This window comes from Dermacentor andersoni, chromosome 1 (assembly GCF_023375885.2).
Source record: "Dermacentor andersoni chromosome 1, qqDerAnde1_hic_scaffold, whole genome shotgun sequence".
In the NCBI taxonomy this organism is placed as follows: Eukaryota; Metazoa; Arthropoda; class Arachnida; order Ixodida; family Ixodidae; genus Dermacentor; species Dermacentor andersoni.
The window spans coordinates 242,540,102-242,796,213 of NC_092814.1; the positions used below are offsets into that span (position 1 = coordinate 242,540,102).

The window sequence follows — 256,112 nt, forward strand, 5'->3', positions numbered from 1 at the left end:
AGCCCAGTGAGGAGACATCGGAATGCGATCCCTTGTTGCCGAACAAGCCTTGTGTCAACTCGATTTCCACACCACTAAGGAGCCTCGACAAGAAGAACAAGAGTGGCCAGATCCTGAATATAGCGATTCATGCAACATGACCCTCCACTGCTACATGTATTGGCGTAACAGGGAGCCTGAACGCAGCGTGAAGGATACGACCAAGTTTGTCGCTGAGATGCTCGGTGTCAGCGAAAGTACAGTGTTCAACGTGAGGAGGGAGGTCAGAGCATCGCATATTTCGGGTGGCAAAATGTCGACGCCCTCGCGAAAGCACCCACGAAATGCGAAGAAGACGCAGCACGAAGTATGACAGCTTCACGTTGTGCGCGCTGAGGTCATGTGTGCACGATTTCTTTCGCCGCAACGAGATACCGACGGTCGAGAAGATAACTAGCGAGTTCTCGAAGCGTATGGATATCCCATCACTGAAGCGGTGTACTGTGCGTCGCCTGCTTGCCGAGATCGCATTCAAGCACGAGAAGAGGAGCCGCGATTCGCTGCTTATCGACCGGGATGACATCGCTGAATGGCGGAATGGCTACCTTCGTTACGTGGAGCGCTACCGGGCGGAAGGCCGAAATATCTTTTTCCTGGACGATACATGGATGACGGCGGGACACACTCGGTCGATCGTGTGGACAGACACCGTGGTGCCGAAGCGCGGACGCCTGTACGCTCGAGCAAATGGCCTGTCGACGGGTCTGAAACAACCGTCCAAAAAAGGCCAGCGCAGAATTGTGACGCACATCGGCAGCGAGGATGGCTTCGTCGACGGCTGCTTGGATGTATTCCGAGGCGAAAAAACCGGCGACTACCACCAATAAATGGACGGAAATCGCTTCGAGGGATGGTTTAATGAAGTTCTGTTGCCAGCTGGTAGCGTCATTGTTTTGTACAATGCAGCTTACCATACCCGGCGAGAAGAGAAATTGCCGACGACAGCATGGAAGATGGAAAAAATACAGGAGTGGCTCAAAAGCAAGAACATCACCTACAGCGAAAGGATGGTTAAAAAGCAGCTGCTTGAGTTAGTAGCATCTGTAAAGTGACGCTTTCTGAGCTACATCGCAGACAATGCAGCTGAAAGGGCCGGTTGCATTGTACTCAGGTTCCCACCGTACCACTGCAAATTTAATCCTATCAAGCTCGTGTGGGCAAAGTTGAAATATGGCATCGCTGCGGACAACAGAGACTTCAAGCTGTCCATGGTTAAAGACGTCTTGAGGAAAAAATCAAGCACGTAACGGCGGAAGACTGGATGAAGAACATTCACCTCGTGATGGACCTCGAGGCAAAGTTCAGGTTTGACACGTCTGGGAGCGACCACATCCAACCTATCATCATCCAACTTGGTGAAGATGACACTGAAGACAGCTACTTTGACTGCGAGCTGTCCGGCATTGAGCCCCTCGACGAAGCATAACAGCTTCTTATTAACGAAAGACCAGCCCTTATTAGGGCTACCAAAATATTACCGGTGGGTTCGCAGCAACCATTCTCCAGTGACCTCTCAAATAAATAAGCAGTTCATTTGGTGACATATTCATTTTAATGGAAGCTCAATTCTGAAACAGCAACGTCCAGCACAGATCATGCTCAATTTAAATACTGGCATGGAAACGTGCTTAAATGTTGGAAAATCTTAATGCAAATACAGTTATTAGCCCTGAATAACTATGCAGGACCCAAAATGCTCATTCGGGCAGCCACTGTCTAGCTTGACACGAAAAAGCAGTAGTCAACGCGAAATTGACAGCCACTCTTAGCAGCCTGCACGCCAAAGCACATTCATGTGATTGCATTGTTTATTTTGGTTATTTGGCCCAGGCAAATAATGCGAATAAGAGAACAATTATCAAATATCATTAGCTTAATGAGGCTTAATGAGGCCAGAAAACTCATTTGGGCAACCACCGTCGAGCTTGATGGGCCTCTTGGTGAAATAGCAGCAGTCAGGGGCACGCTTTAAAGGCACCGTTTGCAGTCTGCACTTTAAATCGCGGTCACGCCGTAGCCATTGTATTATTTGTTTATCTGACTGGGCAAGTAACACGAATATAAGCACAATTATTCATCCTGAATAGCTCTGCTAGCATTGTTTGTACTAAAAAATGCTGAGTAATGTTGAATGTGTCTTATTGAGGCAATTTTTAATTCACAAGCCGTCGGCATAGCGACGGCCAGATTCAGACAATGACGTTGGTGAAGTAATAAATTGTGAAAGTTGCAAAAGCTCTGAGTGCACTGCTTTGCTGGGCTCCATTCACTGAAAAATGTATTTGTAACGATGAAAGCGTCAGACAGGAAATGACATCCCACTGCACAATGCTATTCGTGTTGAAAATTTGTACCAGCATATGTGATGGGCAGCGAAACCGTCTGGTTACAAGGACTGGAAGCGTGAAAAATGCAACACCATAGCGAGGTGCTGTTTCACAATACGGCACCCTTTCATATGCACTTATGGCAATCTGCCGCATGCACTGATGCATAAACATGAACAGACGTAAGAGGCAAAGTTACTCTGCAACCCACATGACGCTTTCAAGAAAGTGTATCTGTAAACCTTTCTGTTTTCATAGATGATCAAAATTTGTTTTACGCAAGTTGGTTAATCACACTGCGGCAACAACGCAAGAAACAAGGACATAAAACACAGAGAGTAGGCAGATAGAGAAGACGAGGTAGACCAGTGAGAAAGGCTTTAATGAGATCGAATAAGCCAGCCCTTGTTACGGTTGGCGTGTAACCCCCCGGGCAAGAAGGATACTCAAAGACTATGCCTAATCGAAACGGAGGATGGATTCCTAATTTGCTATGGTTGTCTCGAGTGGTTGCTGGCCTGGCAGGCGCCCCGCAGTGATGACAGGCCCCATTGTGTGTGTGCGACTCTGGGGGAGAACCCTTTTCACAAACTGTGCGACTCTAGGGGAGGACCCGTTCCGCAAAATGTGCGACCAAGGGGAGAACTTTCCGTGAACTATCCGACTCTGGAGAAAAGGATCAGCCACCCATCCCTGACCAGACTCCGCGGGTTGCCGCCGTGCCCAGGAGAAAAGGAGCAGTCGCAAAGAAACGACGGGGACGTGCAACATCGCCCAAAAGAAAAGGAGCAGCCGCAAAGCAACGACGGGGACTCGGCTCATGTCACGTAACGTTGACGTGAGCAAGATCCCGCCTACGTATTTAGTGGGCCTATTTAAGGAGCCCGCAATGTAATTTTTCAATTACATTCATTCTCTTCTTCATATCCTTCACCAACCATTGAATAAACAGTGCAAGTTTTGCACTAGAAATCGTCTCGTCCCTGTCTGGTCGCCATGGTCTACCGGACGCCTGCAGCCTGCCGACAACGCCACGCTACCCAATAGTAACGTTGGTCGAGGATCGAGAAACGGCGTCGCAACACCCTGCAGTTTACAGGAGTTGGTTCTTTGAATGAGATGGTTTAATAAAAATGTGTAAAAAGACTTTGCTGAAAGAAAACTAGCAAAAACAAATGCTAATATAAAATAAAAGGACCGAAATAAGAGTAAGCGCAAACACGTGTGGAAGCAGGCACATATTCACACACAAACGCGAAAACTAAGAAAATCTCAGTAAATAAATGTGGGAAATACAAAAATTAGACAAACGCAAGAAAACATACACGCACACTTTTACAAACAGACGTGGGTAGAGGTATTAGGAGCGGGTTTACAAGCTGTTGTACCTACCTTCTCGTATGTTATTTTTTTCTTTTTCCGTTCTCTTATAGGAATTTTTAATCGCAACATATCACGAGAATCGAAAAGCAGCGCGGAGCTGTGTTGTGGGAAAGCATATCGAGCGCTGGCAGCACACCCCCTTATGCGTGATTGTGCTTCAGCACGCATTCTACAGCTTGCGCGTGCAGGGAGCACTGGTGGACAGCAATCAATCGACGGTATACAAAACGCTGGAACACCGCCGCTAGACGCTTGGTATCGCACTGCTGACAACGATCGTTCACGCTAAGTTGACGGCAACAAATCTTTGCGTTGGAGGCTTCTTTTGCAAATATTTTCTGTTGAGACACTAGTAGGTTCGTTTCATGCGCGCACGCTTTTCTCATTTCCCTTAATGGTTTTGCTCCATCACTTCACCCCGTCCGACGAAAAACGCAGCGACACAGTACACGAACACACCCGCCGCTATCAGTAGGCACCAGACTTTGGCAAACTTTCCTCGTCGTAACTTCACTCGGGAGCGAAATAAAACAACGTGGAACAAGCACGCAAGATGCGTGTTTGTAGCGGTGTGTCACCGCGGGATCCTGTCTTCATGCGAAGCGTAGCGCAGCGTCAGCGATGCTTGCTGCAATATTTTTTCGCCGGATCACAGCTCAGAATAAACGCACGCGGCACAAATGGTGCATTGTAAGCTCGCAGTAATATTTCCGGCATGATAGACCACCACAAACAGTTCGGGACTTCACTCTGACGAGGGGCTGACACACACAGCTGACGCGACTTAGCCCCGTTCGAAGCGCGGGCGGCCATCTTCTTCGTCGCCGGGGAAACCGGCCACCCGGCTCATGACGTCAATCCAGAGTGCGCGCCCATTGGTGGATGCTCGTGTGCATCCGCCTCGGAGGAGTAAACGCCCCCTTTCTTCTAAAGTTGTACCCGACTATAATTTCAGTTTACGGCATTTCTGTTTGTATCTATGTGACAAATAACCTGTAAGAAAAAAACTCCCCTACTAAAGTGACTTAAGAACATGTTGAGTCAACATGTTCCTAAGTAAGTAGTACCCGATTTTTAACTAGTACGAATAACTTTCAATAGTACCTGATTGATAGCGTTCATTGCTGCGTCATCAGTGTTGACAAATCAATGAAAGTTATCAGACTATCAATGACGTATTCTATTATGAAGTCGCTTGGTGATCCATTACGAGCAGTATACGTGTAAGTGATTGCACTGCAAGGTTTGTGGACGTGATTCCACGTTCCGTATTTACACGGAAATTGCAAGGACGGTGCGAAACTAACAAACAGTAATTACAGCTCCTGGTTATCGAAATAAGGCCTTTTGCTGCTGAACTTAAAGGGCACTTAAAGCGCTCTAAGCTCGAAGGCAAGCGAGCGGTTTCTCGCTCGCCTTCGCTACTTTTCTACTAATCGTTCTGTCCAATACTTCAGTACCGGACATCGCTTTGGCTTGTTTGAAAAGACCATGAGCTTCCAATTATAAAGACTGTGCCAATTTTCAGCTACGCGCTGTTTCCGCCACGCACGCAGCGCAAAACACGCTACACGAGGCGAAACAGTTGACTGCGCGCGACACGGAAGTGAAACGATGAGGAAGAGCTGGCGTGGTGCGACTACGTGGACTAAATGAGAAAGGTGTGGTAGCAGACCGATCGGTACCTTTGGCCTGCTGACGTCGCGTGCCTGGATGAATCTGATGGTGTTGCTATACGTGCGTACCCGAAAAGCTCGGGGAGTGTATTTTTCTTTTTAGTGTGTTGGGCTTCCCCGCGGCTTGCAGCGTTGCTATAGATCATGGCATTCTGTACGAGACGCGCGTGTTTATGTAAATTTCAGAGGTGGTTTAAGGGCTATTTAGAGCGCAGCTTTTTTATCATTATTATTATTATTGATATTATTACGATATCATTGAGCGATGCTCAAGAGACGAGCCGCCGCGAGAACGACGAAGTTGGTCGGTGCCCTTGGCACGAGCGAGTGTCAGCCTGGCTGTCTGGCTCCAGTGTAAATAGCGTGTAAATAGCATCGTTCGTCTGTGTCTTTCCACACGTAACATTTCTGGTGGAGGTCAGCGATCCCCATCCTCACCACGGAACTCCGAAGTGGTCGGCACACCGAGCTTGTCACCATGCCACCCGGTGACGAGCCCGCCTCTGCAACGGCTTCGGCTTGTCCGACTGCTTCAATCGTCACGGTTGCCCTAACGTGACCCAGGTGTGTTCTCTGGCCTGGAGGGACAGGATGTCGACGACTGGATCAATCTCTATGAACATGCCAGAGCTAATAACAGGTGGGACCCAACGATTATGCTCGCCAATGTCATCTTTTATCTCGGAGGCACCCCGCGCGTGTGGCACCAAACGCATGACGACGAGATAACCAGTTGGGGCTGTTTTAAAGAGAAGCTACGGGAACTGTTTGGCGACCCCATTGGGCGCAAGGCTGCCGCGAGAAAGGCTCTTGCGTCTCGTATTCAGTCATCTACAGAGCCATACGTTTCCTACATCCTCGACGTCTTGGCTCTATGCCGTAAAGCTGACGATCATATGTCCGAAGCAGATAAAGTGGCACATGTGCTAAAAGGCATCGCCGATGACGCTTTCAATTTGCTTGTTTTCGGCAACGTCTCGACTATCGACGCCATTATAAAAGAATGCCGTCGCCTTGAACAGGCTAAGAGCCGCCGTATCTCACACCACATTGAGCGGCTACCCAACACTGCTGCTACGTCGACATGTGAGGGTCGACTGCGTCAGACCACCACCTGTGACGACGTCACCCGTATTGTTCGCCGCGAACTCGAGGCCGCCTGTTCGCCAGCTTTCTCCACGACGCCTCCCGATCCGCCAGCAACAACCATTGCGATGATTCAGGCCGTCGTCAGACAGGAATTTGAAAACATGGGTCTGAACACCGTGTGTTCCACGTCTCGACCCAGCGTTCCCCAGTTATCTAGCGGCCCTCCTCGTTCCCGGCAGTCCTTTTCTGCCACATCTCGCCGCAACCCGTCCGAATGGCGTACCCCTGATGACAGGCCGATCTGCTTCCACTGCTGTCGCATCGGCCACGTCGCCCGTCACTGCCGCAACCGATGGCCACCACCTCCTCGGACTTACGCCCCCACTTATTCCCGCACCTTTGGACCTTCTGTACCCTATGCCACCCGCCATGAACCCACTACCGCTGATGCCCCTGCTCCGAACCTTCGCTACAGCCGCTCGCTCTCACCTCGACGCCACCAGTCTCGTTCGCCCCAACCCCGCCGCTTTTCTTCGCCGCCTATCGCCTCCCGGTCCCAGCCGGAAAACTAGGCACTGCAGCTTCTGGAGGTGAAGCTGCGTTGTCGACCCTGCCCTCAAATCGTCTGCTCACGTTACCTACTAACCTAAACCTTTTTGACGTCGACGATGACGGCTATCCTGTCACGGCACTCATCGATACAGGAGCACATCTTTCTATTATGAGTGCTGCCTTCCGACGACGACTGAACAAGCTCCTCACCCCAGCGTCGGCACGCGTCGTCCGCGTTGCGGATGGTGGTACTGTGCCCATCATCGGCATGTGTACGGCACGTGTCAGCATCGCCGGCCGCCACACTACTGTCCTCTTCACCGTAATTGCTCATTGCCCCCATGACCTTATTCTCGGCCTCGATTTTCTCTCCGCCCATTCTGCTCTTATTGACTGCTCTTCCAGTACCCTTCGCCTTGAGTTGCCGATGCTCGCAGAACCTTCTGACGCACCCCACTGCCGTTTATGCTCCACCGGCTTTCTTCGCCTGCCGCCAAAGTCCATAGCCTACATTGAACTGTTGTCTTTCCCACCAGTTCCTGATGGCGAGTACCTCGTCACTCATCTGCCCGACATTCCAATACAGTATGACGTCACCGTGCTTCACAGTATCCTTACTATTACTGCGAACCACACTCGCATGCCTGTCTGTAACTTTGGATTGGCAAAGCAAATTCTACCGCAAGGTATTTGCCTTGCCACCATTGATTGTCTCGGCGACCAATACGTGGCAGCGTTGTCGACCGATGGTTATCGCGAGCTTAGCATGCCCCTCGCGCCAGCCTCGGGCGTCGATCCCCACATAAAGAAAATGGTTGCGACGGACCTATCCTCTATGCAGGCTGAAGACCTTTGCGAAGTATTATCGTCCTACCGCGATATTTTCGACTTCGACGATCGCCCTTTAGGCCAGACGCTCGCGGTCAAGCATCGCATTCTTACTGGCGATGCTGCGCCTATTCACCGAAGACCGTATCGAGTTTCTGTGTCGGAACGCCGAGTAATTCAAGATGAAATGAACAAAATGCTCGATAAAAACATCATAGAGCCTTCATCGAGTCCCTGGACGTCACCTGTGGTGTTGGTGAAGAAGAAGGACGGCACGTGGCACTTCTGTGTAGACTACCGTCACCTGAACAGCATTACAAAAAAGGACGTCTACCCGCTCCCACGTATAGACGACGCCCTTAACTGCCTGCACGGCTCCAGCTATTTCTCGTCTATTCGTTCGGGATATTGGCAAATTGCTGTTGACGATATGGACAGAGAAAAAACCGCGTTCATCACACCGGATGGCCTATACCAATTTAAAGTAATGCCGTTTGGACTATGCAACGCCCCTGCCACCTTTGAGCGTATAATGGACTCCTTGCTCCAAGGTTTCAAATGGTCCACATGCCTCTGCTACCTCGACGACGTCATCGTCTTCTCGCCAACGTTCGACACTCACCTTGAGCGTCTCACAACTATACTTGGTGTATTTCGAAAGGCGAAGCTGCAACTTAACTCGTCCAAATGTCATTTTGGCCACCGACAAATTACTCTTCTGGGCCATCTCGTTGACGCTTCCGGAGTACAGCCTGATCCCAACAAACTCGCGCTGTCCGAGAGTTTCCGGTTCCGAAGACAGCCGCAGACGTTCGAAGTTTTGTAGGGCTGTGCTCGTACTTTCGTCGTTTTGTTCCAGATTTTGCGACAATTGCTAGGCCCCTAACTAATCTTTTGAAGAAAGGCGTACAATTCTCGTGGGGTACTGCAGAAGCCGCCGCCTTCTCTCGTCTCGTCACTCTTCTAAACTCACCACCCATTCTCGCCCACTTCGACCCTGATGCCCCTACAGAATTACGTACAGATGCCAGCGGTCATAGCGTATAGGTGCCGTCTTAGCCCAGCGTCAGCGTGGCAAGGATCGCGTTATTGCTTATGCGAGCCGCCTCCTAGCACCATCAGAGCGCAACTATTCCATTACGGAACGCGAATGCCTTGCTGTTGTCTGGGCGGTTGCGAAGTTCCGTCCTTACCTTTACGGTCGCCCGTTTTCCGTAGTCACTGACCATCATGCTCTCTGCTGGCTTTCATCGCTAAAAGATCCTACAGGCCGGCTTGGTCGATGGGCTTTGGGGCTACAGGAATTTTCATATTCCATGGTGTACAAGTCTGGCCGCCTGCACCAAGACGCTGACAGTTTGTCGCGTTACCCTGTCGACGACTCTGACTCCTCCAATATTGCCAGTGCTTCATGCGTATTCTCTGTATCCCAGCTGCTTCATTTCGCTGACGAGCAACGCCGTGACGCCTACATCAGAGCACTCATCGACCGTTTTGAACACACTCCGGCCGATGCTGCTCTACGCCTCTTCGTCCTCCGCGACGGTACTCTGTACCGTCGTAACCTTCATCCGGACGGATCTGAGTTCCTGCTTGTAGTACCTAAACACCTCCGCTCCACCGTTCTAGAAGAGCTTCACGACGCACCAACGGCAGGACACCACGGCGTCTCTCGCACCTATGACCGTGTACTTTGCCAACGACGCAAGAAGCCTTCCCAGCTCCCCGCTGGTTACCTGCAGCCGCTCGACATCCCTACCGAGCTCTTCCATCGTGTCGGCTTGGACCTTCTCGGCCCATTTCCGGAATCTACATCAGGAAACAAGTGGGTTGCCGTCGCGGCGGACTACGCGACCCGCTACGCCGTAACCCGTGCTCTTCCGACCAGTTGTGCAACTGATGTTGCGGACTTCATCCTACATGATATCATTTTGATGCATGGTGCTCCGCGTCAATTGCTTACAGACTGCGGCCGCACGTTTTAGGCCAAAGTCATTGACGACATCATGCGTACCTGCTCAATACAGCATAAATTTACCACCTCCTACCATCCCCAAACGAACGGCCTCACTGAGCGTTTGAACCGCACCCTTACAGACATGCTATCCAAATACGCTTCAGACGACCACCGGGACTGGGACCTGGCTCTACCTTACATTACCTTTGTATACAACTCTTCTCGTCTCGAAACTGCTGGCTTTTCCCCGTTTTACCTCTTGTATGGCCGCGAACCGACGCTACCACTGGACACTGTCCTTCCGTCCGTCACAGTTTCAACTAGCGATTATGCCCGTGATGCAATCGCCCATGCTGACCATGCTCGCCAACTTGCGCGCGCTCGTCTACAAGTGTCTCAAGACAAGCAGAAACAACGTTACTACCTCCGTCACCGTGATGTCCATTTTGTGCCCGGCGCCCTCGTGTTGCTTTGGTCACCATCGCGCAAAGTCGGCCTTCGTGAAAAACTGCTTTCCTGTTACACAGGCCCATATCGCGTGGTACGCAAAGTGACCGATATCACCTATGAAATCGTTCTAGCCACGCCCACTACGCCCTCCGCTGTGACAACCAGTGACATTGTCCACGTTGCCCGACTCAAGCCCTACAACTCTCCATGCACCTTGGATATTTAACAGCACCGTGACGGTGCTTTTGCCGCCGGGGGGTAATATTACGATATCATTGAGCGATGCTGAAGAGACGAGCCGCCGCGAGAACGACGAAGAAGTTGGTCGGTGCCCTTGGCACGAGCGAGTGTCAGCCTGGCTGCCTGGCTCCAGTGTAAATAACGTGTAAATAGCATCTTTCGTCTGTGTCTTTCCACACGTAACAATATGATATAAGGGGATGCTGACGCAAAATTTAAAGCGCCGGCTACTCCTTAGCTCTTGAATGGGTCTAGCCTAGAACATACAGAGTTCAAGACTACGTATCAAATAACCTTTTCATACAAGTACCAGAACTTGTCAAGCAACGTTTTCACAGTAACACTCTGACGTAAGAAATACATGGTACATACAATATACAATATACAAGAAAGTATCAAATAACCTTTTCATACAAGTACCAGAACTTGTCAAGCAACGTTTTCACAGTAACACTCTGACGTAAGAAATACATGGTACATACAATATACAATATACAAGAAAGTCTCAAAAATACAAATGATACTTTCGGCTAATAACGTAGTCTCTAGTCAGCGGGTGGTGCAGACATCGTGTAAATGTATTATTACATATAATCACAACAGAACAGTCACATTGCACAATCCACAAACGTATACATATATACAAAGATATTAAAATGAAAATAAGATTAAAAGCGTTAATAACGACCAACAATGCCGTTGTCTTCGGGAAAATTTGTTAATACTTTTAAAGCGCTCTTCTGCAAGGCCGTTGTTGGCCAAGGACACAAAAGTTCCTTTCAACTGAAAGGTCTGCGGACTAATGTAATTAGGGTTGATTTAGGTCGGCGTCTTAGTGTGTCGTGATGTGGGCAATCTAGGAGGAGGTGATGTATATCTTCATCTACAACTCCACAATCACATTTGGGGGCTTCCGCAAGGCCAATTCCATGTAAACAATGTTTTGTGTAGGCAGTGCCTAAGCCTTAATCGATGAATAAGGGTTTCCATATTTCGGTCTAATGACAATCGAAATTTGAATTCAATAAATGAATCGATATGATACAAATCAGAGCTCTTAGAATTCTGGTCAAACCACGTATTTCTACACATTTTGAAAGACGTTGCCCTTATAATGCAGCGCAATTCATTCTTTGATATTGGGATCGGAACCACATAATCTCTGAGGTGTGCTTGTCGTGCTGCTTCATCGGCTATTGCGTTGCCAGGAATGTTACAATGCCCTGGTATCCACTGGAATGCTATTTCATGCTTCGCTTGGCTTGCCTTTGTGATATCTAAGTGTTTCGTATATGATACTGTCACTGATTGATTTTCCTTTTGTGCTGCAGAGTGATGTTAGAGCCGCCTGTGAGTCGCTGAAAATTACCCATTTTTGCGCATCCCTTACTGAAGTTATAAATTTTATCGCACATAGGATTGCAAATAGTTCAGCTATTGTAGACGAAGTCGCACGAGATAACTTAATTGATTCTTGTTTATTGAAGTGCGGTATAATGAATGCTGAAGTTGAAGAGGTTTCTGTACTGGAGCCATGTGTATAGACGTGTCTGTATCCTTGTTACCGCATATATATCTGGTAAAGTGCTAGTTGTTGAGCAGCTTGAATGAACATGTCTATTTTTCTGAATACCCCGTCTACTGAAAATTCTATTTTAGGAAGTGTAAGAAGCCATGGAGGATATTCGCCGTCTTAGTCCCAAAATTCATTTTTGGCAATATAATGAGATTTGCTTGAATTTCTTTATGAACATGACTTCTATTTCGATTCATTATGTCTAGAGCCAATGGGTGGCTTTTGTGCTGTGTTTGAAGACGGAAATAATGTCGGCATGTTTCTGTAGTTCTCATCAATGGAAACGGTGAATTACGAGCCTCAACTATTGTAAGACAGTTAGAAGTAGCTCGGGGAACTTCTAGACATATGCGTAGTCCTCTAGCGAAAAGTCTTTGAAGTCGCTCTTCTGACGTGTGGGGACGCTGGGCGCGGAATAAGCAATTTTTTTTTTTTCGTATTAATGCACTGTAAACATGCCAGCATGGACGATACTGATCCGGCCCACGATGTGTCTGCAAGTCTGCGAAGTACAGTCACTGTCGCATTGACCTCGTTTTCGAGCTTTTCTTTTTTTTTCTTTAAGTGGGGTGCCCAGTATAGCTGCCTATCAAGTATTATACCAAGAAATAGATGCTGTGTGACAATCATTAGAGGGCGTCCTTCCAGATTAAAAGTGGACTATTTTAAACTCCACCGAGTTAAGGGCAACACAGCTGTCTTTGCGTGGGATAGAACCATTCCTCTCTCTTTCAAAAATTGTTTAATCATACTTATGCCGTCTTGCAATGTCATCTGAAGTAACTGAACGTTAGTCCCAGATGTCCAAATGCATATATCATCTGCATACAGTCAGAATCTTAACTGTTATGGCAGTCTGCTTGTTAAATCAGCCATGACGCAGTTAAAAAGAAAAGGGCTGAGTACGTTTCCCTGTGGTACTCCCTGTTTGACAACATGTTCAGCACTCTTTCCTTCACTCGTCTGAACAAATACTTTGCGACCTGATAAAAATTCAGAAATTAATCACAAGGACCTGCCATACATTCCGAGTTATAACATACTTAGCCGAACATGAACGTCACTAACAGTTTCAAATGCCCTCTTGATGTCTAGGAATACTACCATCGTCAAGTTTCCAAATGCATGTTCGTGTTCCACACCGGTTACTATATCCAATATCACATCCATTGTGCATCTCTGTTTCCTAAAACCTGCTAAGTAGTTGGACAACACATCAGTTTCATTACACCACAATTGAAGTCGCGCGTCAATCATTCTCTCCATTACTTTGCATAAACAACTTATCAAACTAAGTACCTTACGCCCTTATTCAAAGCACAAGGGCGTCTTACCCGGTTTTAAAATTGGGATGATTCGAGCGACTTTCCAAGAGTCAGGCACAGTTTCTTCTATCCATATATTATTATAGATGTCTAAGAGAGCATTTGTACCTGTCGGTCCGAGGTTTCTTAACATATCGTACGTAATACCGTCCGGCCCAGCAGCAGACTTTTGGCGACATGATGCAATTGCACATTGAAGCTCGCTTAATGTGAAAGCATGATCTAATTGAGGATGTTGTACCCAATAGCAAGCAGTTAGGCCCCCGTTCCAGCGGCGAACGTCGGCGTAACTAAGCGAACGAGCACAGCGAAATATGAAAGGGAATGCGGCGCGCAGTGGGAGGGAAATGAAAGGCCGAGAGGATGGTGCGGCGGAACCATGAGTTGGAAAGCGGAAGATGGTATGGCGAAAGCGTCAGACAGACAGACAAGGAACTTTATTGATAGTCATGATATGCTCTGATGCCCCCTTTTCAGGAAGGTGATGAAGCCGCGGGCCGCTCCCAGTTGGGACGAGAAGGCCAAGCCTCACCGCCGCATCGGGGGCTCTCTGGACAGCCTATACTTGACGTGGAAGCTCGGAGCTCCGCAGCGAAAGCGCGAGAAGAAAATCGTAGTGCGGCGACAATGGCTACGAGATGGAGCCAGTGTAGCGCGCATCGTCTGGGAGGTCTGTCGGCTGCGGCTGCTGTGAATCGCACCCACGCGTCACCCACGCGCTGGCTCTCGCAAACTCCCGATCAGCGAGGCAGTCGCGCACGCACTTCGATCCATTTGCAACGTCCGCACGTGACGGATTGTCCGCGCCACCCAATATATCGCGAAATGAAAACATATAGAGCTGCGCTCAAATTTCGCATAAGGGAGTATGGTACTCATCGGTCTCTCTATTTTTTTTTTTTTTTTTGCTACCAGTATCTCAAGAGACGGCTAATTGAAAATGTGCGATTAAATGCCGTCATTACAGTCGTTTTACCAGCCTTTTAAAACTTAAAGCATTTATGGGTTATTCAATTGCTGAACCAAACCATACGTAACCGCAGAATCTTAGGCTGGTGTGTCAAATATTGGATTGAAGAGGCACACACCCTCCGGTACCCGTTAATCACCGTTCCAATTAAAAAGGGTGACCGCATGTGTCCACCACTCGCGAGCTGTCTTTGATTCCGGTTTTTTTTTTTTTTTATCGCCGCGAGCGCTACATGAACAGTGAAAGTGACCACGAAGAGGTGCGCAAGTAGCACGTGGTCGGCGATGGTCCCAGTCTACGCCACTAGCAGGGTCCGTAGCGTTCCCTAGCAGTTTAGAATGCCCTATAAAAGACTGTCTGCGGACGCTTCCTTGGGCGTGCAACCAAACTTGGTCAGTTGAGTCCGTACAAACAGAGTTTTCTGACGACCGATCTACTCCGGGTTGTTCTCGGCTGTCGCGGAACACCGGTGAGACTCAGCCAGGGAACTATCACGCGCTTTGGCTTGTCCTTGCAGTCGACGTAGTGTTTCCTGGAGACGGAGCAATGCCGGTTGGTCACGCACTACTGAAAGAATACAGAAAAGTTCCGACGCATTCTTGAAAACTGCGCAGGTAAAGAAGGGACGTAACAACGGCGTTCGTCCCTTGTTTAACTGCGTAGTTTTCAAGAACTCGACTGTATTAACTTGCCCAGCTTTCCATACTTTTAACACAGACCATCTCGACGAATTCCTGCATTTGCGACAGTAAATGAGCGTTTCAGTCGTCTCGTGTCGCGAGATCCAGCGAGCGAAGTAAAGCCAGAAGGGTGATAATTATTCATGCGTCGCCTGCCTGCATAATTAAGCGTTTTGTCATGTCCACGCGTTCTCGTGCATGCGTCATTGGGCCTTTCAATCATTTCAAAGTGCTAGTTACCGCGGCTATTTGCGCGAGTTGCAAAATGTGCGAGTTACCACAGTGCGATCAGCCCAATCTCAAGAACGCCATCGAGATAACGCCTGAACTTTGCTGCCGAGGTGAGATGAAAGGCAACGAAAGTCAAGAATACCATTCATTTCCTGTTAAGGAGGCTAACGGGGCAGATATTGTTACGTATTTATCTTGAAGCGGGTATACCGCGGGCGCCGCCATGTTTATCAGGGTTATGACGTTGTTTCTGTTTCAGTCTCATACGGGAAGTCTGTGCGAGAACAAGGACCGCTTCTGCGTTTAAATAGAAGGCTGGACGATCGATGGTGGCAACTGCACCTCTTGAAGCCGCCCAATGGTAGCATATTCTCATCTCTTGCTGAGCGTGCCCTGGATGATAAGCAGGATAATGAGACGACAGAATAATTCAGGGTGCAGATCCCTTTCTCTCTTTGCAGATTTCACCATCGTGTCGGCACACCACAACCCAACAAAATAAATGCGAATAAAACTGCAGAAAAATATATTTTGTTTTAGCACCTTGTTTGTTGCTAATTATTTACCTTTTTTCAGCACAACAGATAGTATTTTCGGGACAGTGCAGAAAATATAAAAAGCCATTTTTTTGTTCTTGTTTTTGTAGTGAATTATTAGCAACGAGGGATATCAGCAAAACCGTTTTGTGGACAATTAGCACTTTCAATGGACAAAATTTTACCAATTAGCGCTTATTTTTTCATAATTCACCTTACTGCACATGGAGCAAGCACGGAATTGAATTCGATCAGTGTTAAAACCATCTACACTTCTGAGAAATTGGGAGACAAGCACTAGTTTGCGCAAAAGACGCGCGATAAAATTGATCGACGTTCCATAAGTTACGTTTCAGTGCTAAGGAATGTTCTAGGGCATGCTCGCTCGTACTTAAGTGAGCCTTTCGCAGTCATCTTGAAAGCTGCGAATTTTAAGTGAATCGTGTTGTGCGAGAGCACCCACCTCCAAATGATCACACTATAGACCGCGCTGTCGGGAGACAGCGAATTTGCCATGATGCTTTGTCCGCATCACCGTTCTGTATACAACAGGCGATTATGGGGTAATGAGAAGACATTGAGTGAACAGAGATGTCAAGTTTTTAAGAGCTGTTTCAAGGAAGCGAAGTTGCACCAGCGGATGTGCCTTTCTCGACCACGCGTAGCGGAGCAAAATAAACCATTGAACGCCTGATAAACAAGGACGACTGGACCTACTATTTTCCGGCACGACTTGACGTGAAAGGAGCGCTACGTGTGTGACCAGGCCTGCCGCGAATTTATTCGATTACTGCAATATCATCCTCAGTATGAGCTACAGCGCGTTATCGCTTGGCAATGCGGTCGCGTTGTAGCTCATACTCAACTCGACAGTACATATGTTTCTATGTTAACCCGTCATTTTATTTTCTTTGTTATCGTATGCTTTAGTTATTATTATTGGTGAGATTAATTGAATTCATTGTATTTACGAATTGGAAAGTGTACTATTTTGCTATGTATTTATTTTGCATGTGTGTATAGTCTCGTTTATTTGTATTTTCACTGCTTCCTAATCTGTAACATTTACCTATTCATGTTAACCTATAGAACGTCCCGCCGAGAGTTCCTTAGCTTCAGGACCTCCTTCTGTACGTCTTTTTTTTTACGATTAGTGTATTGTTACCTGAAGTAAGTTTGACCTTGACTTTGCCAGTTGTCTGCCCTTTGATTACGCCTAACGACTGCAAGCGAGTGCAAGAGCGCAGGGAGACCTGCGATATTGGTGAGCGAATGACATCGAAGGCCGTGCCGGCCTACCGTAGGAAGTCGTCTTATTACTCAGTGCTATGTATGTGCACTCTGCGCCAATATGAAAGCGAACGCTTAATCTGTGTTCTAACAACCATTTGTGTAAAATCACTAACTGTTATGTTCTGGATATAATTCTCGTTTTGAGGAATTCGGCGCATGTAAGTCTTTAATTCCAGCGCAGGAAGAAAGAAAATTGCCGGCATTAAACGTAAATCTGATGTTCCCTTCCATATTGATACTGCCGTGTACACGCTCTGCGCATAAACTTTTTTTGCCTGAAGTCTAAGCCTCCGTCTGTGCTCGGCCGCTTTGACAGCCAAGCCTGACCACGACGCGTCGGTTCGCTACGAACTCCCCTCGTCGGAAACACACCCGCGACTTCGCAACAGTGGACATGGCTTCAGCGCTGACCGATTTAAGTTCTTAAAAATTAAATTAAATTATGGGGTTTTACGTGCCAAAACAACTTTCTGATTATGAGGCACGCCGTAGTGGAGGACTCCGGAAACTTGACCACCTGGGGTTCTTTAACGTGCACCTAAATCTAAGTACACGGGTGTTTTCGCATTTCGCCCCCATCGAAATGCGGCCGCCGTGGCCGGGATTCGATCCCGCGACCTCGTGTTCGATTTCAGTTCTGCGATAGCAGGTGTCCCATGAAAGCAACGATTAAAAAAAAAAAACGCGGCTTTTCGTATTGTCAATTAGACCATCCATTGTGAAAAACGCAGACTTCCTGATGCCCGCTACTGTTAATAATTTACTGTGCAAAGTTCATCTCTCTAACGCGAGGCATTCTTTGCCTACTATCCGGGGTTTTACATCCTTAGGTGCTACCTCACTGTCGTTATTCGGTGAGAAGGCCACAGTAAACAGGTTTATAGTATATCACGAAATCGGTCCACAAAATAGTGTCCGTGAATTCGCCTGCGCTCTGCACAATTAAACATTAAATCGCGACATAAAACCTGCACATATGATGCCGACTCATAGGAGTCGCTAAAGCACACATTCCTCCTTTCGAGGAGCACTGAGATTCCCCGTCTTTAATTTCTTTTTTATTTACTGTATTTGGGCTGCTCATTCTTGGCACCTTTGGTTTGTGCCACCTGGTATGTGGCACAAGTTATGTGCTCATTCTTCTTGTCCAATCCAACTCCAGAGCAACACTTGACGTACGCATAGAAAACTTTAAATGTAATGTATCATACTACTCTGTACTATATACACCTCTCATCGCAATTCTTCCGCCAACAAACACCATACATCGCCTTACTCATCGTGATGCCGTTGCGTCGGCACCGCACATGTACATCCGCCGGATTCGATTTTCGCAGTTCGGCACAGTTTGTGAACGGTGTAATGCATAAACAGAAACATCGCATGAGATTAAAGTTGGGACCTGTGCTGTGCATAAGCATTCTGTAAGGTTACACGTTGCACAAGATGAAAATAAAGAATTGAACAGATTGCATGCAGTTGTAGCATTTAATTAACTGTTTATTTAAAACATTGCTTCACATAGATTCCAACATATGCGTTCAATCTGCATAACTTATTTTTTTAGCTTTTCTGTGACGTCCACAAAAATTCTTATAGCGCAGCTGAAATATGCGCTAAAGAACTTAGCAGCAACAAAGAGAACTCTCTGTATACAAAAAGGTCAACTGCCTTGAAACTGAAACAAGATGAAGTACTTATTTGTTTGCACCATTAGCGGCTAAAAGTTCTTTCGGCTGTTTTATGATGACGCAAAGGGCAAGTAGTATCTTCTGACAGTCAAGACGGTCATAGCCTTCCCCAAAGCAGTTTTTATTGACTTATCTGTTGCGAATCTCGAAGAGTCTATAGAATATCAAATAAACTTCCAGTTGGCAGTCAGCGCTTCTCTGTGGTATTTGTTTCTGCGTGTCCTTGTTTTATTCGCGCTGTTCAACCTCAGTTCTAAATGCTAAATTTCTTTACTTAGTATATACCTGACACTTTATTCTTAGTTGAGGCGCAAAAGAAGTATTGGCAAATCAGTACTGTGAACATTCGCAGGGTGGAGGAAGTTTCATCAAAAGGAAATGTCATTTTCTGAGCTGTAGTACAAAGCTACAAAGAAAACCTATAAGCATTTCTTGGGAAGGCATAGCGACATGCATACATAATTCTTAAATATGACCTGTGGCAGGTAGCGTAATTTCAGTCCTTGAGCTAGATTACTCGAAGCGGCGAACACTGCTCGCACAAGAAATCAAAATACATAATTGACTAATCAAGAACGCTGGTAATTAACTTATTATTTACGTAGTTTACAGCGCATATTGCAATTTACGATTTGTAGCGAGTGAGCTTGCGAGACATATCCACTTGGAACAACTTCTAAAGATCGCACGGGTTTAGCGATGTGCACCATGAAACTTGCGGCAAAAATGCCCTATTCTTCCACTTATTTATTTAAAAAACAGCCGTTTTATGCACTGAAACACAGAAGTAACTGGAACGCCCATTTATTGCACACTTTGGGAATTAAAATCTCGAAACTGGTGTTATGCTGAAAGCAAGCGCTTACTTGCTGCTAAGACCGTGACTGATGTTTGTGCTAGCGGTGGTCAGCGAAGTGCAGCACGGGTGCATCGTTCGTGTCTTACCGCGCGGCATCATTTCCGGCGATCCGTTGGGCATTGGACTGCCGCACGTTGCTGCTACCTTAACAGAAAGCTGGAAACCGAGGTGATGGTTTCTCTGGACATTGCGGGCTGCGCATACATTTGCAGTTTCATTCTGAAGAAAAAAAATCCAGAAAATGATTTCCACAAAACGTGAACACCAACACAAGATTATTGACATTGAAACAACTTGTTTGCCTGACCGTGAACTTGCCTGTGAACAGCGTCAGACCACGTTAGGAAGAACATGGCGGATGGGAACAGCTTCCAGCCATAAATTCAGCGCCAACGAGTAGGATACGTCGGCAGAACTTGAAATACTTTGCCACATAGCTTTTTAAAGCGAAGCTTTCTTTGCCTCTTCCTTCGACTCTCCCACTGCTGCTGTGGGCTGCTGCTTAGAACGACAGAAAGCTGAGCTAGTTGGTAAGGAGTTGGTAAGCTGCTGCTGTCGCACACACCGCCTCGGGGGTGGTTCAGAGGCGTTATTCAGAGAGCAAAGGCGACAGGAGAAACTCGTTTTCACACCACCGCGTCGAATGTGCACAATGCCTTCCGGAGCTCCCTGGCCGTCGCCACATCAGCCGCTTGACAGCTGTAATTATCCGTGACTCCCCTCAGAAGCATTGCAGAAACTACAGCGCTTCCCTTTCTATAAGCAGAGTCCTTCCATGTGGATGGAAAAATGGAAGGACTCTGATATAAGTAACGCGCGAGGCCAGACAACATCCTCTAGAGAATTTCAGGCCTCATAATGGCAAAGCCTTTAGCGCAATTAAAGAAAGACAGGGACGTGACAGAGACACAGGACAGCGCTAACTTTCAACTGGCGTTTGTTGAAACACAGAGGCAAATATATAGCAAAGCAGGTATGAACGATACAAAAATACAAATATAAATCACACTCTACGCATGCGCACGTCATTACCGCCCAGGAACGCGATTTCCTTGTCAGAAAGATTAACTGACGGTGTACTAACACAGACTGCTCCCTTTTTTTCGAATCAACCGGGCTTCGATTATTTCACGCATGCAGCGGTCTTTGCTCCTGGCCTCCACTGTGCATGCGCCGAACATTGGTTTGCACGTTTTGCTGGGACAATCATGGCAATGTTCAGAAAGGTTTCCGTTCCTTGGTTTTGCCACATTTCAAAAAAAAAAGAAAATTATGGGGTTTAATGTGCCAAAACCACTTTCTGATTATGAGGCACGCCGTAGTGGAGGACTCCGGAAATTTTGACCGCCTGGGGTTCTTTAACGTGCACCTAAATCTAAGCACACGGGTGTTTTCGCATTTCGCCCCCATCGAAATGCGGCCGCCGTGGCCGGGATCGCGCGACCTTGCCACATTTCGCTTGTGTTCTGCAAGCCTTTCATTGAGGCATCTGCCAGTTTGCCCTATGTATACCCGATCACAGGTTAACGGAATACGGTAAACCACCCCTTGCGGGCACTCCACAAACTTATTCCTATGTTTCACTTTAGATACCCTTGATTGTTTGGGAAAAGGGTCCGTCAGCTTACAAACTTTGATAGCTTCTTTATTTTTGTATAATTTAATTGTACATTTTTGTATCCTTCATACCTGCTTCGCTATATATTTGCCTCTGTGTTTCAATAATACTGTTTTTATAAAAGTGTAAAATGGTTATATTCTGTGTGTTTTTTCCGTGTTTTTTGTTTTTTATTTGTGATGAAAGCGTGACTGTCATCTTTGCCTAAAACCGCTTGCCAAACTGTAAAGGGTCAGGCCTTTGTCAAGCATTTTAAGCCTTTAGCATCTGCACCTCTAGCAGGCTCTGTATTAGGTCTGTTGAAAATAAAGCATTCCTCCTCCTCGTCAAAATAAACGTCAGCCGAAAGTTAGCGCTGTCCTGTGTCTCTGTTACGTCCCTGTCTTTCTTTAATTGCGCTAAAGGCTTTGCCATTTTGAGTAAATCGTACCAATTAGCCAAAGAATCAGCCTTGCTGAACTTAAAGCCTTCTGGCTGTACCCTCTTCCCTTGAGCAACGTCACGCAAATGAGGCCCACATAGAAGTTCCGTGCAGCGTGCTACGAAGCTACGAGCGGCGCACCTGTGTTGAAAATGAGACGTGAAAGACGACGACGGCGATAACAATTCGATTAGTTCCGGAAACCCTGCCACTCCGTGGATAGCTTCGGTGTTAGAAAAGTCCTGGCATGCTGCGACCACGGCCGCTCGATCCAAAAGCACCTTGCTTTGCATCGAGCGGCCGTGCTGCGACACGCTTCCGAGCGCACTTTTTTTTCTGGACGTGAACCGTGCATGTAGTCTCTGCGCTTGTGCTGCGATTGCGGTTGTGTGTCCGGGAAGCCTTCATTGCCGCGGAATGTGGATTACGTTCATGTCAGGATATGCCTAATAAGTACTGCGTGTCCACTTGCTGGAGCAATTACATATCGGGGCCAAAAATCATGCGTTCATGTTTCCGCAAGATCAATGACAGAATATTAGGTGCCAATGCTAAGGTAAAGAAGAGAAAAGCTGGAATTCTCGGGAATAAGGCAGCTCTTTCTTTGTAAATAGTTGCACGAATGTTTTGTATCTGCATTGCTAAACTCATTTGAGGTGTTGTAACTATGTGGACTGCGGTACTGTATGTAATAATGCCTCCAAAGCGAAATTATTCGTTTAGAGCCTAATCTAGACTGGAATAAATACATGTGTCCCGAATGTGAAGAAGGGCACACCAGTGAAGTTGTCATGAGATATGTGTTATAGTGCAGTGCTAACATTTTGTTGAAGAACTTTTGTGGTCTCATGAACGGTAAACTCTTTGACGCCGATGATAAATCAAGGCAAAGAAGCTACTCTGAAGAGGGCAGCACGGTGACTTTTCAATATAAGCCATGCTCCCTGCAATCATTTACCCGAAATTCATTCTCAATCCTAAGGTTGAACCATTTCATTTTTTATGGACGGGCTTTTTAATGATGCAGCGCGTAAATAGTTTTGCCTAAATAAAATAATCTTGGAACACCCTCTGTTCTCTGCGGGCCATCTGCTCAACTATGTGTAAAAAAAACAATAACTGCGCTCATAAGGGCGCGATCCCTTCATTCAACCCGTATCCCCAGCACGCCGCCGGCCTCTTCTCCGTGACGTCACTCGCCGAGCGCTCAGGCCTTCCCTCGTGGTGTTGGGCCAGAGGGGACGCAGATGGAACTGTAGAGAGGAGAAGAGGAGGCAGTTCCCATACAAGAGAGAGGGGGGGGAGATGACGTGAGAAGGCAAAGAAACCCCACTACTATACGACAGCGGTTGTGGGGAAACAAGATAAGCTTAAAGTGCAACTCCGGCGATTTTTTGACCATGTCAAGGTAATAGAAGATTTAGGTTCCTGAGACTCCCCTGTCACGCGTCTGATAGTAGAATTGTTTAGCAAATTCGAAAATAATTTTAGATAAGCGAAAAAGCGCAAGAACGAAACCGAAACCTGACTGAACAGCCGAGGAAGGAAGGAAGAAAATCAACTTTATTCAGGTCCTGGCAGGCCACGAGAGCTCTGGGCTCTTATGGAGTGGGCGTCTCCCACGACGGAACCGGGAGGTTGAGTTTCCTGGCGGCGTCGTGGACCTGCTGGACGGCAGGTCCACTATGGGGGAGCGAGTTCTTCGCTCCGGATTGCTTTTTCAAACTTGCACTTGTCCGGTTCGGAGTTTATGTGAGTTTGCGAGCACGGTCAGAGCAAATGATATACGTTAAGGGATGTATTGCAATTGGTGCAATAAGACTTGTCGCAGAGCTCAGGCATGTAATGGTGTAATCTGTTTTGCGTGGGGTATGTGTCTGTTTGTGGCATTCTGAGTGCAACCGCTTGAGCTCGAGTGAGCGTGCGGTGTGGCGTACTCTACTGTCTACGTTGTAGGTAGTAGTGTTTAGTGATTTCATTGTATGTAGTGGGGGCGTCCTTATTCTCCGAGTGGTCGGGTGAAGCCGCGCAGTCTGTAAGCGCGCGCGCAGCCTCGTGTGCCGCCTCGTTAAGGTTGGAGATCGACGTCGCCGATCTTTGGTCCTAAGTGTGCCGGGAACCAGTATATGACGTGGTTCTTAATCTCTTTCTTTGAAAAAATTCTGAGAGCCTGTGCACAGACCGTGCCCTTTTGAAAAGCTCTGATAGCCGCTATGGAGTCGCTGTAGATATGGGAAAGATTGTCGTCGGTGAGCGCAACAGCGATCCGAGGGAACCTCTTCGAATGACGTCACGGGTGTCTCCACCGGGGAAGGCGGGGAAGGCAGGCAAGGCATGCCAGTCTCACCCGCTGGCAGCGAAAAGCAGACGCTCGGCTGAATCGTGACCGCGCCGGATCTTCGGGTGACAATGTCAGCTGCACCAGCTCCAATATTGACAGGTATGATTCTGACGAGTTCGATAGCCACGAATCACCGTTCGCATTCGACCCGTCATCACGAGAGCCAGCGCACACGTGCTACATATTGTGCTGCAACATGAAGACCAAGGGTAGCCCAAACAACTGATTTTATACGTGCTGCTTGCTATTTTAGGTGTTATACCCCTTCTCAGAGAAACGCTTCGCATACTCGCTGTAATATTTGGAGCACGACTTTCCGCGTTTGTATCTTGCAAAAACGCCGCTGGCAGTCCATAGCACCGAACAGTGCATCTGTTTACATGGCTTTTCTTTCGAGGAACCCGTATGGGTTTCCTTTGTAGCAATTGCAAAGAACGGGTGGATGTCTGATTTTCTCTTTATCTGTTTACATCGATCGGCACGTGCAGCGACCACTCGTCGTTCGTTTGAGATAAATACTAGCCGCTGAACGTCCCGACGAAATGAACGTCCCGACGACTGTCGTAACGATGCTTTTGGATAGTCTGAGGCGCCAGAATACGGTCACGGGCAATGCGACGTGCTGTGGCTGCGCGAACAATGGCATCGTGAGCATAGAACGTGGTAGTGTTGCCATCGGAAGGGAACAGCAAGTCAAGAGGCAGGAGTGGCTCACGGCCATATAGTAGATAGAACGGAGAATAACCAGTAATGTCGTGACGCAACGAATTGTATGCAAACGTCACGAAGGGTAAGGTGCAGTCCCAATCCCGGTAATCATCAGACACGTACATAGAAAGCATGTCCGCGAGTGTACGGTTGAGACGCTCGGTAAGTCCGTTTGTCTGTGGGTGGTAAGCCGTCGTGAACTTGTGGGACGTGGAGCAAGAGCGAATAAGGTCGTCGACAACCTTAGAAAGAAAACAGCGGCCTCTATCAGTGAGTAGCTGACGTGGGGCACCATGATGTAGGATCACTTCATGAAGGAGAAAATCAGCCACTTCAGTTGCGCAGCTCGTATACGGAGGGCCCGCGTTATGGCATAACGCGTGGTATTGGGGGCGAGGAGTTACGGAGTCGCCATCTGTCGGAAGCGCCTCCCTTGCGTAGTATGAGGGATCACGCGGCGCGCTCCTCATAGGTTTCGCTTACGGCGCTCAATAAAAACTCAGAAGGCGCTCACTATGCGCCTTCTTCGCAGAGTCGGCGACGGCAGCAGGGCTGGCCACGTTTGGCGGACCGTGTATTGTTGGTTGATTTGTCGTGGCCTTCATGGTCTTAGAACGACAGAAAGCTGAGCTAGTTGGTAACCTGTTGTCCACTTCTCTACTCTTGTGTCCTGTCTGCAAGCCTCACTTCCTTTTTGCATAATGAACCTTCATGGTCTCTTTGCAGCAAGAAGAGCTTCTCTAACAAAAGGGTGCTTTGCGGTACGTTTTTCCTCGGGCCCCAGGATTCGTCACAGTCTGCTGACACTCGTGGCGACTACCGGAGAAAGTCAGCTCTGGAATTAAGAGGCGCCGGCTGGGGTCAGGTGTGACCACCTGGCTAGAAGGACCCGCTCAACTCGGGTTCTGGGTACCCAAAGTGCGCATGTGAGTGTGTGAGCCCTCCCCCTCAAAGGCGGGTCGACTACGCCCCAACGACTGTGGACAGTCCGATTGGACGAAGGTTGGACAGCAGTTTTCACTCCCCTAGGGATCTAGGGACGAGAGAGACTTTTTAAGCAGCAGTTTGTCGGCTGCTAGGAGGGTGCTCGTGCTCGTGAGCAGTGTGCTGGGTGTGTTTGGAGCTTCGTCCTCGTGTGCTGTATGCTTCGTCTTGCGTGCTCCATTTGGGAGTCACGCTAGACTGTCGACTGTATCTCTTGTTTTAATGTAAATGTGTAAATAAATCATGTACTCCTAGTTCTCGATGAGAACAAGTTCCCCCCTACAACCACGTCCCAAGCGTGGGTGAGTTGGACGACGGCATGGGCCAGCTGCCACATAGTTAATGCCCGACTACAACCCAGACTCCTACTATTACACTGCGGAGAGCCCATCCTAACTAAACGTCTTAGCAATTTCCAGAATAGACGGGTGTCAGAAGACACGGCAGTTTCAAATCTCTCAGAGCTACTGGCCCTTGTTTCACTGTGAACTACAGATGCCGTAATTTTCACAAAGGCTCCTAAGCAGGAAGTAGCCCTGCTTCAGACTGCCTGCCTCATCAATTCCGGAGTGTGATCAAATAACAATATGCGTCGCGTGATGACTACAATCCCAGGTAGCACACAAAGTCTTGAAAACGTCGTATTAAGGGATCAACGTCTGAAACGGATTTTTGACCAAAATCGACGCATCAAAGACGTTCCAAACAAGATAGCTTAAAAACGAGGGATGAATACGTTTTGATAACGTTGGAAGCCAGGCAGCTTAAAAACGAGGGGTGAATACGTTTTGAAAACGGCTCAAGGCGCCACCGCCACGCCACGGCGCGTCAGCCTCTTTAGCGACTTCTACAATATTCAACAACCCATCAACGCGATCCAACCTTGCGCAAGGTGGCGATACCGTCGTCAAATCATGTGACCAAGGTGGCCACGTGATTCGTGATGCCGGGCGAGCCGGGCATAGTCGCGTCGTCATGGCTTCGTCGCGTCACCGCACTCGCATTGCGCTGTGGTGTGTTTGCGGCTGTTCTGAATGTGCTGCCGCTGCCCTTTGCTATGTAAGTGTTGCAGTGTTTTGCTGTCAAGAAAACGATATTCTGTGATTAGTTTGGGTTGTGCGATATGTTTGTGTGGTTTTAATTTGGAAATCAGTAGTGTTTTCAATTATGTGACCAAGGCGGCCACGTTATTCGTGAAGCCGGGCATAGTTGCGTTATCGCACTCGCATGGCACTATGGTCTGTTTGCGACTGTTCTGAATGTGCTGCCGCTGCCCTTTGTCATGTAAGTGTTGCAGTGCTTTGCTGTCAAGAAAACGACATTCTGTGATTAGTTTGGGTTGTGCGATCTGTTTGAGCCGGGCATAATAGCGTTATCGCACTTGCATTGCGCTGTGGTATGATAGCGGCTGTTCTGAATGTGCTGCCGCTGCCCCTTTGTCATGTAAGTGTTGCAGGGTTTTGCCGTCAAGAAAACGACGTTCTGTGATTAGTTTGGGTTGTGCGATCTGTTTGTGTAGTTTAATTTGGATATCAGTAGTGTTTTCAATTGGTGGGCGCGGAGTGGAGGGCACTAATCAGCTCTTCAAGTTCATTGTCATGTTATGTGAGGCACCTTTCCACTGACGCTGTAATTAAGGCGTTAAGGGCAGTATAAGGACGAAAGTTAGAGGGACGAAATCGTGCCTGTGTGTCCCTAGCGTCGGGATCGGCCGCTATGCGTGATCCTAACAAGAAAGCATTTTGCAGAATGCGAAGAAAGGCGGCAAAATTTCTGTCTGTGCGCACCTTGCCGATCTCCGCAACAGAGCCGTCATCGTGGTATTTTAGTCTCCCGTTTAGCAAGAGTGTTGCAGACAAGGGAACTGGTTCAAACAGGCTTTTTTTTAATGATTCAGTACTAGTGCGGTATCCCAAAAGGTGAGGTCAAGTGCTCGCCCTATTTTCTTCCCTCGCGCTACAGCGCACTGACAAATTTTGCGTGCACCATACGGTGCTTTTATCGTTTTCGCTTCAGGTTCTCGATTGTGTTTTCGCCCCCTTTACCCACGTGATGGGTATTTCATGGTATTACCGGGTACCACATGTGTCCATATATTGTGTCCAATATATGAAACGGCCAAATTTGATTTTATTTGACGCCTCAAATGGTAGTAATGTATTGAGTCCCTTGTAGCTTTGTGCTTGTTATCAATTTTACTATTTGGCGAATGGATACAGCATGTACGCTGCATAACTCGCTTGTGGATACTACATACGTGAGTCGAGTATGCCCTTGGTATAAGATAACTTGTATGCTTTAGGTAGTACGATTGTTTGCAGTTTGGGACATGTGTCGGACTGTACGCTGTGCGTCCTTCGCGCTTTACGGCGGCCTGCCGAGTTCGTGCGGGTGCCATGTGTGCGCATGGAGTTCGCGAAGCGCTCTCGCAGTTTTATATATATATATATATATATATATATATATATATATATATATATATATATATATATATATATATATATATACATGTGCTCTGTTCGCGCGCTTCGCACAACAGGGCATGTCGCAGTTCTTTGTCCTTGTGCAACACATTTTCCTAGCGTACGTCTGTGCATTATTTGATACCGGTTTCACACGGGGCTCTTTTAGGCGCTATCCAGTCTGTTACAAATCGAATTTCTCGGTCGTCATTGGCTCCTCTGCGCAAGCTACGAGAGTGAGCCAGTCGCATCGATAATTTCGATCCGGATCGGGCTTGATCGCGATCGAGAGTGGTCGTGTGACACCGGTTTTACACATGGCCCCCACATAGGGAACACTTTAAGTTCAATGCTACTGAGTGAAGAGCAAGTGCATATATATGCCAGTGGTGGTATGTGGGCAAGTCTTTCTGGTGAAGCCAATACTTGTGCATTCAAAACATTTCAATTACCAGCGTAGTGCATCAATGTGTCTACTTCGACAAAATGGAACACCAGTGCAGATATCTGAGCATACCTGTCCAGGGCAGCAAGTGTGTCTACATTGAAACCACTACCAGCATGTGCGGCAGTTCTATTTCCAGCAGCGGGACTGCACAATAACCATTAGGGTGCTCTCAAGCTGTTTATCTATGAAGCTCTGCCTGGACTGTGTGCCAAATATTTTTGGACGTGAAAGCGGGGGTGAATTGGTAAACATCAGTGGAACGGTGCCTGGACTTTGTGGCAAATGTTTTTGGATGTGAAAGTGTGAGTGAACTGGCAAAGAATTTGCTCTGGGCTACATGTGTTAAACGTTTTTCTCATTCAGAGTGCTTTTTTTTTTACTTTAGGAGACTGGAGATGTGCGCAAAGTGTGACATGTCAGTGTGCTGATTAATGTATTTGCTGGTTTGCAAATTATTCGTTGCAACTTTGTTTTTGCCAGCGAGGTACAACTTTGCCTCTTGTAAAGGGCTTTTTAGATAAAACACTTACTATTTATTATGACCATTGCTTCCTTTGTTACACAAATTCAGCTTCCAGTGCATTCCAGTTTATTTCCATGTTTATGTAAGTTTCTAATATGAGGCTTGCATATTCATTTCTCACGCTCTGGAGGGGCAAGATGCAGCATTACTGTCTCATCGTTCGTTGTACTACAGTAGTGTTCACTTGTTACACTGAATCCCCCGTTTAAGTATTCTGTACTAATTTCACTTTATTGCTTTTTTGTTTTATGGTTATTTTTTCTCGCCATTACCTTCTTTGATATATCCTAAAGGCAATATTTCCAATTTTGCATTGTTCCCATTTTTTTTTATTTGTGTCACAGGATTGTTTTATGATGATATGCGGTGGTATTTCTTTTTGTGCTCTTTTCAAGCTTCTAGCTGATTGGTAACATTGCTTGGAGGCAGTTACCATCCGATTCGTACTCTTGCATTTTTCAGTCTACTTCTTCCATTCGCTCCGATGTCACTTCTGCATAACTCTAGTCCATCTAATAGCACGTGCACTTTACTATGATAAATTAGACACTTTAGTACACTCCAGGTTTTTCTGTTCATTTTTGTATGTGTACTTGGAATTTTGTTTATGTGCTAGTGAATGTTCACTTTCGAGTTCATTACGAATCCTTTCTGCGACTTTTGTCATTGTTGATGTACTTTTACTTCTATTTGCATTTCTCACACAGTTTGTTCGAACCTTGCATAAGCATTACATTTTAATAAAGTGTTTTTGCTTTGTCACAATGTTCTCATTTCATGCACTCTTGGCATGAAGGGCTTGGTCTGGCCACCTGCCAAGACGTGGCCATTTGTTCTTTGCAGGATGTCATTCCCATTGTGGTTGTAAGCATCGTAGCTTACTAAAGGCGGTATTAAGGATTTATTATTCCTAACAGGCTCATTTTCGTGCGACTTGGTAGAGGATGCGCCGGCCATGCGGGGAACAGTGCTTGGCACTGCGCCATGGCTCTTACAGCCAACACCGACGCTTCTACTCATCTGGGGCGCGATTGGAGATCGTTGTTCGAAACGCCCGATCAGTTTCACCTCACGCGATTGGCCTGGGCCGTGCCAACGGGTGCCGCTGACGACGTCTGCGCGGCATAGGCAAGTCGCGTGAGGCGAAACTAAACGCGTGTTTTGAACAACGATGTCTGATCGCGCCCGTCACCCGCGAAAATTAGCTTCAGATGATCGTAAACCTTTCAAGACCGCTTCTAGACCAGCTTTTTGATAACTTCCTAAAAACGTTTAGAAATTGGTTACGAATAGTTTTGGCAAAGGGATGACTTGTGTCTTTCCCAATCCTATTTCTAGACCAGCTTTTCGAATACGTCTTGCAGACCTGTTCTAGATCGTCTCAAGAAAGTAATTAAGCCGGACATTAGCAGAGATATACGACGTTTTCCCGCCGAAGTTCTCTCATTCGTGTCTTCTTTAACCCGTTTTTATCGTCTTGGATAAACGCTACGAAAACGTTACGTATCTCTTTTGTGCTACCTGGGATGCCATGATCGCAAGTTACTTCCAACTATTTCTTCAAACAAGTTGGACAGTAGGTCACCGAAAGTAAGTGAAACTTGCATCATAAGATATTATCGAAGTTCTAGCGCAAAGCTTTGTTCCTGTATTTTTAAATCTAGAATAATATAGCATGCCCACAATGCCGAAAGCACGTCTGAGCGACAGGCGACTAGCAAAATAGTGCCCACCCTCTTCCATACGTAGCTGTGTCCGTAACACTTAGGAGAAGATCTGGCTGGAAAACAACGGTGATGTTCACTGTTACCTGGGCTGCAACAAGTCTGGCCTGCAAACAAGAAGACGCACGAGAGTGAGTTGTCTTGTTTTTGTTTGGCCCCCTTTTTAGCGCTGTTTGTTTTTCCAAGCCATGTACCAGCTAAGTCGTCGACGTACGTTATATAAATGCATCAATTCGTAAATTAAATTTTGTTTTTTTTAATACCATCTTTTTAAAAATATAGCATAAGGATGATAGCATAGTATGATTCGAAGCGGCTGCATGGCTTAACAATGAAAAAATTTTGTCAGAAATTAAGCAGTGTGTTGTTTTGGCAAAGCAAGAATGTGCATCATCGTTGTTAAAACATTTTTGTCCAGGGAGTGCTAGGAGTTTGTGTTTGCGTAGTGTTTTACACCACGCAAAGGTATATATATATATATAGAGAGAGAGAGAGGGGGAGAGAGAGGGAGAGAGAGAGGGCAATTTCCGGGATGACTAGCATCTTTTACTCTTCTGCCAGCAAGCTTGTTCCTTTTTAGTTCAGAAACAAAACCAATCTTATGTTTGGTTTTATAGTACATACATTATATATGTATTCATTTAGCCTTCCCTTTCCACACACACCTGTAAGTAATTGGTACCCCAAAGCAATTTTTGCCTCACGGATTCAAAATCGGAACAGAACATAGGTACTACTACTAATTACTAAAGCAATGCATTTCAGCCATCCTATTTCTCCAATTCTATTATTTCTTTCCCATCTGTCATGCCAAGTGGCTTATTCTGGCAGTAACAGTGGTGTGGCTGGGTGCAGGCAAATGACAAAGAGCAACAAGAAAGGAAAAAGAATTATGACAAAGCATGAGCCAGTGTGCGAGCGCTTGCTCAAAGAAACACTGTGACAAGTCAACATGGAATGTTGGAACATTGTTACTATGTCAACATAGCGTGCACATTGAAAACGTGACATTGGGACTAAGTGGCTCTTCTGCTTCAGACAAGATCAAAATCTCTCTGCCTTTGTAAGTTCAAGCGCAAATACAGGTCCTCGTCTGTCAAAATCTTTATATGCATGTTTACCTTTTGTTTTAGCAAAGAACCTATACATTTCTGCAGACACTCTGCATGTACCGTATTTACTTGATTCCAACGCGCCCGCGATTGTAATGCGCACCCGTCTTCCGTGACCAAAAAAAAAGGAAGAAAATAACCGCCCTCAATTGTAACGCGCACCCGTTTGCGGTGACTTAAAAAGTCCTTTACAGTACCACGCACCTCATTCTTTCATACAAGAATACAACTTTCTCTCATTAGAAAAAAAAAAAAGATTTACTCCCAATGCACTAAAGTTGCGATAAACAAAAAAATTCGCAGTTTCGCCCAGAAGGCGAAGCATCGATTACTATAGCAAATTAGTAGACAGCTATACGAAAAGTAAGGATAGTAGTTTTATCGGCCGTATAAACTTTAAACATTCGCTTACTAACTAAATTAACAAGCATGGTGTCACGCGCACACAAGCAAACATGAACACGTCTCACTCAATGACCGCGGAGACTCTTTAAACGCTGGAGTGAGGAAGTGCGGTAGCAGGAGTCAGGGAATTGACATTTGTGCGGCCTCTCACTTCGACGCCAACTAAGCGACGAGAACACAGTGTGGTGCGCCTAGATGCGTAGACTCTTATCTCCGTCGCAGATCGTTTTCAAGATCGGGGCTGTGCGGCCGCGCCGTACGTAGCAGCCGCCGGTGTGGAGCGCCTCTTCTGCGCCAGTCCCGCACGCAAGTTTCGGGAACTCCGAACGCCCGTGATGCGGCCCGATTTCCATCCGTCTCCGCACTCGTGATCGCTTTCCTTTTAATTGCGGCGTCGTGACGAACTCGGCATGGTCTTTGCAATCGGCACTTCCATGCTGATAGAGCAAACGCAGAAAACGAGAAGACAGACAATGCACTAACCTAAGCCAAAGGAAGCATTGCCTAAGCACATAGAGAAAGCTACGGCAGCTAGGCTCGAAGCACGTACGAGGCGGCCATTTTGAAATGCCGCTGGCGATATGGTTAACGCAGATTTAGGGTCTTACTCAATTCTAACGCGCACGCAATTTTTGGACCCGTTTTACTCGAAAAAAGTGCGCGTTAGATTCGAGTAAATACGGTATGCAGACAATGGCTAACATCAGAAGACGTCGGCTAACATCAATAGTTCGCCAGGAACACTTCCTGCCGTTCACTCTCAAGGACTGCGAAAAGTGTCCGTATGCCTGTCAAAGCGTTAAAGGAATGCATATGAGCACTGCTACGCCTCATGCCATCTCACTCCTGAAGGAGCCGGTTGGGCTCCGAAATGTTGGGATTTAAAATTTAAAAACGCTGACAGTCACTTTAGCATATGCTGAAGAGGATGAAGGCGAAAGCCTGCCCCCTCACGAGACATTTATTGCATTACTTGACATCTTCATTCTAATGCGTTGTTACTTCCAATTACTTGTTTTCTCCCACCAAAGGCCGTGGGTTTGAGTGCCTTATTTCATTTAACCTTGATCAACTGTGCCTTAATTAACTTCACCCTAACTACCCAAAGGTCGTAGGTTCGAGTGCTGTAAGGTCGCTTGATTGTTCGTGTTCTTAAGTGTCGCGAGTCATCCACGTGCTTTGTGTATAGAGAGGGGGTTGAATTCCCCCCCCCCCCCCATGTCAGCGGGGCAACCGTTTCTGTGTTAGGAGGGGTCACAGGGACCGCGCGGTGTCGGGTGACGCGTCGCGGCAGTGCCAAGGGGGCGAGGTGCGGATTCTGGGAAGTCAGTATTGTGCGCTGTTAAGAACGGCCAGCTGCAGTGCAAGTTTGCCAGCCATTTACGCCAGCGGTGGCAACCTCATCTTGGAACGCCGCCGCCAACCTCTAGCCACGGCGTGACTAATAGCGTCCTCGATCACCCGCACCGGTGCGCACCGGGGCGCCTTGGTGCGCCCTTTCATCCGCGATCAACCGCACCGGTGCGCACCGACCATCCTCGATCACCGGAAGCGCACCCAGTTGGAGCGGTTTTCCATTGCCCCGTCTCGCACCGAGAAAATCTGCGGTGCGCCGGGGTGCAACCCCAGCAAGCACTGCGGGACGCGCGCGCGCACTGCCGACTGCAGAACCGCGGATGCTCTGGCCCGATAGCTGCGCTTGCAACGGAGCTGACGGAGTTAGCCAGTGGAGATGTCGGCAATGAGAAAGGAAGCGCTGCTAATTGCCGCAATCGATGAGCTTTTTTTCAAGTTCGTCTGACAGCGAAGACGGCATGCTGATCGACCTCGTCCGAAAACAATGTGGTGAAGAGCGGCCGAAAGTGGACAGGTTCGTTGAACGGGTCGTCAGGAACGGGTCGTCAGGATTAATTATAAAATCCATTGGTGTTTGCTTGCAACCAGGTATGTCGGAGCACGCAGTTTGACAAGGTTCGAGCGCTTGCCGCAGATGTTCAGCACCTGCAAAAAATAACATGTGCGCGCGCGCGTGTTCGCGCACGTCTTGCGCGCCAGGGGCAAAGTAGCGCTGCATGCAAGCACCCTGCACGCGGTGCAGTTTTGTCCTCGATGTTGACCCTCCGCAGTGCGCCACCACGGCGGTACAAAGCGCACCATTCTGGTTTCGGGGCAACCCCGGGGCAAGGTGATCGAGGACGCTATAAGTCGACTTTGTGTCGGAAACAATGCGCGCATCCTCCACTCTCCGTCGCTTCAGCTAGGATGCGTTTGACGAAGCAGCCTTTGTGCTGAAACCGCCACCGTTACGCTCTAGCCTCGTCGCCGTTGTGACTGAAGGAGTTCGACGAAGCAGGCTTTGTGCGCAACACGACAACGCGGACCTGATCTGCAACGGGTGGGGGAGTTGCCGCGGGAAAGCCGACGAAGGCTCCTTCCCACGCGCTGACCAAGACGCAAGACAATGTGCTACCCGGCTCAGAGTTCTACGAAATTCGTGTGGTGTCGGTTTCGGACCGTGAACATGTGTGTGTGTGTGCGTGCCCTCATCCTGCTCCAAGTCGAGAGCCCGCCTCCTCCAAAAGGGCGGGTCATCTACAATGACGTCGAACTATGACGTCGAGCGGAGTGCATATAAGCAGCGATTGTCGGCTGCTAGAGTGTGCTCGTTGTGCTAGAAATGTACTCGTGAGCTGCGTGCTCGTTGTCGTGCTAGAAATGTACTTGTGAGCTGTGTGCTCGTTGCCGTGCTCGAAATGTACTCGTGAGCTGTGTGCTCGCAAGCGTGTTTGCTGTATGCTCGTCTTGCGGGCTCCATTTGGGAGCCACACTAGCTAGACTGTCGATGTATCTCATGTTCAACTGTAAATAACATGTAAAAAAATCCTGCTCTCCTAAGTCCCGACGAAGAGTCAAGCTCCTTCCTACAGCTACGACTGCGAAATCTTACATCTGAATGGCAGCGATGAGATCGGCTTACAGCTCGTAGATCGTCCGACAACTCTAACAAATGGTGGCAGCGGCGAGATCGTCCGACGAATCTTACAGCGCACGGAGTTGTCACACGAGTCCACACAGACCAACCTTGAAGGGGACAGCTGTACGCGGTATTAACGCGACAGCGTTAAGGAGCTTGTGTCGCAGACACGAGCCGGCGTCAGCGGCGTTGGCCGTGAGCGATAAATCCCAGAAGGCACTTGATAAATAAAAAACACCTAGCAATATGGGCTGGTGGGAATCGAACCAGGGTCTCCGGAGTGTGAAACGGAGACGCTACCACTCAGCCACGAGTTCGTTCCTTCAAAGCGCGACAAAATCGCCTCTAGTGAATGCGGTGTTGCCTTAGGAACGCGCTGTAGAAAGTTATACTGCGGTGTATATCGGTAATTATGACCATGTAACTTACAGAAGTCGCAGTTTCACGAGTAACGAAGTACGTTTCCGCTACATTTCTTCTGCGCTCTGTGCACACGCAGAGCCATCTTGCGGCAAATACAGAAGACCCCCTCCTCGCAATGTACGGCGCTGCCCCGACACGCGGCGCGCCACTCCCATGATCGCGTCCGCCTTCATGGCGCGCCGCGGCCCGGTTATCTGTGCCGATCGCGACGTTTGGGTGGCGTAGATCGTTTGAGTAGGCGGTGCGAACGGGGTGCGATAACGCTATCGCGTTCCACTCTTGAAGGCGAAGCTTAAGCGTCCTCCAATTTTTGTGGTTCTGGCTCCCGAGTACTTGGCTAATTGGAGGCGCCGCCGAGGTTAAGAAGGGCTTAGCAACCTTGACCATGTGCTACAAATACGGAACGGGGACCTATTCTTATACGCGCCCGGAAGGCAATCGGCGGCTTTGGATGTTGGGTGCAATTGCCTGTGTGGTGTCGAAGGCCAGCTTACAGTGTGCGCTATAGAGATGCGGTGCGCACGTGATGAGCGCATTCGGACGGCGGCGTCTTGTAAACACGCACTCGGAGAACTTTGTCTTGTAGACAATAAGTTTCAAGGACAAGGACGGTCATCAGTCTCCCACGCGGACAAACCTTGAGTGCAGCTGCAGTACGTGGTGTCGATGCACCTGCTTCCGAGACATTTGCGGCCTAGAGACGCCCTTGGGGTTTGAGGCGGCCTAGCGATAACTTGTTCGGGCCTGGCGTGTTTTACTGAGGCCGTCACTGCGTAGAAATGAGAGGGCAACGGAGTTTTAGGGAAGAAGGAAAAGAGCTTTGTTTTCCAATATGTTTTCTTTTAAGAGTAAGCCCAGCCCTTTGGGTTGTGGCTTAAACGGTTGGCTCTCATTGGCAACTGAACCTGTGGGACGGGCCAACGGCCCTACCGCCTTTTTTTTTTTTGGGCTATAAAAATTGGGACATGTTGTCCCTCAGACTTGGCTGAAATCAGGATTGCTGATAGATCAGTGAGGCTCCGTACCATGTACGTTAGTACCCGCCGTGGTTGCTCAGTGGCTAGGTGTTAGCCACTGTAGTGTTAGGCTGCTGAGCACGAGGTCGCGGGATCGAGTCCCGGCCACGGCGGCCGCATTTCGATGAGGGCGAAATGCGAAAACACCCGTGTATTTAGATTTAGGTGCACGTTAAAGAACCCCAGGTGGTCGAAATTTCCGGAGCCCCTCCACTACGGCGTGCCTCATAATCAGAAAGTGGTTTTTGCACGTAAAACCCCACAATTTAATTTTTAATGTACGTTAGACTTGGCTGAGATCGGTGAGCTCGGTGGCTGAGATCGGTGAGATCGGTGAGATTGATGATAGATCAGTGAGCCTCCGTACTATATGGGCTCTAACAGTCATTGAGACAATGGAAGAGTGAGACTTTGTTTCTCAACTGTTCAAGTTTGTAATGTATTTGTTTTACCTGCCATGTATATAGAAAAGTTTAACTATAAATATTTCTTGTAGATCTGATCTCCATCGTTTCCTGTCTGCATTTGATCAACAACTGCCGATCATCGTCCGAGAAGCTTCAAGTTCCAACGGAGAAGCGAGGACAACAGAGAACGAACGAAACTTTACTAGTGCCTTAACTACCTAACTAACCATGCCTTAATTAACACCAAAGGTAGTGGGTACGACCTTCACGATGTCAATGGGAATTTAACTTGGCGATATGGCCAGTTCGCCCATATCTCCATGTTTGGTCGTGGATTCGAGTGCATTTATCACTTCGCCTTAAGGGGGGACGTGGCTTTGAAAATCAACTTCCTTATTTCTTCATGAATTTTGATGAAAATTGGTACACATATTTATAATGTCTCCCTGATGCTTCCATAAAAGTTTCCGAGCGATATTTTGAGAAAATTTTATTAAATTTTATTGAGCAGAATTTTTTTCCCTTGAACTTTCTGAAGAGCCTGGGAACTTAAAAAACGTGATATAAGGCTTGTTAAGTATTGACTGCATAGCTAAATGCGTGCTGAAGGTCTTGACATTCTTGAGTTTTTTTCGGAACACAATTTTTTTGGGGTGCCATTCTTTATGTTACCTTCGCATCAAGCACATTTTCGGGGCAGACGAATAGCCATTCGAGCCAGGCTCGAGGAGTCGACACCCGATGCGCTTATTCGCGCAGTCCGAAGTGCCGACGCGCGAAATGCCTAGACGCGGGCTCGAGGGGCCGACACTCGATGCGCGTATTCGCACAGTCCGAGGTGCCGACGCGCGAAATGCCTAGACGCGTGCTCGAGGAGTCGACGCTCGATGCGCTTATTCGCGCAGTCCGAAGTGCCGACGCGCGAAATGCCTATAGACGCGGGCTCGAGGGGCCGACACTCGATGCGCGTATTCGCACAGTCCGAGGTGCCGACGCGCGAAATGCCTAAACGCGAGCTCGAGGAGTCGACGCTCGATGCGCGTATTCGCACAGTCCGAGGTGCCCACGCGCGAAATGCCTAGACGCGGGCTCGAGGAGTCGACGCTCGATGCGCTTATTCGCGCAGTTCGAAGTGCCGACGCGCGAAATGCCTAGACGCGGGCTCGAGGAGTCGACGCTCGATGCGCTTATTCGCGCAGTCCGAAGTGCCGACGCGCGAAATGCCTAGACGCGGGCTCGAGGAGTCGACGCTCGATGCATTTATTCGCGCAGTCCGAAGTGCCGACGCGCGAAATGCCTAGACGCGGGCTCGAGGGGCCGACACTCGATGCGCGTATTCGCACAGTCCGAGGTGCCGACGCGCGAAATGCCTAAACGCGAGCTCGAGGAGTCGACGCTCGATGCGCGTATTCGCACAGTCCGAGGTGCCCACGCGCGAAATGCCTAGACGCGGGCTCGAGGAGTCGACGCTCGATGCGCTTATTCGCGCAGTTCGAAGTGCCGACGCGCGAAATGCCTAGACGCGGGCTCGAGGGGCCGACACTCGATGCGCGTATTCGCACAGTCCGAGGTGCCGACGCGCGAAATGCCTAGACGCGGGCTCGAGGAGTCGACGCTCGATGCGCTTATTCGCGCAGTCCGAAGTGCCGACGCGCGAAATGCCTAGACGCGGGCTCGAGGAGTCGACGCTCGATGCGCTTATTCGCGCAGTCCGAAGTGCCGACGCGCGAAATGCCTAGACGCGGGCTCGAGGGGCCGACACTCGATGCGCGTATTCGCACAGTCCGAGGTGCCGACGCGCGAAATGCCTAAACGCGAGCTCGAGGAGTCGACGCTCGATGCGCGTATTCGCACAGTCCGAGGTGCCCACGCGCGAAATGCCTAGACGCGGGCTCGAGGAGTCGACGCTCGATGCGCTTATTCGCGCAGTTCGAAGTGCCGACGCGCGAAATGCCTAGACGCGGGCTCGAGGGGCCGACACTCGATGCGCGTATTCGCACAGTCCGAGGTGCCGACGCGCGAAATGCCTAGACGCGGGCTCGAGGAGTCGACGCTCGATGCGCTTATTCGCGCAGTCCGAAGTGCCGACGCGCGAAATGCCTAGACGCGGGCTCGAGGAGTCGACGCTCGATGCGCTTATTCGCGCAGTCCGAAGTGCCGACGCGCGAAATGCCTATAGACGCGGGCTCTAGGGGCCGACACTCGATGCGCGTATTCGCGCAGTCCGAGGTGCCGACGCGCGAAATGCCTAGACGCGGGCTCGATGAGTCGACGCTGTTAGGATCGGCCTGCAGCTATTTCAGCCCGCTGCACGTGTTCCGATCCAACTGGGACGGTGGCGCACTTCAGAGAACTGCGGATAACCGGCAGCCACGTGGCGAGGGGTCAGCTCAGGGGAGTTCTCGAGGGGAGGTAATTGGCGGAACCTCCCCATGCGCTTTTCGAGACACCAGACAATGTGCTACCCGGTCGCGCCACCCGGGGCGGCTCCGAGTTCGACGAAGCAAGCTTTGTGCGCAACCCAACAACGCCGCCCTGTTCTGCTATGAGTGGGGGAGTTGCCGCGGGAACGCCGTCGAAGGCTCCTTCCCATGCACTTTTCGAGATACCAGACAATGTGCTACCCGGGCACCCACCCGGAACGGCTCCTAGTTCTACGAAGCCCCTCTGACGTCAGCTCCGGACCATTGCACCTATGTGTGTGTGTGTGTGTGCGTGTGTGTGAGCCCTCCTCCTCCTCCAAAAGGGCAGGTCATCTACAATGACGTCGAGCGGAGTGCTTATAAGCAGCGATTGTCGGCTGCTAGAGTGTGCTCGTCGTTGTGCTCGTTGTCGTGCTCCAAATGTACTCGTGAGCTGTGTGCTCGTAAGCTGTTTGCTGTATGCTCGTCTTGCGGGCTCCATTTGGGAGCCACGCTAGCTAGACTGTCGATATATCTCATGTTCAACTGTAAATAACATGTAAATAAATCCTGCTCTCCTAAGTCCCGACGAAGAGTCAAGCTCCTTCCTACAGCTACGGCTGCCAAATCTTACATCTGAATGGCAGCGGTGAGATCGGCCTACAGCTCGTAGATCGTCCGACAACTCTAACAAATGGTGGCAGCGGCGAGATCGTCCGACGAACCTTACAATGCTCTATGCGCTTATTCGCGCAGTCCGAAGTGCCGACGCGCGAAATGCCTAGACGCGGGCTCGAGGAGTCGACGCTCGATGCGCTTATTCGCGCAGTCCGAAGTGCCGACGAGGGCTCGAGGAGTCGACACTCGATGCGCTTATTCGCGCAGTCCGACGTGCCGACGCGCGAAATGCCTTGACGCGGGCTCGAGGAGTCGACGCTCGATGCGCGTAGTCGCACAGTCCGAGGTGCCGACGCGCGAAATGCCTAGACTCGGGCTCGAGGAGTCGACGTTCGATGCGCTTATTCGAGCAGTCCGAAGTGCCGACGCGCGAAATGCCTAGACGCGAGCTCGGGGAGTCGACACTCGGTGCGCTTATTCGCGCAGTCCGAGGTGCCGGCGCGCGAAATGCCTAGCCGCGGGCTCAAGGAGTGGACACTCGTTGCGCTTAGTCGCGACCACGTGGCGGCCTAGTTAAGCTTACCAAATATGGAACAGCGTATCTGACTGATATCATCAAAATACAGGCGGGGATCAACCCATGCGAAGAGAAGGAGGATATAACTCCAAATATGAAGCAGCACTCCGATTTCGTTATCACTACGAGTGCAGATAGGAAGCTGAAGTACGCGAGCGTGAAACACCTCATGTTCGACGGTGAACAAAGGGAGACTTTCGCCTACGTGGCCACCCCAGAGCACTGCGGCAAGGGAGTCATCCACGGGGTTCCGCTCGGATACTCTATCGAAGAAATTCTGTATCGCCTAGACCGCAAGGATAACCCCGAGATTTCGAGGCGTCCGCAGACTGGGCAAAGATTCGAAGTCGATCTTCATTCTCTTCAAGGAGAAAGAAGTGCCTATATGGATTTATCTCAACGGGGCACCGCACAGATGCCAGCTGTACCGTAAAAAATACGAAGTGTGCATCGCCTTTGGCCGACTCGGGCAACGCGCTGACTTGTGCCCGGACCCGACGAACGTCAAGTGCCGTGGCTGCGGCCTCGAGAACCCGTCGAGTGACCACAAGTGTGAGCTGAAATGCCAGCTGTGCGGCAAAGGCCATGTCCTAGGAGACCCCAAGTGTCGAGAACTCTTCCGCACCCCCTACGAAGTCAAGAAGCGACAGTGGGAGGAGATGGAACAAGCAGTGACGACTAGTGGGGGACATCGGAGTCGACAACGCGAACCCAAAGGGGTAAAATGCTTCAAGTTCCGCGAGGCCTCTTTCCCAAAACTGGAAACGAATCAAGGCAGACAACCAGCGCCGCTCAGAGGACGCTCCGGTTCCCGTGCCAGGAGCCAGTCCAAGGGGCGCTCGAGCTCAAGGGACCCTGCCAACCCATGGAGACGAGGTAGGAGCAAGGAGCGCAAGGGTGTGAATTTTGCAAGCAAGGTCTCCCAGGAAACTAATCAGAGAGATAAACGGGACGATAAAATTGAGAAATTAGAGAAAATGGTCGAAACATTAACGGGGATAGTCGAATCGCGACGGTCCGAAATCCAAAATCTAAAGAAACCGCAGAGGCAGGCAACCCCCCCATCCGCAACAACCCATTAGACAAACGACTTCCCCAGCGGCACGTCAACGGTCGCAAGGAGAGGATAAGGTGGTCACAGAGGCGTCCCTCCCGCCACCGATGAAACCCAAAATTCAAGACGCCGACCCTTTTCAGGCTATAGAGAAAAGGGTAGAAAATTTGGAAAGGTTAGGGGCCAAGATGAATGAATTTATGAACCATATCAACATCCAAATTCAAGCTGTCCTCGGGGCAGTTTAGAAACAGGCCAAGGAATGCCAAAGTCTAAGGAATGAGATGGCCGCCATGAGCGGGTGGCAACTGAATATGGAGCAGATCGTCACGCAACTGCAAAATGGCCAGGCGCGCAAACGAAAATCAAATCTGGCAGTGGAACTGTCGCGGATTCCGGCGCAAGCGGCCGATTCTGCAACAGTACCTTCCGCTATTAGATGAGACTCCTTTGGCGATTGCCCTCCAGGAAACTGGAGGGACCGCAAAACTGTCAGGCTATCAGGCATTTCATAGTGGCAGGGGGGAGAAATCCTAGTTCGCAACGCTCGTGAAAAGAAATATCGCGGCCATTGAACACGATTTAGGGTCGCGAGAGATCGAGAACGTGTTTGTCGAAATTCTAACCGGAAAACACAAGGACCCTAGTCTATTACTTCTAAATTTATACAGCTCATCCAGGCGAAGGAAGGTGAGGTTCAGGGCTCTGCTTCGCAAGGCCCTCAAAATTTCAAGCAACCAGCCATGGGGGACTTCAATGCACATCACCAGGAATGGGGGTACCCGCACCAAAGCACGAACGGCAGACAGCTGTGGGAAGATACGCATGACGTAGGGCTCACTCTGCACACGGACTCCGAGAGTCCAACGAGGGTGGACAATAGCATTAGTAAGGATACATCTCCAGATCTGCCATTCTCGAAAAACGTAATAGGTCTAGAATGGCATAATTCGGATAAAAATTTTGGCAGCGACCACTACATAATTGCTTCCATACTGAAAGACCTTAAAACGTGCACGGTTCGTGCGCCGGCTGTCGTTGAGTGGGATCAGTTTCGAGATACCAGGAAGGCGCAGGAACTGGGGCCCATCAGAAACATCGAGGAATGGGCGACGGTGCTCAAATCGGACGTTAGAGAGACGACAAAAACGCTCGAAGGGCATAACGCCCAGGAGATTGCGGACAGCCGTCTTCTGAATATGTGGGAAGCTAAGCAAAGCATGGAGCGTCGTCTCAAAAAACAGAAATGGAATAGCGACCTCGGGAGGATTGCGAGGCATAATAAGGAAATCGAAGATTATACTTTCAAATTATGCGAACAAAATTGGGATAACAAGTATGACGAAATGGAGGGGAGCATGAATCTCTCCAAGACGTGGAGCATCCTCCGGCACTTGTTGGATCCCGAAAGCTCGAAGACTCAATCCGGTATAAGATTGGTAAAAGCGAGGAACGCGTGCCTCCCGACTTCCCGACTCTGGTGGAGCGCCTAACAAGGCGTTGGACGCCCGCATCACAGAAGCGGAAGTGAGGACAGAGTTTGTAAGACTTTAAACGAAGTCGGCTCCGGGCCCTGACGGGGTAACGAACAAAATTATTAGGTATCTAACGGAGTACATGCAGGAATGTTGGGATAAAGGCGAGCTCCCACAACAGTGGAAGACGGCAAGCATTATTTTAATACCGAAACCCGGGAAGCCTCCGCAATTGGGAAACTTACGGCCAATTTCCTTAACTTCATGCATGGGGAAATTGATGGAGCACGTCGTCCAGACCCGACTGATGGGCTTCATGGAGCAGGGCGATCTGTGGCCACATGAGATGGTTGGGTTCCGACCTCACTTGTGTACGCAGAACGTCATGCTCCAAATCAAACATGATATAATAGACTCAAGGTCTAAATATGCAAAAGCAATTCTGGGACTGGACTTCACGAAGGTTTTTGACAACGTAAAGCATGAGGCGGTCCTGGAAGGGCTGAACAAGATTAATGTAGGTACCAGGACATATCGATACATCAGGAACTTCCTGACGGGAAGACCTGCCTGCATGAGGTTCCAAACTCTGGAATCCCCCACATTGAGCTAGGGAGTAAGGGTACGCCCCAGGGATCAGTGCCGTCTCCCCTACTCTTCAACGTGGCTATGAGAGAACTCCCCGAGCAATTGGCAAAGCTCGAGGGATTAAAATTTAGTATATATGCGGATGGTATCACCCTCTGGGTCAACTGGGGAAGTGATTCAGCCGTCGAAAGCCTGCTCCAGGCCGCCACCAGCATCATATATGGTCGATTACGCGGCCGAGAGAGGCCTAGCGTGCTCGCCGCAGAAATCAGAATTGTTTATATACAATCCGAAGCACTTAAGGTGCAAGGCACCGCCGGAAATCAAACTAGTCGAGCAAATCAGAATCTTTGGCCTGATTCTCCAGTCACACGGCCATAATGACGAAACCGTCAAGAAGCTGCAGAATCACGCGATGCATACCCTGCGCCCAGGCACGTACCCAAGGGGGGGCCCGGGGGGGCCCGGGCCCCCCCCGAAATTAAGCGGCATACCCCCCCCCCCCCCTCCCCACCCACGCCACCACTCCTCACACATTCCTAAAGCGCCGCCAGATCAATGTTGAGACTTGGCAGCTGTTCATCGGTCAGCATTATGCTGCCTTTTTCACTTCTTTTAGATGGCGGTAGTTATCGGCATCTCTTGTAATGTGAAGGACAGTTTTCTCATAGATTCCGCACCCGCGCGATTAACTCGAGATGCGTTCAGTTGTCACCATCTATTCAACCGTCACGCGCATAGCTGTTGCTTTTGTTAGTTCAACCTTCTTTGTTTAGGCTGATCCTGGCACCAGGAGAGGGATGCGGCTGTTACTCAGCTGGTCTGTATTCTCATGGAACGAGTTGCGGCGGGAGAAAACGCCAATTGCATTTAACTTATCCCTTTGCTTCATTATTTCCTTGAGTTACGGCTCGCCGCGACGCTGGCAGATGCCCGGAACCATATACACGTGATATGGGTTAGATAAGGTGGGAAATAAAATAATGTGAAGGAGCGTCCATCATGAAACCCTGCAATAACCCTTAAGCCCATAAGCAAGATGAATGTCGCCCGTTACCTCGTCTGTTTTTCTCTAATTGTATAGCACTTTTCGTGCAAAATTGTCAACTGTAAACAAAAATCGCAATGAGTTGAGAAATTAAGCGATCCACCAAGGGAGAGAGCCAAGGCAAGAACCAAACTGCAAGCAAAAGCGAATAATAAAAAAAGTTAACCGTTGTTTATGAGAATATTTATGGATCAACATCTTTTTATTTAAAAAGGAAGTAGGGAAAACGCCGCCGGAAGTGGAGAACAATTACTTGTTTTGAATGACGCTTCTACAGTTATCGGTCGAACCGCCTCACGTAGCCACTTCTCTGCTGTGCTTATGTGGGTACTGCGCTCACCTTTCGCGGTGAGCGCAGTACGTCTAGAATCGCAGAGTCCTGCGCTCTACGCGGTTGTATGGGACTGGTGGCCGCACAGCGTTACGCAATTCGCAGAACTGTTAAAGCTGATCAACAAGGCGAAAGTAACTGATATTCAAAACTATAACATGAGAAAGACTGAAGAAGCCGTAAAAAATGAACGCAGCCTGAAATCAGTAAAAAAGAAACCTGGCATAGGACAAACCATGATGTATGCACTAAAAGATAAGAAGGATAATATCATCAGCAATCTCGAAGATATAGTAAAAGCAGCGGAAAGATTCTAAGCTGACCTGTATACAGTACCCAGAGGAGTCACGATACCTCACTTAGAAACAGTAATGTACAGGATACAGAAACTCTGCTATAACTAGCGATGAGGTCAGAAGGGCCCTGCAAGACATGAAACGATGAAGAGCGGGAGGAGAAGGTGGAATAACAGTCGATTTAATCAAAGATGGAGGAGACATAATGCTTGGAAAACTGGCGGCTCTTTATACGAAGTGTCTATCGACCGCAAGGGTCCCAGAAAACTGGAAGAATGCAGACATTATACTAATCCACAGAAAAGGAGACATTAAAGAATTGAAAAATTATGGGACCATTAGCTTACTCCCAGTATTATATAAAATATTTACCAAAATAATCTCCAAACACTGGACTTTAGTCAACCAAGGGAACAGGCTGGCTTCAGGAAGGGATACTCTACAATGGATCACACCCATGTCATCAATCAGGTTATCGCGAAATCTGCAGAGTACAATAAGCCTGTCTATGTGGCTTATATAAATTGCGAAAAGGCATTTGATTCAGTAGAGATACCAGCAATCGTAGAGGCACTACGTAATCAAGGAGTACAGAACGCTTACGTAAAAAGCTTGGAAAATATTGCTACATGCGTGTGGTATTTGTTTGTTTCAACGAGTCGCGTAGGCGCCATCACTCCAGAAAAGAGGAGGAAGAACGAACTGAGCTCGCGCTCTGAATCTAACCTGTCAGAGCTGCAAGCGTTGTTGTAAATATAATCTGTAAATAGTTTTTCGTCTTACTGACTCGTCCTTCGCGTAAGAATATCTACAGAGGTTCTACAGCTACCTTAATTCTACTTAAGAAAAGCAGGGAGATACCTATAGAGAAAGTGGTCAGACAGGGAGACACAATTTCTCCAGAGCTATTCACTGCGTGCTTAGAAGAATTCAAGCTATTAAACTGGGAAGGCTTAGGAGTAAAGATCGACGGCAAATATCTCAGCAACCTTCGGTTTGGCGATGACATTGTTCTATTCAACAACAATGCAGACGAGTTACAACAAATGATTGGAGACCTTAACAGAGAGAGTGTAAGAGTAGGGTTGAATATTAATATGCAGGAGTTGAAGATAATGATAAACAGCCGGGCAAAGGAACAAGAGATCAGGATCGCCAGTCGGCCACTAGAGACTGTGAAGGAGTACGTTTACCTAGGTCAATTAATCACAGGGAACCCTGATCATGAGAAGGAAATTCACAGAAGAATAAAAATAGGTTGGACCGCATACGGCAGACATTGCCAGCTCCTGACAGGAAGCTTACCATTATTATTGAAAAGTAAGGTGTGCAATCAGTGCATTTTGCCAGTGCTTACATATGGAGCAGAGACTTGACAGCAAGTTAAGGACCGCGCAAAGACCGATCGAACGAAGATTGCTAGGCATAACGTTAAGAGAGAAAGAGAGCGGTTAGGATCGGAGAGCGAACGGGTATAGACGATATTATAAGTGACATCAAGAGGAAAAAATGTAGCTGGGCAGGTCATGTAATGCGCCGGTTAGAGAACCGTTGGACCATTATGGTTACAGAATGGGTACCAAGAGAAGGGAAACGCAATCGAGGACGACAAAACACTAGGTGGAGCGATGAAATTAGGAAATTCGCGGGCGCTAGTTGGAATCGGTTGGAGCAGGACAGGGGTAATTGAAGATCGCAGGCAGAGGCCTTCGTCCTGCAGTGGACATAAAACAGGCTGATGATGATGATGATGGTGGAGGTGGTGGGCCCCCCCCGAAAAAAAATCCTGGGTACGTGCCTGCCTGCGCCTAATTAAGCGGGTGGCCAGCAAAGGCCGAGGGTTAAAGGAGAAAAATTTGATTAAACTGATACAGGCGTACATCTCCAGCCGGGTGAGCTACGCAACGCCATATCTCGATTTGAAAGAGGTGGAAAGAGAAAAGATTGATTCTCTAATGAAAAAATGCGTAAAGAGAGCGCTGGGACTGCCCATGTGCACATCCACAGCGAGACTGATGGCTCTAGGGGTGCACAACACATGGGCAGCACTGGCGGAAGCGGTGTGAACCTCTCAAATTGAGAGACTTAGCACCACGAGGACAAGAGCCATATTGACCAAAGTTCGAATAAATCCGGACAGACGCCCCACCCAAAAGGTGGAAGTAGATAGGGAAGTGAGAAAAAATCAGATTATTTCTTCCCCCTGCCAAAAAACATGCACCCGAAACATAACAAAGACAGGACGCAAAAACGAGCCGAAGCATTACAAATTAGATTCGGCGAAATTTCGGAACATGAGGTGGCCTATGTAGGCACGGCGGGAAGTGGCGGCGGTTTTACGGTGGCAACGGCCGTCAGCGGCCGGGGTAATCCCGTGACAGCTGCCACACTGCGCGGGCGGAGCATATAAGTTGCCGAGAAAATTGCGATCGGGTTGGCTTGCGCTGGAATGGACGCGAAATTTGTGATCAGTGACAGCAAAACTGCCATACAAAATTTTAGCAAGGGAAGGATCTCGCCCTTAGCGGCCAGAATCTTAGGCCAGAGAAAGTTAAATAGAAACATTCAAATAATTTGGACTCCGGTGCACGAAGCCGCCCCCGGCAACGAGGCGGCGCACGAGCTGGCTCGAGATCTCTACCGCCGAGCCGCTACGGGGCCCCTCGATGACTGAGGGAGCGGAGAGCGCATGCTAAAATATGGGGAGATAACGCAGCATTATAGATAGGATCGTAGACCCGAAATTAAACAACAGACAAGCAGTCGCGTGGAGGCGACTGCAAATTTATAGTATCCGCACCCGGTGATGGCGAACCACGTTTGCCGAGGCCATGAGCGATAGGTGTAATCTTTATGTGGCGAGAGGGACCCTCGACCACATAATATGTGAATACCCGTACTCTCCCGGGGGGACGCACAATACGTAGTATGCACGTACGTCATTCAACTATACTCCGCGGCTTCCGGTATGCTTCCGGTTTGCGGCAGCGCCATGTTTTTCATGCTTACAAACAGAGCTCCCAGAAGACTTCCGGTTAAGCCGTCAGGAGCAACAGAAGTTACACTAGCCCACGGAGGAAGGAAACTAAGGAGAGGCCCTGACGTCACTCTTTGTGAAGCAAAAGTGAAGCCGGAATTTGGCGTTGCTCATGGCGATGCTCCGCCTTTTGGGCCACCCTCCTCTCTTGTTTACATCTTTCGCGAAACCACGCCGCGCTGCGCGTGGTGTCGCGCGCGGAGCGCGCGCAACATCTGGCAGAGCACGGTGCAAGTAACACAGCGCAACAAGACACGGTGACTAACGCAAACCCGCCCACTCAGCGCCTTTGCCACGGCCCGAAACCTACCAGAGCAACACGTGTGAGTGCTCAAAACCATAACAACGCCGCCATTGTGACCCAAAAGGCGTGGCCATACAACAAAAAAAATAAAAAAGCAGCAAAAAAATGAGAACCTACTACGTCATTTCCGCCACACTTTTCTCCTAGCGCGCGGAGGGGGTAGGGCCTCTCCTTAGTTTCCTTCCTCCGTGCACTAGCCTATAGACCGTTTCTTCGTAGGCGCCGCACGGAGGAAGGAAACTAAGGAGAGGCCCTACCCCCTCCGCGCGCTAGGAGAAAAGTGTGGCGGAAATGACGTAGTAGGTTCTCATTTTTTTGCTGCTTCTTTATTTTTTTTGTTGTATGGCCACGCCTTTTGGGCCACAATGGCGGCGTTGTTATGGTTTTGAGCGCTCACACGTGTTGCTCTGGTAGGTTTCGGGCCGCGGCAAAGGCGCTGAGTGGGCGGGTTTGCGTTAGTCACCGTGTCTTGTTGCGCTGTGTTACCTGCACCGTGCTCTGCCAGATGTTGCGCGAGCGCGCGCGCTCCGCGCGCGACACCACGCGCAGCGCGGCGTGGTTTCGCGAAAGATGTAAACAAGCGAGGAGGGTGGCCCAAAAGGCGGAGCATCGCCATGAGCAACGCCAAATTCCGGCTTCACTTTTGCTTCACAAAGAGTGACGTCAGGGCCTCTCCTTAGTTTCCTTCCTCCGTGTAGGCGCCGCCTATAAGCAGCGCCATACTGGCTTGGGTGAAAGCCATGGAGGAAGGAAACTGAGGAGAGGCCCTACCCGTGCCCTACCCCTTCCGCGCGCTAAGAGAAAAGTGTGGAGGAAGTGACGTAGTAGGTTCTCCTCAGTTTTCCCGATTTTTTATTTCTTTGCCGTAGCGGCCACGCCTTTCGGGCCACAATGGCGGCTCTGTTTTGGTTCTGTGCGCTCACACGTGTTGCTCCGTAGGTTTCGTACCGTGGCAAAGGCGCCGTGCGGGCAGGTTTGCGTTGGTCTCCGTGTTTTGTTGCGCTGCGTAATCTGGACCGTGCTCTGCCGGATGTTGCTGTGGCCATGGAGGTGGGACAGGAGGAACTAAAGTTCGTGAAATGAACGCGCATGCAACGCTGCACGCAATGTACCGCGCCACGGCAATGGCAACGGACGAAGGAATATCCGCGGGAAATTTTGCCCTCATTGGCGGAATCATGCTAACGTGCTAACGACTGTTTAGTATTGCTGCGGAGCGCGTGGGTCCGAGCAGCACGATTGGCCTCTCCTCAGTTTCCTTCCTCCATGGGAAGCCGACGACAGCAGCGGATGTGACGACACGTGCATACTATGTCCAGCTCCGGCTCGTCCAACTGGCTGAAGAGGCTGATGGGACTCAAGACCTCCCAGCCTGCATCGGAGGCCCCGGCACCCGCCCCCTGACCTGCGTGTCGGTAGATCACCTTATCCGTTGGACAATACAGTTTATTCTATCTATCTATCTTAGTCGCGCAGTCCGAGGGGTCCGAGGTGCCGACGCGCGAAATGCCTAGACGCAAGGAGCCGACACTCGATGCGCGTATTCGCGCAGTCCAAGGTGCCGACGCGCGAAATGCCTAGACGCGGGCTCGAGGAGCCGGCACTCGATGTTCTTAGTCGCGCAGTCGGAGGCGCCGATGTACAAAATGCTTATGCGAGGGTGCGAGATGTCCGCGCGCGATGTGCTTGATCGCCGAGTCGGAGACTCCTATGCGTGAAATGCTTAGCCGCGGTACGAGGATTGCGTGCGCGATGCTTGGTCATGAATTCCGAAACACCGAGTGTTGAAATGCTTAGCCGCCTGTCCGAGGATTCCGCGCGCGAATCTTGGTCGCGAAGTTAGAGTCGCCGATGCTCGGAATGCTCAGCCGCGGGTCTGAGGCATCCACAGACGTAGGGATCGGCCACGCTACTGCGATGTCCGCGTAAGGTCCGCTTCTACACGTCGAGATTACGGCGAGTGGAGACTGAAGACCAGCGTTGCCAGATTGGAAAGTTGGCACGACACCATAAACTAGATAAAAATTCCCCAGATATCACCAGAAACTAAAATTGTCTTAAAATGCACAAAATTTACCAAGAATTAACATTCGTCAAGCACTCATTTTATCATTGATATAAAATCATGATGAGGAGCCTTTAATCATCACTTGGAGCATTGCAATGTCTGAACGAAACCTGCGTAGCACACCATCTGATAGTGAACTTCATGCAACACCCTTCTCTGGAGGCCAACGTTGTGTGAATTAGCACAATGGAATCCAGTTTTCAGCGACATCTTGTTTCTGTACTTCGTCTTCACGCACGTGAACTGACTGAAGACACGCTCCACCACTGCATTCGACACTGGGCACGAAAGACATGCCAGGGCTGTAATGTTTGGAGTCGGGCATGAAATAGATGGTAGCTGGCCCATGCCGTCGTCCAACTTATCCACGCTGAGGACGTTTTTGAAGGGAGAGGCTTGTTCTCATCGAGAACGAGGAATATGGGTTTAATTACAGTATTTACATGAGAACATTGCAGTTCATCAGTCTAACGTGACTGCAAGAGGAATGCCCTCTGAGGAGCCGCCAACGGCTCGTTAAATACACTCTGTCCTCCTTAGATCCCTAGGTGAGAGAAAAACGGCCGTTCAACCTGCTACAAACTCGGAGCGTTCAAAGTTATCGTAGCCGACCCGCCTTTAAGGAGAAGGGTTACACACACTTCCGCACAGGTTTCACTTACCACGCCGAGGTGAGTGGGTTCTCGGAGACACGGTGCTTTTCCCCGAGCAGGCGCTTCTTCATCCCAGTGTTGACTCTGCAGACAATGGCCGCCGCGTCTGTCCATGACTTCTATGCTGCGTTAGACGGCAGCGCAAGATATCTTCCAGGAGCTCCCAGGATTTCCACCGCTTCTAAAAACCCGCGGCGGCCACGGCGAATCCACGAACAATACTTGGTCCGCCGACCGCATTTAGTCATAGCGGCGGCGCTCGCTTGGGGACGCGGCGTATTGTTGTTTTCCCAGAACGAGTCATCGCAGCGGGCCGGGCGCGTTCCAAGGTCTGGTTCTCTGAATATCGCCACCCCCACCGCTGCGGCTGGCTGGGAATATTTTGTAGGTCGGTACCCTTGCAGGCCGTTCGTAACAATGCATACAATGCAAGTTCCTGATATGGCTTTTCCCCCATGGCATTTTAATCTTGAAAATTCCAGCCCAGAATGTTGCAGAATCCTCAGGGAGTTTCCTGTCGAAGACGGCCTCCTCACTCCAGAGATGCATAACAATTCTCCTGTATTGCATTTCAATAATGTCCAGGTTTTTTTCAATCAGATGTTGAAGGGGAAGTTGCAAAACAGAAAGTCGTGCAGTTTGAGACAAGACTCGTGAAGGATGCTTCATTGGAGGGAAGACGCTTTTCCACTTCCTTCAGCAGGTCACTGTGAAAATCTTGGCAGCGTTTCTTCACCCCTTGCACAGCAGCTGCCTTGAGGTTGGACTCCTGGTGCTTGCAACGGAGGAGTTCACTGACAAACTGAGATCCAAAGTCTGCCATTCCCAAAGAAAGTCAGTGCCCTTGCTTGTTAAAAATTCTCAACTTCAGCGTTTGGTGAAGTAGATCAAGCTCTTTGTACATCTTGTCTGGATCAATGTTCACTGACTGGAAGAAGGCATGAACTTTTTAAATTCTTGGACGATGGGAGACAAAAATATGACATAGATGTAGTTCGCATCATCATGGAGCATGTCATGGATCAATCGAGCTTTCTACCTTACTTCTTGAGCACCTTCTTGCACGGCTAAAGTAAGGTTAGCCTTCAGCTCATTCCAATGTTCGATAAATCTCTTGATGACACATCCTTGAACAAGCCATCTTGTGCCAGATGGCTTCAAAAATGGCATGTGGCAAGACTTCTTGTCACTTTGTGCTTCCACTTGCTCTTTCATGCTTTCAAGAAGTTTCTTGTAAGCATGGCATCGGAGTGTACTGTTTGAAAACCATGCTGGGATTTCAGTTAGGAGGTAACCTAGACTAGAAGGCGACATTTCAAAAGCCTTTTGCACGCAGAGGGCCAACGAATGGTATACACACTTGTTCAGGATGCAATTAGGCGACTCTTCCTTGATCCGTGACCAGATACTCTTGTGTACACCAACCACTACAGCAGCTCCATCACAGGCAATGCTGACACAATCCCAAAGGCACATCCCATACTCGTAAAGGCAATCCCTGACAATCTGAAAAAGTGCCTCACCAGTAACCTGAATCACTGGATAAAGCCCCAGGAATGCAGTCACAACTTCGCCGGGTTTTTCGCTAAAATACCGGGTGCAGACTGCAAGCAACTTTTCCACCGTGACATCCGTGGTTTTATCTGGCATCAGAGAGAACGTCTTGTCTTTCATGTCAGCCATAACTTCGTCTTGAAGAGAGGGGGACAAGACAGAGTTTATTAAAGCAGTGCACTTGGTACGGTGAAGACGTAGGTGCTCAAGAAAGCTTCCTTTGCCATTTTTTTATCACTTCCCTTAAATGGTCAATCGCCAAGGTAGGGCAGTGGCAGAAGGTTCTAAGAGCCAACTCCAACTCAGCATGTTTTAGGTCGTCTGATAGGTTCGGCTTCTTTGGGAAATTCAGCGTCTGAGAAACTGATGCAGACTTGACAGTTCCTTTGTGCTGAGCTCCTTGTGCATGTTTGGTTAGTGTGCCGTGGTGTAGTCGAAGATATTTTCGACATAACTTGCAGAATGGAAGCTTGGTACCTTGTGATGTCGCACTTGTCAGCCATGGGAATTCTTTTTCCCAGGATTCGAGGCACTTCCTGTTGTATTCATAGGACTTATGGGCTCTTTTTACTGTCTTGGCACAGTCTGGATCACCATCTCCCTTCGGAGTCGACTTGCTTTGACTGCTCATTGCGACAGCGTGAAGCGGTTGAGTCTAGAAAAAGAAACAGGGCGTTTGTGGCAAACGCTACGAAAATGCAACATAAGTAAGCAATTACCACCAAACTTACCAAATTGCAATGCAGTTTGCCTGCGAAGTCGCGGGTGGATCTTAGACCACCAATTTCATGGAGGCTAAATGCCTTTATACTGTGCAACAGCTTTTTGTAGCAGCGAAACGAGCGGAGCGTCCGTACATGTGTTGGCTGGCCACTTAATGCATTGCCGACGGCCCGGCGTTGCTCCTTCCCACGCTAACTTCATTCCTCCGCTAGAACAGCCAGCGCCTTCTATAGAAGCTTCTTATAACTATACGTGCATTGAAAATAAACCCTAGCGGTAGCATAAACCCTAGCTACAGTAAGCTTTAGTTCACTGTATGCTAGTGGTAGCACAGCAACACTGGGATTTAATGAGGCATAGACAAATACAAATATAGGCCTTAGAATCGGGTGGCCACAAGTGCTACCTAGTGTTAATGTTTGCATGAGCAGCGCCGGTATGCGGTAATATCGGTAGAGTGGTTTTCCCCAGATATCCCCCGATTTTGTCTCGTGCAGCAGTTTAGTGGCCTGGCCACCAGGAGCTCTAAATTTTCACCAGATTTCCAAAATCTGGTGGCGAATTTCACCAGGGGGGCAACGCTGCTGGAGACTTCCAGGCTTGAGAGGTGCAGAGAGCCGAGCAGACGGTGCGAGTGCCGGACCAATGGCGAACCGCGCTGGAGTCACGTGGCGGGTGCGGAAAATCGCACAGTCCGGCACGACCTTTAATAATTTGCTTTTTGTGTGCTTGTTTCTGAATGGAGGAGATAGCTGAACGGCAAACTTGAAGACGGAGAAATGCGCTTTCCAAGGAGACAAAGATGGCAGCGCTCGGTTGCACTGTTCCAGAGATAGTGGCTTGAAAAACGCTGTTTTTTCTTGATTTCCGCAAAATTTTTCGCCATCTTGGCTGATAAAACAAATTTTTTCAGAGCACTTCTACGTGGTTTATAGTGATGATATTTCGGAATCAGATAGAAAAAGAGTTATAGAAACTGAAAATGTGATTTTAAAAAAATAGATATTTTGGCCATTTTTCGCGATGCGAAAGCCGCGTCCCCCCTTAACATCAAAGGCTGTGGGTTCGACTCTCGACCATCACGATATCAAATTGAATCAAACTCGGTTTGCCCATATCTCCAAGTGGGTTTGACTCCCACCAAAGGTTGTGGGTTCGAGTGTCTCAACTTTATCTTAATTACCTGTGCATTATTTCACATTGCCTAAATAAACACCAAGGGTAGTGGGTCCAACTCCCGACCTTCACGATGTCAAGTAGAATCCAACTTGGAGAGGCTGATTCGCCCATACCTCCAAGTGAATTCGACTCCCACCAAAGGTCGTCGGTTCGACTTCCTATCAATTTTGGTGCCATAAGTTTTGGTGCGATAACGCCAGACAGTAACGCTGGGCATCAAATTTTTCATCCCATGAGCTGCCTAAGGCTTTCGCCTTAATAAATTTTAGTTGGTTGGAGTTTGCTTTTTAATTCAGTTCCTAACTAGACAGATATCTGCCAAATGTTTACCTTTGACTCTGCATAGTGAATACTACTGACATAGAATTCTAGATCCATGTATCAATGAATTTCAAAAAGCTTTTGTAAATATTTTAAATGCAATGAGGCACAATGTTTTCTGTTTAGGAAGGAATTTTTAGGATTCAATTTCTAGATCGTCCCATTCAATTGAGTCACAGCCTTCATAAGATTGAGAATGGAAAGCTCAAAGAAAGCATAATACACACAGTACTTCACAATGTTACAGTTTCCAAGGAAGTCGTAAAACTATCTTTTATTTCCAAAGAGACCAGTTTGTACAAAGAGGATCCAGAAAGAAATGCAACCTCAGTCAGTGTATCTTTCTTGTTTGTTATGAGAAATCAAAATTGTTTGAGCCATAGGGAAAGTTTCCTGGGTCATTTCCAGACAGGTAAGAGTGCATCCAAAATTTTCTCCCTTGAGAAGACATTTCTGAGCGAAACAGGTTAATGCAATAATTGCAGTATATGTGTGTCTTTATGTTTGCATGTATTTGTATGTGCGTCTGCATGTAGTACATAGAGAGAAAATGGCAATTGTCTGGTGCATGCCAGTGTGTATGCCTGTACAGGTACATCCTTAATATATCTATTTATATATATATATATATATATATATTGTATGTGCATATACATATATATATATATATATATATATATATACATACTATTTATGCATATATTAGCCTATGAACACTCTCTACAACGACCACAACACAAGTGGCTGCCTCTGCAAACATAAACAAGTGTACAGTGTTTCACAACCGGTCTAACAAGATGAGCCAAGGGCTAACTGCAAAGTTGGTGGCGTCCCAAGGAACACACGTGCCCTGTACATGAGTAGGAAAGGGCATGTGAAATTAAGTAAGAGTTGCTGCATCTTCAAGTTTGTTCATGGGGCAGGTGAGCTGCCAACACAGAGCTGCCGAGAAGAGGAGGAGGGTAAACACAGCTTGGGTGGCCTCCACAGCTGCCACCAACCAATGTCAGATTGATCCAGAGGGAACCCAGAGGGCCTTATTCTGCTCATCGTCTACACACATCTTGACTTGGGTGCACATGTAGGCCAGGTTGCTCCCTGGAATAACAGCTGCAAATGCATATGGCAATTTCTTAGTCACCAGTCTGCCTGAAAAGCACTAAGTTCTACGTCCTTTGTCCATTCATATCAATCACTAGACTGTTCCGAGGTACCAAACACTTTTCCCATATGGAGTGCAGGAGATGCTTTATACAGAGCAGACTCAATTCGAAACACAATAATATGGCTAGTAAAGCCTCATTTTCATACCTAATATTAATGGCATGGCAATTTCAGTTATTTTTTGTGTGCATTAGAATCAGGTAAATATGATATTTGAAACTGTACAGGAATGTTCAGAGTAGTCATCAGTGTCATCAGTTCAGAGTAGTCATCAGGGCCCCGTGTCGCAGAAAACCTGGCGTCCGCCGTCCCGCACCCGGCGTCCAGCATCGGCAAAAAGTATTTCGAACCACACATACCCAACCACGTAGGCCCTGCATGTGGCACAAGGAAGTTACTGAACTAATTGAATTTATCAGGGTAAAATACGTAGAAAAATTGTAGAGTACGACTTACACACAACCTACAGAAATGATAGCGTCGGATTGTAATTTGAGTATGTGAAAACAATTCTGTTACGCGGAAACCCCTCTTGACATGATAGTTTTCCAGCTGCCGTTTGAGGTCTGTCTTAGTAGGAGTGGCACGGCCCTCTCGGTTCCTTGCACACCATAAAAAGAAGTACCACAAAACTTGCCTTCGTGCATAGCATTCCCTGCCAGCATTTCCTGATAAACATTACGGTTACATAAGCTGCAGTTGCTGGGAAGCGTGAGAAGCACTCGGGGATCACTGAATGCTATTGCGTTCCACTCTTAAAGGCGAAGCTTAAGCGTCCTCCAAATTTCTATTTATAAGTTACATTGAATGCTTCAGAGCTTAAGTACAGATGAGGAACAAGTTAATTTGCTGTAGCTGGAACAAATGAAAGAAACATGCTCACCATTGATGAGGTGCTTGTATTCACTTTCAATCTTGAGGGCATGCTCGTACATTTCCTTAGCAGCCTTGGTGGTCACCTTCTCCGTCAAGTAAGTAGAGTCCTTCACTTCCCTAAACGCAACAAACAAAGAATGAAAATTTAAGCAAGTTCAATGATGCTCATTATATATTTAGAAAACTGAAAAAAGCCATAAGACAAACATGTCTGAATAGCACAAGATAGTCACAGGGTTGCAGCAGTTTACACTCTCAGAATTCCTGAAATTTAGCACACCAATAAACATATAATACAGACAAACCTTTAAATATAAATTAAAACACCATGACACACATTCTTTTAGGAAGAAGCCTCTTTCATTATAGGTAAATGCAGCTAAAGCTTGAATGCCACAAAAGAAGGTACCTGTTGTAGCGGCGGATGCCGCCCAAGTACACGAACCGCTAGCAACCAAACGATCCCGGTTTATTGCCACATACAGTCATATATATACACATAGCGACACTGGTGCCTCTGGCGGCAGGTGATCCCCAAATCGGAACCTAAACCACATATACAACATATTCCCTTTCTTATAAAAAAAAGACAGCTACATGGGTTAGTGATTTAGTAGTGGTAGTACGTAGTGCTCTTTAACAGAATTTTATTTACAGTAACAACAATGTGCTTGTCTTATGCACTTAATAGAAAAATATAAAACAAAAAGAGGAAAACAAGATACAACTCCATTTATGTCCATATTTCACAACGTCAGCAAACTCAATACTCGAGCAGATTGTGACAGGTTCATGTTCACTGCAAAACGTGTCTTTCTGTACTTAGTGTCCATAGCGGTCTGGAGGTCGTCTATTCCTTGATGGCTGTACCCTATGCTGAGGTCCCGATGCTTCTGAGAAACCACTGGCGGCAGGCGAAGTCTCTTCCGGCTCACAGCCGGTCACTGGTGGCATAGGCGGCTGCTTCACAGCAGCCACAGCTGAAGTTCCGGTTGGCGCTTCTGAAACGGGTCTCTCCAAGGTAGGCGGTGAGCTGCTTTCCCTAGCGGTGTCATTTGTATCACTCCTTTCCCCCCACCCACAGATAGATGCAGAAGCTTGTGGCATCCTTGACAACTTTGAAGCGTTCCACGTTTTTCCATCATCAAGTTGGAAAGACAATTGCCCCTGCTTTCTTATCACTTTTCTTGGGCGGCTAAAAGCCTGGTCACCTTTAAAAGCAGTTGTTTGTCTGCGTACTCGTACAAGGTCACCAACATTCACTTTGGTTTCCCTTGCGGCCCTGCGAGCGTCTGTGTATAGTTTACTGGATTGCTGCTTTTGCTTCACCCGCTCGCGTAGGCGGTGGAGCTCTGAAGTAGGGTCGGTTGTAAATATTGCTGACGGATACCCAACGACATCGAGCCGAGTCCTTGGCAGACGTCCATGCAGGCGAAGTGCTGGAGCAACTGCAGTTGTGGCATGCGGCGTACAACGGTAAATGCCCAAGTATTCTGTTACCGTTTGGCGTAAGGGACGCTGCTCGAGTGTAGCCACTTGAACAAAGCTTTTAAAAACTCTGTTGAACCGTTCTACCTGTCCGTTTGCTTGCGGGTAGTATACGGATGAATGCCGCAAGCGGATGCCGCGATCCTGCAGAAAAGCTTGGAACTCTCGAGATGCAAACTGTGGCCCGTTATCGCAAACAATTTCCTCTGGGTAACCTTCACGTGCGAACACTGACACCAAGAAGCCTGTTACTGTGCGTGTTGTGGCTTGGTTGCAAAAGTATACTTCGGGCCACTTAGAAAAGTAGTCGACCAGCGTGATCGCATATCGACAATCGTGTGGTGCTCTCTCAAATGGGCCAACAATGTCCATGCCAAGCTTTAGCCACGGTTCCTTTGGTAAGGGGACCGGGTTCAATGGTGCAGCCATAACCTTCGTGCTCTTGTCCGCTGCCTGGCATATACTACACGTTTGAATAGCTAGCTCGACTTGCCTGTCCATGGCTGGCCACCAAAATTTTTCTCGCAGACGTGCCTTCGTTCGTACAATTCCAGGGTGAGCCTCATGAGCCGCGGTAATTATCCGCGCTGTAAGTGATGCGGGAACCACAAGGCGTTCGCCGCGCAAAATCAAATTGTCCACCACTGACAGTTCATCGCGAAGTTTGAAGAAAGGTTGAAGCTCACCCGGCAGAGATTTTTGCGCAGGCCAGGACGATTCAATGTAGGCCTTGGTTCGTTGCAGTGTGCTGTCTTCCGACTGGGCCTATTCAAACTCTTCCCTGGTAATGCAAGAAGATATAAGGGCAACTGATACAGTTTCATCTGGTAAAGTCTCTTCTTCCTGAGGAGGTGACGCAGGGAGACGAGAGAGCGCATCTGCTACTCGATTTTGCGAACCCTTCCAGTACTTTACTGTATAGTTGTACTGCAGTAGGCGCTCCGCCCATCGTGCTATCCGCAAAGGACGCCTTCCTGGCCCTTGAGTAGACAGCAATGCGACCAAGGCTTGATGGTCAGTAAGCAACGTGAAATGGCGTCCCCACAAGTAAACATGCCACTTCTCGCACGCCCAAACACACGCAAGCGCTTCGCGTTCTCCTACTGAATATCTCCTCTCTGCAGATGAAAGCGCTCGGAAAGCAAAGGCGACAGTGTGTAGTTTCTCTCCCTCCACCTGTTGGAGAACCGCTCCAAGCCCACAGTCTGAAGCGTCAGTGGAAACAACAACTGGAAGAGATGCATCGAACATCCGCAGAACTATGTTGGACGCAAGTGCCTCTTTGATCTTTCGAAAACTGGAGTCTACTTCGCCAGACCAAACAAATGGTTGCCCCTTTCGAAGCAGAACGCGCATCGGTTCAACCATATCGGCAAAGTTGGGAACGAACCTAGAGTAGTATATGACCAGTCCCAGGAACGATCGAAGGCTGGCTGTATTGGTGGGTGCCGGTGTATCCTTGATGGAAGCAACCTTTTCCTCCAGCGGAACAATACCACTTGCTGTGATCCTGTGACCCAAAAATGAAAGTTCCTGCGTATCGAAGATACATTTGCTGTTCAGTTTGAGTCCTGCCTCTTTAATGCGTTGAAGTACTGCTGCAAGGTTATCTATGTGCTCCTGCCGGCCCCGCCCGAAGACTATAATGTCATCTATATAGAAGAGCACGCCCTTACATCCTTGCAGGACTTTGGCCATCATACTCTGAAATGCAGAAGGCGCGGAAGCCAGTCCGAAGCACACTCGTTTAAAACGAAAGAAGCCTTCGTGAGTTATAAATGCGGTCAAATCGCGACTCGCAGGGTGAAACATGACCTGGTGGTAAGCTGATGCAAGGTCTAGCTTAGAAAAATTTGTAGCCCCCACTAAACTATGCAATAGCTCTTCTGTATGAGGAAGGGGAAAGCTGTCTATTACGACAGCTTTGTTTGCTTGTCGAAGGTCTACACAGAGGCGAATACCTCCCTCTTTCTTCTTAACGACCACAATGGGTGACACCCATTCAGATGCCTCCACCCTCTCTATCACGTCCAGATTTTCCAACCGATGGAGCTCTTCTGAGACCAATGGTTGTAGCGAGAGCGGAAGGCGCCGAAGTTTGGATTGCACTGGCTGCACCGTGGATCGCGTTTTGACGTGATGCACAAAACCTTTCGCGAGGCCAAGGCCTGGATCGAAAAGAGATCCAAACTCGCCAACTAATTCCTTTGGGAGGTTAATATCCTGCACGGCTTTCGTCGGGTCAGGGCGCTGTTCCCTTCGAGAATTAGAAGTTAGCGTCGTTTCAAGGCATTGCAGAGATGACCCATCAATCTGTAGACCGAGGGCCTTGATGGCATCGATACCCAAAAGTGAGGTGCCTTGTTCTACGACGTAGAAAAGAAGGCTTGTTGTGCTAGCTTTGTACGTAACGTCAGCGAAGAAACAGCCACGAACCGGAATTGGCTGTTTTGAATAGTCCAGTAAGCGAACAGTCGGGGCCAAAAGTACTTGGCCTTCCCAATACTGCTTAAAAAGATCGTGTGCAACAATGGAAACTGACGACCCAGAATCTACAAGGAAAGTTATGTCTGCACGGCCAATCGAAACTGTGACGTGAACAGCGGAGCGAGCGGCCGTCGTCACAGCCAGAATGCTCAAAACTTCCTCGCTCGGAGAGTCTTGGCTGTCTACCTCACGCACCGGAGCGGAGCCTCGTTTCTGGCAAACAGAGCGGAAGTGACCCATGACACCGCAATGGTGACAACGCTTGCTTTTGGCTGGACAGCGAACTGATGCTGCATTGTGCTGGGATGAACCGCACCGGTAACAATGAGACTGGCGGTTGTGCGACCGCTTCGAGCTCTCGTCGGATTCTGCTGTACGCGTAGGCGTATTTCAACGAGTATTTATGCGTCCAACATCTACAGAAGGAAATTCTTGCAGATCATTGTACGCCTGCTCAAACTGCCTTGCCAGTAGTACTGCTCTAGCGAACGAGAGAGACGATCCTTCAAGCAGAAGACGCTCGCGCAAGCTCCGAGACGAAATACCAGCAACGAACTGGTCACGCAGCGAATCTTCTTCGACAGGAAAAGAGCATGTAGCAGAAAGCTCCCGCAATGCAGTGATGTACTCATTCACTGATTCACCAGCTTGCTGAACTCGCCTACTGAAACGATGCCGTTCGGCAACAACATTGCTTGTTGCCGAAAAATGAGCGTGCAGAGCGGCGACTGCGATATCGTACGACGATACTTCAGGCCTTGTGTCGCCTGTGCCCTTGCTATCTTCCGACGTTTTCTCAGTAGCAGTTTGCTCACCGAGCTTGACGTTGTCCAACGATGGAAGTGGTAATGTATAACATATGCGCTGACCTTCTACGCCGAGGCTGTGAAGAAGTAGTGCTTTGCGACGATCCGGCGTGCAGTCATAGGCCCCCGAAGCAAGCAGGTAGTTCTCGAAGATGCGGAACTATTGCGGCCACGCAACAGCAGGTCGACCAGGCACAGGCAGGAACGGGAGCGGCGGCGCGAGTCCAGAAATGCTCATGGCGCCGGAAAGCAAGCGGCGAAAGTCACGCCCCCCGAAATGGTCCCACCCTCGTCGCCAATGTTGTAGCGGCGGATGCCGCCCAAGTACACGAACCGTTAGCAACCAAACAATCCCGGTTTATTGCCACATACAGTCATATATATACACATAGCGACACTGGTGCCTCTGGCGGCAGGTGATCCCCAAACCGGAACCGAAACCACATATACAACAGTACCCATTATACCAGGTGTGTACTGCCTACCAATCAGTAAATGGAAAGCCACAAGACACTAGTGTCAAATATTTAAGCACATTAGCACAGCCTCCCAAAGTCTACATACGGCTTTGTTGCAAATTTCAAAACCCACTAACATTTACAATAATCAGACGATACAGTTTGTCTTCCTGTAATGCAAAAAATTTTCAGACGGCACAATGCACTCAGTGTCTGAAGAGCCCATGGTAGCACAATAGTACTGCGTATGGTATACAAATGTAGAATGCAAGAATAGCAAAAGATTTCTAGCGTAGAAATGGGGAAAAAACACATGTTTAAGAAGACTTAAAGAAGACAACATAGGCATTAACTGTCAACTAGCCCAAGGATACCAACTCACCCAAAGATACATGCTATTAAACAGAATGCAATGTGTAAAGTGCCACTATTGACTGTTCAGCTGAAAAAGTGTCCCAATGAAATCAAGGTGCTGTCGGTGTGACAGTAACATTTTATTTGCACAGCAGTGTTGCACCAACTGTAATGCAGGCCCTGAAATTACCATATATACTCATGTAATGGCCGGACCCGTGTAAAAGCCACACCCAGAACCTTGTAAAAGATATCCCCCGAAAAATAAACTTAAAAATGACCCGTGTATAAGCCGCACCCTCAATTCTTGAGAAGGTTGGCAGTGTTCATCTGTTTTGTGGTGCAAGAATTCCAAAGCATTTTTTTTTTAATTGGTGGCAAAACAAGGCAGCCATGCAGAGTTTTCGGCACCTCCATGTAGCAAAAGTACAGTCTCCAAGATTTAGCAGCTGCTTCTGAGACGCTGCTGTCGCTGGTCCGTAGGAGATCACCATTTATTCCAGCTGGTAGATGATGCGTTACGGCAATAGCCAAGAATAGCCAGAGCCAGTACAAGCGAGTACTGTAGTTTAATAAAGGCAAGTACTACCAAAAATATTTAAAAAAAAAAAGTTGTCTTCTCTGTGTAATGGCCGCACCCCTGATTTTCACCCCAAATCTCAGAAAAAAAAAACTATGGATATTACACCACTATATACGGCAAAGTGGTTTTAATGTCTCACAGAAACATTAGACCCAGATGTAAAGGTACCTTGGGCATATAGCACCTTGTGCAATTTTAAAAGGTGCAAGCAAGCACATGGAAACAATATGCTTATCAACCTGCTGATCTTAATTTTGCAGACAAAGTTATTATTTAGCTTTTCTGTGCCAAAGCAGAAATCTGAGATGTGAAAATAAGTAAACTGGTATAAAAGTTTTACGAGTCTGGTGACACACACAAATGACGTGTTAAAACTTTCTTTGTAGGTTGTCATCCACGTTTTTTTGAGTTGCTCTTTTTTTTTTACCCAAATCACCAAGCTAGCGATGTCATGCAAATAAATCGTGTAGAAGCACATGTTTTCACATGAACATTTGCAGTTTCCAATATTGCAGCTTGGAATTTGCTGTGACATAAGTTTTCAGAAACGGAAGTATCTGTACAGGGTTAATGAGCAAGCAATCTTTTATAAATAGAGTAGAAACCTTCTCATATGATGGAGTGCTAGAATATAATGTAATAACAGAAAAATTTATTTATGTAAGTATACTGAGCATGCTGTTAGCATAATGAAAACTATGCTTCAGCGAAGTTATAACTGGGAGGCTATGTTATCTCTGGATGCGTTGGCAAGGTTCTACTCTAGAAATATGGCCACTCTTGCCTGGAGGGGACAAGCAGCCAACTTTGAAATACGCCTATGGCATGTAACAGTGGCTGCTGTGCTTAAGGTCTGTCGGCAAGAAGAGCCAAGAGCACACAAGCAGATACATGTATGGCTGCCTTATTGAGCCACAGACGTCCATGCTATGCTGTTCACAAGCAGCAGGGTTGGCTTAGTGTTTTCAATTTACAGGCTGCACTTGACGCTTGTGGCTCACAATGTGTAGTACCGTATTTACTCGCGCGAAGAACAAACTTTTTTTCTTTTTCGGAGAAACTGAAGCAAAGTTGGGGTGCGTGTTTATTATGCAGGGTAAATATTATGGGAACATTTCTGAAAGAGCAAAAATTAAAACGTAAGACAGTAATGAAGAAAAAAAATGTGTCAGATAACTCAGCATTCAAGTAAAAATTCAGACAGCTTGAAGGCGAAAGCTCAAGTGACGATGCGTTAAAGACAGACACATGACCCACACATCCCCCTTAGTACTCATCCCCATAATGCTCTTAGTCTACTTCGCTTAGTCATCCCTCTTAATTCACTCAATCATCATCTTATATCCCTGTCACACGGGTACTTGAAAGTCTTTTGAGCAAAAATACTTCTCCTGAAAGAGAGTTTCGCTAGCAGACACACGACAGGGAGCGATCTCTTTTTCAGAAGCAGTCTTTTCCGGAAGTCGAGTCCATCAATCTCGTTTTATGGCCGCAAAGGAGTAGCCTCGATACCAGTGGGCACTAACAATTATCATATATTAAAAGATAATGAGCAAATGCGTATTTTTCTGTCACCTAGGCTCATGATAAAAAATAATTGTATGTCTCGTACAGTAAACCCAGTAATGCTGACTTTGCTTTGTACTCTTGTAAGCAGTTCGAACGCTCTTTAAGCTACTACAATAAATATTTATATTAACGTTTCTTAATCTGGTGTTGTTAAACTTACATGAAAACCGTGTAATACAATAAACTTTCACTTCATATTTTGAGATAAATCAGTTTATTTTGGCTGATTTTGTTTCGAATGCTAGCGCCACGCTTTTGGTAGCGTGTCCAGAAGGAAACACTAAAATGTGATTGTCTGTGCCGTGTGCCTGCTATGCAAAACCACTTCATTAAAATGTCCTCCAACTTGGTAAAAGACCACTTATGTACAAGTGTTTGTTGTGTGCTTGTGTGACAGAGGTATTAATTTGCTTACTCATCCTCTTAATTCACTTAGTCACCCTCCTTAATTTGCTTAGTTTACTTTGCTTAGTCATCCCTCTTAATTCACTTACTGATCTTCTTAATTTGCTAACTCATCCTCTTAATTTGCCTAGTCATCCTTTTAATTAGCTTAGTCATCCTCTTACGTCGCTTAGTCATCAATCTTAATTCTATTGCCTTTAACTCACCTGAGTCATCCATTTAGTTCCCTTCGTCATCCCTCTTAATTAGCTTAGTCATCCACTTAATTCACTTTATAATCCATCTTAGTTTGCTCTATCATCCATCTTGCTTGCTTACAGGGTACGAGTGTTTACGGGTATGAGCCATTGATGATGATAGTATTTGTACCTTTCGCATCCACACATTTTACGGAGGTATAAGTCATTCATAACTGAATGATGATACATATAAGGCTTTCGCCTTCATATAGAGGTCCCCTATTTGCAAACAGTGACAGCTATCCAGGCTTCAGCAACTGGGAGGCGTGATGTGTCTGATTCGTAGTGAGCAGCTTGTCATGCTGCTTCTGCCAGTAGCGCATGCAGACTTCGTCAACACAAGATGCCTTCTGGCAGCACAATTTCCACACTCCATAGCACACTCCACTACCTTTGGCTTAAAACCGGCTGTATAACTGGAATTATGGCTCATCGCCCACAGAAAAACACAAAACAGGCAGAAAAGTGAGCAACAGACAATACTGTCATGAAACGGTTGCCCTTCAAGAAAAGAAAAAAGCCATGCAGACCCACAGACTGCAGGAGCTGGTGTAAGTGAAGCTTTGATGAGTGGGCAAGACAACTAGGCATATCACGATAAGAAACGTTCAGCAGATTTTGGGGATGAACACGTCCCGCCCCGTAACAGTCATCAGCCGCGGTGGTGTACCTTGCAGAGAAATGGCAAGTTTTATTCTGAGGCAATATTCTCAAGTGATCACTTCCAGTATAATATAACACTTGTGAGCTTTTGCGTAACTCAGCAATAAACACATCAAAGTAGACAAATGAAAGCATTCCTGCCACTGTGCAAAGATAGTGTGGCTTAGTGCATATGCAGTCAGTGTGCTCTGTTTTAGAGGTAATCTGCTGTGTTACAGTGTACTAAAGAGGGGTGGTGCGTTCAGGCAGAACCCGCGGCTGACGCTCCTCTTGCAGACATCACCACATGACATCACTTCAGCATGGGTTGTTGGAAAGCTGCTTGTTTCCCCTCAACGGGAGGGGACTGCCCAAAGTAATTTCGGAGCAATTTTGGGAGCAAGTAAATTTGCGGTTTGGAGCAGACTAAACTTCATTTTGGATCAATTTAGAGCAGATAAAATTTCATTTTGAAGCAGTTTGGCGCAGGCCAATCTGAATTTTGGTGGAAAAATGTAACAGCGCACTTCAAAACGATGACGGAATACACAATAAACCAACATGAGCGCTGTACTGCAACTGTCTTAAGCAACGTCTTAAGCTGAATTTTGAAGCAGATTACCAGGATACTGAAGCTGTCTAGTGCATCAAATTTTGGTAATAGTACCTGTTGATTTTAATTACCTAGTAGTAGCAATCGCAAAAACGTGCATTCTGCAATAGCGAGTCCAAAATTTCTAGATGTAACCTAAGACATTCTTTTATAAATAGATTTTTCTTTAATGTCTGGACAGTGTTGGTGAAGTGCCTGGGAATGCGCTTCACCAGCAGACTGCCCAGAGAAGCCAGAGTTATGTACTACTGTGGTTTGCTGAAAACCATTTCTACATAATAGAAATAGTTCTGCCTTGCCGCAGGCCAATCAGAATGTGGTGCAGTAGAAGTGCGCTTTGTAGCTATAGCGTACTAGAATATGGAAGAGTGGGTCGAGCAGCAGCACGGCGCATGCTTTCCTGTAAAGCCCAAAACATTGGTGGCACTATGATTGAGCTATACATTCCCGTGCTGACACTCATGATGATAGAGGAAAATGTTCTCAAGTTAAACAGTTCAGTCATCGCAGTAATATAATTTCTGGGTCACCATATGTCACCGTAGACCCAGAGAGCCGCAATCTACCCTGGGCCAGTATAACGTAAAACTATTACAATCTGTTTTTACTCAAATCCACCATTAGCCCTTCGTGATAAATCAAAATGGCTTAGGCCTCTCCCATATATGCACTAAAACAGATTGGAATAGTTTTATGTTATACCAGCCTCAGGACAGAGATGTAAGCCCACTGAACCCGCTGCAGCGTGCGCCTCCGTAACGCAGAATTCTTCCACATCCCACGAAATCTAAGCTTTGGCCGGCACTTCATTTCCATAATATAATTACTGCTACACTTATATGTAAGCAGATGTACTGTCACGAACAAATGAAATGTGAATAAGAAATCGCAATGTAGAACACCTAACTGAAGTAATAACTTGCTAGTGTGATCTCATGCCGCTACTTATCCGGTTGAAATAGGTGGCATAGGGCTCACACTAAGCTTGAAGCCAAAATTATGCCAACATTGCATATTGGCAAAAAAGATAAGAAGGAATGCGTTCTAGTTATCCCCAACTTGTTTACCTACCATACTCATATAGCCACGTACTTTATCATTCTCTTTCTAGGTATGGGTTTATGAAGTGGTTTCAATCTACGCAGGAAATAATCACATGAACGCACTATCAGCATAAATTAAACGAAAACCATTTCGAGACTACTCCAATGCGTTGTTTTGTTTCTAGTTTGGGTGAAACTGAGGACATTTGTAACAGTTGCTTAATTAAGACCGCAAATGTACGCATGGCACTACTCCATGCTTAGAAACTAGCTACCAGTCAACATCTAACTTTTGGACTCTCTAAAGGCCGTGAAAGCACCCGAAAAAATGGATGCATGCACTTTACTGCCCCAAAAGCTCAAATTGTCGCAGGCACGCCCAAAATAGCTTTGAAGGCCTGCCAGTACACTTATTAGGCGTATCTTAGCTCGTTCTTCGACAGGACATGGCGGGTGCCTGCGTATATAATTAAGGAATACACACCATGTCATGTCACAGTTGCCCCCTTTACACTCTTGGTATGCTTCACCGCAATATATACAGTATGCTTGACTGTGTAACATTACTATATCGCAGCAAAGCCGATTTTAGAAAATCGGCATTATGCAATGTGGCATGCTTTCTGCGCTTCGAAGCCGTCAGTCAGGATCACAAAGGTGGAATGGGTGCCATTGCTGAAAGCATCAAATTCTTTCAATGAAAATAACAGCACCGAACAGCAAGAAGCTTAGCAGCGAACATCTGAAGCAGCTAGGCCTGTAGCATTCTTGCAGTGGTGGCTGCCAGAGAATCAGCGTACGAGAGTGCCGGTTCGAGGCTGTGAGATGATCCAAATGGCAGTGGCTTCGATTAGTGCCATTTTAGACCTGCAGTCATGGCAATAAAGATGGGAAGATCAGATGGCGAAAAGTTTTGCGTCCGAAATTTGAGACGTTCTGGTCGTTCCGCGAAGGCATTCAAATTATCGGGCATGTACAAAAAATCGGTCGTTGACTGTAATTACACATAAAAGGCGTTTGTTATAGTATGCGTTTCTATTCATGCCAATGGTACAAGAGCAAAACCGGAGGCCACAGGAGTAACAAGATAATGAAGCACTGGACGTCAGGAAAGAACAGTTGAAAAAGGTTCTAGTTCACTCACAGCGCCCTCAGTCTATGTTTCATTGTTTTGCGCCTCAGCTTTTTTGTGAGTTTTGCGCTGCACATGCGTCGGCCACATGCCTGAAGCGCCGAAAAGTCCAGTGTCATAAGAGAGAAAATTACGAGAAACTGTGTGGGAGACTCCGTCGAGCTGTGTGCGAAATGTGAATGGCTGCACTCTTTTTTGAAAAATGAATCCACTCGTGGTTCACGGCCTCTGCTGGAGAACACATGCCGAAGCCATTATGGTGCAGCGTGGCGCAATTTCGGCCAATTTTTTGTTTGGTGCAATTTGGCGCTAGAATTGGCGTTTATAGTAAAATGACGAAATTGGTGCAGGAGTCTCACCCCTGTGTATAAAATCAAATGTTGTACAATAGTTAGCGTCATTCATTCGCTGTCATTCCGGTGGAGAAGCGGTAGACGCTCCGTCCCTGCATCTCTCAGGTGGCACCTCCGACTTCCATCGTGAGGCGCCACCCACATGGTACTCTCCCCCATGACCGTAAAGCAGGCATGAACGCTAGCTGATGGGGTAGAGTAGGAAAGGACGATAGGAGAGGGTGGTGAATGGTCGGATCGGCCACATCTGTCTGGCATTGAAAAAAATAGAGGCACTGCCTGAACACACTACCCCTTCTAGTACACTGTAGCCGCATGTGCAAAGACTGGGCAAGCTGCAATGGTGCGGCATCATGTGCTGTCTTCCCGCATGTTTAGTGCTGGAGGTTCTATAATCTTGAGTTTCGGAGATGCGTTGAAGACGAAGGATTCGCTCACCGCTTCCGGCACTTTTCATGGTAGCGGGCGACACTGTGAGCGACACTATGAGCCGCAGAGGCGAAGTGGACGCAAGAGCGTGGCTGGCTTGCACTTTATACAGCTGATGTGAAGACGTTGTCAAAACGGCATGTAACATAATCTTTCATCGCCGACTCTCAAGTTAAACAAAATGATTTTTTCTCATTCAAATTTGATTTCTTCAATTGCCTGATAATGCAGAAAACTTTGCAGCCCCTTCATGTACGAAAAATAAATTGCCAACTGTACTTATTTGCATAAAAGATTGAATTTCAATATAATGAAATTTCTATATTGCAACACGCATGTGGTATTTGATTGTTTGAACGAGGCGCGTGGGTGCCATGACTCGAGAACTGGGCTTGCGCTGTGAATCTAACCGGTCAGTGCTGCAACCGCTGTTGCAAATATAACCTGTAAATAGTTGCTCGTCTTACTGACTCGTCCTTCGTGTAACATTGTGGTAGAGGTGGAACGTTCCCCGTCCTCGCCACGGAGCTCCGAAGTGGCCGCACCATCGTCTTCTCAGCCATGCCTTCCGATGGAACCACCCCGTCGCCACCTACGCCTGCGGCGCCAACCACAACGTATGTTACACTTCCTAGCCTCCGTGATCCTGGGACATTCTCTGCCCAACATGACGTTGACATCGACGACTGGCTCAGCATGTATGAGCGTGTTAGCCAAAGCCACCACTGGGACCCTACCATCATGCTTGCCAATGTGATCTTTTATCTGGATGGGATACCCCGTGTCTGGTTTTGCACCCATGAGATCGAGCTCTCCAGCTGGGACATTTTCAAAGAGCAGCTTCGCGACCTATTTGGCAACCTGTCAGGTCGCCAACAGGCTGCGCGTAAAGAGCTTGCCACCCGTGTCCAGTCGTCGACCGAATTGTATGTCTCCTACATACAGGAAGTGCTCGCGCTTTGCTGGAAAGTCGACGAGCACACGACTGAGGTTGACAAGGTGGGCCATATCCTAAAAGGCATCGCAGACGACGCCTTCAATTTGTTCGTCTATAACCACATTTCTACCGTCGACACCATCGTCAAAGAATGCCGCCACTTCGAGGTAGTCAAAAGCCGCCGCGTCATCGCACAGTTTTCCGGGCTCCCAAACACTCCTGCCACGTCCTCTTGCTCCGCTCTTACCGCCACACGACCATTTCAAGAGAACGTCACCCGTATCGTTCGCTGTGAGATTGAAGCGGCGAGTCCGGCCCCCCTTCATCAACGACTCCCTGACGGTACCTTTGACCAAGAGGCCCCCACTATTTCCATTATTCAAGAAGTTGTGCGGCAAAAAATTGCAAACCCTGGCATCCCTACCGCCTGCTCTGTCTCCCGACCTGATTCGACACCCATTCCCATGTCCACAACCTGTCATGACCAGTATTTCCTTGTTAAGCATCGGATAAACACTGGTGATGCTGCTCCCATTCACCGCCGGCCGTATCACGTGTCCACGATAGAGCGGCAAGTTATTCAGCCGGAAGTAAATAAGATGCTCGCCAGAGGCATTGTTGAGCCTTCGTCGAGTCCTTGGGGGTTGCCGGTCGTGCTCGTCAAAAAGCAACATGGCACGTGGCGTTTCTGCGTTGATTACCGCCACCTAAACCGAATTACAAAAAAGGACATTTACCCTTTACCACGAATCGACGACGTTCTTGATTGTCTTCACGGTGCCAAATACTTTTCGTCCATCGACCTTCGATCTGGTTATTGGCAGATTTCCGTCGATGAGCAAAACCAAGAAAAGACCGCTTTCGTCACTCCAGATGGCCTCTACCAATTCAAGGTTATGCCGTTCGGTTTATGCAATGCCCCCGCCACGTTCGAACGGATGATCGACTCTCTTTTCAAATGGTCAACTTGCCTTTGTTATCTCGATGACGTTCTTGTGTTTTCTCCTACATTTGAGATGCACCTAGAGCACATCGCAGCTATCCTTGACGTCTTCTGCAAGGCTAGGCTCCAATTAAACTAATCGAAGTGCCACTTCGGGTGCCGACAGATTACAGTGCTAGGCCATGTCATCGATGCTTCCGGAGTACAACCTGACCCGGAGAAGGTTCGAGCAGTAACGGCTTTGCCTGTACCTCAGTAGCCCTGTTCTTATTTCCAACAGTTCGTGAAAGATTTCGCAGCAATCGCTCGACCACTCACTGAACTTCTGAAAAAAGACGTGCCTTTTACATCGGGTTCCCCTCAGGCTGCCACATTTTCACACCTTATCACGATTCTCACCAATCCACCGGTTTTGGCCCACTTTGACCCGTACGCACCTACAACCCTGTTGGCTTTCGTCGCTCAAGGATCCTACTGGCCGGCTTGATCGTTGGGCCCTCCGACTACAAGAATATCCCTACACAGTGACTTACAAGTCACCAGGACACCAACACCAGGACGCAGATGGACTCTCTCGCTACCCAGTCGAAGACGGGACCTCTACGTCTGATACTGACACCAACGCCTGTGTTCTCTCTGCTTTTCCACTGCTCCATGTCGCCGACGAGCAGTGCCGTGACCCGCCCTTGCGTTTCATCATTGACCGCCTGGAATAGTCACTTGCCGACAGTTCCTTTCGCTTATTCACACTTCAAGATGGTGTACTCTACCGCCACAACGTTCACCCCAACGGCCCTGCATTACTCCTTGTGATCCCTAAACACCTTCGCTCGGCTGTTCTCCACGAACTTCACGACCTCCCCACTGTCGGTCACCTGGGTGTGTCCCGTATCTACGACCGGATCCGCCGACGCTTCTTTTGGCCAGTGCTTTTTCGCTCCGTTCGAAGATACGTAGCTGCGTGTGAGAAATGCCAGCGATGCAGGACACCATTGACGCTCCCTGTTGGGTACCTTCAACCACTCGACATTCCCGTGGAACCATTCTTTCAGGTTGGTTTGGACTTACTTGGCCCTTTTCCTCTTTCTATCTCTGGGAACAGGTGGATCGCTGTGGCCACGGATTATGCCACGCACTACGTCATCACCTGAGCGCTTCCTACAAGCTGCGCCACAGGTGTCGCCGATTTTCTTCTATGCAACATGATTTTATTACATGGAGCTCCGCGACAACTTCTGACAGACCGTGGCCGGACATTCCTATCAAAAGTTATCGCGGACATCCTGCAGTCCTATGCCACGAGGCACAAACTATCCACATCATACCATACGCAAACAAATGGCCTCACGGAGCGTCTCAATCGCACTCTCACAGACATGCTCGCGAAATATGTCTCTTCAGACCACACTGACTGGGACCTTGCTCTACCGTTTGTCACATTTGCTTATAATTCCTCGTGCCATGACACAGCCGTTATTCCCTATTTTTCCTTCTGTTCGGCCGAGAACCAGCACTGCCCCTAGACACAACCCTCCCTGTTCACGTGGCACCGACCAGCGAATATGCACTTGACGCCATCACCCGCTGTGCCTATGCAAGGGAAATTGCCCGCGACTGCCTTCTGAAATCCCAAGAGAGTCAAAGGCATTTGTACGACCGGCGACACTGAGATGTGCACTTCCCGCCTGGTTCTTTGGTGCTTCTATGGTCTCCGTCGCGTCAGGTAGGCCTGTCAGAAAAATTGCTGCCTCGTTACACAGGCCCACACCGAGTGCTTCGTGCCAGACTTCCGTCACCTACGAGATTGTCCCTGCCACGCCATCTGCTTCCCAGTCCAGTGATATCGTGCACGTTACGAAACTGAAGCAGTATCACCCTCCCAGTGACGACTTTAGACGCTCCGGGACGTCGCTTCTGTCGATGGGGGATTATGCTACACGCGTGTGGTATTTGATTATTAGAACGAGGCGTGTGGGCGCCATCGCTCGAGAAAAGAGAAGGAAGAACGAACTGGGCTCGCGCTGTGAATCTAACCGGTCAGCGCTGGAACCGCTGTTGTAAATATAACCTGTAAATAGTTGCTCGTCTTACTGACACGTCCTTTGCGTGACAATATTCAATGAAGCAAAATGTCGATTTTACTGACTTCATTATACTGAGGCTTAACTGTAAATGCAGTATTTGCCGCAGCACGCCATGCGTGTTACACATCCTGACCAACAAAGAAATCATGGCATAAAGTGCATAACACAGGTAGAATTGCAGCAAACGTTCTTAGGTGCCATAGTTAGCACTAATTTGATACTTTTGGTATGGGACCCCAAAGAACCTACAACTATATTGGATAAATAGTGCAAAATCATAGTAAGACTAAGTAAGGGACATAATTGAGCAATGACTCACAACTACAAGTTTACTGGCAAAAATATTATACAGAACAAAATTTTAAAGATAAAAAGCAGTACATGTGCAGCAAAGTATCTGTATACATTGAAGAGGAACTAGAGCTTTGTCACACAACAGCAGAAAAACAACACGCGGAACCAAACAAAAAAGCTAACAAACATTGGAAGAGGGAAATGGAGGAAAGATGCTCAAGCAGAAACTGCAATTCTTTCTTGCCAAGAGCAACTGACTGCTTCCTTGCACATTTGTTTTTTCCCCTTTGATTATGCAAAGTTTCTGTTATCTCAATCATGCGGCAGTCTACATGATTAAATAAAATTGTAGTTTCCTTAGTTAATGTGAGGCATCCACAGCCTCTGCAATGTGCAGGTAAGTGTAGACATTTCGAAGCACTAAAAGAAGTTGCACTCTTTTAGCGGCACATTTACACAACGACCAATTTGGCCTGCATTCACAGACCTACAAGACAACAGAAGCCTGTAAACACATACAACCTAACTTATCAGTAGATACAAAATTAAATGCATATTTTAAGAATATTTTCAAATGATACTTATTAGCATGTATATAAGCCTTCACGTAAACAATTTTTTTTCCTTTTTGGGAATACCGCTTTGTGAGACAATTGTATTTATTGTTGTTTTAACCAGTCTCACGCTGTTAAATATTGTAATTAATACCCTTTCTTGTCTTTAGATTATGTAAACTGTTCTTCCTTGTGTTGCACCATGCTCAGTGCATCACAGGGACCCAGAACCCTGTCAAGCATTTTGGTCTGTCTTTGGCCTTGGAGCTCCTGGACATTTGTTATGTCCAAATAAATCCTGAACCTGTTTTGTATAAAGCATAACAGCTGGCTATCTTCTGGAACACTGAGTGCAATCTGAATTAGAAGGACACTTCTTCATGGCAGGGTGAACACCACCAAGTAATTTGGGAGCAAATATAACTAATATGCACACCATACCTTTTTTGCGATAATTTGCAAGATGCTGTTCGTTCAATATGAACGTCCACCAACAACCTTAGCTCCCCCTTTGCTACTACATTACAACTTTAAATTTCTTTAACACGTCTCTCTCAAGACACACTTTATAGCTACCAACTTTTCTTTTAATATACCTGACAGTTCCACAAGTACTACCTCACCCACAGCAACACAGACAAGCCAGCAGAAGTGCCGCCAAATGCAAAGGATGCCTTAAAAACACACTTTTTATGGTGAAGACAGCAATACTATTACTTCAATACAGCTTTGCCCACTCACCACTCTAATGCCCTCCTAAGTTCATCGCCATGGCTTCAATGGTTCACTGAATTAATTTTCATCAGCTTTAAGAATAAACATTTGCCACCTCATCTAGTCCCAATAACAGTCTTGCTGTAAAAATTATGCACTACATTGAAGAAAAAAAAAAGAACTACATAAAAAAGAGCTAAAGAGAAGAAAGAAGGTCTGTTCAATGCACGCACAGTTCATGGCACTGGTGCTGGAAAGTCAAAGCAGAACCTGTACTGCACATACGTGAGGCCGCAGGTGCTGGTGCAACATGTTTAAAAACTCTTCAAGCATTGATGATCACAAAGGACAAAGACTATAATGGTGTTGGTGAACATTAGGAGTGATGAAGGCATACTCCTCTGTAATGCACATGGCTGTTGTGTGCACTACAGCGGCTGTATTTTCTAACGATCCATTTCATTTTCCACTCTTTTTACTCTTGCTCATTGGCTCGAATGCAGCTCAGATGCCACTGTGCCCTGTGGCCGATTTCTACCAATCCAGGATGTTAACGTGCCGTCATTACACTGGGGTTGGCCGCTTGGCACAGCAGCATCCAAACCAGTGATGTAGAGCAAAAAGAATGAAAAATAAAATGACAGCTTGAAAATACAGCCCCAGTGCAAAAGCAGGCAACTGCTATTACCCAATTTTCGTAATAAATGAAGCAGTCTTTCACCCGCTGTGACCAGGTACGTATGTGTACATATGTTATTGTTTTTTACAGGTTTTAAATGTTTGTCTAAATATAATGAACAACCATATTTATTTGGATATAAGTGAACCCGTCTTTTTTTTTAGAAAGTGTTACCCAAAATGAAATATCATCCTACAATTTGTGAACAAAGAATCTCATCCTATATTTGTGAACAAAGCTAGCAAAAGTACCAAGCTAACGGAGTTCCTCCGTCATGCCCGCCGTTCTTCAAGCAGCACCAGCACTCGCTGCACTGGTAAATAATGTACCAGGGCAGAGAAGCATCCGACAAAGACAACTCCTCAGCAATTCTGACGAGGATGCAGGTTGTAGCATTGACTAGTGAGACTTAGCAGCCGAGCTTACGGTAAATAATGGTGCGCCATGCTTGAAGTTTTTTAGTTTTTGTAAAAAAAAAAAATATGGCTTGACTTACATTCTAATTATTATTTTTTATTTCTTGGCGAGTTCAATATACACGGCACTACCTATATTTGACTTCAACCTATTTTTTAGTAAATACCGCAGTACAGATATAACAACCCATTTTGCAGAATTATCACATTCACTGTAAGTGGTTTCAACTGTAGTTTATAGGTCCAACGTCACTCAGACCTCTGCGTAAAAAATCCAGCGATATTTCAGAAGTTACGCTGGATACAAAATAAGAGCACCTTTGTAAGCCGTCTTCATCGCATGCAAGAGCTACTTCTAAATCTGAGAAATAATTTCACTTCAGCTGTTAAAAAAATGGCTCTGTATTGTTCCTCCAGATATGTATTGTAAACTCACCTTATTTGCTTGGTCGTTTTGAACTTGATAAATATAACAATTGGGAAGATCTGGCACCTGTTGAGCCTCTCAACAGCGGATAAACTCACATCCAGCAGAGCATGGCAAAGCTGTAAGTAAAAGATAAGTGCCTTCAATTAATGTTTTCATATAACATAGAATCTCAAAAGTGCAATATCCGATCATAGCAACTGGTTAATTGTTGTAACATCAGCATAAATTGAAACAAAACACACAACAGCTGTTCTGTGTGATTACATAGAAGTGTAAAGTGCAATTGTTCTGCATGACATGTTTACTGCTAAAGAAAGATGAGGACAGTGAAAAAAACACAAACAACAACACAGCTATAAACATGTCATGCAGTAAAAAGTATGAACAAGGCCAAGTTCAAGCACGAGGTCATGGGATCGAGTCCCAGTCGAAGCGGCAACATTTTGATGGGGGCAAAATGCAAAAACACCTGTGTCCCGTGCATTGGGGGCATGTTAAAGATACCCTGGTGGTTAAAATTAATCCAGAGTCCCTCCAGTACAGTGTATCTCATAATCAACTCGTGGTTTTGGCATGTAAAACCCCGAAATTCAGTTCAAGCCAAGTGCAAAGCCAGAGTTCAATAGCTCTGTAGCCGATTTTAAAGGGTCACTGAAACGGTTTGGACAAATTTTGTAGACGTGTAGGATACAATTGCAGTAAAACACCGACGCCATAATTTAAGTGAAGCATCTTTTATTAAGAGAGCTACAGACGATTACAAGCTACCCTGCTACCTAGCCATGCTTTTTCTTCTCAATTCTTTCACCAAGCGATCAGGGCTAAGCTTCATCTTTACTGGCTCTACGTTATGAATGTAGACGTCGTGACCTCTACTTCCAGTTTCTTGGAGCCAGCACATGAAGCCCCTCCAACCACTCCACTAGCCACCTGGCCGTAGATCCCAGCGAGATCTATCCAAGCAGCGTGTGTTGCAAGCGTTCTATCACAGCACTGAGCGTATCCGGTATTCTGGTAAATGTAGGCCAATTGACCATTTTAACGGATGGGCGAAGGTGTAAACGTGAGCTGCTTGCATGGTGCAGCTACCTGGTGGCACAGAGCTCGACCAGCCAAAAACAGAGCTAATATTTCTATAACCAAAAATATTTTAAACATAAAAAAAAAAAATTTGTTCACGATTATGCTGCCGCCGAAAATTTACACCAGTAGCAAAGTAGAATACACTTGGTTACTACTATATTGGCTGTGTTTGGTTGAGTTGTGTGTGACCAGGTGGGTGCTCATGCTTGCACCTGTCCATCCGGTAAAACGCCCAGTCCGCTTGCATTTAGTGGAATACCGGACACGATAAAACTCACTATTGTGGTAGTAATCGGATAGCTCTTCTGACTGCCGTCACATGCACCCAATACGTAGACGGTAACAGGGTGGCTGAAAACTCAGGGGAGCAACACCACTGCAATCAGTCGCAATGCATATTTTTAAAACCGTATAATAAATTACATGCTTTACACAGAGCACTTAAAATCAACTTCCTTATTTCTTCATGGATGTTGATAAAAGTTGGCAAAAATATTTAAAATGTATCCCTTATGCTTTCATAAAATTTTGAGTGATTGAGAATATTTTATTCAGCAGAATTTTTCTCCTTTCCATTTTATGGAGGGCCTGGGCAGTTTAAAATATACAATGAAGTATTGACTGCATGGCGAAATGCAAGCTGAAGGTTGTGACCTTCTTGCTTTTTTGCAACACAATTTTTTTTATTGTAATTTTTTATGTTACCTTCGCAGCAAGCACGCTTTTGGGGTGAATGAATAGCCACATAATAAAATTATAGAAAGCCAAGATAAAAAAGCGAGAATGTCACAGCCTGCACTGTAGGCCAAAGAATGCGACAAAAAAGCGGAGTCAAAGCAGGCCAATCGGTAACAAAGGAATCAGCTCCGAAAGCTGAGCAGAAAGGCAAAAAAAAAAAAAAAACAGTTTTGAGAAAGTGGCTCTCAAAGTTTCACCTTCGTTTCAGTCCTCCAAAAGGCACCAAATTTGTAGTCTGGCATGTTTTGTGATTCGGGGCTTCTTGGACATGTGGCCTCTGGTCTGGTGTACTGTTGTTCCCCCCCACCCTTTTTTTTTTATGGTGTCCTTTACTACTGCTCTACAAAGAGCATGGTGTCTGGTTTTCAAACCAAGTGAGGCACAGAACTTGTCTGGGCATACCTGCAGACTGCCTCGTTGATAGCAGACTCCAGTGCAATCAGTGATGCATTTTTTTTTTCTTTTGGTAGAATCGACCATGTCACTGAATGAAGGTTCTCAGCAGCCTTCCGAGTCGTCTTCCCTTGACAATAGCTGTGGAGCTTAGGATCAGACAGCCACAGATAGACAGGCAGCAATGCAGCTGCTAGGTGCTTTTCCAGCTTGTACTTTTGTGTGATACGTCACTTCTGCAGCCTAGTGTCTGCGTCAGCTCAAGGGTCCTAGTTAAAGGGGGCATGACACCCAATTTTCTATCATAATCTGTGTGGTATGAGGTAATCTGTGTGCGTTCAAGAACACATTGGCAAAATTTCAACGTATTCGAGCAAGCATGTAATTTGTAATTGAATTTTTTATATTAAGCTCGAATGCCATAACAGTCGAGCACCACCGGCACGCTCACGAGCCGTGAACGTCAGAAGCTGCATGCTTGCTGAGCGAGCATGTATATTCCGGCAGAGAATCTGTGTTTCAGCTGTGCGCGCATGCAGGAAACTTCTGCTTTGTTCAGCTTGCCATTGGAATTATTTAACTTACAGCGGCTGCAACAATGCCACTGCGGCGCCTATGTGGTGCTGTGGGATGCCAGAGTGAATGGAGCAAGGGGTGCTCTGTATCGTTTTTCAGGTTCCCCAAGGAGCCCATCAAGCGTAAGACTTGGGAAATGAATGTGGGCAGAAAGGACTGGTGCTCATCTAACGCTTTTGTATTGTTCTCAGAGAACTTCAAGCCAGACAGCTACAACGACAATTTGTGCCTGCTCGCCGAGTTTGGGATACCTGTGAAAAAGCTGAGGCTGTGGCCAGACGGGATGCTGACCGTGTTCGCGCACCTGACGTGTGGCCCTGCCTGCCGGGCAGGCAGTGCCCCTGCCAAACATTAGCCTTGCTATTTATTTTACCGATATTGGGTGCAATAAAGCAAGTTCGTAAAGGTTCAGCCAAAGCGTGCACCATGCAATATCCTTGCGCTGTGGACACATGTGCACGGGCATTTGTTTACATATGCCGTACGCAACTACAGAGAGAAAAAAAAACTAATGGGAATGCGTGGCAGCTTAACAAAATCGTAGTTTTGTTGAGTATGGATCCGAGAGACATGCCTGCATGAAATGCATGCTGGCAAACAATCTACGTGCATAACAATTTGCATTGTGCAAAGCAGCACCAGACTTCGTCTCCCATGCAGCACTGCATGCATGAAATATGATGAAATAAAGCTATAGTACTCAACAGAGCGGAAAGGCATAGGCAACAGTTCACGCAACACCAATGTTGCCATCTATGTTGACCACATTTACTACGCTGCCTTCAGCCTTGGCCTCAACAATTTGCACGCGCCAGCCGGTACTGTACGCGCAAATTTCGGAGGCCATGTTTCGTCGCTTGAGCTGGTGGTAATGAGGTCAAAGTGAAAATGTGCAGTGTATACTACGCCATCGCTGCTTCTGCTGCTCAAAGATTCGTCGCTTGCTTCATCACGCGAAGTTGGTGGTGCAGAAGACATGGCACACGATATCTGAAGCAAATACAGCAATAAACGGCAATATGCTCCGACCTCGCGTGGTACGGTGGCTGATTTTTTAGCAGCCGACAACTCGGTTCCATGCAGCACATGAGGTCACACATGGCATGGCAATATGGCAGTGGGCGCTGGAAGGCAGGGATTGTAGCCGGTGAGTTCTAGCTCATATTTCGGACAGAAATGTGCTTTTACTGCCCAGTTTTTACATGTGTATAGCCATAATAGACCCTCTACTTCAATTTCTCGCGGAAAACCACAAATTGTTGGGTGACCATGTCATGCCCCCTTTAACAGACCTAATCATGGGGGTTCTATTTATGAAGGGGTGGTATGACAGATATTGTTACGAGATATTGTGACAATATATGAAAAAACAGTCGGTGCGTGATGTGCTTGGTCACAGGTCCAAGAAGCCAATGTGCATAATACCTACTTAGCCGCGGGTCAGAGGAGTCAACGATCGGTGTACTTAGTCCCGCGGTCCAAAGTGCTGATGCGAGTCTTGGACCCAAGGCTTAGCCGCGTGTCTGAGGGTTCTGTGCGCGAAGCTTGGTTGCGAACCACATCACCGATGCTCGGAATGCTTATCCGTGAGTCTGAGACATCCACAAACGGAGGATCAGGTCCGCTACTGCGATGTCTCTGTAGCACCCGTTTTGACACTCGTCGAGATTATGGAGACTGTCCAGAGCTTGCGAAGTGCAAAGAGCTGAGCAGACGATGCCACTATGGAGTGAGCACCGGACCCATGGTGAACAGCGCTGGAGTCATGTGGCGGGTGCAGCCAATCGGAGACTTTAGAATGACCTCCAATCATTCGCTTTTTGTGGATGTGTTTCTGTATGGCAAAGATAGCTGAAGCGGAAAATTTGAAGACAGAGAAATGCACTTTCAAATGAGACCAAGATGGCGGTGCTCGGTGGCACCGTTCCGGAGATATTGTGACTTGAAAAACACTGTTCTTTCGCTATTTCCATGAAATTTTTTGCCACCTTGGCAGATACAAATTTTTTAGAGAACTTCTACATGGTTTTCAGTGATGATACTTCAGAATCAGTGGGAAAGAAAGTTATAGAAACTGGAAATGTGATTTTCAAAAAATCAAATTTTTGGCCATTTCTCGCGATGCGGAAGGCACGTCCCCCCTTAATGGCCAGAAGGACCTACCCTAACGACTCAGTACATTTGTACAAAATCGACAAAATCGTTTCTCGACAAAATTGTTTCAGGGTAAAAAAAAAAACAGAAGTATAGAGTAGCTCCAAGTGTTCGTGCTCTCCGGAAACATGACAGCACACTGGAGTCGTTTTCAGTTCATTCACATTTGAATTTATAGTGATATAGTACATGAACTAACAAACACTTGTTTTGTTGGATCCTAAGAAAATTATTAACTCGACCAATAACTTTTCCACGCATGGCCAAACACTGACTTTAGAATTTTTATTACAGTACAAGCAATTGCAAGGCACTGTATGAATTGAAGACTGCTCTTATATATTTAAGCAAATTTGTCAATTTGGCCACACTGGGGAGTAACAAAAAATAAAACTGACAGGCAGTATTTTCAAATCTGACCTCCAATGTGTGTTTCACCAATCAAATCATACAATACAAAACCTGTAGGGCATGAGTTTCCACTCTAACAGCTCCGCTGTTTTGACAATGCCATAAAATTTGGCAAGTGTTCTGAAGTGTACATGGTTCCGATATTTATGTTCCTGTGATACTGAGCGAAATTTTTCTCTCCACATTTGGTTTGCTTTTGTTCATTAGTGTTTCAATAGCCTATCTTCTTTAGGCAATGAGTGCACACTTGCGCACACCAAGATACCGCATCAAAAACAAAAGCACTAATGGAATATTTAAAACATGTTGCATACATCTTGAAACACTTCTGATAGGACCTGCAGTAATATGTGCAAAGTGTTTTAGTAAAACAAGTTGGAAAGTAGACTTCTCGGTGTTTTCTCTCAGTGTCGGTATGTCATCACGTAGCATGTTCACTTCATTGTTTTACACAATGTTTTACATTAAGCATCTTTTCCAAGTGGCTGGATAGGTGCTTTCCAAATATGCTAAACATAAAATAGGTGATGCTTTCATATTTGAAATTCCTGTAGAGAGCTCTTAGATGGAGTCCATATTCTGTAAGCTTGACAAAACTCACAGAAGAACTGATAATTCTTAAAAGGTCCCTGAAACAGTTCGGACAGATTTTGTAGATGCGTAGGGTACAGCTACAGTAAACCATTCGCACCACAATTTGTGTGAAGCGTCTCATATTAAGAGAGCTACGGACAATTACAAGTAACCCTCCTCCATAGCCATACATTTTCTCCTCAATTCGTTCGCCAAGTGATCTGGGCTGAGCTCTGCTGTCACTGGCTCTGCGTTATAATGGGACACAGTGTCATCTACTTCCGGTTGTCTGGAAGCCAGCATGTTAAGTCTCTCCAATGTGTCACCAGCCGCCCGACAGTCGATCCCAAGCAAGCGCTATCGAAGCAGCATGTGTTGCGAGCATTCTGTCGCAGCACCGAGCATGTCCGATATTCTGGTAACCACAGTGAAGCTTGGCGTTTCGACGGATGGGTGGAGGCGTAAACTAAAGCCCTTCCATACTACTATTGCTGTTATAAAGGAGCTTTAGCGTAGACGTACGTAAATGTCCTGATCAGTCTGCACAGTCCAGCCATGTGGTGGCACAGAGCTTCACCAGTCAAACAATAAGCTAATAGTATTGGTCTTAATCAAGCGTAAAACATTTTAAGCATTTACAAAAATAATGTGTTCACGATTAGGCTCCTGCCAAAAATTTACACCAGCAGCAAAGTAGAATACACTTCATTACTGCTATATTAGATCTGTGTTTGGTTGAGCTCTGTGCCACCAGGTGGCTGCACTGTGCAGACCGTTCACGTTTGCGCCTCTGTTCACCCCATGAAATGTCCAGGCCCAGGCCTGGTCCACTTGTCCTTGCGTTTATGTGAACACTGGACACGCGAAACACTGTTGTGGTAGTAATCCTCTGGCGTAAAGTGACAGCCACAAACATGCAAATCCTGGCGCCCATTGGATACCAATAGCCCAATGCATTGCAGCCACTCTGCTTATCTGCTGCCTTGCAGAGGGACACGATGTTGCAGTTTGACATATTGCCAATCGCTACGTTTGCAGCCCACAACGTAACAAGGGATAACCACAATGCTCGCGAAAAGAAAGATTGATACCAACACTGACCGCAGAGCTCTCCTCAACACAGAGCATGTAGTAACACAAGCAGACGACACTTTCTGTGTGCCGGAAGTCTTGGTGTAGTGATAAATTGTCCTTGTGCATTCTCTTTCTGTTACTTTCTTTTTTATAGAAACAAATTAAATAACATTCCAACTATTACAAACAATGTTTGTTTGCCATAAAGGTGGAAAAGTTATCGACGAGGTGCCCTGGGCAGCCAATCGAATAGCTCGCCCTACTGGTGTCCCATGGTCACCTCGCGTCACCTGGTCAGGGGCAGCTCAAAACTTAACCAAGTGGCATGCTGCGATCAGTAGCAATGTACATATTTAAAACCTTATAATAAATCACATGCTTTATGTGGAGCACTTAGATACATCAATTAATGATCAGAAGGACTTACCCTAACAACTCAGTATGTTTGTACAAAATCGTCAAAATTGTTTCACGGTCCCTTTAATTTATCCTAAAGCTGTGCACTTTTCACAATTCTGGAGATGCAATAAATATGAAACTAAATGTTCAATTGATATGTACCTGGATGTTGAATGGATATGCCTGAAGGGGATATGCACAGAAAATTATGCAAAAAATATTCCCATCGTGTGGAGTTTTCACTCAGACAAGAGCACACATTCAATATCAGCCAGACCTTATGCAGAAGATTCACTAACGGTTTCATCTTTTGCTGCACACAATCCGTGCAAATGGCCATACCACGCATTGGGTGCACATTAAAGAACCCCAGGTGGTCAAAATTAATCCGAGGTCCTCCACTATGGTGTGCCTCATAATATTCTGGTTTTGACATGTAAAAACCCTGAATTTCATTTTTCATTGGAAATGCTAGACACAGCACTGAGAGGCTGCTGCACCAGTTCAAGGTGCATGGCTTGGCCAGCTTCCTTTCACGGAGAAGCTGGTTGAGCATGTTCCATTGAGCACAAGGAATGCAGTGAACGTTCCCCACACTAAAAGCCATTGGTCTAAAGGTCTAAAAGAATGCAGAAAAAAACAGAACTGGACACTTTCAACAAGGAGAGAAAGTGATGTAAATCACTTTTTCACGTTTATGGAGCAACAGCTTTCCCACAAAGCATGATCAAGAATGTCCTAACATCAATCTCAACAAAATCTACATTAACTTTTTTAGCATGATCTAAATTAGGAAAGTTGTAAACCACAGGAAGGACAGATTTTGTATACTTCAGATTTTTTTTACTTTCAGTACATTACGACAACATAGCCAATTATTCTTTTTATTCACACTTTCTGGGGTGCTCCTTTGAAACTTCACATTACACTTATAAAAAACTTTTCAAACAATTATTTTGGCTTTGCTTTATTGAAAACACCATCGATTAATCCACAGCTTGATGCATGACAGTACACAGAGTGTCCCATGTAACTTGAGCCAAACATTAAAAATATGCAAATGCCGTGTAACTATAACTGGACAGAACCAAGGTAATGGTGTTTGCTGTCGCTTGGAGATACTCTGATAATATTTTTTTCATTATGCCTCATTAGATAATTAGTCTTAATTAATTAATCAACTTCTCAAATATTATAATTCAATGAAAAGTGTCAATGAGAGAATTGTAGAGCAACATGAAAAGCTCCCGATATAGCTTTCTATTGCTCAATACGTGCTACATAAAAGTGTTTTTCTGAGCATGAAAGAAGCATGCGAATACACGCAAGTGTCACAAGCGGCCAGTTGCACGGCAATTTTGCGTGTATTTGAGGGCTTCTTTCGCGCTCAGAAAAACACTTTTATGTACCACGTATTGAGCAAGAGAAAGCTGTATCGGGAGTTTTTCATGCTGCTGTACAATATTATAATTGACACTTTTCATCTAATTATAAAATTGGAGAAGTTGATTGATTAAGACTAATCATATAATAGGCAGGATGAAAAAATCTGAATATCTCCAAGCAACGGCAAACAACATTACCTTGGTTCTGTGCAGCTACGTAGCATTTGTATATTTTAACGTAAAAGCGTTAAGGAGCCCGTGTCGCAGAGAATCCAGCGTCAACGTCCGGGGTCGGACGTCATTTCGGCAAAAATATTTTCGAACCACGCATACCCAGGCTTTCCATGTGACGCAAGGAATTGACTGAACTAATTGAATTTCTCAAGCTAAAATATGTGGAAAAATCATAAACCACGACTTACACACAACCTATAGACATGATAGCTCTTGGATTGTAATTTGAATATACGAGAAAACATAATTCTGTTATGTGAAACAAACCCCTTTTCCAGTGTTTCGACAATGTGTAGACCGGAGACTGCGCCGCCATTTGTGCATGGCGGCGCGTAAATATCTCAGAGTCCACGAAGTGGCATGCCCACTTCCTTGAAACACTTCCAGATGATGTTTGCCTCCGCTGCACCACCGCCCATGCAAGAGGCCGCATTTCTACCAGAAAACCCGCCTTTGTGCATAGCATTCACCGCGAGCGTTTCACGGTAAACATTATGGTTACATACACTGCAGTTGCCGGGAAGCGTGAGAAGCAGTCAGGGATCTTTGAATGCTATCGCATTATACTGTTCAAGGCAAAGCTTAAGCGTCCTCCAATTTTTTTAATGTCTGGCTCAAGCTACATGTCTGGCTCAAGCTACCTGTATATGACAACACCAGTATTTCTTGACATAAAACTAAAAAATGTAAACGCACCAAAATTGGGCACATTTCTAGGAGTAAAGAAAGAATTAAATCCGATGTCTAAGATGATTTAAATGTTCATGTAAACCTGGTAATTCCCTTATGACTAGCAGGCTGCAGCATCAAAAGAGTGCGTGCCACAGGAATACTCAGTCCAATAGTTATTCGCACAAAGCACTGCAGAAGCCCCATTGCAAAAGAAATGTTTAGAAATGCTTTCCAAATATAATACCCACAAAATCAGTCACATCTTCCCTGTGGTAAAAAATAGGAAAAGACATTAAGGGTTTTGTAGCAATAATAAAATAGTGGTTGTGTACATTACAGGAACCTAACATGTCTGCGTTCTGACACACGTGTTAATATTGTTACGTAAGAAGACGCAGATGAAAAGCTATATACAAGTATATTTACAACGTAATACGCCGCACTTGGCCAAGAGGCAACAGCCCGCGCTAGCCTCCAATCGTCGTCGTCGTCTTCTTACTGCTCGCCTCTTCGTCATCGGTAATACTATTCCGTAGCACTACCCCCGGCGGCAAAAGCGCCGTCCCGGAGCGACTAAAGGCCGGACTCGGAAGCAGTGTAGTAGGCCTTGAGCCTACTGACGTCCACGACATCACTAGATGCCACAGTAGATGACGAGGTTGAGCTCACAGGAGCAATTTCGTACGTCACAGGCGTCACCTGGCGCAGCACGCGGTAGGGCCCTGTGTATCATGAAAGGAGCTTTTGTGAAAGTCCGACGTGACGAGAGGGCGACCACAAGAGCACGAGTGCACCAGGCGAAAACTGTACGTCACGGTGGCGGGCGTTGTACTGACGCTGCTGAGTGGTTTGCGAGTCCGTCAGTCGAACACGGGCAAGCTGGTGTGCATGGTTGGCGAGGGCGATGGCGTCGCGCGCATACTCGCTTGTTGAGATCGAAGCAGGAGGAAGTGCCGTGTCAAGGGGCAAGGTCGGTTCGCGACCGTAGAGTAGATAAAAGGGAGGAAATCCGGCAGTGTCGTGCCGGGAAGAATTATAAGCAAATGTGGCGTAAGGAAGGGCAATGTCCCAGTCGTGGTGGTCCTTGGAAACGTACTTGGACAGCATATCGGTAAGAGTACGGTTTAACCGCTCTGTCAGGCCATTGGTTTGAGGATGGTATGAGGTAGTCAGCTTGTGTTGAGTGGAGCAGGAACGTACAATGTCGGCGATAACTTTCGAGAGGAAGTTACGACCACGGTCAGTGAGCAGCTGTCGCGGGGCGCCATGAAGTAAGACAATGTCACGCAAGAGAAAGTCCACGACGTCAGTGGCGCAACTGGTAGGAAGAGCCCGCGTGATAGCGTATGGGGTGGCGTAATCAGTTGCGACGGCTACCCATTTGTTCCCAGAGGATGACGTGGGAAAGGGACCGAGGAGGTCTAATCCAACACGAAAGAACGGTTCCACAGGGACAGTGATCGGCTGGAGATGACTGGCAGGTAGCACCTGAGGTGTTTTCCGACGCTGGCAGGTATCACAGGCAGCAACATAGCGTCAGACGGAGCGAGCGAGACCAGGCCAATAGAAGCGGCGGCGGATGCGGTCGTACGTGCGGGTTACGCCAAGATGTCCTGCAGTAGGTGCGTCATGCATCTCAAAGAGCACAGTCTGTCGTAGATGTTTTGGCACGACAAGAAGAAGATCAGATCCATCAGGGAGGAAGTTCCTTCGGTACAGAATGCCGCCCTGGAGAACATAGCGGCGAACGGACGCGTCGGTAGGTGTAGAGCGCAGACGCTCGATGAGTGCTTGCAGCGGTAGGTCTCGGTACTGCTCATCGGCGACATTAGCGAAGGCAGACACACAGAAAATGCCGTTGGCGGTACTACTGTCGGCGTCGTCAGGCTCGTCTACCGGGTAACGAGACAGGCAGTCAGCGTCCTTGTGTAGTCGGCCAGATTTGTAGGTGACAGTATATGAATATTCTTGGAGGCGTAATGCCCAGCGACCAAGTCTTCCTGTAGGATCTTTCAGTGAGCATAACCAGCAAAGCACGTGATGGTCTGTGACAACGAAAAAGGGTCGGCCATATAAGTATGGGCGGAACTTCGCAACCGCCCAAACTAGGGCCAGCCACTCACGTTCAGTGATGGAATAGTTGCGCTCCGCGGGTGAGAGGAGCCTGCTGGCGTAAGCGATAACACGGTCGTTGCCGCGCTGGCGTTGTGCCGGTACTGCGCCAATTCCGTGACCGCTGGCATCAGTACGGACTTCGGTAGGCGCAGAAGGATCGAAATGGGCCAGAACGGGAGGCGTTGTGAGAACGTCGATTAGATGCGAGAATGCAGAGGCCTCGTTATCGCCCCACTGGAAAGGGGCGTCTTTTTTCAAAAGCTCGGTTAGTGGTCGTGTTATGGCCGCGAAATTTTTCACGAAACGGTGGAAGTAGGAACAAAGCCCGATGAAGCTGCGCACATCCTTGACACACTTCAGAACAGTGAAGTGCGTAACAGCATGGATCTAGCCTGGGTCCGGTTGCACTCCGTTCGCGTCAACGAGATGCCCAAGGACGGTAATCTGGCCACAGACCAATTAGCACTTCGATGCGTTCAGTTGCAGACCGGCGCGACGAAAAACATCCAGGACTGCTGAGAGGCGCTCGAGGTGCGTAGCGAACGTTGGGGAGAATACTATGACGTCGTCCAAGTATCACAGGCATGTGGACCATTTGAAACCGTGAAGAAGGGAGTCCATCATGGGTTCAAAAGTGGCAGGAGCGTTACGAAGACCGAATGGCATCACTTTGAATTGATAAAGACCGTCCGGAGTTACAAAAGCAGTCTTCTCGCGGTCGAGATCGTCCACGGCAATCTGCCAGTAGCCGGAGCGGAGGTCAGTAGAAGAGAAGTAGCGAGCACCATGGAGGCAGTCAAGGGCGTCATCGATCCGAGGTAGGGGATACACGTCCTTTTTGGTAACCCTGTTAAGGTGCCGATAATCCACGCAAAAGCGCCATGAGCCATCCTTCTTTTTTACCAGTACAACAGGTGACGCCCATGGACTACATGACGGTTCTACGATGTTCTTGGCAAGCATTTTGCGAACTTCTCCGTGAATAACTTGACGCTCAGCCGGTGACACTCGATACGGGCGGCGATGAATAGGAGGGGCATCGCCGGTATTAATGCGATGTTTAACAGTTGTAGTTTGGGCCAAAGGACGATCGTTAAAGTAAAAAATATCGTTGTAGGAAAACAGAACGCGGTAGAGCTCACGAGCGTGCTCGGACGGCATGTCGGGCGCAATCATTTTCTGTAAGTCGGCGATGGTACAAGTTGTTGACTGAGATGGTAGAGGAGGATCGGCTGAATTGCCGTCTACTTCAATAGATGCTATTGAGTGATCCTCGAATGAGCAAAGTTGGGCCAGAGACATCCCGCGTGGCAGCACTTGTGTCGTCAAGCCAAAATTGACCACTGGCAGGCAGACGCAATTAGCCGTAATAGATAAAACGGTATGATGTACCGTGATCCCGTGTGTAAGGAGGACGTCTTGCATAGGAGCCGCGATACAGTGACCGTTGGGCACTGGTGGGGATGACACTAGGTCAACGTAAGTCAGTGCCGTAGGTGGCAAGCGAACGAAGTCGACGGAACTGAGGCGACTGGGGTGTGGTTCAGCGAGATCCAGAACAGGCAGGTCAAGGCGAAGAGTACAGGCGGAACAATCAATGAGAGCAGAATGTGCGGAGAGGAAGTCTAAGCCGAGGATGATGTCGTGGGGACAGTGGGCGATGACTGTGAATAGCACAATTGTGGAGCCGTCGGCGAAGGAGACACGGGCGGCACACACACCAATTACGGGTGCTGTTCCGCCATCGGCGACTCGGACAACATGCGTCGTGGCGGGCGTGATTATTTTTTTCAGGCGGGTACGAAAGTCCGCGCTCATTACCGACAAATGCGCCCCAGTGTCTATAAGAGCAGATACAGGAACACCGTCGACTTGCACGTCAAGAAGGTTCAAATGAGTGGGCAACGTCAGTGGAGGATTTGGCGGCGTAGGGAGCAATGCAGCGTCACCTCGAGGCGCTGCATCATCTAGTTTTCCGGCTGGAAGCGGCGTCCGAAGGGAGTCGGCAAAAAGGAGTGACGGGGCTGGGGAGAGCAAGATTGTCGTTGTTGGGGCGAAGGTGAACGAGAATAGGGGCGGTTCGGCGCAGGAGAGTCAGTGGCGGCACTATCGGAGCGTGCGGCATAGGGACGAGAAGGGCCACCCGAGGGGCGAGAGTAGGCAGTATAAGCAGACCAGGTCGGGGAAGTCCAGCGACTTCGACAGTGCCGAGAAATGTGCCCGATGCGACGGCAGTGAAAACAAATGGGCTTGTCGTCAGCAGTGCGCCATTCAGCTGGGTTGTGGAAACGTGGTGGGTAAGAAGATGCGGGACGGGACGGAATCGAAGAAGCCGGATGGGTATCAAGGCGATGGGCCGAGCAGATGGTGTGAAGGCCCATGTTTTCGAACTCCTGGCGGACAACTGCCTGGATCAGGGAAACCGTGACTGCAGGTGCGTTGGTGGGGCTGGAGTCGAAGGCAGCCGGATAGGCGGCCTCAATCTCACGCCGGACGATCTTGGTAATATCGCCAGTGTTGTTGGGACGAGGAGCGTCGGCACAGGAAGATGTCGCGGGGGTGTTGGGCAAACGGGCAAACTGCTGATCGATACGTCGGCTTTTAGCGAGTTCCAGGCGGCGGCACTCTTTTATAACAGCATCCACCGTCGCGACGTTGTTGAATACGAGCAAGTTGAAGGCGTCATCGGCAATGCCTTTGAGGATGTGGGATACCTTGTCTGACTCAGTCATGTGTGCATCAACTTTATGGCACAGAGCCAAGACGTCCTGAATGTACGTGACATAGGGCTCCGTTGACGTCTACACACTACCGGAAAGCGCCTTCTGTGCGGCAAGTTTGTGACCGTAGGGGTTGCCGAACAAGTCTCGGAGCTTTTGCTTGAGCGAATCCCAACTGGTGAGCTCCTCTTCGTGTGTCCGAAACCAAACTCGAGGTGTGCCACCGAGGTAAAAGACTACGTTGGCGAGCATGATAGTAGGGTCCCACCGGTTATTGCGGCTGACGTGTTCGTACAGGCTGATCCAGTCGTCGACGTCTTCCCCATCTTTGCCCGAGAATACGCCAGGATCACGAGGAGCAGGGAGAGTGATGTAGGTCGTCGAAGTGGCAGCAGGTGTCGGAGGTGGCTGAGTCGAGTTGTCATCGCCGGGAGCCATGAAGCTAGGCTCGACGTACCGTCCACTGCGAAGCTCCGTGACGAGGTACAGGGAACGTCCACCTCCACCAGATATGTTACGTAAGAAGACGCAGATGAAAAGCTATATACAAGTATATTTACAACGTAATACGCCGCACTTGGCCAAGAGGCAACAGCCCGCGCTAGCCTCCAATCGTCGTCGTCTTCTTACTGCTCGCCTCTTCGTCTTCGGTAATACTACAGTCGAACCCGACTATATCGAACCCGTTTACATCGAATTATTCTATATATCGAACAATTTCTGGTCACGGTATAGTTACAATGAGTATATATAGCAAAAATTACGCTTACATCGAACAAATATTGCAGTGACTCCCGATATATCGAACGTCAAGCGGCGGAAAAGTGCCCCCAGAAGTTGGCTTTCCCTCGCGGTAGCGGGGAAACCCGGCGGCGTGGCTCCATCCAACCGCTCTCCCTACCGTGACCACGCTGCCTCGGGCTGTTGGGGCGAGCCGTCGACACTCCCCCTGTCGCGCGTGGAGTCTATTAGATACTATTAGAGTCTATCATACTATTAGATACTATTAGGCCACATCCTCCCTCTTTCTCAATCATCTTTCACTTCCCATTCTCTCCCCCCTGACGACGCTTCGCCGTGCTCCCTCACGGGTTGCAGAATCAAGCGTCCTTCCTTTCTTTAGGTCACTATCTATCGACACTCCCCAGCAAAAAATGATCCTGGCCTGCCTCAGCGCTTGCTCAGACAGCCAATCAGAGGCTCTTGTGCTCTCTTCGTGCAAGATGGTGAAAGTGCGAGTTGTCTGGCTGCTTTTCTGGTTTATCGTGTTTGCGCCTTGTGGGCCTTCTCCGGCAGTGTTGCCGTGATGAAGCGGCAGAATTCGCCTTTCGTCGTGAAGCTCGAAATTATAAATCGCGTCGAACGCGATGAGAAGTTGGATGTCCCCGCAGCGTGCAAGATTCCGAGGAGCACTCTCGGCACGATTAGGGCTAAAGTGGCCAGACTCGCAACCCGGTGCCCATGGCGCCCGACGCGTACACACGGCCGTGTACGAGGGGTTCTTCATACGTTCCGGTTTCCACGTGCTCGGTGATGACTGTAAATTCTGATGAATGCGACGAAGCCGTTGCCAGTGGTGCCAAAGTTTGGAGCGAGCTGTCAAAATTTCCGGGACATTCGAATCAACGGTGGACAAGTTTGTGAGTGCAGATTATGGTGTCGCGACCACGGTAGAGCCCGGAAACGAAGATTACATCGCCGACATCGTACCGAGCACAAATGAAAGTAGGCACACTGAGGAAAGCAACTACGGTCCTTTGCCCACATCCTCCGAAGTGATTGGTGCACTCGCATTAGTCCGGTGCTTCTGCGCGAATGCGGAAGGTTGCGGCCTCAGGTGCTCCGACTCCTTAGACAACGTGGGGAAGTGCGTGCGTCGCAGGCGGCGCAATTGGCCAAGTAGAAGAAAATGCAGGACTAATTTATGCGAAACTAAGCTAGTTTCTTCAATAAAGTGATTTTATAAATAGTATGCGCTTTTATGACATCCAATTATTTAGCAGGCTTATATCGAATTATGCTCTATATCGAACTGATAGGCATTTTTTTGCGAGTTCGATATAGCCGGGTTTGACTGTATTCCGTAGCAATATTACCAAACACTAGCAGACATGGCACTAAATATCTACGACAGTTATGAGCGGTGATTTTATTGCATCTTTTTTCTTCAATGTTACAGCAACTTCTTCTGATAAAAGCTCCATTTTCGCCCATGAATAATTAAAAAACATTATAAAGTATATGTTTACGATGAATAAGTAAAATCTTTGCACATAAAGCACTGAAAGCAGCAGTAATAATACGCTCATATTACTTTTGATGGCAAGAAAAAGCTAAAGATGCAAGAAATCCACTACCTCAATACATAGCCGCACCATAAAACAGTGATATTTCTTCTTAGCTTGTTCAACACCTACTCCAAACAGCAATGATAATGAGTGAACATTGGTTTGTAGCAGCTAACATCACAAGCAAAGCGTACCTTGTGGTTGGTACAGTAGCGGAGGGCATCAAGGGTGAGGCACTCATAGTGGGAACCTCGGCGGCGAAAATCAAGCAGGCTCAAGTCCTGCAGGCCCTGTTCCAGGGCCTGCAGTGAACCACGCAGGGGCTGTGATGGACAGCGCTGGAATTGTTGCGGAAAGTCCTGCTCTAGCTTATCTACTACCGCCTCCTGCAGCGGGCCCACCAGGATCACGGGCCGCAGACTTGGGTCTGTAAGATATCAGATATCACTCCATCATCAGGTGCAAAGCCGATCTTCAACTACGCATCTTTAATTTTCTGCAACTTGCTCAACCCTTCTTTTCTACCGCGCACTTCCTGTAAAAGCAACATAAATATAGTGATTATTTTCATTGGTGAAATAAAATATATATGACACCACAAAACAGCCCGAAATAAAATTTGAAGGCACCTTTCTTCTTTTTAATTTACACAGGAACTCCTCTGGGAGGTGTTTTAGGTGTGCCTAAGTAGGTATACGTAAGCATTGTGCCACTTGCTCATCCCCATGCTGCCCAGTATCATTATCAATGTTATAAAACTTGATCCAACCAGTACAAAGGACAGCGCTGCGGCGACATTAACTGCTGCCGATGGCGGCGCAAGTAGATGATGAAAGCAACTACTGCAGGTGGCAGCACCAAGTGTATTGATGACGTTACGGTCATTATAAGCCGTTATTACTCTTTAGTGCCTTATCCATCTGTGTCCGACCATTATGAACCGTGATCAACTGCACTCCGGCGGTGGCGGCGGCGTCTGGCGCGGCCACAAGGGCCGTATCTTGAAAACAATCTGCGATGGCGACAGAGAGCGCTGACTGCTGACAGCCTCATGTGCTCTGTGTTCCCACCGTTGAGTTCGCGTTGAAGAGAGATGCGCGGGCCCCAATTCTGAAAGCAATCTGCGATGGGGGCTCAGTGCAGCGAGTGTTGACAGCTTCATGTGCTCTGTGTTCTTGCCGCGTAGCTTGCGTTAAAGCAAGAGGCAGCACAAAGATGAGTTCATTCACTTCTGCGGGCGCTATCTTGTAAAGTGATAGTCTTACAGGCCGGACGGACAGTTCTCTCTTTGGATAAGCATATAAATGCTTACAACTTTTAAAAAAAGCTTTATAATGATCATCATTTGAGAAACAGAACAGAAATATACAGAGCTGTGGTACCGTATTTACATGATTGTAGGTCGACCTATTTTTTTTTAAATTTGAAAATCTGAAGTGGGGATGGGGGGGAGGGAGGGTCAATTTGCAATCGAAACCAAAACGTGGCACTCGAAAAAAAGCGAGACCAACGAGATATCAAGGGAGCTACAATTAGTTACAATTTTATGTTTGCTCTAAGGCCCTACCCATAGCTTTGCTTTTTGGAAGGCTTTTCAACATTTTTTTAGAGTTTTTCAGCGCACACAGCACTCATAAGGGGGGGGGGGGGGTGTCGATAGTTCACGGAAGTGCCACTGTTCCATTTGCGGCGGCACCCTCAGAACAGCAGCGCTTGCAGGGAGTATCAATAGTTAATGGAAGAGCAGACACTGCCCACGTGTTTCTCTTTTCGTGTAGCTCTTTAGTTTCATGCATTTGATTTGACTGCCGGCCCCGTGCTACTTCCGTGCTTCCTCAGTCGTCATGAGTGCTCCGAGTCCACTAAACATTCAGCGCTCATTCACAGCAGCGTTCAGGAGGACTGCCATCCTTTACGCTGAAGAAACAAATAACTGCGCAGCGGGCCGCAAGTTTGATGTTTCTTCATGGATGGTAATAATAATAAGCACAGAAATTCAAAAGTATAAAATCGGAAAAACTTCTGCAAATACCTTTTCTAGGGCTTTGATAGTGCCATGGCATCAAGCACACGAGGATTCTAACTTTACACAACGCACCGCACACACACGGCCTAGCCAACACTAATCAAACACGCAAGCAGCAGCAACAAGATGCACCATGGAGGAAGGCACGCATGAAATGCAAGAGCTACATTGGCTCTGGCTTTGGTTGGCATACTAGGCACCATAGTCAGCTGCTTAGTAGATGATACCGATGCTAGTGCGGCGATCGTTGGTGATGCTGACGATTACAATGTGGCTGTAGATTCCGCGGTGCCGGTTTCGCAAAAAGCATCATTGTGCGAACAGAGACCACTTTTCGGGAGATATAAGACAGTGATCGTACAATTGGAAACTTCAGTCAAAAATCGGGAGTCTCCCGGGCAAATCGGGAGGGTTGGCAGGTATGCACTTACATGTTCTGGATGCAGTTGCGATGATCCATAGTACATCCATACAACGTTTTCTGGATAAATCTGGATATCTAATGGACGTACTGAATGTCCAAGGTGTACCATATTATGCACGTCTAATGAATGTACGAATGTAATGATGGTCTTGTTGTAAAACTTAATAAGAGGTACAAATTGAAGGTCGTACAGGTCTACGCCCCTACATCCAATCATGATGACCAGGAAGTCGAAAGCATCTATGAAGACGTGGAATCGGCGATGAGTAAAGTCAAAACAAAATTCACTATACTGATGGGCGACTTCAATGCCAGGGTAGGCAAGACGCAGGCTGGAGACAAGTCAGTGGGGGAATATGGCATAGGTTCTAGGAATAGCAGGGGAGAGTTATCAGTAGAGTTTGCAGAACAGAATAATATGCGGATAATGAACACTTTCTTCCGCAAGCGGGATAGACAAAAGTGGACGCGGAGGAGCCTGAATGGCGAGACTAGAAATGAAATAGACTTCATACTCTGCGCTAACCCTGGCATCATACAATATGTGGACGTGCTCGGCAAGGTGCGCTGCAGTGACCATAGGATGGTAAGAACTCGAATTAGCCTAGACCTGAGGAGGGAACAGAAGAAACTGGTACATAAGAAGCCGATCAATGAGTTAGTGGTAAGAGGGAAAATAGAGGAACTCCGGATCAAGCTAAAGAACAGGTATTCTGCTTTAACTCAGGAAGAGGACCTTAGTGTTGAAGCAATGAACGACAATCTTATGGGCATCATTAAAGAGTGTGCAATAGAAGTCGGTGGTAACTTCGTTAGACAGGATACCAGTAAGCTATCGCAGGAGACGAAAGATCTGATTAAGAAATGCCGATGTATGAAAGCCTCTAACCCTACAGCTAGAATATAACTGGCAGAACTTTCTAAGTTAATCAACAAGCGTAAGACAGCTGACATAAGGAAGTATAATACGGATAGAATTGAACACACTCTCAGGAACGGAGGAAGCCTAAAAGCAGTGAAGAAGAAACTAGGAATAGGCAAGAATCAGATGTATGCGTAAAGAGACAAAGCCGGCAATATCATTACTAATATGGATGAGATAGTTCAAGTGCCTGAGGAGTTCTATAGAGATTTATACAGTACCAGTGGTACCCCCAACACTAATCGAAGAGAGAATAGTCTAGAGGAAGTTGACATCCCAGAAGTAATGCAGGAAGAAGCAAAGAAAGCCTTGGGAGCTATGCAAAGGGGGAAGGTAGCTGGGGCAGGGAGATATGATCTGTCCAATGCTATTCCCAACGTATTTACAGGAGGTATTCAGAGACCTGGATTGGGAAGATTGGGGATAAGAGTTAATGGAGAATACTTTAGTAACTTGTGATTCACTGATGATATTGCCTTGCTTAGTAACTCAGGGGGGGACCAATTGCAATGCATGCTCACTGACCTGGAGAGGCAAAGCAGAAGGGTGGGTCTAAAAATTAATCTGCAGAAAACTAAAGTAACGTTTAACAGCCTCGGAAGAGAACAGCAGTTTACGATAGGTAGCGAGGCACTGGAAGTGGTAAGGGAATACATCTACTTAGTACAGCTAATGACCACGGATCCTGATCATGAGACTGAAATAAGCAGAAGAATAAGAATGGGCTGGGGTGCGTTTGGCAGGCATTCTCAGATCATGAACAGCAGGTTGCCATTATCCCTCAAAAGAAAAGTGTATAACAGCATTACCAGTACTCACCTACGGGGCAGAAACCTGGAGGCTTACGAAAAGGGTTCTACTTAAATCGAGGACGACGCAATGAGCTATGGAAAGAAGAATGATGGGTGTAATGTTAAGGGATAAGAAAAGAGCAGATTGGGTGAGGGAACAAACGCGAGTTAATGACATCTTAGTTGAAATCAAGGAAAAGAAATGGGCATGGGCAGGACATTTAATGAGGAGGGAAGATAACTGATGGTCATTAAGGGTTACGAACTGGATTCCAAGAGAAGGGAAGCGTAGCAGGGATCGGCTGAAAGTTAGGTGGGCGGATGAGATTAAGAAGTTTGCAGGGACAACACGGCCACAATTAGCACATGACTGGGGTAGTTGGAGAAGTATGGAAGAGGCCTTTGCCCTGCAGTGGGCATAGCTAGGATGATGATGATGATGATGATGATGATGAATGAATGAATGAATGTATCTGGCTATCTGGGATAAGCTGCAGTTGCCGGGAAGCGTGAGAAGCAGTCAGGAATCTTTGAATGCTATCGTGTTCCACTCTTAAAGGCGAAGCTTAAGCGTCCTCCAAATTTTTTGCTAACGTATGTGATAGACATGACCATGCATTATGCTGGAAAGTATCAGGATAGGCATTGAGTTGTGTGCGTGCATGCCTGCTTCAGTGGAGGGAGAAGAAGAATGTGCAGGTCTAGGCCACTGCCTGGGACAATGAACATGCTGAGCTTTTGCTTATTTGCTTTTAACCTAAAATGCATTTAGAGTGGGACTATGTCCCAGTTCACTTCAGGAAATTAATAAATTAAAGTGCAATTTCACTGTTGTGAGGGTTTACAGTAACATGGAAGAAATGTTCATAGTGAAGCAAAACAAACTTATGCAGAGTGAAGCCAAACAAACAATGTCTTTCTGTTGCCTTGCGCGTTCCATTTGCACTACACTGTACATGATGCCATACTGACTAGCCCATCAGTCTATCCTTTTGAAGGTATGATGTCCCCCAGCTAGTTCATTTCTTTTCATTTCACAGACCGCATGCACCACAAGTGTAGGCCTAGTTTGCAGAAATGAGAGTGGAAGCTTTGCACAGCAACAAAAGAAAACCACAAGGAATTAATGTGGGCAATAACAGCCACATAAAATTTGGACTCACAGTTCAGCCGGTCCACACGAAGGTAGGTTGGTGGCACATCCTCAGCAAGGGTGCCTGCAGAGCCCCCGCAACTGTTGTTGATTGAAACGTCAGAGAAAGAGGCCAGTTCTTTGCCATCTTCTCGTGAGCGCTGCTGGTGCCTCCGTCGACGAAAGAAGCTGCGCCGGGTTGAAGTGGAGCCCCTTCGCCCAGTGCCCCCTTCCTCCAAGTCTAGCAGACTTCGCTTCATTAGCAGCTCCTCTTCTGCCCTGCATTGACAAGAGGCAAACTAAAGAATGTGCCATCATGCCACATGTTCTGCTAGTTCTTGTAGTGTGATATAAAGCATGTGCATAGCATGAAGTGCACTTATGATAAATTATCACATCAATGGAATAATGCCAGCATAGACCTTCAGCATTATAGGATATAAATCCAATGTCAACATCCCTTTTTGAGTTATTGTACATGCATAAATGCTACTACAGCAGACTTCTGTTAATTCAACTGCAGTTAGATTTTTTGGCTAATTCCATCCCAGCTGGAGGTCCTGGCCAACACCCATGCATTTCTATGGGCCCAAAACTTCATTATTTCGATCCTAAAATTAGCCTTCAGCGGATAATTTGAACTTGACGCACATGCCTGACCCCTACAACGATTCCAATGGCGACCCCTTTAAGACAGCGTCTGTGTCGGCAGAGCTTAGGGGACATCCAGCCTGCCATAGGAAGATTTTCCAGCAATAACCATAGCTCACAATGTCTGATTACGATATTCACCCGCTTCTAAACCCCCCCCCCCCCCCGAAAATTGGGCTGAAAATTACCTGCGCAGCCCAATCAGACCCCATACCCATATTAGAGCCTTGCCCATATTTTCTTTATAAAGAAATTGAATGTGCGTTATATTTCTACTTTGTTTAGAAGCTTTAATGTCATTTCTACATTAGTGTTCTACTTAGGACACATAGAAAGCAAGTGCACATTTGCATTGGGGGTGTGTAAGAATCGGGAAACTACTACCCAATGAATCAGTGATGTGTTTTGATGCTTTGGTTGTACCTTGTTTCATTCAACCCACCGGACAATTAGATCAATGTCATTGGTCCCATCAGGGTTAAATTAACAGAAGTTGACTATACAGCAATTTGTTACAACTCCAGCAATATTACGGGAGTCTCTATGCACACTTGTAGATTGTAGAACAAACTGTAGATGCATTTACCATAATGAGTTGCCCAAGGTACGTTTTTTTTTAGTTACAGCAGAAATCCACCAACTTAATGCATTTTGAGCGCTAATGTGTGCATGTTAATGCATCAAATGAAAAACTGCAGCTGTCCATAGTAAGCGAAGGCTGCATCAATAAGTATGGTATCCAGTAAGCATACACTACTACTGATGCTGTATGTCAGCACTGCTTGTGTGATAAGCTGTACCCTTTGAAAATAAAAGAGTATGTAAGGTAACACTACCACACGGATCATTACCAATCTGAGGGTCACTACAGTACATGTACTACAACGGTGCAAGCAAATCCCAAACAGTGTTTAATGGTGCAAGGGCCAGCTATGGCCAAAGAGTGCCATGACATTGACATATGGTGATGGGTTCTCAACGTATTACGAATGGAGTGGACAGTGAGTTGCAAATGGTGGATACAATGTGGCTGTAAAGAGGCCTAAAACAAGTAAAACAAGTGCATCAAGAGCGTCTTTGAAGTCAAGGGCTCAGAGGCACGTGCTGCGACAATTTTTGCACTGCAGCTGCAGCCTGCAAGGCAAGGCGGTGCTACAAATAGCCTGGCCAGATTATTTTTATGGTGCTTACATCTGCTAAAAACATTAAGACTGTTCTAAAATCAAAAAGCGGCTCATGGCTCAGAAAGAATACTAGGTGAAGAGGGATGTGCTCACAATATGCGGGATAAAATTACTTTTACACTGCAATTGTATTTCAGGGCACTGGATAAGGACATGGAGAACTGTAAGAATGTCTCCACATCTATCCCATATCAGAGGATCACTTCCTGTAAGGAGGTAAGAGTGTGTCCTATTCGTTCATTCCAGCGACGCAGGCGGCCGTCCTCCGAAGCAGTCACCCGGTGATAAAAATCTGCGACGCACTTTGGCGGCTCGGTCTGGCAGTGTGCCTGGACCCGCCGATGAGGAAAAAAGGGAATAGTAATTGCATGTGCAGCGTGCCGCAGTGCTCAAACCATGCCGTAGTGAGTGCTCAGTGCTAGGGTGTCTTTAAAATATACTTCAAGACAGACGTAACGACCTGAGGCACTGGAACCAGTTACAAAGCTCGTACTACATTTGCATGACACTGAATCGCATACAGAAGTGATCCCACTTGTCTACAGCGACCGAGCTGAGCTCTGCGCAAGTAAGATATAAATTTTAAGGGAGGTACCGAGTTACAAAGAAACCACTGGAAACAAAAGTGGAAAAACGTGAAACACGTTCAGGCACAAGTACTTTGTCCTTAGTCAAACAGATACGCGAAATTTCACTTCATTTGCTCTGCTGTACGCTGCTCGAGGCTCTAGACGAGCGTGATCACCCCTGTACGTTAGGAGTTTCATAAATTGTTGTATTTTACAGCCCTTTTTTTAGCTTACATTTCAAAATGCACTAAAGTTTGTTTTTTACTGCACAGGATTCATTTGTTGAAAACAGGAGTGCTTGAAAAACAACTAACGTCTGTTATCGGCATGCGCTTGCATTTACATACTAAGTGTTTGCGAAAACACAAATATATGGCTTCATGCCCGGGAGCATCTTCAAGGCTAGTAACGACATACTGACCTTTACAGAGCCTGTACCTTCACGTACTGCGGCGTTAATGCAGCGCGGCAGGCCCTTGATTGCACTCATCTACAGGCAGAGCGATTCGACGCTGACCTCGGTGTCCCTAATTGAATAGTAAGCTGTTGAGCTAGTTGGTTTGACATTATTTTTGCAAAGGGGAGCGCAGAGGCGTTGCGGAAAAAGGAGACGCGGACAGGAAAGACGCTCACTTGAAACTAAGTATATTTTCAGAGACAAAACGATTTCACACAACCTAGAAAGGATCGGGAAAAAACACGGCATTGACCTCGTCTTCACAGCTCCTCTCAAACTTTCTCAGTTGTGCACCCTTGCAAAATGGCCACAAGAACAAGATCTGTGAAAAGAAGCACATGAAACCGCTCGCCTCCTGTGCTACCGAAGTGTTATATAAGATACCACTCGACTGTGGGATAGTTTACATTGGGCAGACGGGGTGCTGTCTAATAAATGACAGGCTAAGAGAACATTCTTCATTTTTAAAGGACCTGAGCAACTACGCGCACCTTCCTGCACTGCAGGGATTGTGGCTGTAAACCCCTTTTCGATAAAACCGAGATTATAAGCAGATCCAAAGGCAGACTCAAAAGGGAAATCCTTGAGGCAGGTCAGATTCACGCTCACGCTAACGTTTGTATTAGTGCCCCGTCAATGCATCTGATGGATAATAAATTTACGTTCCTTGCCCTTGGCTGAAGTTTCTACGTCACCTCCTCTGTCACTCTCCCCCCGAAGGTTTTTTTGGAATGACTTCTGTCAGGCCACTTGCACGGGCCGTTGTTGCTGTCACGTACACTATAGCTGTCATTATTGATGTAGTGATCCATGCCTCGTTGTTAGGCGAATTTTTTATATATATAAAATGTAAACATTTTTTTTTTACAATTATCGATGACAGCGCATGCGCAATAACATTCCTGGTGGTTTGTCTCTGAGCTATACTTAGTCGTAAGTGAGCGTCTTTCCTGTCCACATCTCCTTTTTCCACAACGCTTATGTGCTCCCCTTTGCAAAAATCGTCTCCAATGGACTTGATGCCACAGCATATGATGTTATCGGCGTTGAACATAGCTTCACCTTCATTTACACACCTTTGCGTCTCTTTAGCAAGAGAGAAAGTATGGTTTGCAGCAAAACTAGAGCGCTTGACATGCTTTGCTGCTCGAGATGCACACGCTTGCGAGATCGTCTTATCACCGTCTTGGCAGCCATTTTGACCTACCGTCGCGCCACCTATAGTCGCTGGAATGACCGAATAGAATGCCCGATCCTTAGCCTGCAAAGAAGTACTTCCTCGTATCTTGTTTTCTGAGATATCCATTTCCCAATTCGTGGTTTGGTCACATGTAGCTTACTTAACACTTCATTATCCCACTGCCTTGGCCAAGATTTCTGCAACTCATGGCGCAAGAAAGGCTTTATGTCTGTGGGAGGGATGACTATGTTTGTGTTTGTATATTCAAAAACTACTGACGGGCACTTTCGTCTGCTGCTACGTTGCCTTTAACGCCTCTATGGCCAGGTACCCAGCATACTATGATGACTTGGTTCTCCTTGAAATCCGAGCACAGTAAGCTGTAGAGTTCATTATAAACTGAATTCTTGGGTTTTTGCAGGCTCATTAGAGCTCTAACGATGCTCAATGAGTCTGTGAACACGATTGCTCTTGTAATACTAATTTGCTTTATGTGTTTAACTGCCGAGAGGATTGCATAAATTTCCGGTGTAAAAATACTTGTATGCAAATTTAGCGCGCCACATATTGAAAAACACGGTCCCAGAGCTGCGTAAGCGACAGCAGTAAACCATTTTGGAAGCATCCGTATAAAATTCAGTACAAGAATACTTCTCCCGAAGTTCAAGAAAATATGAATGTATATGTGTCTCAGGTGCCCGTTTTGATATTTCTACAAAGGAGATGTCATACTGGATGGTCTGCCACTCCCAAGGTGGTGGAAGCCTAGCAGGAGCCATTATGACATTTTCTAGAACGGGGACACCTGTTTCTTCCGACAGTGCTCCCAATCGGAGAGACAGAGGAGGCCTAATGGCTGGGCAGTTACGGAACAGCCGGGCCATGGACATGACATGGATGATCCACAGCTGATTTTACCTTTAGGGCATAGGAAAAGCTTAAATATGTCCTTTGGAAGTACAGAGACCATTTGGTAGATTTGATGTATAGGCTATGCACACGACTAGTCCTTAAGGCGCCTGTAGCAAGGCAGATGCCTAAGTGGTGGGTAGGATCTAACATTTTCAAAGCACTAGGCCTAGCAGAATTATAGACTATTGCTCTGTAGTCACGACGTGATAATATTAGACTTTTGTACAAGCTTATAAGGCATCTCCTGTTGCTCTCCCAGGATGTGCGTGACAAGAGCTTCAGCAGCTTTATAGTCTTGAGGCACTTTGCTCTGAGATACTTCAGGTGCGGGACAAAAGTTGACTTGTAGTCTAAAATGATACCTAAAAACTTATGTTCACGGCTTACAGATAGTCATTCTCCGTCGAGATCTATTACGGAGTCCGGCAGTATACCTCTCTTGTTAAAGAAGAAGATTCACATACTTTTTTGAGGGTTTAGTTTAATACCGTTCTCATCCGCCTACTTAGACAACTTGTTTAAGCCAAGCTGTACTTGTCACTCGCAGATACTTAGATTACATGATTTGTAACCTATCTGGATGTCATCGACATATGCAGAGTAAAAACATACTACATGGTATGACAGTGTGGCGCAAGTTCATTTTGACAATAAATAGAGTGCAGCTCAGCACACCACCTTGTGGAACACCAGTCTCCTGGGCAAGAGTACAAGACAGAATGTTACCAACTCTTAACACGGAAAGTTCAATATAAGCGGTAACTCTGAATCCCGTTCAGTAAGGTGCCTCAGACTCCCATTTCAGACAGATCACGCAGGATTCCAAAGCGCCAAGTTGTGTCGTATGCCTTCTCCATATCCAACAATACTGACAAGAAAAACTGTCTGTGCACAAAGGCATAAAAGATATCTGTTTCGATGTGGACAAGGTGATCTGTTGTGGATCTACTTTCCCTAAAACCACACTACAGTAAAACCTCGTTTGCGACAACATTTTGGCAGCAGCAGTGGCGGCGAGCGGACACACGTCTAATCGAGGATTTCCTACTGTCGTTACAGTGTGCAGTCGTCACATCGTGTAGAAGTTATCAGTAGCCCGGAACTCCACTGCACGTGTGCAAATTAGATTTCCAGCGTACCAAGGCCCGCCCCACCTATCGATCCTGCTGCTGGTATCTGCTTACTGCAGATAGCCACGTTACGACAACGGAAGTGGAAGGCGCCACCGTCGTCTACAAATATATGTGTCGCTGCAATGACCTCCTCATTTGGCAGCAGCAGTGGCAGCGAGCGGACACGCGTCTAATCTAGGACTTTCTACTGTCGTTACAGGTTGGTGTTTGCCGTCTTTGTTTTAGTAAGCCGCCTAAGGACAGTCTGCCACTGCTGCTGCCTATTGTTCTAGTTTCTTGGCAATATTGTTCACTTGTTACCGCATCACTTGAACCAACTACCCTCCAGTACGTCCGACAGAATGTCTAACTCTGCTTGTGACGAATGTGATGTGGCCATTAAGGTAAATGATGACTACCTGCTTTGCTGCGAGTGCTCGGGACATTTTCACATCAGTCATAATTGTTCGGGAGTAACCAAGAAAAAATTTCTGTCCAATGATGTTGAATTTAGGAAATTCTGGCGCTGCCCTTCGTGCCGCAGTATTAAGGCCAGCTCGGCCATTTGTAAGGTGCAGGATGTTTCAATCGCCACCATGCTCCTGGAAATCAACAAAAAACTTGATGAGCTGCTCCCACTCGAGCAAACTGTTGATGAAATCGAGGCATCAGTAAAGCTGCTATCGGAGAAGTACGACGACGTCCTTGTGAACCTTGCCAAGCATGATGGCAAAATAAGGACGCTCGCTGCCAAAGTGACTAAAATTGAGGCATGGTGCGCTAGCACTGAAGTGCAGGCCTTCCGCACCACGGTTAACGACCTGGAATATCATAGTCGAAAGCTTAACCTCGAAATTCATGGCATCAAGCAAGACAAAGATGAATCGCCCATGGACAAGCTAAACGTCATAGCGTCTAAACTGAAACTTGCTCCCCTAACCGAGGAAACTGTCTCCGTCATCCATAGACTAAAATCAAGAAACACAACACCGGGCATAATCATTCGTTTTACTCGCCAGTCAACAAAGGACAAATGGCTTGCCAAACAGAAACTCCTTCCAGGTATTGTGCCTGATGCATTCATGCTGGAAAATCGACGAGGCAGGATCGAATGCTTCTGAAGACGGCAAAGGAATGGGCACGTGTCAATAAATTCAGATTTGCATGGTACCATAATGGCAAAGTCTTTGTGAGGAAAGAAGAGGGTCAGAATGCTTGCCTAAAAAAGTGCGTGGATGACCTTGATAAGTTGGTCTTTTAGGTCCAAGTAACAACACACTTTTTTCTTTCATATCATAATGGCATCGGTGTGTGAACCTTATGTTTTTCCTTCTGAATTAAAGGCGTTCATTGGACCTGGGCACAATAGATCAGTTCGTTGTATTCATGTAAACTGTCAGTCGGCTCGCACTCGCGTAATGCTCGCACCCCCCACCCCCGCACCCCCCCCATCCGCTGCCACCGCCGCTACCGTTCATCCACTCACCACCGCTATGCCATTTTGCGAAGGTGTCTCCAGCTCTCCGGTGTCTCGTAGGCCTCGTTTGCCTTGTTCGCGTGTTGCACCGTGCTCTTTGTGCCACTTCGCCATGGGACGCTACGCAAGCTACACAGCTGCTTTTAAGCTAAAAGCTATTGAGTATGCGTTGGAACATGGCAACCGCGCCGCCAGCAGACACTTCGGCGTCAACGAGTTTTGCGTCCGGTATTGGAGACGGCAGCACGACGCACTCAAGACGACTGGTAAGACACGCCGGGCCTTCCGTGGACCGAAGAGTGGGAAATTTCCTGCCGTCGAATCCTCTTTACTGGAATATATCAAGGCTCGACGAGCAGATGGGTGTGCTGTGTCGATTGATTTGATACGGGACCAAGCGCTCGTAATCGCAAGAAAGGAGGGCATCCCGGTGCAAGACTTCCGCGCTAGTAACGGGTGGGCCACACGATTTATGCGGCGTAATGGACTCTCGCTCAGGAGGCGAACGACGCTTTGCCAGCGCCTGCCCGCAGCCTATGAAGAGAAAATAGTGGACTTCCATCGATTCGTTATCAGGATCCGGCAGGAGAAAAACTTCTTGCTCTCCCAGATAGGGAACGCGGACCAAACTCCAGTGAATTTCGATATGCCCAGCAGCAGGACAGTCGAACAGACAGGCGCTCGGACTGTGCACGTCAGGACTACAGGTGCCGAAAAACAGAGGTGCACGGTCATGCTAGGCGTGACGGCGGACGGGCGGAAGCGCCCACCGTACGTCATTTTCAAGCGGAAGACCCTCCCGAAAGGAAAGCTCCCCCCTGGTATACACGTGCGCGTCCAAGAAAAGGGGTGGATGACCATGGACCTTATGGTGGACTGGGTGAAGACTGTGTGGGGGCGGCGACCGGGAGCACTTCTTTTTCCATCGCTCCTTGTGCTTGATAGTTTTCGGGGCCATCTTCAAGAGTCGGTTCGGGCAAAGTTCAAGGAACTGCGCACGGACCTGGCTGTTATACCCGGCGGCCTCACATCAATGCTACAGCCTCTTGACGTATCTTTAAACAAGCCATTTAAAGATAATGTCCGGAGGCTGTACACAGAATGGATGGCCGAAGGTGGACATGCTCTGACGCTGGGCAGCAAGATCAAAAGACCGTCCGTGGAGCTGCTGTGCAGCTGGGTATCAGAGGCATGGGGGATGATTGATGTAAACATGGTGGCCAGAAGCTTCAAGAAAACAGGAATTTCGAACGCCCTGGATGCGACCGAGGACCACCTGGTGTGGGACGACGAAGAAGCATCGGAACATGAGGAAACCATCGATTCCAGTGTCGACATGGACTCTGATGAAGAGTACAATTGCCTGCAGGACGTACGCAATGCGAGTAGTGACGGGGAGGTTGCGCACGGCAAATAAAGTGCTTTAGCAGCTTGAACTTACGTTCACCCTGTACTTTCATAACGAAGGTAAGTTACGCTTGAAAGTAATGTTTTCGTTATATTTACAATTGCGGACCTGACAATCCTGATCTTGCATCCATTCATCTTTGCATTTAACACTCCGAAACATTTGCTTGAAAATTTTCCCCACATAATTATCGCACCCCCAAACTTCGCGTTGATTTTCAGGGAAAAAAAGTGCGAGGATTACGCGAGTAAATACGGTATTTCGCAGCCTGGATCTGGAGTTTCATTTCATTATGCTGTCAGAAACTTGGTAACACCAGAGCTCGTTTCCCTGGCTGCTCCTGAACTATGATTGTTTTATTCGATCCAGAACTGCTTCACGTGGCGGTGGTGTCTGCACGCTAGTGCGAAACTGCCTCAACGTGAAGTGTGTTGAGGAATTTTCGTGTGTCACTAATGATTATGAAGTGCTGTCAATCCCTCACGCGTGTACGGTTTACTGTTTTTTATCGTCCGCCAAATGGAAATTCTGATAGTTTTTTGCTCTTCCTTCAAAGGCTTCTCGAATACACTTCCGATTTCCAGTACAATATCATCATCGGTGGTGACTTTAATATAGATCTTTGTGTTAAAACTGCCCTGAGGTGTGATTTTGAGCTATTATTGCACTCTTTTGTCTGCCGTAATGTCATACGTTCTCCTACTGGAATCACTTCTGATACTTCAACGTGCCTTGATTTGTTCATCACAAATTGCGGTCAGGCTGATATCAAATCTGGTGTTCTTTTATATCACATCAGCGACCACATGCCAACTTTTTTTAGCTGGAAACGTAAATCAAAAAATAAAAATAAATGTCTTCCTATATTTCAAGCCATCACCAGCGATAACCTTGACCGTTTTTGCAAAGAACTGTGTAAAGTTGACTGGAGTTGTGTTTATGATTCTCAATGCGCTGACACCGCGTATACGAGCTGTTCATTGACACCTTTAGCATGTGTTATCAGAAACATTTTCCGTTCCGTTCACGAAAGCCTCGCGCTTCCCGGATTCGCAAACCGTGGGTCACGAATGACCTATTTAAAAAAAATTTAAGAAACAAAAAAAAAAAGGCTTTTTAACCGGTTTATTAATTCCAAAGGTCCTGGTGATTTGCAAACCTTTAAGTCCTTTCGTAGCCGGCTTACAAAACAGCTACGTACGGCTCGTACCTCATATTTTGAAAAGAACTTTTTAACATGCCAAAATGATAGCCGTAAAATCTGGCAAAAGTTAAACACATTAACAAACAGAGAACCGTTTCATACACCTGAGAAGCACATTGTCATTAACGGTGAGGAAATCTGCAGTGATGTGCTTCCCAGTTGTTTTAATGATCATTTCACCAGTACATGTCACCAAACTGCCAGCCTGAGTGTCTGTCAATTTATAGATGCTCACTGTGCGGTATCAATATTTTTGAATCCTACAAATGAACATGAAATAACACTGCTTTTTCCGTGACCTGAGTAACAGTAGTGCCTGTGATGCTGATGGCCTGCAAATCAGGCCTGTTAGCTATGTGCTTGATATTATTTCACCTGTTCTTGCTCATATCTACAATATCTGTCTCTCCCAAGGCCAATTCCCCAAAAGAATGCAGGTGGCAAAGGTGCTCCCCATTTTCAAAAAAGGTGATAAAACATATTTCGAACTACAGACCCATTTCCATACTCCCGATTTTTTTCCAAAGGACTAGAGAAGATAATATCTTGTGGGTTATCCTGTTTTCTTGACAAACATAACTTATTAACCCCACATCAACACGCTTTCCACAGATTCATGTCAACTGAACTAGCACACCTTAAGCAGAAAGAACTACTAATCCTTGAAAATTTTGAGGCACGTTTATTAACCTTAGGTGTTTTTGCCGACTTATCTAAAGCCTTTGATTCTATTGATCATAAACATTTGGTTCGTAAACTAAATTATTATGGCATCTGAGGCATTGCCCGCAGCTTACTTGAATCTTACTCGAGTCACAGAAAGCAATTTGTGCATGTAAATGGGTTATCATGCAGTGTGCTTCCTGTTCATGTAGGTGTCCCACAAGGAAGCATCTTGGGCCCTCTTTTGTTCAATATTTTCGTCAACGACTTTATTAACATTGATTCTGGCACAATGTACATTATGTATGCCGACGACACCACACTTCTTTTTTCATCCAAATCCCTGGGTGACCTGGTCTTACGTGCTAACAGTGTGCTCTCTAATGTACACCAGTGGTCCCTCAAAAACGGTCTAACAATCAACTCTGCAAAAACCAAAGCCTTGCTCTTTCATCCAAGAAATATGAATGTCGTGCTACCTGGAGATATTGTGCTTAACTTCTGTACTATTGAAGTTGTACAATCAATCAAATGTCTGGGTGTGCACTTTGATCATGATGTGACATGGTGCTCTCATGTAGATTTCCTCACCGGCAAACTGTCACAGGTGTTGGGTGTTGTCCATTCCTTTAGGTACCTGCCACAATCTGTGAAATTGCTGACTTATAACTCACTTTTTTTCAGTCACCTAAATTACTGCTACCTCGTATGGGGGACAACTTCAGCCACAAATATTCACAAGCTGTTTGTTATCCAGAAGAAATTTCTTCATGTCATTTGTAATAAGCCTCATGATTTTCATTCCGCTCCTCTTTTCAGTGCGCTTAGAACCCTTAAACTGCCTGCCCTAATAAACCTGGGCTTGTTGTCAACCTACAGAAGATATGAGAAAAATATTGGCGCCCTCAGCTCTCTCGCTAATCTCACAAAACGAGAAACCCCTTACACAACTCGAGCTCCTGAGACTTGGTGTGTTCCTCAACTTCGTACTAATTATGGCCAGCAAATGTTATGCCACTGGCTGCCAATTTTACTCAATGATCTCACCAGATGCAATATCGATGTGCTCACTTGTTCCACAAGAAATCTGCGTGAAGTGTTTCTGCGATCTTGACAGTGTACGGTTGTACTTTGTGAATCTTGCCCTTGGTGTTTTTGCTCCTTTTTGTTTTGTTTCTTTTCTCTCCTCTTTTTTTCCTTAACACATTTCCAACCTGCCCTGCTGCTGCCATTGAAAACGGAACCTGGGGCCAGTCAAGCTGCTTTCTCTGCAGCTTTTTTCCCCTTGTTTTTTCCGCCACAACCATGTACCTCCTTGCTTGTGGAAAAAAAAGATGTACCCACTTAAACAGTAGTTTCGTGCTAAAAGTAGAAAAGTAAAATCACCGACTCAGCGGCCATTGAACATAATGTGTTTTGTATCTGCATAAACCGTACCAGCTTATTGCATATGTATCAGTTAAAACATAGTGTTTTCACTTTTCGTTACGTAATCACTGTGGTGCGTCGTCCAACAGATGGGGATAACAAGCTTCAGAGATCAGAACAGCCTCCAAGTGCCCTGTGCGTTTGCACGTGAAGCCATATCAACATCAACATCATTTCAGTGCCGTGCCAGAGAACATTGTGGCGTCATGCAAGCAAGGACTCATGTCATGCCGAAGCTCGGATAAAAAAAGACACCGGGTGCTCAGCATAGAAGAAAATTAGACATTGTTCACGCTATCGAACATGACACAAATAAGTCGGCGCTGGCAGGGATCTACTGTTGACTACGGTGTGTGGCATTTGGAATGCAAATAAGTTGCTCGGCAGTGCTGCTGCGACCGCTGAGAGATGTCGGCTACGAGGTTCAACTTTTCGCCATTGTTGCGTGTGTTGTTGCTGAAGTGTCGCCTAACAACAGTGATGAGGACGGCACAGAAAGCGACAGCATGGGCGATTCAGGCCCGACAGTAGCAGAAGTTGCGCGTTATGTCAGCCTCATGAATTCAATCATCGAGACGAGAACAGCAACCCGCAATGAAAAAGGCACCCCGCAACTTCTGCAGCACTACTGCGCCCATGTACGGAGAATATGCATTGCCAACGAGGAATCTGCCAGGCGAGCGTTTGCTGAGAAGAGGGGGCTGGCTGAAAAGCTGGCTCGCAGCTTCAGCAAGTTTGAGGCCGCTGTCGTCGTTGCTAGGCCGCCGCGGCATCAAACACAAATAACACTTTTGATCATGCCAAGATAATAAATACTGCACGTTTTTTCTCATTTCATCGCACTCTCTCCAAGTTCCGTTTTTGACAGGTAAGTGGGCGATCTCATGCTATTTTGGTTAAGCAGTACATACTTTTTCCGACGTCCGGCCAACTACGGTTTAACGAGGTTTCATTGTGCTCCCATTCCAGACAGATCACAGAGGATTCCAAAACACCAAGTTGTGTCGTATGCCTTCTTCCTATCTAAAAATACTGACAAGAAAAACTGTTTGTGCACAAAGGCATCACAGATATTTGTCTCGACACGGACAAGGTGATCTGTTGTGGATCTACCTTCCCTAAAACTGCACTGTAAGGGATCGAGTATTTTGTTACTTTCGAGAAAATGGATGAGGTGCCGGTTAATCATTTTCTCAAAGAGTTTGCATAGACAACTTGTCAGAGCTATAGGCCTATAACTATTGGGTGAGGAAGGGTTCTTGCCCTCTTTGAGAATAGGGATTATGATTGCTTCTTTCCAGGCGGAAAGAATGTAGCACGCAGCGCAGAGAACATGGAGTTAAAAACCGCCAGAAGTAAATTATGGGTTTCAGGGTGCAAGTATTTGAACATTTCATACATTATTCTGTCACTTCCTGGAGAGGACTTGTTACAACAATTCAGTAAGGCCTGGAACTCTGCCATGCTAAATGGACGATTGTATACTTCATTGGATGAGCCTTTCTGACCCAGGTTCAGTCGCTCTGCTTGTCGCTGGTATTTCAGGAATGTATCTGTGTAATGAGATGTACTGGAAATGTGTTAGAAATGTGCTCATAGACAATCGACCTGATCCTCAAGAGTATCTACCTGTGGTAGAGGACGAGTTTCACGGCCTTTTATTTTGTTCACCCTGCTCCAGGCTTTTCATTCATCTGTATATATGTATTTTTTCCAACTTTCCCTTTTATCATGGCGGCATGTTCTTCTATCTTGTGACTTAATTGCCTTGAAGTTAATTATGTTGTTGGTGGTTGGACAGTTACGAAGTTGATTCCAAGTCTTCTTTTGCTTTTTCCGGGCTTCTCTGCACTCCTCATTCCACCATGGAATACGTCGTTTCAAAGGCAACCCATATGTTTGAGGAATACATACTGATGCAGCATCAATAATAAACACTGTTACGTATGCTACTGCGTCGTCTAGACTAAGTACAGGGAAATCTCGATATAACAAATTTCAGGGGACTGTGGTAAATTGTTCGTTATTCCGAAAGATTGTTATAGTGAAAGCCCCAAAATTAACCATTCCGTGCATCAACAAATCAGTTCAAGTTGTCACCATACGAGCTATCCCCGAAAACGTCGCCGTTGGCTCTCGGCACATGCTCTTGCTATTTTCCATAGATCCCGCCACCACGCACCACCAAAGCACCGTATAATAAGAGTGATCCACGCAAAACAGACGCTGATGCCGAGAAAACTACCGACAAAAAGGTAGCTCCACGTCCCCTCCAAAGTGCAATGTTTCTTGCTTTTTGTTTGTTTTCACATTTCTTGTCGTGGACACCGCCACTGTCTCGCTCGAGGCAGACGCCTAAACTATGTAAAAGCGCACGCGCGCATCAACGACACCGTCTGGAAAGTGCAAAGTGCAACCGTGTGGCATCCCCGTGAGTACAGAGGTTACATTCCACCACGTGTGTAGCTAGTATGGCCGCAGAAAGAAGCGCGAAAGAGGCGTGCGCAGAAAGAAGGAAGATATGCACCTCTGTTGCTAGGCAACACTTCTCTGGGCAGAGCATGCGCTCGCAAAACCTGATGCGTCGTCACCTCTGCTCACCCGGATTGTTTTTTTCGCTGGCACCGCCTCAGGTTTTTCGAACACATGTGCCATGACGTCCGCTCTCTGCACCTTGTTGTCTGCTAGCCTACTCTTTCGGCTGCCGTGAAAAATACACAGCAATCTAAGAATCTTCAGATTTTTGAATATTAGTTTGTGGTACTGAGGTGTTGTTAACATCACAGGGAAACTGAATACTGAACATTATTCTGGAGAGCTCGGTATTCTGAAGTTCGTCGTACTAAAATATTTTTACACTGAAACCTTAAGAAGTCAGCAAGGAATTTCTGAAAAGTTTGTTAATCTGAAAAGTTCGTTAATGTGGTATTTGTAGTAATGAGATTTTACTGTAGATGAATATCACTCCAGGGTAAGTGTGTTAGTTTGCAAAACGTCACCCAGTCCGCCGAATCGACTTTCTATTGAGGAACGTGTGTAAGCACTCAGCCTGTTTTGTAAAGTTTAAAATGATGGGGAAGTGATCACTTCCATAAGTTTTCTATTATCCTCCTCTCGCATCATAGCGAGAGTTGCCCCGCAGTGTATTATGCGTGTTTAGACCACTGACAACTATAAAGGGTGATGGGGCTCATCAATAAAGCTTTGAAATGTTGTTCTAGAGAGTTGATAGCTTGCGGGGGGATGCATATAGATGTGATGGTGACTAGTTTATTGAATAGCACTGCTCCGATAGCAACTGCCGATAGCAACAGGCATTGCCTGTTACAGTTGCCAACAGGCAACGCCTCTGTCGACTATTATGGATATACTGCCGGATGATGAAACAGCGTCATCTCGATCTTTCCAGAAAATAGCGTATTGTCGGAGAAAGTTTGAGTAGATTTAAGATGTGTCTCCTGAACACACAGCACCTTTGGATTGTATCTGTGTAAAAGTTCATTAATGTCATCGAGGCTGTGGATAAGACCTCTCAAGTTCCAGTGTAATATTTGTGTACCCATACTGTCTGCATTTTTGTGGTGTGTCATAAGTTGGCTTATGGAGCCCTTCCAGGCCCTGTGATCTGGGCTTTGCCTTCATTGGAGCAGTCACGAGAATCACGCCGCTCCTGAGGTGCTGGATGTGCCGTCTGGCTTGGGGTTGTGTCCATCGACTCCTGCAAGCCACTGGACTTCTGCTCACATGAGCAGGGTGTTTTCAGGGTGAGCCTCGCATGAAGAAATTAAACTTTCAAGGCCACCAATCCAGAAGTCATGGGGCCTTCCTTCAGGGACCGCAAAGCAGCACTGGCTGCTGTCGCTGGAGGGGCTGGTGGCACGGCCACGGCCACACTCTATGTGGACCGGGCAGATGTCAGAGTCTGCTGCAACGTTGCCCCCTTACGCGCAGCATCAGCATACCTTGTGATACGAAGAAACTATATGCGCTTTCGCGCTTCCTAGAAGGAAATGTTTTCCTTTACTTTGAGTGTGATTATGTCTTTTTCTTTCTGCCACATAGGGCAAGCTCTAGAGTAAGCTGCGTGTCCACCATCACAGTTTGGACAGTGGAGTGTGCCATTACAGTCATCTGAGGAGTGATAGTGGACACCGCAGTTCGCACAGGTTTGTCGGCACCGGCAGCTTTATGAACTGTGGCCATACCTCTGACACATGAAACATCACCCAAGGTTCAGGATGTATGGCCGGACTCGGACTTTCGTGTATCCTGTTTCTAATGTTTCTGGCAGCACATTGGACACAAAGGCAACGATCAGATGTTTAGATAGAATTTCTTTGTTTTCTTCTTTGATGATGATTCTTTTTACTATGGTAACATTCTGTTCCTTCCAGCCCACTAGGAGCTCTTCCTTGATCAGATTCAACAGATCATCATCAGAAATCACTCTTCTGCTTGTATTCATGGATCGATGAGGAGTTACTGTGAGGTTCACACCACCGAATGAGACCAGATTTGGGAGCTTGCCATGTTGTTATCGCGGACCTCAAGCAGAAGGTGGTCGCTCGCTCTCTTGTAACTTTGTAGCAGGGACCAATTGTTTCAGTGAAACTTTACGCAACGGTGAAAGGTGAAATCATTCTGTCTTTTCAGGGTTTTCACTATGTATGATGTGAAATCGTGGGAAGTTTTCTTTGTGTTGGTTAAAAAACTGCAACATTTCTTGGGTGCACCTTCTTTTGGTAAGGGGGCGATCAGGCAGAGAGGGGAAGGAAGATGAATCCATAAATAGTTGCTCAATTTTGCTGGCTATGCCAGCCACCCACCACTGAGCCAAACAAGAGGACGCTACAAGACCCAAAGGAAACGCAGATGCGAGCTGTACATAGCTACTATAACCTAATATAATAAACCCAAGGTTGGATAAACTACACCAAGTTAACCCTTGCTGCCTGGAAAATTGAAAGTAAAACGAAGTGAAGATAAGATAGGAGAGATGGAAAGTTAGAGAGAAAGACGAAGGTTGGAGAAAGAGACAGACAGGAAAAGGCAACTGCCGATTTCCCCCGGCTGGGTCAGTCCGGGGGTGCCGTCTACGTGAAGCCGAGACCAAAGAGGCGTGTTGCCTCCGCTGAGGGGCCGTAAAGGTCCAAATTCTGGCATCGACTCGACTCCCAAGATTCCCTTCTCCCCGGACATTGCTAAGCCACACATGGTTAAGCATGGGAGGGTCCGACCCTCATGTGCTCAAGTCCATGGTGTCGCCATGCACCTAATGCTTGCTGACGCAAACACCCCTGTGGGGACAGTCAAGAAGTAAATATATGGTGGCGACTATGCACATGTTTGCAAGAATACTTCTGTTTTGGAACAAAGTACCATTTGAGAGGTGCTGCCACCTGCTGCGAGTTGTTTTCAATTATCCTTAGGCCTTCTAGCTCCTGCCAAAACTCTTCACTTTACATTCAGTAGCAATAAGTATTCACACTTTACCTTCTCTGCTGTTGTGCATTTGTGGCCGCACACATGCTCTAATTTACATTATGGTCGTGCATGCCCTTTCCATAAATGGGCTCATGAAAAATTATTTCTATCTTAAATTATGGGGTTTTACGAGCCAAAACCACTTTCTGATTATGAGGCACGCCGTAGTGGGGGACTCCGGAAATTTTGACCACCTGGGGTTCTTTAACGTGTACCTAAATCTAAGTACACGGGTGTTTTCGCATTTCGCCCCCATCGAAATGTGGTCGCCGTGACCGGGATTCGATCCCGCAACCTCGTGCTCAGCAGCCTAACACCATAGCCACTGAGCAACCACGGCGGGTTATTTCTATCTAATTTTCTATCTAATTTCTGATGCAATAATGTGCTGCCATGATATACTCTCTCATTTTGCTCTCTCACAGGCATGAATTACTGTTTACAGGCAGGTGCTTGCATACATGATACTGCCACAAATGCTTTTTTTTTTTCTCAGGACCTACAAAAGCTGACAGACAATTTCTGGAGGACCAGTGCTTAATTGAGGCACACAGAAAAGAGTGACACACACATTGCACTAATTAGCAATTGTACATGTGTTTAGCTCTTTTCTGTGTGCTTCGTCTAAGCACTGGTCGTCCAATTTGAACTATGCCCAAGTTTCTGCCCTACTGATAGACCAATTGTTACCTCAAGCTTCTCAATCACTTGGCTTTTCAGACGGGCGTGCAACCACTCAGTTTATTTGCAGTTGCTCACATGTACACTTTACTTTTACTACAGTCATGTGTATCGATTGTTTCATAGCTACCTTGAAGGTAGAAATAGGTGGTGTGGACTCTGCTATGTTTGTAGGGAAATATTCACTGCAGTGCATCCACATAGTATTATAATCAACCACATACACTCTAAAAAACAAAAACAAAAAATTTTCATCACTCTAATGTCACTTTTAAAAATGTTTTGTGAGATTTTCCTTGAATTGGGTGGTTCTGAAGATTTTAAGCTTGCAATATGAATATCAATACTGAGGAAGCACATTTAGCAGAGATAACCTATCCTGAAACGGCTAACAAAGTCCCAACAGTAAAGAGCCCTAAAATAAAAAAATTTAATTCTAGGGTTTTACGTGTCAAAACTATGATATGATTTTAAGGCTCACCATAGTAGGGGACTCCAGATTAATTCTGACCACCTGGGGTTCTTCAACGTGCACCCAATGCACAAGTACACAGGCATTCTTGCATTTCACCCTCATCGAAATGCAGCCACCGCGGCCTGGATTTGATCCCGCACCTCTTGGGCTTAACAGCGCAATGCCAAAGCCATTACACCACTACGCCGGGTAATCAAAACCTTACGATGATTCTTTCCTCATTACTTCTTTCAATCTAAGTAGTGGGGGAGTGTCTGTTATACCAAGGTGGTGACAAAATGAGGGAGCTGCTTTGTCCAAAACTGTATGTAGCACAGTTACGAATTCAAAGGTAATAATTAAAAAGAGAAACTCTGCTATTGTCTAACAACATAAAATAACAAACTGGCAACCAACTGCATGTTGAACAATCCCTTGACAAATACAGTCGAATCTCGATAATTCGAACCCGAAGGGGCCCGAAAATTTGTTCTAATTAAAGGAAGCTAATTTAATGGAGGACTTACCTGCAGTGACGCACATGCACTAAGCTAGCACATGAGCGGGAAGTTCCACAAGATTTATTCACACGTATTTACAAATTACAGACAGTTATTAGGACTATCCGTGCTCGTACTGTGATAGGAGGCGGCAGGTGCACGCATGTATAATAAAAGGAAACATATGTACCGTGACAATTGCCCCTTCGAACTTTTGGTAGACTTCACCGCGTAATACTGCTGTATTGGGGGGAAGTTGATTTTCGGGAATCGGCATTATGCAATGCGCTGTGCTTTCCGCGCTCCGAAGACATTGGCGAGGATTACAAAGGCGGAGTCGGTGCTATTGCTAACAGCACCGAACAGCAAGAAGCTTGGTAGAGAACGTTGAAGTATCTAGGCCTAGCGTTGCCGCAGTGTGGCCACGGCTGCCAGCGGATCTGTGCGCGAGAGCGCCGGCTCGAGGCAGCGTGATAATCAAAATCGCGGTGGTGGTGGATTCAATTAATGCCCTTTCGGACCTGCAGTCATGGCAAAATTCCTGGAAAGTCGGACGGCGAAGGTTTTTTGCGTCCAAAATTTCAGACGTTGTTATATATTGACTCTATGGGGTAAATGGCGGTGCTGCGTCACTAACAGAAGTCACTAACCTGTCACTAACAGAAGTAATCGGTGATGTGCACCTGCACATGCATGCACACAAATTTCTGCCACAGTTTTTTTTTTTTTTTTCTTCGCGCGCGGGGTTGAGGAGTTTCTCCTAAGCTCTTCCTCTAGGGTGGGGTCAGAGGAATGCTGGTCGGGGGCTCCGCTGCGTGATTTGTCGCGTTGCTGAGAGCATTGTCTGAGCACAGTATGTTCGAATTAACCGTCTCAAGTTTTTGCGTGTTCGAATTACCAGGCTTTTTTGCCCTTGGGATACACATAACTTTGATGGGACCAAAGCATCAGTTCGAATAAACCGAATGTTCGAATTAGGCGTGTTCGAATGAACGAGATTCGACGTTAATTTAAAGGAGATGGGGAATGAGCAAAAGTAGCTTACTTGTACTTGCTCGGGATGAAGCCACACTTCAGCTTCTGCCCATCCTGATCGAGGATCCATGCTCGCCATTGGCCAGGCACCCCTTTGTACATAGTATTGTCCACATACAGAATGTCGTCCTTGTGAAAGGCCAGCGAGCCATCTATTGAAGCCCGGTCAAACAGGGCTTTCACATAGAAGGAGTCACCAGGTTGTTCCTGAATCTCGGCAAACCCTGCAGGTCACCACGCGTTGGTCACATCATGGGAAGAGTTGCCCCTGTATATCTCCAAGATGAATCTGACACTTTTTGAAAACATGCAGACACTTATCAATGCACACCTCAAAAGATGGAAGTGGACATCTAGGCAATCTTGAGCATGATTTGCAATGATTAATAGGTGAGGGCATGATCACGTTATGTAAAGAAAGTGTGTGTGGTTTGCACTACCACTAATGAAAAATGTAATATCTTTGTCTAAGAGGAATACACATAGAAATTCGACAACACACTATACTTATAAATTTCACCCATTATGGCATACAATGGCTGAGACACAAGGCGAAGTCAGTGGTCGTGGACGAATTCGATGGTCTCTGACCTACACGCTCTTTAATGTCTACAAGTTGCCACACGTGGTATGTAATTGTCGTGATCACTAGCCAGTTGTGCTTACCGCAGAACCAACAAGTCTCCCAAAGCCCTTGTCATACAAAGTTCACACTCACTTTCCGCTGGCGATTTTTTAAAACTTTTTCATGCAATATGATTCCCTGCCTCACTGAGTTGCAGCCAAGACATAAGATGCTCATGTATAAGCTAGCAGCTCACAAGAATTAAGGGTTCTTTGCTGCCTATATACTGTAGTGAAACCTCAACATAACAAAGTATTTGACTTTTCCTTACCTCTTGTCAATAAAACACCATGTATATAGAACCTCAATATAATGAAGTGTGTTTGTATGCCATTTCAATGTATAACAAAATTTAACTGCTGCCACACAGGAATGCCGAGACAATAAATGGAAATTTCGACGGACCCAGAGGGTCAAATTATTAAACTACAAGTGGCTGTTTGCAAACGCATTTCTCAAATCGCCCTCCACGCACCAAACCAACCAATTATATCATAAGAAGCCTACTTACTTGTACTTACTAATTGGATTAAAGAAGTGATAAATTAATGGAAATGAAAATGGATGAAAGAACGCGGGACAAGAGCGACCACCGAAGTGAAGCCGCATCACGCTACGTGTAAAGTCCAACTGCGATAAGATCCTATCGGGCCCAACACACTGTGTACTTTAGGTGTGTGATGTGTGGTGCGCGACATGGTGCGGTGGTCGGGACGGTCAGGAGCAGACGACAAGGAGTGCGCACGCCGAGACGAATTCCGTGCTGGAAGGAGGAAAACGACGACGCCGAAGAGCGTCCAGCGTGTGAACGCGCGGCGCAAGAAAAGGAACTAAAGGAAGAAAAGCCAACCAATTAGGAAAGATAACGAGGCGTCAGGCAGCCAATCGGAAAATGACTAATCGGCCAGAGTGAAAGAAAAGGTGAGGCGCGCTGGCAGATGCGGGGAGACGCCGGGAGAATTCCAGGAAGCGACGCCAGGAGATCAACCACCAGACTGGGAGTTGAAGACGGGCCATCGGGTTCCGGACCCGAGCCACCAGGACTTCACCTGACCGGGGCCTCCTGCCAACCTGTTCCTATGCATCGCCCGTCTACCTGAGCGTGCCGCCAGCTGCTCAAGGCCGGTGAGCTTCTGCGCCCGTGGGCAGGACGAGACCAGTCGGGCTACAGGCCCGAGTTCTACGCCAGCTGCCCGGCCAGAACGCCGCCCCCATCTGTTGTGCCCATCGGCAACTGTATATATTTGTATAAAAGGTCGAATTTTAATAGAACGAAATTTCGATATAACGAAGCAAATTGCCAATTTTAGCAACTTCGTTATATCTAGGTTTAACTTATTAAAGATTTGCTTAACTGTCTCAAACTCTATGGAAAAAGTAAGCCTGGTCCAATTCATTTTACATGTGTCAACATAATTATGACAAAATTCTCAGCAGGCTATTGTTCACCTTGATAATCAACAGATTAATATGCCCAAGCAATATAGGCTAATAAGCATGTTATTACTTGACCGGCAAATGTGCCAATTTGTGGAAGTATCTTCATTAAACCCTTTCACTCTCAGCACCTAGGACTTACTAGAAGCAGTAAACGTAGCATTACTTACGCTCAGGATTGTATTGTGCAACGATATGAACATTCTCGGTGTTGCTGGCAAGCTCATAGGCAGCTTCTTCTGCAGTAGCATTTCTCAGATCAGTGCCATTGTACTGCAAAAAAAAAAAAAAGAAAAGTAACAAGAGTGCCAGACAAGATATTTAGGTATTGCAAGCAAAACAGAAATGCTCTACAGTTGGACTAAAGAACCTGCGACTTGCACCAGTACTTCTTCGCTACTCATCCCGGAAAGAAAAAAATTAGGAGGGGGGGGGGGGGGGGGGATTTAAGGCAGGACGTATGCCATACGAGCTCCTCTAAAGAGAAGTTTTTCTAACCACTACATGATCACAATCACTCATTTCTATCTATCAAGCTAGAGTTATTCGACACCAATATACCTCCAAAAATCATAGTGCGAAATTTGGCAACAGAACTTTTGTGTATAAACTCATAAAGCACTACCAATTATATTGTGTTTGTTAAGACTAAGTCTCACAAATATTTTATATTTCAGGCTGTGCTGTTGCAAAACACTAAAAATGAAACAAGTATTGCCCCTTAAAAAAAGATAGCCTCTGCTGTCTTTTTTTTTTTTTCATATTCTGATTAAACAACCTCAGTTTATTTATCATGAACAAAAATATACATTGTCACATTTAATGAAAACACTCCTTTCACTTCAGTAAACTCTACTTCTGTAGACTGAGAGCTTTGCTAGAATATTATTATGACAGACTGGCTATGACAAACCCAACAAGAAACTACTATACAAAAGATGCAAGTTAGATTCAGATACATATTACGTAAAAGCGCACTGCAATCTGCATCACTCACATCTAAATGTCCCTCTATTACTGAAAAATTAGTCTGTGTCCCACAAATTAAAATTTTAGAAGTGTTTCTTAGCTCAGTGGATATGCTAGCACCACCTTTAACAATAGCATACATTAGTGCAAGCTGCATGCACTGGAGCATCGTCAGAATGTGCTTGCCTAGTGCTACGACAATGGATGACAAAACTTTAATGAAGTGCCTGTACTTTATGACACTACTTACCGCTTTGCTGAAAAGTTCAATGAATAAGTGGCAAGGCAACAACATGTGCTACTGCTATTTCAACTTCCAATATCTATAAGAAAAAGAAGTGAGCTGACAACCCAAGTTGACGTGACACACAAAAACTCTACCATACTTCAAAAATGCTGTAAGCAAGGCTGTTCATTTCATCATGTAGCAACTTACTTCTAATATCTGGTCGCCTGGCAGCAGGCCTCCTGGACCACTGGCTGGGGAGTCCTCTTGCACCGAGTGGACAAAGATGCCGACTGCATTGCCACCAAGGAGCGTAATGCCGAGACTCGGGCTGGCCTTCCTCAGAAGGACAATTCGGGGCTCTGCTCTGGAACTCTTTGCGCTGAGCCAGGAATGCAGGCAGAATTCCAGGACAGGTACAAGGGCAGAGAAGTTGATGGCAAGAAATAAGTTAGTAAGCAGTTATGAAAAACAAAGCACAGATGCATACAACTTGCTATTTTTCCAAGCAATCAAATAACAATAGAAATGTGCTAATATTTTTTTAGCTATTGCACAAAAGAAGCAACATTATTACAGAAAGAAAAATATCACACTATTTTCAGTGCTTGAAATTCAACCTATTAATTTCATCCTCATGCTAACAAATTGACAAAGTTCCTACTTAGAGTAATTTGCACGAGGCAAGTTCTCTATCACACTTCACTGTCAATAGTAACATATGAGAATGACAACAATAAAGTTCAATATAGTAACCTTATCATTTAAAAAATATGTTTGAAGCTAAACATTTCGACAGAATTGCCTGTCTGGTTGGGAAATTGATTAGGACTTTCAGATTGACTCCAACCAAATTTGGTTGGAGTCAGTCTGAAAGTCGTAAAAAAGATGTTTGCAAGAAATAGCCAATGCTTGTCGATAGAACTAGTACTCAACTACTCAGAATCCTTCAATTTGCTTAAAGTCAACACAAAGATATCGACAGGCACCAAACCATTTGCCCTGATATCCTGATATCAGGGCACAGCATTTGCACCTCCACTTCCACCTTAGATGACCAAAACAATAGGATGGCATAGAAAGAAGGGCAAGCATACACCACAGCATGGTACATGGAGGAAAAATGAACCCTACTGCTCACCAAGAAAGTAAAATGACACTGGCTGCATAACAAGAACATGAAAGACAGGACCTGGAGACAGCACATGTAGACACAACACGGCACCTGCACTTTGTGATGATAGACAAAAAATGAAAAAGAGTGCAAGGTCTGCTTCCTTTACATTTCTTTTTCTACTGGCTTAAAGTGATTAATTGGCACAGGGAACAAGTAACAAAACCATAATGCCTCAGAGAGGACCTAATTAATGCTACATACATGCCTGGGTATGCAGTGCAGTAGGCACGGTGAAAAAACAAGTGTGCTCAGGACAGACTATCAACTTTTAAATGTTGCTTAATGTTTGCTATGACAGAACATATATGTAATAGGTCAAACAGCAGATGAGAATAGGACACCAAAAAGAAAACAAGGTCACATAATTGTGTCCATGGGCAAGGCGCATTCAACCAGCTTGCATAAGTGATATTGGTGATAGAGAAGCACATCCTTTGCATGCAAAGACAGTGAGGGCATGTTAATGACCTAGTATTTTGGTCTCACTGGCTCCTATTACTCCCATGTCAGTCAGCCTTACTTCAGCAAAACACTCGACATTTTTCAATGAGCTGTTGTTATCCACAATTCCTACATGTGTGGCAATGTGACCAGAATTTACTTGTATAGTATTGTTTGAATACTTCATTCAAGCATCTGCCTGCATAACCTATGCAGGTGCTACCACAGGCAGAAGGTACTGCACTTACTACTTGCACAAAACAGGTCACAAAGGCTATGTTGTGCTGTTTTGTGCATACACGAGCACCTTTCCAGTGCGCATTCATAGATTTACAAAGCTTCAAAGGTCATTTTGGAGCAGAAAGGGCAATGTGGGTGCGTAATCTTTTCCCATTTCCTTTAAATTGTGTGGAATGCTTTATGGATCCACCATAAGTGACACTTTGCTTCGCACACTATGTGGTACCACAGGTGCCTAACAACCTAATTTTTTGGCATCACTTTCACCTTTCAACCACAGCATGGAGCACCACAGGGAGCTAGAGTAATTGTGAAACAATAAATGACAGTTGATAGTGAGTGCCTTGTAGTGTGCAATCTTGTTCTTTCATTCCCTCTACTGCACTTTATGTTTCCTTTTAGTCTATGGACACACCTGACTAAAATACAGCTTAGAAGCAGAGTACTCACATTACTGTTCCCATTTTGAAAAAATACTACCTACACCACATGGTATCATGCACAAGTTTGTTCCTATGAATGAAAACTACATGCCTTTATGATCTAAACAGTACAATCATGCAGAGCTTTATATATATAAAAAAAAAGCAGCAACTGAGTAGACATCCATTCTCTGTCATGCTTACTGGTTCTCTCTTGTGATTTCATTGCCCAGTTTTACAGCAAAAAATCCCCCAACTTAGGATTTTATTACACACCTGTATTTTGCAAATCTAAAGCAATACCTATATGTTTCTTACATCGAGAAATAGGGTGATTTAATGAACCCCTTTGTAAATTGTTAACCTGTTTTTCCCCAACCAGAAATATTCATTATATTGCCAGAATGAAAACTAGATGCCTCCTAATGAACACCAAGTCAATGTGCACAATGCAATATGGTGAAGAGCATAAGGGTTAAGAAACGCAGCACTCAAAATTGTTATCATACAAGGACCAACAGCATAAAAGTAAAGGCCAGACAGATGCAAACAGAGAGCAAAGGAAAACTGCTGCAACTGTCACACCACATCACTTGACACAAGTCACACGACAGTTTCCATGGCACATCCAAACTAAAAAGCAATCTAAAAACAACAGGCAACCGTATCAGTTTGAGACAGCAACAAGTGAAAGTAAGGCCAAATCAAGAACACAATGAGAAAATAATAGACAGGACAAGAGAAATACAATGAATTAATCCCAAAAAGGATTCCCGAGAGAATGCAAGCAGCAAGCTCAATGAATTTTATAGCTACACAAGCACTAGAACAAAGCATTCCAGTTCAGCAGGTCATAAATGCTTACCAATAAAAAAGTCCGTCCTAAATTCAGTAATAAGTAACACCGTCAAGTTATTAATGTCTTCACCATAGTAAAAACTCGTGAAACTGCAAATATACAACATTAACATCGAGTTACAACCACCATGTCCTTGCGAGCCACCAGTATCGAGGCTCAAAGATGGCATCCTAAAGCCTACTGAACAGAGTAACGAAAAAAAAAATATCAGCTGAAGTTACTGTATTGCCAGCTGTCCACATTAGCTGTGCAATCGAAAGCCCTTACAAAATGGGGCTGTCGCCCGCGAAAAAAGGCACCAAAAGAAGCACTATACATAAATATGACAACTGCTTATAAGACAGCTAAGAAAAACAAACAATAAAAGAAAATCAAATGAAATTAAATGTTAGCAGGCATAGAACAATGAGCAAGGTCCCGCTCACCTTGATGAAAATCAAATGGAAGTTCCTCAAAAAAGTTGACAGGTTTGGATTATCAATAAGAGAGAAAAAGAGAAGTTCAATAGTGAGAAGGCTGCAAAGTACCCCACAAAATTGCTGACAGTACAAAATAACTGTAGATGTCTCGGCTGCAAGGATAAAAACAGCTGCACCTTATAAAAATGGAGCAGCTGCCTCAGAGCCCAGCATCAGTTATTTCGAAAGCCACTAACTAAAAAAAAGGTACTAAATGACAACATTCCACTGACTGGTGTCTTGAATTCAGTGCTTGTAATAGTTTCTTGTAAGAACCTTTTTCAATAAACAATCTTTGTTGGCATCTTTCTAGAAACATATAAATAAATAAAAATGAAGGCACAGCACCTAATAAGTCGGCTCTTGTAAAATGGCAAATTGAAGTACAATTAATATACTGCTCATTTCTATTAGAAAGTCAACAAGGAGAGGCAACCTATAGTCACAGAGTTAGAACCATGCATTCCATTACAGCAATCAACATAAACTGACCCTCCTCTCAAATCTCCGACAAAGCAAGGACCGGTGCTTGACACTGGAAAACAGTACTATAAACTAGCCGACTTTAATATCACGTCTGGTCGTGCAATTAACATTGCATACAAAAAAGGCAGAGCATATGCGTTAAGTGCAGGCCACATATGCTACAATGTGCAAGTGGCAACACATCTATTTCTATAAATTTAATAGACTACACGGTACAAAAGTAAGGCATGCTATTTCGTCATGTGAACAAGAAGTATCCTCTGTCCCTCTGACAGATCCCTCTGACAGGACAGATCCCTCTGACAGGACAAATCCCCCTGTCCTGCAACAAGGTATACATTGGGCAGATGGGCAGGTGTTTGAATACGAGGCTAACTGAGCACAATTATCACCACACGGCTAAAGATTCAAGTAATTTAGCCTTTCATTGCAGGGATTGTGGCTGCAAACCCATCTGAAAGAAACGGAAGTTGTGTGCAGGGAACACAAAAAACAAACAAGGGAAATTCTTGAAGCAATAGAAATTGACGAATGAAAAGACAGGTGTATCAGTTGCCCCTCGGTATCATTCTCTGACAAAGTGTGCCACTTTCTTGGACTGATTATTTCTAGAGTGTGAATCCAAAAAATGTAGTCCTTGTTTTTTGTTTTTTACTCAGAGTCTTGTTCACGCCTCACTGCCATCAGAGCACTAGCGCTTCTCCAACCACACTACAAAAGGTGGGCTTTGAGCAATAAAGCAGTAGTTGCAGTCCAGCGCCTGTGGATGTCCTTTCTTCATGTGGGCATGAACGTGTCAGATTTAAATGCACTGCTTCAATATCATGGCTCACCAACTAGCCCATCAGTATCTATTAAGAAGTATTTCAATAGTTCTGCGATCCTGCGCTAGCTAGCTATGCCAACCAAACACGTTATAAATGCACAATTATTATTTCAGATCTTAAAGAGTCACAAACAACTATGTATCAAGGAATTTTTAAGAACTTCAGTCATTCCCAGCAGAGGGATGAGCAGGAGCAATTACAAACGTTTTATGCTTCCAAGGGACAAGGAGGGGAGGTAATTGATTGTGACTGTGTTACAGCAATAGCACTGTCTCTCACTTGCCATCTGTGTTGCAAGTATTTTGAGATACTATCAAGCTAAGATAACACGTTGCTGTATTTTTCCCACAATGTCAGCCACCAGTCCCATTATGTTGCATAATTCCCTTATGCATATAGTTCGAAACACTACTGTAAAATTCCAAGCAAGCACCTCCATCTGTGCAAGAGCCCATTCCCCCAACTTTAGTGCTAAGTTCGAATTTCCCCACCGTTACGGGTGCCCATAGGCGCCGACACATCCGGTGCCGAGCACAAAAGTGATCGTATCTCATGCACCCGAAGGCAAACGATCGAGATGACAGCCCTTTCGCGCAAATCTACGTCTGGCACCGAATCTGCATGCGATGCCTGTCGGGTGGCACCAAAACCAGCATTCTTGAAGCAAGGGATGCGTATTCCCGGACAATCACTCAATCATGGCCCGATGCGTGACACTCCATATGCTGCGACCGCCATCTCAAGCGCCATAAACAACTCCATGTCGGTGGAACTTGAATTTCCTTGTTTTTGCTGCATTTTTCTCACTGAGGTGCACATTGTGCAGTGCACTGAAGCGATCGGCGATTGTTGTTTGAAACGCCTGTTCAGTTTGCATTCAGTTCCACCTCACGCAATTGGCCTAGGCCTCACTGAGTCATTAGCCACGGGAAACGCAAACTAAACAGGCGTTTCAAAAAACTATCTACGATCTCACCTAATAGGCGTGCAAAAACTATCGTCACATGCCGGTAGCAACATGCGTGCGACTTCAAACGGGTGATAAACAAATAAGATGGCAGCCATGCCGTGTTTCCAGCGCACTGATCGCTTCTGGCGTTTGGTTGTTCTTGTGAACAAAAGTGGCGGCGCCCACAGAAGTGTAATGTAGGGGTATTCTAAGCAATTTTAGTACAAAACAATCGCATTTGAGCCCATTTTGGAGCCTGCTAGCCTTACGCAAGTAGGTAATATGCGGAGTTACATTCCGGCAAATTTTGTTGATGCGGGATTGCAGTACAGCGACACTTCGTTGCCAGGAGGTACGAAATGCATCGAATCCTATGGACATTCGCCGGGGATATGAAAATGTTTTGTTGTTGCGAGAATTTCTTTGTTGCGAGATTTCGTTATCGCGGGTTTCAACTGTACTGCTCTTGACAGCAAGAGAGCTGCGATAAGTAATAAAAGAATGTGAACATCAAGTACAGCTGCAGACCAATCACTTTTCTTAGTGCTAAGTGGCAATGACGAAATGCCAGCATTGAAACAGATTGGCTGAGGCTCACAAAATAAACAACATTCAACATATCCGACAAGAAGCTTAGTAAACAAAAGCAGTGTCAAAAAAAGAAACAAACTCAATGCATACAAAACACAAAAAACACAAATTCGTGCAAAAAATTGTGCTGCAAGTGGCTCGCATGGTTTTGCTTTTGGTCATGTGCATACATTCACTAGGTTCCTAACATACTGGTGTTCCATGAGGTTTTATTTATCCATCAAAGTATCTGCCGGTGTGAATAAGTTGCCTAAGGTTGATACAGCAAAGGCACACATTAGAACTCCTGGTGTGATGCACTGCACAGTGCTTGCTATGCCACACAATCGTCACAAAGGTACTGGATGTAACATGAATCCAAAACAAGACCCAACAGACCAAAACACAGACAAGCACACAAAGGAATCTGCACTTGCCAGGGTTAGAATAATTTCTTCAAAAACTAATGCCAATACATCTCCACAGACTAGAAAAAGGTTGTTTGTGAGCTGATTTTTCTTTTCTGGCAAACGTAAACAATGCTACATGACTGACAGCAATCAAAACATTGAACATAGACAACTTTCACCAATTTTTCAGTGTTGCCATGCTCAACAGAGAAAATACCTTACAGGTACACTGTTCTAATTTCCTACTGTGCTAGTTGAGTGACTGATCCGGCACAAGAATGTGAGTGAACACCGATAGCATCCACTGCTGACAGCAGTTTTTTTTTTTTTTTCCTCTCTCTCCAGTAGCCATAGCTGTGCTAACTAGCTGCAGCCTCCTACTTCTGGAATAATATTAATGCATGACATGAAAATTAGAAAAAATATTGCAATTATGTTTACATCTGTTTTTCTTTTTGCATTATAAGTGCACTGCGAACAATAAAAACAGCATCACCAGCTAGAGCTACTCTCTGGCGTTCTGGCCATATACTTTGTTTTTGCTTTTGACAAAGTTAAGTTTTTGAAAAGTCCCGTAAGAAATGAACTGACTTTCTGTATTAAAAGCTTTGCATCATTTGTTCTAATGCAGATATACAAAATCTCATTAGATATTTGCAATCAGCGGGAAAAACTGAATAATACTGTTAAATATCATCCAGTTCACACTAAAATTAACAAAATTGGTTTTGGAGCCCACATCTACCCTTAAAATATGCAAAAAAATAAGCAAACATAGAACACAACAGGTAAAATTTCGAGTACGGGAAGCAGTCACAGCAACCGAATGGACTGAAGAAATAATTTTGTAATTGTAAACATGGAATCACTAAAATTAAAATGTGGCAAGACGAAAGACAATGCTATGCTTTCCAAATATTGGTCAGGTATGTTGACAACCTTCACCAAAAAAAGAAAAGTACAGCATGTGCATCACAGTTACTTACACAAGGAATAAACAGAGCAGAACTAAACACAAGATTACATATACACTCACACAAACAAAGAAAGAGAGCATGAAAACAGATGGTAGCACTGTTTTGGTGGTGCACAAGTTACCTTGTATGCCAGCTACAGTGGACCGTGACAAGCGAACAAAGTATGTGCACTCAACAAAGCTCTTTTTGTGAACATTCAATGAAGTTATGCAAATAACAGCTGTAATTGTGTTCTAAGAACCCCTAATGTCATAGCTGTCACCGATTACCAACTTTATCGTGAAACATTAGCCAACATTGTATAATCAGGAGTACCTTTATGCTATTACTACAAGTCACTGCACTTTTTTTTTTTTCAATGCTATTGCTTTGTAACCACTCCCCGCTTTTGCCATATAAAATATATAGTATATTGCCATATAGAAATAAACACGACTTTTACTGTCATGTCTCAGTAATAACTAAAAGCGAGAGTACTGGTGCCACACCTTATTTAGCAGGAGCTATGCTTGGCTGCGTCTATTTGTTAACAGTTCTATCTCTCATTTAAAGGGGCCCCAAAACACTGGCAGAAATATAAGTTGAGACTTTTTCCCAAAAAAGAACAGCTAAAGTCACCCCTCGTCTTACATAGCAGTCCTTAGCACATTGTGAGTCGTTATCTGGCCAAGTCAAGGTGAGGGGTCAACCTATATACCGGGCCAACCTATATTTTAGTGTACATAGTAATTAAAGAATAGCCTCACGATTAAAGGACTTCTCCTCAAGAATGTACTTACAAAACTTTTTCTAATCTTTCAAGTATAACCAGATTTAAAGGTAGTGTGGGGATGCGCGACTCTCACGCGTCCCCTGATACGTTGTTTTCTCGCATAGCTCCCGTCTCCTCTAATCCGGCTTCGCCGCGTGGCCTGGGGCCCGCGGCGGTCGGTGTGGTTGAAACGCAGTACGAGAGATGGCACGAGTGTTACGCTGCTAACGCCGCCTCATGGCGGGTATACTTGGGTGCGGAAAGGAGAAGCCGCTTCCTCTTTGGTTCAGGATCAGGCAAGCTGCACGAACGTTCCGCGAGTGCGCCGATCCACGCTTCTGCGAGACCGTCTCGCGAGGCCTCGTTCGAACGCGCCACCATTCGCGTGACCGTATGCGCGAACGACCAGGCGTTGGGATCCAGCATGGGGCGAGCATATTCGCTTGCTATCAGGTCATGGTGAGTCGGACTCCCTAGATTTGTCGCGCGCCCATCGGCATGTTTTGAGGATAGCAACTCGGCTAGCAGGCATTGATCTATGAAAGGTGCAATAAATGCCCTTGTGATTGTTTGCACTACTGTGTTGTCGTCCCTTTGTCCCAAGAGCACGGGTGTGAGAATCCCACAGTAGTTATGCACAGATTTCTCTCTCCTTTCGTCTCCACTAGTGTACTGGAAGCTACACAGGGGGGATGGCAAGGGGGCAAGGCTACTTCCCCTACTTCGGCTATTTCTGGTTCAGCCGTTTGCGCCGCTCTCTCGACGCAAGATGGGCACTCGGGTGCCTGGAGCTACATCACTTACAGAGAGCAATCAGTGCACGCATTTGTCCAACTGACCCACTGATGAAAGGTATCTATGCAACGCTGCACACCGATGTGAGCTTGGAGGCCATGGGCAGCAGGTGCAGCTACACGCAACTTGTGTGTGTAGACCATAAGTGCAAAGATTAAATACGCTTTTATGTCTTTTTGAGATTGCAGACGTGTATTTTTCATGTATATAATTAAAAATTAACAATTACTGTATTACTGAGAATATTCTCATGACCATGAAATCAGCCAAGAACTGCTGGTGGGCTTGACTGCTTACGACGTCGCTGCATGACCACATTGAAAAGGAGACAGCAAGTGATTTTTCACTGTTTTTGATACAAAAATTGTAATTTCCCTGCTCCATGCAGAGTAACAATATTTGGCTCACATGTTTACAGAAGCCTTGTCCATAAATCGGCAACGTTTTCTTATTCTGTTCAAAATGTGCTTCAGGGCCCCTTTAAACGAGTAGGGATGGGTCTTGACATAGCAATTTGTAGCAGGCATATTAACTCCAGCTCCATTTCACCTTACAACATGTGTTGAATTTTGATGGCACTCAGGTAAAATGCATGAATTTAACCAAAAATAGGCTTTTCGATACTTGGCTGTGCATCCAAGTGGCCTTAGGAATGAGTCTTTAAAGCTTCAACATTGAGAGTGTGCGTGAAAAAAGTTCACTGCTTAAAGAACAAAAGCTCTTTCATGAATGGGATTGCTGGAACAGCTTTTGGAGGAATTTCTGTAGCAGAAAAATCTTGGTTTTGGAGCAGAATACTTTGAATTTTGAGCAGGTTAACAGGTGGAAAAGAACATTTACAATTTGGAGTAGCTTTTTGGAGAACACCCCATATCTGAGCAGCTCAATGAAATAAATGAGTGCAATTTTAACACTAGTCCTTCTTTTGGGAGGGGGGGGGGGGTTAACGTCTACCATGTTTTTAACATCTACCTTACAGTTGTCATAGAACTGTCTTCAGAGGGTGCAAAAAAGCTGCTGTCTTCCAGTTTCTAGTGTTTATGAAATGTACACTGAAGTTCCTGTGATTCTAACTAAAGGATAACTCAAACTGACTTTTGGGTTCCATCACAGCAGCAGACATTTAAATGGAGAAAAGCTTGTGGTGTTTGAATGCACAAAGGTGCGAGATGGTTATTTCATGTGAAATTCCTGCCCCGCCTGCTGCTATCGCAGAAATATAACTCAACACAAACTGAAATTGCAATCAAACGCTAAGGTGCAAGTAATTCAAAATTTTTTTCCATTCTATTTCTGTGCCATGCTCAGGCTACTCCGGAGCATGCTAGAGGGATTTCCAAGTGCTGCGTGCCAGCAGAGGCCACGTGAAGCCGGTGGAGTAGCAGACCTGCAACTCCATTCGCATTTCGCTACAGATGGTTGCATTTCATGCAGCAGGTGTTCTTTGAATAATTAAAACCACCATTTGTATAAAAATGTTTTGTAAACAAACGTTGTCACCAAATAATGATATTGCGAATTCACAAGTGTGCTGTTCTCTCATAATTGGAGCTCATCGAAGCACTCGAGCACTTCAGCATTCACGGCATGACTGAGTGGCAGTCGAACCCACTTACAACATTCAAATGACAAGAAAATTCCACTGTTATAACCGATAATTGTTATAACTGGGGCAGCTGTTCCGAAAAAACTATAATGGCGTGAGGTCAGTTCTCCGCACCACCTTCCTCCATCCGACTCCTGATTGAGTTGACTTGTTTAACTGCTTAAATCTGCTTCCTGTGTGCTCTGATCGTGTGTTGTTATCAAGCCGTGGCTGTCGGCGTTGAAGAATGGCACTGCTATAACAACTGAAAAGAAGGGTCACGGGCAGCCAGTGACATGTGAGCTCCGCTGAGGCATCGCTTTGGTGGCCCCAAAAGGCGCCTTTTAAACAATGCACAAAGGTTGCCGCAGCAGCACCTCAGCTTGACAAATCTAAAAGGAATGCTGGAGCAAGATCGCTACAAGCATCTCGCCACGTGCTTCCCACTGGCTTGCACGAGAAAACCCCATGTCCGTCAGCCTTGCTTGCTTTACGCGAAGATTGCCGACATCCTTCTCCAAGGCATCCAGGTGCTCCACGTAGTGAAGCGGAAGGCCCCTCATGAAAACAAGCCCACGAAGGACTGAATCAACTACAGGACCTCCTGCAGAGACAATGTTGAGGCAGTCTGCCCTACTGCATCAGCGCTGCCGTCGTGGCCGTCACTGTCACTATCCAATACAAGCACATTCGCAACGACCACCTCATTGGTTAGAAGCACTTCGTTTCAAAATCTATAGCAGTGCACTTTCTTTTCACCGGCAACATTATGCATTGCCGATGATCGGCGGGTGGATCAGCCATTTTCCGTTTCAGTGGCAAGTCAAGCAAGGCTAAGAAACAATGTGGTCAGGAACGACTTCGACGCAACGAACAAAGAAAAGCACGAGCGACTTAATCCATTAGCAGAATTGTACACAATGAGGACAATAGAATAAAGAACCAACTGTGAGGGCCGTGCACACAATATGGGAGCAGCGCCACAGCGCTGGCAGTGTTGTCAGTGCAGTTGGCGCGGTCCATTCGTGTTTTGGAGGGTGGCGCGGCGCAGAGCTATGGGCGCAGCCATTCCTGTTTGGAGGGGTGGAAGGGCGACGGGAGAGATGCACACGAGGCTTGCGTGTATCTCTCATGGAGAGATGCACGCAAGCCTCGGCATGGACACCCAGCAGTGAGACCTTATCGTTATAACCGATAATGCGGCATGGGCACGTTATTGTAAGCGGGATTTCCCCATAGAAAATATACAAAAGTTGACGGTGCAGCAGCTTTTCATTGTTATAACCAATATGTTGTTAAAACCGGTGTCGTTATAAGTGGATTCGACTGTGCAGCAATGAGTAGGGTCATAGCTTCACATAGACTGGTAACTCATATAGATCATTCTGGACAGAATATCTTTTTACCCACTTTTAAAATGCCTAGCGTATTATAGCCACCACCTGTGATGGCACCAGACATGCACTGGAAGTTGATGGAAAGTGATTCAGGCCATCTTGAGATGGCAGGCGAAGCAGCCAGCTGTATTGCTACATCTGTTGCACTGAGTCTGCACTGCCGATACGAGGCCACTTCTGGCCAACCACTCTCACTGTGACCTCCATACATGAGCACCAAACACACACATAAACATACACAATCATCTGCATGAAGACCACATTCACAGTGTGTTGCTACAGCTGCTCAATACAACAAAATCAGGCAGCTGCACTACATTTTCTATATGCAAAAGAAATAAAGCCTAACCATGAACCACTCACAACAGTAAAAATGTGGTTGCTGAAAGAATAGTGTGCCATCAGCTTAGTCAACCTCCATGTGAAAGAACCAACCATGAACACATCACTACCTAGCATTTTACCACGACAATTTACAGCAACCTAAGACAAAGGCATAGTGAATCTCACCGAGAAATGGTGTTCTAAATTTAGCAAATAAAAATTAAATAGCTGTTGCAGAGGTTAGCAACAATAGTTAGAACATAGGTAAGGTTCAGCATTTTCAGTTTTTGTTTTCCCAAAATTCGGCGTACCTTTTCTTTTTCAGTTCAGGCCGAAAACACTGAACCCTAAACACAGTAGACAAAAACAATAAATTGAGGGCCACATAAACCAATGGTAAAAATAATTTTGCACGTTGACTGTCTTTTGCAAAAATCAACTGTATTAAAGTCAAACCTCATCACACCGAAGCTGCATCTGACATGAAAATGCCTTCATTATATCCAATATTCATTATAAGCATATATTCATTGCACGCTGATATCAGCAAGAAACAATTTGATTTATTTCATTATATCAGATAATTTGCTAAATCTGTGTTTGTCATTTGGAGGTTCAGCTGTAGGATCCTCCTTCCTATGGCTTAAGCTGAAGCTGCCTCTTACTGTCAGTTGAGGACTAATGGATGAGGTTCCACTCAGCTGCCCTCCATTCCAACCTTACATCACCAACAGGCTTTCTGAATTATGGGTCATTCCTTTTTGAACTCCCTTGTCAAGAGTGTTACTGACTGTGCTACACTCACACAACACTATTAGTACTAGGCCTAGGAACAATATAAACATAGATGTAAAAATAAATATCAGAACAGTAATGTTTGCATTCAATACTTTTTCAAATGGGTTGCAAATTATGTCATTATCATCAGTGGTCTGAATATGAGTGACAATGACTAAATGACAGTTTGAACACACAGAGAACTTTCAATAAAATGTTAGCTTAAGGCCAACTCCAACTCAAGAACATATGAGATGCATAAATACTCTCATGCAACTGCAGAGTTAAAGGGTCCCTGAAATGGTTTGGACAAATTTTGTAGACTCGTAAGGTACAGCTATAGTAAAACATTTACACCACAATTTAAGTGAAGTGTCTCATATTAAGAAAGCTACAGACAATTACAAGTTGCCCCCCTCCCTAGCCAAGCTCTTCCTCCTTAATTCATTCGCTGAGTGATCGGGGCTAAGCTCTGCCTTAACAGGCTCAGCATCATGATTTAGCATCATGTCGTCTACTTCCGGTTTTCTTGGGGCCAGCACGCAAAGCCTCTCCAACCTCTCCACTAACCACATGGCCATCGATCTCCAGCGAGAGCAATTCAAGCAGAGTGCATTGTGAGCATTCTGTCGCAGCACCAAGCATGTCTGGTATTCCGGTAACCGTAGGTGAGCTGTGATTAAAGGCCTTTAACTTAAACATGAGCGGCCTGCACGGTGCAACCACCTTGTAGCACAGAGCTTAACCTGCTTAACATCGAACTAATATTGCTGAAACCAAGTGCAAAGCATTTTAAGCATTTAAGAAGACAACATGTTCACGATTACACTCCTGCCGGAAATTTACACGAGCAGCAAAGTAGAACGCAATTGGTTACTGCTATGTTAGCTCTGTGTTTGGTTGAGCTCTGTGGCACCAGGTGACTGCACTGTGCAGGCCATTCATGTTTGTACCTCTGCTCACCCGGTAAAATGACCAGCTCACTTGCACTTACATTTACCCAGATACCAGACATGGAACTGCATTAGTAATCACTATAGTGGTAGTAATCCTCCAGCGTGAAGTGACAGCCCCAAACATGTAGATGCTGGGCCTATCGGATACTGACAGCCCGATGCGCTGCAGCCACTCTGCTTGCACGTTGCCTTGCAGAGGGACACAATGTCACAGCTTGACATGTCGCCAATCACTAGACTTGCAACCCACAATGTAACAACGGCGATCCATGGTGCTCGTGAAAAGAAAGCTCGAGATCAACACTGACCACGCAGCTCGCATCAACATGAAGAACGCTGTAACACAAGCTGACGACACTTGTGCCGGAAGTGCTTGAGTGTAGTGATACATTGTCATGTATTTTCTTTCTATTACCTTTCTTTATGGAAAAAAAATTAACCAACATTCCAACTATTACGAACAACATTTGTTCACAATAAAGTTGGAAAAATTATGAAAGATCCAATCTGGGTAGCCAATAGGATAGTTTGGCAAACTGACGTCAATTTGGCTAGCTACGTCAATTGTGAGGGGGTGGCTGAAAACTCGGGGAAGGGGCACCGCTGCAATTGGTAGCGATGCGCATTTTTAAAGCCTTATAATAAATTACGCATTTTATGTGGAGGACTTAAATGCGTCACTTAATGATCAGAAGGCCCTACTCGAACGACTCAATACGTTTGTACAAAATCGACAAAATCGTTTCAGGGTCCCTTTAACGAGTTATAAACTCAATGTTTCGATTTTAGTGATTTTTCTTATTTTTTGTAAATTCTTTAAAAGAACTTGCTACGCAATATACAAATATACTGGTGCTTCTGCAACAGGGCTGCTAAACTGTAGCTGATTTCATCAGCATTGATGCTTTCTTTTCCTTTGTTTGTTTTTGGACATTTCTTTAAAAATGTGGTGCATGTTGGTTGACTAAGCCTGTTTACATTCTTTTGTGTAAGCCTTCGCTTACATCAATTGTTACAACAGGAAGGATACTGAAGCCTTAAAGGGGTACTGACATAATATTTTCAACTGTTCATTTTTTACATTAAATGAAGATCCTGGACCCCTAAACCCCCCAAAATATAGTGACAAGCCTCAGAGCGCTGAAAATAACTTAATATAATAGCTTTTATACAGTCAGTTTCGGTTTCGTTTCGCAGGAGGATAGTGTGTTGTGACATCACGACAAAGTATGTGGTCATGTGGCAGTAGGACATTGCAAGGTATTGACACTCACTCCGGCTGGCTCGGTTGTCCTCCATGCTGCTACATCGACCCTCACAGTGAGTAGCAGCATACGAGGTGGCCGAGCGAGCCAGAGTGAGTGTTAAAACATCACTCCTGCTCCCGCATACCGTGTCATGACGTCACGCAATAGTTGCTCTAGAAAAGCTGTTATATTAAATTATTAATAGCACCTTGAGGCTTGCCAGTGTTTTCTAGGGTCTAGAGGTCTATGACTTTCCTCAAGAAATGAATAGTTGAAACTATCATGACGTAGCCACGACATAGGGTAACTCAAATTTGGAAGCTGCACGGCATCACGCTATCATAAAGTTCTGATCATCTGCCTTCTAGTTGTTTAAGAATTGGTTAATGAAGGTCTGGGATGAGAAGATGGATGACACTTGGTGCCTGCTTGTGCTAGATCAACTGCCAAAACAAATGACTCAGGTGACAAATAACACCCTGGAAGAAGACGGAAACACTGTTTATATTCCACATGCTCGCTCCAGCTAGTTGACATCTCCAACCTGTCCAAATTTCAAATTTCAGCGGAGACTTCAGCAACTGCCCCCCTATCCCTTCCTTCTTCTTCAACTTTTCCCGAAGTATCTCCTGGCCTTGGGTAAGCACTTGCTCAGAGGTCACACTAACACTCATTGGAATTGCACTATTAGTACTCTAATTTTCCATACTCCATATTAATTTATTTTCAAAAACACAATATGCTTATACTTTTTAATAAAGAATTTACTTTAATTCATTATGATAAGTGTTTTGGCATGCAAATACATCACATCAAATCTAGTCTGCATGGAAATGGATAAAAAAGAACTTACATGTAGTAAAATTTTCTCACAGTTATGTACAGAACTTTCAAGGTGGATTTCAAAGCAGTGTTGACAGTAATTCAGGGCAACGATCAAAAGTTCTCAAAGCATGATACCTCACAACAAAAACTAAAAGCATAACAGGCTTAAGAGAGAGTTTTTTGTTAGAAATAATTTGTAGTAAGTGGAACAAGAAAATGTATTGTAACCTGATTCAAACCTACTACATCACACAGTGTTCAACTCAAGTCATATTCACTTATCAAAATTACTTAGAGACTGAGTTTAAAATAGTAAAAGCATCCACTTTCCATCATTAGGTGCAGCTTTTGCAAAGCCAAGAAGTAGCAGACTCTGCAATCAAAGTGAGGATGCAAGGGAAATTTTGCTCGCAGCATTAACATTTGCAACAAGGTAAGCATGGATCGTGCCTTATAAAATGAGCGATATATTATAGGTCATCTGAAAAATCAGTATGTGACTGACTGTACGAACAGTAGACAAAATGCCTTAGTCTAAAGAGCAGGTACTAACTGTACATCTGAATAAAAAATTTTCACCCAAGCCTTTCAATCCTGCCATCTGTGACAGAAATGCATAAAACTGAAGAAGAAAATATGGGCCATGATGCCCTTTGAATGAATGCTCACCTGACACACGACTGCTTCTGTCGCGTCAGGGTGGATGTAGCTGAACTGGGGACATCATCATTTGAAATACGAATCAGGTCAGATCGTTTGGAATGGCGCATCTTGGGTGAAGCAGCAGGTGTGTCCACAGGTGAATTCTCTTCACTTGTGCTGATGTTGTCGGAAGCTACTTCCCGATACTCTGGAAAGTCCCAAGTTAGTATGTAATATCACCAAGGATTATGGCATAGTGTAGTAGCCATGCTTATCCTGAAACAAGTTGGCTCAACAAGTATATTATTCATAGAACTGCTGTTTTAAATCAGATATTAAAGATTTATTACTTTGTGCAGGATGTATGAAATGTTTGGAGACAGCTCTACGGTGGGTTAAGAAAAGAAAGTGGAGCTAAGACATGGACACTGCAATTTTGCTCCAATAGAAATCAAGGCAATGAAAAATACTTAAACTGCCAACTTTATGTCTAGTTTCCTTCCTTGCCTGCAATACAGACCCTTTGATGTTTGACAACAACATTCATAAATGCACTGAAGTACACTTGCAGAATTTTAACATAGTTCTCCAAAAGGGAACCAGCTGGCTACTTTCCATTTCTGTGCGAAAATTTGTAGCTGTAACTGTGCAAGTAACATTAATTAAATGCTGTCACTCAAACGCTTTTGGATGAATTAAGTTGCAACACTACTGCTACAATGTTACAATTAAGGCATTTAGTCAAGAGATATCAAGTTGGTGCAGAAATTGATGTTATTCTGTGCTGCTTTCTTTTTTTTTTCTTTTTTCCCGGTTAGTTGCGATAGCGTAGATCAACATCTCTAAGTTAAAAACAGGGAGCATTGTGAGACAAGAAGGAGTATATGTAACACTTTTGGCTGTACGAGTGGAAAGGGGATCTTCCATAGCAGAGGCTATAAGACAGATATGCACGGTAAACAGGAAGGATGACACTACTGAGACAGTAACATGCAAATTTGTACTCATTGAAAATTCAACATCTAGAACTCTCCGTGTTCCGGCTATCTATCGCACTTTGGTAATGCTTTGCTGCAATGTGAGCAACTCCACAGTGCAGGGAAAGCCACTGATTAGAAATGACAACATCGGCAGCATGGTGTCATTCTTTAACATGAAAGTGCAAAACCCCAGGTTGCGGACATGATGAAATAAACTACCCACAACTTGAACTGGGAAAGTCTCCCCATCCGGCCTATTCAGTACATGTCTCTCCTTAGGACTACCATCTGCTTCAGATTCTGTCAAGTACATTCCCAACAGAGCTCTTAACAAGGAGAAGAGCTCCATAATTTATTTTAGTAGAACCAGCAAAATTTTTCAGCTGCAGCACCAGAGACCTTCCGAAATGTTGGAAGAGTACCATGAACAATGGAGGGAAATACATTGTTGAATGATTCTATGGTTCCTAATGATGGAATAAATTCTTATCATAATAATAATAAAAAAACTTACATGCACACATTGAATACAAGTTCCCGTAGCTGTTATTCCAAACATCAGGTTTAAAGTGCATTTAAGGCCAGATGCTTTTAGTAATGGCTGGGAAACGAGCCCCACAATGTTTTACTATTAATATTTTTTTCTTGCCTGAACATTTGATGCAATTACCAGCTAAAATAAAATTTCAGTGCAAGATGATGCAGGGTGAGATCGTTGCATAAATGCCCCATTCAGCACAGCACTGCTAGCAGAGCACTGCTACGACTGCTAAGCATTTACCCTCACCAGAGAAAATGCTCACTTGTGTCTGATTAACAATCAAGGTAATTTACGCTTGCTTAATTTCATAGTAAATGTATTGCACAAGACCAACCAACCATGCAGTTCAGCCATATAGCTATGAGTGCAGCTAGTTCTAGCCCTCTACAAGGACTGTACTTGCAAGAAGCTATGACACAGCAAATATTAGAGAGCCATTTATTATGTGAATGCTGACTGTATGCAAACAAACAAGTAAATTTTTTTTTTAAGTAGCAATAGCTATTAAAAGATCTTCTGAGTGGCCTTCATGCTCTTGGCATCAGCTCTGTGTTGTCCAGGAAACTCTACAACAGCATTCTCTAGTTTTAACACAAAGGAGCCTATATTGCACTTTTAAGGTTCTTGTACTAAATACAGTAATAACCAAAAAGAAATAAGCCAAAGAGGGAGTGCTTTATCAGTACTAGACATCCTCTGCATTTTTCAAACAACATTAGCCAAAACCACAGAGCAAATTTAAGCAATAATGATGGTTGCGCATAATAGCATGTAGAATGCAGGCTGCAGCATGGTAGCTCAAGAACTGTCTGTTCTTGAGTTACCACAAAACTGTGTTAGCATAAAATACTGATAACATGAACACAAAAATGGTAGCTCTGTGGCCATGGTCCAGTCTGTGACCCAAGCCAATTCTTGGGCTCAAGCCACAGGCTAGACCAGAACACATTCGTATCAGGCAGCTCAGTTACCTACAAAGCCAGACTTCAGCATGACAGTATGTCTTACTCATTGTTGCTGCTTAATATTTTGTGCCAAACTGGATTTTTTTTTTTCAACTTTTGTCAGGATCTAAAGACCTATGCCCTCAATGACTGTTACTAGGATGTTATGATACTTAGTGCATAGTATGTATTACTTATCCATGTGTGTACACTTAAACAACCCTTACAGGGTCCCAGCATGGAATGTCTGCAGTACTAAAAAAAGATTTCCAGAAAAAAAAAATACTGAATGTACCTTGTGTGCAATACCTTGTCTGCAGGGGCTATAGCAATTAAATGTTGTCTCTACCAAGCTTTTACAACCTCCCTCCCTCGCACCTCTCTTGTTATTTCACCTTTCTTATCCTTTCCATTTTCAAATATGATGCCCATCCCAGTTTATATACATATATATAGTATACCGGGTGCTTCAGCAAACACTTTCAAAAACTGTTAAAGGTTACCTGTGGCAGATAGCACAATTCTAGTTCATGAGCTGGTCCACTCGAAGAGGTGGACATTACTCACACAAAAAACTGAAATGCCTAATCGACTACTTAACAAAAAATGCACTAATTAAGTTCTTAACTAATTACCTTATGGTTCATAGTGCAATTTGCAAATTCTAGCCATGGAGTTTGCAAGGCAGATCCACTTGAAATGAGCTCTTGGGATGACACCAGCTTCGAGATATTAATTCCCGAACTTTGCAAAGAAATGCATTGGCGTTCAGTTACTTTTTTAACAAAACATCATTTTATGCATCGAAGCACACAAGCAAAATTACCGTGCGTGACTGGCCACTCAAAGCACTTTGTGTATATTTTCAAGCTTCCTTCCCGCTCGGAAAAACTTTTGTGTAGCACGTATTGAGCACATATTGAGTGTGTTGAGCAAAAAAATCATCCGAGTATCTCCAAGCGACGGCAAACATTACCTTGGTTCTGTCCAGTTACATGGCACTTGCATATTTTTAAATCTTGGTGCTTGACAGTTCGGCCACCCTGTATATATCATTGGTGCAGCGATAATGTACCCTATCACCAGGTGGCATTAACGCATGACAAGTGACAAGACCCCTCTGTGTTGCTGCCAAACCTTGCTGCAGTTAAAAAGCACTGATAACCAGGCTAGTCAGTAATGATTCATTATAAGTATGTCAGTGCAACATAAACAAGGTCAAGAAAGGAAACTGGATGGCTGTTGCAGCTGTTGGCTGCAACAGCAGCACAGCAATGAAACAAGAACTACTGGCATTCTGGCACTAGCAGCATTCACAGTGAGCATGGTTCAACTGACATAAACACCTGCCATTGCTACTAAAAACCTCAATTCTGAGGCAAAACTTGCAAGGACAGCAAATCGCCTAGGTCACCTCTAGTGCCAAAATTACAATAAAAAGAAAACTAATAGAAAGAACAAGATGAAGCACTTACTGTCAGGGTTAAACTGCACGAGCATGGTAATGCTGTCTCTACACTGCCGAAGAACATTAGCTGCAAGCTGGTAAGTGGCGTTGCGCATATTTATCCCACATACCTGTAAACAATGAAGGTTACTTTTATCATTCTGACAACTGTAAAACTCAGGCGAGGCCACAGCTGAAAGGGCTCACCCACTCACCTCCAGCAGCTGGTCTCCGACCTGCAGGCTGGCTTGAGCAGCTATGCTATTCTCGGACACAGAAGACACAAAAATGGTGCCACCAGCACCACACTTAATCTGTATTCCAAGGGGCTCCAGACTCTTCTCAATCACAATTCTTCGCATGTCCCCAGGCTTCGGTCGTCTGCAAAAGTACCTCTCCTATCAGCACCACTTCAGCAATGACAACAATCCACTCTGAATTTTACTGTGTACCTGGCAAAAGAGCAGCATTCTGTTATACTTATCCTTGAACTCTGTGGAAAAGGCAAATGCTAGGTTTCCCAGGCCAAGTAAATTTGTCACGCACTTACCTGGTCTATATACAGGGTCTCTTCTGAAAGTAGTAGGACTGGTTTTTTCCTGTGCGAACGGGCAGACGAGAGGCGGTCTGCATGCGCAGGATCGGTGAAGGGGGATCCATTCCCTCTTCACCGATCGGCAGTCAGCTCTCGGCCGTTCAAAAGAGCAGATCGCTTGCACTGTGAACCCCTGTCGAAACGCCGTGTCACGGAGAATCATGGAGCGCTTAGTGGATCAGTGATACACGATCAAATTTTGTGTAAGGCTTGGTAAAATGGGCAAAGAGACTCACGACATGATTAAGGAGGCCTATGGTGATGCTGCCATGGGTAGATTATGTGTTTTTGAGTGGCACAAGCTGTTCCGAGAGGGTAGGGAAAGAGTGGAAGATGACGACCACTCCGGACACCCTTCGACTAGGAAGACCAACGAAAATGTGTTGAGAGTGAAAAATTTACTGAACAATGATCATAGGATGAGTATCAAAATGATTGCTGATGACTTGAGCATTCCTCAAACCCAAGTTCTTGAGATCGTGACAGAAAACTTAGCCATGAGGAAAGCGTGCACGAAGTTCGTGCCACGAGTGGTTGTCAGAGGAGCAAAAGGCCAACCGGAAAGCAATCTGCCAGGATTTTCTTCATAATGTGAACGAGGACCCCGACTTTTTGGACAATGTAGTGACCGGTGACGAGATGCGGGTGTTTGATTACGACCCGGAGAGCAAGTGGCAGAGCTCAGAATGTCCGACCCCTTCTTCCCCAAGCCCCAAGAAAGCACAAATGAGCAAATGCAAGCAAAAGTCCATGCTCACTTACTTTTTTGATCGACATGAAATCATCCACAAAGAGTTCGTACCACCCTGACAAGGAGTTAATGCAGTTTTTTACGTGGAAGTCCTCAAAAGACTGCGAAAACTGATTGTTCGTGTCCACCCAGCCATTGCCAACAATTGGCGGATGTACCATGACAACGCGCCGAGCCACACAGCATTCCACATAGTGGAGTATCTTGCCCAGCACAAGGTGGCAACGCTGCCTCAGCCCCACTACAGCCCCGACTTGGCCCCACCAGACTTTTTTTTATTCCCGGGAATAAAATCGACGTTCAAGGGGAAGCATCATGGATCGGTAGAGGAGGTTAAACAGGCCATGACAAGGGAGATAAACAGCATTCTGGTCCAGGCGTTCCTGGAGGTGTACGAAAACTAGAAAACTCGTTGGCAGCAGTGTGTAGATGCGGAAGGGTGCTACTTTGAAAAATTCTAATCGTTTGTACTATTATCATGAATGAAATTTTTTTTAAAAAGCTAGTCCTAGTACTTTCAGAACAGACCCTGTATAACCTTGAATTGCAGTTAATTACAGCGCAGCAGCAGCTCACATCTATAAACTACTGGGTTTACGAAAAATCCATGAACACTTCATAACTGCACACGTGTGCATACAGACATGGTAACAAAACAGTCACTGCTCTTTCTAACCAGTTTCAGCCAATAAAACAAGAAATAATACTGCAAATGTCTTAGTGCAATAAAATAGCATTTATTTCTCAAGAAGCACGACCATCCTAACCTAAAAATTTCAATAAAGAAGTAAAATATTTTGGCATACACTAAAGTATGACTGGCTGTTGTGTGATAACACTCAAAACAAAGAATAGTACACGTCAATTTCTATTATCATACATCCCAGATTAATATTTTTGAGTGGATTTTCCATGTCATTCCTTTCTTTCAGTTAGCGTACAGTGTAAAAGCACATAGCTGTACAAAGAAAAATTTCAAGCTCATTAAACAAACACAAGAACAAATAGTAAATACTATAGCTAGAGTGATAGATCAGTCCTCAAAATCTAAGTTTGCCCTGCATCAAGAGATAACTTCGCTGCTGGAAGAATTGTGATTAAAGGTAACAAACATGCTTCTTGAAGGCACCAGAACACGGCACAAGATGGGTGTACGAGCAGGCACCCAAAATTAACTCAAATGTCTTTTCCCCACATGAATGCCTTTAATGCAACAGTAACAATAAAAAGTGCAAGGCCCTTCGACATCAGTGCACCAAGCACAACAGCTCAAAGTTGAATGCTCATTTATGTTTTGATTGACCACCAAGAATAGAGTGGATTCATGAAATTGTGCTTTCGTACACTAGCTCGTTCCCTGCTCTAGTTCAGCAACGTTTCACAGAAAACCTCAACATCTTGATCCAACTGATGATCTTCAGCTTTCGTGTTACATCAAACTCATGAACACCATTTTCCGATCTGGTTGGTGCCCATCCATAAGACAGGGTTAGTGTGTACTAGATAATGGTCAAGTGAGCCAGACGGCACTCTCCTGCTGTGGCACCACATGTAGAAAAATTGTAGGAGGACGTTGCAAGCAAACTGGATTGGAGCGGAGATGCGCTTCGCGACATATTCAACGTAATTTCGCTGCAGGCACTGAGACTGATTGCGCACATATGTTCTTATAATGGCGCTTTATTTCAACTGCAAATTTTCATTGACACCTTTTTGCTACGTATACATATTTGAGGCATGGGTTGCACAACATGACGTTTTCAATTTTGCTGTCATTGTCAAATGCGTCTGCTAGCGAGTGCGCCTTCGTTGCACGGAGGCTGATAGACGCCCAATTTTTCTCACAGAAAGTCTATGCAGTACAATTTTTTACGGTTTTACTTGCCTTGGTACACATGCGACTCTTGTCGGCCAGTACCAAATGTCATTTTAGCCAGGCGAACTGATATATTTAACACTGGGGCCCTAGTTTTTATTACAATCTGCCCCTGTAAATAGTTTGCAGCCTGTAAATCTGCAAACTTGATTCAGGCAAGGAAAACATTTTTTTGACAGTCTCACCATGCCTGCAACCCATTAAAACTAGGTGCCCAATGTGGTACCACACTTATCTTCTTCAACGAACACAGCAGATCTACAAATATCTATATGTGTATGTAAGTCACAACAACCCCTAGAAAAAGACTTGAAGAATGCAGCTACTGTACCTTGTTTTCATCTTCTTCATTTTTTTATTTATTTAAATGAGTTCTGCCATTTTACATCTGGCAATGTGATTATGAGGCACCCTGTTCAGTTCTCACCACTTAGGGTTCTTTAACATGCACTTAAAATGAAGTACACGAGTGTTTTTCCATTTTGTTCCCATCAAATTCCGTAACTTGGTTTGAACCCGTGAGCTCGAGCTTAGCACCACAACGCCATATCCACTATATAGTCACTAATTAGACTACCGCGCCTTCTTCTTCTCTTTTTTTTTTTAAGCATGGACTGGACACAAAATTTCACACGGCTTACGGGCCAAAGATTAGCATATATAGTGGCTAACTACAACTGTTTCGGCGCCCGAGGTCTGATCGCAATAAAAGAACCCGTACCAATTACTGCGCATTCTGTTACGCGAGGAAGACGGAAACATGAATGGAATGTTGCACTGCAACTTTTTTTCTTTTTCTGTAAGAATACTTTCCTCAAATCTGAGTACAAGGCACTGCATGGGGCAGATACGTTTTGTTTGTTTGAAGCAGCAAGCAGGAAGTTTACATATGTTTTTCCATCTGCGTTTCGCAAGACTTAGTGATGGAAAACTATATGCTCAAAAATACACATGAAAGATACATGCTGCTTGAAGATCAAGAAAAATAATTGTCCTCCAAAGGGAAGTGCGCAATAACACAGTAGAATGAAAGCCGACATTGCGGCCGCAATGCATGAGCAATCACTGAGCGGCATTAAAAAAAATATGAAATAAAGAGAAAGAAAGGCATCTATTTCTAAGGCATAAATATATGACCCGCCGTGGTTGCTCAGCGGCTATGGCGTTAGGCTGCTGAGCACGAGGCCGCGGGATCGAATCCCGGCCACGGCGAGCGCATTTCGTTGGGGGCGAAATGCGAAAACACCCGTGTACTTAGATTTAGGTGCACGTTAAAAAACCCCAGGTGGTCGAAATTTCTGGAGTCCTCCACTACGGCGTGACTCATAATCAGAAAGTGGTTTTGGCATGTAAAACCCCATAATTTAATTTTTTAAATAAATATATGTCATACGCAATTATGAACACCGTTTGAGCGATCTGAACACGCATACCAGCGTGAGTAGTGAAAATGACCGTTCCGAGAAGTATCGCCAGCGGTTTCCAACGGCACGACCTTGATGCAGCCCAATCCACTTCGATCGCAGTGCCACCACAGTATTTTTCATTGTGTGCCTCACTGCAAAGCATGCGCCACCCCAACCGCTTGTCCCACTTGACCTTATTCTAGTACACTCTAGACATGGTGGACCGTTTCTTAAGAAATAATCTGCCAATATTTACTCACTTGACCTTCAATATATAAGCTCAAAATCTCATCCATGGCTTTTTGACAAAATCAGTAAATTCTGTGAAGAATTTCTCTTCTCGATTGCATAATTCTTAAGTGCCACAACTTGCCAACATCACAATAAGTTGTGAGCTAAAATTTTGCCTTCCTTTAAGAGAACAAAAATATTTGCAACCTTTAAAAGGACCCTGAAATGATTTTCACGATTTTGAGCAAACATACTGCATCGTTAGAGTAGATCCTGTTGATCATTAATTGACGCATCTAAGTACTCTGCGTAAAGCGTGTAATTTATTATAAGGTTTTAAAAATGTACATCGCTGCCAATCACAGCATGATGCTCGGCGGAATTTTCAGCCACCCCTACCCGATGATGTAAATCACCCAATTGACGTTAGTAGGGCAAGCTATCCGATTGGCTGCCCAGGGCGCGTCATCAATAATTTTTCCACCTTTATGGTGAACAAATGATGTTCGTAATAGTTGGAGTGTTAGTTAATTTGTTTCTATAAAAAGAAAGTAACAGAAAGAGAATGCCCAAGAACAATTTCTCAGTACTCTTAAGCACTTCCTGCACACAGCAAGCGTCATCTGCTTGTGTTACAATGTGCTCCATTTTGACGAGAGCTCCGCGGTCAGAGCCGGTCTCAGTCTTTTCAGGAGCACTATGATTCGACTTTGCTGCGTTGTGAACTGCAAACGTAGCGACTGGCAATATGTCAAGCTGCGACATTGCTGCAAGGCAGCAGACGAGCGAACTGGCTGGAGTGCATCGGACTGCCGCTATCTGATCGGCACCAGGATTTGCACATTTACGGCCGTCACTTTGCTCCGGTAGATTAGTAACACAATAGCATTTCGTGAGTTTGGTATTAGGGTAAACGCAAGCACAAGGGAACAGGGCCTGGCCGTTTGACCGTGGCGTTCACGGGATGAGCTGAAGCACAAATGTAAATGGTCTGCACGGTGCAGCCACCTGGTGGCACAGAGCTCAACCACACACAGTAGCAGCAATGAAATGTATTCTTTGCTGCTGGTGTAAATTTTTCACAGGAGTGTAATCATTAACACATTGTTTTTGTAAATGTTTAAGATGTTTTAAACTTGGTTAGAGCAATATTAGCTCTTTGTTTGGCTGGTTAAGCTCTGCGCCAATGGGTGGCTGGACTGTGGAAACCGATCAGGCAGCTCACGTACGTCTACGCTAAAGTTCCTTCATCAGCTTGAGTTTATGCCTCTAGCCATCCACCAAAACGTCCAGCTCGCCTGTGGTTACTGGAATACCAGACGCATTCGGCTCTACGACAGCATGCTCGCAACGCACGCTGCTTCGATAACTCTCGCTTGGGGTCGACTGCCAAGCAGCTGGCGGAGAGCTTGGAGAGGCTTCACGCGCTCGTTCCTAGAGAACCGGAAGTCGACGACACGACGTGCCATCATGACGCAAAGCCAGTGAAGGTGGAGCTTAGCCCCGATCACTCGGCGAACGAGTTAAGGAGAAAATGCATGACTATGGAGGAGGGTAACTTGTAATCGTCCGTAGCTCTCTTAATATGAGACGTTTCACACAAATTGTGATGCGAATGATTAACTTTAGCTGTACCCTACGCATCTACAAAATTTGTCCAAACTGTTTCAGGGGCCCTTTAAAAGGCAAACAGGGTTCTTTTAGCCTAATGACCTAGTCAATACTGGTCTATTGTCTCAGATTGGCTACACAGTTGACAGGAACGCACATTTATAATATACTTGCTCATATTCAATAGAAGATTACTCAACATTGCCTACGTGCTTAAGCAAAATGCAGGAAAATAAATGACCTATTCTATGTTAAGCTAATGCTCTTTTCCTACTGACACTGACATGGAAGGCTTAGTACTAGTAATGGGTACTGTTGCCATCAAGGAAGAACTTACCGTCACCACATGAAGAAAAAAATATTATTCTGGTATTTTATGGAGTAAACCCTCAGAAATAAGTCAGCCACATATCAGCATAGTGCAAGAATACTGTATTGCAATGCCGATTTCTGAGGCCATGCTCTGCCATGCGCTACTGCATGCTTTGAACCTGCTCAGAGAGGGACCCACACTACTGTAATAGTAGTGTAATAGTGGGTCTCTTCCATTTGTCATCTGGAACAACCCAAGACTTTCCGACACACTTGGTATGTCAATGAGAACTGGCTGAAGGCAGCACCTCAGGGAGTCCTGGACAGCCCGTGACGACAAACCTAAGAGACCTAGTGCCAGCTAGTGCCAACGTACAAATGCGAAGTAGGAGCATCGGTGAGTTCTTCAACTAGCACATGCAATAAAATTGGCCAAACTGCACTTTTTTTCCCGTTCAAGTACCCCATGAAAATTTTAATTCTAATTACCAGTCGTTGACTACCATTTATCATTTATAAAAAGGCATAAAATGCCATCAGGAGCTGGTTCTATATATTCAAAGCAGTGGTGTTAACTTATCCCACATTTACATTATCTTATCTACAAAACCTCTGTTCTTGTTGATATATCAGCCTGACTTAAAGGGCCCCTCACCAGGTCTGGCCATTTTGAGCTGACAAGCGCAGAGCATACATTACGCGATAACAATCATGTCTGCAAAGTATTACATTGCTACGTGCCGCGGAAAGATCTGAAATTTCAAACCGAACGCCGTTTTTCCTTTTCCTCACGGCTGCCGCGGTCCAAGCCGGAGGATGACGTACTCGTGTGCCTGCGCCTACGTACTGGTGTCCGCAGTGTGATGTTGCTCGTGGTGACATGTGACTTCGAGAATTATTCAAGACAACATTTGTTATCTGTGTGATCTGTTGATTGAATTGACAAATTGAAGTTTAGAGAAATAATAAAATGCACAAACGGAATGTCTGCGAGTTTTTTGTTTTACTTTGCACTGAAGCAAGAGAGAGGTACTTCTGCTTCGTCTGCTTGTTCCCACGGTCATGCGGTCACATGCACTGGTGCCGAAAGTATGCCATTTTCTATCGTGCTCCAGTGCGTGTTTATTCTCTGCGATCCGCTTGTTCTGCCTCAGTATTTGTGTAGCACTGAATTATACCGCTAATCATGTTTCCTTCTGCACAGCATCGCAAAATCATGCGTCGCGCGAACAAGACAACAGCTCGCATGCGACGCCATCCGCGGAAGTGCGTAGTGCCGAAAAAAAAAAAAAAAAGAAAAAAAAAATGAAGGCGGGGCCTGTGACATATGTGTCATGCGATCCTCGAGGTCTGGTATGGGAGAACGCAGGGAAGGAATTTCGCTTGCGGAGGCTAGACGAGGCGAGTGGAGAGAGCGTCTTGCTTGACAGTGGAGCCGGCCTGCTGAAATCGGGTTCATGGCATTGAAATATTTCTATCTCGCTATTAATGAGCTGATTTGAAAAATTTGGGGGGAAGAACACTCCCTAGAGGACACATAACAACTTCCAGCATATAACCAACATTTGCTATGGGGCCTGGTGAGGGGCCCTTTAATGTTTACCTTAAGCACACTTTAGAGCAGGCCACTAAGCCTTTAGAGTAGGCCACCAAGCCTTTCGCATAAAGCACAAGCACAGCAACTAGAAGTGCATGATGACGCACTCTCACTGTAAATCACAGCATGTGTCATGCCTGGTGGTGAGGCAAGCTTATTCATAAGCCACTGTGGAGTTAACGTGCACCATGCATCATCTAGCGTTCCTGTTAGGCTAGAAAAACAGGCCAAATTTTTACAATTGTTCTGCATAACAAACTGCTGTGCTGTGCTACGAACATTTTGAAGCAGCCTAGTACGTAGATTACTTACATATACTGTGAGTTACAATCTGACGGTCTGACACTTACCAACAGTCAAAAACATCAATGACTATGACATGAGTCCACTGCGGACTCTCTCTATTCTGGCTGTCATCAGAGAAGGAAAGGTTCCTTCAGTCAAATTTATAAGTGCACACTGCTTTGTGTTATCTTATCACTCAAGCTCTTCTGGGAGGCTATCTGAAAGAGTTTTTAAGGAGTCTTACCTTCGGCCTCTAAGCTCAGTGATGGCCCGCGACCCATTGGGAGTAAGCAGTTCCACTGTAAAAGCTGGCATGGGGCTGCTACGATCAGTGAGTGATGGGGCCTTCTCTATTGAGCTTGTAGACACTTTTCCTGCTGATGACTTTGAAGTGACACTTGGTGTTGATGGGATCCGTATGCGCTGGTTCCGCTTGGGAAATGTAGCTAAGCCATCATATGAGGGCTGTGGGTATGTCTCTTCGGCACGAAAAGGTCCATGTACATGTGTGGGCACAAGCCGCTTTGGGGCTGGTGCCACAGGCTGGAACTGCTGGGGGAAGTCCAGACTGTGAGTTGGTGAAGTGCCTGAGAAGCTGTACTGGGATGGGCATGGAGAGGGCGTATAACGACCATCCCCCTTTGCCCCACCCAGGGGCCCATATCGCAAGCTCTCAGCCCCGTCAGCTGCCAGGAGCGAGTCCCCACTACGTGAAATGTACGTCGGGTAGTAGGCATGTTGGTGGCCCCGTGGCTGTGGGTACAGAGGCACATTGGCACGCAGGCTCTGATGTACATGGCCGGAGAGGAGGACATCAGCATAGGGCGCGACAGGCTTGGCATAGGCCTCGCGAGGATAGTGGGCTGAGTGGGGTCGACTCTTCAAGCCTCCTCGGTGCTGGTACATTTCAAGGACGTCCTTGTGTGCAGACACCACTGAGTAGTCCAGGCGGTCTTCAGGCAGGCCAGCTGCATAATGCAGCGGAACCCGCTCTGAACTCTGCTGAACACCTGAGGGAGCCTTTGGGGGACTGCCTGGAGATGCGTAGGAGCCTGAGCTTGAGGTGCAGTTGCCACTAGAAGGAGAGCTTAGCTCAGCAGGGAAGTCTGCATAGGAGGGTACCTGCAGCTGTTTTGTAAAAGAAGCCAGGGACTTGCGCTCCCGTCGCTTGTGAGGTTGGAGTGTGTTAGCCACTCCGGCCTCGCCTAGCTGGAGCGGAGGTCCCCGATACTTGGGCCACGTGCCCCCATTATGCTCCTGCTGTTGCCTGACAGAGGAGCGCTTGCCGCCAGTTTTGCTGTAGCACTCCAGCATCGAGTCCAACTCTTCGATGGGGCCTTTTTCATCAGGCAGCAGGGTCTTCTTCTCCTTGGAGACCCGCTTTTCACCAAAGATCTTGTTGTACGCTTTGTCCAGGAGTGTTGGCTGAACACTGACAGTGGCTCTCTCTGATGTTCCACCTGACTTGCTGCTCCGACTGCTCAAAGTCAACGTTTTGGTGTGGTTTCCAAGTTCATGTAGTGTGTCCGTCTGCACTGAGCATGAGACATAAGTTTTCTCTTCACGCAGGTGTGCTGGGGGAGACCCTGCAGGAACACAGCGTAAAATGAGTGATGCTACAATGGCCTTAAATATGAAGAGCAAGCACACAGAAAGCACTGCTAATATCTTTGCTTGCGTGAACAATAAGAATGTGGAAAACTAATTTCATCTTCAGAAAGATGCCATTACCAAAATGTTCTAATTCAACACAGCATGGTGCAAGATGCATGGGAAAATTTTAAGAAGCTTTAAACATGAAGCTTAAGAAGCTTTAAACCTGAAACTGAACTGTACATTGAAGAACAGCAGATTTATTTATGAAACAACGAATGATAATTTTGTGAATAAAGGCTTAATAAATTTGAAAAAGGAAGTTTCTAAGCCCTATACCACATGTGAACACTTGTGGAAGCCCCCCAAATATAGACTATACTAATCATAATGTTGTTTGGTGATCGAAAGAACTAGACATAAAAATACAATAAATATAGCACTTACTTTCTTTCATAATTACTGTAGGACAAAACTAAGAAGTTATAAAGTGCCTATTAAAATGACTGTATTAGAAAACCTGTTACAGTCAAACCTCGTTAATTCAAGCCCCATAAATTGAGAAAATCAGATAATTCGGACTTGCCCTTTAGTCCCGGCAGGCATATGCATTATTTAACGACATCAAACTCTCATTAATTCGAACGTATTTGGCTGCACACCGATTAACTTGGAAAACCCTTAGAGCATGGCAAGCGCGGAGCGTCGTAATGTGTGACACAAAGAGCAACATTGGCCCTAGCAACCAATAGAAACAAAGCAGCGGAGTCTGCATCACAACAGTAATCAGAGGAAATCGTACAGGAACGACACAAACATTGAACGCTTTATGTCTAGTTGTGCACTTATGCAGTTACCGCTGCACATGAAATCATGGTGGCCGCATGTATCTTCAGAACTGTGTACTAGTCACCATGCGTCATCACTTTGCTAACGACCATGGTTTCGTCCGTAACAGTTGTGGCGAGCAGTAGTTTCGGTCTTACTCAGTGCACACGTTGGCCGTGTGTTTTTAGAACTGTGGAGTCATCACACATGATCCCATCGATAGTGACCGCGATTTCGTCTGCAGTAGTTGCGGCAAGCAGGAGTTTCATCATGACTCCATGCAACGCGTGTGCAATATCAAAAACATGGTGGGCACTGTCAATGATGAAGACCGATTCTACCGCTACCCGTTGCTACATGGCGATAGACGAACGATCTGTTGCCGACCAGCTTACTGGCAAAAAAATAATTGGGATGTGCGCGCAGTAGTAAAAAGTATGTCTACTGGGATGAATACGCAGGTCTTGCATCATGGTCAAATGGGCAGCACTGAGAAGGAAGTCACGAAGCCCTCACCGCTGCGAGCACTAATCAGCCTCGAGAAGATGAGAACTGCCGCTTCTGCACTAATCTGGGGTGAAACAGAAGCAAGGGTTCCAAATTTATTCAGTAAATAAGGCGGATTGGCATACTAAGCATTTATTTATTGTCTTCTTGACATCCTTGATAATTCGACATTCAGTTAGTATGGCCATCTTTTTTTTTTTCCGATTTAGTAAAAGCCCTTTTAACAAGATTTTACTGTAATGCTGAATGCTTGAATTTCAGATCTCTCTAGAGACTATGTTCCTGTTTTACCATAAAAGTATATTATAGATATTATTAAACTTGTTTAGATAACTGCCCTTCATGTACATTAAAGAGTATGCACAACAGCAAATTGAACAAGGCAAGAGCTGAGCACAAAATATGAAGACTAAGCCCTACTGTGGGTAAGAAACAGACATGCAAGTGTTGTGCAGAACCATTAATATTTTTTTTGTTGCTTTATCTCAGAATAAATGATAAAAGCAAGCTACATCTTAAACCAGGCAAGTTTCTCAACTTGTGTGACTGAGTTGCAGTGTTGTGCTCTTGACAAAGTTGCACGTGTCAAATGCCAGACCCTCAAACATGACAAGCTTTGTTATTTTTTTGACACACTAAGAGTATTTCACTATCTTTGGTATAAAATTCTGCTCTGATAGTGTTTCTCCTTTTTTTTTTCTTTTTAACAAATGGAGGGAGGACATCTGAGCTTAATTTTTAAAGCAAAAAACTGTAAACAATATTTCCTTAAGAAAGGCAGTCATTTGGTCTGCACATATAATATTGTTCCCACCAGAGTGATCACATACCATGAGTAAGCGGTGACCGTTCAAGCTTCTCAGAGAAGTTGTGGCCACTGGCAGTGGAGCTTGATGGGGAACTGCTGAACACAGCATTTTTCACAACCTGGAGCTGAACAGGGGAATCTGCATTGTCTAAGCACTCCATGGCCTTTCTGAGGTCTTCTACTGGTTTGCCATTTATCTGTGCAGATGTAACACACAATTATTATTTCTGTGTCCAGTCATTTACAACATTAGAAATGTCACGTGTCAGTTGGCGACAAGCTAAGAATGCTGTGGCAAATACACAGCTGAGAATTTGCATAGATGCACCAGTCAAATACATTCACTCATTTCCGTGACATCACAACAGAGGTGAAATTCTTTCGCTACCAGCATCTCTCGGGAACTGTTTTAGAGAATGGAGGCACAGAAGGCAGGTACGGTGTTTTTGTGGGCGGAGCTTATACTAAATTGTTAGATTGTCACTGAATATAGTATAAAGAATAAATAACTTCATCTTGATAACCATTGTATAGAGAATTACCTCTTTCCTTATTGAAAATAAAAATGGCCCTCTTCTTGAAGACTTTAATCATCATCACCATCATCAGCCTGGCTACGCCCACTGCATGGCAAAGGCCTCTCCCATGCTTCTCCAACTACCCCGGTCATGTGCTAATTGTGGCCATGCTGTCCCTGCAAACTTCTTAATCTCATCCGCCCACCTAATTTTCTGCCGCCCCCTGCTACGCTTCCCTTCTCTTGGAATCCAGTCCGTAACCCTTAATGACCATCGGTTATCTTCCCTCCTCATTACATGTCCTGCCCATGCTCATTTCTTTTTCTTGATTTCAACTAAGATGTCATTTCCTCGCGTTTGTTCCCTCACCCAATCTGCTCTTTTCTTATCCCTTAACATTACGTACACCCATCATTCTTCTTTCCATAGCTCGTTGCGTCATCCTCAATTTAAGTAGAACCTTTTTCGTAAGCCTCCAGGTTTCTGCCCCGTAGGTGAGTACTGGTAAGACACAGCTGTTATACACTTTTCTTTTGAGGGATAATGGCAACCTGCTGTTCATGATCTGAGAATGCCTGCCAAACGCACCCCAGCTCATTCTTATTCTTCTGATTATTTCAGTCTCATGATCCGGATCCGCAGTCACTACCTGTCCTAAGTAGATGTATTCCCTTACCACTTCCAGTGCCTTACTACCTATCGTAAACTGCTGTTCTCTTCCGAGGCTGTTAAACATTACTGTAGTTTTCTGCAGATTAATTTTTAGACCCACCCTTCTGCTTTGCCTATCCAGGTCAGTGAGCATGCATTGCAGTTGGTCGCCTGAGTTACTAAGCAAGGCAATATCATCAGCGAATCGCAGGTTACTAAGGTATTCTCCATTAACGTTTATCCCCAATTCTTCCCAATCCAGGTCTCTGTAAACACGCTGTGAATAGCATTGGAGAGATCATATCTCCCTGCCTGACGTCCTTCTTTATTGGGATTTTGTTGCTTTCTTTATGGAGGGCTACGGTGGCTGTGGAGCCGCTATAGATATCTTTCAGTATTTTTACATACAGCTCATCTACACCCTGATTCCTTAATGCCTGCATGACTGCTGAGATTTCAACTGAATGAAACGCCTTCTTGTAATCAATGAATGCTGCATATAAGGGTTTGCTATATTCCGCACATTTCTCTATCACCTGATTGATAGTGTGAATATGGACTATTGTTGAGTAGCCTTTACGAAATCTTGCCTGGTCCTTTGGTTGACAGAAGTCTAAGGTGTTTCTGATTCTATTCGCGATTACCTTAGTAAATACTTTGTAGGCAACGGACAGTAAGCTGATCGGTCTATAATTTTCAAGTCTTTGGCGTCCCCTTTCTTAGGATTAAGGTTATGTTGGCTTTCTTCCAGGATTCCGGTACGCTCGAAGTCATGAGGCATTGCGTATACATGGTGGCCAGTTTTCCTAGAACAATCTGCCCACCATCCTTCAACAAATCTGCTGTTACCTGATCCTCCCCAGCTGCTTTACCCCTTTGCATAGCTCCCAAGGCTTTCTATACTTCTTCCGGTGTTACTTGTGGGATCTCAAATTCCTCTAGACTCTTCCCTCTTCCATTATCGTCGTGGGTGCCACTGGTACTGTATAAATCTCTATAGAACTCCTCAGCCACTTGAACTATCTCATCCATATTAGTAATGACATTGCCGGCTTTGTCTCTTAACGCATACATCTGAGTCTTGCCTATTCCTAGTTTCTTCTTCACCGCTTTTAGGCTTCCTCCATTCCTGAGAGCATGTTCAATTCTATCCATATTGTACTTCCTTATGTCAGCTGTCTTACACTTGTTTATTAACTTGGAAAGTTCTGCCAGTTCCATTCTAGCTATAGGGTTAGAGGCTTTCATACATTGGCGTTTCTTAATCAGATCTTTCGTCTCCTATGATAGCTTACTGGTATCCTGTCTAACGAAGTTACCACCGACTTCTATTGCACACTCCTTAACAATGCCCATAAGATTGTTGTTCATTGCATCAACACTAAGGTCTTCTTCTAGAGTTAAAGCCGAATACCTGTTCTGTAGCTTGATCCGGAATTCCTCTATTTTCCCTCTTACTGCTAACTCATTGATCGGCTTCTTATGTCCTAGTTTCTTCCGTTCCCTCGTCAAGTCTAGGCTAATTCGAGTTCTTACCATCCTACGGTCACTGCAGCGCACCTTGCTGAGCACATCCACATCTTGTATGATGCCAGGGTTAGCGCAGAGTATGAAGTCTATTTCATTTCTAGTCTCGCCATTCGGGCTCCTTTACGTCCACTTTTGACTATCCCGCTTGCGGAAGAAAGTATTCATTATCCGCATATTATTCTGTTCTGCAAACTCTACTAATAACACTCCCCTGCTATTCCTAGACCCTATGCCATATTCCCCCACTGACTTGTCTCCAGCCTGCTTCTTGCCTACCCTGGCATTGAAGTCGCCCATCAGTATAGTGTATTTTGTTTTGACTTTACCCATCGCCGATTCCGCGTCTTCATATGAAGACTTTAATAATTACTGTTTATTGGACATATGATAATGGTGGCAACAGCATACTACATATAAAAAGAAGCTAAAAAATTTGGTTCCAGAGATATAAATGTCAAACATGCATGTCAGGGCATAACGCGCAATATAATTTGTGAAAAGTTTATTCAAAAGTACAGGAAACATTTCAAATGTTTCTCTGAAAAAACACAGAATGAAAATAAGGGTGTTCTGAACTATACAAAATGTTTCCATTTTAATTGCGTGCAAGCCCATGAATGTTTCGATGTTCTAGCTAAGCAACAATGTAAGATGCAAGAAATATTTTCTGGCTAGAGGTAATTGGCTCTCTTTGGCAGGTGCCACAAATCTTGGGCAAAAGGTCACACTCTGCAGGCCTTGCAGTAGCAAACCTCTGCCATATGCTAGAAAAAAAAAAAACTTCTCTGAAAATGAAGCAAAATTGGGTGCAAAACTCATGGGTCGCTTGTGACCCATGTTCATGGTTGTGGTAAGGAATGAGCTGAGCACAAGAAAATGTCAATAGAGTGCAGAAAATTGAATGCATCTTAAGTTTAACTGCGCTATGTTCGTGTCTGAATAATTCTGTTTTAACTGACAAAGCTGAGTGCTGAGGGGCAGTGCTGCAAAGAAGAAAAAAAAAAAGCCAGGAGGTAACAGAACCAAGCAATATTTATGTGTTTTCATCACATGAAAATGCATAACATTGTCTAAAGCAAAGTGTCAAAAAAATTAGCAAATAAATACGTTAAACAATGCAGACAGCTTTCATCATTGTGAAGTTTCAGTTAATATGACAATTACATAAGCAGCATTTTTCCTGTCAAACCCGAGTATAATAACTTTTTGACATCTAATCTGAGCCATAAACACATTACCTTTACTGGAATTGCACTGTTGTTCACTGAACAGAGCTTACAATCCGATCTGTAGTCCTAATCAGCCAGCTGCATGAGTGATACAATTTAATATGACTACAATATGTTCCTCAATGACAGCAATGCGTTTTCATGTATTTTTTACTAATTGCCATTGCAATGCAACATAAGGTCATAACAGTGTGCTTACCAGCGATGTAGAATATGTAATTGAAAAAGGAAAAAAAGGTGAGCTTTCATGCGAATATTATTATAAGAAATACTGTATGTAAGAAATACTGTAAAAATAGTGTATGCCAAATTTCTCTTAACCCTAACTTAGTACAATCAACATTTGTTTCCAGAGTCTGACCTTTAAGTGAACATCATATTATGGAAACAAAGAAATCAAGAATATCAAAGTCACAAGTAACATAGGAAAAAAAGCTAGGAAAGAAGAAGTACACAGAAACTTACAGAAAGTATTCTATCACCAACGGCTAGAGTTCCTTCACGAGCAGCTACCGATCCTGGGCCTATACGAGTAATATAAAGCCCATTTTCCAGTGTGATCCCATGTTCATGAGAGCTGCTCAAGTTCAAGCTCAACATAATGACACCACGACTGCTCATGGCTCTTCTTCTTTTCACAACCTGTACAGGTAACAAAATCATCCGTTATCACATTATTTAAATCCAAAGCATGCAGAGGAGGGTTTAACTACTGCAACAAGGAATGAGCATGTTGATTAATAGGCACTTACTAGAGTCAGAGATCCCTTAGAGTTTTGGACAGTATCACACAGAGTTCTCTTGTCCATTCCAGCCACATCAAGACCATTGACTTTGAGAATGACGTCATTCACCCTGAACAACCAATAAAGTCAAAATGTCCACAAACTACATTTTAGCAATTTGGGCACTTTAGTATTTTGCATTTACCCTTGATCCTACAAAAATTAAATGATGTCAAAAATAAAACATCTCTTACTTGCAAGAATTTGCTGGATGCCTTATAACCTACAGAGATAAAAGCACGCAAAGTCGCCACTAAGCGTTGAAAACGAGCCAAAGAAGCCGAAATGTGAAAGCAGCAATGCGACGATGCGTGACGGCAACGTAGAGAGGAGGCCGAAGATTGCAGACAGTGGCTTGCTACATGTTTACTTCACACTGCGGCTTGTTATATTTTGCATGAAGTCTGATTCCTCCGATCGTATAACTTAAGCATCACCAAGTGTGCAGCAGGCGAAAGCCTTCATGTGTTACAGGAGTGTAACATGCTGCCGAACTTTTTTTCTTTTAAGAATCTGCGCTAGTGTACTGTAAAAAAAATTTACAGTGCCCATGCCATCCTATGTACGTGTGGCTCGGTTTAAAGGCGCTTAGCTATGCGAGAAGAGCCCTTCACAGTGTTGCAGAATTGCTTGTTTTGCATGTTTTTTTGAAATAATTTGTGTGCGTCAGTGTATACAGTGGTTGTGTTGTCAAAAGTAATAATTACGCTCTGTATCATTCCGTCTGCTAGGATCTACACTCGAACCTCATTATAGAGATGTTGAAGAAGGAGCCAAAATTACTTTGTTATATCCGTTACTTCGTTATATCCATTATTGCTATTTAATGCAATACATGCCAAATGGGGTGCACAACTGTAAAGATGGAAATAAGATGACAGCTTTTGGGCCCGTGGGACCGTTACATGGCCGCGCAGGTGATGAAATTGAAATAAAATAACACAAGAATCTCCAGCGTGTGCAACACATGACGACACGTGTTCCACTGTAGTGGTCTTTCGCGCTCGTTTTCCACTTGACGCATCGCGGTCAATCGGCACATGGAACACAACACAGCACTGCGCTGTGTGATCAAGGAGCCAAGCGAATTTCGCTGCTCCTGCTTGGCTCAGCCGGCTCGTGGCCTCCGAGATTGCATTGACGCCAATGTGATCTCGGAGGCCACGTCCAGCTGTGCCTGCCTCCACAGCACGCCGCGCAATAGAAGAGAATGCACTAATCTTTCGCACCGCAGCGCGTCTTTCGCTCTTCCGCGCGGCTCGCGCAGCCAGGCACACGCAAGAAAGGGAGGTCAGTGAAGAAGTGCTATGCGCGGGGCTGTGAGAAAGATCAGTGTTGCTCTATGATGTATTCGACGTGGAGACGTGGGAGTTTTGAACTGTCGTGGCAAACGAGTGCCGAACCCCTCGGAAAGCGATGTACTCGGCGTGCAGCGGTCAGGAATTCTTTAGTTCTGGAGACAAATCTAGTTCGTTATACCCATTGAAAGGACAATATCACTTCGTTAAAACAAGGTTTTAAATACATGGAGCACTATGGGAATTTCAAGGGGAATTTCATTTACTTCATTATGTCCATTATTTTATTACGTCCCGTTTTGTTATAACAAGGTTCGAGTGTATTTCGCAAATAGTTTTTGCTTAGCAGGGCATGCACACGGATCAATCAAAAGCTAAGTTACGTTTAGTGCAAAACAAAAAAGCCATTATTTTTTCTTTTCGTATTAACACCTATAGTTAGACATACAGCCAAATCTTGATCATTCGAACTCGAAGAGGCCCAAAAATTGTTTCGAAAAAAAAAAAAAAAGTTCAAATTAGAGGAAGGTCTTGTTCATGAAGTATTCATGCACCATAACATGATGCACGAATGGTGCGAGTCATGAAATACTGCGGCGCACAAGCACACAGCGAGCGAGGACCACAGAACTGCCCATGCCTGCCAACACTCACTTCCCGATAACGGCAGAAAACGAAAGTTCAAAGATCAAGCTGGCGCCGCCGGCACGGAGGCGGGTGAACATAGACACTGTCAAAGGTGAGGGAGTTACAATGAAGCTGAGAGGGAGGGCGAAGGGAGCGTAGTTGTGAGGAAGGGTGGGAGGGAAGCAGATTTGCTTTCCTGCCAGCTTGATGGATGGCGCTAATTACCGCACTACCTAAGACTGCCACCGAAGCAGCGGAGTTGCCGAGGCCAAACTGGGCCGATGCCACTGCTTCCCTCTGCGTGCTCACGTGCTTTATCCTCCATCTGCTGACAAATCAGTACAGTGTTTACATTCTTCATCCTGTGTTCTTAAACAAGTAATGTCTTATCAAGATGACGAAGTCGTCTCCACTAATGATAATGTTGGTGTGCTCCCTTCTGTTGTGGCATCACCACATTCAAAAGACAAGGAGAATGAGGTATTGGGTGTCGCCTTCGCGTCCTTGTATTCAGGATCTGTCTCATCGCACAGAATCGAATATGGCGCGCTGTCTCCAACAACCTCTTCATCGGGACGTCTCGGTTTAGACTCGTCATTGTAAAAAAAACAAGCGCGAACAAGATCAAGCCAAGCGTGAACGATGGCTGACGCGAGCAGACGATAGTGGGAAACAAGCGGCGCGGCGGAACCAGACGCGAGTACAAATAGAGCAGTCAGGCAGGTCAACATGATACCATTTTCCCGTGCATACGTCACTGTAGGAGCCACTCTTATCGTTCTCCTCCACTCGCGGCTCGCTTGCAGCTGCAGCGAGCCGTGAAAAATCAGCCCAGGACTGACCCCTCCTGTGGCGCACATTTTCATGCTAGTGAGGCTGGGGCATTACGGTGCAATGCGGAAACGGTGACCTTGTCATTTGAGAGAGGGTGAAATTTCCACTACGTTTTCTTTTTCCTTGGCACGCAGCATTGAGGGGTTTCTCCTAAGCTTTTCCTCTATGGCGGGGTCAGAGCAAGCATTTGCGACAGTTAATTCGAACATACTGCGCTTCGACAATGCTATCAGTAGTGCACCAAATCACGCGGCGGCGCCTCCGACCAGCACTCCTATGACCCCGCCATGGAGGAAGAGCCTAGGAGAGACTCCTCAATGCCCCGTGCGAGGAAAAAAAATACCATGGTGGAAATTTGTGCACAGGCATGTGCAGGCGCGCACTACCGATTACTTCTGTTAGTGACAGGTGTCCAAGTTTTTGGACGTGCCCAATAATTCAAACACCTTCGCGGCACCCCCCTGTACCCCATAGAGTCAATGTATAAGAACGTCTAAAATTTTGGACGCAAAGAACCTTCGCCGTCCGATTTTCAGGACATTTTTGCCATGACCGCAGGTCCGAAGCGCCATTAATCGAAGCCACCAACACCACCATTTTTATTACCTCACCTCCTTGAGCCAACGTTCTCGCACGCAGATCCGCTGGCAGCCATAGCCACAGCACAACAACGCTAGGCCTAGCTGCTTCGACGTTCGCTACCAAGCTTCTTGCAGTTCTGTGGCGTGTTTCCCATTGAAACATTTTGTCGCTGTTAGCAATGGCGCCGACTACGCCTTTGTAATACTCGCCAATGGCTTCGGAGAGCGGAAAGCAGGGCGCGTTACATAATGCCAGTTTTCGCAAGTCAGCTTCGCCCCAATACAGTTGTGTTACGCGGCGAGGCATATCAAAAGTTCGAAGGGGCAACTGTCACTGGACGTTTTCTTTTATTACGTACACGCGTGCACTTGCCACCTCCTATCACAGTATGAGCACTGATACGTTTAATAAGTGTACTGGCAGGCCTTTAAGGCTGTTTCGGACTTGCCTGTGGCGATTTGAACCCTTGGGGACAGTAAACGGCATACATTCATTTTTTTCAGGTGTTTTCACGGCCCCTGGGGGTCCGAAAAATTGGAAGTTGACTGTAATTTGTAAATATGTGTAAACGAATCTTGTGGAACTTCCCACTCCTGTGTTAGCTCAGTGTACATGCGCCACTGCAGGTAAGTCCTCCACTGAATTAGCTTCTTTTAATTCTAACAAATTTTATGGCCCTTTGGAGTTCGAATTAGCGAGATTCGACTGTACATACTGTCAAGGAAGATAAAGAAAAACCAATGACTGGACAGACATGCTGATGCTGTGCTTCGGTGCTAAGCAGCACTGACCGGTTGGTGGTACAGCAGTAAAACATAATTTACTTTGGCCAGACTTAACGCCATGTGATTTATAAGCATCATTCCTTTACATTAAAGAAACAACTATGCACAAAGACAATATTAAAGTGCCATGGTCATGGCATTGGCACAAATAAGTACTATACATTTTGTGTGTTTAAGTCAGTCATAAAAAGCTGTAAAAATGCACTGCTTGTAAGAAGTGCTACTTGAATGAAAGAATGCAGGCCCCATAGAAGTCTTAGAATTTTCACCAAATCAATAAATCTGAGAACATTTTTTTTTCTACAAGGCACAGTAACTTCACACTTCGAAAAAAAAAAAAAAAGGAATATGTTACAGACAACAAAACTAACCTTACCTTTCATTATACACTAATTTACTCAACCAATTTTACACTATCTTTATACACATGACCTGTGCCAGCATTTTTAGCACACTGTCACTATCACACACATTTCTACTTTACAGTAATAAAGTGAAGAATGAACAATTTTATAGCAGGAATGCTTCAGCTTAAGTTGGGAAAACGAAAAATAAACAAAAATAAACACAATGTGCAATATTATTCTTTTGACTATAAGTACAAAAATGCAACAAATACAGTAGAACCTCATTCATACGTCTTGGAAAAAAAACGAGAAAAAACATACTATCCGGGAAAATGTACGATCTGAAGTAACTAAAAAAATTTGACTGACTCAACTATTGTTCACATCTATGTAATGGGAAGCGTCGTGCTGACCATTGCGCACAAGACGCTGACACAATTTGAGCTGGTGGTACTCTAGCTGCCAAAGATGCATTTTGTTGTTTTCCTATTGCGCGACAGGAAACCGAAACGAAATGGATCTGGCGGGCCACGCTGGATCCCGCCAAAGTGAAACGTGATGGTAATATTGTGCCCCCTGCAGCAGGGAACTGCGGCGCATTTCAGGGATCGGTGGAGCCTACTAAAACCATGCAGTACGCTACCAATGGCACTACGCACCACGTGCTGTAAAACAGATAGGTGAAGATGCTTATCGCAATAGGTTTGGCAACGATAGCTGTGAATGCGGGATGCAACAACCCGGGCAGAGATTTACTGGTACCGGAATAAGAAACTGTGCACGGCGTCGTTTTCATGTGAGACGGGCAGCTAAATACTGTTCTTGATCACGCACAGCTCGCGCTTTTTCTTGTTCACATGGGATCTAATGGCCGGAAAATGTATACGATCGCAATGTGTAGCAGGGAGCAGCGGCGCATTTCCGTTATCACCTATTAAAAGCGTACGCTATGCTTGCTTCCAACAGCACCACACACTATGAAACCTATAGGCAAAGGTGTTTATCGCAATAGGAGTGGCTGTGATAGCTGTGAATGCTGCGTGCAATGACCCCAGAGAAGATTTGCTAATACAGAAATGAGAAACTGAGTGCGTGCCGGCGTTTTCACGTGAGACGGGCGGGCAAGTATTGCAGTGAAGCTGCCAGGCGGGCATCTATATACTGTTCTCGATCGCGCGTGCATCGCACATTTTCTAGTTTACGTGGGCTCTAGCGGCCAGAAAATGTATCATACGATCGCAGTTTGGCAACATATTCAATGTTGGTGTCGAAAAATTTTGCTTTTCGGGAACATATGAACCGGCAAGAAATAAGCATAACTTTGTTGGGTCATTTTTTGTGTTCTTGATTGCGAACGCTGGCGCCGGGAAAACATGTAACGGGAACATATCAACGAAGTTCTACTGTATTTGTGTATATGTCAAGAAAAATGAAACAACCTGCTTAGAAATGTTTCACTATGAACAAAAACAGCAGCACTTTTGAATACCTTATGTTTTAAGAGAATGTACTTTTTATGTTCGCCACATAATCGTACCTCAAAATTTTTACTTGGGTTATTGTTAGTAGCTTCGAACACTGTACATTGCTTTATTTTATTCAGTGCTGCTGACTATTTTTCTGTGGGCCCATTGTGAGCTGAAATACTCACCTGTGTTCCGAAAGCAGTTTATGGACCTTGCCATATCATAGTAACTTGCAAATGCAAGTTGCTATAAAAAGTTCGGAGGTCTGTACTTTCGTGCAGCACTGAGAACGTCATCTTATATGCAGTGCTATTGGCATATGTAACAGTAACAAGCACAAAACTAGCATTTAAAGAAGGAAAACAATGGCTGAGGAAGACAACTCACAAGATTTTTCCCTCTGCAGTTCCTCCCTTGAGAATGGAGCTGACATAGAAGTATGCAACAGAAGGCTCAGCCTGCATGTCTTCTTTGCCTCCACTGATGTCAAAGCCAAAGTCGCCTTCATACCTCTGAGAAGAAAAGAAAAGAAAAGGAAAGGAAAAAAAGAACAGGAAGGAAACAAGGAAGTCAGAATAATTGTCATCATTATCATCACCACCGGCCTGCTTTATATCCACTCTTAAAGTTGTGCCTAGCAATCTTCGTTCCATCGCTCTTTGCGCAGTCCTTAACCTGTTCTCAAGCTTCTTTGTCAGTCTCCAAGTCTCTGCCCCATATGTCCACACCGGTAAAATGCCCTGATTGTACACGTTCCTTTTCAATGATAATGGTAAGCTTCCAGTCAGGAGCTGACAATGTCTGCCGTATGTGATCCAACCCATTTTTATTCAGTGAATTTCGTTCACATGATCAGGGTTCCCTGTGATTAATTGACCTAGGTAAACCTACTCCTTCACAGACTCTAGAGGCTGACTGACGATCTTGAACTCTTGTACACTTGCCCGGCTATTCATCATTATCTTTGTCTTCTGCATATTAATCTTCAACCCCACTCTTACACTCTCTCTGTTAAGGTCCTCAATCATTTGTCGTAACTCGTCTGCATTGTTGCTGAATAGAATACAGTCACAGACTGATTTTTCGGACTCCAAAAATTCGGACATGCTCGATTATTCGGTCTGCTTTGCGGCACCGCCATTCTCCCCATAGACCATAATGTATAACAACTGCTGAAAGTTCGGACACCTTGTAACCTCTCGTCAGATTATTCGGACACTCCTTGAGCCAACTCGATCGAGAGCACCATGCACCGACTCTGACCGGTGCATGGTTCGACTTGCTGAACGCCATTTTTGTTTTGAATGGAGCCTCCTTGCTGCCCCACAAAGTGGCGCGACTGCAAATCCCCGCTCATCATCGTTTCTGCCTGGTTTGTAGCTACAGCAGTTCCAGTCGCAGCTTAGTAAGCCATGTCAAGACAACGCAGCAGCTGATTTGTTTCTTTCTTCGTGCATGATGCTGCGAGTAGGCCACCTTTTTCATTTGTGCGACTGGTGTCGGTGTGACGGCATGGTGATGTTTGCTTTGTGTGTTGTGTCGAGGTTGCAGTGATGCAACGCGGCATACAGAAATATCGTGTCATTTGTCTAATGGCGCCGACAGTGCCCGCGCAGACTGCGCTTGGGAATGCCGGCAAGCGGGTGCCGGGAGGCCTAGGATTTGTCGCCTTCCGATGTGCTCCCTACTGATGCAGAAAATGTTCTGCCAAGACCTGCACAGTGGTTGCATTGCAATTCCGGACACCATCTCATTTGACAGTTTCACAGGTGCTGATACTACTGTACTGACATGCGCAGAACTCGACAACGGCGAGATCATTTGTCAGGTTTCTGCTGCGCCGCCAGACGATGACTCCGAGTCGGAAGATGACGCACCATGTGCTACGCTGCCGTCACATGCGGAGCGCGAACAAGCAGTGACTGTGCTTTTAGCCGCCTATAGTGACCGTACGACCCTCTCCGAGATTCAGGCTTATCTGATTGCGCCTAAAGGGAACAGCGTGCAATGGCGCATTCACGATTTCTTCAAGCCTACTGCCGAGCCCGAATAAGTGCGTGGAAATAAAGGATTTTTTTTTCATAATCTGCTTTTTCGGACACCTGTTTATTCAAACATTTTTGCAGTCCCCGTGAGGTCCAAATAAACGGTCGGCAACTGTAATGTCATCGGCAAACCGAAGGTTGCTGAGATATTCACCATCTATCTTTACTCCTAAGCCTTCCCAGTTTAACAGCTTGAATACTTCTTCTAAGCACGCAGTGAATAGCATTGGAGAGATTGTGTCTTCTTGTCTGACCACTTTCTTTATAGGTATCTTCCTGCTTTTCTTGTGTAGAATTAAGGTAGCTGTAGAACCTCTGTAGATATTTTCCAAGGTATTTACGTAAGTGTTCTGTACCCCTTGATTACATAATGCCTCTATGACTGCTGGTATCTCTACTGAATCAAATGCCTTTTCGTAATCTATGAAAGCCATATAGAGAGGCTTATTGTACTCTGCGGATTTCTCGATAACCTGATTAATGACATGGATGTGATCCATTGCAGAGCATCCCTTCCTGAAGCCAGCCTGTTCCCTTGGTTGACTTAAGTCCAGTGTTGCCCTTATTCTATTGGAGATTATTTTGGTGAATACTTTATATAATACTGGGAGTAAGCTAATGGGCCTATAATTTTTCAATTCTTTAACGTCTCCCTTTTTGTGGATTAGTATAATGCTTGCATCCTTCCAGCTTTCTGGGACCCTTGTAGTCGATAGACACTTCGTATAAAGAGCTGCCAGTTTTCCAAGCATTATGCCTCCTCCATCTTTGATTAAATCGACTGTTATTCCATCTTCTCCTGCTGCTCTTCTTCGTTTCATGTCTTGCAAGGCCCTTCTGGCCTCATCACTAGTTATAGGAGGAATTTCTGTATCCTCTTCATTACTATTTCTAATGGAGGTATCCCGACTCCTCGGGGTATTGTACAGGTCAGTATAGAATTCTTCCGCTCCTTTTACTATATCTTCGAGATTGCTGATGATATTACCCTGCTTATCTTTCAGTGCATACATCTTGGTTTGTCCTGTGCCAAGTTTCTTTCTCACTGATTTCAGGCTGCGTTCATATTTTACGGCTTCTTCAGTCTTTCCTACGTTATAGTTTCAAACATTACTTATTTTCACCTTGTTGATCAGTTTTGACAGTTCCACAAATTCTATCTTATCTCTTGAGTTGGACACTTCCATTCTTTATCGTTTCTTTATTAGGTCCTTTGTTACTTGGGAAAGCTAGTCTACTGATTGCCTTGGTGCCTTGCCTCCCACTTCCAATTGCTGCCTCTGAAGCCAGCCTAGTTACTGTTTCATTCATTATCTATACATCATCTTCATCTCTATGTTCTAAAGCTGCATATTTTGTTTACAAGTACCAGCCTGAATTTGTCTGCTTTTACCCTTACTGCCTCTACGTTGGCCTGTTTCTTCTTGACCAATTTTACTCTTTCTCTCTTCAAATTGAGAGGAATCCTAGCCCTCACTAGCCAATGATCACTGCACCTTACCCTACCTATCACTTCTACATCCTGCACTATGCTGGGATCAGCAGAAAGTATGAAGTCAATTTCATTTCTTGTTTCACCATTAGGGCTTTTCCAGGTCCACTTTCTGTTGCTATGCTTCCTGAAAAAGGTGTTCATTATTCGAAGATTATTCCTTTCTGCGAATTCTACCAGCATCTCTCCTCTAGCGTTTCTAGAATCGACGCTGTAGTTTCCAATTGCTTGTTCACCAGCCTGCTTTTTCCCCACTTTCGCATTGAAGTCGCCCATTACTACAGTATACTGAGTTTGCACTTTTCTCATCGCTGATTCAACATCTTCATAAAACTGATCTACTTCCTTATCACACTGACTGGATGTTGGAGTGTAGGCTTGTACTACCTTTAATCTATACCTCTTATTAAGTTTGATTACGACTACAGCTACCCTCTCATTAATGCTGTAGAATTCTTGAATGTTGCCCGCTATATCCTTATGAATTAGGAATCCTACCCCGTATTGCTCTTTATCTGGCAGACCTCTATAGCAGAACATGGCCGTTATTCAGCAATGTATAAGCCTCCCCAGTCGTTGTACTCTCACTAAGGCCGATGATATCCCAAACAATGTCTGATAGTTCCTCAAAGCGTCCTGCTAAGCTAGCCTCACTCGAGAGGGTTCAGGTGTTAAACGTTGGAAGGGTCAGTTTCCATTGGCAGCCTTTCCGGACCCAGATATTCTTAGCACCCTCTGCTGCGTTACAGGTCTGACCGCCACCTTAGTCATGTGCTCTGCAGCTGCTGGGGACTGAGGGCCATGGGTTTTTTGAAGGAATCATTTGAGAGGTAGTGCCCGAATACTGCACCAGGGAGACCAATTCCTGTTCTGATGAGGGAGTGTCATTGTTGAAACTTAGTGGGCCTTCCCAGTTTGGTTGTACCTGGATTAGTATAGCCCCACTCGCTCTCAGCATCTTTTGCCAGTGTCAGGTGTCACTCCAAGCCTGCAGATGTAGTGCACTGGAGGAGGTGAATTTCAAGCTCACCATCGTCAATTAAAAACAAAAAAACTTATAGAAGGATTTGAACTGTTCTGGCTCAAATAAGAATATGAAATAGAGCAAACCTATTACTGGTAATATCTGCAATAAGCATCATACGAATTACTTTTGAGATACAAGCACTGACCCTGAACCTTATTGACTCTTTTAGTATGTTGTAGTTATCAGGGCAAGTTCTATGATAATGAACCCCTTTTATATTGAATGCTATCTGTGTCATGAAAGCAGTCAGCTTACAGCAAAACAAGTTGGTTTTAATGACAATGTCTAGCTTCTGGTTGCCTTCTATGGTACATGCTATACCATTCCACTCCTTCAACAGAAGAACTTAGAGAACCATACATTAATCCTAAAACTCCCATTCTGTGGCTTAACATTATCTTAAAACATGCTACCTGCTTCGAACTTGTCATTTGAATGTCATCTGAAGCAAAGCATAAAATTTTCTTACCATTTACATTTTTCGTTTATGCTTACTATTCACATATGCTGCCATATGAAATGACACCTCTTGCACAGACACTTACACTCATTCATTTGAGGTCAGCTTTGAATTTAAATGTTACTGTTTCATTGTGGGCTAGGCTGCAGCGGCACCGGCACCATGTTTAATCGCTGCTTGCTCTTCATGCAGTTCTTCGGCTTCCTTGCTGTACCCCCCCTTTGCGGTGTCACATGGCTTGGAACTGCTTCGTCTGACTTGGCTCCCTCGGCGGTCGAGCACGTGGACGTCATCGAGTGCTTGCCCAAGAACTGCGCTATCGCTACCATATGCGATTACCTCGGCGTGTCCCACTTCAAGCTACAGCATGCCAGTCACCCCGATGCCCTGTCCTTTGATCAGCCAATCATCGACAACTCTCGGTCTGTGACGTCAGCAGCCGACGGTATAAATGTCCAGCGCGTGGATCGTCTCTTCAGTGGGCTAGGCTGCAGCGGCACCGGCACCATGTTTAATCGCTGCTTGCTCTTCATGCAGTTCTTCGGCTTCCTTGCTGTACCCCCCCTTTGCGGTGTCACATGGCTTGGAACTGCTTCGTCTGACTTGGCTCCCTCGGCGGTCGAGCACGTGGACGTCATCGAGTGCTTGCCCAAGAACTGCGCTATCGCTACCATATGCGATTACCTCGGCGTGTCCCACTTCAAGCTACAGCATGCCAGTCACCCCGATGCCCTGTCCTTTGATCAGCCAATCATCGACAACTCTCGGTCTGTGACGTCAGCAGCCGACGGTATAAATGTCCAGCGCGTGGATCGTCTCTTCAGTGGGCTAGGCTGCAGCGGCACCGGCACCATGTTTAATCGCTGCTTGCTCTTCATGCAGTTCTTCGGCTTCCTTGCTGTACCCCCCCTTTGCGGTGTCACATGGCTTGGAACTGCTTCGTCTGACTTGGCTCCCTCGGCGGTCGAGCACGTGGACGTCATCGAGTGCTTGCCCAAGAACTGCGCTATCGCTACCATATGCGATTACCTCGGCGTGTCCCACTTCAAGCTACAGCATGCCAGTCACCCCGATGCCCTGTCCTTTGATCAGCCAATCATCGACAACTCTCGGTCTGTGACGTCAGCAGCCGACGGTATAAATGTCCAGCGCGTGGATCGTCTCTTCAGTGGGCTAGGCTGCAGCGGCACCGGCACCATGTTTAATCGCTGCTTGCTCTTCATGCAGTTCTTCGGCTTCCTTGCTGTACCCCCCCTTTGCGGTGTCACATGGCTTGGAACTGCTTCGTCTGACTTGGCTCCCTCGGCGGTAGAGCACGTGGACGTCATCGAGTGCTTGCCCAAGAACTGCGCTATCGCTACCATATGCGATTACCTCGGCGTGTCCCACTTCAAGCTACAGCATGCCAGTCACCCCGATGCCCTGTCCTTTGATCAGCCAATCATCGACAACTCTCGGTCTGTGACGTCAGCAGCCGACGGTATAAATGTCCAGCGCGTGGATCGTCTCTTCAGTGGGCTAGGCTGCAGCGGCACCGGCACCATGTTTAATCGCTGCTTGCTCTTCATGCAGTTCTTCGGCTTCCTTGCTGTACCCCCCCTTTGCGGTGTCACATGGCTTGGAACTGCTTCGTCTGACTTGGCTCCCTCGGCGGTCGAGCACGTGGACGTCATCGAGTGCTTGCCCAAGAACTGCGCTATCGCTACCATATGCGATTACCTCGGCGTGTCCCACTTCAAGCTACAGCATGCCAGTCACCCCGATGCCCTGTCCTTTGATCAGCCAATCATCGACAACTCTCGGTCTGTGACGTCAGCAGCCGACGGTATAAATGTCCAGCGCGTGGATCGTCTCTTCAGTGGGCTAGGCTGCAGCGGCACCGGCACCATGTTTAATCGCTGCTTGCTCTTCATGCAGTTCTTCGGCTTCCTTGCTGTACCCCCCCTTTGCGGTGTCACATGGCTTGGAACTGCTTCGTCTGACTTGGCTCCCTCGGCGGTCGAGCACGTGGACGTCATCGAGTGCTTGCCCAAGAACTGCGCTATCGCTACCATATGCGATTACCTCGGCGTGTCCCACTTCAAGCTACAGCATGCCAGTCACCCCGATGCCCTGTCCTTTGATCAGCCAATCATCGACAACTCTCGGTCTGTGACGTCAGCAGCCGACGGTATAAATGTCCAGCGCGTGGATCGTCTCTTCAGTGGGCTAGGCTGCAGCGGCACCGGCACCATGTTTAATCGCTGCTTGCTCTTCATGCAGTTCTTCGGCTTCCTTGCTGTACCCCCCCTTTGCGGTGTCACATGGCTTGGAACTGCTTCGTCTGACTTGGCTCCCTCGGCGGTCGAGCACGTGGACGTCATCGAGTGCTTGCCCAAGAACTGCGCTATCGCTACCATATGCGATTACCTCGGCGTGTCCCACTTCAAGCTACAGCATGCCAGTCACCCCGATGCCCTGTCCTTTGATCAGCCAATCATCGACAACTCTCGGTCTGTGACGTCAGCAGCCGACGGTATAAATGTCCAGCGCGTGGATCGTCTCTTCAGTGGGCTAGGCTGCAGCGGCACCGGCACCATGTTTAATCGCTGCTTGCTCTTCATGCAGGTATGTTACTATTCTGATGCCGAGTGTATCCGATCTGATGATCGCTTTCTGCTGCTGCTCCCTTGCCCACAACGTCTTGTATCTTGCTGTTCGCATGCATTGTATTGCGCAAGTTGTCTCCTATTAAGCGGAGATGTGGAAATCAACCCTGGCCCGGGCCCTCGGTCTAAGTCGAGGCGTGCATCCGGTTCTGCTCCCGATGAGAATGACGATGCTCGCCCTTCCTTTGATAGCCATGATAAAAACGACCCTTCGGTATCCGATATGTTCTCTAAATTATTGGAGGGGCAGACCCAGTTGGCACGAGATGTTGCGGAAATTAAGTCATTTCAACAGTCAGTTGCGCGTCGCTTTGATGTTTTAGAGTCACGTGTTCATGCACTAGAATCCACTCCTATGTCCAAAGACTCTAGTTTACTGCGTGATTTACGCGCTGAAATAAATGCCTTGACTACTAAGGTAACGGACTTGGTCTTAAAAAATGATAGCCTTGAAAACCATTCTCGTAGAAACAATCTGATAATACACGGTATTTCTGAAGTAATGGATGAAAACGCTACCACCCTGATGAGTGCAGTTTCATCTGTGTTTACTCAGCACCTGAATACTAGCTGCCCTCGTATTGAGCGCTGCCACAGGCTCGGTAGAGCACGCACTGGTTACATTCGTCCCGTCATTCTTAAACTTTCTAACTTCAGCGACAGAACCGAGGTTCTTAGGAACGCTTCAAAACTCAAGGGCTCAAATTTCGTGATTAAAGAAGACTTCTCTTCTAGGGTTCGGTTAATTCGGAAAAAAATCTGGGATGCATCAGCCTCTTTTCGGGACAGCGGTTCTGTTGTGAAGTTGAGATACGATCATGCTTTCATTAACAAGGTTCGTTATAACTGGGATGACAGTTCAAACTCATTAGTAATGGCACCCGCTCAACGTGTTTCTTCTGAGTCTGGCCATTTGACTTCCCTTCCATCCACTTCCTGAATTCGTCCTGGTCATTTTGAGAACCTTGTTGTCTTGAATATAAACGCTCGTAGTATTGTTAAAAAATTTCCTGATTTATTGTCCCTTATATCTATTCATTCCCCCCATGTTATCGGCATCACTGAGACTTGGCTGCACAATGGTATTTATGAATCTGAGTTCACTCCACCCGGTTTTGTTGCCGTGCGCTTAGACAGAGTTAGCGGTACTGGTGGTGGAGTGGCACTGCTTATCCGGTCGGATATACGATTCTCAGTCTTGCCTTCTCCTCCAGAAACAGAATCCGTGTGGTGTAAAATTTACCTTCACAATCGGCGTATTGTGATTAGTGTTATGTATCGTCCCCCCGGCTCTACTCTTGATGTTCTTCATGCTGTTTCAAACTTCATGAGTGAGATCAACATTGCTTCGTCGAATTTTATCTGTATGGGTGACTTCAACGCCCCTGGCATCCACTGGCCGTCATTGTCTGCAGTCGGTCGCGACACAGCTATTTGTAAAGAACTAATCAACATTTCCTTGTCCTTTGGTCTCACCCAGGTTGTTTCTAGCGCAACCAGATTAAATTCCGTCCTTGACTTAGTTTTTTTAAGCGCTAACCTAGCCGAACGTGACTTTTCTTGCGACGTAATCGATGGTATTTCAGACCATAGAGGCGTTTTAGTGTCACTCTCCTGTCCAATTTCTAAATCCCCCTACACGTTTACTAGTTTCCCTGATTTCACTCGTGCGGACGACAACTCCATTACTGATGCCTTATCTCATCATTTCGATACGTTTAGTGCACTTGCAGACAACCAGGACGTCAACTGCCTTGCTAATTACTTTGAGCGTCTTGTCAAATCATGTATCGAACGTTTTGTGCCCATTAAGACTAAGAAAAAAAATTCTGACATTCCTTGGATGACTCGCGATATCTTGCATTTGTCCCGTCGCGTTCGAAGGTTAAGGCGTTCCAGAAGAGGCACTGATCCCATGGCATTGGATAGGTTTCTTAAGGCAAAGAAAGAACTCAATCTTATGTTGCAAAATGCCAAGGATTTCTTTTTTCGCGTTCGCCTGCACAATTTGTTAAGGACTAACCCACGAAAATTTTGGTCTTCTATTTTACCTCGCGGTGCTTCATCCACTTCTTTCAGAATAGATAATGACGTCACCAACGACCCGGTGGTGATATCCGATGCTTTCAACAAGTATTTCCAATCCGTGTTTGTTTGCGATAACAACCTTATCCCGACACTTACCACTATAGTTTCTTCTGAAGCAATCACTGACGTTGAGATAAACTGCGAAGGCGTCCTCAACCTTATATTAAACCTGGATGTTAAGAAATGCACCGGTCCGGACGGGATACACAATGCGTTCCTTGTTCGTTATTCGTTGTGGTCATCAAAATATCTGTCAGTCATATTCAGAAAGTCCTTATCATCCTCTACTGTACCTTCTTCGTGGAAGTTAGCCAAAGTGCTCCCTCTTTATAAATCTGGAGATAAGCAGTGTTTGTCGAATTACAGACCAATTTCACTGACGTCACAGTCATGCAAAATGTTGGAACACATCATTCATAAGCACATCACGCTCTTTCTGGAATCAAATAATTTATTGTCTAACATGCAACATGGGTTTAGGCGCGGCTTTAGCACGTTAACGCAGCTAGTTGAGTTCACGCATGACATTTCATTTAACCTTGACGTAGGCAACCAGGTCGATGCAATTTTTATAGATTTCTCGAAGGCATTTGACACCGTTTTACATTCTAAACTTATTGCTAAACTTAATGCTGTACTGAATAATCCTCATTTGGTTAACTGGATTTTAAGCTTTCTCTCATTTCGCTCCCAGTTCGTCTCTTACAGTTCGACTGACTCCGCTACTGTTGATGTGACATCAGGCGTGCCCCAAGGCTCCGTCCTTGGGCCACTTCTTTTTTTATTATACATAAACGATTTGCCACTTCACTACTCTTCTAACATCCGTCTCTATGCTGATGACTGCGTTTTATATGAAGTGATTAAATCTTCTAATGATCATTATCGCCTTCAAGAGTCGTTTTCTAGGTTTTGCGATTGGTGTAACACTTGGCAAATGAACATTAATTTCAATAAAACCGTTCTGATGTCTTTCTGCAACAAATCTTCCCCCTCCCTTTTCAGTTACTCGTCCAATGGCCGTACAGTAGATAAGGTTTCCGAGTATAAGTATCTTGGTGTAATTTTTACGCATAACATGTCATGGTCCAAACACATTGACTACATATGCAGTAAAGCACTAAAAAAGTTAGGTTACTTGAGGCGAACGCTAACCCGATCTCCTAAAGACACAAAGTTACTAATGTATAAATCTCTAATCCGCCCTGTTCTTGATTATGCATCTGTAGTTTGGAGCCCGCATAAGCTGTTGGAGATTAATAAACTAGAGGCTATACAGAAAAAAGCTGTGCGTTTTATATGCCATCGTTACGATCGAGACTTTTCGCCCTCTTCAGCACTTTCTTCCCTGAACCTAAACACGCTCTCTTCTCGTCGCCGTATCGACTCATTAAAATTCTTGCACTCCATAGTCAATTCTTTAGTTAGGCTCTCAAATGATAATTACATTAACTTCACGCCGGGATCATCCACGAGAAGACATCATGACCTAAACTTGATACCCTACTACGCACGTACTAACATGTTCAAATTCAGCTTCTTTCCCCGCTCAATCGAAGACTGGAATTCATTACCTGGATCCATTCGCTCATGCTCATCCCAAATTTTTGCAACCGCCATCCCAGATGCATAATCATGGGTATAGGTATGGGCATAATCAGGCATGGGTATGCCTGGCAGCATTTGTATTTGTATAACTTGTGTATTCTTTCACCAGTGCTCTTTTGCAAAAGTGTTTACTTGTATTTCTGTGTATTTTCTTTTTTATCTGTGCTCTTTAAAAGTGTTCACTTGTGTATACCGCTGTATACTCCAATGCTTTTTTTTGTGCATTTTCTTAACCCACTCCTGCTATAGCGCAAATTGCGCTGCAGTATGTATAAATAAAAAATAAATAAATAAATAAATAAAATACAAAGTTCTATATGTGTAAAATAAGCCTGGACTGACAGTATACAGCATGTGTCATGGTAAGTTTCCCACCTGTTGTTAGCCTAACGTTACAGTCGAGCCTCGTAATAATGAAACGGTATATAATGGTAATGGATGTAACAAAGTGAAATTCTCCTTGAAATACCCATAGAGAGTCATAGTGCAGTACATGCAATAATGAATGTAACAAGTAATGGATATAACAAACTAATTCTCACAAGGTGGACTTCCTTGATTTCAGTCTCCCATTCTTGAAGATCTGTGTCGATGGCAGAGTCTCTGCTATGATTATTGCCTACTGAATTGAGCTGCTTCATTCTTGATTCCTTCTCCAGCTGTGCTTCGATTTTTTCCCTGATAAGCAGGAAAAGAGACATACATGAAAAGAAATAACAAGAAATTAGGCATACTACAAAGCATAATATTCAGTCACTTTGCCAACTAACAAAGAGGTGCCCAATATTCTTGCACAGACGAACAGGCATCCTCTGGTTCTCTACAGCAAAATCTATACATTTGTCCTTAAAATTTCATCTGAGGCATCACCGAAAATTTTTACAACACACTAAAGAAGCAGAGACAAATTCGTAACTTAATTCACATTTCCTTCTGGTGCAATTAATTTTTGAAAAATGATTAAAAAATTACACAAATTTATGCATCAACTCATGTTCATAATGCAAAGTCATCTACTGTCAATGCTGGCAATAAACCACCAGAGTCAATGCAAACCAAATATGCTCGTATCAATGTGACAAGGGTGGCAACATGCTAATGCTTGTATATGCAATACTGCATTACAACAGAAGGTGACAGAAGCTTGTTTGCTGGTGCGGAAAAAAAAAAAGCAAGAAAGAAAGAAAAAATGTTGCACTTGAGCTGTGTGCATATAAAATGAAGAACCAAGCCTAACATGGCTAAACACTTTTGGCCACTCAGGGATGTAGATTAAGAAACTAATGCTTTGACAGCTATTACAACTCGGATAATCACAAGGGAAATATTTGTACAAATGGGTTACTCTGATAAATTTCACTCCTGCTTTGCAACATGGACACAATTCAAATGTAAGAAATTCATTAGTCATATCTGTGAAAGCTAGATGTACAATCGAACCTACTTACAACAATATTCAAGTGACACAAAAATTTCACTGTTATAACCAATAATTGTTATAACCGGGTCGCATGAAAAAAAAAAATTCAAAATGGGGGATGGCGCAGCAGCTCTGAGAAAACTATAATGGTGGGAGGCGAGTTCTCCGCGCCACCTTCCTCTATCCGACTTCAGATTGTGTTGAATCGTTTAACTGTTTGACTCTGCTTCCTGGGCGCTCCGATCCCGTGTTGTTAACAAGCCACAGCTGTCGGCGTTCAAGAATGGCACTGCTATAACAACTGAAAAGAAAGGTAACGGGCAGCAAGAAACATGTGAGCTACACCGAGGCATCGCTTTGGTGGCCCCAAAAGGTGCCTTTTAAAAAATGCACGAAGGTTGCCGTGGCAGCACCTCAGCTTGATAAATCTAAAAGAAACGCTGGAGCAAGATCGCTACAAGCATCTCACCACGTGCTTCCCACTGGCTTGCACGAGAAAACCGCATGCCCGTCAGCCTTGCTTGCTTTACGCGAAGATTGCCGACATCTTTATCCAAGGCATCCAGGTGCTCCACATAATGAAGCAGAAGGTCCCTCGCAAAAGCAAGCCCATAAGGGACTGAATCGTCTACAGGAACTCCCGCGGGGACAATGTTTAGGAAGTCTGCCCTACCGCACCAGCGCTGCCATCGTGGCCGTCACTGTCACTATCCAATGCAAGCACGTTTGTGACAATCGCCTCATCAGTTAGAAGCACTTTGTTTCAAAATCTATAGCAGTACGCTTTCTTTGCACTGGCAACGTCGTGCATTGCCGATGACCAGCAGACGGATCAGCCATTCTCGGTTTCAGCGGCAAGTCGAGCAATGCTAAGAAACAATGTGGCCAGGAACGACTTCAACGCAACGAACAAAGAAAAGCACAAGCGACTTAATCCGTTAGCAGAATTGTACAGAATGAGGGCCATAGAATAAAGAACCAACTGTGAGGGCCGTGCACGCAATTTGGGAGCAGCGCCGCAATGCTGGCAGCATTGTTAGCACAGTTGGCGCGGTCCATTCGTTTTATGGAGGGTGGCACGGCACAGGGCTATGGGCGCAGCCCATTCGTGTTTGGAGGGGTGGAAGGGCGACGGGAGAGATGTGCACGAGGCTTGTGTGCATCTCTCATAGAGAGAAGCGCTGCGGCAGTTAGGGTGGCGGGCAATCGTGCAGCAACTCACATTTCACTTTTTCTTTTTTCAAGGATTTCGCATTCCATTACCTTTTGGCATGGACACCCAGCAGCAGGACTTCATCGTTATAACCGATAATGCGACAAGTGGGTTATTTCCCCATAGAAAGGATACAAAAGTTGACGGTGCAGTAGCTTTTCATCATTATAATCAGCATATTGTTAAAACCGGTATCGTTATAAGTGGATTCCACACACATGGAATTGGGTACAATATGCTGTAATAATTAATTTCTTATAAAATCCTCTCCTTTATCATGTTTTTTTCAGTTAGTAGGTATTCATCGACTTTCAAGTCAACCATTTCATATCGGCTGCTTCCGGTGGTGATCTACCAGCCCCCAGGTTTTCTCATCATCATCAGCAGCAGCAGCAGCAGCAGCAGCAGCAGCAGCAGCAGCCTGTTTTATGTCCACTGCAGGACGAAGGCCTCTCCCTGCGATCTCCAATTACCCCTGTCCTGCGCCAACTAATTCCAATTAGCACCAGCACATTTCCTAATTTAATCGCACCACCTAGTCTTCTGCCTTCTTGCTGCGCTTCCCTTCTCTTGGTGCCCATTCTGCAGCCCTGGGTACTGTTATCTAACATCTAACCGTTATCTGGGTTATCTAACCTGCGCATTACATGACCTGCCCAGCGCCATTTTTTTTTCTCTTAATGTCAATTAGAATATCGGCTATACCCGTTTGCTCTCTGATCCAAACCGCTCTCTTTCTGTCTTTCAACGTTATGCCTAGCACTCTTCGTTCCATCGCTCTTTGTGCGGTCCTTAACTCGTTTTCAAGCTTATTTGTCAGTCTCCAAGTCTCTGCCCCAGGTTTTCTAAACAGACCTATCACTGCATCAGACCGACTCGGTCATTATTTAGGATGACATAATAAGATTTCGAAAGCTTTACAATGAGGCCCTTCAGAAAATAAGTACTAGTACAGTTAAACCTAGATATAGAAGTCTGTAAAATCAGCAGTTTGCTCCATTATACTGAAATTTCGTTATGTTGAAATTCGAACTTTTTTGCACATAAGTACAGTTGCGATGGATTTTTCTTACATGGAAGGAGCCAGCAAAATTTTCTGAATTATCAAGAAAGCGAAAAAAAGCAAATGTGAATGTGAAAAAAAAATTCATTTGTTGAATTTGAGTCGGTGGCTAACGATACGGCTTCATATCTTCCCGTCAGCGGTACGAAGTGAAGCCAGGCATGCTTTCCCGTCCACTCCGCCCACGTGGAGTGGACATAAAATCATCTGGCCATAAAACTTCCCAGAAAGTTTCATATAGGGACAGAAGGTGGCACCAGAGGCACTGGCGTAAGTAGAAGGTGAACAATCTCCCACACCATATGGCCGGGCTGCGCAATTATGCAAATCTTACACAAGGGAAAGCACCTCTCCCACATTTATTTCAGCATGTTTGTAGAGTGAACATGCAATGCGAACTTTTGGCAAATTAATTTAATGTATGATGTGTTTGTGTTATAAGTATAAACAGCACCGTTCTATGATTGATGTGCCCCCCTGCCCCCAGTAGCCTTCCTTATACAAACAGTTTCGTTTGGCTGTCTCTATTTTCGCTTTGTCTAGTTAATTGGACATGTCCGTTATACTTGATCAGCTAGTTCACTGTAGTAGTTAATAGTTGATTGGTGGGTAAGTTAATAATATTTGCTTAGATATTATAGTTAGGTTATTAGTGAATAATTGTTGTTTCAGTTAGATAACTTAATCAGTTGGTTAGCTTTGTTAGTTTGACTAATTAACCCTTTCGCTGTCACCGACGTACCGGTACGTCATCGCGCTTCCCCCCCACGGTGTCACTGACGTACCGGTACGTTCTCTATCGTGTGTTCAAAATTTCGCGCCTGAGCGCAAAGCAGGCGCTCCTGGATTGGCCATGCCATCTGTTGACTCTTTCTACAAGTTCGTATATTCGCTCCGACCTGTGTTAGTCCATGTATTGAAGAGTACGGTGCGACTGCCACTCCCCACTTTCTCCTTGCTCAGTGGCGCGGTGGCTCCGCGTTCGCTGGATCATGCGTCGTGCACGTGTGGTTATGGGTTCAAGGGTTGTTCTGTAATCTCCGCTGGTTTGAAGGTTTTTATTTTTTTTCTGTTGGTGTGCCTGCTACGGCGCGTCAAGTTCAGGCGCACGTGCCGTTGCCTCTCCAAGAAGGGTGACTCGATTGCTGCTTTCGCTCTCTCGCCGCACCCTCGCTTCCGACTTGCAGCAGTAAACGTAAAGCCCTTCTAACTTTGTTTAGCCTTTTTCCATCTCCCTCTGTCTTCTTGATCACGCAACGTCACATTTCTCTCCGTTGCGCGGGCGACTGAAAGCGCATCCTCCCTGCGCGCGGTTACTTTCGGATGGCTCGGCGCGCGGGACCTTCGTCTGCTCATGGGAGCGGTGGCTGAATTCCGATTCAGAATACGAGCCGAGCTCGGATTCGGACTCGGACAAAGTCGCATGAGAGGAAGAGGGTTCCGCATCGTCAGATTCGGATGTTGAACGGATTTTATAGTCAGGCTGATGATGATGATGATGTTTACTAACAACAGCTGCAGAACAGTGAAATGTGCATATTGCATTGACTATGTTATTTGTATACCAATCATAATCAAAAATAAATTGCTATGTTCATTCCCTGTTATGCTCGTTCCCTGAAACCAAGCCGACACTGGGGGTGCGTCACGGCCAGAAACGTCCGACAGCGAAAGGGTTAAGTATGTTAGTTGCCTTATTTATTTAGTAAGCTTAGTTGGTGTACTAGTCATTATTATGTCATTAGTTTGTTGGTTGAGTTGGCTTTGTTACTGTAGTTTGTTAGATTATTATTCTTGAGTATAGTTAATGCAATTGTTAGGTAATTAAAATAGGTCACTTAGTTATTAGTTTGATAATTAGTTGAGTAATTACCTATATGGTTGGTTTGTTAATGAGCTGGTTAGTTTTGTTATTTTGGTAATTAGTTTAGTAATAAGCAGTGACAGTTTAGTAATTTGGTAATTGTTCAGTAATTAGTAATTAATTTAGTAATAAGCTGGTTAGCATTGTTAGTTTCAACACAGGTTATTTTTCGCGCAATTACATAAAAGTGCGATGTGAACTTGCTCTGTAGTCAGTTTCTAATGGTGGAGTAGTGCATGTGTACAATTTGAATTGTGATTAAGCCGCTGTTGCAAACGCAGTTGAACCTGGAAATGAAACAAGGCATTGTGGTTGTTTCGAAATTGTTCGCGTTTTTAAAGACTTTGAACACAGTACAGAAACAGGGCGCCGATTTCCACGTTGTGTTAATAACATTCACACGCCAATACCAGCAGTCAACTCTTGCGCATTAGAAAGTGTACGCAAAGAACGCCTGTGCCGTCCGTTCAGCGTCTGTTCCAATCCACCTTCTACTTGCGCCAGCACCACAGTCCGTCCACTGCGGCCACTATATGAACCTTTCCCATAGCATTACGCGGAAGTTTCATGACCAGTTGAAAAGTATTGAAGGACCCTGATGACAACTGTCACCCACAGTGGGACAACACCATCATGAAAGCGCCGGTAGCGGAGATCAAATGCTTTGTCTGCTTCTCGTTTGCTTTAATGCGTCTCCAGAACTTCGAGATTACGCCACCTCCAGTACTAAATGCACAGGCAGACAGTGCGCATGATGCCACCCCATCTTGAGATGCCCACTCTCTCAAGATGTGGTAGTTTACCTCTACAGTAGGGCGCGCAGGCTGGGTATGCGCTCAGCTGCGTTGAAAGCCATGCGAAGCCACAGCTGCGCTAGAAAAGTACACGCATGGCAAAGCACAAGAAGGGGCTGTGTTCAACAAAATAAAAAAAGACCCAGCTCACTTGAGCTCCTTGAGTTCCTTGGATGCTTCATTGCGCTGTCGCTTGATGTCATCCGAGTCCCTGAGAGCTTCGGCTAAGTCGCTAACAGCCCTGTCCCGCTCGCGCCGCAGCTTGTCACACAGGCTGCGGATACTCTCGCGCTCTAGGACTATTTTGTCTCGCTCACTGAAAGCCCAATCTCGACGTCGTTTGCACACTTCTGCCTCCTGCTGTGCCTCTGCACAAGAAAGACATTTTCGAAATTAGGCAATATCTGTATGCATTCTATACACTATAAACAAGGGAGAACAATAAGGCGATGATTTAAATTGATTGACAGTGGGTGAACAAGGAAGCACCTCAGTCTATAGCTAATGTTTGGACAAGTCTCCTTGTAGAAATTTTAGTAGAACTTGTTTTTGCCTACTGTTAACCAATTTTACACATTACAAGCACTTGATGCCTGCCAAAGCTTATGACGCTGCCATCTTAACATTCAAAAACAATTATGTCACTGTCACAAGCCTAAAAATGTTTCAAACTTGATGCAAACTCAGTAAAAGAAAGAAAGAGGCTAAGCAGCTTCCATGAGACAAAAAATGCCATTCAATACTGTAGAAACACATGCAACAGTTATAGTCTTGCAATAGCTGCACATCTAACCAGACAAGCTCCCAAGGAGGCCTTTGTAGATGTTACCCATCTAAAATACCCACTCCTAGCTCAGGAAGCTAAGAATCACTACTTTCTTTAAAGGAAGCAAAGAATCTGCCATGTGACTTTGAGTCAGAGCCATAATCATATACATTGGTGTGCTGTGCATTTGCATCAGTGCACCTTTGCTTGTGCAGTTAACATCAGCCAACAAGAGTTTACAATAAATACATTCACTTTTGTGCAGAAACATTGAGTTCTAAAAAAAATAGAAAAAAGAAATTAAGTCTTTTATTATGTTAGCTGCACCATCGTGTCGCGGCATAACATTTTTTGAAAAGATGCACTAAGGCACTAAAATGCACTACTAATGCACTAAAAGATTCACTAAAGTTGTGATATGAAGCCCTTAAGGCGGTGCAGAAACATTGAGTTCTAAAAAAAAATAGAAAAAAGAAATTAAGTCTTTTATTATGTTAGCTGCACCATCGTGTCGCGGCATAACATTTTTTGAAAAGATGCAGCAACTCAATGGGTAGCATTAGTTCTATAAATGCTCACCAGCCAGCTCTACTTGCAGACGTTCCATGTTCCGGCGAAGATTTTCCATTTCTTGATTGGTTTGCTCAGCATCTGCTAAGGAGGATGGCAATGAGTCCTTGCGTACTACCTCTGCCCGGCTGGCATCTTCTGGACCTGACTGTTGGTTGCACTCTGCTTGCTTCTCCCGTAGATCGCTCAGCTCTTTGAGTGCACGATCCCTATCTTGAAGGGCAGAAGCTATCTCTCGCTTTAGGCCTTCCATCTGGCATAAAAAAGTTAAGCACAACTGAGTAACAGAAACTTTGCAATCAGCCCACTGAAATCACATAAAGAATGCCACATTCACTAAAGTTGTGATATGAAGCCCTTAAGGCGGTGCATGCATAATTGCATATGCCATGATAACACCTCAACATTGAAATTATTTTTAAAAAGATATTTTATAGTGGTCAAACAAGGGTCGTCTCTGAGGCCAACGTTTCGACAAGGGGACAACTTTCTTCGTCCCTGACAAAGATAAGTCCCCTAGTCGAAATGTTGGCACAACTGTTGATAACTTCCAAGTTTCCATGTTCCTGTGAACCTCTGTCTTGTTTGAATTAATGAAAATAATGGCCTTCAAAATGTGTTGCATACATTTAAAACATTTCTGATTGGACCTAATATGCAAAATTGATTAATATGTAAAAGGTGTGCAAAAAGAAAAAGTTACCTGGGAATTTAATTACAGCACCAGTATATGGTAATGTACTGGCTTCTTTCTGTATATGTATATATGTAATTATGTATATCAGGCAAACTTTCCAAGTGACTAACCCCCATATTCAGAAATGCATCTTAACTTGAAGCCCATGCTTGACTTGATTGAAATGACGCCTGTCATGAACGCATCAAAAGAAACTCAATGAGCGTCTTGGGCACGTTCACACCAGGTGTCATCTATATCAAGTCAAGCATGAGCTTAAAGTTAAGATGCACTTCTGAATATGGGGGTAAGTGTTTTTCAAGTATATGTCACATGAAGTAGCTTACTATGTTTCTGTACATGGATTATTTTTTAGAGTTGAGGTGTGGAACCCACATCTGTGGATGCAATAAAACTGCCTGAAAAATTAAAATCTGTTCTACTGCTTTATGTTTTCACTACTGCCAAACATACAAGAAATGTACTAAAACAAAATTTTCAACAGAGAGAAATAACTGGCATCAGAAAAGGTTGACCATCTCCTTATAGTAGACAAGCCCTACACTCTCTCCTCCACCAACACAATCACAACAATGATTGCATACAGATTTCAGGAAGTCATTCTCTGCGTACGGCTTCAGGGTCCGGATGTAGTGTGGTGAAATATGCTTGGAAGAGGCGTGTCCTCCAGAGAGACAAAATATGGAGCACTAGAGTAGTTTTTCTACATAGCTTGCATGAAGTGCATGTAAAGGACAGGAAAATGCCTGAAGAGCTGTAATGCCTCTGCCAGAAGCCATACACTCCTTCTTTGCTCAGTGATGACACTATTTAGCCCTCCGAGTGCACTGGCTTCACCACACTACTTCTTGCTTTATAGAATAGTGTCTGTTATCATAGCACAATAAGCACTCCTCTATACACCACATTGTGGTAGCCAATCACCAACAGCATGTGTTGAAACAGCTATACTTGCACAGTGAAACTGCATAGACATGTACAGTGGAATCTCGATGATACGATCACGGCTAATACGAATTTCCGGATGATACGAATTTTTCTGTGGTCCCGGCAGAGTCCCATTACTTTGCAACGTGCTAGAGAATGGTTGTTACGAATCAATTTTCGACCTGCGTCGGTTGATACGAAAATTACCGAAGACACTTTGGAAATTCTAAAGTGTGCTTGGCAAAAGCCAGACGCTGTTGCCGTCTGCGCTCCGCTTCCCTGGCTTTGCTTTTCGGTGACATGGCCAGTCACTGCTGCCATGTGCGCTCCGATTCATTTGCTTTCGTGTTCGGCGATATCGCCTGTCGCTGCTGCCACTTTCGTTCTGCTTACCTGCCTTCAGTACCCAGCAATCTAATCAGTCGCTGTTGGCGTTTCCGTTCTGCCTCCCTTGGTTTCGCATCTGGTGACATGTTCAGTCGTCGCATGCGCATTCGCTCCTTTTTCTTCTGGCGTTTGGTGTTGGGGGAATCCGGCGTCCACTGCCGCTTCTCCGAATTGCTTGGCGCGGAATCACTGGGCCGCTTCGGAGTCATGCGTCTCACTCACTCTACTGCAACTAGACGTCTCGCGAAGGAGCGGAGGTGCAGCTGTCACCGCCGACACGCGCGCTCTCGTTCTACAGCTATTGTGTGACGTCACGGTTGCTATGCGCAGCTGCGCCCCCACCGGCACGCCGGTTGCTAAGGAAGGGAGGAGGTTGCGCCGCTGCGCAGAGGAGAGGCCACAGTTCACATGATTCCAGTGCACGGACGGATGCGACCACGCACAGTCACGCCATTTCTCCCTTTCTCTTTTGGTACGGAGGCGCGGACGCGGCGCCGGACAGCGCGGAGGCCGCGACCGGGCGCGAAGAGTTTGAAGCGGTGGCGCTTTTGTTGCTTTTGTGCTTTTCCTCCTTTTCTGCGTGCCATCAGAACAAGTGGCTGCTGTGCTTCGGGCCGCATTCTTTGTGTTAGACGTGGGCGACGGCGAAGGACCACCACCGGCGAAACAAAGCACGCGCTCGAAGTTCTGAGGCTTGCTACGGCCACGGATGAAATCAGCGACGACACGTGCACGCGTTTTTATGGATTTGAACAAAGTCTGCTAAGTGACCTGACAAAGAAGCAGAAGGACATTAGAGACTTTTTCTTCAAGAAATAAATGCTTTTTACGTACGTGTGCCTGAGTGAGTTCACCTCTGACTCTTTAACTTAGCTAGTTTTAATTGTGTTTCGATGATACGAATTTCGGCTAATACGAATATTTTTCGTGACCCCGTGAGATTTGTATCATCGAGATTTCACTGTATTGCTGTAGTGGACCAGGATGTCGGACCAACAGTCTATAGATTTGACATCTTTGCGTAGTAGGACTCATTCCCATCATCGTTAGCATTTCTTTGTCGCTATAGCTAAGCTCACTTTGTGAACCCACACCAGCTGCCCTTGAGAGGTTCACATTGCCACTGAACTTGGATACCTGGGTGAAGTGTAAAATTGGGAAAGCGGAAATCTCACAATATACAGTAGAAAGAACGTTGCTCATAGGTTATGGAAAAAAAGTGCAACAAGAATCTTACTAACAGGGAAAGCGTATGATCTGAAATCACTAAAAATTTGACAGACTCAACTGTAGTAGACATCTACACAATGCAAAGCATTGCTCTAATCGAATTGTTGCAACAAGAGACACAAAGAGCACCAAGCTGAAAGGGCCCGAGCGGCCCGAGACACGCATTGTCACTTTCGTTACTTCAGCAGGCTTATGCTAGCGCTCCATGAATTCAGTCAGGGTAAGCAGCTTCATTGGGCAGTACATTTTGGCAGGAAGTTTCGACATGTCCACTTGGCGAGAATCATTGCTGCACGAGATGAGACGCCGTGCGTGGAGCTGGAGCCCTATAACGTAAAACTATTCCAATACGTTTTTATTCCAATCTCCTGACGTCAAATTTGCGAAACCGCCGACGCTAGCATCAGGCGGTGACCCGCAGGGTTGTCTGAACAGTCCAATCAAATGCTCTCCTCGTTTACAGGAGGTCACTTTTGTTTGCTTTAAAAATGAATAACATTGCCTACACTGAGCAGCTTGTCTTATCTAATTGGCTGACAAGAGGCGAGGAGCACGCTCAAGTGGAGAGGGATTCGATGGGGCTGAGCCAGTGCACCGAAAATCAATAACCAGATGAAGAGGGTGGTGCCAGCGTCTGCGATTGGTCCGCTTTCCCTTACTTAGCTTGTGGTGGCTGGTCGAAAATCACGGTGGCCAGCAACGGAAGGTGAAGAAACGGATCCTCAGCAAAGAAGAGTTGCCAGAATGAGGACGAAAACGTGCCGAAAGTGCTCGAAAACATTACACGGCCACGTAAAAACTTTAAAAAACTTTACTGTATGCGAATAAACCCGTGCTCTCAGGCAGGTGCGAGTAGCCAGTGAGTGAGCGATCAGCGGCAGCCATCTTTTATTCCTTTCAGGACAGGGCAGCCTGCGGCTATTCAGAAGAAAATTCAGTTTTGTTTGGCATATTATTGCATCTTTAACGCTTACACGTCACTTTGACGTGGTGAGTTTTCATGGTTTTGTGACGTCGCGTGACAGGCAGGTGAAGTGGGTGTCGCCTGAAAACTTTTGACCAATAGCCGATGGCTAATGGCGAGAAGGCGTCGAATCATAAATAACTATTTTCCTTTTGTTCTTCCCAATCCTGCATAATCAGTGTGTACACGTCATATCGGATGGGGAGCTAGCGCGGTTTTCATGACGTCACGTGAGAGACAGGCGAAGGGAGGTGGTCCAAAAAAGTTTTTGACCTATCGCGGATGGCTGATTGCAGAATTGGAATAGAAAAGTTTGGAATAGCTTTACGTTATAGCGCCCCTGATGTGGCTCGAGCAGGCCACAATGTACTTTGTTGTCCTATTGCGTAGTGTTCTAAGATGGTGACAGGAAACCGAAACAAAACCAAGCTGGTAGGTAACGCTGGAATACGATGCCACCAGAGCAAAACATGATGCTCACTTTGTGCTACCTGCAGCAGGGAACAACGGTGCATTTGGGTTATCACCCATTAAAAGTGTGCAGTATGCCTTTCAACTGCCTTATATGCCCTATGCACTGTGACACAGATAGGTGAAGATGCTTATCGCAATAGGGTTGGCAGCAATAGCTGTGAATACAATGTGTGATGTTTTGTGAGGAGATTTGCTGGCATCTGAATAAGAAACCGAGTGCATGCCTGCATTTTAACGTGACAAAGGTGAAAACTTATGCTCTCAATCACACATGCCTCACGTCATTTTTGTGTTTATGTGGGATTTAGCAACCGGAAAATGTACAGTAAACCCTCGTTATAATGAAATCGCTTTATCGAAATATCGCTTTATTCGAAATTTCTTCCGGCCCCGGCCCAAACACATGCATTTTAAGCCGCATTACTCGAAGCGCATGAAGAGCTTGACCCACTTAGAGAGCTGTCAAATTCCATGGTGCAGTGCACCCAAACCATTAATCTCAGTTGCAATCGCATCGCTGTCCCCCGTGATAGAATCCACACAAAAATAAAGTTCTCCTGACGCTTTGCAATGCCAGAAAACTGCGGTCATTGGATGCCGAAAAGTAGCCAAAAGACCGCGGGCAGACTTGTGCCGTAGCATTCCATTGGGTGCACTCCATGAGCAAAGTTTCACCGCTCTAAAAAGCACTTCTGGCACTGAAACATGCCGAAAAAAACTAAAGAAGTGTCCCTCTGATTATAACTGACATGTCCGATGCGAGGTGCTACGTTAACAAATCAGGAAGACGACCTTAGGGAAAACAGTCTAGAAATTTGCTTGCTGCTCGCCATAATTGGCGTACATTGCAAAAAAGCACCACCCCCAGCTTCGGTGCACTTTTTACGGTGCAAATTGACTGATAACTTGCCGAAAACATGAAAAATCCTAGCGTTGCCAGCGGTGAGCCAGGCTGTCAACATGGTGGGTCAACGCAAGCAGGTGTTTCCCCAGCGATTTTTTCGAGCCAGTCATGCTTGATTAATACCATCTGGCTGAAGACAAATGGTCTAAATGCATGGTATGGTCATTGAATTTCGTTCCTAGACATTTTTCAATGGCGCGGACACGACGGTGTGCGAGCACTGACACTCGTACCGTAGAATTAGCACCATGTCATCGACAGCAGTGCACCAAAAAATTATTGTTTTGCAAACTTCACGGCTGCACACCTGGAGAAAATATTGTGCACTGATCTTGCAAAGCCCCTACTACAAAACCGTTAAGTTTTCACGATCGCGCTGTGTACCCACAATAAACGGCTAATCGTTTTTTGAGCACAACAAACACAACCTCAGACTTGAGCCATGGCATATGCGGCGCTTCCCAGCGCGATACTCTCATAGTCTTCCATGACCTCCGCACCTCCCCTATAAAAGCAGCCCCCACTGCCTTCTCCTCCTCATTCACTCTCCAGTCTGCAAGCCGTTTGGATGCCAGTCACTCCTCTCAATCTCTTTCATATCAACTTCTCGCCTCCTCGCTGCCAGTTTCGACGTCGCTGCTCCTTCAAAGCTGCCCTCTTCCGACCTGCCCTCCCGAGCACAATCTTCCACCAACGGGTGCCCTTCCGCGGTTCCTGCTTCTTGGTGTCCCCAACTCCGATCGCATTTTTTGCGCTACATGTGAAGCCGATGCCAAGCCCATCATTGCAGCCATCGCCATCACCAGTGCGCACTGACAAGGAAAGTGAGATGCCCTGATGACATTTTGAAGCTTCTGCCTTCTGTGTCGCCTGCCGCGTTCAGTCACAAAGTGAGTGAACGCGGTTATTGTGTGTTCTTGTGATTGTGTGTTATTTGGAGTGCTTCGTTACGTTCGCGTGTGCTTTTGTGGTCTACAGTGATAAATGGCTCTGTCAGTCACGAAGGAATTTGGCATACCACTGTCTACTTTATCAACTGTATTGAAAAACAAGGAAGCTGTACTGGATGGCTTTGAAAATAACTTCTTGGCGAAAAGAAAGAGGAATCACGATTCGAAATACCCCGAAAGAGAAGGTGCACTTTTACAGTGGCTGAAAAACGCCAGGAGTGCAAATCTCCACGGACATGGACCTGCACTTACTGCAAAAGCCGAAGCTCAAGAATCTCAAAGCTCAAAGACGAAGCATAAAGATCTCAAGTGCAGCAATGGCTGGCTTGAGTGGTTCAAGAAACGACAGGGCGTGACCTCGAAGTCGATCGTTGGCGAAAGCGCAGCCATGAACCGTGATACTGCAGACGTATGGCACCAACATCGGCTCCAAGTTCTACTTGAAAACCACGAAGACAAAGACATCTACAACCTAGATGAGGCTGCATTTTTCTACAAGACGCTACCGAATCGTGCGTTCAATACCGCTGGCAGATCCTCATCCAGAGGAAAACAGAGCAAGGAGTGTGTCACGGTGCCGTTTGGTGCCAATGCAAGAGGTGAGGACAAGCTTCCCTTGTTGATACTGGGGAAGGCGGAGAAGCAGCGGAGCTTCCGAAATGCAACTACCTATTCCCAAGAAATGCATCTACAGAAGTAACAAGTGAGCATGGATGACTGCTGCTATTTCTGATGACCATGTGCGCCTTCTAGATAGACAGTTCGATGCAAAGAATCGACAAGTGCTTTTCATAATTGACAATCGTCTAAGCTACGGGAAGATCGACAACCTCAAGGCGATTGCTGTGGAATTTTTGCCTGCAAACACAACTACGCTACTACAACCAATGGATCAGGGCATTATTGAGACCTCCCGGAAGCTGTACCACAAGGCTCTTTTGCAGCACATGCTCACAGCGTATGATGCCAGCAAGAGGTACAACATTGATTTGCTTGGCGCGATCCATTTGCTGAACTTTTCAGGGAAAGAACTAGAACCTTCAAAGGTCACGAACTGTTTTGTGCATGCCGGCTTTTTCCGTGCTGTTGTCAGCGACCCTGACAATGACCAGCCTGACAATGACCGCACTTGCAGCGATCTGTACGAGGCTGTTCATAAAATTGCTGGCCAAGAGGCAGAAGGCCACGTCGAGACACTCGCGTTGGCTGATGCTACTGCTCCTGTGGTTGGTCCAGCGACGAATGAGGAGATACTAATGGACACTGTTGGTGGGCTCGACGAGGACGAAGAGCCATGTGAAGTGTCAACTATGGTGCAAACGTGGGAGTACCTATGCCTGCTGTGAGATAAGGTTGAATGCATGGGCAGCGACCATGGCCTCGTGCAATGCTTGGTCAAATTAGAGCAGGGGTTGCTTGTGCCCGGTAAGAACTTAAAAGAGCCAAAGCTCACTGCCTTTTTTGTACCTCAATAAATTTTTGCTTCAATGAATACACTGTAGTTTGACTTCCTCGCAGTTGTGGCGCAATTAAAGCTAGACTGCTTTAGCTTTTCTATCGCTTATATCGAATTACCGCTTATAACAAATTCTTTGGCCGTCCCACTGACTTCTTTATAACGAGGGATTACTGTATATGAATGCAGTTTGATGATGCACTGAACATTGGTGCCAAAAGATCGCACTTTCCGCGAGTGTATGAACCAGTTAAAAAAAAAGAAGCACAACTCTATTGGGACATTTCTTATGTTCTCAACTGCTTAAGTTGGCGCCGGGAAATTGTACAAAACGAGATCATATGACCGAGGTTCTGCTGTATTCAGAGCACGGTCCCCAATACAACACAAGCTGACAAGGAGGAAAAAGAAAACTAGTGCTGTATTGATGCAAATATGGCACTTTAACCCGTAATCCCTATTAACAACCTGTGACCACACTGTTTGCTTTCTGCCTGCGTGTCTGAAATGACTACAGTTAAACAACATGTCAGGAAAGTCATATTGTCCTAACCCAAACGTTCATGCTAGCAGGATAAACCTGAATTTACTTACCTCATCAAGAGATGCTTTGTGGGCAGATTCAGCTTGTCGTGCTTTGCTCTGTGCTTCCTGCAGTTCCTCCTGCAACCTTTCAATCTCTTTGTGAACAGAATCACGTTCTGACATGATCAGCGTGTACTCCTGGACAGCTGCATTACGCTCTTCAGTTAAGCGAGACAGGTCCTTGGAGGCTTTGATGCGCACAGCCATGGCTTGGTTAATCTCCTTCATGGCTTCATCCCTTTGCTGCTGCACCTGGAGATACCAAAAGCAACAGAGTACAAAGCTAGTAACCAAGTTTGAGGCTGGCTACAAGTGGTATTCAATAAGCTTGTTCTGATCGCTTGTATTACTGTTGGAACGCTGAACTGGCCCCAAGCATGCACAGGAGTCCTCATATTCCAAGGTTTAGCACTGCCTACAGTTGGTAAAATTTTAGTTTTACTCTTGAGCATTCATTAGATATTTATTACAGTGATCCAAAAGAGATCCCTCGATAAACTTCCTAAGCTACACCATTTTCCCTTACGTAGAAATGGTACTTCAACGTATACAATGCTCATGGTCTGTCCCAAAAGTTCATGCAGTGAGCCAGCGAAAAAGTGGGAGAGGGTGTAGAGGCACTGCTCTCTTGCTCTGTTCACTCAAAAGGACCCCGCTAATTAAAAGTATGAGCCGGATTGCTGTACAACAAGCCAGAATTTTACACGTGCACTTCCTGTGCAGCCAATTTTTCGTACCTGCCAAAATGGAGATCGACGAACATACAGAACAAAGATTCCATATCAAATTTCTTGTGAAATTGAGCAAGAATGGCGCAGAAATTAATGAAAGTAAAAGGCCTATGAAAAGGATTACCTAAAGAAAATAACTGTGTTCAAGTGGGTCCGGCATAATCACAAAGGCCGTAAAGACCCCAAGGATGACGCATGGTCAGGACATCCCTCCACCTCGTGCGAAGATGAAAACATCGATCGTGTGCATTATGTTATGCTCAATGAGTGCCAAATGACTGTTAGAATGATATCAGCAAAACTCATCTACTCAGCAGATTTTTACCGAAAATTTGGAAATGAAAAATGTCTGCACCAAGATGGCGCCAAAACTGCTCACTCCTGAACAAAAGTAGCAATGAAAAGAATGCTTCATTGATTGAAAAACTTCAGGCAGTGATGAATTCTTGAAAGCGGTCGTCACCGGCAATAAAACTGGGATTTAAGAATATGACATCAAGCTAAAATCAAAAAGCAAGGAGTGGAAACAGAAAGATGAGACAAGGCGAAAAAAATGTGTGGAAGAACAAAGCAAAAACCAAACTCATGTTGATTGCACCTTTTGACCACATGGAATTGTGCACCACGACTTTGTACTTCAAGGTCAAACTGCCAATGCAGCTTACTACATGGAGGTCCTGAAAAGCTTGGGAGATCATGTGCACCACATGCGACCACATTTGTCTAAAGAAGAGCACTGGATTCTGCACAATGATAATCTCGCTGCACAATCTGCAATCGTGGATGTTGCAATACTTAAGAAGGAAACGAAAATGCTGCTAAAGCAGGAGAGGACTGCCAAGAGTGCTTCCAGCAATGAAATAGGTAGAACCAGTGTATATTGTTTAATGGGGCGTATTTTGAAGGTGACCTTATTGATGCATCCGAAAGGTTGTCAAATTATTTTTTTTTAAACCTACTACGCAAATTTTTGGGACAGATGTCATACACCTGTGTAGCTTGTGCGTACCTTGGCAAGTTGGTCGCGGGCCTCATTGCGCTCACGCAGTGCACTGTCCCACTGGCGAATGGCAGCTGTGCACTGCTGCTGCAGGCCCGTACGGTCACGCAGGGCAGCATTGCGTTCAGCTAGGGCCTCCTCGGCCCCCTGTTTGAGTCGCTGTAGCTCCTCTTGGCAAAGCTCCAAGCGTGCCATGTGTGCACTGTGAGCCGCTGTCAAGTCCGCATACCTCTTGTGCAAAGTGTCATATTCCTCCTTCAGGGCTTTGCACTTTTGCCGGTAGGCAGCCTCACCGCCAGTCTCCATCATGCCCTCCTGCAAGGCAGCAGCACACAGTTTCACTGAGGAACAAGGCTAGAAAAACAAACAAAAATACAGCAGCTTCTTTTGTTTTCTACAGTTCATTAATTTATTCATACAATCACCTGCCCTTCGCTGTCCATTACAAGAAGGAAATCACAAAAGAAACAAAGGACCCACAAACAGTGGTAGTAGCAGTCACATTCATAGAAGCAGATTCTAAGAGAATATTTAGAATTAATACCTATGTGTTTCTTTTTTAACAGAAGCATTCACATTTGTTCTACGGTTTTATAACATCAGGAGTTGAAAAAAAGAAATCATTAGTGCAAGCAATAAAAGGCAAGAAGAGTACAGTGTGTTATTCTAGAACATTGCTTTTCAGAGCTCTGCATTCATTTATTCTAGGTATCTATTTGCTTCTGCAACAGCTGCAAGAATTTTCTAAGTGTACAAAAGATATAGTGACTGAAACGTTAGCCACAATTTTTTTTAACTGCAATGGGCTGAAACTCGTCCTGTAGCACTAGTACTGCACAGAAAATAATAATAATAATAATAATAATAATAATAATAATAATAATACCATGGTCTGCAACTTGTGTCATATCTGCTAACCACCAGGTGCACATATTATCTGCTTGGGTGCTATTTAAAGGGACACTAAAGGCACTTACTAAGTCAAGCTAAAGTGATAGATTAGTGCTCGAGAATCTCTAAGGCATCAATATTCTTGCTGACAGAGCCTTAATAATTGAGGAATTGGAGTAAATGCAGGACATGATTAGAGACTCACCCGGGAAATTCAAGCACTTGCACGATGTCAAAAGCACTCCTCAGTTAAATTCTGTCACTAGTACTCAACTACCTGTTGCAAAAAACATCCTTGTAGTGTATTATAAAATGAAATAAAATGCTACTTGTCCAGTTCTATTTCATTTTTAGAAAAAAGAACTCATTGAAATTACCACTGACAACGCGGGCAGTCGAAACGTTTCGTTTTCGCTCGACACTGCACCGCCCACGCTTTCGCGTTTCAGTAGTTTCATTATTGCGCAGTGGTGCGCTGGTGCGCTGGTTTTGCTGGCTCGCGAAACTCGCACAAACTGCAAGTAGCAGAGAATTCAACTTCCATGTGATGTCGCAGGATGCCCGAACGGTCTACGCCACTTGACCAAAAAGCAGCTGCAGCGGCGAATCCACCGCTTTCTCTTGGCTCGGTACTGCCGTCTGTTGGGCGCTGTTTTACTCACCGATGGCGGCAAAGGGTGGTGATGGCGTATGCGACGTCACCACTCCCCTGGTTGGGTGGCGGGAGATTTGAATTTCGAAAAAGGTATTCGGACCCTTGACATGCAATTTTCTCGTAAACTGTCTTTTCTTGGCACGAAACAAGCATTGTGATGTTTCTGGTATGGTAGGTGAACAGCCCCCGCCGACTTAGTATTTGCCTTTACTGTCCCTTTAAAAGCTGTTGATAAAAATTAGAAGTACAATTAACAGCCTTTCAGCTTTGCAAAGATTGCTTCAATAGTATATGCTATTAATTTACAAGCAACTTAGCAAAAGTGAAATTTCATTACAGTTGGCCAGTTGATCTCAGGTTTCCTTAGGGTGCAAACTAATCCAAACAAGCACATTCAAACTTATGACTCCCATCTCTGAACAGTTAGTCAGAACATTCATCACTCAAAGGCCAACTACAATGAAATTCTGCACCCCATAACAAGGCCCATTTCAGATAATTTAGGCCTCTGTGGAAAATTTTACGCTTGAAATGCGAGTGGGTGCTTGACAAAACGCTCACAAAAATAAAACATGTTTTTCATACTGAAACTTTTAAAAAATGACGCCTTATCACTCCCCGGAAGTCACATACTAGTTAGACTACAGAGAATCAGCACCCAGGTTGTGCTTTACTGTTCCCGTGTATCAGCGAACAGGTGCCACACGTCTGCTAGCCACAGAGTTAGCATACTCTGCTAGCTGTTTTGTGCACTGTGCTAATGCCATTGCATGCCTGCAAAGTATTTAATGCAATGTATTCTCCAAGTCAAGCCATTTTTCTGTATCTGGTCGTCTAGATTGAACGAGCAGAACCTCGAAGTGCTCTGTCAGAGAAGAAGAGAAGTCAGAGAATTCGGGGAAGAAGAACGCATCGGGGTGGCCAAGCTAAAGGCGTAAATATAGTCGTATATATAATGCAGAGGCGATTCACGCACGGCACAGTTACACTACGTTGGTGAATTGGATGCTTTACAGTCTAGCAAGGTTGGTGCGACAATGAAACATGTCCTATCTCACACCAGAGCCGCTGGAGCAGAATGCATCGTATGCTAGCTTGGCTGACTAGCAGCATGCTGGGCTATATACAGTTCAGGTTCACTGAAGCGAGCATTTTGAGTTCGAACTTTCGACAAACAACGAAGTGCTCGCTCGCCACGCACTTGTGCGCTTGCGCTGCTCCAGCAACTGATCGCCATGCTGCTGCAGGTCACGTTTGCATGCAGAGTAACATTTCAGCGATCTTAGCATCTCCGGCATGACGTATCTGACTAAACCAGCCACTTCCTCACCCGCTGAAAATGCCTGGGCTTGTCAACCGATCAGACAACTACCCCCATCTGTAGTAAAGGATGAGAAGTAGGCGAGGCCCAGCTGGACTCCAGTGGTGGCAAAGTTTCGTCCATGTCGCTCTGGCAGTATCACATTCCTGCGTGGCTTGCCGCTGCATCTACACCATGGTCACTACGTTGCATTCCACTTCGTGACAAATGCAGCGTGCGATTCCTGCAGACAGTGTTTCTGGCCCTGTGTCAGGAAGGCTTTCGTTCGTCTACTTCAACATGTCCCATGTAGAGATGCGTGAAACGTCTCAAAAATATCATCCCTGAATACAACTCACCTTTGCTTTTGGTGAGCCATCGAAGCTTATAGTACTTCTAGTCATACCAAGAAAGGGTTTGGCAAGCAGATCTTGCATTAGTAAACGATTGCTCGTGAAATATAGCTTGTACAGCTTCGTCAAGTGCAGTTTACATGCTTTGTGCACTCTGGCTGGTACGTATCGCGCTTGCCTGTTGCGGTGCGAACCAGCCAATGCACACAATGCATGTAAACTGCCCATGATGAAGCTGCACAAGCTATATCTTGAGGGAAAGATTTGTTTGGTCTTCCTCTACGCAGCACTGTGTGCTGCACAACAATTACTCGTGTTCGAGTACGTGTTCGAGCACCCGATGACCACACAACATGTATGCATTCTTGCAGCCGCTCAAATCACGTGCACAATGAGAAAGCATACCGAGAGAGACCCATTAACTTGCATATGTTGAGCGAGCGACGCGCCTGGGCACCTAGGCGCAACTCAGGAGATCAGCAGTCCTGTCATATACGGTTCTAAAACATCACTACCGCTCACCACAAGATGCACACGTCGTCTGCTTAGGCGCTATTTAAAGGCTGCTTGGAAGAAAATTAGACAATTACCAGCCCAACAGATTTGCCAAGATTACGTTGATAGTATAGGCTAAGCATTTATTGGCAATTTAGCCCAATAAAAATTTCGTGCAGTTGGCCTTTAATAACCACAATTAGGAGTCACCGAGACAGTATGAACTGTTTCTGGCACAGCACAGCCATGTGGTCGCAGCAAAGGACACTGCCAAGAGACTCACTTGTTTTTGATGATGAAGCTCGCTCAGTTCCTTTTGCTTTTCATCAACTATCCTCTGAAGGCGCTTTACCTCCTGCTCCAGAAGCCGCTTTTCAGCGAGCAGGTCCCCGTTCTCCTTTTTCATCATTAGTATTTCTTGCCAGTGGTCCTCAGCTTTACTCTGAGCAAGTCATTAAGGAAAAGCATGTGTTACAACAAGGTGCAAAAGACTACCATTTCAATTCAAGAACTGCACTGTGGGTGAGAAACTTTAGCAAAGATTGAGAAGGAACGCAGTCAAGCACTTGCGACTTGCACATAAATGACTTCATAAAATGTTCACATCCTAATAACCATAAAAAAACATGAGGTTGTGCGAGTATGTAATTTATTTATTAACGGTGACTTCCATTGATCTTCTCCCAAACAAAACCAAGCATCAAACAGTGCATCATACTCTACAAAAATAGCAAAACCACCCAAGTATTTACTGGTATAGTATATGCTAACTGGCCCACTGATAAACTTCTTACCCAGAGAAGGTGCACAGACATTGCAAGTTTTAGTATGAAATTAGTGGCATGTGAGAGGAAATCTTAATGTAACTATTTCTAGCGGGTAGTGTCAATTTAGACTTTTTCTAGGGTTAGTAGACTGCAACTGCATTAGGAGCACTGCACCAGTTAGTAGGACCAATATGGGTGCATTCAGTTTTCAGAAATTAATGATGCAACTGCTCCAAAAAAAAAAAAAAAGACTAATCCCTATCAACACAAACTGATGCTGCTGATTTCAATCTGCTGTCTACAATATAACATCCTAATGACACCATAACAAACAGCCTCACCACTGTCAGCTGGAGTGCCAAGGGCAAGCAATAAAAGACAAGAAGACTACAGTGCGTTATTCTAGAACATTGCTTTCCAGAGTTCTGCATACATGCATTCTAGAAATCTATTTGCTTCTGAAACAGCCGCAAGAATTTTCCACCAAGTGTGCAAAAGATATAGTAACTGAAACATTTGCCACAATTTCTTTTAAACTGCAATGGGCTGAAACTCGTCCTACAGCAGTTGTACTACATAATAATAATAATAATAATAATAATAATAATAATAATAATAATAATAATAATGCCATTGTCTGCAACTTTTGTCATATCTGCCAACCACAAGGTGCACATATTTTCTGCTTGGGTGCTATTTAAAGGCTGTTAATAAAAATTAAAAGTACAATTAACAGTCCTGCAGCTTTACAAAGATTGCTTCAACAGTATATTGCTAATTTAGAAGCAATTTAGCAAAAGTGAAATTTCATTACAGTTGACCAGTTGCCAGTTGACCTCAGGCACATTCACATGTGAATTTGCCAGTGAAGTAAATTATATATTAAGAAAATTTAGGATGCTTCAATGGAGAGGACAATATTGTATTATCACTAAATAGCATTGAGGATCCTTATATGCGAGCATATCAATGTATGCACCTCGAATATGCAGCTTTTACTTGAAAAGAAAAAGAAAGCATAAACCTGCAGTGACTTCGCCCTCAACTTTTGCTCGCGGAATTATTCAACACACTGCTCTTGGTATGAGGTGATCTATGACGAGAAAAAAAAAAGGACATTTAAGTGTACAGATGCACAGTAAATTATATAAGAAAATTTAGGATGCTTCAATGGAGAGAACAATATTGCATTATCACTAAATAGCATTGAGGAGCCCACGAAGCAAGCACTATATAAGCCCTGAACTGCCCATAGCATGCTCTTGTTACTCTCCTTTGATGAAAAAAGAAATTGTGAGCTATTTTATCTTGCAGGCTATCGTATAATTTCAAATCACCTATTGCAGAGTGGTACAAGTGCTTGAAACAGTTCCTCACAGTATAACTAATGAGCGCATTCAAGATTCACATGAGCAAACACTTGTAGCGCCAGTGACATTGACGCGATCGCCCTAGGAAAGAAGATGAGGTCAAGCAACGCCACGAGCGGTGTGGGAGCTTAGTTGGCTGGAAACCGAAGAAATAAATGATTAGTTGGGTTTGAGCTCCAGTGCTGGAATAATGTCTCGTTGTCTCTCTCTCATGTGCTCTACACACTAGCCAAAACAAAGTACAACGCAACGAACTATGAAGTCAATTTAAATAGCACCATGTATGAAAGTCACCAATTCTCAATCTCCTCATGGCTAAGTGCTGAAAAAGTGAACTTCACAGGAAAACATCAGGAAAACCAGAATGCACAAAACAGTCAGGGCCAAAGTACACACAAAAATTTTAGCTCTCTTCTAGCTAGGAAAAATTTTCAGCTAATCACAGAGCAAAATGTAACATTTCTGAAGAGGCGCAGCTTGATATATATATATATATATATATATATATATCTTTTACAACTGAACGGCTTTACTTCTGGTGTCTGAGTGAAAGACAGCCCCTCAATGATGCATCACTGGCTATGAACAGTTTGTAGATAGAAATGGTGGCCGATGCAGTGATAATTGTATAGACTGAAATTATACACTAACCTCTTCATATTAGTGCTCTGGAACAACATAGCACTATTGGCTAAGTCTGCATAGCAGCCGCAGTGTGATGGGGGCAAAATGCAAAAGAAGCTCATGTATTGTGCTTTCAGTGCACGTAATAGCTCCAGGTGGTTGAAATCAATCAGGAGCCCTCCACTGCGGCATCCCTCATTACCCCCTGTGAAGTTCGAAGGTTTCAAACACTGTAGCTCTCTTTTTTTAAATTATGTCTGACAGTTCAAGAGCCAAAACCTACATCACAAAAATCCAACTGTTCAAATATTGTATTGCATACTGTCAAATTCCACATTGTAGTTGATTTTTAGCGATTGTGTGCATGGTATAAAAAAAAAACCTTAACTATGATTTATTACCTAAGGAGCATTTTAAAACAAATAGGTCACATTATATCAAACATATTCAAATTTCAATAGAAAACTAGCACTAGTAGAGCTAGCAGAAAATCCTTACATGTGAGCATATCAATGTATGCACCTCAAATATGCAGCTTCTAGTTAAAAAGAAAAAAAAATGCATAAAGCTGCAGTGACTTTGCACCAACTGAAATATTTTTGATACTTTTGCTGCCAATTTATAGGTTGTTAACAATGTGCTATGCGCCCCTGAAGTCCTGCACTCTCACACTTTACATCTACCACCAGAAGTGGAAAGCAACCAACATTCCACAAAATAGGCAAACTTCGACCACCAACTAACAAAAATGTGGCAAGGAGAATGGGAATGAATGCATTCCCATTCAAACCGGCCACACAAAGTATAGTTGCAATCTGTCTTGGTTGCCCATGACCAATACCACTGGCATGAAGAATAAGATAATTTAATGTTGTTACAGTGAACATAAAGGCCAGGTTTCTTGCAGTGCTATAATGTACCGCTATTTCTTTCAATATTATATTATGGAATTACCCCATTACTGCCATTATAAAAGCCGCAAAGTTCCAAATGTTCAACAGATCTTTTACATGGCAACCAGATTCCCTTTTCTCTACACATCACTTCAGAACAGAAGGCAACGCATTATACATGTTTACTAGTAAGGACACCTTTCAATTACATACATGCTAAAGCAAGCTGAAATGTCAAGACTACACACCAATATATTGCAGTAAACGAAAACGAGTAGTCACATCTCCTTACTTTGCAAGACTAGTATATGACTTGCTTACTTACCACTTTGTGCCATTAAATTGCATTGTTAAATATAATATTGCAGCTACAGAGTAAAGTTCTAGGAAAGCGAAGAAAGCATCTAGCTCGGTCACAGGAATCCTCAAAACTTTTTTAAAAATAGAAAATAATCTTGCATGCCTCCTCCAGTTAACATAACTTCTCACTGTAAGGAAGAGAAACTTTACAAATGCTGCGATATATATAACACATAATCTATTTTAATCTAATTTAATGTATATCAAATGCACAATAAGATCAGTAAAGCCTTGAGATATCAAATTCCAAACAGATTACAACATAGTGTGATACACCAATACCCTGACATAGAGGGCAATTTTTTTAGTGGTAACAGACATTTTCTTCTTAAAAAATAAAACAGCCGCGAGGATTCTTTCTGCAATATTTGTTTCTTTAGTGAAGCAGGCACTAGGGCCACAATCTTGTAGTGATGCCTTTTCCGACACTAATGCCTTTATACAATTTTCTCCCTTCATCAGAGGCCAGAGCAACACTCCGCCAGCATTTTCAATGAGATCAGCTGGTCATGAGAAGTGGATGATAAGACTGGCACAGAATAAATCGGAAGGCATCACTGCGAAATAGCAGCATACATGGGCAGGTAGCCACAGAAGTCTGTTCATTATTCAAATAAGATTGCTTAACTTGTTAATTGCTTGTTTTAAGGCCTATATTGCAATTGCAGTATCGCAGGGAGGCACTGCAGATGACTAAAGTGATTTATGTGGTTCTAAAGGTGTCATTCGTTGGTGACATATTCATTGACAAAAATTCACCTTTTTCCACTCCGATTCTGAGACTGGGTGCACAAAGACTGCTGGACGTGCTCCTGTGATATTCAGTGCTGTTGAGACACAAAGCAGCTCACTGCAACGGCCTGCTGAGGCATTCAATCCATCGCCGTGTGCCTGCACCGCAAGCAACAATCTGTTGCTGACCGACGAGCTTCGTGAGATAAGAGGTGTGTAGCATACAGGAAGTGAATTCCTCAGCTTTGAAACCAAATAATGTGAGAAGCATCATGTGGACAGTGCTTCTGGTGCTTTTTGTGTGACCTGTTATGGAGCTGGACTGGAACAGGTGAATTTTTGCCAAATATCTCAAAAATAGATGGCACTTTGAAAATCATGTGAATTGCTTTAACAACCTGCAGCACCCCATGCAATACTGTCATTGCATTGTAAAACTGTAAAACCAGTCATTTACAATTTCAGCTAATTAGCCAGCAGACTGCAATGGCTGCTTGTCTATACCAAAACAGTGAATTAAGAATCATCATACAGCTGAAGCCACCCTCAGTCATTCAGTGCATCATGACAGTGACGGAAGTGGTAAAAGGGGTGACAACATATTGAATGTACGGGAGGATAGACTTTCACACAGCTGAGTAATGCCCTATGATATAACACAGTATTCTCAAAGGGGGTATTTCTATTGCTTGACGTTGGCAACTATTTGAAATACTTGGCTTCAATATATGCAGACTCTTCTGTATTGTTTATTCAAATGTGAATTAGCCCTCTTTGCTTATATATAAAGTTACCACCGAATCTAGTTCTCAAATGAAGCTAGCTGGCATTAATTCAGATCCACATGACCTGCAAACACTTGTTCAAACTATCATGTATACAAATAATGTCATAGTGAACTTCATCATAAATGTCTTAACAGGTAGCCAGTTCTCCCCCAGGGACAGTAAATTCTACTGCTTCTATGGGGCCATATTTCAGGACCATCGAAAAGAAATATTACTAGACTAAATATGGCAGTGTAATGACCAGATATGAGTCAAAAAGCCACTTGCCATGTCGGGAAAATGGTGGCTTTAAGTTTATTTGCACCTCCTGTCACTCATGAAACAATACACATAATACGAAAAGAATTGTAGGCAAGAAGCACAACATCAAAACTGAAACTGCATCGGGCAACCCAGAGAATGTGTCTCATGAAGTCAGTGGAGATCCAAAAACAAAAAACAAGAAACAAACATGCATGCACTGGGAAAGAGAGCAAAAGCTGTGACACATTGAGTTATATTAAAGCTACAGCAAATTCTAAACATTATTCTGTGACAATTACTTTGCAAGAAAAGATAGTTGAGCCTAAATATAACAAACATAAACATAATGAGTTATTGGACATAACACAGTAAATCTAAAATTAGCTTTTTTTTTATGCCCATATTCAGCATGTATGCCTATAATAAATATAGGATAAAACAACTATTTTCATGTCCTCATTATAAAAAGGCTCAACTGTAAAACAAGAACATTGCATTATAAAGCATATGTTGCTGCTGAAATGTTCATCCCAGTAGATGAGTTCAACAGTTGCTCAAGGCAATAACATTCCTACACATTTTTTTGATAAACAGGGTTTCATGAGGATGTTAGCATCAGTGCTGATCCTCCTGTGCCGATGTCACAAATGGCACACACACGGTGTGTAGCAGAAATTATAGCTCTGGAGGACAGGGATTTAGAATGTGCTTGCCAATCTTTCAAATTAAGTGGTGAAAAGGCTAAGCAACTCTCAGTTGCACCATTTGTTGGACAAAACCAAAGTGCACAGCATAACACACTGAACAAATTTCATTGACAACCTATACACTTTAACAAACTTCTGGAATTGCCCTTTAATGTGCAAAACTACTAACGGCTTATTGAGATTATACAGACAGAGCTGCCATTCTGCTCCACATTTCTTTTCCTTATTTTATGCTTGAAAGCCAAATTTGACCCTAGGATTATTGTCTAGCACATTATAATAACAACATTCTGATGCTTTGGTACAAATTTTTCTAAAAGAATGTTGCAAGACAAAGGAAAAATGGTTTGAATCGTTAACTGAAAACAGACATGATTTAAACAGCTTAAAATACATTAAAGTAAAAAGGCAAACAAAAACTTACGTTTGTCAAATTAAGATGCCTGGAAAGTCTGAATTGACTACAAGTAAATTGTGCTTTAGTTTTGTTTTCTTTTATTGCTTTTAGGCCAAAGGCAAATATGAAACAGCATTAAGTATGTCAAAGGAACAGGCTAAGGGGAATAAAGTCACAGACCATTTGCTTTTGTCAATTTGTTACTACATTATGCACTATGCAATAACTCCTCAACGCAATGTCATGCATTTGTTTACAGGCCACAGCAATCATACTTCAGTCAAAGCAAAATGCAAAATTAGTCTCACACTAAATTTTAGCGCACATAAGGACACCTGTAGTCAAAATAATTCTTAGACCTCCCCACACAACTACGGCATCCATTTCTAACAGCATTCTGTGACTTTTGGTTGCATTTATAGAAATAGAAGTTTCCATATTATAACATGCCCAAATAGTGTGCAACTCATGCAAGTTAAGTGTGACTTTTTAACAATTATATTCAGGTACACATGTCCAGCAATAAAAATTTAACAAATCTAACCTACCACACCTACATGCAAATGCAGATGTGCGAATATGCATGCATCTGCACATGCACAATGGGCCTCCAATATTTCCATCATCCACAACTATTCAATCATTGCACAGAAAGTTCGACAAATCAAACATACTTTATGTTTCCCGTGATAAAAATCCTGCTCCAATTTTACAGGAAGATCAGTAGCAACCAAATTGTTGTAGTCGTAGTCTCTACATGAGCTCAGGGACCAATCACTTGAGCTGGCTGTAAGAAAAAAATAAAACAATTTGTAAAAAATATTATAATCGGCTTTCATTGCACTTTCCTTAACATAGCAAAATGCCTAGCGATATCAAAACAATGTGTGTAAAGTGCTCAAAGCTATGTGATTTCACATTAAAATTGCCTTGCAATGATGTTGAACACAATGGTAAAGGAATTAAAAACAAGAAAGAAAACAAGCTGCATTTGCAAAGCAAGCTGAAAGAGCCGAAATTAGTATTCTAGTAAGGTACGGCAAATATGACATAAGTCTTAATTATTTATCATGTATAATACCATTTGCAAAGTGCACTATGGGTAAAAAATAGTTTCCTTCACTAGCGGACACATTAACCGGTGGCCAAAACATGCATCACTTACATGCAACAGGAAAAATCGGATTCCGGTGCTCAACTCAAAGTAGCCAAAAGACGAAGCTGCTACTGTCATTACAAACACCATACAGTTGTGAAAAGAGAATGTAATTTAGGAAAGACTTGTTGACACTAATTTACTATGGATTTCTAGTCATACCAGCATGCTATTCCCCAACAGAAAATTCACAAAGCACTCAAACAAAACCACTAGGATACAAATATAATGCTACATGTAATGCAAGAAACAAAATGAGACAATTAGCCATTAAATTAATAAAATTAGGACAGGAAGAAACACTGGTGCCCCAGTCAGCAACAGCACAACAAAATCAATCAGAACACACATATGCAATACAGCAAGCTGAACTCAAAAGAAATAGCGAGCAACAGACCATGCGTTTTCCCCATGGAGGGATTAAAACGATCTCCAGCCATAGTGAGCCTTCTGTACACACTGTCCTGGTCAGCATGCACCTAAAGAACCCAAGACAAAAAAAAAGGAAAAAAACCTCTGGTTTTCATGAAAAAACACCACCAACAAGCAAAGAATGCTATTCAATATGTACAACCACTGCAATTCATGATGCTTCCATTAGCCAGTAACGCTATCACAGAAATATGTATAAATAGCGCACACAAAAGACAAAACCAAACGAAAACAATTCAGTTCACAGGAAAAAGTATGAATGGGGCTAGTCATACTGCTTATGCATGTACCACAATTTCCAAGGAGGATATCACTGTGGTAAATAGTAAGTAGGGGGGCAGGTGTGTTTGTGCATGGTGGCCATGTTTTATAACCCCACAAAAGGGCCATCTTGTTAACTAAACTGCTGTCAAACGTCATTAGGATATTACATATATGTCAAATTTAGCCGATAGATCTGAGGTTCCGCAGAAATTGTACAAGAAATGGCTTCACCTAGAAAGAAAGATTGCATGAAAATTCCAGAGAAAATAAATAAAAAGAATGAAGTACTGCGTGGCACATGCACCCACTTTAGAAGCTCACACTCTTGGCGAACCAAGCCAAGAATGTGATTCTATTCGAATTCTATACTATATCTTTTTTCATCTTCACTAGGGCTCCAGTAGCGCACACCTGTTATCACTATGGTTGGTCAGCTTCAGATTTATATTTGAAGAACTGAATGACGTTTTTTGATACTTCATTTTTGACAAAATTTTAAAAAATTTGATGTTTTCTTCACAGTCTACATTTACATTTGGTATTTTTTGCCCACCATCACCAATGCCTTTAGCAGCTCAAGAAAAGCCTTGATAAAATATGCACATAAGGAGACAAGACAAATACAGTTGTATTTTTACTTGTGCATTCAATGTTTCTAATGAAGAGCTTCACAATTAAGCAATGCACTCATGGTGGCCCAAACCAGCAACATCTTTGAAACTTCGCAAAAGGGTACTGCAAAAGTGCAAATGCAACTAGGTCAGATTAGCAAAACAAAAATGCTACTGTCTTGACGCAGCAACACACAACACACTGAAGACTTTTAGGAAAGCTTAAACACTATGGTAAACCTTGCGATGCAACATGTACTGTGGTAAGTAAAGCAGACTACAATGGACTGACATTTAATGGCATGTCTTAAGTGTTTCATTATAATTTTCTTGGATCTTGTGTGCAGCAACGGAACAATCAGATGCCAGATGTTGTCAAATAGCTCCAGATAAGCAAAAAAAAAAAGCACTTGCCACGTGAGCAATAGTAGTCTAAAATTTATTATTCCTTTAGATAAACTTGCATGCCCTAGATTTTTTTTTTTCTCGCAGGGTTTTTCAGATTTTAACGTGATAGCATTACGGGCCACGTGTCACAAAAAATCTGGTGTTGGCGTCGGTGTCCGGCACCAGCGTTCTTGTGAGTGAAAATTCCTGCCCACATTTAGGTATATGTATATGCTATGCCTTGCTATGTGACATGCGGTATATGTGGGTGATATTGCCACACCATTCTATCACTAAAGTTGCTCATACCTTGTCTTACATTCTTGACAAAGTTATTCCTCGAAATTTTGTGAATGACAGCCCACAAGCAAATGTCATGAAACAGAGCACCGACAGTGCATGCCTTTTATGTTAAATCTTCCCAGACGAAAATATTAAAAGTGCAAAACAATAACGTAAACCTGAAAATTATGTAATTTTCTTGGTGCAGATATGCATTACCTCCAGGATCGGCCCACGCAAGAGGTTACACTTCTACCAGAAAGCTTGTCTTCGTACAGCATTCACTGCCAGCATTTCACAGTAAACATTACGGTTACATAAGCTGCAGTTGCCGAGAAACATGAGAAACAGTCGGGGATCTTTGAATGCTAATGTATTCCACTCTTAAAGGTGAATTTATATCAGTTTTAGCTGAATATAGAGAACCTTAATCACCATAGGCCAGCTAGTCAACAGAGCACATGATTTGAGTGGAACAGCACTGAGCAGCCAGAACTGCACAATTACATGTGCACTTATCCTGACATTTTCAAATTCCTTCAAGTTTCATGTTACATCTGCAGCATGCAAGTTGCATGCTTCTTCAAATCCCAGTGGAGCCTGTTAGCACTGTCCACAGGTTCCGAGGTGTCCTTTGGAAAATCGCTTAGGAGTCCCTAAAACGCACCGAGGAGTTGGATACTCCTAACAGCTATTCGCAGTAACTACTGAGTGGAAATATTGCTGTTGCCCAAAACGGCCTTCAATTATAAGATTGAACATTCTCATGACCTATATATATATATATATATATATATATATATATATATATATATATATATATATATACATATATATATATATATATATATATATATATATATATATATATATATATATATATTCCCCATTTATTGCAGAGGATTCAGACTTCTAAATTAGGTGTGTTTACATTCCTTTAATCCATTATGATAGCAGCAATGCACAATATTTCCATTGCTATTCCTTGTGTAATTGAAAAACTTGAGTTATGCTTTATTCAATGTATGTGCTTGCACTGGTATGTGCTTATCATGTCAGCATGCTGTTCTAGCCACGGTTTTGTTCATAGAGTGATTTCTTGCAATTTTTATTTCTAAATCATCATCATCATCATCATCATCATCAGCCTGGCTACACCCACTGCAGGGAAAAGGCCTCTCCCATACTTCTCCAACTACCCCGGTCATGTGCTGATTGCGGCCATGCTGTCCCAGCAAACTTCTTAATCTCATCCGCCCCCCTAACTTTCTGCCGCCTTCTGCTATGCTTCCCTTCTCTTGGAATATAGTCCGTAACCCTTAATGACCATTGGTTATCTTCCCTCCTCATTACATGTCCTGCCCATGCCCATTTCTTTTTTGATATTTTGATATAAATAGATCTTAAATAAACTGCATGAAAAGTGTATGATGCAAAAACTAATTGATGGCAAAGCAATTATAAAAGATAACGATCATGTTCCCACAGACACAAAAGTCAGGAACAGAATAAGTGTGGTAATTAGTAAAAAAAATATAAAAAAAAAGGAAATTTTCGAGAAAAAGATGACACAAGCACAGGCTTACCAATCAGCCTTAAAGCTAGGCATCCACACATGGGGCAGCAAAAGAGATGTCAGACGTACCACCATGTTGGCAAAGACTAGCTTTGAAGGTAGTAGGACAAGCAAGACTATCTCCTTCATAGTAATGCTCCATTAGCGACTTACTTTCGTCAGTGTTTGAACACTAGTGCACCAGTAACATATTATTTACCTTACTGTTTGCTTTAATATATGCACATCTGACATCAAACACAGATGCATGACAATGTTTGCTGACCACTGAGTTGCAGCTTAATTCTTGTATGCTGAGTGCAGCATTTTGCAATAGCTCACTAGGAGTTGTGACAAGTGATGAAAGCCGCACTTCCGCCAACAAAACATAAGCATCATAAGACCCATAAAACCCACCATCAAACCCATAAACATCAAAAAGAAGGTGAACATCAAACATAAGCGGACGATTATGTGAGTACAACCTAGTGGTTTCAAGCTTGTGACATGAGCAGGCCCAGGGGGTGCCCTGGGCTAGCCACTAAATCACATGGTTGTTTGCCAAGAACACAGAACACATGCCTTCACAGCCATTAGAACCTTTTAAAGGGGCACTGAACCGCTTTTTATCGAAGCTGATAAAGGCATTTGAAGTGAAAATAGGCTATTTCAGAAACACTTCAGCTCGAAAATTACTTCAATGCTTTCAGTAGAAGCGGATTTATTGGCAATCAAACACGGCCTCCGTTGTGCTCCTGTTCCTTCTTCAATGCCTTGCACTGCAAAGGCTATGGTGCCGTGGGGCATGCCCAGAATGCTCCGCCTTCTAATTGTCACCGTGGCGCGCAGTTCAAATTTCATTTTAGATGTTAAAGTAGACGCCACGACTTCCAATTTTGGTGCCTACGACGCGCTAAACATAAGCCAAATACGGTTGTCCTCAGCGAGTCGCAGTATCCTTAGCCAGTGGACTCGTGGCGGCACCTCGGAGCAGCAGCGATATGTACGCTATGCAATCGACCGCAGCTACCAATAGCAGTCGCATATGAGAATCCACTTTGTTACAAAATAAAGCATAAACCTGCCTCCTTAAGAGTATAAGGAGGCAGGCTTCTGTTGAAAAGACAGCGTTTGAGAGAAAGGTGGCTTCGCAATCCACTTGCGAGCTCACGCAATGCGTACGACAGCAAAACTCGACTGCGATGTTCACAGCATCATGTGCTACATACGGACTATGTTATTTCACCAAGCCCGAAGGTAGCCAGGGCCCCTTTAAGCTTTTCTTTGTAAATGAGACTTTGTATTGAAAGTCAAAGCAAAACAGTTTCTATACTGATATAAGTTCAGCATCAAAACTAATTCTGAAAGAAAAGCAGGACATTATTACTTATTTATAGAACAATCCAGTATTGGTGCTGCAATGCCATTATGGGTGTTACACTTTCTCGGTCTCTGCAGAAAAAAATTCAATTTATGGGAGCACTGTACAGACAATGTTGCCACCTCTACCATCCATGATTATATGCGAATTTTTTTTTTTTTTACATTACATAGAGTTCTTAAAGTACATTAACGCCTGCATCTCTTCAGCCAAAGACCAGATCTCAGGCCAGCCTACCACCTCTACTCCCAGCAAGCAACACCATTGTAGTCAGCATTTGTGCCATATTTCTGTTTGTAAGATTGTCTGAAAATCATGTAAATGAGGTTGCAAAAATGTGCCTGTGACTATGTCCATACTAACATATGACAGTCAATGTAAACCACCCTGCAAAATTAATGTCTTGTTTTGCCCATATGTTGATATTGTATAAGTAATGTTAACACCTTTGTCATTTGACAAACGATTAAATTGTTCCCATAACATCCCCTAATTTACCAATCATACACTGCAACACAACAGGAGCTAGCAGTTGTGCCACATGAAACCATATCGCCCCCACCACTCCCCTGCTCTTTTTTCTACAAGGCAATCTATAATCAGCAATGCATAACTCAATGACTTTTATTTTCCTCACACAGCTAGGAAAGCGAAAAATTAAAGTATGTGATCTGCCTAAGGCTTATCAAGTTTAATCAGCAAATAAATTATAAGCTGTAAGATAGCCTCACTAAACTAACACTTAGAAAGCCATTATTATTACGCACTCTCCTCTTAATAAGGTTCATTTTAAACCATGTTTTCATTACATCTACAACTACTTTAAAAGTTGTTCAGTAGCACACAAATGCCCCTCCAAGCCTTTTTAAAGACAAAGGTAAAAAGAAAACGGATTACGCTACTATATGCATATTGTTTTTCTAAGCTGTAAAAAAGTCAATCCTACCACTTCATGGTACTGTTACATTTTGAACTTGTTCAGGCTATCAAATCAAAATGTCCATCTTGAGACCAACACTGCAGCCAGAAAGCATTGTGAAATGTCAAAAAATACGAAACACCCTGATGCACAGGCCAGAACAGGATGGGCACCCTTCAACTACTACAAAACAAAAGCGCACATGGTGATACCAACAGTCCGACCACATGGTGCCCAAATTCTATGTACTACTACCGTACTAGACTAATATTTAGAAGCACCACCCGCCTCACCTGGCGCAAGTCTCTTCGTGGCAAGTCACGGTCTGAAGACAAAAGACAGTCTGCCTTGCCATGCCCCAAGTTGACTGACTGGGACATACCAGGTGGCTCATCAGGAGCGCCTGGAGGGCACCACGATTTAATTACACATATAACAAATAGTAAACCGGTAGCACAACAACTGTTTGTTCACCATCTTTCTTTTTTTGTTTTTCTTAATTTCATTCCCATGCCTTTTACACTGACTCCACAAGAAGCCTTGCAATTTCTGCAGTTTCCTTTTTTCTTTTTTTTTTCTTGCACCCCAGCATTACACTCAATGGCTTAGCATCCACACTGCTAACTGTATTATTTTTATTTTTCCAGCGCACTGTATGCATCAAAATTTCACACAGGTTGACATAAAATTTCAAGCCTGTACAGCCTTTTAATGGTTTGAAGCAAGTAAACAGGCAAACAGGGCAATAATCCAGCTAAACCAGTAACTTCCAGTAAACCATTTACATGCACATTTTGTCATTTGCAGTTAGATATGCAACTTCGTGCAATTTCACTGAACTTAATGCAGCAATCAAGCTACAAGTGCACTTCAGCTCATAAATAAAGCATTGTGGTCTTGCTTACTGCAAGGCCACACTGCTTGCAATATGAAAGTAAAACTTGTACCTACACATGGGTGTAGAAGTATGTTAAGGCTCTTGACCTACATATTTAGCAAATAATGCTTGCAGATTTTTTTTTTAGCGGTCTGTGTCATTTACAGCATAAAAAGATTGCCCCCATTACATTTGTTTAGCGTAAGTAGCTGCCACTCATAACACACTGCTAATGGAAGAGAGTGCCATTTCACAACTATGTAAGCAAAACACTTGTTACCAGTGGCCATCTACAAGAGCATCTTTGCAGGGCTCTAGTATACTGAAGGCCACACAAAATACAAGAAAATGAAACTTTATTTAATCCGCAGAGAAAATGAGAAATGCTCGCTATTCCATTATAATACCCATATTACTTGACAGCTGGCAACCTGAAGCTAGAACTGCAGACATAATCAAAAGATGCAAACTGGTTTGACTAGTGCAATGCAGACATAACAAGTGCAGCGCCCTAAAGCAGCAAATTAATATCGATAGCACTTAAACGCGATCGACATTTCAATGACAAAATGCGCGGAAAAAACTAGAAAACTTGCGCCCGCTAACTGGGGCGAGCCAAACACATAAGCATCAAAGCTTCATGTATACGTTTATCGAGGCCAGCTAGTGAACTATAGCCAAAACGATTGCTAGAACGAAAAGAAGGAACAGAAAGACAGAAATGCACTATACCGGCCGGACTATAGGATCGACAACAATCAAATGCACACATGCGCGTCCGTTGTAAACTATACCAGAGCTGCTCTCGAACGTTGTTCTACTTTCGACGTCACGAAAGCCCACGGCAGGGCAAACACAAAAGTTCAGATGCACAGTTTTTTGGTCGAGGCTACAAGGCAAGCAACTCCGACCACAAAATCAGCGATCCTGCTGTGTCCATCGCGCAGCATGGTGCGAATAGAAGTTGAGACAGGTTCAAAGTACTCAAAGTAAAGATTAACACTGTGAAACTCGCACTCCGTTAGTGTCCAGAGGAGCACGTATCAACAAACTAGGACACCACACATAAGTGATGAAAGATAAAGAAGCTGAACTACTAACGCTAAATTGCGAACTTTAGATATCAAACTTAATTAACATAATAAGTTTCTTACCTGAATTTTTGCCTGCACCACCGAGAAACATGATGGGGTCTCTTGTAGTGTCTGAGATCGAATGTGAATTTGCTACCCAAAGGAAGTCCACTACGCTAGTTGAAGGGCAACGCCGATGTTGAAAACGGTTGCAGCTAACCTAATTACAACCTTAACTCGCCAGATCATCTTAGGATACAGGATTTGAACGATGATCTACCGCGAAAGTTAACGTGGTTATGTGTGGGCACCTCTCGACTCAACTATGTGAGGAGTGAATCCAAGTCCCCGCATACCCGCCATGTCAGCTATGACGCGGCAGCCAATACTAAAGCCCCCGCAGGACATGATCATTAATTGGACGCATTTATGTACGCTCTACACCTTCAGCAAACGGTAACAGCACGCCTCACACAACTACACACGGCGACTAACCAGCGCACTTGCACCTCAAAACGCCAAAGCACGGAGCGGCTAAAACAAAAACCAATCTAAAAAGTCAGTGCACGAGCCGAGCCTCAAGACGAGGGGAGAGGGCATCAGCTAAATAGGCAACATACGCAGACTAAATGTAGTTTGTTATTTATAAATACATATTCTTGGCTATATTTGCATAAATATAATACTATATTAGGTTTTTATTTAATAACTAACGGTCAAATTTTCTTTTTTTTTAAGAAATGCTGGTTTATCCGCTATGTGGTGCTACAGGCATTCCGAAACAGAAACCAACAAAGGCTTGCCCCGATCGATATATCCTCACGAAAGAAGCAAACCACACGCAAATGAAGTACTAGCAGTAAAATGAAGCAATTAAAGGGCGTTCTCTTCCTAAATTTTGCACGCTGCTGAGTGATACGAGTTAGAATTGTTCCTGCCTTTTTCTTCGCGGTACATTTATTTATTTATTTATTTATTTATTTATTTATTTATTTATTTATTTATTTCCTTGTTTGTTCATTTGTTTGTTTGTTTGTTTGTTTGTTTGTTTGTTTGTTTGTTTTCACATATTGCAGCCCTAAGAGTGCTGTGGCACTAGTGGCAATGATTCAATATGTAACAAGGCTGTAAGCATGAAATGCACTACAAAGCGAATAAATTCTACAGTATAAAAATCAGGCACAATAATCTTATGAAGATAATAGCGTAGCATTTCTAAAAACAAATTTAGTTGCAATCCACGGACGGTAACCGGTGGAGAGAACTTGGAGGTGTCTGTACGCGCATTAAAAGGTGGAAGGTTTAGTACGCGATATTGGCGAATTGCAGTTCCACTTATATGAATATGAGAGCACTAGTCGACAATCAGATAACTTTCAGTGATTCAACATACACGATAGCAATATCAGAGTAAAGTTGGGTTTAATGCAGGTTCAGGCAGTGGACGGCAAGAATTATGTGAGGGTTATAAATAAAATGGACGGCCTTCTTTTGAACCCGATTCAAATGTCGCATATAAGGACACCAACCAATGGGAGCTTATTCGAGCTCGGAAATCCTGCAAGTTATTCATGCGTCAATAGTTTAATTCATTTCTTTAATCACCCAAGCCCGAGCTTCAGTCGTCTATACCAGTTTGTATCACCATCGACAAGGAGGAATCGTATTCGCCGACGTCGCAGTTTACGTTTCCGCGTTCGCCATGAGCGATCGACATCCCGCGCGTATGCGCGTTCCACAGCTAAAAGTTTAAGCTCTCGTGCTCATAAATATTTTGTAGTTTACATTGGTTTTGCTGCCGTGCGTTGAGGGAATATTGAAGACCTTTATGTATTGCAAGAAAAATGATCTTACTCAAAGCTTGTTTTCTTATTCAACGTTTTCATTTCGTACAAGAAATAAACCATATAGTATTTGCTTTATTTTCTCAGTGAAGAGCCCCTACGTGGAAAACATTATTTAGTGAAAAAATTGTGTGTGTGAGTGCGTGCGCGCGTCGAGAGGGGGGGGGGGGATTTCGTGGGGTTTTCTAGAAAATAACTGGGTAGTTAAAGGGTCGGCGCAGACTAAAGGCACCGTCGAAGACACTTTTCATTCTTTGTTTTACGGTTTTTGCCACTAGTTCAGTTAAATTAGGGACCACGACACACGACAAATTGGGAGTAAGAGCAAGCCCGATCGTACTTGAAAATTGTGTGTAAAACGGTGAAGGGACCGTTTGGTTGTGCAAGAAATAGTAACATTTTTACTGACCCTAATGTTAATTGCCCACGTACGTACACCCCATACAGAACGGAGCAAAGGAGTCATTATTGAGACGTTTATGATCTTCGGGCAAGTTAAAAATATCGTGCACTGTCATCAGCATATAAACGATTGCTAGAATTAAGCAACATGTGCCAATGGTTATGTCCAGGTATGTTGGAACAGCTAACGATCTAGCAAACTGAATTTTCGTGCTCTGCGTTTCTAGCAAATGCAGTTAGTAGAAAAAAGTGTAGTTGCGTGCCACAACCAAAACATTAGTAGAGCCATGGTCCTCCAATCCTTTTTAAAAGTAAAAAAAAAAACCGACATCTGGTACCACCGAACTTTGGTGCCAGTAACATTTGACCACTGTAGTGTGGACAGACGCACGCACGTCGACCGCTTGTTCTATCTATCTATCTATCTATCTATCTATCTATCTATCTATCTATCTATCTATCTATCTATCTATATATCTATCTATCTATCTATCTATCTATCTATCTATCTATCTATCTATCTATCTATCTATCTATCTATCTATCTATCTATCTATCTGTATGTCCTTCTCTTCTTCCTAATTTTTCGTCTTGATGTTATTACGGGTGGCATTGCAAGGCCTGTGATTAAATGTAGCTGGGGTCTGAAGAGAAACACTAAATCAGTTTGTACTAAAAACGAGAAAGAAGGGGGTTAACCGAGGGGTTCGATTTTTATTAATCTTATCATAAGAAGCCAACATTTACAAAGACACCAAGGACAACATAGGGGAAATTACTTGCACTTACTAATTGAATTAAAGAAATGATAAATTAATGGCAATGAAAGTGGACGAAAAAACAACTTGCCGCAGGTAGGGAGCGATCCCACGTCTTCGTATTACGCCTGCGATTCTCTACCCCATTGAGCTACCGCGGCGCCGTTTCCCCATTCACTTTCCCCGTGGTGGCGCTAGCTAACACTCCCAAGGTTAGTTCTAGTATGGTGTTCTAGTCCCCTTCTAGTTCACTATAGTTCTAGCATAGCGGCTATGGTTCTAGTCACGGAGGAAGGAAACTAAGGAGAAGCCCTGACGTCACTCTTTGTGAAGCGAAAGTGAAGCCGGAAGTTGGCGTTGCTCATGGCGTTGCTCCGCCTATCGGGCCAGCTCTCCTCTTTTGTTTACATTTCTCGCGAAACCACGCCGCGCTGCACGCAACCGTGCTGCTCGGACCCGCGCGCTCCGCAGCAATATACTAAACAATCGTTAGCACGTTAGCATGATTCCTCCAAAGAGGGCAAAATTTCCCACGAATATTCCTTCGTCCGTTGCCATTGCCGTGGCGCGGTACATTGCGTACAGCGTTGCATACGCGTTCATTTCACGAACTTTAGTTCCTCCTGTCCCACCTGGCCACAGCAACATCCGGTAGAGCACGGTCCAGATAACGCAGCGCAGCAAAACACGCAGACCAACGCAAACCTGCCCGCACGGCGCCTTTGCCACGGTACGAAACCTACGGAGCAACACGTGTGACCGCACAGAACAATAACAAAGCCGCCATTGTGGCCCGAAAGGCGGGGCCACTACAGCAAAGAAATAAAAAAACAGCAAGACAAAGGAGAACCTACTACGTAATTTCCTTAACACTTTTCTCCCAGCGCGCGGAGGGGGTAGGGCCTCTCCTCACTTTCCTTCCTCCATGGTTCTAGTAGTAAAAACATAAATACCCAAGAAAGTGGATGGGGAAACGGCGCGCGGGAGCTCAGTTGATTAGAGCATCGCACACGTAATGCGAAGACATGGGATCGTTCCTCACCTGCGGCAAGTTGTTTTTCATCCACTTTTATTGCCATTAATTTATCATTTCTTTAATTCAATTAGTAAGAATTAGTAATTTCCGCTATGTTGTCCTTGGTGTCTTTGTTGGCTTCTTAATTATGATTTGTACTAATAAAGTATTAGTTCTAAACTTTTTTTTTTAATTTCGCGCTAAGAGCCTGATTATAGAAAAGAAACGAAAGAACAAACCCGTTTTAGCGACAAAAGCTTAACAGAAAGCTAAATACACGCATCGCTCTCCTTACCAAGCAAGCTCAAGGCTATGCGTACCACCTCGTCAGGCAAAACTGGCACGCTTCCTGTGACAAGCTACAGGGGACTCTGAGCACGAAGGGACCTGGCACCTCCTACGCGCACTCCTGGCCACTGAACCCACCAAAACGAAACAGAAGCAGCATCTCTACAGTTTTATCCACAACCACGCCGGATCAGAACAACACCTCCTGCGAGAAATACAAAAACTGTAGCATTGCCACGGCACGCGGCCTGAACAGTTACGAGGCACAGCCCGCTCGAACATAGAAGACATTTATTTAGGTGCGTGTGACAGCTTTTATCCCCTGGAGTGGGAAGGGAAGTGGGAGCAAAAAGAAGGAACGGATGCGCATGCGCAGAACTAGCATGACGAAGACACAACACCGCCCTCTCCTCAAAAATGGAACCGTTGCACTGGCTTGCGCTGCCTCGTTGACCGGCGCAGAACTTGCTGCGAAGCTTCGGCCGGACTCAAGGTAGTTGGGAGAGGAGGGGTGTGAGGTCGAATGCTGCAGTCGTCCACAATTTGGGCTGTATCTGGAGGATTAACTGGGGCGGCCGCTTCCAAGGAAGTGGTTGCATTGGTGGCCGTGCTGGGACCTGGCGTCTGGTTGGACCCTGGACCACGAGCAGTCCTATCGGTGTCCGGAAACCTTGGTGATGAATCTGAGCGGCGGCGCACGTGATCGACGTGGCGCTTGACAATGGCAGTTGGAGTCTCTACGGTTACCATTCGTGCTCTGGTCGCCGATTTGACACGACCAGGGATCCACTTCTCTCCCTGTCCGTAATTGCGGACGTACACCCTGCTGTCTGGCGGCAGTGTCCAGTCGTGGCTCCCCTCAGTTGGACCTGCAACAGTAACAGGGAAGCAGGTGTCTAGACGCGATCTTATTTGATACCCGAGGAGCATCTCTGAAGGCGATTTTCCAGTCTTCAGAGGTGTTCGTCTATAATTGAACAGTAGCCGTACCAATTTCTCGTCGAGATCGCCTCCCTTTATTTTCTGAATACACTCATTTATCGTTCGCACTGCCCTTTTAGCAGCTCCGTTTGACTGTGGATGAAAAGGTGCCGCACACAGATGCGCGATGTTTTCTGCTGTAAATGTGGCAAATTCCTTACTCGTGAACTGTGTGCCGTTGTCCGATACTATTGTACGTGGCACACCAAAACGGGCAAATATGCTCCTCAGAGCCCTTATTGTGCTTTCCACATTTGCATGCTTCATAGGAATCGCTTCGGTCCATTTGGAGTGCGCGGCCACTACAACTAGGACCATCTTCCCGGTTACGGGTCCTGCGAAGTCGATATGAATCCGAGACCACCGTTCTTCCGTCTTCGGCCAGTTTAGGGGAGGTGCGGCCGGTAGCATAAGTAAATTTGCTATGCAATTCTTACATTTGGCCGCGCGCTGCTCTATGTCGCGGTCAAGTCCTGGCCACCAAAATAGGGAGCGTGCCACGGCTTTCATAGCCGATGATCCTTGGTGGGTTTCGTGAAGAAGTTGCAGGAAACGCTCTCTGGCGTCACTTGGTATGACGACGCGATTTCCCCAGTATACGAGGTCGTGGGCCAATGACAATTCTAGCCTACGCCCATAATAAGGTGCTAAATCGGGCTTTATGTTTGTCTTGCTTTTTGGCCAACCGCGTAACACGTAATCTTGAACCTTACGCAATGTAGAGTCGACGGCCGTTAGGTCCTTCAGTTCACGCGTTGAGACCACACCTTCATCTAAGCTTTCGAGTGCGAGGACGTACTCCGGGGGCTCACCTTCACCTCCGTTTCCGGTGGTCTGCTGTGGTAGTCTGCTTAGGGCATCCGAGTTCAGTTGTTTCCCAGGAACATACTGAAGCTTGTATGTGTAGCCTCCGAGGTACAGTGCCCAGCGTTGAATTCGCGCAGCCGCCATAGTTGGTGTCTGGCGGTCGGGTCTCAGCAGGCTGACGAGTGATTGATGATCCGTAACCAACGTAAATTCACGACCTAGAAGATAGTCCTGGAATTTCGTCACCGAAAACCAAAGCCAACGCTTCACGTTCTAACTGGGAGTAGTTCTGCTCTGCTTGGGCCAGTGTTCTTGAGCGAAAACCTATAGGCCTATTTACGTTGTTGAGAGGGTGAAACAGAACTGCTCCGGCCCCCAGTGACGACGCATCGCACTCTAGCTTGAGTTCCTTTGCAGGGTCGAAATGTAGTACAAGAATTGGCACATTTTTCAGATTTTCTTTTGCTGCATCGAAGGCAGCCTTTTGCGACGCGTTCCATTGCCACCGCGCATTCTTTTCCAATAGTGGATACAGCGGTGCTAGGTACGTTGACATGTTTGGCAAAAATTTCGCGTAGAAAGTCAACATTCCGATAAATGACCGTAGTTCGGTCACGTTCCGCGGATAAGGTGTGCGCATGATAGCTTCCACGTTGTTTTCTATTGGATGAAGGTCCTCGCCGTCAATGCGATGTCCGAGGTATACAACTGCCGGTTGTCGAAATTTACATTTGTAATACTGTAACTTAACCCCGTGATTCCGAAAACGCTCTAAGACGACTTTCAATCGCTCTCCATTATCGCCTTTCTTCTCGGACGCGATTACATCATCAAGATAGGCTTGAACGCCGGGTAAGCCACTGATAATCGTGTCGATTTTTCTCTGGAAGATCGACGGTACAGACGATATTCCGAACGGAAGCCGATTATAGCAAAATAAGCCTTTGTTCGTATTGATTACGCAAAGTTTGCGTGCGGCTTCGTCTAGAGGCACCTGACTGTAAGCGTCGCGCAAGTCGAGGGTGCTGAAACATTCACTGCCACTTAAAGCTGCGAACATATCCTCGATTACAGGAATAGAATACTGTTCGATTGCGCAAACCGGGTTCAATGTAACTTTAAAATCCTCACAAATCCGCACCGAGTCATCTTTTTTTAACACCCGTACTATGGGCTTTGCCCAATCCGAATGGCTGACTGGCGATAAGATGCCAAGGGAAACGAGTCGGTCCAGCTCCAAAGCTACCTTATCGCGTAGAGAATAAGGAAGAGATCTCGCCTTACGAAACATTGGTATTGCTCCATCTTTGAGTTGTAGGCTTGCTGGAGGACCCTTCATTTGACCGAGTTCCGTAATAAAGATGTCCTGGTAGTCTGTGAAAATGGCCTTGACCTTGCAGGTGTCCATTTCGCTCGTTTCTGTGGCTCCGCAGGCCAGTGTCACATGTAGCGCCGGTGCACCAGCGTTGTCCAGCAGCGTCAGCAGGTCCCTTCCGCATAGGCTTGGCCCTTCGCAGTCGAGCACTGCGGGGGGACAGTCCACGAGCACGTCTTTGAAGCCTACACGTAATGTCAGGTCGCCCAGCACCGGTAACCTCCCTGCGTAGCTAGACAACTTCACACGTGACGGCTTCAAGGCAGGCCAATGGTTTCGATGCTTCATGTACAGTTCCCGAGAAATGACACATACTGGTGACCCGGTATCGACGTCCATGGCTACTTGAACGCCGCCCCATATAAATGAGCGGCGGATTGGCGGCTCGAATTTTTACGCTCCGAAACCAATTTATAAAGGTGGACTTCGTCACTGCCATCTTCCATTGGCGCTGTTTCCGTTATAGCCAGTGCATTTGCGTGCATCGCTCTGGTAGCTAACCTTCCGCGGTTAGGGTGGCTTTGACATTTCTTAGCAAGGTGTCCCCGCCGCCCACAGCGGTAGCAACGTGCATTTGCCCATCCGCAACTGACACCATCGTGTTTTCAGCTGCCCCACCTTCCGCATTCTAGATGTTCTTCAGCGTTTCTGTTTTCCCCGGAGGGCGTTTTTCGAGCCGCCTGCAATTTCAATAGAGCCTTTGGCTTGGATGACATTTTCATAGCATCATTCTCGGCAGTTTCAGCTGAAATTGCGAGCGCTTCAGCCTCCGCTAGCGTGAGGTCGGCCTTTGCGAGTAATTGCTTCTGTAGGGCCCTTGACCGCACACCGCACACAATACGATCCCTGAGCATCCGCTCCAGGGCGTTGCCAAAATTGCAGTTATCGGCTATGCGGCGTATTTCCACCAGAAACTGAGTGACAGATTCCCCTTCCATCTGGCAGCGATTAAAAAACTTGAAACTTTCCATTATTTCATTGATTGATGGATATTGTTTGTTGGCACAAGGGCCAGAGATGGCCAAAGAGCGCCATGACATTTGGTGATGAATGGCAATGAGTATCGTTGAATATGGTGGTAATCGAGTGGCTGTATATTGGCCTAAAATATTCGCTGTAAATGGTGTAAAATATGTATCTATTAAAATAATGTCAATGAAAAGTGAGTCCTATGGTTGTAAAAGTACGTTGTGAAGGATTAGATACTAAAACATGTTAATTTATAGCAGCACCAGTGCCTCTGCAGAGCCCTTCAGCGCAAGGGCTGCGAGGCATGTGCTCTGTAAGTGATTTCATTGCAGCTACAGCCTCTAAGCAGAGGCTGTTCTACAAATAGCCTGGCCAAATTACTTCTATGGTATTAGTTTCTTCTAAGAACTTGAGTACTGATTTAAAATTAAATGGAGGGTCATTGCCTAAAAAGAAGACTGATTGCAGAGGTATGTTATGACGGTACAAGGAAGGGAAGAACTTTTTTCTCTCCTCTTCTAATAATGGGCACTGAACGAGAACATGAAGGACTGTAAGTCTACTTCCACACCTAGTGCATGTCGGAGGGTTAGTTCCAGTTAGAATATACGAGTGAGTGCTATAGGTGTGCCCAATTCTTAACCTACAGAGCAGTACTTCCTGATGTCTTGTCGTTTTCTCAGCAATCCAGTTTCCTATTTTCGGTTTGATTAGGTGCAGTTTGTTGGATACCTGAGTGTCCCATTGCCGTTGCCAATATTTCCGTAGTTTATGCTGTAAAAATGGCTTAAAGGGACACTAAAGTGAAAAATGATTTCTTCTGTATCAGTAAATTACCGTTCTACAACACCAAAAACACCACTCTTACAACGATAAGACGTTTGGTAAGCCAGAAAAAGCGCAAAAACAACTACGGGTGGCGACGCCTACTTAACTTCCCGCACCTGGGGGCTGTCACGTCGTGGATTTTGATGGCATCTTCTAGGGCCTACTAATTATATATAGCGGTACAGATTGACTACATTGTGTTATAAAGGGGCCAAATATTAAACATGCCAAGTTTTGGGAACTTTTATTCAGCCAACGCGGCCCAAATGCGAAAACATACTTTGGAATCCCTGACGTCACGCTGACGTACCGGCGCTGGGGTTTCGGCGCGAAATTCAAATACTGATACTTGGACCTTCATTTTCTCATCTAATAATCAAACTATTCTTTTGGAATGACTGCCTGCAGGGTTCTCAAACAATGCTTCATTAGCCTAAACTGATTTATTGTTTTGCTTTAGTGTCCCTTTAAGGTCTGTGTAGGGTACAGGTAAATTAATGTTTGCATCACAAAAAGGTACGGATGCAGCCCTTTCGTCAGCAGCTACGTTGCCCTCTAGGCCTCTATGGCCAGGCACCCAACAAAGAACAATCATTTGGTTAGACATGTATGCTGAACATAGAAGGTTGTCGACTTCATTAAGGATAGAGTTTTTGTGTTTTTGTAGACTTGATATGCAACTAACAACGCTTAATGAGTCTGTGAATATGACAGCCCTTGTTATACCTGTTTGTTTTATATGTTTCACAGCTGAGGGGATCGCGTATGCCTCCGCTGTGAAAATGCTGGTGTTTGGATTTTATGCACCGGACGTCGAAAATGAAGGTCCGAGCGCTGCATAAGCTACACCATAAGTAGACTTTGAAGCGTCTGTATAAAACTCCGCGCAGGAGTACTTCGCCTGGAGTTCGAGAAAGTGTGAATGTATATGCACCTCAGGCGCATGCTTTGTTATTGCGACGAAAGACATATCACACTGGATAGTCTGCCATTCCCAAGGTGGTGCAAGGTTAGTGGGAGTCATTAGGACTGTTTCACGATGTTGAATACCGGTTTCATTTGCCAGTTGTTCTAAGCGCACAGGCAAAGAGCTCGAACAGATGGGCGGTTACGGTGAAGTCTTGCAGAAGACAAGTCAAGTATAGTTGAGTAACACGGATGTTCGTTATTCGATTTACATTTTAAAAAAGTAGCAAAGGCTTAGATATGTTCTGCGTAGGTGTAAAGACCATTCGTTCGCTTCGACATACAGACTTTCCACAGGGCTTGTCCTAAATGCGCCTGTTGCCAGCCGTATACCTAGATTGTGGACTGGGTCGAGAATTTTGAGAGCACTGTCCGATGCGGATTGGTACACCACGGCTCCGTAGTCGACGCGTGATCGTACAAGGCTCTTATACAGGCTAAGCAAACACCTCCTGTCACTGCCCCAGTTTGTTCGAGAAAGTAGCTTCAGCAGGTTCATAGTCTCCAGGCACTTCGCTTTAAGATATTTCAAGTGGGGAATGATATTAAGTTTTGTGTCCAAAATAATACCTAAAAATTTATGTTCAAGGCTGACCGATAGTCGTTCTCCGTTAAGGTGAATGGCGGGTTCCGGTGACATGCCTCTCTTGTTTGAGAATAGAACACATGTGCTTTTTTGAGGGTTAAATTTAAAACCATTTTCTTCTGACCATTTTGACAGTTTGTTTAAGCCAAGCTGTAGCTGTCTCTAGCAGATGCTGAGATTGCACGACCTAAAAGCTATTTGTACATCGTCCACATAAACCGAGTAAAAGAGTGTGCGAGGTATGATGTTATGCAAGGAGTTCATTTTCACAATAAAGAGTGTACAGCTCAGCACTCCACCCTGCGGTACACCTGTCTCCTGTGAGAATGATCGAGACTGCACATTGCCAACTCTAACGCGAAATGTTCTGTCAGACAGGTAGCTCTCAATAATGGTCAGCAAGTTGCCGCGTATACCGATTCCAGAAATATCCCGAAGGATCCCGAAGCGCCACGTAGTGTCAATGCCTTTTCCATATCAAGGAATACAGATACGACAAGCTGTTTGTGGATAAAGGCTTCACGGATGCACATTTCCATGCGGACAAGCTGGTCTGTCGTTGACCTACCTTCCCTGAAACCACATTGGTATGGGTCTAATATTTTGTTGGTTTCAAGATAGTGGAGCAAGCGTTTATTCGCCATCTTTTCAAAGAGTTTGCATAGGCAGCTTGTCAACGTTATCGGCCTATAACTGTTTGCCAAGGAAGGGTCCTTACCCTGTTTCAGAATGGGAATTATAATGGCCTCTTTCCAGACAGAGGGAATCTGGCCGGAAGACCATATACCATTGTAAAGAAAAAGAAAAGTTTTTTTGTGTTTCAGATGGCAGGTGCTTTAACATTTCATATATTATGCGGTCAGAGCCTGGGGCAGATTTGTTGCAGCCGTTTAGTGCTGCTTGAAGCTCTGCTATACCAAATGGTTTATTGTATACTGTTACGTTTCGCCTACGACGCGCGGTATAGCCGGCGCGGATGCAACGGACGCCGGGGCTTCGTTCAAAGCGGCGGACATTTTGGCCCGTTCGGAGCTGCCGCAAAGCCTCCCCGCCAAGCGCGTCCAGGCGTGTTTCAGTGCCACGTGTCTTCGTGTGTGCGTGTGTGTGTGTGCCCACGCTTGTCAAAGCGCGGCAGCCGGGGAGAGGAGCTCCCCTAGTGTGAAGCGAGGAGGTCTGACCGGCGCCGGCTTGGCGGATGCGTCACTACACTCGTCTCAACGTGTCTCTCAGCCTGTCCGTGCCCCGCCGTCACGTGGTCTCATCCCGTGACCTTCCTTCTTGCCCGCGACGCCGAGAGTATAAGAGCAGCTGCCCCCGGACGCCAGGAGAGAGGCTCCGATTTCTTCCGTTGAGTTACGTGCTCTCCCGTCTCTCCACTTCGGTCGACCTGACCCCCCGCTCTTTTGCGATGCTAGAATAAACAAGTTGTTCTGTTACCAGTCGACTCATGCTTTGCCGGGACCTTCGGATGCTTCCAGTTGTGCCCCAGGCCGCCAGGCCAACGCTACCCTTGGGGCTTGCGACCCATTTGCAACAACTCGTGCTAGCGGTGCATTTGCAATAACGGGCGTCAGCACTGAGGTTCCAACAACCGGTGCCAGCGGTGGGATTCCAACAACTGACTGCCAGCGGTGAGATCGCGACAACGGAGGCCAGCAGCGAAGATATGCGGTTGACTGTATGCTGAGCAGCACAACGACCATCCGGGAGCAGTGCAACGAGCCCTGTGTGATGACTGGTTGCCTGCAGCGGAACGACTGCGCTGAATTCTTGGCTGCGAGGTTTGGTGAGTGCGGGACTTTCTTCTTCTGAGTTTTGCCAGGCTTTTGTTAGTGTCAGAAACAGAGCTGGTAATTGTGGTTGTCGTTGCTGCCGGGTTAGTTTGCGGCAAGACAATAGTAGACAGTAGAGAAAGCAGCATTCAGAGCAGCCATGGATTTGAAGTCGTTGCGCAAACCGAAATTGCTGGAGCTTGCAAGAGAGTTGGGTCTGGATGTCTCAGACAAACTCAGAAAACCAGAACTGCTAAGGGCTATTCTTGAGTTAGAAGCGGAGGATGACGAGCTGTCGGAATGCCTTGAGACCATTGAGGAGAGGGCAAAAAGACAGGAGCGCGAACTTAAAGAACAGAAAGAGAGACAGGAGCGTGAACTTAAAGAACAGAAAGAGAAAGATGAGCGTGAACTTAAAGAACAGAAAGAGAAAGATGAGCGTGAACGAAAAGAACAGAAAGAAAAAGAAGAGCGTGAACGTAAAGAACAGATAGAACGAGAGCAACAAGAGGAAGAAAGAGAGCGCGACCGTCAACACGCTTTGGAAATGAAGCGTCTCGAGTTAGAGATGGAACGCGATCGTAATGGAAGTCAGGCACACGGTGCAGGAGAACGAGTATTGTTCAAAATGACTGACCTGATGCGGCCGTTTAAGCTTGGAGAGGACATTGGTTTGTTCCTGGTTAACTTTGAGCGAACGTGCGAGAAGCAGGGGTTCTCTCGGGAAACGTGGCCACAGCGCTTGCTCACTTTGTTACCCGGCGAGGCGGCCGACGTAGTCGCTCGCTTGAATAGAGAGGAGGCAGAGAATTTCGACAAAGTGAAATCGAGTCTGCTAAAAAAGTACAGGCTGTCAGCGGAGGCGTTCCGTCGGAAGTTTCGGGAAAATGAGAAAGGTAAAAGTGAGTCATATACAGAGTTTGCCTACAGGCTTATGTCAAACATGCAGGAGTGGCTCAAAGAAGAGAAAGCGTTTGGTGACCACGAGAAAGTTCTGCAGTGTTTCGGGCTGGAACAGTTTTATAGTCGGTTACCTGAGAACGTGCGGTACTGGGTCTTGGATAGGCCAGACGTTAGTACGGTGGCTAGAGCCGCTGAGCTAGCCGAGGAGTTTGTGACGCGTCGGGCTCGCGGAGCTAAGGACGGTCAAAAGGGTGAATTTGGCTCCAAGTTTGAGAGGCCGAAGTTCACGCCCATGAGAGCAAAGGGGGACACACGTAGTGCGGATGCGAGTGAAAGCAGTCCGACCGAACGTAAGGAGACGGCGGCAGCCGAAGCCGAACGCAGAAAGCGGTTCGAGACGAGGCAAGTGCGCGTGTGTTATACGTGTCAGAAGCCGGGTCACTTTTCGGCGCAGTGTCCAGAAACAAAAACAAAAGTCGTGTTTTTGTCATTATGCAGCACTGACGAGAACATGAAGCTTCTCGAGCCTTACATGCGAGACCTCCTCGTGAACGGGAAAGAGTGCCGAGTGCTTCGCGATTCCGCAGCTACAATGGATGTAGTTCACCCCTCTTACGTAGAACCCGATATGTTCACGGGCGAGTGCGCATGGATCAAGCAAGCCGTGGAAGCTCATAGCGTGTGTCTGCCCGTAGCAAAAGTGCTTATTGAAGGACCTTTCGGAGCGCTTGAGACGGAGGCCGCAGTGTCATCTATGCTGCCCCCCCAGTACCCGTACCTATTTTCGAACAGGTCCGATCACCTCCTGCGCGAGAAGGGGCTTTTGTTTGGTGAGGCCAGCGTTCAGGCCTTAACCAGATCGAAGGTTCGGGAGCTCGCTGCAAAGGCGGTAGTTGCGGGGCCGACGTTGTCGAACAATGAGAAAGGGTCAGAGGCGCAGCAAGCTGATATTCAGAGCACGCCCGAACTGAATAAAATTGAGCCTGTAGCGTTAAAGGCACCAGATACTGGAGAGGAAATTCCCGATGCGGGAAAGTTAGAAGAGCTATCTGCAGATTTGCTCATCGCGCCTACGTCAGACGGACTTAATAGGTTGCTAAAAGTCAGCCGGTCGGCTTTGATAGCCGAGCAAAAGAAGGATGGCAGCCTAGAAAACATACGCTGCATTGTCAAGGATGGTATCGCCAAGAAAAATGCTCGCTTTGTGGAAAGAGCTGGGGTCCTGTACCGGAAGTATCTAGACCGCAGGGGAGTGGAGTTCGATCAGCTGATCGTGCCTCAGTGCTATCGTCAGGATCTGTTGCGCTTGTCGCATGGGGGTTCGTGGTCCGGACACCTAGGAGTTAAGAAAACTAAGGACCGTCTCTTGCAAGAGTACTATTGGCCAGGGTGTTTTCGGGACGCAGACCACTTTGTGAGGACATGTGACACCTGTCAGCGGGTGGGCAAACCAGGGGACAAATCGAGGGCGCCGTTGAAGTTGGTACCTATCATTACGGAGCCTTTTAGACGGCTCGTTATTGATACAGTGGGACCTCTGCCGGTAACAACCACGGGGCACAGACACATTTTGACTGTGATCTGCCCAGCGACAAAGTTCCCTGAAGCAGTGCCGCTTAAAGAACTCAGCTCAGTTGAGATAGTCAATGCACTACTGTCCATATTTGCGCGAGTAGGTTTTCCTGCGGAAATCCAGTCAGATCAGGGCACGGTGTTTACGAGCGCTTTGACGACAGCCTTTCTCGAAAGGTGCGGGGTAAAGCTGTTACACAGCTCAGTGTACCACCCACAGTCGAATTCCGTTGAAAAGCTCCACTCCGTCATGAAGCGCGTGTTGAGAGCATTGTGTTTTGAACAACAAATTGACTGGGAGCTGTGTCTGCCTGGGGTGATGTTTGCATTAGGGACCGCGCCGCATGCGGCTACGGGGTTTTCGCCAGCTGAGCTAGTGTACGGTCGCTCGCTGCGATCTCCGCTTCGCATGCTTCGAGAATCGTGGGAAGGCAGGGGCGACGACCCAGTCGTGGTGGAGTACGTGCTTAAGCTCCTCGAACGCTTAAGAAGGGCACAGGAGTTGTCAGGTGAAGCAATGGCAAAGGCCCAGCAGAGGGCCAAGGTTTATTATGATCGGACAGCCAGGGCCCGTCGTTTTGAGGTGGGCGATGAGGTCATGATATTGCGCACGTCGCTAAAGAACAAACTCGACGTGCAGTGGGAGGGCCCAGCACGGATTGTTCAGAAACTGTCGGACGTTAACTACGTGGTGAGTCTGCCAGGAAAGCGGAAAGCACAGCAAGTTTACCACTGTAACCTGCTCAAACCCTATAAACAACGGGAAGCAGTGGTGTGCATGATGGTAAACGTTCCCGAAGAGCTTCCGGTCGAGCTTCCGGGACTAGGCTCAGTGACGAACAGGAAAGACACCGATCAAGTCATTAGTGACTTAATCAGTAAAGCATCGCTGTCGCCTGAGCAGAAAACCGAACTACACCAGCTCTTACAAGAGTTTCAAGGTCTGTTCTCTGAGAGGCCTGGTAGGACTTCTGTCCTTACTCATGACATAGAACTTACCTCGCCAGAGCCAGTACGATCCAAGGCGTACCGGGTGTCACCCCGCCAGCACGATATTATGGAGGCTGAGGTAAAGAAAATGCTACAGCTCGGTGTTATTGAGGCGGGTGAGAGTGATTATACCTCCCCTTTGATTTTAGTTGAGGTACCGGGCAAGGAACCTCGTCCTTGCGTCGACTACCGCAGGCTTAATTCCATCACTAAGGATCAAATTTATCCGATCCCTAACATCGAGGAGCGCCTTGAGAAAGTTAGTAGCGCTCAGTTTATTTCCACCCTAGATCTTGTCAGGGGTTATTGGCAGGTTCCACTTACAGAAGAGGCTAGTAGGTATGCGGCGTTCATTTCACCAATGGGGACATTCCGTCCTAAAGTTTTGAGTTTTGGTTTGAAGAACGCGCCATACTGCTTTTCAAGCCTCATGGATAAAGTGTTGCGGGGACAGCAAGAATTCGCTTTACCGTATTTAGACGACGTAGCGATATTCTCCGCATCCTGGTCTGAGCATATGGCACACTTGCGGGCAGTGCTAACCCGCCTGCGCGAAGCGGGCTTGACAGTCAAGGTTCCCAAGTGCCAGTTAGCACAGGCCGAGGTTGTCTACCTCGGTCACGTGATTGGTCGGGGTCGTCGCCGCCCCTCTGAAATAAAGGTGGCCGCTGTGCGAGACTTCGCGCAACCGCGCACGAAGACCGATATTCGGTCGTTCTTAGGTGTCGCCGGCTACTATCAGAGGTACATCCCCAGGTACTCTGATATCGCGGCTCCCTTGACGGATGCTCTAAGAAAGACAGAGCCGCAAACAGTCGTCTGGGATGAGACGAAGGAAAGAGCTTTTAGCGCCCTAAAGAGCGCCCTAACAAGCCAGCCTGTGCTACGATCGCCCGACTACACAAAAGGGTTCGTTGTTCAGTGTGATGCTAGTGAGCGAGGCATGGGCGTTGTACTGTGCCAACGGGAAAATGGAGAAGTAGAACACCCCGTCCTGTATGCTAGTCGTAAGCTGACCAGTCGTGAGCAGGCGTACAGCGCCACCGAGAAAGAGTGTGCGTGTATCGTGTGGGCCGTTCAGAAATTGTCATGCTACCTAGCCGGCTCGAGGTTTATCATTGAGACGGATCACTGCCCTCTCCAATGGCTGCAGACCATCTCTCCCAAAAATGGCCGCCTCCTGCGCTGGAGCCTCGCTTTGCAACAATATTCCTTTGAGGTGCGTTACAAAAAGGGGAGTCTCAACGGTAACGCCGATGGCTTAAGTCGAAGCCCCTAACGTGGGAATCAGCCTCAAAATTGTTTGTTACTGATGTTTTTCTTCCTGAGGCAGGATTTTTAACATATTGCTTTTGTGTAGTGTTTCAAAGTGATGATGTGCTTTCTAGTGCAATTTTCCGATTTGTGGACGCGTTCTGAGTGCTGCTAGACTACTGTAAGGAACTAGACAGTGGTATAAAAGGGGAAAGAGCCTGGCAGGACTTGGTGAGGGTTTTTTCGTGCTTGCTGACTGAGCGTTTGAGTTTCGGCGTAGTTCTAACGCTTGCCGGGAACGAAAACAAATATGTCGACTCTCCCGAAGTCACTTTGCAGTGTCCTGTGTGAACCTGAACGAGAGAACGATGCCTTCTCTGTGCGCTGCGCTCAAGAAACGCCGAAGGACGCCCGACTTCGGTTATGAGCATCATCGAGCGACATCCCTCCGGACAGCGGATGCAGTCCCCTGACCATCGGGATCTCCTTCCCCCGGCGGGGCGGTCTGTTACGTTTCGCCTACGACGCGCGGTATAGCCGGCGCGAATGCAACGGACGCCGGGGCTTCGTTCAAAGCGGCGGACATTTTGGCCCGTTCGGAGCTGCCGCAAAGCCTCCCCGCCAAGCGCGTCCAGGCGTGTTTCAGTGCCACGTGTCTTCGTGTGTGCGTGTGTGTGTGTGCCCACGCTTGTCAAAGCGCGGCAGCCGGGGAGAGGAGCTCCCCAAGTGTGAAGCGAGGAGGTCTGATCGGCGCCGGCTTGGCGGATGCGTCACTACACTCGTCTCAACGTGTCTCTCAGCCTGTCCGTGCCCCGCCGTCACGTGGTCTCATCCCGTGACCTTCCTTCTTGCCCGCGACGCCGAGAGTATAAGAGCAGCTGCCCCCGGACGCCAGGAGAGAGGCTCCGATTTCTTCCGTTGAGTTACGTGCTCTCCCGTCTCTCCACTTCGGTCGACCTGACCGCCCGCTCTTTTGCGATGCTAGAATAAACAAGTTGTTCTGTTACCAGTCGACTCATGCTTTGCCGGGACCTTCGGATGCTTCCAGTTGTGCCCCAGGCCGCCAGGCCAACGCTGCCCTTGGGGCTTGCGACCCATTTGCAACAACTCTTGCTAGCGGTGCGATTGCAATAACGGGCGTCGGCGCTGAGATCGCAACAATACCTCACATTTCGCACTTTTTTCTACTAATGGCTGCCGTTCTATTCATGTTTTTTGTCTTTGAAATGTGTCAGAATAGTGCGACGAAATGGATATGCGTTCAAGATGTGCGCCTAGATAGTTCGCCTGGTCTTCCATACTATCTCCCTGTGTATTTACTAATGGTAGCGAATAAGGTTGTCGACATTTTATTCTGTGCACTCTATTCCAGACCTTTGTCTCATTCGTGTAAGAGTTAATTCCTTATATATATTTTTGCCAACTCTCTCTTCTAGCTTGTGGGCGCGTTCTCCTTCCCTGAGATTTGACATGCTTGAAATTAACAAGGTTTTCTGCAGTCAGAGAATCGCGGAGCAACCCCCATGCTTTGTTCTGTTTTTTACGCGCGTTACGACACTTCTCGTTCCACCACGGAACACGGCGCTTGTTAGATGATCCCTTTGATTCTGGGATACATTTGGTCGCGGCGTCAATCAGAAAAAAGGTGAAGTATTCAACCGCAGCTTTCAGGCTTAGAGCAGAAATGTCAGCCCACGATATGAGAGTAATTTTTCGGAACTGTTCCCAGTCGGCTGAATCAGTTTTCCACCGATGAAACTGTGGGGGACATTCATTCATCTTCGGTGTAGACAAAACTATCGGGAAATGGTCGCTCCCGTATGGATTTTTAATAATATTCTATTTAAGATCAGGTAAAAGGGTGGGGGATGCAATACTGAGGTATATAGAGGAATAGGTCTTATGTGCAGTATTTTAATATCTAGGTGCCTTACTATTCAAAAGGCATGTACCAGATGAAAAGAGAAACTGTTCATTCAGTCGACCTCGCACATCGCAATGAGAGTCGCCCCATAGGTTGCTGTGTGCATTGAAATCTCCTAGAACCAAATAGGGTTGGGGTAATTGATCTATTAATGTATGGAATTCATGTTTATGAAGCTGATAATGCGGGGGTATATACAGAGAGCAGACGGTAATAAGTTTGTTTAGAAGTATGGCTCGAACGGCCACTGCCTCTAGGGGCGTTTGTAGTTGTAGATGTTGGCACGCTATACCTTTGTCGAGTATAATGGCTACACCGCCAGATGATGCGATGGCATCATCACGATCTTTACGAAAAATAACATAATGACGAAGAAAGTTAGTATGTTTAGATTTAAGATGGGTTTCCTGTACACACAGCACTTTTGGAGTGAGTTCTTTGAGAAGTTCAAGAACATCATCAAAGTTTCCGAGGAGACCTCTGACGTTCCACTGCATAATTAGCGTGTCCATAATGAAGTTAATTTGGTGCTGTGTGTACGGAAACGGAAGTTATGCCTCAAATTACAGAGCTCTTTCGAGGCCCTGTAATCGGGGTTTTGCCCTTTCTGAAGCGTTCGAGGGAGCCTCGCCGCTCCTTAGGCGTTTGGTGTGCCTTCAGGACAGGTGTAGTGTCCATTGCCTCTAGTGAGGCTCCAGACACGTGCTCTTGCGAGCGAGAGGTTACCAGAGAGAGTCCCGCCTTGGAGGGCAAGACCCCTGCGCCCACCAGCCCTTAGGTCGATGGGGCTCCCTGAGGAATTTGGCTACGCTGGCTGTTGCCAGCGCTGGGAGGGACCTCGGACGTTGAGGCAGCCTCGGCTGCGCCCACCTTCGGGGTCGATGGTCCCTTCTCCTCGGTTGACGGAGCAGCGGTAGCTGCAACCGCCGCGGGGGCAGATGGCGTAACTGCCGACTCACTGTTTGTGGGTCGGACAGCCGCCGGAGGCCGTTGTGACGCTGCACCCTGACGGGCCACTTCGGCAAAACTTTTCCTTGGTAGGTATGCTACCCGCCTGCGTGCTTCTTTGAACGATATATTCTCTTTTACTTTGATGGTTACAGTTTCTTTTTCCTTCTTCCAGGAGGGGCACGACCGCGTATACGCGGCGTGCTCCCCATCACAGTTTACACAATGGAGAGAATTCTCACAAGCTTCAGAGATGTGTTCGTGGGCACTGCATTTGGCGCAAGTCTGACGGCCTTGGCAGCTCTGCGAACTGTGGCCGAAACGCTGGCACTTGAAACATCGGAGGGGATTTAGCACGTATGGCCTAACACGGAGTTTTATGTACCCGGCCTCGATTGACTCGGGCAGGACACTTGAACCAAAGGTGATTATTAGGTGCTTCGTTTGAATTTCTTTACCTTCCCTTCTCATCTTAATTCTTCTGACATTGACAACGTTCTGCTCACTGAAGCCCTCCAAGAGTTCAGCCTCTGTGAGCTGGAGCAAATCATCATCAGAGACAACGCCGCGGGTTGTGTTCAGAGTGCGGTGTGGAGTTACTGTCAATGGAACATCCCCAAATGACACTAGACTGGGCAACTTTTCGTATTGTTTCTGATCATGCAGCTCTAACAGGAGATCACCACTTGCCAGCCTTGATACCTTGTAGCCTGGACCAGACATCAGTTAAGGACTTGGAGACGAGACAAGGGGAGATATTTCGTACTTGTTTATCGGATTTTTCTGAGTGGATGACATGGTACCGTGGGAAGTTCGGTCTTTGACGACCAAAGAACTGGAATACATCTTCGGAGCGCCCTCTTTATTGAGGGCGATCAGGAAGTGAAGGAAAGGAACTTGCCATAGAAAAATGTAGTTTCCGGCAATAACGCCAGCCACCCACCGTGGAGCCCTACGAGGGGACGCTACAGGAACTGTATGAACAGGTCCTGTAAACGCCAGCTGTACTTCATCACTATAACCAAATATGAAATAACCCAGGTTGGCTATTCACACAAGGTTAACCCTTGCTGCCTGGAAACTTGGAAGTAAAGGGAAGCTAGGAGAAGACAGGAAAGATGGAAAGTGAGAAAAAGACGAAGGTTGGAGGGAGAGAGAGACGGGAAAAGGCAACTACCGATTTCCCCCGGGTGGGTCAGTCCGGGGGTGCCGTCTACGTGAAGCAGAGGCCAAAGAGGTGTGTTGCCTCCGCCGGGGCGCCTTAAAGGTCCCGACACCCAGCATCGGCTCAACCCCCAGGATCCCCCTTTCCCCGGACAACCCTCGTGTGCTCGGGTACGTGGTGTCGCAACACACCAAACGCCTGCTGACGCAGACGCCCCTGCGGGGTTCCGTTATTTAATGTCGCTTCGGATCATAGTACTCGTTTAGCACCTCGACAACTTGCTCGAAGCTCAACGAGTTTGGGGCTCGCGGTGCGACCTTGCCGGCTAACACTTGCACGGTTTGCGTGCTCAATGCTGCCACGAGAAGTGCTCTCTTTTTGGCTGACTCGGTGATTCCGTTAGCTTCAAAGTAGGCATCTTCCTTAATGATATATAGCTTCCACTTATCTGTATCTTCGTTGAATGCAGGGAGCATATGATGAGCCATGCTTGTCGTCGGCGAGGCTGCCTTCGCGGTTGCCGATTCCGGGTCTTCTTTCACCGAATGGGGGGCATCCTGTCTCGTCGCCACTGTAGCATTTCCACGGCACGCGGCCTGAACAGTTAGGAGGCACAGACCGCTCGAATGTAGAAGACATTTATTTAGGGGCCTGTGATAGCTTTTATCCCCTGAAGTGGGAAGGGAAGTGGGAGCGGAAAGAAGGAACGGAAGTATACTGCGCATGCGCAGAACTAGCATGACGAAGACACAACAGAAACTATGTGGAGACGCACCCTCTCCCGCGTCAACTCGCAGCAAAGAATACTCTGGAAAACCAAATCCAGAACTCGACCGACCCTTTACGCAGGCCGAAATCCAGGTAGCGCTATCCAAGCTGACTAGAAATACCAGCCCTGGTAAAGACCGGATCGTTAACAAACACATATACGCAACCTACTGCAGCAGGCCACCGAGGTTGTCCTCCATTACGACAACGAGTGTTGGGAGAAAGGAGAACTGCCTGCTGTATGGAAGCACTCGGAGATCACCATGATCCCCAAGCCCAACAAACCTCTCAGCTTGGAGAACCTACGCCCGATCTCCCTCACCTCGTGCGCGGGAAAGCTTTTCGAACATATGGTGCACGACCGCATTACCCAGTACCTGGAAGACAACGGCCACCTACCAGACACCATGTTCGGCTTCAGGCAGCACTTCTCAACGCAGGACGTACTCTTACAACTAAAAGGTCTCCTAGATCACCTAAACAATCGAAGCAAATACTCGGTAGTGGCAGTAGACGTCAAGGGAGCCTTTGATAACGTTAGCCACGACACAATCCTCAACAACCTCGAAGGCACGGGCTGCAGCACTAGGACCTACACATACGCCAGAAAATTTCTGATGGACCGCACGGCAACAGTCGGGATCTGCAACATCCGCAGTTAAAGCTTCCTACTTCCAAACAGAGGCACCCCGCAAGGGTCGGTCATTTCATCGCTACTCTTTAACGTAGCTATGATCAAGCTACCCACACTCCTCGAGACCATATCAGATCTGCGTCAGGCGATGTATGCTGATGACATCACGCTCTGGGCCAGAGCGAACACTGGAAGGCAAGAACACTGGAAGAACACTACGAACGCTGGAAGGCAAGAAAGTAGCTTATAAGAAGCCGTAGACACCATCGAAAGCTATCTCCGAAACTGCGGCCTCCGCTGCGCCCCCGAGAAGTCTGAGCACCTCGTCCTGAAAACAAAAACGAGAGGCCGGCCACCCAACTACGAAGAGCCCGACCCCAGCGTCCCCCTCAAAGGGACAACAATCCCGAAAGTGGACACTATACGAATACTTGGACTCCACATTGTTAGATACGGGACCGTTTCCTGAGCCTACTTCGAGTTCACCAGACCACATCGATGATGATGATGAAGCAACATTTGCTGGGCCCGAAATAAATCGGTGGTGCACGCAGGCACCAGACGGGGTGGTTCCCTAGTTACAGGACCCATATGTTTCCAGCAGCTCCTGGCCCCTGTCCGTCAGTGCGAGCTGAATCGGTAGGGCGGGGCTGGATAACAAGGTCCACATCGAATCGCGCCACAGCTAATTAAGGAGCGCAGAAGCGCGTATACCACATTCCAGAGGCGCGGCACGTGCAAACGAGTTGGCGTCCCCCACCGCATCTGGAGCTATTCACTGCTTGACTCTTCCCGAAAGTGTAGCGAGAGCCTGACACTGTTTCAGGTAAAGTGGGTCCCGAAGCAAGACGGCTGTAATGCACCGTGAAACCCTGGCAGCGTCGCCCCCTTCCGCCAATTTGTGATGGCGCTTGCAAGTCAGCAAGGCAATACCGCAGGGAGAAAGCCCTCGGACAATTGGAGCCCAAGGAGCGACCCGCTCCGCCTTGGTGACGGTAGTTGCAGACCGGGACGGCAAGACCGCAGAGAGAAGTAAGCACTCGGACAATTGGGGACCAAGGAGCGACCCTCTCCGCCGGGTGTGACACAATCGCACGGGCGCCTACCATTGGCCGAAAATGACGACACCTGAGCGGGCTCGCCGATTGGACGAAAATGGCGCCACCTGAGCGGGCTCGCCGATTGGCCGAACGTGACGTGTCTTCGAGACACCGAAGGGCTTAAAAGACACAGACTGGAAGCAGCAAGGGAGCATTCCTTCATTGATCCCTTTCGAGCTTCTTGCCACGGGCCGCAGCGTCCGAGTTGCTGCCGGCCCGTAATGACTCTGACTGTAAATAATGTAAATAAACCTCCAAGTTTTTCATCCCGACGTCCTCCTCAACTCTTACACCATCCACAAGGACGGATCGGGAGCTGCCAGCGTATACCGAGACTGCAACGCACCCTTTCGCAACTCACACATCTCGTCAAGAGGATCTCAAGCCAAAGAAGCGGGCTCAAGGAGCAAGACACACTCAGAATACAAGCACTGCTCACCAGCGGCATCACATACGGCACGCCGTACCTGGCTTTGAAGAACGCTGAAATAGAAAAGCTCAACATCATGACAAGGAAGGCAATCAAAGTCGCCCTGAGACTCCCCGCCATGGCCTCCACTTCACATCTCCTTAAGATGGCGTCCACAACACGTGGCAAGAGCTCGCCGAAGTGCACAAGAACAGCCAACTGGAACGACTCAAGCTCACGCCCACAGGGAGATCAATACTCCGACACCTGAACTACAGCGAGACGTACGTCGCAGACACGGACAAGAAAGAGCAAATCGCACCGGACGTTCGAGAGTGCATTTGCATCGCACGTCTCCCGCGCAACAAGCATCCCGTATACAACAAGAGTAGAAGACAGGCTAGAGCCAACGCCATCAAACGAAGTTTCAAGCACGACCCGAATGCCCGCTACACCGACGCGGCCAAGTATCCGCATCGAAACGCGTACGCTCTCAGCGTCGTTAACTCCCGAGGCTGCGAGTTAGCATCGGTAACCATCAAGGCACGCAACCCGGAAACGGCTGAAGAAGCGGCAATCGCTCTCGCCACCACCATATGCATAGATGCAGCGGTTATATTCACCGACTTTCAGGCCGCCTGTAGAAACTTCTCGAGGGGCCGCATCTCGTCCGATGCACTCCAGATACCAGAGAGATTTAGTTTAGGGGACGCAAGCGGCTTGCGTACGCAAGAACTAGAGGCCATTGTACTGCGCATGCGCAGACGCCTACGTCTGAGTCTGCGCATGTACAGTACCGTCGCCCCTAGTTCTTGCGTGCGCAAGCCGCTTGCGTCCCCTAAACTAAAACTCTCACCTAAAAAGACGAAGCACTCCGCTCCCGTACACCTGCGTAACGTGGGTACCCGGACACGAGGGACTAGTGAGTGAGTGAGTGAGTGAGTGAGTGAGTGAGTGAAGAAACTTTATTGCATGTCCGGCGAGGACGCGCACTCGTCGCACACCCGGCTAGTCCCACGTCGAGACCGGCAAGTCTAGCTCACCAGCCCGGTCGCGGGCACGCCGGACAGCCAGTATTTGCTTTTCTAGAGCGGGTCTACGCAGAAGTGAGTCCCACTCCTCCTTGATGAACTGGAGGTATGTCGACCCGCACTCCCAGAGCATATGCGCCAGAGTGGAGGTCTGCCCGCAGGACGGGCAGGCGTCGTCGCGATACACGTCGGGGTAAGCCTCGTGGAGAACGGACAGACATGGATATGTGCTGGTCTGTAGAAGTCTAAGCGAAACGGCTTGCGCCTTATTCAACTTGGGGTGAGGGGGTGGAAAGACCCTTCTAGACATATAGAAGAATTTAATAACTTCGTTGTGAGTAGCGGGAGCGTCCCTGTGGCCGTAGGGAGGAGGGGAGTCGGCGCTCCTTACAGAGGAAGCGCGGTCAGTGAGGTCACGCGCAGCCTCGTGAGCAGACTCATTGAGGTTCGGGAGAGCACCCTCGACAGACCCTACGTGAGCGGGAAACCAGTGGATTGAATGATGCGTGAGAGCATATGGGCTCGAGCTGCTAAGAAGACGAACAGGTTGCTTGGCGATGCAACCCTTTTGGAAAGCCCTAACTGCTGTTTTCGACATAAAAATTGTAACAGCGCAAACACATGCAACCACAAAGTATCAAGGACGAGACACAAGCGCGAGAAACAAGCACTTGTGTCTCGTCCTTGATACTTTGTGGTTGCATGTGTTTGCGCTGTTACAATTTTTATGTCAAGTATGCACCAACTCGCTCAGAAAGAAGTTTTAATGAAGTGCCTTTCTTGTTCAGTGGGCCCTTCCTTCTGTGTTCTTCCAGCGCTTGTGTCATCGTCCTTGATACTTTGTGGTTGCATGTGTTAGCGCTGTTACAATTTTTATGTCAGGTATACACCAACTCGCCCAGAAAGAAGTTTTAATGCCGTTTTCGAATCGCTATAGATCTCGGACCCACGACCGTCTGGCAGGGCGAGTGCGATCGCGGCTTGTTCGGCGACTCCGGGATCTGAAGTGCGAATGGAGGCGCTATTGGAAGTCTTGCCGCTGGAGTCGACCACAACGACGGCAAAGGTCTTCCCATTGCTGTACTCCGAGGCGTCGAGGAAGCTTGCTCTAATGTATCGTTGCTTGATCTGTTTGAGGATGGCTGCTGCTCTGGCCTTGCGTCTGCCCTCGTTGTGGACGGGATGGACGTTTCGGGGCACAGGGGCCACTTCGAACTTGTCTCGAATGTACCTAGGGATCGGGGTACTGACTATCGGGAATCCCGCAGGGTGGTAACCCAGTTCTTCGAGGATGCGTTTACCTGCCGCTGTGGTGCTCAGGCGAGTGAGTTGCGCGCGTTCTTGGGCTTCGGCGATTTCCTCGGCGGTGTTATGCACCCCCAGCTTGAGAAGATCCTCGGTATGGGTCCTGATGGGTAGCCCGAGAGCCCTCTTGACTACTTTGCGGATGAGAGCGTTGAGCTTGTCTCGCTCCGCTCTGAGCCAGTTGTGCATATAAATCCTGTACGTGAAGTGGCATAGTACGAAGGCATTGATCAGCCTGAGGAGATTGTTTTCCTTCATACCTCGGTACCGGTTTGCAATTATGCGAACGAGGCCGAAAGCGTTGTCCGTCTTTGCGATGATCTTGCGGAGAGCCTTTCCGTTCCCGCCGTTGAATTCGACAAACATGCCCAGGACCCGAATAACGTCGACCCTGGGTATCACCCCCCTCCCCCCGTCACAAGTTCGAAGACTGATGCTGCTTTCGGAGACTGGCTTCCAATTTTCGGGTCTGCCTAGAGGGGAACGAAGCGGCCCAAGCCACTGCCCGCGAGCACGCCAGCCGGACTCCCCTCTCCCCACGCGCTCTCCGACCCGCGAGAGAAGAGGCGGAGGCCGTACCCACCAATTATTCGGCCATATTGCAATACTACAGGCTCGAGCGTCGAGTGTACCCTCCACCGAACCCTAAACTCGGCAGAGAAGAAAGCATGACCCTTAGGCGCCTGCAAAGTAATACGTACAGCATCGCTTCTACCCGATGCTACACGGCTACCTGTGCCCACTCTGCAACGTACCCGACACTCTGGCACACTTGCTCCTGGAATGCCCGTGGCAGGAAGGCAGCGAAATGCAACCAGAAAAGGATGCAAAACGAGAACAAGAAGCAAACCACCTATTCGAAACGTGGGAGGCCAAGCTCGCCCTCGGGGACCTGGAAGACCAACGACAACTCGTCGCCAGGGCCAAGAGGGCCGTCGAAGCAAGAGGGTTCCTAGACTAAGGAGCCTTCCCACCTTATGGTGATACCGGGCGTCGCTCGGGACACTCTTTCGTATAATAAACGTTTCTTTCTCTCTCTCTCTGCCGAAACGGCAGCACCGATACGTGTGACTTGTGGATTTCAAATTACGTAGTTTCTCGTGTTTCGGCCGTTGTGGCACAGTAAATGTTCTCGAAACTTGGTAAGTCCAGTCTTTGGCTCCTTTAGAATACATTTCAGTCCTTCTTTGCCAACAAAAATTAACTAGGCCACAGTATTTCGATGGGGGCGAAATGCGAAAACACCCGTGTACTTAGAGTTAGGTGCACGTTAAAGAACCCCAGGTGGTCGAAATTTCCGGAGTGCTCCACTACGGCGTGCCTCATAATAAGAAAGTGGTTTTGGTACGTAAAACCCCATAATTTAATTTTAACTAGGCCACAGTAGACGCTGACGAAATTAATGACGTCACGGCGAGCCAGTGCAGGAACTCCCATACGACCTAAACACTCATTTCTTCTTTTTTTCGTTTTTCATGGCTTATCAAGGCTCCTTTCACAGTGAGAGTGGTCATTTTGGTATTATGTTCGAAGCATAATTTATTAATGCAGCTCATTTTATTGCGAAAGCAATACTGCTCGCACTTTCGGCCCATCGGTGGTCGTGGCGCCTCCTTACACAGCTGCGCGTCACGTGACCGTGTGACGTCACGTCAGACCGAGAGACGGGACGGGGCCCCAGCTCGCGGCATCGATGGTGGAGGCGAAGCCTTGCGCGCCGCTGCTGCGGCGCTACCGAGAGAGGGCGCTCGCTGGTGTGACGTCACGCTAGGAGGATAAATGGGGCTACAGCTCGGCTCCTCGCAGTGGTCGGCGCGCTGCCTTGCGCTACGTCGGATGATGTATAGCCATAAGTTTAACAAAGGGCAACCATGTCCACACTATCAGCCGAACCAAGGCGCAGCCAAGGGTATTGCTTTCGCAATCCCCCAGGCTTAACTAAGCTAAGCCTTCAGCCAATTTTTTCTTTCACAGTTCGTAGTTGTACGCCGAATTTCCCTGCGAAGCTTGAGTTCCGGGAGGCGCGATCCAGTCCTCGAAGGAGCGGGCCGTTGCACCGCATATCGCCGGCGCGTAGCTCATGGCAGTCACATCGTGCAGAAAAAAAGAACAAAAAAAAGAGAAACACGTTTTCTTAGAACATCATTAACACTGTACTTTTTCTTTACGTTTATAATATATATATATATAGAACGAGGAGAAAGGGGCTTAACCGAGGGGCCCGATTTTTATTAATCATATCATGAGAAGCCAACAAACAGACACCAAGGACAATATAGGGCCAATTACTTGTACTGACTAATTGAATTAAAGAAATGATAAATAAGTTTTATAATTTGTACATATATATATATATATATATTGTGAGCGTGCAGAAAGAAATCTGTGGCTGCTGATGACAGATACATAGTAAAGAAAGAGAACGAAGACAAAATGCCACAATAAAAGCGGAACCCTAGGTGTCTTTTTGTATCTGTATCGTAAACAGGTCCGTAAAATTATTTGCGCGACGCAGCAGTCAGTTCCGGAATTTTTTAAGGCCCGTGGTGAGGCTAACATGTACCGGCAGCACTTTTCAAATCAAGGCAGCAAGTTGTGGAGGCAAAAATATTCAACTTTTTTGAAATAAGGTTTTCTTTCCTATCATGACATCATTTGGCCTGGGTCGGTCGCTGGTCGGGTACTGGCCGAGCAGATTCAACCTCACTTGAAAAAGCAAAAATGAGATTCGAACCACCACCCGCCACCGAAGCACTCCGATGCTCTAACCACTGGACCACAAACTTTTTCTTTTCTTACATGGTATTTATTGCATCATGTATGCGAGAAACGTGCAAGCACTGCCAACACATCTTATATTGATGGCTTAGAAAGAACCTATAAATTACGGTTTTCGACTGAATACATCTGCAAAGTATCGAGAAACAACTGTGTAAGAATTTAATATCAATTATTTTCGCACCTCCCATTTACCGTTCTTCATTCTCCAGTGTGCCAGGGCATGACCCAATCAGCGAGTCCGCAAGATGCCTTTATCCCCATGTACAAAAAAATTAGTGCCCTTCCACTCTGTGAAGGATAACCAGCGGAGCTGTATTGGGATGACTATATTGACAACTATATTGATTTATATGGTTATTGCTATATTTATTGAATAGAGACATATACACATGACTTCGTGGTTGTTATCGTATTTATTTTGTCTCATTCGTTACCACAGTGAGCATAGCTTTGTGGTCGCTGTGGTACACCTCGATCGGTTGTACTGCTATGCTGGACACATTCTTGCCAAAGGTTAAATTTATGCACGACCGGTGACGTGTGGTCGGCACATTGAAGTCGGTGTAGCACTCAATTCCAAATCGTTCCAACAGGAAGGATACAATCCACTTGCCGTCGGGGCGCGCTAGGTCGACGTTAAAGTCGACGATTGGTGGGTGCACTATTGCGTTTTATTGTGCTTTTCGACCCTCCCCTGGGAGCGACAGAGCGCCGCCATCCCACATTTTATATATCGCCATGAAGGTCATGCATCATAACATGGTCGATAAGAAGACAACATTCAGAACGACCGCCGCAGCTAATATCACGCGGAAACAGTCGTATGAATACGTATATATTTTTTTCATTCTACACGGCTCTTGCCCACGGAGACGTTTTCATCAGAACCTAGCTATATACTGTTGTGTCATCACCTCTTAGATAGAACCTGTAGTGGCACTCTGACGTCACTGAAGTCTTGAATTGTGTATCTTAGATAGAGCGCACGTGCCTGTGGGTGTGTGTGTGTGTCTGTGATGTCACTGATTAGTAGCTCTGTATAGCTATATAAGACGGCCACGTAAGTGCCTTGTGGTTCTTTTCCGTTGTATTGCAAGCTGCAATAAACATGTGTTCTGGCAAGTAGGCTGCTGCGTACTTGAAGACACAACATATACAGCTTCGCCGTAAAAACATTTTTCTTTAATTTACACAGGAAAACGCTACCTGCGAAAAACTTGGTTGCATAAAAATGAAAGGCGTTTTTGTACCTACTGTGAATTGTAGTCTTTGCGATGTATACCCGAAACTATAGAGCATTGTTTCATGAGTTTCATTGCTTCATGAATGCAAAATTGTTTTGGGATGCGGCTCAAAGGACTCTTAAGAAAGACTTCATTTTGAATCAGCATACCATCCGATACTTGATTGCAACTCACGAAGAAGACGTGTCATTTGGTATGTTTTTCCTAATTGGACCATACTATAGCTTACGGAAGACCCGCTTGTTGGACCGAAACCCATTGTTTCGTCGAAATTTCGGTATTCTCAAATAAGTGGTCACTTGAAGGACATGTATGACTTAGTAGAGTTTAGACAGGGATGGTACCACCTCTTGAAAAGTTGCCTGTCGTTGCCACTGTTCTGAGTTCAATAATACTTGTAGTTTTTCTGTGGTGCATGCTGTGCACAGCGTGATTTATTGGGCCACAAACGCACGTATCGTGCCAACACCAACTAGTAAGAGTGTGCGAATAGTGAGTTTTGAGATCGAATACGAATCAAATAATGCCAGAAGCGAATCGAATCGAATATCGAATAGTTCTCGAATAGTAATCAGCCGTTATCACAACCAATATAAAGCGATGTTCACATCCTAGAATTATTAAAGTTAGCAAGCTTCTGTCATTACATAGTACATTATAAAGCGTTGTTTATTAAAAACACAAATGGAACATTAGGAGCAAACAAGTGGTTTCTTCACATGCACGAGACTTCAGTAAGCGCGAAGGACCGTTGCATAGCCTGTAAAGTAAGACTACCCAAACGACGTAGCCTGCCCCATTATGCAAGTTCTCATGTTTTCCGTTTATACTGTGCTCACGGGGTTTAAAATTTATACTTTTGCTTCCGTTTTATGTTTAATTGGGGGCAGTTGACGTTTTGAAATATTACAAAAGTATTCGAAAAATGTTCACGTTTAGAATAGTTACTATTCAAGTGGAAGACCGAATCAAATAGAATACTATTCGATTCATTATTCGGAAGTTTCGAATATTCACGCACCCTACCCAACTAGCTCTATCCGATGGTCACCACATGTGGCTTATGATGATGATTTGCCATACTATGGGGAACCATCGCTGACCAGGAGGCGATACGGCAGTCTGAGTGTGCAACTAAAATATGCTGACACCGTCCGGTAGGGAAGCCATGAAGATATTTAACGATAGCAGCTTGACACTCGCCTGTATACGTTTTATTTAGCCCGATGCGTCACACCAAGGTTTGTCCACGACCGTGCGCGTTGCCAGGAGCGTATGTGCTCCTATGTTCTATCGCAGGTCGGTGCCCAGTCGGGTCAGAAGCTGGACACGCGTGCCTCAAGATGAGCAGTGAAATTGCTTTTGAAAAAATCGAAGCGTGTGCTATTGTAAGCTGTTTCAACTGTTCGCTCGGCTGCGTGTTGGGTACGCGAAGTTCGAGGGCAGGCTGCCCGTAGACACATAACGCGGTATTGGCGAAGAAGCTGGTGGTATAGATATCGTGCCGCCAACGATCTTTGAGATGATCCCCGCATGTTGATGATTATGATGGTTTCCGTACTATGGCACATACCCACAACGGGGTATCGGCCAAGACGCGTGTCCGCCTGCTTATTATCATTTCCATACCATGGCGCATATACCCACAACGAGCGATTGGCCAAGAAGAGGGCGGTACCCAATGAACCACCGACATCCTATCAACATTCAGATATAATACATTCGTCCACGTCTGGTCATAACATCGAAACGACGTCCTACTAAGATGTATTTTGCATATATCAAGTACCCGATGTCTCATTGACGTTCATTTTGCTTTAAAATTAGACTCTTTATGGACTACATACTGCCGTCGTAGAGATGTACGCGCTGCGTACGTCATACCGGTTGGCTATATACATTTTTAAGTTATCTTGAAGATTTATTTAGGATTCTGTATTGGTTGGGAGCGGTCTAGTTAACGTTCTGTAGTTACATCTTTATACGACTGGATCATTAAATTGCTAAATGACCTGAGCTTTATTGCGCATGAGATTTCATTCATATTGAATGTTTTACTTAAATTTTGCAGAAGCGAAGGGTGGAACCAAAGGCTCAGGTTAGACAGTAAAGGCTCGTCGAAAATGTTCTCGGATATTTTTTGTTCCGAAACATGGTAGGGGGGAGGCTTGGCTATGGTGTTGCGCTGCTGATCACATGGCGTCTGATGTATGATGGAACAAGATGAGAAAAATACTTTTTTTTTGACCACACATAAATAGTACCCCCCTCCCATAGGCATTTTCAGTTTCCCTACGACAGAATTGTGTGTTCTCATTTGCACAAGTTATAGTTCCGAACTATCATGTTTGCATCTCATAGGTATTGGGGGCGAACTCCACCACTGGAAAAGCTGGCGCCACCGTCGGCGTGACGTGGCATGAGGGATCACGTGGACACAGCGGCCGCGTCGGCTGCTCCGGAAGCGTCGAAGCGAGCTGAAAACGAAAGTCCCAGCTGCGCTGCGGTTCTGATTAAGTGGTGAGGCTTTACTGTCTTGGGTGTCTCCTTGACAACATTTGAAAGTACTACAATAGGTAGTGGCTGCCTTTGGAGGCGTGCAGCATGGTAGGCTACTGCTCGGTGCCGCAATGCCGTACGTACGCAACAGAGCCCAGGTGTGAGTCTTATTCACACGTAGCCGCAGGACAAGGAGCTGCGCGAAGCTTGGCTCGCGAAACTTACAAACGGCAGACAGCCATCGGCTACAACTCGGGTATGCAGCAAGCACAGACGCGAGGAAGGTTTCTGCTACGGCGCCGGGACTGCGATGTTCGGTGAGTAGCAAAAACTGCGCACTGAGACGCTCGCCCGCGCCCGCTGCCCGGCTAATGTCATGACGGTTTGGTCTATGAACTTGTTGATGCTAGATACTGGCAAGTTCACTAGAACGGAAAGGGAGCGGTAAGACGCACATTTAAAAAAAAGACATTGCATATGCATGGTCATGTTTGTGATATGAATTAATGCACTGGATTCTGGATTACGAAAAAGAAGCAGAGGGAAATCGCACGCTGAGAAGACCAATAGACATACAGTGCGACGCAACTTGAGAAATAATATTGAAATGTCCAAGAATTTAGAAGACAAAAAGATTGAATCGTGGCAACGGCACACCACAGTCGCCGTAGCTAGGCTTCGAAGTCTCTATAACGAAATTATTTTTGAGCAGTTCTGATAGCGTCCACGCAACAATGGTTGCTTGTGTACTGTCAAATGCTCATATGCTGTGACCTAAAGCTCACCGCACGGTGCGAAAACGCGTTCACAGCGAAAGCAAAACATTGTGCGCGTATGCACACTTTCTACTTTGACCAAGTCCACATATATACGAATGACTCTTCCACTCAGACCAGTTCCACTGGCGCAGTGGTTATACCATCACGATCCCGCATGCATGCAGACGAGCCGTCGGTCAGCTGCGAACCCGTGCGATCACTGCATTGAGGCCTCATTGTGTTATGCTCCATTTTGCTATACAGACAACCCACTATAAGAACATGTTTCACATAGTTTACTCTCAGCGTTTGCTTACCTTTCACGCAAGAAGCCGGTTCGGGAGACTCCATCGCGGCGATCGCGCGCAGTGGTGTTCACTGTACGTATTCGGTAAAGAGATAGCGTCTGTAAACGATTCTGTGCTTTCAGTTTGCCCAAGAATATTATATCGACAGTCAACAACTTCCCCTCGTTTTCAGAGTACTTACATAAATGTCCAGGAGGGCTGCCACGTGGTGTTTTTATTGAGCGCCGTAAGCGAAACCTATGAGGAGCGCGCCGCGTGATCCCTCATATATACTACGCAAGGGAGACGCTTCCGACAGATGGCGACTCCGTAAGTCCTCGCCCCCAATAAATCTATCTGTCTATTTTCTTATACAATTTACTTTTTAAGCTTTCGTTAATTTACGCTCAGTGTGTTAAGTGGGAGGTCCAGGAGAATGAATACGCTGCGCTTTCTGGTCGCGGGCGTGTGCACTAATATGTGCACGCGACGTATCTGATCTTGCTGTGTGGGCGTTTGGCCACACAGCGTCTGGTGCGAAAATTGTATTGTATTATATATATATATATATATATATATATATATTATTACGTGTGGAAAGACACAGACGTAAGAGGCTATTTACAGGTTATTTACACTGGAGCCAGACAGCCAGGCCGACACTCGCTCGCGCCAAGGGCACAGACAAACTTGATCGCCGTTCTCGCGGCGGCTCGTCTCTTGAGCATCTCTCGATGATATCGTAATACTACCCCCCTCCCCCGGTGGAAAAAGCGTCGTCACGGTGCTGTTAAATATCCAAGGCGCTTGGAGAGTTGTAGGGCTTGAGTCGGGCGGCGTGCACAATGTCACTGGTTGTCACAGCGGAGGACGTAGTGGGCGTGGCTAGAACGATTTCATAGGTGATATCGGTCACTTGGCGGAGCACGCGATACGGGCCTGTGTAACAGGAAAGCAGTTTTTCACAAAGGCCAACCTTACGCGATGGTGACCAAAGCAACACGAGGGTGCCGGGCACAAAATGGACATCACGGCGACGGAGGTCGTAGCGTTGCTTCTGTTTGTCTTCAGACACTTGTAGGCGAGCGCGCGCAAGTTGGCGAGCATAGTCAGCATGGGCGATTGTATCACGGGCATAACCGCTATAGTTGAAGATGTGGTGGACGGAAGCAGTGTCCAGTGGTAGCGTCGGTTCTCGGCCATACAAGAGGTAAAACGGGGAAAAGCCAGCAGTTTAGAGACGGGAAGAGTTGTACCCAAAGGTAATGTAAGGTAGAGCCAGGTCCCAGTCACGGTGGTCGCCTGAAACGTATTTGGATAGCATGTCTGTAAGGGTGCGGTTCAAACGCTCAGTGAGGCCGTTCGTTTGAGGGTGATGGGAGGTGGTAAATTTATGCTGTATTGAGCAGGTACGCATGATGTCGTCAATGACTTAGGTCAAAAACGTACGACCACGGTGTGTTAGCAATTGACGTGGGGCACCATGCACCAAAATGATATTATGTAGGAGGAGGTCCGCAACATCAGTTGCGCAACTGGTCGGAAGAGCGCGGGTTACGGCGTTGCGGGTGGCGTAGTCCGCCGCGACTGCAACACACTTGTTTCCTTATGTAGATTCCGGAAATGGGCCTAGAACGTCCAAGCCGACACGATGGAAGGGCTCGGCAGGGATGTCGAGCGGCTGCAGGTAACCAGCGGGGAACTGGTAAGGCTTCTTGCGTCGTCGACAAAGTTCACAAGCGGCGACGTAACGTCGTACGGAACGGGCAAGGCCCGGCCAGAAAAAAAACGGCGACGTGCATGGTCATAGCCTCGTATTTATACTCGTTGAGGTTAAGAGCTAGGAACCCCCTCAATCGCTCCGACGTGGGCAGGGAACCAAAGGATGGAGTGTATGGAGCTATCGCCGTGTTTGGCGCCTTTCAAAATTTGAACTACCTGCCGGTCTACCCGGCCTTTCTGGAATGCCCCGACAGCCGCTTTCGAATCGCTATAAACCCTCTCTCTCCGACCGTCTTGCATGGCGAGCGCAATGTTCACTTGCTGGGCCACCTCGGGGTCCGTCGTCCGGACCGAGGCACAATTGATGACTTTGCACAGCGCGTCCACGACGGATACCGCAAAAGCCTTGCCGTCTTGGTACATGGCGGCGTTCACGGAGCTTGCTTCGATCTTGTCCTTGTATATTTGCTGGAGGAAGAATAAGTGCCAGCGTTGCGGACGCACTTCGCGACGGTTCTGCCTTTATGAAAGTTTTCCGCAGGATTATCGAGTCAAATACCTGAAAACTGACCATCATCGGATAGGGCAAATCGACCTGAACCCAGGGACCCCGAGACCCGGGGTGAGCTACTTTTTTTGGAATATTTTTCGAAGTGAGAAACACAGCTAAGCTTAACGCTGACTAGGCTTAGCGGACCACTAACGGCCCCCGTCAGGGCGGAAAGCGGCGTCGCACTGTAAACCAGAGGATCGGAAGCACCTCCGAAATGGAGGTAGACGAGGCGGAAGTGGGGGAAACCCTGAATACCAAGTCCAGAGAAGAAAAAATTATCCCACGAGACGAACCGAGGACGGCGACGCGGATGAATGGATCGAAGTTACGCACAAAAGAAAGGACCGCGCGAACACTACCGAAGAGGCAGACAAGCAAGGCACCCGCTCGAGAAGTCCGACACACATAGGCGGGAAGAGCATAGTGAACAAGATTTTACGAGCAAGCAAGATGCCCAGGCTACATAGAGACGACATCAATATAATAGTGTTAGAGTTGTAGGACGATCCCAGCGCTGGCATCCATTTGTGAGGATTGGGGGCTCAATCCCATCGCTCGTAATCAGTTGTCAAGATTGGAGTCGGGCATGAATTAGAAGGTAGCTGGCCCATGCCGTCGTCCAAATTATCCACGCTGAGGACGTTGTTGAAGGGAAGGACTGCTTCTCATCGAGAACGAGGAATATGAGTTTATTTACAGTATCGACATAAGGACGTTACAGTTCTTCAGCCTAGCATGACTGCAAGAGAAAGTGCACTGAGCAGCCGCGCAACAGCGGTTTATAAACACTCGGTCCTCCCTCGATCCCAAGGTGAGGGAAACGTTTGACCAGTCATCGTAAACGAGTCGTCTCTCTGCGCGAGGAATTACACACGCACACACTTCCGCACAGGTTCACGGTCCTCAACCGACGTCAGACGGACTTCGTAGAACTCGGGGCTTGTGTCAGGAAAGGTGCCTTTTATTCCCGAGCTGACCCCCGCAGCGCGGCCGGTTGCCCATTGTCTTGCATCTTGAACGGCGCGTGGTAAGGGGCCTCAAACTACGTTCCCTCGGGGACTCCCCCGCTCGCGGCAGACAGGGTAAGCGGTGGCGTGTTCCGGCACAAAGCCTGCTTCGTTGAACTCATCTCGGCTCCTGCGACGGAGAGTCGAGGACGCGCGTATTGTCCTCCGGACACAGTCGACTTAGTGACGCCGTGGCTAGAGGGTTGCGGTGGCCTTCCAGGAAAAGTTTGACGCCGCCGTCGCAACTGGCTGGCAAAACTTGCACCTCAGCAGGCCGTTCTTAACAATAGTCAGACCGAGAGATGGGTTGAACATCAGAAACAGGTGCAGCGCCAGCCTAGATGAGGCGATTCGCAGTGAAGCAGGAGTCAGCAGTGACGAAATCGTCACGATCGGCCCAACCACACGCGAAACATCCTGGTGATAAGCACACCGGACTAGACGACGGCGACGAAAGTCGCCAAAAATCAAGGAATTAGCAATCAACGGGAGGAAACACATGACCAACGCGTACGTCTCGACGCCAGAAGAGATGGCCAAGGGGATAATCCGCAACATTCCCCTGAATTACACACAAGACCAGCTCGTGCACGCACTGGTGAACGTGTGGAACCCGTCCCTGGCGCACGTCAAGAGACTGCGCAGCACGACCACCGTGATGCTACTGTACGAGGCCAACAGGGCGCACTTCAACAGCATCATGATGAGAGTATCACTCTGTCGGAAACAAATAGACTTTTGCAAAGAGTGCGGCAGGCTCGGGCATAGACCCGATGTGTGCCCCAGACCGGACGACAAGCTGCATGCCCGGCGTGCGGTGGCAAAAATCCGGCCAAAGACCACGAATGCATACCCAAATGCAAGCTCTGCGGAGAAGCTCACCCCACGGCGGACCGGACTTGCAGGGCTAAGTACAAGACGCCGTAAATCGTCAAACTAAGAAAATGGACAACGAGAAGAAACGAGGAAGAACTCCTGCTGGTAGCCGGCTCACAAGACCCCGACGGCGGGGAAAGCAGACAACCATCCCCCGCACCCAGATCCAAGTCCAGTGGCCGAATAAAGTAAAACTATTCCAATATGTTTTTATTCCAATCTCCTGACGTCAAATTTGCGTAACCGCCGACGCAAGCATCGGGCGGTCACCCACAGGGTTGTCTGAACAAACCAATCATATGCGCCCCCCGTTCATAGGAGGTCACTTTTGTTTACTTGAAAAACGAATAACATTGCCTGCACTGAGCAGCTTGTCTTATCTAATTGGCTCACAAGAAGCGAGGAGCATGCTCAAGGGGAGAGGGATTCGATGGGGCCGAGCCACTGCACTGAATATCGATAACCGGATGAAGAGGGTGGTGCCGGCGTCTGCGATTGGTCCGCTTTCTCTTACTTAGTTTGCGGTGGCCCGTCGACAATCGCGGCAGCCCGCGGAAGCTTAAGAATGACGCTAAAACGGGTCCTCAGCAAAGAAGAGTTGGCAGAACGAGGTCGTAAACGTGCTGAAAGTTCTCGAAAACGTTACACGGCCACGCAAAAAGTTTTATTACAGGCAAATAAACCCATGCTCTCCAGCAGGGGCAAGTAGCCAGTGCTGGAGCGATCAGCGGCAGCCATCTTTTATTCCTTTCGGAACGGGGCAGCCTGCGGCTATTCAGAAGAAAATTCAGTTTTGTTCGGCATATTAATGTATCTTGAACGCGTTCACGTCATTTTGACGCGGTAAGTTTTTGCGGTTTTGTGACGTCGCGTGAGAGGCAGGTGAAGTGGGTGCAGCCCGAAAACTTTTGACCAATAGCCGAGGGATAATGGCAAAAAGGCGTCGAATCAGAAATAACTATTTTTGTTTTGTTCGGTCAAATTATGCATAATCAGGGTGTACACGTCATATCAGATGGGGAGCTATCGCGGTTTTCGTGGTGTCTCGTGACAAACAGATGAAGTGGGGGTGGTCCAAAAGTTTTTGACCAATCGCGGTGGGCTGATTGCAGAATTGGAATAGAAAAGTTTGGAATAGTTTTACGTTATAGCGCCCCAGATCTAGGTCCAGATCCAGGTCCGGGCCGGGAGCGCGGGGACGACCGACCTCGAGGTCCAGGTCCAGGAACAGATCCATATCCAGGTCCAGGCCGGGATCGCGGGAACGATCGACCTCAAGATCCAGGTCCAGGACCAGAGACAGGACCGGGTGTGGGTCCATATTCGCCTCGAAGGGGAGGAAGCCCGAAACGAAGGGGAAGAAGCAAGAACACACGACACCAGCAAAGGCGAGCTGGTCAGACGTAGTGGCCAATCGCGAATCGGGAAGGTTCGGCAATACCAGTAACGATAAGGGCAAGTACGGACACATGGAGGAGCGCGTGAAGAATATAGAACGGAAAACCAGCTACTCAGGCAGGAGCTAGAAAAAGAAGAAAAAATCAGAAGAGCGAATCAGCCAAAAGAATAGACGAACTACAGAAAACACTTAATGAAATGCTCACCAAAATGCAGACACAATCGTCGCTCCCGACAGCCGCCTTCGCCTCCGTCTCCACCCCATCCACCGAAGCCATGAAGGAGGAAGTGGATATGTTAGCAGATGTAGCACAACCACTGGGCGCCAAGTGAAAGATCCCGACCAAGACCAACGAACAGGTCGGTTCAGTACATGAGGTCAAGAGACCCCGACCTAGCACAAAAAAAAGCAGAAGTCCTTGAGGACATGCTCAACAAGCTCTCGGACAAAATGGAGAAAATGTTCGAGATGCTGGCGGCGCGCA

At 45.9% G+C, this 256,112-nt stretch overlaps 2 protein-coding genes across 4 annotated transcripts; one reads left to right on the forward strand and one right to left on the reverse strand.

The window, feature by feature from the left end:
- Nucleotides 1–55,737: 55,737 nt before the first annotated feature.
- Nucleotides 55,738–216,467, reverse strand: Dlg5 (MAGUK family member discs large 5). Of its 3 annotated transcripts, XM_050196188.3 has the most exons (27): nucleotides 215,990–216,467; nucleotides 214,252–214,361; nucleotides 208,525–208,606; nucleotides 207,646–207,758; nucleotides 204,864–204,995; nucleotides 200,374–200,532; nucleotides 196,406–196,711; nucleotides 194,675–194,917; nucleotides 186,101–186,344; nucleotides 184,907–185,123; nucleotides 178,944–179,079; nucleotides 167,421–167,545; nucleotides 161,062–161,164; nucleotides 160,775–160,951; nucleotides 156,404–156,578; nucleotides 152,890–154,231; nucleotides 144,197–144,362; nucleotides 144,010–144,112; nucleotides 140,097–140,277; nucleotides 123,165–123,336; nucleotides 121,930–122,032; nucleotides 119,708–119,921; nucleotides 99,330–99,577; nucleotides 94,198–94,430; nucleotides 77,195–77,304; nucleotides 57,544–57,653; nucleotides 55,738–56,606 (listed from the first exon to the last, which is right to left on the reverse strand). In XM_050196188.3, the coding sequence occupies exons 1-27, from the start codon at nucleotides 216,018–216,020 to the stop codon at nucleotides 56,503–56,505; spliced, it is 5,439 nt and encodes a 1,812-aa protein (XP_050052145.1). In that variant the 5' UTR covers nucleotides 216,021–216,467; the 3' UTR covers nucleotides 55,738–56,502. The 3 variants fall into 3 exon arrangements, with proteins under 3 accessions (XP_050052145.1, XP_050052146.1, XP_072146245.1); XM_050196189.3 differs by lacking the exon at nucleotides 204,864–204,995; XM_072290144.1 differs by lacking the exons at nucleotides 204,864–204,995; nucleotides 208,525–208,606; nucleotides 215,990–216,467 and having other exon boundaries at nucleotides 214,252–214,330.
- On the forward strand, nucleotides 172,197–173,358 carry LOC129381072 (uncharacterized). Its single transcript, XM_072290146.1, has 2 exons — nucleotides 172,197–173,192; nucleotides 173,285–173,358. Exons 1-2 carry the CDS (start codon nucleotides 172,220–172,222, stop codon nucleotides 173,347–173,349), a joined length of 1,038 nt encoding a protein of 345 aa, XP_072146247.1. The 5' UTR covers nucleotides 172,197–172,219; the 3' UTR covers nucleotides 173,350–173,358.
- Nucleotides 216,468–256,112: the final 39,645 nt, after the last annotated feature.

Excerpts from the sequence above, each read along its gene's own strand:
- LOC129381072 (XM_072290146.1), top strand. The coding sequence starts at position 172,220 with ATGTTTAATCGCTGCTTGCTCTTCATGCAGTTCTTCGGCTTCCTTGCT. Across the intron at positions 173,193-173,284 it reads TGTGACGTCAGCAGCCGACG|TTCTTCGGCTTCCTTGCTGT; the intron begins GTATAAATGTCC and ends CTCTTCATGCAG.
- Dlg5 (XM_050196188.3), bottom strand. The coding sequence starts at position 216,020 with ATGTTTCTCGGTGGTGCAGGCAAAAATTCAG. Across the intron at positions 185,124-186,100 it reads TCTGCAAGTAGAGCTGGCTG|AGGCACAGCAGGAGGCAGAA; the intron begins GTGAGCATTTAT and ends TTTCTTGTGCAG. Across the intron at positions 154,232-156,403 it reads ACGGTCACCGCTTACTCATG|GGTCTCCCCCAGCACACCTG; the intron begins GTATGTGATCAC and ends GTGTTCCTGCAG.